At 37.3% G+C, this 288,358-nt stretch overlaps 1 non-coding gene and 1 pseudogene across 1 annotated transcript; one reads left to right on the forward strand and one right to left on the reverse strand.

Annotated features, from left to right (window-relative positions):
* Positions 1-64,478: 64,478 nt before the first annotated feature.
* Positions 64,479-67,050, forward strand: LOC120860800 (annotated as a pseudogene).
* A 121,737-nt stretch (positions 67,051-188,787) lies between these two features.
* Positions 188,788-188,859, reverse strand: TRNAW-CCA. Its single transcript has one exon. It is a non-coding gene; the product is annotated as a tRNA-Trp (tRNA).
* Between the last annotated feature and the right edge of the window lie 99,499 nt (positions 188,860-288,358).

Consider the following 288,358-nt stretch of genomic DNA (forward strand, 5'->3'; position numbering starts at 1 on the left):
TATGACAAGTCTTGGTCTCAGCCATCCTGGTCTCACTGACAAATCTCCCAGGAAGAAGAGGAGGTCTATTAGGCTTGTAGGTCCTTGGGCAGAATGACCAGTGTCATTTTACAATACCAAAATTGACTCCAATGCCAAAATTGATCACATTTATGAAATTAAGAAGAGAGTTTTAAAAAATTATCAGACTGTTTTAAGTAAAAAGATATAGCTACCATAATTCTATAGGTAGGATGATTAAAATTAAGTAAAAATCATTTTAAAATTATATTTCCATTTGAAAGGGAAAACAACATGATTGTAAAAATAAGATCCTACACCCAACCAAAATCACCAAATCTAGTGTTTCAGTACCAAAAATGCATTTGCACTTGGTACATAAACACTCTTACCCATGGATGTTGGTTTAGGATGGTGGTAGCTGGAACAGCTAAGTTTTATTTACATTGTATAAATTTAAATTCATCAGGAAATGTAATCTCTCTCTTCCTGTAAAAGTTGAGCCACTTTTGGATACAATGTTGTCTTTTTACATTCTGCTCTCCTCTCCATCCTCTCCAATTCTCTCCTCCAAGGTTTTCACTATGTGCTTAGAGAAGGCTTGTGATCTTAAATTAACAGAAAAAAGCTTGAAATATTTGTATGAACAAGATTTCTTTTGCAGACTCGCTCATCCTACTTGCAGACCTACTCTGGGGTGTCTGGTCTAGGTTCCTCCTGAATTGATATCTTCTAGTGTAAGATATCTTAAAATCTAGCTTTTGGGGCTTCCCTGGTGGCTCATATGGTAAAGAATCTGCCTGTAATACAGGATTGCTGAGTTTGATCACTTGGTTGGGAATATCCCATGAAGAAAGAAATGGACAACCCTTTCAGTATTCTTGCTTAGGAAATCCCATGGATGGAGGATCCTGGCAGGCTATGATCCATGGGGTCTCAAAAGAGTTGGTTGTAACTTAGTGACTAAACAACAATAAAATTAATTTCTACCCCTGCCCATATGTTCAGCCTTCTGGGCAACTTTTGAGGCACAACTCATATGTGTCTGATGCCTTAGATCTATATAATCTTTCTTCTCCTCCCTCAATATAGCAGAACTAAAAGGATTAAGCTTTGCCTGAATCCTTTCAGTCTGGCAAGGATTCTCTTCCCCACTTTTGTAATATTTTATAGTTACATTAGCCAGGGCTAACTCTCTCTTTTATGCTTAAAGGTAGAACAAAGGATTTCAGAAAATCTTTTTTCTCTGTACTACTCTCTGCCTTCAGAAATACTGTTTTGCTTAAAGAGGTCATGCAAGTCATCTTTAAGATTCAAAGCTGATCAATGGCCTCTTTCTTCTAGGAAATAAGTAAAGATCTCAGAAATCACAGATTTTTCTGTGCAAATTAAATGATAAGAAGCAGGCCAAGTCCTTAGCACAGTGCCCACCATATAGTGACCATTCAGTGCATGTTGATTGCTATGGTTGTTGTGGTCATTCCTTCAACATCCAGGTGGAAATTTCTAGTTGTTTCTTAAAGATCAACTTTTCTGTTCCAAAGAGCATGCCTTTGGATGTTATTCTGTATGTGGTCTTCCTAGGCAATGTTTTCTCTCAGACTTTCCCTTTTCCCTGTTTATAAAGTCTCTGGATTCCAGTGAACTCCTGTGCATGTTTCCTCTGCCCACTCACCCTTCCTACTCTCCCAGCATCTTCTGCCTCCCCACAATCTCAGTCCCCAGATATGCCCTCTGCACAACCTCACCAGATAGTCCTTCTGTGTATCTTTCCTCCTTTCTAACACTTTCTTAGCCTGAATGATCAGAAACAGTTAAATTTCTCTATGCTCTTTTGGATAAATCTTTTTTCCTCCTTCAGTCAATTCCAACCTCCTCTGTAAGAGTTAAACTTTTCTCCTAATAAGTGCTTCTAATTCTTTAGCTACTTATGTGTTCCTAGTACGCTTTCTGCCACCATCAAAGTTTTTTTTTTTTTTTTCCCCACTTAAAATATCTGCTTTTTGCATGGAATTCGGTAGCAATTTGATTCTCAGACACAAAGGATTCTGAGTGACAGATTTCTTCTAATATCATTTACCTTTGTATTTGTAAGTTTTCTTCTTAGATATGCAAAGCTGGGAAGTTGGGAGATATGTCTCTAAGTCAAACCCCTCAGGTCACCATTAGGTCTCTCCTTTGACACTTCAGACAATCCCACTCTGTTAACTTTCATAGATCATTGTTTATTAAAGACATAAATCATTGGAAATTATAGCAAGAGTTTCCTTAAAGAGATGCAGATAATCCAAATGATTTTTTCCTAACAAATGAAATTACCCACTACTCTTAAGTTACCTTTAAAACAAAAGTGGAATATCATCATCAGGAGAGAGTTGCCTGTTATGAGATGAGACTGTCCTTATTCAAGGAGTAAACACTCACCTTAAAAAATGGTTTTGCTGTTGGATATGGACCATTAATTTTCTTTTTCTTTTTTTTTTTTTTAAATTTATTTATTTATTTATTTTTAATTTTTACTTTACAATTCTGTATTAGTTTTGGCATAGATTGACATGAATCCACCACAGGTGTACATGCATTCCCAAACATGAACCCCCCTCCCACCCCCCTCCCCACAACATCTCTCTGGGACATCCCCGCGCGTCAATTTTCTTCTAACTTGAAAGTAGTAGTACCTTTTAGGTGTATGTGACAGTGTGTATATGAAGTGGGTGAAATCACAGGAAAATAAAGTCATATTGTCCTGAAGCATCAATTTGTTCTATGGTGTTCACTTAAGATGCCTTAAAAAAAAATTTTTTTTTTATTTATTTAGTTTTACTTGAAGGATAGTTTCTTTACAATGTTGAATTGGTTTCTGCCATAAATCAACAGGAATGAGACACAGGTATACACATATCCCCTCACTCTTGAACCTTCTTCCTACCTCCCACCCCATCCACCCCTCTCTATTGTTACAGAGCTCCAGTTTGAGTTCCCTGGTTCATACATCAAATTCCCATTGACTATCTATTTTAGATATGGTAGTGTATATGTCTCCATGTTACTCTTGCCATTCATCCCACCCTCTCCTTCCCGCCTCCCATGTCCATAAATCTATTCTCTATGTCTACATTTTCATTGCTGCCCTGCAAAGGGGTTCATCAGTGCTATTTCCTAGCTATTGTAACTAGTACTGCAATGATGTGTTTTAAAGAACTGAAAGGAAAAAAAAAGTCTACAACTAAAATTACTCTACTCTGCAAGTATCACATTCAAAATTGATGGAGAATTCAGAAGCTTTACAGACAAGCAAAAGTTAACAGAATTTAAAATGCCTTTTTAAAACAAGTGAACAAACCACATTTTCATGGATTTGATCAGAAGATTTGAAAGTAAGACACAAAAAGCTAGAGATTTTTCTTTTTCCTTTATAAGACATTAGCCTTACTTTAACATCACTCAGAAGTTTGTGTTCCCTTGCCTGCCCTGTTATTTTAAAGTGTTAAGTATGCTTAGTCAATGGAAAAGGAAATGGCAACCCTCTCCAGTGTTCTTGCCTGGAGAATCCCAGGGACGGGGGAGCCTGGTAGGCTGCCGTCTCTAGGGTTGCACAAGAGTCGGACACGACTGAAGCAACTTAGCAGCAGCAGCAGCAGTCAGTAGATTTGGAGTGAACTCCATAAGCTAGAGGAAGTTTAAACTTTTCTCTACTGGTTACTTGACATTATTTCTGTAAGTAAAATGTTTATTCAAAGTCCATATGTTTGTACTTATATTTGTAAAGTGAACTTTATGTAATTCTCTAGTACTAACTGAGAGTCTGAAGATATTGCCATTCTATTCCAGGAAATTGTTCGCCTTTGGTCAGCCATGGCCATCAGATGCACAAGATTATGAATTACAGCATAAAATTGTATTTTTCCTATTTATTATGTACAACCTAGTCATTTTAGGATTTTTGAAATCATACATGACTTATTGGAATTTCAGAGGATAATAGTGTGTTCCTAGAAGTTAACATCAAAGACCTTTCTCAGTGTCCTTTTTTAAGTAGTTATGGTTACCTCGTGGCAGGCTCTAAATGTGTTAGAATGGGCCATGTTTCCCATCTGTCTTCTCTAAGAGAAATAAATCAGATAATGCTTGACTTCCATGTCTTGACTGTTGTGGAATCAATAGAATTTTAAATGTTGAGACTCAGTTGCATGATATCCTTTTATCATATCCAGGCCCCAAGGCTCATGAATAACACACTTGGGAGTGGGAAATGAATCAAGTTGCTATTTATATTTTGTTGCAATTTGCCAAAACTGGAAAAAATGGAAGAAAATTGATAAAAAATTAAACCTGAAGATATTAATAACATTAAAGTTGGCTGTGGCTATGGCTTAAAATGTATATTTGGCATCTGGTCCCAGTGAGTTTGAAAGTTATTTTATTGGAATGTAAATGATTTCAGCTAAAGAAGTTGTGGATAGTGGACAAAGTTCAAGAAATTCGGGTTGAATTTATAAGATGTCAGGAAACTTCTAATGCAGTATTCTCTAAAGCTGTCTCATGTATGTTCTCAATGCAAATATGAGGTGACTATCTTGGCCTTGGAGAGGTAGGCAAACAGATGATGAATGTTGAGAAGGTGTAGTATGGAAAAAAAATACACTTGAGTTTTGTCTCATAAAGGCTCAGAACTTCAAAAACTCTAAGTATCTCCTGAGTGAGAAGAGTTTGATTGTGAAACTGCAATGAGGTGACTCATGCTGAGTCCATTAGTAGTTTCTGGATGGGAGCTTGTCACCAGAATAATCAAGAAAGTGATTAGAGGACTGAGGCTTTTGACTGCCCAACCTCTGGGGAAGGGAGAGGGCTGGAGACTGAGTTTAATCCTGTGGCCAAGGATTCAATAAATCACACCTGCTAATAAAACTCCAATAAAAACTATGGACACTAAAACTTAATAAAGCTTCCTGATTTTTGAACACATTCACCTAGTTGGTAAATATTGATGTCTGGGAAGGGAAAATGCCTTGACTCTGTACGGTGATGGCACAGAAGGTCTGTGTGGAACCCTCTCAGACCTTGCCATATGTGTACCCTTTAGCTCAGTTGGTAAAGAATCCACCTGCAATGCAGGAGACCCTGGTTGGATTCCTGGGTTGGGAAGATCCACTGGAGAAGGGATAGGCTATCCAATCCAGTATTCTTGTGCTTCCCTGGTGGCTCAGCTGGTAAAGAATCCACTTGCAATGCAGGAGACCTGGGTTCAATTCCTGGGTTGGGAAGATCCCCTGAAGAAGACTACCTGCTCCAGTATTCTGGCCTGGAGAATTCCAGGACTGTACAGTCCATGATTCTCAAAGAGTTGGATATGGCTGAGTAACTTTCACTTTCATGTGTATCCTTTACGATACACTCTGATCTTTAGTATAGCACTTTCAGTGAGTTCTGTGAGTTGTTCTAGTGAAATATCAGATTTGTAGGGATTGTGGAATATTGAAATTTGTAGCTAGTCATTTAGACACCAGCTCAGCCTGGTGATTAGCAGCAAAACTGTATTTTAGTACCTCCATTTGATGTTACAGCAGTTGAAATGGAAACAGAATGGAAGAGAAGGGGGTTAGCACCCTGATGATTATATTTTGCATTGGAAGCTACACAGATAATATCTTTGAATATAAATAGATATTTCTCATATTTATTTTCTGGCAAAGTCACACTTTCCATAAGTGTTAAGATATTAACTTCCCATAATTAGTTAAGAGGTACTCATTTGGAAGTCTTTTTCTTTCTTTTTTTATTTGGGTGTAGTTTATTTTCGGGCTCCTTGGATGGCTCAAGTGGGTAAAAGTCCACCTGTCATTGCAGGACATACAAGAGATGAGGATTTGAGCTCAGTGTCTAGTAGATCCCCTGGAGGAAGAAATGGCAACACACTCCAGTATCCTTGCCTGGAGAATCCCATGGACAGAGGAGCCTGGTGGGTTATAGGTCTACAGTCCACAGTATTGCAGAGCTGGAGATGACTCAGCACTCTTCGCATAGTTACTTTACAATATCGTGCAGTGAAAGTGAACTCTTCATGACTCCATAGTATGTAGCGGCCAGGCTTCTCTGTCCATGGGATTCTCCAGGCAAGAATACTGGAGTGGGTAGCCATTCCCTTCTCCAGGAGATTTTCTGAAACTAGGGATAAAACCCAGGTTTCCTGCATTGCAGGTAGATTCTTTGCCATCTGAGCCACCAGGGAAGCACAAAGTAAATTAGCTGTTATGTATACAAATATCCCCTCCCTCTTGGGTCTCCCTTCCACCCCAGATCCCACCCATCTAGGTCACCACAGAACAATGAGCTAAGCTCTCTGTGCTATACAGCAATCTGTTTTACACATGGCAGTGCATGTACATCAACCCCAATATCCCAAATTAGTCCACCCTCATTTCTTCCCTCTCTCCACGTCCACCCATCCATCCTCTATGCCTGCATTTCTATCCTGCCCTGCAGATAGCTTCATCTTTACAATTTTCCCGATCCCACATAAATGTGTTAAATACAGTATTTGTTTTTCTTTTTCTGACTTACTTCGCTATGTATGACAGTCTCTAGGTCCATCTATGTCTCTACAAGTGACCCAGTTTTGTTCCTTTCTGTTGCTGAGTAATAGTCCATTGCATACCTGTGCTCCATCCTTTATATCCATTCATCCACTTATGGACATCTAGATTGCTTCCATGTTCTGGCTATTTTCAATGGTGTTTCAGTGAGCATTGGAATACACGTGACTTTTTGAATTATGGTTTTCTCAGGGTATATGCCCAGTAGTAAGATTGCTGGGTTATATAGGAGTTCTATTTTTAGTTTTTAAGGAATCTCCATACTCTTCTCCAAGTGGTTATATTAATTTACATTCCCATTAACAGTGCAAGAGGGTTCCCTTTTCTCCATACCCTCTCTAGTTGTAGATTATAGACTTTTTGATGATGACCGTTCTGAGGTGAGGACAACTTGGTAACATGTTTTTCTGAAAGCTTACAAAGTCTGCAGTGAAGGACGTTGTGTTCTTGGGATGGAATTTGAAAGTCTTCACTTGTGAGTGTAAATAAAGCCTGAAGCATTGAATAGGACCTTTGCTCTGATATCAGTTGGACACCACTGAGTGACTTTGAAGGGAAATAACATTTGTAAAGGATTATTCCTCCTGCTGAGTTGAGAAAGATTAAGAAGAGGGATGGCAAGAGTGAATGTAGGTGACCAGTACAGAGGTTGATGAAATAATCTGGGGCAGGAGATGATTAGACCAGGGAGGAACAAGTTGCTAAAGTGGCTAAGCTAAAAAAGAAAGGTTCAAATGTAAAGTTTTAAATGAAGTTGTTCGATAACTGTTCATATAAGAAAATGCAATCCTATAGTAAAAGATAAACAATAAGGACAATATTTGGAAAGATGTGAGTTAATAGAATTAGACAAAAGCTACTTCTTATAAATTAATAAATATAGAACAAGTGTAATTATTAAAAGAAATAGAGTTATAAGTTCTAACAAGAACCTTACACTGAGTTTACCAGAAAATGGTATAACTAAAATGAAAATGACACAGAAATGTCACTGAGACTTTTAAAGCCTGCAGAAGTGCTTGGGACTACCCTGGTGGTCCAGTGGTTAAGACTCCACACTTCCACTGCAGGCAGTGAAGGTTTGGTTCCTGGTCTGGAACCTAAGATCCTGCATACCACGAGGCAAAAAAAAAAAAATGCTTACCAGATAGCTGCTTAAAAAAGTTAAAGGAATCTGTAATATTACTTCCAAGCATTTTGTAATGAAGTTAAAAACATTCACTAAGAAAAAGATGAACTTTGAATTATAGCAAATAAATATACAATGAGGTTATAACCATGATATATTTTTACATATCAAATAACACACAAGAAGAAAGTAAGAGAGAGAGATGATGAGGGGAGAAGGAAGAACAAACAAAGAAAGGAAGAGATGAAGAGAGGAGGGGAGAGTCAGTTCATTTCAGTCGCTCAGTCGTGTCCGACTCTTTGTGACCCCATGAATCACAGCACACCAAGCCTCCCTGTCCATTACCAACTCCCAGAGTTCACTCAGACTAACACCCATCGAGTCAGTGATGCCATCCAGCCATCTCATCCTGTGTCATCCCCTTCTCCTCCTGCCCCCAATCCCTCCAGGCATCAGAAACTTTTCCAATGAGTCAACTCTTCACATGAGGTGGCCAAAGTACTGGAGCTTCAGCTTTAGCATCATTCCTTCCAAAGAAATCCCTGGGCTGATCTCCTTCAGAATGGACTGGTTGAATCTCCTTGCAGTCCAAGGGACTCTCAAGAGTCTTCTCCAACACCACAATTCAAAAGCATCAATTCTTCGGCGCTCAGCCTTCTTCACAGTACAACTCTCACATCCATACATGACCACTGGAAAAACCATAGCCTTGGGAGAGTAGGATACATAAAAGTGTAAAATAAAACACAGATATCCCAGAAAAACAGGGTGAGCAAAGAGAGCTGATGTAAGATACAACAGAAATAGAGAAATTAAATTCATGTCTTTAAGATCTTCCTAATCAAATACCCTAAACATAATGAAATAGGCAATATGTTCAGGTAGTCTGTGAGTGTAAACAAAGGAACACATAAAAGTTTGCTTTTATTAATAAGAAATAACATTTTTAGCATACATGCACACCTATGTTCTCAAAATCCTCTTCTCCACAAACAATTAATTGCTCAATTCATTATTTAAATTAGTAATTATATAGACCATTTTCTCTGAATAACACTAGATATTGAGCAAGAGAGATTAAGAGAGGAAAGAAAAACTTCAGAATATTAAATATTTATCTCATAAATAACTGTGGGGAAAAAATAGAAGATGAAAAATATCCAGAAAATAGTGGCAGTGAAAACACAACATACCAAATTAATGATCTATGCATAAAATGATGTTGAGAAAAATTAATAGACAAATGTTCACATACATTAACACATAATGACCAACCTCCAAAATATATTTACTGTCTCACATTTTATATTCAATTTCAGTGACTAGAAAAAATGTTTAGAGCAGAATTTTTGACACTTCTGAAGTTGCTCATTGACTATGTCCTTTAATTATTATGTTATATCTGTAGGGCTTCAGTTTGAGATGGTCCAAGGGGGACTTCTCTACTAGCTCAGTTAGTAAAGAATCCACCTGCAATTCAGGAGAACCCAGTTCAATTTCTGGGTCGAGAAGATCCACTGGAGAAGGGAGAGGCTACTCACTCCAGTATTGTTGGGCTTCCTTCATGGTTCAGCTGGTGAAGAATCACTTGCAGTGTAGGATACCTGGGTTTGATCCCTGGGTTGGGAAGATTCCCTGGAGAAAGAAACATCCCCCGGAGAAGGGAAGGGCTACCAACTCCAGTATTCTAGCTTGGAAAATTCCATTGACTGTAAAGCCCATGGGGTTGCAAAGAGTCAGACATGACTGAGTGACTTTCAATTTCAAGTTTTTATTTTCCACTGTTGTTCTCAGTGGGAAGCTGTCCTTTCTTCTCTTTTCCTCCTCTTATTTCAGATGTGAGAAGTTCATTTTATGGGTAGTTTTTAGGACACTTGTAATACATACCATGAAACAAAGAATTCTTAAATCCCAGTGTAGGGCAAAAGTTGGCTGAAAGATTGGTTTTCTTATAAATTTTACACAATAATAAAAGATGAAAAATGTGAGTTTTTATAACAAAAGAAAATGAGAGCCAATTTAGTGAATCATTAGTTAGGATATAAAGATCTAAATTACAGTGTCCTAGTATAAGTCATAAGGATCTTTAATATGTAAAAGAACATAGTAAACTCGACCGCTAAAGAAATTCCCACTCCCTTCTCATCTGGACTCTGCTAGTTATAGTAACTGCATTGATTAAATAGTGGGCATCTTGTCCTTTTTTTTTTTTTTTTAAGTTACTGTGAGAATATCCCTGTAAAATCTTGAAATATGTTCATATAAGAAAGCCTCTGTGTGGGGGGGGAAGGTGAAGAAAGTATGCTTTTCCTATCTAGCATGTAAAATGCAGATAATTAAGAATTTTTGATATACACTAATGAGCATTTAGATATATATGTCCATGGTCTACTGGGGTTATAAAGAAACATGACAAGGTCACAGAAAAGATAGAATAATAAGCCTCTCACTGTGCCCATTTCTTATGAAGATGACTTGAAACATGTTTTTAATATTGGAGCTGTAACAACTTTGAGCAAATGACTTTCAGTATCAAGCTACTAAATGGGTCATTGACTGACTCAAAATGTATGAACAATGCCAAGGGATCAATATAATCTCCCACATGCCTGAGGCCAACTGAGGTTTCTGTTGTTTAATTGATACCTTAGACCCTTATCCTCTGTACACACTTTGAATAGAATAAGTGGCCTTTTTGATCCCATTAACAAGTGTTTTTTGATGGATATTTATTTTAGTTGTATTTTATGTTACTTTGTAAGTAGAGATTAATACATGAAAATGATATCTTGATACATAATTCTGATTATGCTTTTGTACCACTGACAAAAAGCAGGTGAACAAGAGCTACAGTAAAAAAAAAAAAACAAAACAAAACAAAAATAAGTGCTTGCCTCCAAACACGCTAATGCATACTCTTCCCACTAAAACCGCCACAAATATTGTGGCATAGCTATATTTCTGAATAATCCTTTTTTTTATTATTTATTTTGTGACCTCAGGTCTTGGATGTGGCATGTGGGATGTTCCTTGTGTCATGTGCCAGCTTTCCTTGTAGTACATGGACTTTCTAGATTTTTTGTGCATAAGTTCCAGAGTGCACAGTCACAGTAGTTATGATGTGTGGGCTTCATTGCTCCACAGCATATAGAAACTTAGTTTCAGAACCAAGGATTGAAACCATGTCCCCTGTATTGATCCCACGGTTCTATGAAGACCTACAAGACATGCTAGAACTAACATCCAGAAAGATTACATTTTCACCATAAGGGACTGAAATGCAAAATTAGGAAGTCAAGAGATATCTGAAGTAATAGGAAAGTTTAACCTTGGAGTACAAAATGAAGCAGGACAAAGTCTAACAAAGTTTTGCCAACAGAACTCACTGGTCATGGCAAACATTTTCTACCAACAAACAAGAGATGACTGTACATGTGGACATAACCAGATGGTTATACCAAAATCATGTTGATTATATTTTTTATTCCCAAAGATGGAAAAGTTCTATACAATAAGCAAAAGCAAGATTGAGAGCTGACTGTAGCTCAGATCATGAACTACTTATTGCAAAATTCAGACTTAAGTTGAAGAACATAGGGAAAACCACTTGGCCACTCAGGTATGACCTAAATAAAATCCCTTATGATTATACAGTGGAGGTGACAAATAGATTCAAGGGATTAGATCTGATGGAGTGCCTGAGAAGTATGGACAGAGGTTCGTAACAATGTAGAGGAGGCAGTGATCAAAACCACCCCAAGAAAAATAAATGCAAAAAGTTAAATGGTTGTTTCAGGGGGCTTTACAAATAGCTGAGGAAGGAAGAGAAGCAAAAGGAAAAGGGATAAGGAAGATATATCCATTTGAATGCAGATTTCCAAAGAGTAGCAAGGAGAGATAAGAAAGGCTTCCTAAGGGAACAATGTTAAGAAATAGAGGGAAACAATAGAATGGGAAAGACTAGAGATCTCTTCAAGAAAATTAGAGATACCAAGGGAACATTTCATGCAAAGATGGGCACAATAAAGGACAAAAACAGTATGGACCTAACAGATGCAGAAGTTATTAAGAAGAGGTGAAGGAACACACAGAAGAACTATACAATAAAGATCTTAATGACTCAGATAACCAGGATGGTGTGATCACTCACCTAGCCAGATATCCTGGACTATTAATTCAAGTGGGCCTTAGGAAGCATCATTATGAACAAAGCTAGTGGAGGAGATGAAATTCCAGCTGAGCTATTTCAAATTCTAAATGATGATGCTGTTAAAGTGCTGCACTCAATATGCCAGCAAATTTGGAAAACTTAGCAGTGGCCACAGAACTGGAGAAGGTCAGTTTTCATTCCAATCCCAAAGAAGGCCAATGCCAAAGAATGTTCAAACTATTGCATGATTGCATTCACTTCACATGCTAGCAGATAATGCTCAAAATCATTCAATCTAGACTTCAATAGACTTCCAGATGTACAAACTGGATTTAGAAAAGGCAGAGGAACCAGAGATTCAATTGCCAACATCCACTGGATCATAGAAAAAGCTAGAGAATTTCAGAAAAAGATCTACTTCTGCTTCATTGACTACACTAAAGCTTTTGTGTAGATCACAACTAACTGTGGAAAATTCTTAAAGAGATGGAAACACCAGACCACCTTACTCACCTCCTGAGAAACCTGTATGTGTATCAAGAAGCAACATTTAGAACTGGACATGGAATAACAGACTGGTCCCAAACTGGGAAAGGAATACTTCAAGGCTGTATATTGTCACCCTGCTTATTTAAGTGCAGAGTACATCATTTTAAATGCCAGGCTGGATGAAGCACAAGCTGGAATTAAGATTGCATGGAGAAATATCAATAACCTCAGATATGTGTATGACAGCACCCTTATGGCAGAAAGCAAAGAGGAATTAAAGAGCCTCTTGTTGAAGGAAAATCATTCAGTGAAAACTCTGGCTTAAAGCTCAACATTCAAAAAACGAAGATTATAGCATCCAGTCCCATCACTTTGTGGCATAGATGGGGAAACAATGGAAATAGTGACAGACCTTATTTTCCTGGGCTCCAAAATCACTGTGGATGGTGACTGCACCCATGGAATTAAAAGACACTTGCTCCTTGGAAGAAGAGATATGACAAAGTTAGACAGGTAATTAAAAAGCAGAGACATCACTTTGCCAACAAAGGTCTGTATAGTCAAAGTTGTGATTTTTCCAGTACTCATGTACAAATGTGAGAGCTAGGCAATTAAAAAAAAAAAAAAACCTGAGCATCAAATAATTGATTCCTTTCAACTGTGGTGCTTGAGAAAACTCTTGAGAGTCCCTTGGACAGTAAGGACATCAAACAAGTCAATCCTAAAGAAAATCAGTTTTGAATTTTCATTGGAAGGACTGACACTGAAGTTGAAGATCCAATACTTTGGCCACCTGATGCGAAGGGTTGATTCATTGAAAAAGACACTGATGCTAGGAAAGATTGAAGGAGGGAGAAGGGGATGACAGAGGATGAGATGGGTGGATGGCATCACTGAGTCAATGGACATGAGTTGGACACACTCCTGAAAATAATGAAGGATAGGGAAGCCCACCGTGCTACAGTCCATGGGATCACAAAGAATCAGACATGACTGAGGGACTGAACAACAACCCCAGTATTGAAAGGTGGAGTCTTAACCACTGGACCACCAGTGAAGTCTCTGACTATTCTTTAACAATATATACTATTGCAGACCATAAGACCACAAAAGGCAAATATTTAACAGATTTGTATAATATGCAGGTAATTAGTTATTTTACACATTGCTTGAGAGATATTTTCTGTAAGTAAATACATGAATGTTTACCTGTTATTTCTATTTGAAAAATTAATTGAGATTAGCCAGATCTAACTGCATTGGAAAAAAAGCTATGATCAACCTAGACAACAAATTAAAAAGCAGAGGCCTTACTTTGCCAACAATGGTCCACCTCGTCAAGGCTATGGTTTTTCCACTGGTCATGTATGGATGTGAGAATTGGACTATAAAGAAAGCTGAGCGCCAAAGGATTGATGCTTTTGAACTGTGGTGTTGGAGAAGACTCTTGAGAGTCCCCTGGACTGCAAGGGGATCCAACCAGTCCATCTTAAAAGAAATCAGTCCTGAATATTCATTGGAAGAACTGATGCTGGAGCTGAAATTCCAATACTTTGGCCACCAGATGTGAAGAACTGACTCATTTGCAAAGACCCTGATGCTGGGAAAATTAAAGACAAGAAAAGAAGGGGATGACAGAAGATGAGATGGTTGGATGGCATCACTGACTCAATGGACATGAGTTTGAGTAAAATCCAGGAGTTGGTGATGGACAGGGAGGCCTAGCATGCTACCATCCATGGGGTCACAATGGGCTGGACACAACTGAGCAACTGAACTGAACTGAAATAGCAAATTAGTTGAAACATGGTCAAAAATGTTTTTCCAGATATTATCTCAATGTATGTATCTCAGTTTCTCATACAATACTGAATAATTGCAAGATTATCCATCAACAGACCATGGTTAAACGAATATCTAAAAAAGAAATGTAATGGAACTAATAAATAGACAACATGGATCGTTTGCTCTCTTGCTGTCTAACTTAAGTTAATGATGCAGAAAGTGGAAAACAAACTAAAACTTCAGAGCCTGGAGTAAAGTTTACTGCAAGGGTCAAGCAAGTAGTACTGGAGGCTTGTGCTCAAAAGACTTGAACTCCGGGTGGTTTTCCGGAAAGAATTTCTAAGGGCAAATTTTTGTGTGAGGTCTGCAGGATGCAGAATTGAATTGTCTTCTGATTGGCTGGTGGTGAGATAACAGTAGTGATTAAGGAATTTTAATTATCAGCCTTCTGGTTCCAACCAGTCTGTGATCTATGAACTTGTGCTCAACCTGACGTTACCATCCTCCTCTTGGGTAGAGGTCTTCATTTCAGTTCAGTTCAGTCGCTCAGTCGTGTCCGACTCTTTGCGACCCCATGAATCGCAGCATGCCAGGCCTCCCTTCCATCACCATCTCCCGGAGTCCACTCAGATTCACGTCCATCGAGTCCGTGATGCCATCCAGCCATCTCATCCTCTGTCGTCCCCTTCTCCTCCTGCCCCCAATCCCTCCCAGCATCAAAGTCTTTTTCAATGGGTCAGCTCTTCGCATGAGGTGGCCAAAGTACTGGAGCTTCAGCTTTAGCATCATTCCTTCCAAAGAAATCCCAGGGCTGATCTCCTTCAGAATGGATTGGTTGGATCTCCTTGCAGTCCACGGGACTCTCAAGAGTCTTCTCCAACACCACAGTTCCTGGTAAAGAACTCAGAGACATGTATCAGCTTTATCACTACACTATTGTTTTTCTACTGCCTTTCCTTCCTTTCCGCATTCCCTCACTTCCTTAATTAGCAGCTATTTCAATCTGCCCTTTAGCACTCAAGGAGAAAGAAATGGCAACCCACTCCAGTATTCTCACCTGGAGAATCCCATGGATGGAGAAGTATGGTAGGCTACAGTCCGTGGGGTTGCAAAGAGGTGGACATGACTGAGCGACTTCACTTCACTTTAGAACTCAGAGAAGGCCTACAAATGAGAAACAAGGGACACAGAGTGACCTTGTACCCAGAAGAGCCCCACAGTTTAATTTTATTCTCACTCTTTTGCTCCTTCATGCTCATCAAAATAAGTTATGTTCCAAAGGTTGGATTTAAGAATATTCATTTTCATTAATTTTTATCTATTTAATAATATATCTATTACAAGTTTTTTTTTAATTGATAAAGAAACCATCTTTAAAATTGAGTATGTTCAGCTCTTTGCAAAAAATCTCCCAGTTTCTATGTTTATGCTTATTCAAACCTTATGTCAGGTACATAAACATATACTATTTATTGCAATTGTTTTATTTTATGTTTGTAAACACAAAATAAAATTTTAGATGAAATTCATATTTTATGGCAAGATAAGAAAAAAATAAAAATGTCTTCTGCCCTTTGGCCTTCTCTATTGTTAAATAGAATTTAACAATAAAATTCATATTTTATGACAAGACAAAAAATTAAGCATAAAGAAGTTTTCTCTGCCCTTTGGCCTCCTTTCTCTCTGCTAGTGTGCAATGTGTATCTGCAATATGTATCAACCAAACTTCCCCAATTGGCAGAAATATCTGAGCATCCATGAAGAGCAATATTCTTCTAGCATCACAAGACAACTTCTTAAAAGATAACATTCCTTCTTGATCTTGTGAGGAGTTACAATGATGCTTTGTTCTGCATTGTGTAAACTGTCAATAATATGTTGTAAATGTGTAGCCTTATGTATCAAAAACCTTATATAACTGTGTCTTGATTTCTAATAGTTTGAACAGTTCTGAGTTTTTTAATATGTTCTTTCCAGGTTATAATCTCTGACTTTGGCTTGAATAAAATTTTCCATGTCTTTCTTAGATTGATTGATTATTTTTTCATCAACACTACTTACTTTACTCTTACTTATATAACTTAAGGTTACAAGCGAAAATTAACTTCATATGGACCATAGAATATCAAAATATGTTTAAAAACCAATTTGTTAAAATCAATAAGTCCTTTATAAGAAGCATGTAAAGACATTTTCATAAGATGCATATTAAAGCAACCTAAAATGTTAAATTGTTCACAAAAATCAGTCCTTTGAACTAATCAAAGCATTGCTTTTATTTATACCATAAAACTAAGAAAATTTAATGACAGTGTTTAAGAGTTATTTTTTGTTTTTATTGTTGCAGTTAACAGGTAAAAATTCAAATGTCAATTTTTATAGTAGTACCAGGGATTGAAGATCCTGCCTTATGTATTTTTCTATAGGTCAAGGAGTTTCAATTTATTCATACTTATAGCCAATGTTATGACTTTCTCTATGAGAGTAAAAATGACCTTTTTTCCAGAGGCTAGGAAATTTTTCAGTGATGGCTTTCTGGGGATAAGAATCTTGAAGCTCATTTCTGCTAGGGAGCATCTCAGCCACACAGAGACTGCCACAAACTGCATTGTATCATATTCTATTGTAAGAAACCATTCATACTTGAACATTTGCTGCTGTTTAGAAGCTTTCATTTTCCCAAGAGCATGCACCTTTTATAGTTCCATTTTAGCTATTAATTTTCCAAATGTTTTCTTTTCCAATCTTAAGTAGGAATACTTAACAAAATATTTTGGGGTAAAAACTCAGTTTTTATTTTTAATTTATTTTGTATCTTTTTTGAAGATGTGAACCTTTGGTTTCATTACCTATAATTTGTCTATTAAGAGAAAATGGACACATACAAAGATATAATGATCAATTGCTATGGAGATAAGCATATTACCATAGCAACTTGTATCATGTATACGTGTGTGAAACATTCTGAGCAATAGGAAAGGAAGATATTGTGTACATGTGTGTATGTATTTTAATATTTTCAAAGATTGAAGAAATTAATGATCTTTTAATGCTAATTAACGATTATCTTTTCAGTTTAATGAAGAAATAGATTCAGTGTCACTTTGCCAATTCTGGTCTTTTGCTTTGTGTCTATCACATACTCATTCTATATGTGTGGTGAATTAGCTGTTCCCTTTCTGATTCACTTATGGGTTTATAAATAACATTTCAATTATTTGAACATAGTGTCAGCTTAATTAATAACAATAAACCTGCATGAATTTCAGAATACTGTAGGACATAAAGAGATGATAGTAGAGAGCAGGCATTTAAGTTTCTAAGATAAAATAGAGTCAGGGATAGTGATATAGGTAAATATAAACTAAAAAAAAAGAAAGATCAAGCTTTCCATTATATTTAATTTCTCTATTTTATTAGCAAAAGAATTAGAGTTATATCAAGGAATCCAAAAGTGACAGCTTTTATAATTATAAATGCCCTCCTTTCCTGTAAGAAGATTAATTATGCATTCCTACCGTCATGTGATTTCATTACAGGGAAACACACATCCAACCACTTTTTGACTTTGGGCTAGACCCTATTAGCCTTTTTGACCAGTGGAAAGTGAAAAAAGTTCACACAACTGTGTGCCAGCAAGAGCCTTCAGAGATATTGTGAATCTTTGTGGTTCTTTTGCTCTCTTCTCCCTTACGGGAAACAACATGTTGGAGACAGAGGCTGGCTTCTCCTCAGTCTGAGTCCTAGAAGGAAAGGATACGTGGATCATAGCAGCTACAGCTGACTCTCAGGTATCATAATGTAATGTAAGTCAATGACTTCTTTCTAATCTTTAAAAATCTGCAAGTATACCAATTAAAATGAAGATTTTTGTTTGATTTTGGTTATATATTCATCTGTCATCCCTCTCCATTCTCTCTAAAATCATTTTAATTTTTAAATTTCAGTAAGAACAAAATACAAGATCTATCCACAACAAATTTTTAAATGCACACAATACTTAAGAGCCCTATAGTATTGCTAACTATAAGCACAACGCTATACAGCAAATCTCTGGAATTTATTGAGCTTGCATAACTAAAACTGTACAGTCACTGAACTGGAAGTGGAGCTGAGTCCAGGGATAATTTCCAGTGGCACACGGCGAGATCTCCATTCAAGCCTTACAAATTCTAGGCCCTGGTGTGTCCTTCCCAACAGTGGACACCTGCACACTTTGCTCAAGTACACAGCCAGCTCTGGAAGATATTTTTGGAGTTGTAGTTCATAGGGATGGCAACTGATAACCTCTGTGAGTGCTTTTGGTACTTTTGACTCCCTTTTCCAGTCCCAGGAGTATTCAGGACTTGACCAGCATCACATCTTCCTAGGATAGCCAGCCGAGGCCCTGCAGCTTCCAGGGATTCAACGGGTTAAGGCCCACTCGCTCTCAGGGGGCTTCCGCTGCAAGGAGCAGGAGGTGGTGGGGAAAGCCCACTGTGTACACAGGCGCACCCTACACCCCATCAGACGCCTCTCTGCTGTCCCGTCCAAACAAGCCTTTTGTGCCCTCAAAGTACCACACTGTCTACTGTGCATTCTGGAGGGAGATCCTGGAAGCCTCGCTTCTGGTAGAGTTCCACCAGATCAAGGGCCATATGGCTGACCAGCGCCTCACTCAGGGCCATCTCCTGAGCGTCAAGAGGGATACTTCACCAAGCTGGTATCACCCAGCTCACTTCCAGGCAACCTACAGTCCTGCACAGAGCCTGTCAAGGAGGCTTTTGCTACAATCAAGTCCGGAAGAAATGGGTGGAGGCTGCGAGCTCTAGGCTCTTCTGTCCCAAACGCCTCTGCCCCTGGGGCTCCCTGGAAACAGATGGGTTGTTGCCTAGGGCCTCTCCCTAGAGTACCTGACCATGATCAATGGTAGCATCAACATTATCTGGGAGCTGGTGGGCCTGGGATAAACTGCAGGTGGGGTAAGACAGCCCTGTTGCCCTGCCTGAACACCAAAACTGATTCAGGTATAGTGAAGTCGCTCAGTCATGTTGGACTCTTTGCGACCCCATGGACTGTAGCCTACCAGGCTCCTCCCACTATGGGATTCTCCAGGCAAGAGTACTGGAGTGGGCTGCCATTTTCCTTCTCCAGGGGATCCCCTGGCTTCAGGTATGTATAAATATAATTTGTGAGATCGTGCCAGGGAGGAGACTTGGTGAGGCTGGGGAAAAGGGAAATAGGAGAGGTATCCAGTGGATTGCTTTATAATTTGTTAAAAAATTCAGTTGCCTAAATTTGGAAGAATATTTTGTAAACTAATTCTATTCCATCAATCTATAGACGATCAATCCTCTCATCAATATCACTGTCTTGATTAATGTAGCTCTAAAGTAAATATTTAAATTGAAATGTGTAAATCTTCCAAATTTGTTCTGAAGCTTTAAACTCATTTTTGTCAATTCAATTTTCTTTATCTTTCCATGTAAACTTTACAGACAGAATTTAGATTGTCTGAAAAAAATCCAGCTGGAATTTTAAGTACGATTAAACAGGATCTGCAGATCTAACTGGGGATAATATATTTGCAAAAAATGTTAAGCCATCCAGTCTAAGAACATGGTTGTTGTTCAGTCACTAAGTTGTGTCTGACTCCTTGTAACTCCATGGACTGCAGCATGCCAGGCTCCACTATCCTCTACTAATCTCAAATAATTTGCTCAAATTCATGTCCTTTAAGTTGGTGAGGCTATCTAATCTTCTCATCCTCTGCTGTTTCTTTTACCTTTTGCATTCAGTCTTTCACAGCATGAAGGTCTTTTCTAATGAATCAGCTCTTCACATCAGGTGGCCAAAGTATTTGAGCTTCATCTTCAGCAGTAGTCCTTCCAATGAATATTCAGAGTTGATTTCCTTTAGGATTGACCGGTTTGATCTCCCTGTAGTCCAGAAGAATCTTGAGTCTTCAGCGCTACAATTGAAAAGCATCAGTTCTTCAGCACTCAGTCTTCTTTCAGGTCCAACTCTCACATCTGTTCATAACTATTGGAAAAACCATAACTTTGATTATACAGACCTTTTTGGCAAAATGGTATCTTTGCTTTTTAAAACACTGTCTAGGTTTGTCATATCTTTCCTTCAAAGGAGAAAGCATCTTTTAATTTCATACCTGCAGTCACCTTCCCCAGTGATTTTGGAGCCCCAGAAAATAAAATCTGTCTCTGCTTCCACTTTTCCCCCTGCTATTTGCCGTGAATTGACAGTACAGGTGCCATGATCTAGATTTTTTGAAATGTTGACCTTCAATCCAGGTTTTTCACTCTCTTTCACCCTCATCAAGAGGCCCTTTAGTTCCTCTTCACTTTCTGCCATTAGAGTGATATCATCTGCATATCTGAGGTTGCTGATATTTCTCCCTGTAGACTTGATTCCAGCTTGTGATTCATCCAGCCCAGCTTTTCCCATAATGAAGTTAAATAAGTAGAGTGAATAAATAAAACCTTGTCATATTCCTTTTCCATTTTGGAAACAATCAGGTGTTCCATGTCTGGTGTAACTGTTGCTTCTTGACTCACATACAGGTATCTCAGGAGAGACATAAAGTGGCCTGGAACTCTAAGCTTTTTAAGAATTTTCCACAGTTTCTTGTGAGCCACACAGTCAAAAGCTTTAGTGTAGTTAATGAAGCAGAAGCAGATGTTTTCCTGGAACTCTCTTGCTTTCTCTATGATCCAACAAAAGTTGGCAATTTCATCTTTTGTTCCTCTGCCTCTTTGAAAACTAGCTTGTACTTATGGAAATTATAGGTTCACATACTACTGAAAACTTACTTGGAGGATTTTGAGCATAACCTTGCTAGCATGTGAAGTGAATGAATGTGGAGGATTGTCATAGCAATTTTGGGCATTGCCCTTCTTTGAGACTGGAATGAAAATTGATGTTTTCCAGTCCTGTGGCAACTACTGAGTTTTCCAAATTTGCTGACATTTTGAGTGCAACACTTTAATAGCATCATCTTTTAGGATTTTAAATAGTTCAACTGAAATTCTGACACCTCCACTAGCTTTGTTTGTAGTAATGCTTCCTAAGGCCCTCTTGACTTCATACATAGATACCTGGTTCTACGTGAGTGATCACACCATCATGGCTATCCAGGACATTAAGTTCATTTTTATGGAATTCTTCTGTGTATTCTTTCTACCTCTTCTTAATCTCTTTTGCTTTGTTAGGTTCTTACTGTTTCTGTCCTTTATTGTGCCCATCCTTACATGAAATATTCCCTTGAAATCTCTAATTTTCTTGAAGAGATCTCTAGTCTTTCCCATTCTATTGTTTTCCTCTATTTTTTTTTCATTATTCATTTAAGAAGGAGTTCTTATCTCTCCTTGATAGTCTCTGGAACTCTGTTAGGTATACCTTTCCCTTTGCCTTTTGCTTCTCTTCTTTTCTCAGCTATTTGTAAAGCCTCCTCAGACAACCACTTTCCCTTCTTGCATTCATTTTTCACTGGGATGGTTTTGGTCACTGGCTCCTGTACCATGATAGGAATCTCTGTCTATAGTTCTTCAGGCACTTTGTCTACCAGATCTGATCCCTTGAATCTATACATCACATCCTCCATATAATCATGCTGCTGCTGCTGCTGCTAAGTCACTCTAGTCATGTCCGACTCTGTGCAACCCCATAGATGGCAGCCCACTAGGCTCCTCTGTCCCTGGGATTCTCCAGGCAAGAATATTGGAGTGGGTTGCCATTTCCTTCTCCAATGCATGAAAGTGAAAAGTGAAAGTAAAGTGCTCAGTTGTGCCTGACTCTTAGTGACCCCATGGACTGCAGCCTACCAGGCTCCTCCATCCATGGGATTTTCCAGGCAAGAGTACTGGAGTGGGTTGCCATTGCCTTCTCTGCCATATAACATAAATGGTTTGATTTAGGTCATATCTGAATGGCCTAGTAGTGTTCCTTACTTTCTTCAATTTAAGCCTGAATTTTGCAATAAAGAGTTCATGATCTGAGTCACAGTCAGCTCCTGGTCTTGTTTTTGCTGAGTGTATAAAGCTTCTCCATCTTTGGCTTCAAAGAACATAATTAATCTGATTTTGGTATTGACCATCTGGTGATGTCCATGTGTAGAGTTATCTCTTTGATTGTTGTAAAAGGTTGTTATGACCAGTGTGTGCTCTTCACATAAATTTTTAGCTTTTTCCCTGCTTCATTTTGTACTCCAAGGCTTAACTTGCTTGTTTTTCTGGCTCTCTTGACTTCCTACTTTTGTATTACAACCTCCTGAGATGAAAAGGACATCTTTTATCTTGGTGTTAGTTCTAGAAGTTGTTGTAGGTCTTCATAGACCTATTCAACTTCAACTTCTTTGTCATCAGTGGTTGTAGCATAGACTTGGATTACTGTAATGTTGAATGGTTTGCCTTAGAAACAAACCAAGACCAATCTGTCATTTATGAGACTGCACCCAAGTACTGCATTTCACACTCTTTTGTTAGCTCTGAGGGTTACTCAATTTCTTCTAAGGGATTCTTGCTCAAAGTAGTAGATATAATGGTCATCTGAATTAAATTCACCTAATCCTGTCTATTTTAGTTCAGTGATTACTAAGATGGTGATGTTTCCTCTTGCCATCTCTTGCTTGATAATGTCCAATTTACCTTGATTCATGGACTTAACTTTCTAGGTTCATATGCAATATTGTATTTCACAGTATTTGACTTTATTTTCACAACCAGGCACATCCAGAACTGAACATCTTTTTTGCTTTGGCCCAGTCACTGCATACTTTCTGGAGCTATTATCAATTGTTCTCTGTTTCTCCTCAGTAGCATATTGGACACCTTTTGACATGGGGAGGGGGGCGTGCTATCTTATGGTGTCATATCTTTTTGCCACTTCATTATGTTCATGGGGTTCTCCAGGCAAGAATACTAGGGTGGGTTGCCATTTCTGACTCCAGTGGACCACAGTTTGTCAGAAATCTTCACTATCACCTGTCTGCCTTGGATGGCCCTGCAGGGCATGGCTCTTAGCTTCATTGAATTATATAAACCATTTTGCTATGATGACCCTGTGATCCATGAAGGGGATTCATATATACATGTTTGTGTGTGTATGTAGGTGTGTGTGGGGGGCGGGGGGGGGAGCTTCCCTGCTGGCTCAGTGGTAAAGAATCCACCTGCCAATGCAGGAGACACAGGTTTAATCCTTGTGTCGAGAGATCCATTTGAGAAAGAAATGGCAATCCACTGTAGTACTCTTGCCTGGGAAATCCCATTGACAGAGAAGCCTGACTGGCTATAGTCCATCAGTTCAGTTCAGTTTAGTTTCTCAGTCATGTCCGACTCTCCGCGACCCCATGAATTGCAGCACTCTAGGCCTCCCTGTCCATCACCAACTCCTGGAGTTCACTCAAACTCATGTCCATTGAGTTGGTGATGCCATCCAGCCATCTCATCCTCTGTCATCCCCTTTTCCTCCTGCCCCCAATCCCTCCCAGCATCAGGGTCTTTTCCAATGAGTCAACTCTTCGCATGAGGTGGCCAAAGTACTGGAGCTTCAGCTTTAGCATTAATCCCTCCACAGAACACCCAAGACTGATCTCCTTTAGGATGGACTGGTCGGATCTCCTTGCAGTCCATGGGACTCTCAGGAGTCTTTCTCCAACACCGCAGTTCAAAATCATCAATTCTTTGGCACTCAGCTTTCTTCACAGTCAAACTCTCACATCCATACATGACCACTTGAAAAACCATAGCCTTGACTAGACAGACCTTTGTTGGCAAAATAATGTCTCTGCTTTTCAATATGGCTATAGTCCATGGGATCACAAAAAAGAATCAGACATGACTTAGAGACTAAACAATATAATATATATTATTGTATATTTATCTATAGTCTGTTTTATATGCTATTATAAAATAATTTTATCATATCAGTGAACTCTAAAGATTGTTTTTGTTTCTACATCATCTGCAGGATGAAATTCAAACTTACTTTCTATTCCAAGGCTCTCTATACTTGAATTCCAAGCTACCATTTCAGGTAAACTTTGTAAATGAAAGTGAAAGTGAAAGTAGTTCAGTCATATCTGACTCTTTGCGACCCCATGGACTATACAGGTCATGGAATTCTCCAGGCCAGAATACTGGATTGGGTTGCCATTTCCTTCTCCAGGGGATCTTCCCAACCCAGGGATCAAGTTCAGGTCTCCCACATTGAAGGTGGATTCTTTACCAACTGAGCTATCAGGAAAGCCCAAACTTTGGGAATACTTCTCCCTTATTTGAAGCCTTCATAATCACATCAGTTTTTTTTTTTTAGTTGCAGCCAGTGTAATCTCATTTGGTCATATATATTTAGACTGTCTCTTTGCAAGAACACATTTTTATCTTAATTTAATCCTTCCTTTTTATCTTCCAAAAAGCATCTCACCAACAAATTTTTCTGGAAATACAATCTACTCAAAAGAGATCATCTGTGTCTCAGAGAAAATTTCTTTAAGAATTCTTTACAGAATCACTCCTTTGATACCTCTCCAGAGCATTCTCCCACTGTTAGTCATGCCATTTTCACATCTACATGTCAGTTTTTAAAGTTTTGTTGACTAATCTCCCAAGATGTCACTGATATAAAAAATACTTCCATTCTTGATTTTTACTCAAATATTTACATAGTTTCTCTTACATTATACCTAGGAAAAAAGAGATTGTGCACCACCAACACCAAATCTCCATGATTTATAGACTTGCATACATTATAAGTAGGGCAACAATATTATCTAATTTCTGAAATTAGGATTTAAAACAATAAAAATAGTCTTGATTTGTATTAAAAGACAATATATCATTTTGGCAATATATATTTGAAAGGAGTCATGTTGGAAATTTTGTAACTAACAAATGAATTGCCATTTCCTTCTCTAATGCATGACAGTGAAAGATGAAAGTGAAGTGCTCTGTCATGTCATACTCTTCGCGACCCCATGGACTGCAGCCTACCAGGCTCCTCTGTCCATGGGATTTTCCAGCAAGAGTACTGGAGTGGGCTGCCATCACCTTCTCCGAATGAATGAATAGGGACATGCAAACTGTGTAAAAAAAAACTAGGAAAAGATATTAAAAATATTTATAGACCCTCCCCACTTTTCCCTTTTTCCTGATATCGGTTCAGCTCAGTTGTGTTTGACTCTTTGCGACACCATGAATCGCAGCACGCCAGGCCTCCCTGCCCGTCACCAACTCCCGGAATTCACTCAAACTCAAGTCCATCGAGTCAGTGATGCCATCCAGCCATCTCATCCTCTGTCGTCCCCTTATCCTCCTGCCCCCAATCCCTCCCAGCATCAGAGTCGTTTCCAATGAGTCAACTCTTCGCATGAGGTGACCAAAGTACTGGAGCTTCAGCTTTATCATCATTCCCTCCAAAGAACACCCAGGACTGATATCCTTTAGAATGGACTGGTTGGATCTCCTTGCAGTCCAAGGGACTCTCAAGGGTCTTCTCTAACACCACAGTTCAAAAGCATCAGTTCTTTGGTGCTCAGCTTTCTTCACAGTCCAACTCTCACATCCATACATGACCACTGGAAAAACCATAGCTTTGACTAGATGGACTTTTGTTGGCAAAGTAATGTCTCTGCTTATCAATATGCTATCTAGGTTGGTCATAACTTTCCTTAATCATATATTAATATTTAGGCTGATGTTTAGAAACTCAGTTTCATTTAGAATTCATTTCTGCTGAATGAAGTCTTTTCTACTCATTTTATGTATGTTTCTACAAATATTAAATGACATTTTAAAATATCAATAAGATGCAGGCTTCAGGCAAATTTAATTTTAAATCTGTACTTCAATTCAGAAGAACATTGTTAAAGTATAGGAAACCATGACTGTTTATTTTTATTTTTTAACAACGAATATATAAGGTAAACATATCTACAAAGTGTATAAACAGAAAAAACTTAGTATTTGTTATCTAAATGTAATGTATCAAATATATATATTAATATGAGATAATCATATCTTAATACTAATAATAAAATCCACAAAGACATATTCCATTCTTAAAAAGATACATATTTAAAATATAACTTTTTCAAACATCTAGTTAATGATAACACATACACAAGCTCATTGTCTCTCTCTCTCAAACCCACACACACACAAAATTATCTATATGAGAATTGCAAAACAGGAGTGCTTATCACTAAGAGGCCAGAAAGTTTGAAGATTAACATGAGGGTACATTAAGCAGGACTAAATTGATTTAATATTAGCCAAGTTAGTGTTAAAAACATGCAGATAAAATATTATTTTTAGGCAAATACTTTAAAGCTCTTCACCTTGAAGAGAAATTGATTGGAGCTCATCTATGTCAGAACATTGAACAACAGGCTGCAGTGTACTCATTGTTCATGCCCACCTCAGGCCAATTTCATATGTGTAAGAAAGAATTTCTGCTATATCATTGATTATAAAAAGGAGTACGTCTAATTATGAGAAGGGCAGGCTAGCTAACCTGTAGCTGTCCATTTTGTACAGGGAGGTTCATCTCTGGGCTGAAACTAATACTCTCAAGCTCAGGAAGACATGAAATGGAAGAGAGAACAAGGTGTGCAGTAATCAGTGCTACTGAAGGTGAGAGTTAAACTGAAACCCATAAGTGAATTCACATTGTTGACCAATAAAGTGACTATCCTGGGCATTCACTGGAGCATCTCATATAGCCAGGGCTGCAGGCTAGCTTAAGCGGAATATATTGAAATTGGTGATCGATGCTTGGTGTTCCCTCAGCTAACTTAAGGCTTAAACACATAAGATGAAACAGAAAGCTTGTATCTGATAGAGAGTCCTTTCTATCCTTCAAAATTAATACAATATATATGTTAATGATAAATAAAAATGGAATATATGTATGTACACATTTGTTGCCAAAATGCCTGAAAATTAACCACAAAATTTTAATCTCTATCAGTTCCCAGTGAGGGGAAAACAGTGATGTTCATCTAAAATTATAGAAAGAAATGAAAAATGTTAATAGAAATAAAAAGAGATGGAGTTCTTAAAAGTAGAGAACACTTATAGGATAATTTAAAATAAATACTTTTTACATAACAAATTCAATCTAAAATTTATGAGGCATTGGATAATCTGAATTTGAGCAAACTCTGGGAGATAGTGGAAGAAAGAGGAGCCCAATGGGCTGCAGTCCATGGAGTCACAAAGACTTAGTGACTGAACAGCAGCAGTTGTTGTTAACAACTGCATAATATGATATTATTATTGTAGGAGATGATTATTGATATTTTCCTATTGTCAGAAATGTGGTGGCTTAAAATAGTACCCATTTAATATCTCACAGTCCTATATGTCAGAAATCCAGCAGGCTTAACTTAGTTCTCTGCTCATAGTCTCAAAAGACTGAAGTCAGGGTCTTGAATGGGATGGACTATTATTTGAAGGTTCTAGGGATTCATAGCTTCTAAGATTATTTGAGTGTCTTAAGAATTCAAGTGTTTAACTCTGAGTCTTAGTTTCAGTTTTCCTTGGTGGCTGTTACACCAAGGGGCCACTCTCTGCTTTTTAGTGCTTGCTTGCTAAGTCACTTCAGTCGTGTCAGATTCTGTGCGACCCCATAGACGGCAGCCCACCAGGCTCCCTTGTCCCTGGGATTCTCCAGGCAAGAACACTGGAGTGGGTTGCCATTTCCTTCTCCAACATATGAAAGTGAAAAGTGAAAGTGAAGTTGCTCAGTCGTGTCCTATCCTCAGCGACCTCTGTCCATGGGATTTTCCAGGCAAGAGTACTGGAGTCGGGTGCCACTGCCTTCTCTGAGTGCTTGCTTACATTCCTTCTAATGTGGTTTCCTCTGTGTTTAAACATTTCAATAGCCTACTCATTCCTTCTCATGCTTTGAATATCTCTCACTTTTCCTTTGTCACCAGTCAGAGGAAACTCTCTGCTTTTAAAGGACTCTTGCGATTAGCTTGTGCCCATTTGATAATCTTCCTCTACTCAAAACATGTAACATTGTCCCTTAAAACTTCACTTACAAGTGAAGTTAAAGTAGTAAGGTAAAATTATTAAGAGTATAAAGGTGAAAACAGAACATCAGCCCAAACATAAGACTTTTCTGTACATGGTGTCCTGTGCAACTGCACAGGCTACACTCCTATGAAGGTGGAATTAAGTAGTAGATATAGAGTTATGTGAGAATATTGAATATTTTAGGGTGACAAGCAAAATTATAGGACATTGAGCTATATATTTCAAACAGTTCCAATAAATGGGGACTGAAAGGGTAAATAAAAGTATATCAAAATAATGAGGCAGTATTTGACTTAAATGATTTACTTCACATCTATGGTAATGGTTATCTTTAAAGAGGTTCAAGGGCAGAGTTGATGACACAATCATAAGAAGGTAAATCTAAAGTTTGTTATTTTTTCGCTTTGATTTAAGACTATCTGAACAAAAAATGATGACATAAAAATACTTGTTAATGTAGGTGGGTGAATACCTGCATATTAACAGTAGTCTGTATAACTGTATATAACTGTGAGTGTTAAATAAAGCAACTCTAAATGCACTTCTATGCAGAGCACATCATGAGAAATGCTGGACTGGAAGAAACACAAGCTGGAATCAAGATTGCCGGGAGAAATATCAAGAACCTCAGACATGCAGATGGCACCACCCTTATGGCAGAGAGTGAAGAGGAACTAAAAAGCCTTTTGATGAAAGTGAAAGAGGAGAGTGAAAAAGTTGGCTTAAAGCTCAACATTCAGAAAATGAACATCATGGCATCTGGGCCCATCACTTCATGGGAAATAGATGGGGAAACAGTGGAAACAGTGTCAGACTTTATTTTTTTGGGCTCCAAAATCACTGGAGATGGTGACTGCAGCCATGAAATTAAAAGACGCTTACTCCTTGGAAGAAAAGTTATGACCAATCTAGATAGCATATTCAAAAGCAGAGACATTTCATTGCCGACTAAGGTCCATCTAGTCAAGGCTACGGTTTTTCCTGTGGACATGTTATGGATGTGAGAGTTGGACTGTGAAGAAGGCTGAGCACCAAAGAATTGATGCTTTTGAACTGTGGTGTTGGAGAAGACTCTTGAGAGTCCCTTGGACTGCAAGGAGATCCAACCAGTCCATTCTGAAGGAGATCAACCCTGGGATTTCTTTGGAAGGAATGATGCTAAAGCTGAAACTCTAGTACTTTGGCCACCTCATGCGAAGAGTTGACTCACCGGAAAAGACTCTGATGCTGGGAGGGATTGGGGGCATGAGGAGAAGAGGACGACAGAGGATGAGATGGCTGGATGGCATCACTGACTTGATGGACGTGAATCTGAGTGAACTCTGGGAGCTGGTGATGGACAGGGAGGCCTGGCATGCTGCAATTCATGGGGTCACAAAGAGTTGGACATGACTGAGCGACTGAACTGAACTGAAATACATTGATGTTTACTAAAAAAAGAAATAAGAAAGAACTCAAATATGGAACCAAAACTAAATATTAATATCAATTAATTTTACAACATAAGTACATGTTATCAAGTTCTTGAAACATTACAAATGTGACAGGTAAATCTGGAAGTTCATATGCACAATGCAACAAACAATGTGTGTTAGTCACTCAGTCATGTCCAACCCTTTGTGACCCCATGGACTGCAGCATGCCAGGCTCCCCCGTCCATGGGATTTCTCAAGCAATGTAATATGAGGTAGTTAAACTCTGTATTTTTCAACATTTCTAAACTATAACATTCCTGACATAATAAGTGATTATAAGATAGTTGTGATAAAATTTAAGAATTATATAGAATACTGACAGAATAAAAAGAGGAAAACTTTTTTTCCAATTATTGAGATATAATTAACATGTAATACAATGTAAGTTAATACAGCTATATATTGCTAAACAAGTACCACAGTGGGATTAGTTAATACCTGCATTACCTCATATAACTACCAAGGTTCTTTAAAGTGAGAACACTTAAGATCTGTACTCTTAGCAACTTGCAATTACATAACACAGCCTTGTTAACAATAATCATAATGTTGTATTCTAGATCCACATAATTTATTCATCCTGTAACTGCAAGTTTTTACACTAAGCAATATCTCCTCATTTCAGTAATCCCCCAGAGCCTGGCAATCACCATTATACCCTGTTTCTATGAGATCAAATTTTTTAGATTATATATTTTAGTGAGAGTATAGTATTTATCTTTCCATGTCTCACTTAATTTCACTTAGCCTAGTGCCCTCAGGCCATTCATGTTGGGGACAGTGGCAGATTTTATTATTTTCGTGGCTTAATAATATTCAATTACATAGCTGCGTGTCCTTTAGAGTCATCTTGAGATGGACAATCAGATTGTTTCCATATCTTGACTAATGTAAATAATACTGCAATGAACATAAACACGTGATACCTCCTTTGCATACTTGATTGTATTTCCTTGCATATTTATCTAGAAGTGGGGTTCGTGGATCATACAGTAGTTCTATTTTTAATTTTTTGAGGAACATTCATACCATTTTCCATAGTGGCTGTACCAATTTACATTCCTACAAATAGTGCACAAGGGTTCTTTTTTTTTTCCTCCACATCCTTGCCAGTACTTATTATTTCTTGTCTTTTGGTAACAACCATATAACATGGGTGAGGTAATATCTCACTGTGGTTTTGAATTGCATTTTGCTGAAGATTACTGATATGGGGCATCTTTTCAGATATCTGATGCTCATTTTATATATGTTTTTGGAAAAGTCCATTCCTTTTCCAATTTTTAAAATTGCAACTTTTTTCTATATTGAGTTGTGTGAGGCTTTACATATTTAAAATATTAACACTCTGTCAGATATATGTTTTGAAAATAATATATACCACTCTGCCTGTAGGTTGCCTTTTTGTTTTGTTAATTGTTACTTTTGCTGTTCAGGAGCTTTTGAGTTTGATATAGTCTCAGTCATTAACATTTATTTTTTTCTTGCTTGTACTTTTGGTGTTATAACCATGAAATCATTGTCAAAACAAATGCCAATGGATTTTTTTCATGTTTTCTTCTAGGAGTTTTATAGATTTAATTCTTATGTTAAGTTTTTTGATCTAGTACAAGTTAATTTTTATTGGTTTTTAAAGACAAGGGTCCACTATTTTTTATGCTGTTATTCATTTTCTTCAATGATGTTTATGATTATTATATTATTGTTTATTTTTCCCCTCAGATATGTTAGTATTTGGTTAATATATTTACTGTTCTGATGTGTGAGTATATATATGTATACGTATACATATATATATTTATGATTACTATATCTTCTTAATAGGATTTCCCTGGTGGCTCAGAGGGTAAAGCATCTGTCTGCAATGCAGGAGACCTGGGTTCGATCCCTGGGTTGGGAAGATCCCCTGGAGAAGGAAATGGCAGCCCACTCCAGTATTCTTGCCTGGAAAATCCCGTGGACGGTGGAGCCTTGTAGGCTACCGTTCATGGGGTCGCAGAGTCGGACACGACTTCACTTTCACTTTCACTTATCTTCTTAATAAATTGACCCCTTTATCATCATATAATAACCTTATTGATCTGTTCCTACTTTTTTGACTTAAGGTCAGTTTTATCTGAGGTAAGTATGATTACCAATACCCTCTTTTGGTTTCCAATTGCATGGAATATTTTTTGCCATTCTGACACTTTGGGTCTATTTATGCCCCTACATACATAACTTAATTGAGTCTCTTATAGGCAGCACATCATTGGGTCTATTATTTTAATCTATCCATCTCTACTTGACTGGAGAATTTAGTCCACTTACAATGAAAACTTATTAATAGGTTAAAACTTCCTAATACAGTCTCAATTATTTCCTGGATGTTTTGTAGGTCTTTTATTTTCTCCCTTGTTGCTGCCGTTCTTTGTGAATTGATTATTTTCCACAGTGGTATGCTTTGAATCTGTTTTCTTTATCTTTTGTAGATCTACTGTAGGTTTTACATTGTGATTATTATGAAGCATACATAAATCATCCTATAGATATAATGGTCTCTTTTACACTAACATCTGAACTTCAGTTGCATACCAGTGAGCCCTCCCTCCATAAAGTTATCATTGGCTTTCTCAGCCATAATCTTATAGTCCAGGAGAGAGTGGGATGGTTTATTCAAAGTACTGAAAAGAAAAAAAAAAAAAAACACAAAACAAAAATTTCATACATAAACTCTACCTTTTTATTCCATTTTCTATTTTGATGTTATAATTTTCCTCTTTTTTATTGTGCATTGATTAACAAATGATTGGTGATGGTGGTTTAGTTGCTAAGTCATGTTTGATTTTTGTGACCCCATGGAATGTAACCTACCAGGCTCCTCTGGAATTTCCCAGGCAAGACTACTGGAGGGGTTTGCCATTTCCTTCTCCAAGGTATCTTCCTAACCCAGAGATCAAACCCGAGTCTCTTGTATTGCAGGTGGATTTTTTTACCAACTGATCTACCATGGATATAGTTATTTTTGGTGTTCACTGCCTTTAAAATTTGGGTTAAGTTGTTAGCACATCACTGTATTACAATATTAGAGTATTCTGAATTTGACTGTATACTCACCTTTACAAAAAAAGGGATCCCCTGGTGGCTCAGCTGGTAAAGAATCTGCCGGCAATGTGGGAGATCTGGGTTTGATCCCTAGGTTGAGGAGATCCCCTGTATTCTGGCCAGGAGAATTCCATGGACTGTACAGGTCATGGGGTCACAAAGAATTGGACACCATAGAGCAACTTTCACTTTCACTTTCACTTTAACAGTGCATTTTCTATTTTTATATGTTTTAATGTTACCAATTAGAGTCTTTTCATTTCAGCTTGAAGATTTCTTGTAAACCAGGTCTCGTGTTGATGAAAGCCTTGAGCTTTTATTTGTCTGGAAAAATCTTCATTTTATTAAGCATAATCAGCCTGATAGATTATTTTTGACTGTTGGGGCTTCTTGTTTTCTTTTCTTTTTTCCTTCTAGCACTTTGAATATTTTATCTTACTTTCTCTTGGCCTGCAAGTTATGGTCGAGAAGTCCAACGATAGATTTATGGGGGAAGGGCTACTTGTAAGTTAATAAGCTAGTTTTTTCTTGCTATTTTTTAAGATTCTCTTTTTATTTTTGACAATTTTATTATTGTGTCTTGGAGACAATTTTTGAGTGTTTTTTTTTTTTTAATATATAAAGCATGAGCTTAATGAACTTGGAAATTCAAATCTCTTTCTCAGCTGTTATTTCTTTAAATAAGTTTTCTACCATCTTCCCTTTCTCTTCTTATTCTGAATTCCAATAATCTACAGTTTGATCCTTTTTATGGTATCCCAGAGATCACATAGGCTTGTCACTCTTTTTTATTCTTTTTCCTTTGTTCTCTTCTGACTGGATAATTTCTAACATTTGTTTTCTGATTCACAGATTCTTTCTCATGATCATTCAAGTCTGTAGTTGGTGCTCTCTACTGCAGTTTTCATTTAACTCATTGTATTACTCAACTCTAGAATTTCTGTTTTCCTATCATATGATATCTCTGTTAAATTTTTCACTTTGTGTATTGTTTTCCTGACTGTATAAATCAGGAAATCCTGATTATCTTTGAGTGTTTTCTTTATAGCTCTTTTGCTGTTTTTGATCAGGCACTGTGTCATGTCCAACTATTTGTAACCCCATAGACTGAAGCATGCCAGGCTCCATTGTTCTCCACTATCTCCTGAAGTTCGTTCAGATTTATGTCCATTGAGTCAGTCATGCTATCAAACCATCTCATCCTCTGTCATCCCCTTCTCCTTTTGCCTTCAGTCTTTCCTAGCACCAGAGTCTTTTCCAGTGAGTCAGTTCTTCACATCAGGTGGCCAAAGTATTGGAGTTTCATCATCAGCATCAGTCTTTCCAGTGAATATTTAGGGCTGATTTCCTTAGGGTCGACTTGTTTGGCCTCCTTGCAGTTCAAGGGACTCTCAAAGAGTTATCTCCAGCACCACAATTCAAAAGCATCAGTTCGTCAGCACACAGACTTCTTTATGGTTTCTGTATAGCTCTTTAAGTTTTCTTAAAGCAGCTATTTGAATTTTTTACAGATAAGAGTTCTGTGTATTTGTGATCAGTTACTAAAAAATTACTGTGATTTTTGGTAGTTTCTTGTTTCCTTGATTTTTCATGTTTCTCGAGGTCTTCCACTGCGGCCTTTGCATTTGAAGTAGCACTCACTTCTCCAGTTTTACTAATTGCTTTTGAAAGAGAAACGCCTTCTGTTAGTCCTGCTAGGTATTGTAAAGGCTTGTTCAGACCTTCTGTAGACATATCAGTTTTATATTTCTTGTTCTCTCTTGTGTTGGAATTGTTAGCTTCCATATCATACTGCAATCCCACTCCTAGGCATATATCTGGAGAAAAGCATGATCTGAAAGAATAAATGCACCCTGATACTCATTGCAGCACTATTTGTAACAGGCAAAGCATGGAAGCAACCTAAATGCCCATTGACAGAGAATTGATAAAAAAGATATACAATGGAATAAAAAGAATGAAATCATGGAAAAATAAATGAAAAGAATGAAATAATGTCATTTACAGCAACATGGATGGATTTAGAGAGTATCTTACTAAGTGAAGTAAGACAGAGGAAGAGAAAGATCATATAATATCACTTATATGAGGAAAGCAAAAAAAAAAAGAAATGATATAGATGAATTTATTCATAAAACAGAAACATAGATTTAAAGAATGAACTTATGATTATGGAGAAGGAAGGGGGCAAGGGATTGTAAGGAGTTTGGAATTGAATGAACACACTGCTATATTTAAAATGGATAACCAACAAAGATCTACTATATAGCACAGAGAACTTTGCTCAATATTGTATAATAACCTAAATTGGAAAAGAATTTGTAAAAGAATAGATGTATGTATGTGTATATATATATATATATATATATGTATGTATGTATGTATAACTGAATGTCTTTGCTGTACACCTGAAATTATTACAACATTGTAAATAAAATATATTATAATACAAAATTACAAAATTAAAAACAAAAACAACATAGTAAAAAAATAGTATGCCTACTCTCAGTCTTGCAGCACACCAGGCCAGGAGTCGATGGCCTTCCTTTTCTTTCTAAAGGCAAAGCTAATGGTGAGGTTTGTTATCTCTCACTGATCTGCAGATCTGGGCCATCCTTCTGAGTATGCTCACCAGCTATCTGCCAAAGCTTGATATCACCATTCTCAGGAACATGCAGAGGGTAGGGCCACTGAGTGTGTGTATGTTGTTGGGGAGGGAGGAGGTGTGAAATGTGCAGAGCACCAGAGACATCTGTGTACCATTTAGGGATTGACAAGTGAGCCATCCTTTGTGGCTCCTGGGTAGGCTTTTTGATGGAGTCTGCAACACAGTTAATAGGATCCATATGCCTTTAATGCTTCTAAAAATCTTATCTGATTCTTCCAGACTCTTACCTCATGCATCTCATGACTAGGTCCCCTGGATGAGGAGAGAGAGAAGTGGTACCCTCTGACAAGGTCCCACACAGCTGGGAAAACCCCAGTCTCACTTTCATGTTCTCTTTGCCTTTGTGGGGGAAATTATGGGCTAAGGTTTCTGCTGGCACTGAGCTGTGCTGTCTTGAAGAAGAAATGATTTGGGTAAAATCAAATTGTTCCTCCTATTTTCTCCAGTACATCCAATCTACATTTCAGCCTAAGATTTGTTTGTTTGTTTTACTCTAATATTGTGCAGGAACTTCTCTGCTGAAAACCTGGACTTCCACAAAGGCTTTTGTGTATGTGATGATTGTCAGTGCTCAGTAGGGGCCCCAGGACTATAGCCAAGAGTACCTGGAGTTGGTTCATAGTCTACTGCAGGGTCCCCAACTGGGACCAAGTTCCGAATGCCATTATCCAATGAGTTTACAGGACTTCTCCTGGATCCCTTGGTGTGTGTTGCTGGATCCCACAGCTACCACATAGCTACTTTTGTCTACAGAAGGATGCCAGATTGTTGTTGGTGAAGGGACATAGTGAGGGATATCTTATTAAGCCATGTGCTGGCATTATTTTGAGGGGAACTTTAACTTGTTAATTGTCATATTCTTAGCAAATGGTATACATGAAGGTAATTTTTACAATTAGAATAAGTCTCTTATCTCACCTTAACTTAATATATGGTCAGTTCTGTCTAGTGCTTATGAAAGAAAAACAAACGTCAGAATTGAAAAAATTCTGCCATTAGCTTTATTTATTAATAATATATTTATCTCCTAGATGAAAAAGAGAATCAACAAATCATTAGCACTTATAAAAGGTTTTGTTTGCAGATAAAAGATATATTTTCAAAAATAAATTACAACAAACCACAATTGAAAATAAAAATATTTGTAATAGCAACAAAAACTATAAAACCTTTAAAATAGTACAGAAAACCTCTTTGAATAATAAACACAAAAGCAGTTCTGAAACAAAATTAATAGCTTTATACTTTTATGAGATAGATTAATACTGTAAAATACATTTTATTTCCAATTTTAAAAAGGAGAACTGAATAAAGAGATGGGGAATTTGCGTACCTTTGGCCACCTCATGTGAAGAGTTCACTCATTGGAAAAGATTCTGTTGCTGGGAGGGCCTGGAGGCAGGAGGAGAAGGGGACGACAGAGGATGAGATGGCTGGGTGGCATAACTGACTCGATGCACATGAGTTTGGGTGAACTCCGGGAGTTGATGATGGACAGGGAGGTCTGGCGTGCTGCGATTCATGGGGTCGCAGAGAGTTGGACACGACTGAGAGACTGAACTGATCTGAAGTGCAGATTACAAAACCCGTAATAGATCTATGTATGTATTACACTTTGGTTGATAATGAAGCTGAGAAAGAGGAAAAGAGAGAAAAAAATATCTGTGGGGAAACATGAATACTTTAGTAGAGGGTTATATTTATCTTCCAAAGATGGCCTCAATAATATTTCCCATCCTACAAGTTCTTTCACAGTGTGACCTGTGAATGAACAGGTAATTAAAAGATAGAAACCCCAAAGGAACTTCAGGCACATGAAAAGTTGTTCAAACTCATTGGTAATTAGAATCAAGTAAATTAAAATAATAATGAATTATCACATTGTACTTATGAGATTGGCCTTGAGGGAAAAGTTACTCATCATCAGTTGTGGGGCTGTATGCATAAAGGAGCACTCATGAGAGATGGGAGGCTGGTGTATCCAGAGTGTATGTTAGTCCAGAGTCAAATTAATTGCACTGATACTCTGCAATCCAATAATCTCACCCTTGCACATAAATCTCAGAAGAAACATTTGCAAAGATGTTTACTGCAGTTTTGTTTGTGGAAATAAGAATTTGGAGGCAGTTGTTGGAGCATCATTATGGCTATATTAAGTAAAATAGAGAGGAAGTACTCTATAGAGTATTATATAGCATTAGATCCATGGTGATGTGAAGATCTAAAAATAATTCTGATTTTTAAGAAACAAGGTGAGATATTAGGCTAATAATATTCATGTAAAGTAAAAAATCCATGCATATAAAGATCTAAGGTATATTTTACAAAGCTCAGTCTAAAATTAATTATGTTGAATAGATTATGGAGTAGGCAGTGAAGATATTGACAATTCATAAAATTGGTGATATAATTGTCACATGAAGTGAGAAAATAGGTTAAAATAGATTTAAAAGAAATTTATGTATTTTCTTAGGGATAAACAGAAATATTAATTGAGAGAGGATACATACCCAAGTACCTCTTTGTTGCTTCACCTTACTGCTGCAATCAATAACTCGGGGGAAAAGTATATTTGTGTTTGAGATCGACTTAAAATGACCGACACTGGTCAAGACAAACCTTCACAAGTTTCTTTCTCTGTTACCCAGATCATGCCCTGTTTCTTTGGTGCTTTTTTCCCTCTAGAGCTAGAAATTGCATTTGACCCAGCACCTAGGGTAGAAGGCAACCCATTATTCCTGTTCATTTTTTATTTCAGTTTTCATTATATTTTTAAGGATGAGACTATCACTAGCATGCTAGAAAAATTGATTCTAGTTTCCTTCATAGAATGCTAAAGTTGGAAGAACCATCACTGAACATCAAAAACAGAAGCAAAGCTTTTCAAACTGTGGCTCAGTAGGCAGAACAGGGAATTCAGGAACCCTCCTATCCCAGCTGTGTGGAAGTCCAGACATGTAGATTTTTCACATCAGGGTCTTGATACTACTCAGTTCTTGTCATTAATGAATATATCAATATTCTCATAGGTTTTCTAACAAAGTGACTAGAATTTTTAAAAGACAAGGAGAGAAAGAGGGAGGAAAGGAAGAAAGGAAGGAAAGAGGGAAGGAGAGAAAAGAAAGGCAACGTTTTAAAATGCCCATCTCATTTCAGTTACCATCTAAGATCTATTCTGTTATCTCTTTTTAAAGAAATGAGGAAATCTTTGAACTCTAAGGGGTTTAGCAACTTTCTCAGAGTTAAAAAGCATGTGAGTAGAACAATGAGATTAAAAGCTACTCAAAACATAGCTCATGGAAATTAGCATTATCATCTGGGAGGTTGGTAGAATTGAGAAATTTCAGGCCTCACCTTTGAGTCTGAATCTGTGGGTTTGGGACCCTAAAGTCTGTGTTTTAACAAGCTTTCTATATGCTTCCCATGCACATTAAATTTTGAGATCCTCTCCTACACCTATGTGCTTTCTCCATTATGCTAAGAAAATATTCTAGAAACTGTCTTTGTGCTTCTTTCTAGTTTATTTAAAACTTTCTGTTCTCTGAACCAATATGAGGAAACAGCAGACTAAGGAAGGCTAGAAATATTTCATATGGCATTTTTTTTTTGTCTTCCTAAAGAGAGAAAAAAAGCACTGCTAGAATAACTTACTTTTTTATGCAGGCAAACTTCAATGCATACTTGTATTAGAAAGCATAGAATATTATATCTTCTAAATGATTGTCATTTAAGGAGAAATATCTTGAATCTGCTTAAGCCAAAGTTAAGAATGAAAATGAAGTATAATTCTCATATGAACTGATGTGGTTACCCCCTCTCATTAGTCCATTAGTTCAGAGATTAATACTGCTTTAATTTAATGGCTATAGTCAATGTTTAATGTTTGGCTGCTTGTGAAATGTGTGAACTATAAGTTCGTTTGCAGCATTTGGCAGTATAATATCAATCTTCTTGTTCATGAATTTCCCTTCAGCTAGGATCATATTTTCAGTGTGGCACACTGAATTTTTAATCTGTCATATAGGATTCAGAAATCCTTAATAGCAGATTATTAAGAATTTGCTAAAAGTGATTGCAAGTTACACATTGGCTTCAAATTAGTGAGGGTGAGTTTCCAGCAAATTTGGGAGACTGATTAAGGTTTGTTAAGAGCTCTCTCAGGGTATCATTAGATAAACAGAAAAGAAGATATTGCAATTTGAAACCATTGAAGATGGCAACTTAGTATAAAATGAATACTCTCTTTTTAAATCAGCTGTTGAATTAAGTCTGTGGTTTGCTGTAAAGTCTTAGCTGAATTTTTCTATTGTACCATTCCCATTTGTTAATGAATTTGAAATATAGTAGTCTTTAGAAAATGTTTATTCTCCAGGATCGGAGTCTTTAGAATTCTCTCCTCCAGTGAATATATCCTAGGTCATCTTTCCAAAGTGCCTCAGTGCATGATCATCCAATACATCCAGCATACTGACTTTTTTCCACTCTGAGCCAGCCCACAAATCATTGTTATAAAGTTTTAATTGGTGCAATCCATGGGGTTGCAAAGAATTTTAAATGCTGAAAGGTTACAGTCATTAAAATCCTAGTAAGTGATTCAGTTCAGTTCAGTCTCTCAGTCGTGTCTGACTCTTTGCGACTCCATGAATCGCAGCACGCCAGGCCTCCATGTCAATCACCAACTCCAGGAGTTCACTCAGACTCACGTCCATCGAGTCAGTGATGCCATCTAGACATCTCATCCTCTGTCGTCCCCTTCTTCTCTTGCCCTCAATCCCTCCCAGCATCAGAGTCTATACCAATGAGTCAACTCTTCACACGAGGTGGCCAAAGTACTGGAGTTTCAGCTTTAGCATCATTCCTTCCAAAGAAATCCCAGGGCTGATCTCCTTCAGAATAGACTGGTTGGATCTCCTGGCAGTCCAAGGGACTCTCAAGAGTCTTCTTCAACACCACAGTTTCAACGCATCAATTCCTTGGCGCACAACCTTCTTCACAGTCCGACTCTCACATCCATACATGACCACAGGAAAAACCATAGCCTTGACTAGACGGACCTTAGTCGGCAAAGTAATGTCTCTGCTTTTGAATAAACCATCTAGGTTGGTCATAACTTTTCTTCCAAGAAGTAAGTGTCTTATTTTCATGGCTGCATTCACCATCTGCAGTGATTTTGGAGCCCCCCAAAAATAAAGTCTGACACTGTTTCCACTGTTTCTCCATCTATTTCCCATGAAGTGATGGGACCGGATACCCATCACTTCCCATCACTTCACATGGATACAAAGATACCATGATCTTCGTTTTCTGAATGTTGAGCTTTAAGCCAACTTTTTCACTCTCCACTTTCACTTTCATCAAGAGGCTTTTTTAGCTCCTCTTCACTTTCTGCCATAAGGGTGGTGTCATCTGCATATCTGAGGTTATTGATATTTCTCCCGGCAATCTTGATTCCAGCTTGTGTTTCTTCCAGTCCAGTGTTTCTCATGATGTACTCTGCATAGAAGTTAAATAAGCAGGGTGACAATATACAGCCTTGACGTACTCCTTTTCCTATTTGGAACCAGTCTGTTGTTCCATTTCCAGCTCTAACTGTTGCTTCCTGACCTGCATACAGATTTCTCAAGAGGCAGGTGAGATGGTATGGTATTCCCATCTCTTTCAGAATTTTCCACAGTTTATTGTGATCCACCCAGTCAAAGAATTTGGCATAATCAATAAAGCAGATAGATGTTTTTCTGGAACTCTCTTGGTTTTTGGATGATCCAGCAGATGTTGGCAATTTGATCTCTAGTTCCTCTGCCTTTTCTAAAACCAGCTTGAACATCTGGAAGTTCACGGTTCACATATTGCTGAAGCCTGGCTTGGAGAATTTTGAGCATTACCTTACTAGCATGTGTCTCAGAGGGTAAAGTGTCTGCCTGCAATGTGGGAGATCTGAGTTCGATCCCTGGGTCAGGAAGATCCCCTGGAGAAGGAAATGGCAACCCACTCCAGTGTTCTTGCCTGGAAAATCTCATGGACAGAGAAGCCTGGTAGGCTACACTCTATGGAGTCACAAAGAGTTGGACAGGACTAAGCAACTTCACTTTCACTTACTAACATGTAAGATGAGTGCAATTGTGTGGTAGTTTGAGCATTCTTTGGCCTTGCCTTTCTTTGGGATTGGAATGAAAACTGACCTTTTCCAGTCCTGTGGCCACTGCTGAGTTTTCCAAATTTGCTGGCATAGTGACTGCAGCACTTTCACAGCATCATCTTTCAGGATTTGAAATAGCTCAACTGGAATGCCATCACCTCCACTAGCTTTGTTCATAGTGATGCTTTCTAAGGCCCACTTGACTTCACATTCCAGAATGTCTGGCTCTAGATTCGTGATCACACCATCATGATTATCTGGGTCGTGAAGGTCTTTTTTGTACAGTTCTTCTGTGTATTCTTGCCACGTCTTCTTAATATTTCTGCTACTGTTAGGTCCAGACCATTTCTGTCCTTTATCTAGCCCATCTTTGCATGAAATTTTCCCTTGGTATCTCTAATTTTCATGAAGAGATCTCTAGTCTTTCCCATTCTGTTCTTCTCGTATATTTCTTTGCATGGATCACTGAGGAAGGCTTTCATATCTCTTCTTGCTATTCTCTGGAACTCTGCATTCAGATGCTTATATCTTTCCTTTTCTCCTTTGCTTTTCACCTCTCTTCTTTTCACAGCTATTTGTAAGCCCCCCCCCAGACAGCCATTTTGCTTTTTGCATTTCTTTTCTGTGGGGATGGTCTTGATCCCTGGCTCCTGTACAATGTCACGAACCTCATTCCATAATTCATCAGGCACTCTTTCAGATCTAGGCCCTTAAATCTATTTCTCACTTCCACTGTATAAGCATAAGGGATTTGATTTAGGTCATACCTGAATGGTCTAGAGGTTTTCCTTACTTTCTTCAACTTGAGTCTGAATTTGGTAATAAGGGGTTCATGATCTGAGCCACAGTCAGCTCCTGGTCTTCTTTTTGCTGACTGTATAGAGCTTCTCCATCTTTGGCTGCAAAGAATGTAATCAATATGATTTCGGTGTTGACCATCTGGTGATGTCCTTGTGTAGAGTCTTCTCTTGTGTTGTTGGAAGAGGGTGTTTGCTATGACCAGTGCATTTTCTTGGCAAAACTCTATTAGTCTTTGCTCTGCTTCATTCTGCATTCAAAGGCCAAATTTGCCTGTTACTCCAGGTGTTCTTGTCTTCCTACTTTTGCATTCCAGTCCCCTATAATGAAAAGGACATCTTTTTGGGGTGTTAGTTCTACAAGGTCTTGTAGGTCTTCATAGAACCATTCAACTTCAGCTTCTTCAGCATTACTGGTTGGGGCATAGATTTGGATTACTGTGATATTGAATTGTTTGCCTTGGAAACAAACAGATCATTCTGTTGTTTTTGAGATTGCATCCAAGTACTGCATTTCGGACTCTTTTGTTGACCATGATGGCTACTCCATTTCTTCTGAGGGATTCCTGCCCACAGTAGTAGATATAATGGTCATCTGAGTTAAATTCACCCATTCCAGTCCATTTTAGTTCACTGATTCCTAGAATGTTGACATTCACTCTTGCCATCTCTTGTTTGACCACTTCCAATTTGTCTTGATTCATGGACCTGACATTCCAGATTCCTATGCAATATTGCTCTTTACAGTATGAGACCTTGATTATATCACCAGTCACATCCACACCTGGGTGTTGGTTTTGCTTTGGCTCCATTCCATCATTCTTTTTGGAGTTATTTCTCCACTGATCTCCAGTAGCATATTGGGCACCTACTGACCTGGGGAGTTCCTCTTTCAGTATCCTTTAATTTTGTCTTTCCATACTGTTCATGGGGTTCTCAAAGCAAGAATACTGAAGTGTTTTGCCATTCCCTTCTCCAGTGGACCGCATTCTGTCAGACCTCTCCACCATGACCCGCCCATCTTGGGTCGCCCCACGGACATGGATTAGTTTCACTGAGTTAGACAAGGCTGTGGTCTTAATGTGATTAGATTGACTAGTTTTCTGTGAGTATGGTTTCACTGTGTCTGCCCTCTGATGCCCTCTTGCAACACCTAACATCTTACCTGGTTTTCTCTTACTTTGGGCTTGGGGTGTCTCTTCACAGCTGCTCCAGCAAAGCGCAGCTGCTGCTCTTTACCTTGGATGAGGGATATCTCCTCACCACTGCCCTTTCTGACCTTCAATGTGGGATAGCTCCTCTAGTCCTTCCTGCGCCCATGCAGCCACCTCTCCTTGGACGTCAGGTTGTTCCTCCCAGCCACTGCCCCTGACCTCGGACGCAGGGTAGCTCCTCTTGGCCACCACCCTTCGGGCATGGGGTCCTCCCAGCTTCTGCCCTGACCTCGGACATAAGTAGCTCTTCTCGACCACTCTTAGTGGGCCAGTTGCAGCCGCCCACGCTTAGTAAGTGATTCAGTTCAGTCAATTCAGTCGCTCAGTCATGTCCAACTCTTTGCGACTCCATGAATCGCAGCACACCAGGCCTCCTTGTTCATCACCAACTCCCGGAGTTCACTCAGACTCACGTCCATCGAGTCCGTGATGCCATCCAGCCATCTCACCCTCTGTCATCCCCTTCTCCTCCTGCCCCCAATCCCTCCCAGCATCAGAGTCTTTTCCAATGAGTCAACTCTTGGCATGAGGTGCCCAAAGTACTGGAGATTCAGCTTTAGCATCATTCCTTCCAAATAAATCCCAGGGTTGATCTCCTTCTGAATGGACTGGTTGGATCTCCTTGCAGTCCAAGGGACTCTCAAGAGTCTTCTCCAATACCACACAGTTCAAAAGCATCAATTCTCACACATTTGACATTTTCATAAATCTATTAATTTTTATATATAGAGAGATATATAAATGTATAACATACATATATATAATTTCTTTGTATACTTTTAGATATCAAAGTCAAGTTCCATGGGGGAAAAAAAGTCAAGTTCCAGAGTCTATTTCATGGCCTCTGAATGTTGCTGTAGTAACACATATATATAATTCCATTAAAAAAAGAAGAAAAAAAGTTCTACTTTGACTTGGAAAAATTATATATAGAAGTAAATATATATAAATATGCATATATATATTCCCATAGAAAAAAAGCAGAGGTTATGCTTTGATTTTGTTTTTCTTATTACTTAACTGTAGAGGTTTTAATTAAAAACATAGAACTGGTAGTTCTATCCATTTTTTTTTTTTTAAATTAGATGCTTCTATTGTATTTATCCCCTTGAAAAAATTCAGGATAACATTTAAGTGTTTAGAATTTTACATTGTGCAAAATTTCATTAAAAATACATCATGAATTGTAAGATATTTGAAAAGGTCAACATTACTTACTTAGAATATGTTATGACTTATAGTAGTCTCACTATGATACTTTCAGTGAGTAAATTGTAACTAGACCCTCTCCTTTCCCCTTTGTATAGTAAATAAAAGATAATTCTTCTCATGTTATCACTAGGAAGAGACAGACTAATTAGAATCTGTGTATATGAGCTGAATGGATAATTTGGATATAAAGTACTTGAAAGTATCTGCGTTCTGATAAGCAAATACAGCACATTTGACATTATCATAAATCTATTAATTTGTGTTATCCTGAACCTCATAATCTTTTTCTTTAGCTCCCCATTGAGTCCAGTGTATAAAACTGACAGATCTATGCTGGGGTTCAGAGGGAGTCACTGACACAGTATTTGACATTAGCCTTATCAATCAAAGAGGAAAATGAACAGACTTGGGCAAATACTGTAGCTGGGACCAAGTTAAAATCAGCTAAACCACCTTCAGCTCGTTGTCAACACCACTGGGGAAGTCATCATGCCATTTCTTTGTGACAACTTTTGGGCACTGACAACCAGCTGGGAGACTTCCTTGGAAAAGATATCATCTAAAATCTAATGTGCTAAGAGTGCTCTGCAGCACTGGAGCAGAGTCTGCACAGTGCTGGAGCAACTATGAAGATATATCCCACGTGCAAGGGCAGAGAAGCCCCAGCAAGACGGTAGGTGTTAGAGCAGCAGGCAGGCACTGGTGCGACTTTGAGGAGATAACCCATGTCCAAAGGCAAAGGAGACGCTCAAGCAAGATGTTAAGAGGTGTGAAATAGCACTAAGAATCAAACCCCATACCTGCCAGAGTTGCTCAGAGGGCTCAAACAAAGCTTGTGCACACCAGGACCCAGGAGAAAGAAACAGTGACCCCACAAGAGACTGACCCAGATTTGCCAGTGAGAATCTAGGAGTCTCCAGCAGAGGCATGAGTCTGCGGTGGCCTACTGCAGGGGGAAGTTAGTGCCACAGTGCAGGCATGGGACGTTTTGAAGGAGGACTCCATTATCTTCATTACCTCCATCATAGTTTGGTCCCAGATAAATAACAGGGAAGGAAGATAGCCCCACCCATGAACAGAAAATTGTATTACAGATTTATGGAGCATATCCCTGCCATCAGAGCAAGACCCAGTTTCCCCCTCAGTCAGTCTCTCCCATCAGGAAGTTTCCATAGGCCTCTTATCCTTCTTCACCAAAGGGCAGACAGACTGAAAACCACAATCACAGAAAACTAAACAATCTGATCACATGGACCACAGCCTTGTATTAACTCAAAGAAACTGAGCCATACTGTGTAGGGCCACCCAAGATGGATGAGTCATGGTGGAGAGTTCTGACCAAACATGGTCCACTGATGAAGGGAATGGCAAACCACTTCAGTATTCCTGCATTAAGAACCACATGAACAGTATGAAAGGCAACAAGTTAGGACACTGAAAGATGAAATCCCCAGGTCAACAGGTGACCAATATGCTACTGGAGATCAGTGGAGAAATAATTCCAGAAAGAATGAAGGGATGGAGCCAAAGCAAAACCAACACCCAGCTGTGGATGTGACTGGTGATGGAAGTAAAGTCCAATGCTGTAAAAAGCAATATTGCATAGGAACCTGGAATGTTAGGTCCATGAATCAAGGGAAATTGGAAGTGGTCAAACAGGAGATAGCAAGAGTGAATGTCGATATCCTAGAAATCAGTGAACTAAAATAAACTGGAATGGGTGAATTTAACTCATATGACAAGAATCGTGAATCATGAACTTCCAGATGTTTAAGCTGGTTTTAGAAAAGGCAGAAGAACCAGAGATCAAATTGCCAACATTCACTGGATCATCGAAAAACAAGACAGTTCCAGAAAAACATCTATCTTTGCTTTATTGACTATGCCAAAGCCTTTGACTGTGTGGATCACAATAAACTGTGGAGAATCTTCAAGAGATGGGAATACCAGACCACCTGACCTGCCTCTTGAGAAACCTATATGCAGGTAAGGAAGCAACAGTTAGAACTGGACATGGAACAACAGACTGGTTCCAAATAGGAAAAGGATTACGTCAAGGCTATATATTGTCACCCTGCTTATTTAACTTCTATGCAGAGCACATCATGAGAAATGCTGGGCTGGAGGAAGCACAAGCTAGAATCAAGATTGCCAGGAGAAATATCAATAACCTCAGATATGTGGATGACACCACCCTTATGGCAGAAAGTGAAGAAGAACTAAAGAGCCTCTTGATGAAAATGAAAGAGTAGAGTGAAAAAGTTGGCTTAAAGCTCGACATTCAGAAAACTAAGATCATGGCATCCTGTCCCATCACTTCATGGCAAATAAATGGGGAAACAGTGGAAACAGTGACTGACTTTATTTTTCTGGGCTCCAAAATCGTTGCAGATGATGATTGCAGCCATGAAATTAAAAGACGCTTATTTCTTGGAGGAGTTATGACCAACCTAGACAGCATATTAAAAAGCAGAGACATTACTTTGTCAACAAAGGTCTGGACATGTCAAGGCTATAGTTTTTCCAGTGATCATGTATGGATGTGAGAGTTGGACTATAAAGAAATCTGAGCACCTAAGAATTGATACTTTTGAACTGTGGTGTTGGAGAAGACTCTTGAGAGTCCCTTGGACTCCCAGGATATCCAACCAGTCCATCCTAAAGGAAATCAGTCCTGGGTGTTCATTGGAAGGACTGATGCTGAAGCTGAAACTCCAATACTTTGGCCACCTGATGCGACGAGCTGACTCATTTGAAAAGACCCTGATATTGGGAAAGATTAAAGGCAGGAGGAGAAGGGGACAACAGAGGATAAGATGGTTAAATGGAATCACCGACTCAATGGACATGTTTAGGTTAACTCCAGTAGTTGGTAATGGACAGGGAGGCCTAGCGTGCGTGGTTCATAGGGTCGCAAAGAGTTGGACACGACTGAGCAACTGAGCTGAACTGAACTAACCTTAAAGAGTTTAGTACCAATAAATTCTTAAGAAGAACAATGTTTAATCCAAATTAACTTAATTAATTATAATATTGTCATATGTATTCATATTTTATTTTGATTATGAAAAATAAAATCTGTGACATAAATAATTGGCAATACTAATTATAAGTATTACAAAGATATATCTGGTTATAAATAAAATACAATATTTCTTTTCCATTATCATCTATTATAAACTATTGAATATAGTTCAATATCCTCAATAAGATATATTTAGGACCTTGTTTATTTATTTTTATGCATAGTAGTTTTAAGGAAAAAGTTCTGGAGGAGAATTTGGGATACAAATAGAAAGATTCTTGTTTAGAAAATATAATGTCATTTATCCAACAGTATGCATGTAGTATTATTCCATTTTTGATGTTACATATGTATGTCAATATGTATATGAATATATATACAATTAAGAGGGAAGACAAAAACATATACTGTATATAGAGTTATAGGTGGAAAATGTGTCTATTTGAAATAGTACAAAAATATTATGTTTTCCTAAGTAATATTCAGAAAGTTTTTAAGCAATTTAAAAGTTGTTGAAGAGCTTCATATTATAGACATTGGGAGATTGTATTCATATATCCCGTACCTACTACTCTCTGTAATCAGTATCTTCATCAGTGTAGTACATTTGTTATAAATAAGAGTACAAATCAAACCAATGTTGACTTATTACTGTTAACACAAGTCAATCTTTGATTCATATTTTCCAAGATTCTGCCTAAATCTCTTTTTCATTGTTTTTACAGGATCCAATCCCTGTGTACCATGTCATATTTAATCCCCTCAGGCTATTACTAGACTTTTCTTATTCTGATGACTTTGACAGGTTTAATACTGGTCATATATTTTTCTAGAATGACTACTAATTTGAGTCTCTCTGATTTTGTTTTCCATGATTAGACTGAGGTTAGGAAAGATTTTTGAAAGTAAGACCACAGAGGTAAAGTACAATTCTCATTACATCATATCCTGGGTACATGCTATCAGTATGACTCATCACTTTTAATGACTTTGATTACCTGGCTGAGGTAGGGTTTGTCAGATTTCTGTGTAATATTGTAAAATTATCTAGCACCCCCCCCCCCCTACACACACACACATGGAGTGTGCTGTGCTCTCTCTGGAGGAAAGTCATTGCATGAAGATCAAACTGCTTAAGTGCAAGTTTTCTCTATCTCTTCTAGGAGAGATTATCTTCATAAATCATTTAGAGTTCTTTTGAATGAGAATCTTGTCCAGTCTCTTTCATTTATTTATTCATGTATTGTTCTTATCAATTTAGATTCCTGGGTGTTTATTTTATCATTTAGATTATAATCAAATGCTACTTCATTATTATTTTTTGCTCATTTTTTTTTAGCTTTCATTTGAATCTTTGTTGTTTCTTTGACACACCCTCTTTGAAACTGAGCAGAATCTTTCAGGTCCCTCCCAAGTACAAAGGCCCCTCTGTATTCCCTGCCTTCTATTTATAGAAGAAAAAAAAAATACAAGCTCAAACAATTAATGATCAGGACAGCCAAGTCACAGAATCTTGTTTCTCCCTAAAGGACAAAGATAACAATGTCTGATGCATGTCCCTGAGTGGTTTTACAGATACTGTAACAGCCACCAGAGGAGAAAAGAAGCTAACTTCATGATGAACAGACTGCAACCATGAAATAAGCTGGAGTATTAATGTATAATACCCTGAATCTATGGCAAGTATGATTCCCAGAACTGACTTAAAGAGTATGAGATTAATATTAATGCTCATACTATTCTGCACCTGTATGGTTATAAAAATAACAGTGACTTGATCTGCCTATATATGTAAATAAACAACTAAAATTATCAGCAAAGAGATGCTACAGACATATTTCAACATCTGTCACTCTAAGACCTCAACACCCCTTCTCAGCATAAAGCTGGGGACTGACCTTCACCCCTAATGCCATAGAAATGTCTGACAGTGGAGATTTGTATGTAGCTCTTTTCAGGAAGTAGTTCTTTGCTGAAAGCAACTTTTTTTCAGCAAGCAACTTTTTCAGGAGACCCTTTGTTTTGTCACTTTAGCAGCTATGTTTTAACTTAACGTTTATACCAGGTTTCTCCATGCTTTGCTAACTTCTAGCCCAAGCACATCATTCAGATGCTTTGATCACACAATGCTTTACCTAACCTGTTGACTTTTTTGTTAGATTAAATAAGTAAAAATGAAGGCGAAATAGTTAATGGATGACTAAATTGTTTCTACAGCTTGAGAAAACTATGAATAAGATAGCAACGAAAGGAAGATCACAAGGAGTCAGTGAACCACACATAGTGAAAGACCATGAAGACTCTGATCCATTCCCCAGATGGTTAACTGAGACTGGCTTCCACTTTTTCCTTTCAAGTGTTTTCACGGCTGAGAAGAATCCTTGGAGATGTTTCTGAGACATGAATCTGCCTTATCCCCAGGTTCCTGGCACCTTAATAAAGCAATCTTTTCTTTTCCAGGCAACACTTGTCTCTCAAGAATTGCCTGGAGCAGTGAGCAACTGAATCTGAGTTCAATAGCACCTTTATTGTTGTTGATGGTGGTGGTGGTGGTGACATGGGTGAACCTTTTGTTAGTTTCTATGCTTTGTATTATGCTTCTGTTTTGTTGGCAAAGTAAGACATTACAGGTTCATTTTGTGTATTTCCTGTACAAATCTTTAAATCAGTTATTTCTCCAAGGTATCTTAGTTCCCTTTTTTAGAAAATGGTATTAGAAACTAAGAGTTGAGCAAAGAACATGCTCATTTCTTGGGAAAATCATTTTGCAATTTATTTACCCAACATAACACATACTTTTCTTAAAATTTTTCACTCTTGAACCCATTCTCCCAATTGCTCCAAAATTCAATTTATAGTTAGACTTAATTTTCTTCTACCTTACAATGTCTAGGCTGAAAATACAGGGTATATTCACAGTTGGGCTTTTTGGTGGCTTGATGGTAGAGAATCACCTGCCAGTGCAGGAGATGCAAATTTCATCCGTGGGTAGAGAAGATTCCCTGGAGAAGGAAACGACAACCCCCTCCAATATTCTTGTCTGGGAAATCTCATCAACAGAGGAGTCTGTTGGGCTATAGTCCATGGGGTCGCAAAAAGAGTTAGACGTGACTAAACAATATTCATACTGATCATATTGAAATGATTGTCCACTTATGTACATGGATTTGACTTTTTCCCTCCCCAGTCCAAAGTTGTTTTGAGTATATATATACTTAGTGCGGTTGGATTCTTTACCAGTTGAGCCACATGGGAAGCCACAAGTTTGCAATACCAAGACGGCAGAGTAGAAGGATGTGTTTCATCTTCTCCTCTGAGAACTCCAAAATTATAACTTGCTATTGAACAACCATCAACAGGAGAATGTTGAATCCCATCAAAAAAAGATACCCTACATGCAAGGGCAAAGGAGAAGCCCCAGCAAGATGATATGAAGGGCAAAATCACATTTAGAATCAAACCTCATACTCACCAGAGATGATTGGAGAGTTCAAACAAAACTTACGTGCACCAGGAAACCCCACATAGACTGAGTCAGACCTGCCTATGAGTGTTTGAGTGTTTCCAGTTGAAGTATAGGTCAGCAGTGGCCTGACGCAGGGACAGGGGCTTTGGGTACAGCAGACGTGGTTATGGCATAAGCCCTCTTGGAAGAGGTCATCATTACCCACTCCACAGAGCCACCAGAACAGACTCTTGGAGGGCACAAACAAAACCTGTGTTCACCAGGATCCAGGAGAAAGGGACACCATAAGGGACAGACCCAGACTTGCCCATGAGTGTCCAGGAATCTCTGGTGGAGTCGTGGGACTGTGGCACTGTGGTGGCCTGCTGCAGCGTTGAGGGCACTGAGAACTGCAATGAGAGCACAGGACCTTTTGAAGAAGGTAGCCATTATCTTCATTACCTCCACCAAAGTTTGGCCCCTAAAATGAAAAGGACATCTTTTTTGGGTGTTAGCTCTAAAAGATCTTGTAAGTCTTTATAGAACCATTCAACTTCAGCTTCTTCAGCATTACTGGTTGGGGCATAGACTTGGATTACTGTGATATTGAATGGTTTGCCTTGGAAAGAACAGAGATCATTCTGTCATTTTGAGACATCCAAGTACTGCATTTCAGACTCTTTTGTTGACCATGATGGCTACTGTATTTCTTCTAAGGGATTCCTACCCACAGTAGGAGATATAATGGTCATCTGAGTTAAATTCACATATTCCAATCCACTTTAGTTCACTGATTCCTAGAATGTTGACGTTCACTCTTGTCATCTCCTGTTTGACCACTTCCAATTTGCCTTGATTCATGGACCTGACATTCCAGGTTCCTATGCAATATTGCTCTTTACAGCATCGGACCTTGCTTTTATCACCAGTCACATCCACAACTGGGTATTGTTTTTGCTTTGGTTCCATCCCTTCATTCTTTCTGGAGTTATTTCTCCACTGATCTCCAGTAGCATATCAGGCACCTACCGACCTGGGGAGTTCCTCTTTCAGTATCCTATCATTTTGCCTTTTAAATACTGTTGATGGAGTTCTCAAAGCAAGAATACTGAAGTGGTTTGCCATTCCCTTCTCCAGTGGACTACATTCTGTCAGACCTCTCCACCATGACCCACCCATCTTGGATGGCCCCACATGGCATGGCTTAGTTTCACTGAGTTAGACAAGCCTGTGTTCCGTGTAATCAGACTGATTAGTTTTCTGTGATTATGGTTTCAGTGTGTCTGCCCTCTGATGCCCTCTTGCAACACCTACCATCTTACTTGGGTTTCTCTTACCTTGGACGAGAGCTATCTCTTCATGGCTGCCCCAGTAAAGCGCAGCCGCTGCTCCTTACCTTGGACCAGGGGTATCTCCTCACGGCTGCCCCTCCTGACCTTGAACGTGGAGTAGCTCCTCTCAGCCCTCCTGCTCCTGTGCAGCCGCCTCTCCTTGGACACGGGATAGCTCCTCTCGGCAGTTGCCTCTAAACTTGGAAGTAGGGGACTGGAATGCAAAAGTAGGAAGTCAAGAAACACCTGGAGTAACAGGCAAATTTGGCCTTGGAATAAGGGATAAAGAGGGCAAAGGCTAAAAGAGTTTTGCCAAGAGAACGTACTGGTCATAGCAAACACCCTCTTCCAACAACACAAGAGAAGACTCTACACATGGACATCACCAGATGGTCAACACTGAAATCAGATTAATTACATTCTTTGCAGCCAAAGATGGAGAAACTCTATACAGTCAACAAAGACAAGAGCTGACTGTGGCTCAGATCATGGACTCTTTATTGCCAAATTCAGACTTAAATTGAAGAAAGTGGGGAAAACCACTAGACCATTCAGGTATGACCTAAATCAAATCCCTTATGATTATACAGTGGAAGTGAGAAATAGATTTCAGGGACTAGATCTGAAACAGAGTGCCTGATGAACTATGGATAGAGGTTCATGACATTGTACAGGAGCCAGGGATCAAGATCATCCCCATGGAAAAGAAATGCAAAAAAGCAAAATGGCTGTCTGGGGGGGCATTACAAATAGCTGTGAAAAGAAGAGAAGTGAAAAGCAAAGGAGAAAATGAAAGGTATAAGCATCTGAATGCAGAATTCCAAAGAAGAGCAAGGAGAGATAAGAAAGCTTTCCTCAGTGATCAATGCAAAGAAATAGAGGAAAACAACATAATGGGAAAGACTAGAGATCTCTTCAAGAAAATTAGAGATACCAAGGGAACATTTCATGCAAAGATGGGCTCGATAAAGGACAGAAATGGTATGGACATAACAGAAGCAGAAGATATTAAGAAGAGGCAGTAAGAGTACACAGAAGAACTGTACAAAAAAGATCTTCACTACCAAGATAATCACGGTGGTGTGATCACTCATCTAGTGCCAGACATCTGGAATGTGAAGTCAAGTGGGCCTTAGAAAGCATCACTATGAACAAAGCTAGTGGAGGTGATGGAATTCCAGTAGAGTTCTTTCAAATCCTGAAAGATGATGCTGTGAAAGTGCTGCAGTCACTATGCCAGCAAATTTGGAAAACTCAGCAGTGGCCGCAGGACTGGAAAAGGTCAGTTTTCATTCCAATCCTAAAGAAAGGCAATGCCAAAGAATACTAAAACTACTGCACAATTGCTCTCGTCTCACCCACTAGTAAAGTAACACTCAAAATTCTCCAAGCCAGGCTTTAGCAATACATGAAGCATGAACTTTCAAATGTTCAAGCTGGTTTTAGAAAAAGCAGAGGAACCAGAGATCAAATTGCCAACATCTGCTGCATCATTGAAAAAGCAAGCGAGTTCCAGAAAAACATCTATTTCTGCTTTATTGACTATGCCAAAGCCTTTGACTGTGTGGATCACAATAAACTGTGGCGAATCTTCAAGAGATGGGAATACCAGACCACCTGACCTGCCTCTTGAGAAATATGTATGCAGGTCAGGAAGCAACAGTTAGAACTGGACATGGAACCACAGACTGGTTCCAAATAGGAAAAGGAGTGTGTCAAGGCTGTATATTGTCACCCTGCTTATTTAACTTCTATGCAGAGTCCATCATGAGAAATGCTGGGCTGGAAGAAGCACAAGTTGGAATCAAGATTGCCAGGAGAAATATCAATAGCCTCAGATATGCAGATGACACCACCCTTAAAGCAGAAAGTGAAGAGGAACTAAAAAGCTTCTTGATGAAAGTGAAAGTGGAGAGTGGAAAAGTTGGCTTAAAGCTCAACATTCAGAAAATGAAGACCATGGCATCTGGCCCCATCTCTTCATGGTAAATAGATGGGGAAACAGTGGAAACAATGAGAGACTTCATTATTTTGTGCTTCAAAAGCAATGCAGATGGTGACTTTAGCTATGAAATTAAAAGACGCTTTCTCCTTGGAAGATAAGTTATAACTAACCTGGACAGCAAATTAAAAAGGAGAGACATTCCTTTGCCAATAAAAGTCCATCTAGTCAAAGCTATGGTTTTTCCAGTAGTCATGTATGAATGTGAGAATTGAAATATAAAGAAAGCTGAGCACTAAAAAATTGATGTATTTGAACTGTGTTGTTGGAAAAGACTCTTGAGGGTCCCTTGGACTGCAAGGAATTCCAACCAGTCTATCTTAAGGGAAATCAGTCCTGAATATTCATGGGAAGGACTTATGCTAAAGCTAAAACTCCAGTACTTTGGCCATCTGATGCAAAGAACTGACTCACTAGAAAAGAGTAGGATACTGGGAAAGATTGAAGGTGGGAGGAGAAGGGGATGACAGAGGATGAGATGGGTGGATGGCATCACGGACTCTATGGACATGAGTTTGAGCAAGCTCCAGGAGTTAGTGATGAACAGGGAGTCCTAGCATGCTGCAGTCCATGGGGTCGAAAAGAGTCAGACATGACCAAGTGACTGAACCAAAGTGGTACTAAGTGCCCTTTTAGAATCCAAAGTCTTGGGGGAAAGTAACTCTTCACTTGAATATTTCGACAATGCAGTGTAAATTTGTGCTCAAAACCAGCATGAATGAAGGAGGTAGGTTTTCCATTCCTCACAGCGTATATGGCCACTATCTTTTATTACTTGTATCTCTGATTTTAATTCCTAGACCCACTGAATTTGTTTGTCTCCTTTAACTGTCCCTCTTATCATTTCATCTCTACATTTGCCCCTTTTTAATTTAAGAATAATACACTCTTTTTACTATTCCCTCCACACCAGCAAAACATACAATTTGTTATAAGAAGAGTCTGGAGTTATTTTAGTTTGCTCTATTAGAACCATAAGTCTCCAATCTAATAATTTACAGAGTTTTATTGTGAGTAATTCTGTAAATTGATATTTCTGCTGGTGACAGAGAAAAAGAAAAAATCTATCTGATGTAATAAAATACAGAAAAGTAAGGTAATTGTGAATTTCTTTTGGCTAAAAAATTCTAGAGATAGAAGAATATGAAACTTTTTTTTTTTCTGCTCCATATAAACTCTTTAAGATATTCAATTATGTTTATATACTTGATCTGGATGTCTTTTGATTATATTCAGATATAGAAAAATGTAGTAAAATATACATCTGACAGACTACAATATCATTTATAATTATAGGTGAGATCACCAAATTAATTTTCAAACTGGATATTTTTAAAATTAAAAGGGAACAATATTGTTCAGTCACTAAGACGTGTCCAACTCTTTGTGGCCTCATGAAGTGCAGCACTCCAGACTTCCCTGTCCTTCACTATCTCCCAGGCCTTGTTCAAGTTCATGTCCATTGACTCAGTGATGCCATCCTGCCATCTCATCCTCTGTCATCCTTTCCTCCTCCTGCCCTCAATCTATCCCAGCATCAGGGTTTTTTCCAATGAGTCAGCTTTTCACATCAATTGGTCAAAGTTTTGGAGCTTCAGCTTCAGCATTAGTACCTCCAATGAATATTCAAGAGTTGATTTCTTTTAGGATTCACTGGTTGGATCTCCTTGCAGTCCAAGGGACTCTCAAGAGTCTTTCCAGGATCACAATTCAAAAGCATGTATTCTTCAATGCTTAGCCTTATGATTGAACTCTTACATCCGTACACGACAACTGGAAAAACAATAGCTTTGATTAGATGGACCTTTATCAACAAAGTGAAGTCTCTGATTTTTAATGTGCTGTCTAGATTTGTCATTGCTTTTCTTCTAAGGAGAAAGCTTCTTTTAATTTCATGGCTGCAGTTTCAGTCTGCAGTGATTTGGGAGTCCAATAAAATAAAATTTGTCGTGTTTCCAATTACAACTTGATTTCTGGTTTCTGGGTCTTTCTTGAATCTAGCTTGTACATTTGGAACTTCTCAGTTCAGCTACTGTTGAAGCCTAGCCTGAAAGCTTTTGAGCATTACTTTGCTACCATGTGAAATGAGTCCAATTGTGTGGTAGTTTGAACATTCTTTGACTTTTTCCTTCTTTGGATTGGAATGAAAACTGACTTTTTCTGGTTCTGTGGCAACTACTAAGTTTTCCAAATTTGCTGGAATATTGAGTGCAGCACTTTAAAAACACCATCTTTTAGGATTTGAAATAGCTCAGCTGGAATTACATAACCTCCACTAGTTTTGCTCATAATAATGCTTCTTAAGGCTCACTAGACTTCACACTCCAAGATATCTGGCTCTAAGTGAGTGACCAAAACACCATGGTTATCCAGGCCATTAAGACCTTTTTTGTATAGTTCTTCTGGGTATATTTGCCACCTCTTATTAATCTCTTCTTCTTCTGTTAGGTCCTTGCTGTTTCTGCCCTTTATTGTGCCAATCTTTGCATGAAATAGTCCCTTGGTATCTCTAATTTTCTTGGAAAGATCTCTAGTCTTTCTCATTCTATTGTTTTCTTTTATTTCTTTGCATTGATTACTGAGGAAGGGTTTCTTATCTCTCCTTACTATTCTCCAAAACTCTGCCTTCAGATGGGTATAACTTTCCTTTTTCCTTTTCCTTTCACTTCTCTTCTTTTCTCAGTTATTTGTAAGGCCTCCTCAGACAACCATTTTGCTGTTTTTCATTTCTTTTTCTTTGGGATAATTTTGATCACCACCTCCTGTATAATATTATGAACCTCTGTACATATTTTCTTCCAGGCTTCTGTCTATTAGATCTAAACCCTTGAATCTATTTGTCACCTCTATAATCATAAGGGATTTTATTTAGGTCTTACTTGAATGGCATTTCTGCTTTATTTACTATGCCAAAGCCTTTGACTGTGTGGATCACAATAAACTGTGGAAAATTCTGAAAGAGATGGGAATACCAGACCACCTGACCTGCCTCTTGAGAAATCTGTGTGCAGGTCAGGAAGCAACAGTTAGAACTGGACATGGAACAACAGACTGGTTCCAAATAGGAAAAGGAGTACGTCAAGGTTGTGTATTGTCACCCTGCTTATTTAACTTATGTGCAGAATACATCATGAGAAACGCTGGACTGGAAGAAACACAAGCTGGAATCAAGATTGCTGGGATAAATGTCAATAACCTCAGATATGCAGGTGACACCACCTTTATGGCAGAAAGTGAAGAGGAACTAAAAAGCTTCTTGATGAAAGGGAAAGAGGAGAGTGAAAAAGTTGGCTTAAAGCTCAACATTCAGAAAATGAAGATCATGGCATCTGGTCCCATCACTTCATGGGAAATAGATGGGGAAACAGTGAAAATAGTGTCAGACTTTATTTTGGGGGGCTCCAAAATCACTGCAGATGGTGAGAGCAGCCATGAAATTAAAAGACGCTTACTCCTTGGAAGAAAAGTTATGACCAACCTAGATAGTATATTCAAAAGCAGAGACATTACTTTGCCGACTAAGGTCTGTCTAGTCAAGGCTATGGTTTTTCCAGTGGTCATGTATGGATGTGAGAGTTGGACTGTGAAGAAGGCTGTGTGCCGAAGAATTGATGCTTTTGAACTGTGGTGTTGGAGAAGACTCTTGAGAATTCGTTGGACTGCAAGCAGATCCAACCAGTCCATTCTGAAGGAGATCAGCCCTGGGATTTCTTTGGAAGAAATGATGCTAAAGCTGAAACTCCAGTATTCCACCTCATGAGAAGAGTTGACTCATTGGAAAGACCCTATGCTGGGAGGGATTGGGGGCAGGAGGAGAAGGGGACAACAGAGGATGAGATGGCTGGATGGCATCACTGACTCGATGGACATGAGTCTGAGTGAACTCCGGGAGTTGGTGATGGACAGGGAGGCCTGGTGTGCTGCGATTCATGGGGTCGCAAAGAGTCGGACACGACTGAGTGACTGAACTAAACTGAACTGAATGGTCTATCTGTTTTCCCTACTTCACTCAATTTAAGTCTGAATTTTGCAATAGGCAGCTCATGATCTGAGCCACAGTCAGCTCAAGGTCTTGTTTTTACTGACTGTGTAGAGCTTCTCCAACTTTGGATGCAAAGAATATAATCAATCTGATTTCTGGTTGACCATCTGGTGATGTCCATGTGCTGAGTGGTCTCTTATTTTGAGAGGAAAAGGTTGCTTGTTATGACACAGTGTGTTCAGTATTGAGGGAACATATGTATACCTGTGTGGCAGATTATGTTGTTACTGTTGTTCAGTGACTCAGTCCTATCTGACTCTGCGACCCCATGGACTGCAGCATGCCAGGCTTCCCTGTCCATCACCACCCCCCAAAACTTGCTCAAACTCATGTCCATGGAGTCCATGGAGTGATGCCATCCAACCATCTCATCCTCTGTCGACCCCTTCTCCCCCTGCCTTCAATCTTCCCCAGCATTAGGGTCTTTTCTAATGAGTCAGCTCTTCACATCAGGTGGCCAAAGTATTCAAGATTCAGCTTTACCATCAGTCCTTCCAATGCATATTCAGGATTGATTTCCTTTAGGATTGATCTCCTTGAAGTTGATGTATTGCAAAACCATTGCAATATTGTAAAGTAATTATTCTCCAATTCAAATAAGTAAATTGATTAAAAAATAAAAGAAGATCATTGGGAGTCAGACTGGCCTGAATAAAGTGAATTATATTGAGTTACAATGTTGTGACAGACTTTTTAAATTAAAATAATTTTACTCAAGGTAATTCAATATTTTTAAAGAAATTCTATATTTATGATATGTTACTTGGGAAATTCTAAGTATAAAAGGAAGAAATTTCAATTGTTCTAAAGGCAATTAAAATAAGTTGCTTATAACATAACTTATTTTAAATGTATTTCAAATTATTTGCACAGAGAATTTGCCCTCTTTCAGATGATTTCATAATATCAGAGCCAAACATGACACATTCAGTTGAAAGGTTGATTTTTTAATTAACTATAGGTAGTTATACTAGTAAGCATTTTTCTCAATATATCATTGGTGCCTTGGGAACTTTTTGTATCTTTATATGACTTATAATTGAGGCTTTGTATTCCATGGGGGCAATTATGTTTCTTCATAACAAGGTTCCTTTTTAAATTTTTAACAAAATTACTATCAAAGACACTAATGGGATATTATCTTCTCTTTCTAAACTAGTTATGGGATTTCAATAGCTTATACTCCTTTGACATGATCTTTTTTTTTTTCCACCGACAAGGAAAATAGTCAACCAATTATTTGCAGAGACATTTCTCTCTCTCCTTTTAAAAGTTTCCTATTTAGAATGTCCTCTAAATTTAGTTAAAGGACAATCTTCTTTAAGTTTGAATTGGTTCTCAAAATTGATTTATTTCCCTGCTCCCCTGCATTTATTATTGCTCCCATTCCCTGAGCTCAAAAATTCTTTATAAATATTTTCATTTTAATTGCCTTAAAAAATCAAGTGTACAGGGTGGTGCTTCTGGGACAAGACACTTGACTTCCTTGGATATCTAAATTTCATTTTGAAATAAATCGATATAAAATGGAGTTTATATCATCCCTGGATATTAGAAAAAGTCCTTCCACCTGTCTGAAATTTAAAGAAATATTGTCAAAAGAAAATATGAAGGATGAATTAAGTACAATGGAGCACCAAAGGAAAGTCGAGTGGATTAATAAGGAAAGGCACCCTATCTTCTCTCATATCTCCATTACTCACCTGCATTCTATCAGAGCAAAAAACAGAGATAAGGACAGATTAAAAGTTATGACCAACCTAGATAGCATATTCAAAAGCAGATACATTACTTTGCTGAATAAGGTCCGTCTAGTCAAAGCTATGGTTTTTCCTGTGGTCATGTATGGATGTGAGAGTTGGACTGAGAAGAAAGCTGAGCACCGAACAATTGATGCTTTTGAACTGTGGTGTTGGAGAAGACTCTTGAGAGTCCCTTGGACTGCAAGGAGATCCAATCCGTCCATTTTAAAGGAGATCAGCCCTGGGATTTCTTTGGAAGGAATGATGCTCAAACTGAAATTCCAGTACTTTGGCCACCTCATGGGAAGAGTTGACTCATTGGAAAAGACCCTGATGCTGGGAGGTATTGGGGGCAGGAGGAAAAGAGGATGACAGAGGATGAGATGGCTGGATGGCATTACCAAATCGATGGATGTGAGTTTGAGTGAACTCTGGGAGTTGGTGATGGACAGGGAGGTCTGGCCTGGTGCGATTCATGGGATCGCAAAGAGTCAGACACGACTGAGCGACTGAACGGAACTGAACTGAACTGAATGGTAATGACGTATCCTGAAAATTGATTCATACTATTATATTAAAATGCTTAAAACACAGCAGGCTTTATATTTTATCTATTTTCTCCCATCCAGCTTTAATTTACTGTCTCTCCACTGGCCTCCCTGTGGCTCAGAGGTTAAAGCACCTGCCTCCAATGTAGGAGACCTGGGTTTGATCCCTGGGTCGGGAAGACCCCCCCGGAGAAGGAAATGGCAACCCACTCCAGTATTCATGCCTGGAGAATCACTCGGACAGAGGAGCCTGGCAGGCTCCAGTCCATGGGGTCGCAAAGAGTCGGACACGACTGAGCGACTTCACTTAAACTTAAAGCACTGAATATATGATTAGAAAAATTAAGACCCTGATATTCCTATGCCACTTTAACTTTTCTACTGAGGAAATCAAACTCTGAAGTAGGCAAGACAATTTTTCATCCCAAGATAAATTTCTTCTGCACTGATGAAGCCATTCAATTTAATTAAGGTCATGCTAACTGGAACCTCCATACATATCTTTGCCCTCCACTGAGCTCCACTGATTACAAACAGGGAAAGGAGTACATCAAAGCTATATACTGTCACCTTGTTTATGTAACTTATATGCAGAGTATGTCATGTAAAATGGGGGCTGGATGAAACACAAGCTGGAATCAAGATTGCTGGGAGAAATATCAATAACCTCAGATATGCAGATGACACCAGCCTTATGGCAGAAAGTGAAGATTAATTAAAGAGCCTTTTGATGATAGTGAAAAAGGAGACTGAAAACGTTGACTTAAAACTCAATATTTAGAAAACTAAGATCATGGCATCTGGTCTCATCTCTTCATGGCAAATAAATGGGGAAACAATGGAACCAGTGAAAAACTTTATTTTGGGGGGCTCCCAAAATCATTGCAGATGGTGACTGCAGTCATGAAATCAAAAGGCACTTGCTCCATGGAAGAAAAGCTATTACGACCTAGATGGCGTATTAAAAAGCAGAGATATTAGTTTACCAACAAAGGTCCATCTAGTCAAAGCTATGGTTTTTCCAGTAGTCATATATGGATGTGAGAGTTGGACTATAAAGAAAGCTGAGCACCAAAGAACTGATGCTTTTGAACTGTGGTGTGGGAGAAGACTCTTGAGAGTCCCTTGGATGGCAAGGGGATCAAACCAGTCCATCCTAAAGGAAATCAACCCTAAATTTTCATTGGAAGGACTAATGCTGAAACTGAAACTCCAATACTTTGGCCACCTGGCTTGAAGAACTGACTCGTTTGCAAAGATCCTGATGCTGGGAAAAATTGAAGGCAGGAGAAGGGGACAAAAAAGAGTGAGATGGTTGGATGGCAACACCAACTCGATGGACATGAGTTTGAGCAAGCTCCAGGAGTTGGTGATGGATAGGTAAGCCTGAAGTGCTGCAGTTCATGGGGTTGCAGAATCTGACACTACTTAGCAACTGAACTAAACTGAGCTCCACTTCTGTGCCGTTGCTTATCTACAAAAGGGAGATATTTTTCAGTGTAGATGCTGTGTAAAGCAATTGGCTCTCCACTCTTTGCTATGTCATTCACTGAATCTGCACCAGACCTTTCTTATAGCCTTGGCATTAACTAGACTTTTCTAATTCTCTGATTGACTTTCCCTGAAGGCTGAGAGTTGGGGAAATGGGGGTTGCCTTTCTGCTTCAAAGATAGATTGCAGTGAATAAAAGTACCATGAGGTGAAAGTCAATGTTCTAAACTAGGTGTTATAAACAACTGATTAATTTCCAGCCTAACAAATTGAAATCCATATAGTTCAGAGCAAAAATAAAAGGAAAGAAAACTAATGAAAATAGAAAGCAGAAACCAAAATAAAAAACAGACCCTAAAGTGTGTCTTGAATTTTAATGACCATTAGAGAAACAGGAGACAGGGTCTGCAAGGTAAGTTTAGGTTTCAAATTTGTATTACCCATATGCTCTAAAAACCCCCAGAGAGTGACATTTAGTTTAGAACATCTTTGAGTAGTAATTCTCCATGTTGCATACACATATAATAAAACTAAATAATGAATGTTTAGGAGTGAAAAAAATAAAAATAATTTCAGGAGTATCTACTTTTGGGTTTAAGAAAGAGGAATGCAATTAATAACATATTGGTAATATTTTATTGTTTACATAGAATAAGCATACTGAGGTTTTTAGATTTAAAATATTTTTTGAATTGTCTGTTAATATATATATTAATAATTTAAATTTTAAGCAAAAGTTTCTCCAGTTAAACAATTTGTGTGGTGTCATTCTAGATGCATCAAAAACATTAACAAAAAGTTAATACTTTCCATAAAATTTTAAAATAATAGCTTTATTTTAATTAAAAGATATATGAAGATTATAATAATCTGTGTCCCATAAGAAAAGAGAATTCTCCAGGCAAGAATACTGGAGTGGGTAGACTTTCCCTTCTCCAGGTGATCTTCCCAACCCAGGAATTGAACCTAAGTTTCCCACATTGCAGGCAGGGTCTTTACCAGCTGTGCCACAGGGAAGCCCAAGACTACTGGAGTGGGTAGCCTATCCCTTCTCCAAGGGATCTTCCTGACCCAGGGATCAAACATGGGGTCTCCACATTGCAGGTGGATTCTTTATCAGCTGAGCTATGAGGGAAGCCAGGAAACAGCTAATACTCATTATTTTATTTAAAATTTTATTTATATTTAAATTTTATTTTTTGAACTTTTAATAGACTTATGTGGTACAAAGATAAAAAATTACAAAGAATAGTTATCTTAAAAGACTATGAAAATACCGGCGCCCACTGTGCAGCCGCTGAGCTAGAGCCGGCCTGAGCAGTGCCCTCAGCGTGGCCCTCTTTCCAAGACCCTAGGCACTCGCGTGGATCTTCACACGTCCCCCACTATCCTAGGTCCCCCTATCCCACGCGGCCAGCTTTCTGCACACCAGCCCCGCCGGGGTCCGTGTCTTGTCTTGCCGGCCGGACTTGGGCTGGAGCCTGAGCTGTAGCTGGCGCCATGTCGGTGATGGGCATCAGTTCAGTTCAGTTCAGTCACTCAGTCGTGTCCGACTCTTTGCGACCCCATGAATCGCAGCACACCAGGCCTCCCTGTCCATCACCATCTCCCAGAGTTCACTCAGACTCGCGTCCATCGAGTCCACGATGCCATCCAGCCATCTCATCCTCGGTCATCCCCTTCTCCTCCTGCCCCCAATCCCTCCCAGCATCACAGTCTTTTCCAATGAGTCAACTCTTCGCATGAGGTGGCCAAAGTACTGGAGCTTCAGCTTTAGTATTATTTCTCTACTGATCTCCAGTAACATATTGGGCACCTAATGACCTGAGGAGTTCCTCTTTCGGTATCCTATCATTTTGCCTTTTCATACTATTCATGGGGTTCTCAAGGCAAGAATACTAAAGTGGCTTGCCATTCCCTTCTCCGGTGGACCACATTCTGTCAGATCTCTCCACCATGACCCACCCGTCTTGAGTTGCCCCACAGGCATGGCTTGGTTTCATTGAGTTAGACAAGGCTGTGGTCCTAGTGTGATTAGGTTGACTTGTTTTCTGTGAGAATGGTTTCAATGTGTCTGCCCTCTGATGCCCTTTTGCAACACCTACCATCTGGGCATAGACCTGGGGTTCCAGAGCTGCTACGTAGCTGTAGCCCGCCCCAGCAGCATCGAAAGGATCGCTAATGAGTACAGCGACCGCTGCACGCTGGCTTGCATTTCTTTTGGACCTAAGAATTGCTCAATTGGAGCAGCAGCTAAAAGCCAGGTAATTTCCAATGCAAAGAACACAGTCCAAGGATTTAAAAGATTCCAGAGCCGAGCATTCTCTGATCCATTTGTGGAGGCAGAAAAATCCAAACTTGCATATGATATTGTGCAGTTGCCCACTGGGTTAACAAGTATAAAGATAAAATACATGGAGGAGGAACGTAGTTTTACCACAGAGCAGGTGACTACCATGCTTTTATCCAAACTGAAGGAGACAGCAGAAAGTGTTCTTAAGAAGCCTGTTGTGGACTGTGTTGTTTCGGTTCCTTGTTTCTATACTGATGCAGAAAGACAATCAGTGATGGATGCAACACAGACTGCTGGTCTCAACTGTCTGTGATTAATGAATGAAATACTGCAGTTGCTCTTGCATATGGAATCTATAAACAAGATCTTCCTGCCTTAGAAGAGAAACCAAGAAATGTAGTTTTTGTAGACATAGGGCATTCTTCTTATCAAGTTTCTGTATGTGCATTTAATAGATGAAAACATAAAGTTCTGGCCACTGCATCTGACACAATACTGGGAGGCAGAAAATTTGATGAGGTGCTAGTAAATCATTTTTGTGAAGAATTTGGAAAGAAATACAAGCTAGACATAAAGTCCAAAATCCGTGCATTATTACGACTGTCTCAGGAATGTGAGAAACTCAGGAAACTGATGAGTGCAAATGCTTCAGACCTTCCTTTGAGCATCGAATGTTTTATGAATGATGTTCATGTTTCTGGAACTATGAATAGAGGCAAATTTCTGGAGATGTGTGATGATCTCTTAGCTAGAGTGGAGCCACCACTTCGTAGTGTTTTGAAACAGGCCAACTTAAAGAAAGAAGATATTTATGCAGTGGAGATAGTTGGTGGTGCAACACGAATCCCTGCAGTGAAAGAGAAGATCAGCAAATTTTTTGGTAAAGAAATTAGTACAACACTAAATGCCGATGAAGCTGTTACTCGAGGCTGTGCATAGCAGTGTGCAATCTTATTGCCTGCTTTCAAAGTCAGAGAATTTTCTATCACTGATGTAGTGCCATATCCAATATCTCTGAGATGGAATTCTCCAGCTGAAGAAGGGTCAAGTGACTGTGAAGTCTTTTCGAAAAATCATGCTGTTCCTTTCTCTAAAGTACTCATATTTTATAGAAAGGAACCTTTCACTCTTGAGGCTTATTATAGCTCTCCTCAAGATTTGCCTTATCCAGATCCTGCTATAGCTCAATTGTCAGTTCAGAAAGTCACTCCTCAGTCTGATGGCTCCTGTTCAAAAGTGAAAGTCAAGGTTCGAATAAATGTCCATGGCATTTTCAGTGTGTCCAGTGCATCTCTAGTGGAAGTGCACAAGTTTGAGGAAAATAAGGAACCTATGGAAACAGATCAGAATGCAAAGGAGGAAGAGAAGATGCAAGTGGACCAGGAGGAGCCACATGTTGAAGAGCAACAGCAGCAGACACCAGCAGAAAAGAGGGTGGAGTCTGAAGAAATGGAGATCTCTCAAGCTGGATCAAAAGACAAAAAGATGGACCAACCACCTCAAGCCAAGAAGGCAAAAGTGAAGACCAATACTGTGGACCTGCCAATTGAGAATCAACACTTACAGCAGATAAACAGAGAAATGCTCAACTTATACATTGAAAACGAGGGTAAGATGATCATGCAGGATAAAGTAGAGAAAGAGAGGAATGATGCTAAAAATGTAGTAGAAGAATATGTGTACAAAATGAGACACAAGCTGAGTGGTTAATATGAGAAGTTTGTGAGTGAAGATGACCGTAAGAATTTTACCTTGAAACTAGAAGATACTGAAAATTGGTTGTATGAGGATGGAAAAGACCAGCCAAAGAAAGTTTATGTTGATAAATTGGCTGAGTTAAAAAATCTAGGTCAGCCTATTAAGATGCAATTCCAGGAATCTGAAGAAAGACCAAAATTATTTGACGATCTAGGGAAGCAAATCCAACAGTATATGAAAGTAATCAGCTCTTTCAAAAACAAGGAGGACCAGTATGATCATTTGGATGCTGCTGACATGCTAAAGGTGGAAAAAAGCACGAATGAGGCCATGGAGTGGATGAATAACAAGCTGAATCTGCAGAACAAGCAGAGTCTGACCATGGATCCAGTTGTCAAGGCAAAAGAGATTGAAGCTAAAATTAAAGAGTTGACGAGTATCTGCAGTCCTATAATTTCAAAGCCCAAACCCAAAGTGGAACCTCCAAAAGAGGAGCAAAAAATGCAGAGCAGAATGGACCAGTGGATGGACAAGGAGACAACCCAGGCCCTCAGGCTGCTAAGCAGGGTACAGACACAGCTGTGCCTTTAGATTCAGACAAGAAGCTTCCTGAAATGGACATTGATTGATTCCAACAATTGTTTATATTAAAACAGACTATTATATTTAAAAAAAGACTATGAAAAGCATCACGGATTTATGAAACTGCCAGTACTGAATGGAGAGAAGAAATGAATGAACAATTTGCAAAAGAATCTGTAATGTCTGATAAATTCATAAAAATGACATGCAGACTAGGTTTTAAATAGGTAAACCTTTTGCTTCTCTAGTGAATTTTGAAATTTGTCATCATAATGAATTACAGAAATTATTACAAATGTTTAACATTCAAATTTGTATTCAGTTTTCAGCATTGTGAATTCAGGACATGCTGAAGTTCTATTTCAGTTCGGATCAGTCGCTCGGTTGTGTCTGGCTCTTTACGAACCCATAAATCACAGCATGCCAGGGCTCCCTGTCCATCACCAACTCCCGGAGTTCACTCAAACTCATGTCCATCGAGTTGGTGATGCCATCCAGCCATCTCATCCTCTGTCGTCCCCTTCTCCTCTTGCCTCCAATACCTCCCAGCATCAGAATCTTTTCCAATGAGTCAACTCTTTGCACAAGGTGGCTAAAGTATTGGAGTTTCAGCTTCAGCATCACTCCTTCCAATGAACACCCAGGACTGAACTCCTTTAGGATGGACTGGTTGGATCTCCTTGCAGTCCAAGGAACTCTCAAGAGTCTTCTCCAACACCACACTTCAAAAGCATCAATTCTTCAGTGCTCAGCTTTCTTCACAGTTCAACTCTCACATCCATACATGACCACAGGAAAAACCATAGCCTTGAGTAGATGGACCTTTTTTGGCAAAGTAATATCTCTGCTTCTCAATATACTATCTAGGATGGTCATATCTTTCCTTCTAAGGAGTAAGTGTCTTTTAATTTCATGGCTGCAATCACCATCTGCAGTGATTTTGAAGCCCAGAAAAATAAAGTCTGCCACTGTTTCCACTGTTTCTCCATCTATTTCCCATAAAATGATGGGACCAGATGCCATGATCTTCGTTTTCTGAATATTTAGCTTTAAGCCAACTTTTTCATTCTCTTGTTTCACTTTCATCAAGAGGCTTTTTAGTTCTTCTTCACTTTTTGCCATAAAGGTGGTGTCATCCGCATACCTGAGATTACTGATATTTCTCCCAGCAATCTTGATTCCAGCTTGTGCTTCTTCCAGTCCAGCCTTTCTCATGATGTACTGTGCATAGAAGTTAAATAAGCAGGGTGACACTAGACAGCCTTGACGTACTCCTTTTCCTATTTGGAACCAGTCTGTTGTTCCATGTTTCAGTTTTTAACTCTTGCTTCCTGACATGCATACAAGTTTCTCGAGAGGCAGGTCAGGTGGTCTGGTATTCCCATCTCTTTCAGAATTTTCCACAGTTTATTGTGATACACACAGTCAAAGGCTTTGGCACAGTCAATAAAGCAGAAATAGATGTTTTTCTGTAACTCTTGCTTTTTGGATGATCCAGCGGATGTTGGCAATTTGATCTCTGGTTCCTCTGCTTTTTCCAGACAGAGAGCCTGATGAACTATGGACAGAGGTTCATGACATTGTACAGGAGACAGCAATTAAAACCATTCCCATGGAAAAGAAATGCAAAAAGCAAAATGGCTGTCTGAGAAGGCCTTACAAATAGCTGTGAAAAGAAGAGAAGTGAAAAGCAAAGGAGAAAAGGAAAGATATAAGCATCTGAATGCAGAGTTCCAAAGAATAGCAAGAAGAGATAAGAAAGTCTTCCTCAGTGATCAATGCAAAGAAATAGAGGAAAAGAACAGAACTGGAAAGACTAGAGATCTCTTCAAGAAAATTAGAGATACCAAGGGAACATTTCATGCAAACATGGGCTCGATAAAGGACAGAAACAGTATGGACTTCACAGAAGCAGAAGATATTAAGAAGAGGTGGCAGGAATAAACAGAATAACTGTACAAAAAGGATCTTCATGACCAAGATAATCACGGTGGTGTGGTCACTCACCTAGAGCCAGACATCTTGGAATGTGAAGTCAAGTGTGCCTTAGAAAACATCACTATGAACAAACCTAGTGGAGGTGATGGAATTCCAGTTGAGCTATTTCAAATCCTGAAAGATGATGCTGTGAAAGTGCTGCACTCAATATGCCAACAAATTTGGAAAACTCAGCAGTGGCCACAGGACTGGAGAAGGTCAGTTTTCATTCCAATCCCAAAGAAAGGCAATGCCAAAGGATGCTTAAACTACTGCACAATTGCACTCATCTCACACACTAGTAAAGTAATGTTCAAAATTCTGCAAGCCAGGCTTCAGCAGTATGTGAACTGTTAACTTCCAGATGTTCAAGCTGGTTTTAGAAGTTCTATTAGGCAGGAGCAAAAAGAGTCATAGTTGTGACCTACCTAGTCCTCTTTGACCTCTGTCATATATTCTGCCCCAAAAGAGTATCCACATCTCACGTCACTCTTGGTCTCTCGTTATTTGTTTGCAGGTTTTTCTGAGTCCTTTCCATTTCTACTTCAGTAGAGTTTGAACAAATATATGAATATTCTTCTGGTACTGCAGAGGCTACTCTGGCTATTCTTGTGGGTTATCTCTAGATTCTTGAAAATTAACACACCTTATCTTTCACTTTGAAGTAGACTTCCTCATTCTTCCTTTATTATGTTCTCCTTTGCTATTTCCCTTTGTCACTCTCTACAAGACTCCTTCCTGGCTGCATGAGCAGGGAGCAGCAGGGGAAGAGCTAGTGGGTGGAAGTGTGAATGCTGGGGCCATTTTGCTACAAATGAGCTCCATCTGTGCCTCCATGTCCTTATACATAAAAAGCATATAAATTAACACTCACCTCATGGTGTGGTTTTCAGATTAAATTTGTTTGCCCACAGAAGAGTTAGCTAGTAACAGTAGTAAAAAGTGTACTAACAGTATTTTGTATGGGTGTAATACACTCTTCAGATCCCACTTCTACCTCTTCTCCTGATTACTTAGGGTATACTAGTTACATGTTGCAATGAATGCCCTCTCAAGAGACAATTCTCTGTGTCACAATGGCCCTTTCACTGATTTCAAATGATTCCTGTTCATATTTCACTCAAAGAAAATATTGTTTTGTTAGGGGAAGCACACTGATTGAAACCACCCACCCTGGCCAGGCACCATAGTAACCATTTGCATGAGTTGCTTTATGACAGGAGATCCTGATAAGGAATATGGAACTAATAAGCCACCAACAACCGAAGAGTCCAGGAAAGGTCTAAAGGAGACACTGCGTGTCCATTCACTTCCCAGAATCCCTCTCATTAGCATCCACCTTGGCTGAGCGTTGCATGTGCCACCAGGAAAGACTCTGAATTAGAATGATTGGCCAAAGACCAGCCGGAAACTAATCTCATCACCATAAAACCCGACATTGTGAGCCACGCAGCAGAGCAGTTCTCCTGGGTTCCCTTACCCCCTACTGCTCTCCACCCGGGTACCTTTTCCCAATAAAATCTCTTGCTTTGTCAGCACGTGTCTCCTCAGACAATTCATTTCCAAGTGTTAGACAAGAGCCCAGTTTCAGGCCCTGGAAGGGGTCTGCCTTCCTGCAACAGTTTCATCATTTTAAATATAAAAACAAATGGCCTTTGCTGAAAACAAAACTTTGGGATTGTAAAAATATATTTATATTTTATTGTGGCTAATTAAAAACAAATGGTTTGTTTTTAACTCAAGTGATTTTTTAAAAGATTAGCATGTTGAAGATTTTGCTTAATGAGGATGCTTTATTTATTAAGATTTTGCTTAAAAAGGATGCTTTATAGAGTTTGGGAGAATCAACTACTAACATTTTTCATAACTAGTAATTTGTGGAACGTTTGTCAGATGTTTCTCCAGCTCACATAATCCTAAAGCTATTTCTTAATTCTGTAAGAATTCAGAAAATATTTATACAAATAATATTGAAGAAATGGAAATGTGTACAACCAGTTCATTTAAGGTCAAATGAAACAGCCAGATTTAGAATATAGGAAGTTAGATACATACACATGTGCTTTCATTAGTTCTCTATTGTGAATAGCACATATATACTTATATTTTATATTAATACATAAGAACATAATCAATTTAATTATATTATAGGTAGCATTATATTTCCAAAATGTAACATGTGCGACAACATGTTTTGAAACACAAAAAAATAATATACTATGCCTTTTTCCTTAAGGCCTCTTAGATGATCAAGATGTTTTATTTCCATTTTCACCTAGTTTCTGATTCTTTGTGCTCAAATTACTTTCTCACTAAAAGCAAATTAATTCATAATTTCTCTGAGGCAAAACCACATATTCACATAAACAAGCGTGATATGCATTACAATTAGAATTCCTCCTACAGTTGTTCAATGAAAATGAGAGTTAAAGAATTTGCGTACTTGAGTAATATTTGAAATCACAATTCAAAATATAAATCAATATAGCAGAATATTAAAAATTCATTTTAAATATCAACTCAAACTGTCAGGTAATTAAACTACAATTTTATTACATGGTATAATGATAGAGATCTGTGCATTCTGTTTTCCTGATAGTAATAAAATGCCTTGAAAATGTGTTTATTAAAAGTAATTACCAGAGAAGAAGAGTTAAAATTTTTTCCTATTAAAATTTTATTAAATTCTATTAACTTCATAATTTAACAACAATTATAAATTCCTATTTGTGTGATGCTGTACAGTTTTAAAAATATTTTATATGTATTAATTGATTTGATCAGTCTGGGGATCATAGTAACAATATGACCATCATTATTTCTAGGAAGATGAATAAACAGATAGTTAATCAGATATTATTAGATAAAAAATTAAATAATTAAATACTCTGTTCAGTTCTGTTCAGTGGCTCAGTCATGTCCGACTCTTTGCTACCCCATGAATCCCAGCACGCCAGGCCTCCTTGTTCATCACCAACTCCCGGAGTTCACTCAAACTCATGTACATTGAGTTGGTGATGCCATCCAGCCGTCTCACCCTGTCATCCCCTTCTCCTCCTACCCCCAGTCCCTCCCAGCATCAGAGTCTTTTCCAATGAGTCAGCTCTTTGCATGAGGTGGCCAAAGTATTGGAATTTCAGCTTTAGCATCGGTCCTTCCAAAGAACACCCAGGACTAATCTCCTTTAGAATGGACTGGTTGGATCTCCTTGCAGTCCAAGGGACTCTCAAGAGTTTAACAATTGGCAAAAAAAAAAGAAGTGAACATGGAGCTCAATAATTCTGATATCAAATCATTTATCATGAGTCTTTTTTAATGTATAGTAAAAGATTCATTTGAAAGGCTAAAGTGAAAGTGAAAGAAAGTGAAGCCGCTCAGTCGTGTCCGACTCTTTGAGACCCAGTGGACTGTAGTCTACCAGGCTCCTCTGTCCATGGGATTCTCCAGGCAAGAATACTGGAGTGGGTTGACATTTCCTTCTCTAGGGGGTCTTCCCGACCCAAGAATCAAACCCGGGTCTCCCACATTGGAGGCAGACACACCTCTGAGCCACCGGGAAAGCCTGACCCATTGAAAGGCTAAGGGTGCTGGTAAATAGAAAAAAAGTAGGCAATCTTGCAGAGCTTCCAGGTGGAGCTAGTGGTAAAGAATCTGCCTGGCAATTCAGGAGACACTAGAGATGCAAGTTTGATCCCTGGGCTCGGAAAATCCCCTGGAGGAGGGCATGGCAATCCACTCCAGTATTCTTGCCTGGAGAATCCTATGCATAGAGAAGCCTGGCGAGCTACAGTCCAGAGGGTTGCAAGCAGCTGGACACGAATGAAGTGACTTAGCAGTGGACAATCTTGCATTGAGCCTAACTTTGTTTTTTACTGGGTTAATATGTAGAAGATACTTAAATCATTCTGAACCCATTATCAGTGCATGTTTTAGATTTTAATTAATAAAAAAAAACCAACACAAATTAGTTTTAAAATACATTTTAAAGGTCAAGGGAGATTTATTGGATTTTGGTATTTGGAAGGCCAAGTGAATGCTAATTTGAGAAACAACCTGATTTGGAAATCAATGACTCACCTACCCTGGGTCTTTCTCTTTGTCTCTTGATTTGTCCTCCCATTGAAATCAACTTCATTTCCAGAAAAACTCTTCTACACAATGAATGTAATCATCACTTGCACTTGTGTCTCTTACAATAAAAATTAAAGTACATTTTATACTATAGGATACTCAAATTCTTCCAATGATCCTTGAAAATCACAAGAAGATTCTGCTTGCCACTGCTATGCCTTGATCATCTTTGGATTAATTATTAGGCCATGAACTCAAATATTCTTATTGGTCAGCTTGAGTCAAATTTTTTCTCCATGTGGTTGCAGTAGCAGGGATTTCTGTATGGTTGACAGTGTGACTGAATCAAAATTTGGTTCATTCATTTGATGGGCAGCAAAGTCAATATACTGACACTGGGTTGTGGTGAAGGAAAGTACATTTTAAAGGACCAAGAAAGGAGTACTGACAGCGCACGTTCAAAAGATCCTAACTACCCAGTGGCTTTCAGGGAAGGGTTTATTAAAAAAGTATGAGGGAGGCGGTCACAGCGTGTGCTATCAACTTCTGTGTAATTATCTCTTTAGTTGATGTTAAGGTAACAGGTGATGTTTCAGGAATTTCAGTGAATTTTGGTGTTGGAGAAGACTCTTGAGAGTCCCTTGGACTTCAAGGAGATCAAAGCAGTCAATCCAAAAGGAAATCAGTCCTGAATATTCATTGGAATGACTAATGCTGAAGCTGAAACTCCAATACTTTAGCCACCTGATGTGACTGACTCTTTGGAAAAGACCCTGATGCTGGGAAAGATTGAAGGCAGGAGAAGGGGGTGACAGAGGAAGAGATGGTTGGATGGCATCACTGACTTGATGGACATGAGTTTGAGCAAGCTGTTGGAGTTGGCAATGGACAGGGAATCCTTGTGTGCTGCAGTCCATGGGGTCACAAAGAATCTGACGTGATTGAGTGACTGAACTGAACTGAAAGATAAAAGCAGTTAAAAGGACGTGGACATGTATTTTAACTTAAAAACTTGGGTATGCAAGAAAAAAATTACATTCCTGTGTTTTCTATAAATCAACTTAATTTTTCCTTCAAGATCCCTAAATTGTAAGATAATCTCAGCTGTAGGCAGGATTTCCCCCATCTCCTACTAGGTGTGGCAAACACAGAGCGCTAAGATATTGGAGATGAGCAAAGGGAAGTGCACATTATAGAAGAGATACCTCCACTGGTGATTATGGAGAAATGCTGTATTCTTTCTCTCCACCCCCCAACCCAGAAGTTACACATTTATCTTCTAACTACTCATTTTATCCTCCAAATGGTGATATGGATAACATTTTTATATGCATCAAAAATGTAATTATTTTTATGATAATTCCCCTAAGATACTCAAATTGCAGGTAGCTGTATCTGTACACAGTCTACTTTGTGAAATGAAAGGTGGGAAATTTATCATTATTGGAGAACTTTCTCTACTGTTTCTTGTGACATATTTCTGAAAGCTTCATTTCCTTATTACACTTTGAAAAGGCTATCTTAAGATAGGCTAATTTTCAATGTACCTGAAGAATGCACAAACTACACTGTTTCTTATAAGTACTTTAAAAGAAACTTAATAATTATTCAAGTTAAGACATATATGCAATTTGGGGCTTGTACCTTCATTTCCACATTTCTTTGATTATTGCCCCCAAATTCGGAACCCTAATTTTAGAATTTTACAACATTGAACCTATAAAGTCTACCTTCAGTAAAAGTCAGTCCCTAATGTGTGGTGAGATGAGGGGTTAAGTCAGCAAATAAAAATGTTAGTTTAATATCAATGTGTTGCAAATTGTAATTCTTTGAGTACTCTCCAATTCAGACTTTGTTTAAAGAAGGTCAAATGAATTGCAAAAAGAACTTGTTTTTAAGAACTAATTAGAATTTACATCCTCTACTGTTATACTTGTTACCTAATCTGTGAATAATTGCATGCTTAATAAAGTTTGTGCAGAGGGTATGTTGCACCCAACATTAGCAGTTGAATTATTATTTCTGTCAAAGCCACACCTTCTCATACCCTTATCCACTACTTTTGTTTGATATTGAAGTCCCTGATGAACACCTGCTGCTTGGAGAAATAAAGTGACATTATTCTCCATCCCATTCATAGCATATACCACTTCATTGTGACCATTGAAATAATTTTTCAACTCTCAGGGGAATTTTTTGTAGATATTAAAAAAAATGTTAGCTTTTTGTCAGAGTTAAGGAATGGGAAATACTTGAGAGAGATTTGCCACATGAGACTTATAGTTTCTAAATGTTTTGTTGATGATAATGGGAATTACGCATAGTTCTTCTGAACAGGTTCTTTCCTGTTGTAATTCTCAAAGTTTTTAGTATACTAAGGTGCCACTTGAATTTCCTAGAGGAACAGATGAAATTCTATGAGTCTTGGACTATTTGATAACAAACCATTTTTGATGATATACTTCATTGCACACTTTTGGGAATTTAAAATAGATTTGGATTATATTAGAGTTGTAGGTATCCTCACAAAGTACCTTGCTGAATACATATACTTTATGGATGAGGAAATTGAGATGCCAAAAGAATCATTTCTAAATATTCCTAATTGTTCTTAATGTTAAAATAAGAAATTTGTGTCTGTATTTCAAGTTAGAGAATTTTTCCAATTCACTCATTTTAGAAGTTCATTTCATAGTGATAGTGCTTAGAATATTCAAGTATTAGCTTACAGTAAATTTAATATAAATTAAACTTTGGTATGAAAGTTAGAGTAACAAATGAAACAAAACATTGAAGACCCTATTGTCAAAAATTAAAGCTTGCATGTATATTAGGAAATGATTCCAAAGTTTGGAATATTTTCAGCAAAACATGTAACAGATGAAATAAGACTAGAAGATACTTCTTATACTATATGTGGCCTTTGGGTAAAATAATAGAATGGAACTGTAGCAGAACTCTAACAACAAGCCGACGAGAAAAATTCCTAAAAGGCATACAAAAAGCAGTTTAAAAGGGATGTGATTCCTCTCAATTCTGAATGATATGTTACCAAGGAAAACATTCATTGTTGTGAAAGGGTAGAAGTAAGTACTATTCTGGCTAATTCTTAATGGGGGCCACCTTAGCAGTAATAGTGTTAGTATTAGGTAAAATAACTCTTTGGGATTTATGTCTTTTTCTAGAAAGAATTTGCAGGAAATCTGGAATGCAGAATCCAAAATTTCATCCCCCTGTAACTGAGATAGAGTAATGATGAGAAATTAGATGTTTTAGCTTTTTGTTTGTTTTTGTTTAATGAGGGTGAGCATGAAGAAGAGGAAGTGTGTGTTGACTGTCTTTTCTTTTATTGCTGCTGCTGCTAAGTCGCTTCAGTCATGTCCAATTCTGTGCGACCCCAGAGACAGCAGCCCACCAAGGTCCCCCGTCCCTGGGATTCTCCAGGCAAGAACACTGGAGTGGGTTGCCATGTCCTTCTCCAATGCATGAAAGTGAAAAGTGAAAGTGAAGTTGCTCAGTCATGTCTGACTCCTAGTGACCCCATGGTCTGCAGCCCACCAGGCTCCTACATCCCTGGGATTTTCCAGGCAAGAATGCTGGAGTGGGGTGCCATTGTCTCCTCTGTATCTTTATTGACACAGTATGTTTGTTACTCAGGACTAGAGATATTTCTGTAGTCTCCTGTGTTTTTTTTTTTTTTTTTTCCCCTATGGAACATCTTCCTAAATATGTGCCTGAAAGTAAAACTGTTAGTCACTCAGTCATGTGCAGCTCTTTGAGACCTCAAGAACTGTAACCTTCCAGGCTCTTCTGTCCATGGAATTCTCCAGGCAAGAATACCGGAGTGGATAGCCATCTCATTCTCCTGACTCAGGGATTGAACATGGGTCTTCTGCATTAAAGGCAGATTGCTTACTATCTGAGCTACCAGGAAAGCCCATATATATGCCTGTGCTGTGTTTAGTCACTCAATCGTGCTGGGCTCTTTGCGACTCCATTGACTGTAGCCTTCCAGGATCCTCTGTCCATGGGGATTCTCCAGGCAAGAATACTGGAGTGGATTTCCATGCCCTCCTCCAGGGGATCTTCCCAACCCAGGGGTCAAACCCAGGTCTCCCATATTGTAGGTGGATTCTTTACCAGCTGAACAGGGAAGCCAAGTGTAAATTAAATGGGAAATTCAAGTCTCTCAAGATCATGTCGAAGTCTCATTTTTCCCTCAGAAAAATGTATTACTTCTGAAATGTATTACTTGAATTTTCTTCAATCCAAAGCCACACTTTACACTAAGTCAATAAAGCACTCACCTTATCCTTTTTTTAGCTGTCAACCAGGCTTACAATGCACATTAACATAATGTACTGTATGTGATTTAACCACAATATCAGTGCAAAAATTCCATAAATTTGCTGTCATCCTTTACCAAGGAAGTCCCTTGCTCCCACAGATAATAGCCCTTTCCTCAAGTAAATCTGTGATTCATTTTCTCAAGGATAAACTGGTATTTTGTGTTTTTTTTTTTTTTTTTTTAATCTCATTCTCTTCTTCTTTTTCTCATTGTCTATCTCTCCTTATTATTTCCAGTCAGAGGTCCTTATTTGGATCTCTCATCAGTGGGAACTAATGGAACTTCTCTGGCATATTTCTTTCTCAAAACCAAAACATCTTTCCTTTCATGACTTTCAAAGTTCTAGAATATCAAGGTGATGACTACCAAAGTCGCAAGGCTGATTCCACAGATGCTTTTTTTTAGAAAACACAAGAAAACCCTTAACAGTTATCTTGTTGATCCTACTCACAGTGCCAATTGTCTCACCATGTCTCACTGGGCACACTGTTCACCGAATCCGTGGTAGGCAAGGTGCAAGCTAAGAGGCTGGGGAGAAAATGTGAGGAGCCATAGGAACTGCAGACACATTTATTCTCTCCTGGCTGGCACAGCAGTCGTAGCAGCAGACATAAGATAAGATAGCCACACACAAACCTTCAGGGCTTTTTCAGGTGAAGCTTACATATACTTATAGAACAAAAGTAGCCCATGGCCAAGCGAGTACCTTGTGACGCACATGCAGCGTGCTAGAAGTGATCTCAGCTATTACACAGTCATTATTTACAAAATGTGGGGCAAGAATGAGAGGCCTTGGGGTAAAGGAGACTAAGCATGCCATCTTGGCTAATTTGCTCTTTCCCTACCCTCCACCCCTTCAGGGTCTCTCACCTCACAATCTATGTGCAGTCCATCTCCCGTGATATTTCCTTGGTGAGTAATGCTAACACTTTACATCTTGCATCATCAGCAGTAGCTACGACAGCAATTACATCCCCAATGCATAGCAATACTCAGTACCAGGTATCTCCTGGAACTCATGTTGCAGTCCTTACCCTCATGGGGCTAGAAGAGCCACCCTCTGCATGTGTGGTGCCTTTATTGTGGGAACCATGTTTTAATGCTTTCTCAGAAATGTCTCCTGGAATTTAATCTTACTCATTCACTCTTCCTTGCTTGCTCTCCCCTACCCTTAAGTTAGATGTTCTATCTGACATGTCAGCATTAGCTAGATGCTGTTCTGCATGCAGAACAAACCCCCTTATCTTCAAAGGCCTTTCTTTACCACTCATATGCAATTACCTCCAGACTTCCAGGAGGAAGCTTCTTTAATCGATGAGTTCTGGTCTCTGTCTTGCTTTACTGCTCTTAAAGATTACAAGATAACTTACCAATAAAATATGCACTCAGCATTTTCTCAGGGAGCTGCTTCTCCTCGAGCTCTCCCTGTACTGTCTCTCATAATCTTGTGTGTTTATGAGAATTATTCAGCGTGAAATCACCACACTTTATCTTCCACAGCTAAGTCCAGTCCACTGTTTGTCCTTGTGAAATTGCAGGAAAGCCTCCAGAGGGGCAACTCTACTCCTGCAGGGCTTTTTATTAAGGCCCCACAAAAGCCCCCATAGGCACCAGATTCACCCTTCAAAGAGGGGACCTTCGCAGCCCACCCACGTGATCCCAAATGCTTTCACTCTGTTCTAAATTTACAAGAAAAACAAAGGTTAATAGCTCATCATAGGACATAACCTTTACAGTAACTGTTCTACTAAATCTACATCACAGGACACAGCCTTTACAGTACACTGTTCTACATCTAGGACACAGCTTCTAGCTTGCTGTAAACAAGGTTACATTCATCACCAGTGTCAACTAGGGCCATTCCTTTATACATTAGCTGGTGACAAGAGAATTGCAAGTTCTGTATGGAGTCTCCCATCCCTGCTTGGGCTCTTCAGGAGGGCACCTTGGGCTGAGCCCTATTCAAAGTGGAAAAGAGCATCATTGAAAGAAACATCCATGGGTGCCATTTCATCTTTCAACTGAACCACCCATTTCTCTTGCTGTGGGTGCTTCCCAAACTTGATAAACTGCTCTGGTCTCAGTTGCCTCCGCAGCTCTAGGAGCAGACCACTGGGCTGTCAGTTTTAAATCTGTCAAGTCCTGCTGCCAGCAAACCACCCCATATTTTCCTTCTTGTCACCCAGATGGGGCCTTTACCAGCTTAGTTTCTCTTCAGCATCTTCACATTTCTAGTCCACTTTGCCTGCCACTGACTCTCAGTTCTACCAAGCTAGCCATCATTGAGTTTGCCTCATAGGTGGGGCACCCGACATAGGGTGCAAGAATAACAGTCAGGGATCCAAAACAGGTAGATGGGGCATTGTTCAAAATGGTGTCTAAAATGCTGCCAGTAAAACACTCATCATCTGGGCCTTGAGGATTAGGGTTAACGATTGACTGCTTCATGCCCAGTTCTCTCACCACTTGGGTCAACTCAACATAGGTATGCCATTTACTCACAGTATCTGAGAGCTCTCCTGCGTTTGATCACATGGTATGGATGGCAGAGTTAATCCATTCCATGAGGGTGTGTGTTTGGTTAGGCACACCCTGCATGAGCTGCCTAACATCCTGCAACCTTTGTCTCAGTGAGGGGTGAGTGGTTGTAGATGCCAGCCATCCTACCTCATTCCTAAAATACATGATGCTGTACACCTGTGTTTCCCAAAGTCGCAAGAGCCATACTGCCAAGGGCTTCCCTAGATTTTGCTGAAATGGTGTACCCAAGTCAACAAATTCCACCTGAGAATATAAGTCGTGAACCCAGTCACACTGGGAGCCCATTGAGGATGCCCTCCTGGGGCCATAAGCTGCTCATATGTCACTTTCTGCTGCACAGTGGGCCTCACTGCCAAGCAGGGACCCACAGTCCCATAACACTCATCTTCACCATCACTTACAGGCTCACTGTGAGAGATGTTGGGTTCTTCAGGGCCATGAGGTTCTTGCTCTAACACTAATATATGTTGCTGTAGTCCTTCCAAGTATCTCTGCACATTGCTCACCAGTGTGGCATCACAGAGAGAAGTATCCATACTTGCCTTCAGGGCATCAGAAAAATCCACACCACAGTGCCAGCAGCAGTCCATGCGACCTTGTTCAGCAAATGGGAACTCCCAGTCTGTAATGCCTTTTCAATGCTATCTGGTGAACTGTCCACTGCCTCCCAGTCTTCCACTGGAGCCTACCATGAGAGAATCACAGCCACATGGTACCACATGCTGTAGGGTGGCCACTGACTTCCTCCATCCACTGGAGCCTCAGGCTCTTCTACCTGCTTCCGAACACCACATCAATTGTCTTGCTGATTCTGCTCACTGTACCAATTGTCTTGCTGTATCCCACTGTCTGCACTGTTCCCTGAACTCATGGTAGGCAAGGCACAAGCAAAGAGGCTGGAAGAAAATGTGAGGAGCTGTAGGAACTGCAGACATAGCACAATATAACCTCACACGACCCTTCTGGGCCTTTTCAAGTGAAGCTTATATCTACTCATAGAACAAAAGTAGCTTGTGGCCAAGCGAGCACCTTGTGATGCTCTGTACATGCACTGTACTATAACTAATCTCAGCTGTTACATAATCATTATTTACAAAATGTGGGGCAAGAGTGAGAGGCCATGGGGTAAGAGACTGACCACGCCATGTTGGCTAAATTGAGGTTCTGTGTAATCATACACAATAACATTATTTTCAAAGCAAAGTGATGCTTTGAGAATCTTTAGTATAGTAAAAACTCACAATGCTCCTAGTCTAGACATAGTGTAATCTGGGCAGAAAAAGGGAAGAGAAAGATAAAGGTTATATTTTCAGGCAATGTTTACAAATTACCTGAAGTCCCAGTAGTGAGGACATTCTTCAGGGTGTTAATTTTGACACTAATATTTCCTTATTCTAGGCAAATTTTGTAATAATTATACACTTTCTCTTTCTGTAACCACATCTCATATAATTTAAAAATTTAAAAATGTCAGCAATAGTTCACTGATCTTTCAAGAGACTCCCCTTTTTCATTTATATTTAGATCTCTAAATATTCCTTTCATGTCCACTTTGAGAAGCCCTCTTCCATTAACAAACTAAGAGAAGGGTCCCTTTCATTCAGAGAGATGAAATTAAAAATTCATTTCATCTTGTTAATTAAAATTCTGATGTTGATTCAAATCTTTTAATCTCATTTTTCTCTTTAAATGGTTCTATGAATGATCTATTTAACCTTGCTATTTTGTCCCTTACAAAGTTGTTCATGTTTATTTTTTTGCATGTTTGTGCATCTCTCATCTCTAGCATATTTGATTATGTTGTTTCTTTAATAATTTCCTCTTCTTTGTTTTCTCTGTGCTCTGTTTCTAAACTCCTAATAGTTCAATATTAGATGTTTCTCTACATCATTTATCTTTTATTCAGAAATTTATCTCTCAATCTTCTGTTCTTTTTTAAATTTTAACAATTTATTTAAGTAATGGAAATTATATTTTTAATTTACAATAATACCTCTTATTAACTCTTTTTAAATATCATGTGGTCATGTTCAACTAATGTAATAACTTTAGCTGCCCTTTAGTTAACAACATGCATGCTTTGTCTTAGTTTTTTCACCTTTAGCCATTTTTTTATCTTAATTAGGTATTTCTTTGCCATGGTTTAGGCTTTTCAGAAAAACCTGACAATTCATGATTTTTCATTTTTTTTTTTTAATGTGAGAGAAGAATACTGAAATTTTCATGTCCAGGGGCAAAAATCCTAATGTCTATAGGCAGAAAAATTATTTTCTGCCTGAAATTCTACATTTTCATGTGCTATATATATTGCATTTTAAAACTTTTCATCTAACATGGATTTTTAGGGTTCTTGTTTTTTGTTCTGTTTCTGTAGCTCTCTCTCTGTTTCTCTTGCACAAACACACTTGATTCTAGTGTTTTCTTCCGACTATGGCTAATGTGGTTATATCACAAACGTATATTTATTTTATCCTGGTATAAAGTGATTTTTATCTTTTTGCCTCCTTTTGAGCTTCACTATAATGACTGGGTGTTGTAGAATCTATTTGTTGTTTGCCTGAATCAGTAAGGCTTGTGAGTGGGAAAGTAGAGCTGTAAATGGTGGCCCTGAACCAGGAATGCTTCTGTGGATTTTTACTGAAATTCACTTGCTGCTGCTAAGTCGCTTCAGTTGCATCTGACTGTGCGACCCCATAGACGGCAGCCCACCAGGCTCCCCCGTCCCTGGGATTCTCCAGGCAAGAACACTGGAGTGGGTTGCCATTTCCTTCTCCAATACATGAAAGGGAAAAATGAAAGTGAAGTCGCTCAGTCGTGTCCGACCCTCAGCGACCCCATGGACTGCAGCCTTCCAGGCTCCTCTGTCCATGGCATTTTCCAGGCAAGAGTACTGGAGTGGGGTGCCATTGCCTTCTCCGAAATTCACTTAGTAGGGTTCATTCCACGTTGGTGGGATGCATTCTATGGAATACAATCTTATTTGGAACTATTCACAGGAAACGGTTTATTTTTCATATCTTACTTGGTTTTACTTGAAATCTGTTCTCATTTGTGCCTTTATTGGAAAAAAGAATCACTTTTCTGGGGTGGAGTGGGGAGTTGACTCTGACATTATTAATGAAAAGGTATAAATGGCATTATAAACAAGTAAGGGAAGAATTTCTTTGGGGGTTCTGTCTTTGCCTTTTTCACATATATACCAATATTTCATTAAATTTTACTTAATTTATATGCATTTTGCCATTAGCTGTTAATTCATTTATTATTAAAATTATTCTCTCTGAGTTAATACACTCATTCTGCTTTTCATCTATATTTTTTCTCTTATCTCTTTAATTTTCATTTATTTCTTTTTTTGGTGAACTATTGAGGGAGAAAAATGTGATTTTACTCCATGGGAAAAAGTTATCCATATTTTTTTTCTAGATTTAGACAGTTGCATTTATTTCCCATTACCTATCTCTTGCAGAACTCCTTATTGCCAAATTCAGACTTATATTGAAGAAAGTAGGGAAAACCACTAGGCCACTCAGGTGTGACTTAAATCAAATCCCTTATCCAGTAGAAGTGACAAATAGACCAAACGGATTAGATCTGCCTGAACTATGGATGGAGGTTTGCAACACTGTACAGGAGGTGGTAACTAAAACCATCTCAAGAAAAAGAAATGCAAAAAGGCAAAATGGTTATCTGAGGAGACCTTACAAATAGCTGAGGATTAAAAAAAAAAATGTCAGAGACAAAGGAGAAAAGGAAATATATACACATCTGAATGCAGAGTTCCAAAGAATAACAAGGAGAGAGAAGAAAGCCTTCTTAAGTAAACAGTGAAAAGAAATAAAGGAAAACAACAGAATGGAAAAGACTGGAGATCTCTTCAAGAAAACTAGAGATACAAAGGGAACATTTCATTCAAAGATGGGCACAATAAAGGATAGAAACCATAAAAGCCTAAAAGAAGCAGAAGATATTAAGAAGAGGTGGCAAGAATACACAGAAGAACTATACACAAAAAGATCTTATTGACACAGATAACCACAATGGTGTGATCGCTCACCTAGAGCTAGACATCCTGGAATGTGAAGTCAAGTGGTCCTTAGGAAGCATCACTATGGATAAAGCTAGTGGAGGTGATGGAATTCCAGTTGAGCAATTTCAAATCCTAAAAGATGATGCTATGAAAGTGCTGCACTCAATATGCCAGCAGATTTGGATAACTCAGCAGTGGCTACGGGGCTGGAAAAGGTCAGTTTTCATTTCAATCACAAAAAAGGGCAATGCTAAAGAATGTTCAAACTACTGCACAACTGCACTTATTTCACATGCTAGTAAGCTAATGTTCAGAATGCTACAAGCTAGACTTTAGCAGTACATGAACTGAGAACTTCTAAATGTACAAGCTGGGTTCAGAAAAGGCTGAGGAACTAGATATCAAAATGTCAAATTTTGTTGGATCATGGAGAAAGCAAGGAAATTCCAGCAAAGCATCTACTTTTGCATCAGTGACTATGCTAAAGCCTTTGACTGTGTGGATAACAGCAAACTGTGGAAAATTCTTAAAGAAATGGGAATACCAGACCACCTTGCCTGTTTCCTGTGAAACCTTGTGTGGGTCAAGAAGCAAAGTTAGAACTGAATTTGGAACAATGGAGTGGTTCAAATTTGGGAAAGGAGTACATCAAGGCTGCATATCATCACACTGCTTATTTAACTTCTATACACAGTACAACATGGGAAATGTTGGGCTCATGAATCACAAGCTGGAATCAAGATTGTTGGGAGAAATATCAACAGCCTCAGATATGCAGAGGATACCACTCTAATGGAGGAAAGTGAAGAGGAACTAAAGAGCTTCCTGAGGAGGGTGAAAGAGGATAGTGAAAAAGCTGACTTGAAACTCAACATTAGAAAAATGAAGACTCAGATGACCATTATATCTACCACTGTGGGCAGGAATCCCTCAGAAGAAATGGAGTAGCCATCATGGTCAACAAAAGAGTCTGAAATGCAGTACTTGGATGCAATCTCATAAATGACAGAATGATCTCTGTTCATTGCTATGGCAAACCATTCAATATCACAGTAATCCAAGTCTATGCCCCAACCAGTAATGCTGAAGAAGCTGAAGTTGAACGGTTCTATGAAGACCTACAAGACCTTTTAGAACTAACACCCCAAAAAGATGTCTTTTCCATTATAGGGGACAGGAATGCAAAAGTAGGAAGACAAGAAACACCTGGAGTAACAGGCAAACTTGGCCTTGGAATGTGGAATGAAGCAGGGCAAAGACTAATAGAGTTTTGCCAAGAAAATGCACTGGTCATAGCAAACACCCTCTTCCAACAACACAAGAGAAGACTCTACACATGGACCTCACCAGATGGTCAACACTGAAGTCAGATTAATTATATTCTCTGCAGCCAAAGATGGAGAAGCTGTATACAGTCAACAAAAACAAGACCAGGAGCTGACTGTGACTCAGATCATGAACTCCTTATTACCAAATTCAGACTGAAATTGAAGAAAGCAGGGAAAACTGCTAGACCATTCAGGTATGACCTAGATCAAATCCCTTATGATTATACAGTGGAAGTGAGAAATAGATTTAAGGGCCGAGATCTAATAGATAGAGTGCCTGATGAACTATGGAATGTGGTTCGTGACATTGTACAGGAGACAGGGATCAAGACCATCCCCATGGAAAAGAAATGCAAAAAAGCAAAATGGCTGTCTGGGGAGGCCTTACAAATAGCTGTGAAAAGAAGAGAAGTGAAAAGCAGAGGAGAAAAGGAAAGATATAAGCATCTGAATGCAGAATTTCAAAGAATAGCAAGAAGAGATAAGAAAGCCTTCTTCAGCAATCAATGCAAAGAAATAGAGGACAAGAACAGAATGGGAAAGACTAGTGATCTCTTCATGAAAATTAGAGATACCAAGGGAACATTTCATGCAAAGATGGTGTCTATAAAGGACAGAAATGGTATGGACCTAACAGAAGCAGAAGATATTAAGAAGAGGTGGCAAGAATACACAGAAGAACTGTACAAAAAAGATCTTCACAACCAAGATAATCACGGTGGTGTGATCACTCATCTAGAGCCAGACATCCTGGAATGTGAAGTCAAGTGGGCCTTAGAAAGTATCACTATGAACAAAGCTAGTGAAGGGGATGGAATTCCAGTTGAGCTATTTCAAATCCTGAAAGATGATGCTGTGAAAGTGCTGCACTCAATATGCCAACAAATTTGGAAAACTCAACAGTGGCCACAGGACTGGAAAAGGTCAGTTTTCATTCCCATCCCAAAGAAAGCCAATGCCAAAGAACACTCAAACTACAGCATAATTGCACTCATCTCACACGCTAGTAAAGTAATGCTCAAAATTCTCCAAGCCAGGCTTCAGCAATACGTGATCCGTGAACTCCCTGATGTTCAAGCTGGTTTTAGAAAAGGCAGAGGAACCAGAGATCAAATTGCCAACATCCGCTGGATCATGGAAAAAGCAAGAGAGTTCCAGAAAAAACATCTATTTCTGCTTTATTGACTATGCCAAAGCCTTTGACTGTGTGGATCACAAACTGTGGAAAATTCTGAAAGAGATGGGAATACCAGACCACCTGAACTGCCTCTTGAGAAATCTGTATGCAGGTCAGGAAGCAACAGTTAGAACTGGACATGGAACAACAGACTGGTTCCAAATAGGAAAAGGAGTGCATCAAGGCTGTATCTTGTCACCCTGCTTATTTAACTTCTATGCAGAGTACATCATGAGAAATGCTGGACTGGAGGAAACACAAACTGGAATCAAGATTTCCAGGAGAAATATCAATAACTTCAGATATGCAGATGACACCACACTTATGGCAGAGAGTGAAGAGGAACTCAAAAGCCTCTTGATGAAAGTGAAAGAGGAGAGTGAAAAAGTTGGCTTAAAGCTCAACATTCAGAAAACAAAGATCATGGCATCCGGTCCCATCACTTCATGGGAAATAGATGGGGAAACAGTGGAAACAGTGTCAGACTTTACTTTTGGTGGCTCCAAAATCACTGCAGATGGTGATTGCAGCCATGAAATTAAAAGACGCTTACTCCCTGGAGGAAAAGTTATGAGCAATCTAGATAGTATATTCAAAAGCAGAGACATTACTTTCCTGACTAAGGTCCATCTAGTCAAGGCTATGGTTTTTCCAGTGGTCATGTATGGATGTGAGAGTTGGACTGTGAAGAAGGCTGAGTGCCGAAGAATTGATGCTTTTGAACTGTGGTGTTGGAGAAGACTCTTGAGAGTTCCTTGGACTGCAAGCAGATCCAACCAGTCCATTCTGAAGGAGATCAACCCTGGGATTTGTTTTGAAGGAATGATGCTAAAGCTGAAACTCTAGTACTTTGGCCACCTCATGCAAAGAGTCGACTCATTGAAAAAGACTTTGAGGCTGGGAGGGATTGGGGGCAGGAGGAGAAGGGCACGACAGAGGATGGGATGGCTGGGTAGCATCACTCACTCGATGGACGTGAGTCTGAATGAACTCCGAGAGTTGGTGATGGACCGGGAGGCCTGGCGTGCTGCGATTCATGGGGTTGCAAAGAGTCGGACACGAATGAGTGACTGAACTGAACTGAGTCCCATTTTGTGTGTACTAAGTCAGTTCAGTCATGTCCGACTTTGTGACCCTATGGACTGTAGCCTTCCAGGCTCCTCTGTCCATGGGATTCTTCAGGCAATAATACTGGAGTGGGTTGCCATGACCTCCTCCAGGGGATCTTCCTGACCCAGGAATTGAACCCCCATCTCTTACATCTGGAAAACCCCATCAGATCCAATTGGTAGTAGTGTTAGTCTCTCAATCACATCTGAATTTTTTGTGACCCATTGTAGCTTGCTAGGCTCCTCTGTCCAGGAATTCTCCAGGCAAAAATACTGGAGTGGGTTGCCATTCCCCCTTCCAGGGGATTTTCCTGACACAGGGATCAAACCAGGGTCTCCCACATTGTAGGCAGATTCTTTACCACTGTGCCACTTTGGCATCCCCTCTGATCCCATTAATTTATTACAAATAGAAGGGGAAAAACTAGACGCAGTAATAGGTTATTTTCTTGTGTTCCAAAATCAGTGCAGACAATGATTGCAGTCTTTAAATTAAAAGAGGCTTTCTCCTTCAATGGAAAGCTATGACAAACCTAGTAGCATGTTAAAAGCAGAGACATCACTTTGCCAATAAAGGGCCATATAGTCAAAGCTATGGTTTCTCCAGTAGTCATCTACATATGTGAGAGTTGGAATATAAAGAATTGCTGAGCACCGAAAAACTGATGATTTCAATTGTGGTGCTAGAAAAGACTCTTGAGGTCCTTGGATTACACGGAGATAAAACCAGGAAATCCTAAAGAAAATAAACTTTTAATATTCACTGGAAAGATTGATGCTGAAGCTGAAGCTCCAGTACTTTGGCCAAGTGATATGAAAAGCTGATTGATTGGAAAAGACCCTGATAATGGGGAAGCCTGAAAGCAAAATTAGAAAGGGGCAGCAGAGGATGAAATGCTTAGATAGCATCACTAATTCAATGGACATGAATCTGAACAAATTCTGGGAGATAATGGAAGACAAAGGAGCCTGGAGTGCTGCAATCCATGGGGTCACAAAGAGTGGGCCACTAGTAACTGAACAATAACAACATCTGAGTCAAGTTTTAAATTAAAGAGAATTTCCTTGAATAGGTAATATCATATATTTTAAGATGTAGATAATGAGGACATGCATTAAGGGCATAACTCTTTTAAAAATAAAGAAAATTAAAAACTGAAATTATTTCAAATGAAATGCTAGATTTCACTCCATAACTAAAATTCCACCACCCACACATTTCATAATTTTGTTCAGACCATTCTAGAAATAATTTAAAAGAAGCATCTTAAATTATTTTCCCACTCTACCTCATTTTTAGTAAGGTTTTATAAATGTATTCATTTCCATTTATGTATGAAATTATTTTATTGACTTTTCTTATATTCTATAAAAAGTCAATAGGACATATTATTACTAAATAAATCTTTAAGTGGAAAAAAGAATAAGAAAAAGTTTTAATCTTTACTTGTTCTGACAGGGACATACAGGAAGATCCCAGAGAATATGTTCAATTTTATTTTAAAGATTCCTGATCTTCCTTCTGAATATCACTCTATAACTAAACTGAACATCTACTAGAATAGTTCTCTGCTATGCTGCATGGCATAAAGGTTAGCATACGTTATTATTTACTCTCTCCTCACCTTTTCAGGAAGATTTTTTATTATCCCGGTGTAACAAAAGAAAAAGCAGTAGTTTGAGTACTTAATTAAATTACCCAAGAAATTATAGTGCAAAAGTGTTAACCGGAGAATGTCACCTGAAACCACATTCTAAGATCCCAAGATTGGTGCTGGTTTTATTACACCTGATACTTCTAATTTTGTAATTCATGCTCAAGAGAGATAATTGGCTTGCCAAAACTGATTTTTAGAAAGGGCAAGTGAGATTAAAAGAGGTGCTTTCTCATTCCCACACCAAGTTTATTTCACTTTATATCAAATAACTGAATAACTCAGATACCAACTGAGGTAGGAGACTGGTAAAGCAGGCTGGCAGTGAAAATCAAACTACAGAAAATCAGATCATGTCTCTTTTCACTTTGGAGTTAAGTAAGGTTTAAATGCTTGGTCACAAAGCCAAATATTTTCAGTTCTATACATATCAAGCCAGTCTGCTTGTGGTATTTTACTGCAACTATAATAGGAACTGTAACAGATGGGAAGGAAAGTTGATAACCAAGCATGGCAGATCCAGTTATCCCTAAGGAAATGTGATTTAAAATGCATCTTGATAAATACAGGGAGACTCGCTGAACTAAAACAGCTGCAACTACAAAGCAAAGTAACAACTCAAATGTGTCCTCTATTTAATGTGCATTCTCTTGACAATGTAACTGTCCACAGAAGGGACAGAACAGAGTTTGTGTGTGTGTGTGTGTGTGTGTGTATCATTCTATGGATGTTAGGCAGTGTTTGCACCAAAAAAATCAGCAGCAGCTACTGTTCCTAAGAAAATGAATAGTAAAGGTTTTTCATTGTTCTTAATTCTTCTAGTCTCCCAGCCATTCATGTAACAAATTGGCTAACTTTATTGTGAACATATGGTTAAAGAGTGACTCTTCATGAGGAAAAATTAATTTATTCCTGCACCTGGAAAGAACAGCTAGAAAATCTTCTGGCAAATAAAGCTGGCTAGGCTAATAGAAATGGAGATGGAAAATAATGTTCAATATTGTTTTATACAGCAAGACTGATTTCAATCAGAATCTTAGAACAGAAGCAAAATTTTAACTACTTAAATATTGTGCGTAAGGAAAAAATTTTTTTCTTCATTGCCAATTTTTGGCTGAATAAAATTGCCAAATGTTGGCAAAGAAATTTGCCAGATTTCAAGGTCTGACTTCATCAAAGACACATCAGTGTCACTTTATTTGATATCCCCCATAAACAGATAGTAGAGAATCACCTTTTTTTTCTGTATATTTTTTTATAAGCCAATGTATCTGACATTAGATCAAGCACACTATATGAGAGTTCTGAGAAACAAGGACAAACTTGCAAAGTAATCCTGTCAGTAAACTAGTCACAGATCTTTGGAGGTATATTATCATTGAGCTTCTGGATCCCTTTATATATTAATTTGCACTTAAAGTCTGTGTTGTGATTAGAAAGCCCAATAAAAGACACAGTAGCATTGTAATGGCTAATCGTGTGGATGAAAATAGTTTCATTTTGAGGAATCTTAGCCTAGTCAACAACTGTCAAAAAATTTCTATCCAAAGATATAATGTAAAGTTGAAGGGTACGGATAAAATGAATAGAAAATTTAAGAAATGCTGTGCCCACACATTCCCCAGGAGACAAGAAGTCTTGAGAAAGTTTTTTATCTGTCTGAAATGTAGAAAATGCTAAGGATATTTTGCTCAGCACTCTTATAGCCTCCGTAGTGTCACTACCCAAGTCAACATTTCAGATCTCTCTATGGAATTATACTGTGGAGTTTTATATTTGGTGTTATCTTTGCTAAATTATTTAAATGTTTGGAAAAGTTACTCTATATCATTAAAGAACATTGTAAGTAAAGGAACATTCTATACTTTTCTGCTTTTGATGCAGAAGATGAATTCAAGGCTAGAAATGGAAAGTGATATTCAAATATGTCCCTAATAAGTATATGGTGACATTTTCATAATTCATTTACTTTTATAACTATTTCTTCAACCTATGGAAACAAAATAATAACTCTAGGTTTGTTACTAAACTATCTGTTTCTTCATGCAAATCTATGCTTTTTTAAAATTTTTACTTTAAACAACAAAGTCCTAAAGTATAGCACAGGAAATTATATTCACTATCCTGTGATAAACCATATCTGAAAACAATATAAAAAAAATAATGTATATATATGTATAACTGAGTCCCTTAGCTGAATAGTATAAAATTGTAAATCAATTATACTTCAATTGAAAAAATATTTTAAAATATTTTTGATTTTCATGAAAGATATATTTGCACATTATTCTCTAGCTTAATAACTTGAAGCACTGAAGCTTTCTTGGAATATTGGTTTTAGTTGATATATTTAAGTAATTGGAAGAAAGAAATACACACATATGTTCATGATGTGTCCTAGGTATTTTACACATTAAATATGATATCAACCTGAAAATATGCTATCATACTTTGTGTTTGATATATGAAATAAAATTGATGTCATATATTTGTTGATAAAGTAATACCATAGAACATATTACACAAATCATTGGAGTTGCAATACTTGGAGAAACAAGTAATAGTAGTAATAATGATTTGTCTTCATCCCTCCCTCACACTCTAGTGTTTTAAAAATTCAAAAATATACATGATTTTTGTACAAAACACTTAAAAGATTTTAAAAAACTATTATTTTCTTGTTGTTATTAGTCATAGTATAAGTTAAAGTTACTTGATTTTTTGTGTCTGACTCTTTGCGAGCCCATGAACTGTAACCTGGCAGGTTCCTCTGTCTATGGAATTCTCCAGGCAAGAGTACTGGAGTGGGTTGCCAATTCCTTCTCTGGGAGATCTTTCTGACCCAGGGATAGAAACTGGGTCTTCTGCATCACAGGCAGATTCTTTACATGTGTGTCACCAGTAGTATGCTTCTCAGTAAAACAAAATTGAACTTATTTTCTTTTAAATGCCAAAGGGAATACATTGAAAAATCAAGATAGCATACATGGCTGAAACCAGGTAAACATGACTGATATTAAAAAGCATTGAGGCTTTTCTACACTGTATTCAGCAGACATAATGACTTAAAATTTAGAATCAACACCTCTTAGGATTTGACATGTAAACGGAAGTATAACATATGAGGTAAGTGGAATGACCTCCCCTTAAGACTCAATGAAAGTATAAGTTGTAAGCTCAGACAATTGATGGATCAGGAAGCAACAGGGAGATATGAGATGTACACAAATGAATATATTCAAACAAAGGGGGTCACAAAATGGTGGTGCCTGACTTTTCAGTTGCATGCTTATGAATCCAAGGTGACATTGGGAAAGAGATTTTCACTTACAACTGTTAGGCTTTTATTTTTTGAAGATGGAAAGTTGGGAGGAGGCCCAATAAAAAGCCTCTAGTGCTGTACAAATAATTGCATAATTATTATAGGGAGGAAAAAAGTTTACAAAACATGAAGTTACTGGTTATAACCATTGAATTTCAGGAAAGAAGTCAATAGCCAGGGCTTTAGGTCCAGGACATCACAGTTCATTATCCTAATAAAATGGCAGGTTTTAATTTATAGCAGAATATACTCAAAATCTTTTTTATAATTTTTTCCTCATGGTTGGCAGGGATAGAGAGGCCTGCTGAATTCCAGATGAGCAGTACAAGATACTGTACTGCTCATCAGGAAAGAAAGATACCAACACTAAAAGTTGTTATCAAAATGAGGAACTTGTTTTTGATGTTTTATTCCCTTTAACAAGCTTCATGACACCTTTACAGATCTTCAATGCCATACCCTATTTGTTCTTAAGAACATATGCTGTAAATTCCTTTGTTTTCACATACAAATCTGACCTTTTCTAAAACATAGAGCTGACCCTTCCAAAATACATTATCAGTATACCTTTAAAGTAGAGTTTTTAAAGTTCTATAACTCATGGCTTTAAGGCCTATTTCCCACTCACCCTGGAAAAGTACACATTATGTACAAGTGAATAGCACAATCTGTAACTTCTTAAACTAAAATAATTGCAGATATAAAATCACCATTCTTCTTTCATCTAAGCTGAAAGATTTGAATAGGATGCTTAAAGTATCTGACCAAATCCATAACAACTCATAATGCTGGTGATTATGTTCATTCCCCTTAGATAGAATAAGTAAAGAGAAAAATAGCACTAGAAATATGAATATGAATATACTAAGCAGTTAAATATAAGTAGAATAAATTGAAAAGTTAGAACAAATATATCTCCATAAAACATTTTGCAAAGTATGAGCTAAATCTTTTGAAAATGCTTAACTTCTGTTTCCAATTGGGAACTTGAGAATACTTACTTTACATATGATGCAAAATTAAAACAATTATGATGTAGCAAAAGTGATTGTCAGGATAGAAACTATAGAAAGTATTAAAAAAAAACCTCAAAAATTTAAGACAAGTTGGAAATATTTTTTAAAGAAATACTGTGACAATAATGCAAAAAAAAATGCATTGAAAATTTAATCTGAGAACAAGCAAATGTAAAACTGGGGCTAGAGGAGGAAAGAGAACTACAGGTTCAGATGCTCATATTTGGATATAAAAATTTTATAGATGATTAAGATAAAAACTGTAAGAGGAAAAAACTGACCTTGAACTAATACATGAAGTATGGGTAAAGGAAAAAAGAAAGGATTTTTATGTTCATACACTTACACAAAAAAATATATTGCACAGTTAGACACATACTGATAAAATCTTAAATGTTCTTGCATGGGATAAGGGGTAAGATTAACAGTAAGGCAGATTATATGAAAATAAATGAAGCAGATTATCTAACCCCTTTCTTCTTATACTTCAACATCCCCAAAATAAAAGTCTGTGGGCAGCAGAATTTCTGCATTTCTAAACATTTTATAATTGATTTAGTCCATTTAGGTTACCACAGACAGGTTCTGATCCAAGACAGTGACATAGGATACACATAGGATACTCCTTTCATGGATACATCAAATCCACACCTACACAGAGAGCAATTCTCTTTGAAAGAAATCCAGAAAATAGCTGAGTAACTCCTACACATCAGGTAAACAAGTAAATATCCACATCACCCATTTGAAATAGTGGAAAAGGCTGAGACACACTCTTGACATTAACCCCACTCCCAGCATTGTCTCAAAGAATCTGGAAGGAATTTAAAAATCTCAACCTCTCCCTGAGTAATGAAGTGTTTGAATTCAACAACTAATGACCCAATGTTAAAGACTTCTGTCTAAACAATGGGATATTAAAACATCTGGATTTAAAAGTCAACAAGAACCATAAGACTATAGAAAACATGGAAGCATTTTAAGGGCTTCTGAGGGCTATCCTTACAGGGTTTGATAAGGAAGGAGCAAGAAGAAAATGCCTACCTCTCAGATTTACCCTGATAGAGGCTGGTTTTTATTCTTTAAAAGCTGCCACCTGAGGGCTAGGCTGATTTAGCAGCCATAAAGGGACTGACTGTGATTGACTGGAGAGTGAGGAAGCCAGCTGATAACCATGTTTATCTCCTCACAGGAGCCCTATAAAAATTGCCTAAAAGGAATTATTTATACGTATGGTGATCAATGCAGAGAAATAGAGGAAAAAACAGAATGGGAAAGACTAGAGATCTCTTCAAGAAAATTAGAGATACCAAGGGAACATTTCATGCAAAGATAGGCTTGATAAAGGACAGAAATGATATGGACCTAAGAGAAGCAGAAGATATTAAGTAGAGGCGGTAAGAGTACACAGAAGAACTGTACAAAAAAGAACTTCATGACCAAGATAATCACGATGGTGTGATCACTCATCTAAAGCCAGACATCCTGGAATGTGAAGTCAAGTGGGCCTTAGGAAGCATCACTATGAACAAAGCTAGTGGAGGTGATGGAATTCCAGTTGAGCTATTTCAAATCCTGAAGGATGATGCTGTGAAAGTGCTGCACTCAATATGCTAGCGAATTTGGAAACCTCAGCAGTGGCCACAGGACTGGAGAAGGTCAGTTTTCATTCAAATCACAAAGAAAGGCAATGCCAAAAAATGCTCAAGCTACCGCACAGTTGCACTTATCTCACACACTAGTAAAGTAATGCTCACAATTCTCCAAGCAAGGCTTCAGCAATACATCAACTGTGAACTTTCAGATGTTCAAGCTGATTTTAGAAAAGGCAGAGGAACCAGACATCAAATTGCCAACATCTGCTGGATCATCAGAAAAGCAAGAGAGTTCCAGAAAAACATCTATTTCTGCTTTATTGACTATGCCAAAGCCTCTGACTGGGTGGACCACAATAAACTATGGAGAATTCTGAAAGAGATGGGAATACCAGACCGCCTGACCTGCCTCTTGAGAAACCTGTATGCAGGTCAGAAAGCAACAGTTAGATCTGACCGTGGACAACAGACTGGTTCCAAATAGGAAAAGGAGTATGTCAAGGCTGTATATTGCCACCCTGCTTATTTAACTTCTATGCAGAGTACATCATGAGAAACGCTGGACTGGAAGAAACACAAGCTGAAATCAAGATTGCCGGGAGAAATACCAATAACCTCAGATATACAGATGACATCACCCTTATGGCAGAGTACATCATGAGAAACGCTGGGCTGGAAGAAGCACAAGCTGGAATCAAGATTGCCGGCAGAAATATCAATAACCTCAGATGTGCAGATGACACCACCCTTATGGCAGAAAGTGAAGAATAACTAAAGAGCCTCTTGATGAAAGTGAAAGAAGAGAGTGAAAAAGTTGACTTAAAGCTCAGCATTCAGAAAATGAAGATCATGGCATCTGGCCCCATCACTTCATGGGAAATACATGTGGAAACTGTGGAAACAGTGTCAGACTTAATTTTTTGGGGCTCCAAAATCACTGCAGATGACGATTGCAGCCATGAAATTAAAAGACACTTACTCCTTGGAAGGAAAGTTATGACCAACCTAGATAGCATATTGAAAAGCAGAGACATTCCTTTGCCAACAAAGGTCCGTCTAATAAAGGCTATGGTTTTTTCCAGTAGTCATGTATGGCTGTGAGAGTTGGACTGTGAAGAAAGCTGAGCGCCGAAGAATTGATGCTTTTGAACTGTGGTGTTGGAGAAGCCTCCTGAGAGTCCCTTGGACTGCAAGGAGATCCAACCAGTCCATCCTAACGGAAATCAGTCCTGGGTATTCTTTGAATGGAATGATGCTAAAGTTGAAACTTCAGAACTTTGGCCACTTCATGCGAAGAGTTGACTCACTGGAAAAGACTCTGATGCTGGGAGGGATTGGGAGCAGGAGGAGGAGGGGACGACAGAGGATGAGATGGCTGGGTGGCATCCCTGACTCCATGGACATGAGTTTGAGTGAACTCTGGGTGTTGGTGATGAAAAGAGAGGCCTGACATGCTGCAATTCATGGGGTTGCAAGGAGTTGAACACGACTGAGTGACTGAATGGAACTGAACTGATACATGTGGCACTACAGCATTTATGACTGCCAATCAAGGAGTGAGCCCCTGAATTGTTTGGCTGTGATAGCTGAAGGGCCTTGTATTTATGATTCCCACAGGACTGTAACAGAAAAATAAACAGTTATTACTGAGTGCAGGAGGACTGCTACACATCCATCTGAAGCTATAGACATAGGCCCAGTACTTACTAAACTTATTAAAAATGAGAAGAACAAATTTCTTCTCTCAGTTTTCCTTGGATGAGCCCAAACCACATATTTTGACACCCAAGCAGCTGAAGCTGATCCTCCCTTTGGAGATATAGATAGATCTTTGTACATCTTTGACTACTAGAAGCCATGAGAACATAGAGGACAGGTTGGACAAACCCAAAGATTTGAAAGACAACCAAGAGTTTCAATAATGCTGGAAAATAAGTCTTCTTGCCAACATGAAGCAATTTTATCAAGACTAGGAAACTTGGCTCTTTTATCTAATGCATAGAAAAAGGAAGAGGCATGGAAAATGAAGAAATAGAAGGGTATGTTCCAAACAAAAGAACAAGATAACACTCCAAAAACAAATTTTAGTGAAATGTAAGTAAGTGACTTACCTGTTTAACAACTCAAAATAATGGTGATAAAAATGCTCACTGAAGTGAAGAGAACAGTGCATGAACCATGTAAAATCTTCAACAAAGAGAAAATATAAGAAAGTACCAAACAAATCATAGAGCTGAAGAATATAATAAGTGAAAGAAAAAATTTAATAGAGAGCATTAACAGACTAAATCATGTGGAAGAAAGGATCAGCAAACTGAAGGTCAAGAAAGTGGAATTCATTCACTTAGAGGAGCAAAAATAAAGAAAAAAAAAGAAAACAATGTAAGCAAGTGAAATTGTGGGATACACCAAGTCAACCAACATATATGTAATTTGTCTGTAGGAAGAGGAGAGAGAGAGAGAAAGGGATAGAAAGCTTATTCAAAGAGATAGTGGTTGAAAACTTCCCTGACCTGGAGAAAGATACAGATATTCAGACACTGGAAACCCAGAATGTTCCAAAAAAGATGAATCCAAAGGGACCTACAACATGATACATTATGAATAAATTGTCAAAATTAAGACAAGAGACAATCTTAAGAAAATCTTAAGTTGTAACGAAAAAAAAAAATTCTCATGTACAAGGGCCCCCTCTCCATAATATTATTAGTGGATTTTTCAGAAGAAATTCTGCAGACCAGAAGGGAGTGACAATATACTCAAAATACTGAAGGAAAACAAAGTAGTAACTAAAATATTCCCTGGGGTAAAGCTGTCTTTCAGAATTGAATAAAAAATAGTTTTCCAGACAAGTAAAAAAAGCTAGTGGAGGTGATGGAATTCCAGTTGAGCTGTTTCAAATCCTGAAATATGACACTGTGAAAGTGCTGCACTCAATATGCCAGCAAGTTTGGAAAACTCAGCAGTGGCCACAGGACTGGAAAAGGTCAGTTTTCATTCCAATCCCAAAGAAAGCCAATGCCAAAGAATGCTCAAACTACCACACAACTGCACTCATCTCACACACTAGTAAAGTAATGCTCAAAATTCTCCAAGCCAGACTTCAGCAATACGTAAACCGTGAACTTCCTGATGTTCAAGCTGGTTTTAGAAAAGGCAGAGGAACCAGAGATCAAATTGCCAACATCCGCTGGATCATGGAAAAAGCAAGAGAGTTCCAGAAAAATATCTATTTCTGCTTTATTGACTATGCCAAAGCCTTTGACTGTGTGGATCACAATAAACTGTGGAAAATTCTGAAAGAGATGGGAATACCAGACCACCTGAACTGCCTCTTGAGAAATCTATGCAGGTCAGGAAGCAACAGTTAGAACTGGACATGGAACAACAGACTGGTTCCAAATAGGAAAAGGAGTGCATCAAGGCTGTATCTTGTCACCCTGCTTATTTAACTTCTATGCAGAGTACATCATGAGAAATGCTGGACTGGAAGAAACACAAGCTGGAATCAAGATTTCCAGGAGAAATATCAATAACCTCAGATATGCAGATGACACCACCCTTATGGCAGAAAGAGAAGAGGAGCTAAAAAGCCTCTTGATGAAAGTGAAAGAGGAGAGTGAAAAAGTTGGCTTAAAGCTCAACATTCAGAAAACAAAGATCATGGCATCTGGTCCCATCACTTCATGGGAAATAGATGGGGAAACAGTAGAAACAGTGTCAGACTTAATTTTAGGGGGCTCCAAAATCACTGCAGATGGTGACTGCAGCCATGAAATTAAAAGACGCTTACTCCTTGGAAGGAAAGTTATGACCAACCTAGATAGTATATTCAAAAGCAGAGACATTACTTTGCTGACTAAGGTCCGCCTAGTCAAGGGTATGGTTTTTCCAGTGGTCATGTATGGATGTGAGAATTGGATTGTGAAGAAGGCTGAGTGCCGAAGAATTGATGTGTTTGAACTGTGGTGTTGGAGAAGACTCTTGAAGGTCCCTTGGACTTCAAGGAGATCCAACCAGTCCATTCTGAAGGAGATCAACCCTGGGATTTCTTTGGAAGGAATGATGCTAAGGCTGAAGCTCCAGTACTTTGGACACCACATGAGAAGAATTGACTCATTGGAAAAGACTCTGATGCTGGGAGAGATTGGGGGCAGAGGAGAAGGGGACTACCCAGGATGAGATGGCTGTATGGCATCATGGACTCGATGGACGTGAGTCTGAGTGAACTCCGGGAGCTGGTGATGGACAGGGAGGCCTGGCGTGCTGTGATTCATGGGGTCGCAAAGAGTCAGACACAACTGAGCGACTGAACTGAACTGAACTGAAAAGTAATGGAGTTCACCACCACTAGACAATTATTACATGTTAAAAGAAATTCTTCAAACTGAAATAAAAGGGCTCTAGTTAGTAACTGAAAAATATACAAAAGTAAAGATATATGCACAAAATTCAGAATGAAGCTGTAATGATGGAGAGTAGTTCAATTATAAATCCAGTGTGAAGATTGAAAGATGAAAGTATTAAATATAATAATGATAATTTGCTAATTGATGCACAAGGTAAAAACAAATCAAATGTAAATTGTGAAATCAAAGACATTAAATGTGCAGAGAGAATACAAAAGTATTGTTTAGTATGTATTAAAAGTATTTGTTTAAAATAGACTTATAAAAAGATTTTTTGTAAACCACAATAAAATAAAGCAAAAATTTATTTAATATACACAAAGAATAAAGAAAAAGAAATCTAAGAATACCACAACAACAACAAAAAATCATCTCATAAGAGAAAGAAAAAAAGAAAAGCATGAAAGAATTAAAAAACATCCATAAACAGTTAACCAAATAGCAATAAAAGTCCATATGCATTCAGTTCAGTTCAGTTCAGTCGCTCAGTTGTGTCTGACTCTTTGCGACCCCATGAATCGCACCACGCCAGGCTTGCCTGTCCATCACCATCTCCCGGAGTTCAGTCAGACTCACGTCCATTGAGTCTGTGATGCCATCCAGCCATCTCATCCTCTGTCGTCCCCTTCTCCTCCTGCCCCTAATCTCTCCCAGCATCAGGGTCTTTTCCAATGAGTCAACTCTTCGCATGAGGTGGTCAAAGTACTGGAGTTTCAGCTTTAGCATCATTCCTTCCAAAGAAATCCCAGGGTTGATCTTCAGAATGGACTGGTTGGATCTCCTTGCAGTCCAAGGGACTCTCAAGAATCTTCTCCAACACCACAGTTCAAACGCATCAATTCTTCGGTGCTCAGCCTTCTTCACAGTCCAACTCTCACATCCATACATGACTACTAGAAAAACCATAGCCTTGACTAGACGGACCTTAGTTGGCAAAGTAATGTCTCTGCTTTTGAATATGCTATCTAGGTTGGTCATAACTTTTCTTCCAAGGAGTAATGTAAATGGACTATGTTCTCCAATCAAAAGACTTAGAATGGTTGAATGGATTAAAAAAAAAAAAAATCAGGCCCAATTCTGTGCTGCCAAAGAAACTCACTTCAGCTTTAAGGACATACACAGATGGAAAGTGAATGTATGTAAAAAGATAGTGAAAATGGAAACCAAAAGAATGAAAGAGTAGCTATACTTATATCTGCAAAAATAGAATTAAAACCAGTCACTAGGATAAGAGTTGAAGGTCTTTACAAAATGATAAATGGGTCAGTCCAACAACAGGACATACCATTTGTAAGCATAAATAAACTTAAGCTGCTGCTGCTGCTGCTGCTAAGTCACTTCAGTCGTGTCCGACTCTGTGTACCCCATAGAAGGCAGCCCACCAGGCTCCCCTGTCTCTGGGATTCTCCAGGCAAGAACACTGGAGTAGGTTGCCATTTCCTTCCCCAAAACTTAAGCTAGGAGCACCAAAGTATACAAAGCACATATTGAACTATTTGAAGGGATAAAGAGACAGCAGTATAAAAACAGTTGGTGACTTTAATACCTCACTTTCAATAATGCATAGATTATTGAAAGACAAACTGAGTAAAGCAGCATTGAGCTTAAACTTTATATCAAATCAATTGCATATAACAGACATTTATAGAAAAATTCACCCAATAGCAGGAGAATATGCATTCTTCTGAAGTACACATGGATCATTCTCTGAGATAGATCAAATACCAGGCCACAAAACAAGTATTAATAGATGTAAGAAGATTTGAATCTTGTCAAGCATATCCCCTGACCACAACCACATGGAACTAGAAATCCATTATAAGAAGAAAACTGGAAAATTTATAATTATGCAAATTAAACAACATGCTCCTGAGCAAGCAGATGGTCATCAAAGAAATCAAAATGGAAATAAAAATGTATTTGAAATAAGAAAAATAGAAACACAACATACCAGTTGTATGGAAGGCAGCAAATGCAATTGTAAAACCGAAGATTATACTGATAATTGCATTAAGAAAAAGACCTCAAATAACCTAACTTTACACCTCCATAGCAGAAAAGGCAATGGCACCCCACTCCAGTACTCTTGCCTGGAAAATCCCATGGTTGGACAACCCTGGTAGTCTGCAGTCCATGGGGTCGCTGAAGGTCAGACACGACTGAGCAACTTCACTTTCACTTTTCACTTTCACTTATTGGAGAAGGAAATGGCAATGCACTCCAGTGTTCTTTCCTGGAGAATCCCAGGGATGGGGGAGCCTGGTGGGCTGCCATCTATGGGGTCTCATACAGTCAGACACGACTAAAGTGACTTAGCAGCAGCAGCAAACCTCCATAACTAGAAAAAAACAAAAACAAAAAAAAACTAAACCTAAATTTAGAAGAAGGAAGAAAATAACCAAGGCCAGAGTAGAACTAGGTGAAATAGAGACTAAAGAGACAATAGGGAAAAAAAAAAAAAAAAAGAATGACTCTAAGAACTGGTATTTTGAAAAAAAGTTAATTTGACAAACCTAACCAAGAGAAAAAGAGGATTCCAATAAACAAAATTAAAAGTGAAAGGAGAGATATTACATCTGATAATACACAAATACAAAGGATCATAGGTGACTGCTACAAAGAATTATGTGCCAAAAAATTTAAAAACCTAGAAAAATATATAAATTGCTAAAACTAAAACCTACCAAGACTGAATCTTGAAGAAATAGAAAATCTGAACAAATAAACTACAATTAAGGACATTGAATCATTAATTAAAACCTCCCAACAAAAATGTCCAGGACCCGATGGCTTTGTTGGTAAATTGTATTAAACATTTAAGGAATTAATAGCAACTCTTTCAACTCTCCAAATAAAAGGAGAAGTAAACACCTCCAAAATCAATTTACAAGGTTAGCATGACTCTAATATAAAAAATGGACGGGGACACTACAAGAAAAGAAAATACATGCTAATATATTTGTAACTATAGATGTAAATACATCAAAAATTGTAAAATACTTAGGAATGAATATGTTCAAGGAAGCTGAATATTTTACACTGAAAAGCTATAAGACACAGAAGAAAGAAATTGAAAAAATACATAAATACATGAAAAAATATTTCATATTCATCAATAGAATAATTAATATTGTTTAAATAAAATTCCAACCAAAAGCAACATATAGATTCAATGCAATCCCTATCAAAATGCCAATGACATGTTTTGCAGATATAGAAGGTAATCCTAAAATTTGTATGAAACCACAAAATACCCAGAATAGCTCAAACAATATTGAGGGAGAAAAACAAAGCAGGAGGAATCACACTTCCTAATTTTCAATTGTATTGCAATTCTATAGTAATCAGAATACCATGGTATTGACATAAAACAAACATATATGTTACTAGAACATAACAGAAAGTCTAGAAATAAAATCAATGCATATATGTTCAATTAATTCATGACAAGCCAAGAATATACAACAGGAAAAGGACAGTCTCTTTGACAAATGGTATTAAGAAAATTGGACAGCCACAAGCAAAATAAAAAAATGGGATTCCCCATCTTACACCACCCACAAAAGTTAACTGGAAAGAGATAACAGGCATCAGGTTAAGACTCGAAACAATAAAACTCCTAAAAGAAATCATAGGAAGCAAATTCCTAGACAATTATATTTTGGACTTGACACCAAAAGCAAAAGCAAAAAAATAAACAAGTTGGACAACATCAAACTTAAAAGCTCCTGCACAAGAAAGGAAACTAACAAAATGAAAAGACAACATACAGAGTGGAAGAAAGTATTTTCAAATTATATATCTGATAATGGACTGGTATCCAAAATATGAAAACATTCACAATTTAAGATAAGAAACAATCTGATATACAGGCAGAATAAATGAATATATATATTTTTTCAAAGACATACAAATGGCTCACAGGCACATGAAAAGATGCTCAACATCACTAATCATTAGGGAAATGCCAATCAATACCACAATCACTTCATGCCTATTACAATGATCATCATCAAAAAAAAACAAGATATTGCAAGTATTGACATAGGTATGAACAAAAAGGAATTCTTGTGTATTGTTGTTACAAAGGTATATTTGTAGTGCTGCTATTGAAAACAATATGGAGTTATCTCAAAAATATTAAAAGTAGAACTACCATATCATCCAGTGATTCCACTCCGGGTATACATATCTGAGGGAAATGAAAACAATATATCAAAGAGATATTTCTTCCATGTTCACTGCATTATTATTCACAAAAGCAAAGTTATTGAAATGACTTAAGTGTCCACCAACCAATGAATGGATAAAGAAGGTATATTATATCTATACAGTGGACTATTATCCAATCCTGCCATATTCAGCAACATTGATGTTCTTTGACAGCATTATGTTAAGTGAAATAATATAGAAAGGGAAATACAAATATTGATGGTATCATTTATAAGTGGAATCTAAAAAGAAAAGGTCACTCTCATAGAAACAGAGAGTAAAATAGTGGTTTCTGGGGGCTGAGGTTTGGGAAAATAGAGGGATTTTGGAGGCAGAATACAAACTTTCAGCTGTAAGATAAATAAATTCTGAGTATCTCATGTATAATATGTTGACTGTATTTGACAACACCATTTGTATAACTGAAACTGGCTGAAAGTCAAACCTAACATTTTCATATACACAGAAAAAGAGATAAATAGATGAGGTGATGGAGGTGCTAATAGACCAGTTGGGAGAAAACTTTTTACAATTAAATAATCATATAAAAGTGAAAGTGAAAGTCACTCAGTTGTTTCCAACTCTTTGAGATCCCACAGACTATAGAGCCCATGGAATTCTCTAGGACAGAATACTGGAGTGGGTAGCCTTTCCCTTCTCCAGGGGATCTTCCCAGCCCAGGAACTGAACCCAAACATAGCCTATGCTTAAAAACATACAACTGTATTTTCAATTATACCTCAATAAAGTTGGAAAAAATAAATACCATAAGCTTAATGGTTTATTAAAAACAGTTATAAAGTCTGGAAGTCCAGTTCAGGATACCAGTGGGTTTTGGCTCTGGTGAAAACCTTCTTCGAGGTTGCAGATTGCCAATTCCTTTCTGTGTTCTCAAATGGCAGAAATATTAGGGAGCTCTGTGGGGTCACTTTTACTGGTGTGTGAATTCTATTCATTATTACTCTATCCCTATGACCTAACCGATTCTCTGAGTTCCATTGTCTAATACAGTTACCTAGAGCATTAGGATGTCAACCTACAAATTTTGGGCAGAGACAATCAGACAGCAATAATGGCATGCATTCTGAATTTCCTAATTAGCGCAACATTGTAAATTTACTATGCTTGATTAAACAATTTTTTAAATTAAAGATTTGCTGTTACAGAATAGAATATGACTTTAACATATTAATGTTTATGTAAAATAAACCTGTTAAATAAATGATAAATATGCCATTGATATATATATATTTAAATAATTTTGCATTATAAACATATAATAAAATTCAACAAAGCTTCATCATTTATCATAAAATTATTTATCCTCTATGAATATAGGAAATCTATATTGTCCACCTTCTTAAGCTTTCTTTCCACATCAACCTGATCACTGTCCTCTCTATTTTCATCGGAGAACAACACTATTATAATTTTAAAAAAAATTAAGTAATTACTTATTTTCTTTTAGAGTTTTACTACTGATGGTCATACTTCTTATTTGCATTTCAAAACGTAGTTTCCATTTTTTTTTTTTTCTGCTTTTTAACCCTAAGTAAAGGAATCATGGAGTAAATACCATTGTATTTACAAACATATATTAATATATGTTGTTTTGTTTGAGTATAATTTGTGTATTGTGTCCCAGTATTTCATATGAAAAAATTTACTTGTTTGCCTGTCTATGAATATTTGAGTTACTTCCTTTTTGTAACTATTGTAAGTAATATAATTCCACAACCTCTCCTAGTGAGCTCAAGTAGATACTTCTATAAGGAAAATAACAAGTGGATGTCATGGGATACAATCGTCTAAATTTCATTAGATGATTTTAAATTATTTTGGAGAGTTGAGTGTCTTTTTATATTTTTCAAGGTCACTTAGATTTTTGCATTTTAAGAGCCTTTTCAAATCTTTTCTGCATATTTCCATTGCATTGTATGCATTTTACTTAAGGAGTTATAGTTGTTGTTAAGTCCATTCAAATTAAGAACATTAGTCTATTTCTTGTGTTATAAATACTTTCTCCCACACTATAGTTTGCTGGTTTTCTCCATTAATAGAGTTTATGATCATTGTTGTTCAATTGCAAAGTCGTGTCCAAGTATTTGCAACTCCATGGATTATAGCACGCCAGACTTTCCTATCCTTCACTACCTCCTGGAGTTTGCTCAAAGTCATTTTCATCAAGTCAGTGACGTCATCCAATCATCTCATCCTCTGTTGCCCTGTTCTCCACCTGCCCTTAATCTTTTCCAGCATCATGGTCTTTTCCAATGAGCTGGCTCTTCACATCCTGTGGCCAAAGTATTGGAGCTTTAGCATCAGTCCTTTCAATGAATAGTCAGGGTTGATTTCCTTAAGAATTGACTGGCTTTATCTCCTTGCTGTCCAAGGGGCTCTCAAGAGTCTTCTCCAGAATCATAGTTCAAAAGCATCAGTTCTTCAGTGCTCAGCCTTCTTTACAGTCCAACTCTCACATCCATACATGACCACTGGAAAAACCATAGCTTTGACTATGATCATTAGAAGTTGTTAATTTTAATATTATTAAATTTACCTGAAAGGTTGCTGCTACGAGCCATGAACAACGCCAGAATTCTTGGCCTCCAGAGGAGAGGGATTCTATCCAGGGTGAGTAATGAGGCTTGATCACTCAGAGTTTTTTTTTTTTGTGTGTGTGTAATAAAGTTTCATTAAGATATAAAAGAGATAAAGAAAGTATCTGACATAGACATCAGAAGGGGACAAAAAGAGTGCCCCCTTGCTAGTTTTTAGTTAGGAGTTATATGCCTATTAGAAGGGAAGAAAAAAAGTTAAGTTGCTCAGTCGTGTACAACTCTTTGTGACCTCATGGGCTGTAGCCTACCAGGTTCTTCTGTCCATGGAATTTTCCAGGCAAGACTACTAGAATGGTTTACCATTTCCTTCTCTGATAATTACAGAAAGGAAGTGCCTCCAAACAGAGAGTTGCACTAGGCCCTTCACCCACAACATGAATTTTGAGATAGCATTGGCACAAGGTAAGTCATTCTGGTCCATAAAAACAATTCACATGAGTCTTGAAGAAAGGCAGATTTCCAAGCAAATATATAGTTCATTAACACAGCTTAAGGAAGTCATTTCCATGAGAAAAATGCATTGGTTAGCTCAAGGTTTGAGATAAAGTCTGGTTCAGCTGGAACCAGGTGTCACCATGAAAACACAGGATTAGAAAAGGGAAAAAAAAAAAAAGTCTGCCACTTGCAGTTTTACTTCCTCCTGCCACTTGGGGCAGAGAAGGCAATGGGACCCTACTCCAATACTCTTGCCTGGAAAATCCCATGGACAGAGGAGCCTGGTAGGCAGGGTCGCTAAGAGTTGGACATGACTGAGCGACTTCACTTTCACTTTTCACTTTCATGCATTGAAGAAGGAAATGGCAACTCACTCCAGTGTTCTTGCCTGGAAAATCCCAGGGACAGGAAAGCCTGATGGGCTGCCATCTATGGGGTCACACAGAGTCAGACATGATTGAAGCGACTTAGCAGCAGCAGCAGCAGCAGCCACTTGGGGACTTCTGGCCTCCCTACTGAAGCAATTAACACCCTCATACCAATATTTACCAATATTTTCCTATAAGAATCTGTATTTCTTATTTTTCAATATTTTCCTGTATCCCAATTTCAAGAAGATATTTTTGTATTAATGTCTGTAATTCAACTGAAATAGATTTAATATAGTATACTCCCAATTTTATTCCTTTCCATGGGTACACCAATTGTGCAAATGCGATCTGTTGAAAACTGGTTCTTTAGCTGCTGATTCAGTGCCATCTTTTAAGTTAATGAATATTTCTATATATGTTGATCTGTTTCTAGTCTATACTGTTCATCTAATTTTAATCTAAGTTTTCAAACTTATCACAATATTTCAGTAAATTTATCTTAAGAAATCATCTCTAAAAATCTATTTTTTAATTTTCAAGAATATATTGGATATTCCCTTCATGTTCCTGAGTAGGAAGAATCAATATTGTGAAAATGACTATACTACCAAATACAGTCCACAGATTCAATGTGATCCCTATTAAATTACCAGTGGCATTTTTCACTGAACTAGAACAAAAAATTTCACAATTCATATGGAAACACAAAAGACCCAGAATAGCCAAAGGAGTCTTGAGAAAGAAGAATGAAACTGGAAGAATCAATCTTCCTGACTTCAGATTATACTACAAAGCTACAGTCATCAATACAATATGGTAGTGGCACAAAAAAAGAAATATAGACAAATGGAACAAGAAGGAAAGGCCAGGAATAAACTCATGCACCTATGAGTACCTTATTTTTAACAAAGGAAGCAAGAATATACAATGGGGTAAAGACAGCCTCTTCAATAAATGGTGCTGGGAAAACGGAACAGCTACATACATGTAAAATAATGAAATTAGAACACTTCCTAACACCATACACAAAGATAAACTAAAAATGGATTAAAGACCTAAATGTAAGACCAGAAACTATAAAACTCTTAGAGGAAAACATAGGCAGAACACTCAATGACGTAAATCAAACCGAGATCCTCTATGACCCACCTCCTAGAGTAATGGAAATAAAAGTAAACAAGTGGGGCCTGATTAAATTTAAAAACTTTTGCACAGCAAAGGAAACTATAAGCAAGGTGAAAAGACAACCTTCAGAATGGGAGAAAACAATAGCAAATGAAACAACTAACAAAGGATTACTTTCCAAAATATACAAGCATCTCATACACTTAATACCAGAAAAGCAAACAACCCAATTAAAAAGTGGGAAAAAGACCTAAACAGACATTTCTCCAAAAAAGACATAGAGATGGCTAACAAGTACATGAAAAGATGCTCAACATTACTCATAATTAGAGAAATGCAAATTATAACTACAATGAGATATCACTTCACATCATCAAAAAGTCTACAAACAATAAATGCTGGGGACGGTGCTGGAGACCAACAGTGCTGTTGGTGGGAATGTAAACTGATACAGCCACTATGGAAGATGGTATGGGGATTCCTTAAAAAACTAGGAATAAAACAACTGTATGACACAGCAATCCCCCTCCTAGGTATATACCCTGAGGAAACCAAAATTGAAAAAGACACATGTATCCCATTGTTCATTGCAGCACTATTTACAAAAGCAATATGGAAGCAACCTAGATGTCCATTGACAGATGAATGGATAAAGAAGTTGTGGTAAATATACATAATAGATTGTTACTCAACCATAAAAAGAACACATTTGAGTCAGTTCTAATGAGGTGGATGAAGCTCGAACCTATCATACAGAGTGACGTAAGTCAGAAAGAGAAAGAGAAATATCGTATTCTAACGTATATATATAGAATCTAGAAAAAATCATACTGAAGAATTTATTTACAAGGCAGCAAATTTGGGAAACTAAGCAGTGGCCACAGGATTGGAAAAGATCAGTTTCCATTCCAATCCCAAAGAAAGGAAATGCCAAAGAATGCTCAAACGACCACACAATTGCACTCATCTCACACGATAGTAAAGTAATGTTCAATATTCTTCAAGCCAGGCTTCAGCAATACATAAACCATGAACTTTCTGATGTTCAAGCTGGTTTTAGAAAAGGCAGAGGAATCACAGATCAAATTGCCAACATCCACTGAATCATCAAAAAAGTAAGAGAGTTCTAGAAAAACATCTATTTCTGCTTTATTGACTATGCCAAAGCCTTTGACTGTGTGGATCACAATAAAATGTGGAAATTTCTGAAAGAGATGGGAATACCAGACCACCTGACCTGCCTCTTGGGAAACCTATATGCAGGTCAGGAAGCAACAGTTAGAGCTGGACATGGAAAAACAGACTGGTTCCAAACAGGAAAAGGAGTGCATCAAGGCTGTATATTGTCACCCTGCTTATTTAGCTTATATGCGGAGTAAATAATGAGAAACGCTGGACTGGAAGAATCACAAGCTTGAATCAAGATTGCTGGGAGAAATATCAATAACCTCAGATATACAGATGGCACCAGCTTTATGGCAGAAAGTGAAGCGGAACTTAAAAGCCTCTTGATGAAAGTGAAAGAGGAGAGTGAAAAAGTTGGCTTAAAGCTCAACATTCAGAAAATGTAGATCATGGCATCTGGTCCCATCACTTCATGGGAAATAGATAGGGAAACAGTGGAAACAGTGTCAGACTTTATTTTGGGGGGCTTTAAGATCACTGCAGATGGTGACTGCAGCCATGAAATTAAAAGACGCTTACTCCTTGGAAGGAAAGTTATGACCAACCTAGATAGCATATTCAAAAGCAGAGACATTACTTTGCCAACAAGGTCTGTCCAGTAGAGGTTACAGTTTTTCCTGTGGTCATGTATGGCTGTGAGAGTTGGACTATGAAGAAAGCTGAGCACCAATGAATTGATATTTTTGAACTGTGGTGTTGGAGAAGACTCTGGAGAGTCCCTTGGACTGCAAGGAGATCCAACCAGTCCATCCTAAAGGAGATCAGTCCTGGGTGTCCTTTGGAAGGATTGATGCTAAAGCTGAAACTTCAGTACTTTGGCCACCTCATGTGAAAAGTTGACTCATTGTAAAGGACTCTGATGCTGGGAGGGATTGGGGGCAGGAAGAGAAGGGGACGACAGAGGATGAGATGGCTGGATGGCATCACTTACTCGATGGACACGAGTTTGGGTGAACTCCGGTGTTGGTGATGGACAAGGAGGCCTGGCATGCTGCGATTAATGGGGTCACAAAGAGTTGGACACAACTGAGTGACTGACCTGAACTGAACTGAATGGCGAAACAGACATAAAGATTAGACTTATGGACATGGGGAGAGAGGAGGAGAGGATGAGATATATGGAAAGATTAACATGGAAATTTACATTACCATATATAAAATAGATAGCCAATGGGAATTTGATGTATGGCTCAGGAAACTCAAACAGGGTCTGTGTATCAACCTAGAGGGGTGGGATGGAGAGGGAGATGGAAGATAGTTTCAACAGGGAGGGGGGATATATGTATCAGTTCAGTTCAGTCACTCATTTGGGTCCGACTCTTTGTGAGCCCATGAATCACAGCACACTAGGCCTCCCTGTCCATCACCAACTCCCGGATTTCACTCAGACTCACGTCCATCGAGTCAGTGATACCATCCAGCCATCTCATCCCCTGTCGTCCCCTTCTTCTCCTGCCCCCAATTCCTTCCAGCATCAAAGTCTTTTCCAATGAGTCAACTTTTCACATGAGGTGGCCAAAGTACTGGAGTTTCAGCTTCAGCATCATTCCCTCCAAAGAAATCCCAGGGCTGATCTCATTTAGAATGGACTGGTTGGATCTTCTTGCAGTCCAAGGGACTCTCAAGAGTCTTCTCCAACACCACAGTTCAAAAGTATCAATTCTTCGGTGCTCAGCTTTCTTCACAGTCCAACTCTCACATGCATACATGACCACTGGAAAAAACATAGCCTTGACTTGACAGACCTTTGTTGGCAAAGTAATGTCTCTGCTTTTGAATATACTATCTAGGTTGGTCATAACTTTTCTTCCAAGTAGTAAGCATCTTTTAATTTCATGGCTGCAGTCACTATCTGCAGTGATTTTGTAGCCCCCCCAAAATAAAGTCTGACACTGTTTCCTCATCTATTTCCCATGAAGTAATGGGACCAGATGCCATAATCTTCATTTTCTGATTGTTGAGTTTTAAGCCAACTTTTTCACTCTCCCCTTTCACTTTCATCTAGAGGCTTTTTACTTCTTCTTCTCTTTCTGCCATAAGGGTTAGTTCATGTTGAGGTTGACAGAAAACAAAATTCTTTAAAGCAATTATCCTTCAATTAATAAAACAAATAATTAAAAAAGAATATATTGGATATTCTTAACTCTGTATATGGTTCAGATTCAACTGGTCACCTTTAAAGGAAGATTAAATTCAGCATTTTGCTGAGTTTAAAATATGAAATACTATATGTTGGTGCTAAATAGCAGCAAGCATCAGCGTTAAGAGTTCAGGTTTCTTTTGTCTTTTCCTTTTTTTGGGGGGGGGGGGCTGGGTCACTTTCTATAGGAACTCAGTTTGGTATAAGTATTTGAGTAATTTATTTTATTTTGTTATTTTTAAATGCAAGTGAGTTCAGTTCAGTCGCTCAGTCGTGTCTGACTCTTTGCAACCCCATGAATTGCAGCAGGCCAGGCCTCCCTGTCCATCACCAGCTCCCGGAGTTCACTCAGACTCACGTCCATCGAGTTGGTGATGCTATCCATCCATCTCATCCTCTGTTGTCCCCTTTTCCTCCTGCCCCCAAGCCCTCCCAGCACCAGAGTCTTTTCCAATGATTCAACTCTTTGCATGAGATGGCCAAAGTACTGGAGTTTCAGCTTTAGCATCATTCCTTCCAAAGGACAACCAGGACTGATCTCCTTTAGAATTTTATTTTGTTATTTTTAAATGCAAGTGAGGAGTTAAAACTAAATATTTATAATATAGATTTTATAAGCCAAATCTTTTAACCTGCCTGTTTATCTTATCTTTTCATCCACCATCCATACATGTACACTTATATGCATACATTTATAAGACTTGTGTAAGTATGTAACATATTTAACTATAATTATATCACATGTGTTTACACCCAGTTATAGCTTAGAGCTGCTAATGGGTTTTTTAAGAAAGGATATGCCCTATAAATTCATTAACAACTCCAAATTGTAGTTGTATTCACAAGTCAATTTATCCTGAACACTGAACACCCTTTTTGTATCATTCTTTCTATCCTTTCTTTCTCTTTCCTCTGTATTTGTTCTCTGCATTTTGTAGGATAATAAGAGTAAAATTTCTTCTTTATCATGTGCTTAGCATATTTCTTCCTCTATTCTGAAGCCAGGCATTAAGTGAAAGAGTTGTGTGAATTTTAAATGCAGGCACACTTTTTAATCCCCAAAATTTCTGTAGCAGTTTTTCCAACAAAAACAGTTCTAAGTTATCTGACGAATATAGTTGTTTCCACATAGTTATCATAGGAAAAAATATTCTAATTCAAATATTGGCAAATGCCATCAGCTATATAGGGAAAGAATTTGTAACATCATAGGGATGTTAAAGAAATGTTAAGACATTCAAACTATAAGTACATGTAATACTGTAATTTTTAAAATAGTATAACATTTTAAATACTCCAAGTTAAAAATTTTAAATACTAAAAGATAAAGGAAAAAACATGATTTTAACTGAACTGAAACAAATTTCATTAAATTTAAATATATTTAGTACATAAGACAGACAGGGGTTCACATCTTATTAATTTGATTTTTAAAACCCTATCCAAATCAGTAGCCATTTATTATGACAGTTTAGCAATATAAAATTATAGATATTTGAATGGAGGTGTGAACTTATTATTCTGAAATAATTTATCTGTTAAATTCAAGAAAAACAGATAAACAACTAGCTTATTATCCAGTTCTAAAGAAATAGCAGTGACTTTTTTGCATATTAAATCATATTTTCAGAATTCAAGGCTAATGTTGTTTATTTTTTCATAATTTGCACGTCTTTATCCCTTTTAGAGCAATGTAATACTTAACATTATTTAATATTTAGTATGTTAGGGATTATGCTAAATATTTCACAAATTATTTCATAAGTAGATACTGTTATCCACATTTTATGTATTAATTATTTTTCAGAAAGTTTAAGAAAATTATATGTCACACACATAGTTTTCTATCCATATTACAAGGATTCCAAATTCAAAATATTTTTTTCTTGATTAATTCTCTTTTTCTCATCATGTCCAAATTCATAAGTAAAATTATTTCTACTATGAGTTAAATTTAGAGTCCTCAATTGATTAAATGACAGTAAAACTAAAGATAAATATGGAATTATTCTTAGCTTTATTAAAATATGACTGGCTTAACAATTCTTCACATTTATCTCAGTTCTATTTCTTAGCATGGGCTTAACCAGGAAACTAAAGCTTTCAAGTTTTAGTTTTGATAATAGTCCAAACCATTTATTCAAGAAATAATAGATTTGGCCTTAATTGTTTTAATCAAATGGATGGTAGTACCCTTGAGGCTAACTCCAACCTTTTGCATAGATCAGTGTGATGTTATAATAAGATGATAATCTGATACTAATCCTCAAAGCTTCTGGCCACTTGTTGCATCCAGGATAGGTCCAAAGCCTTTAATTGCAGAATACAAAGACAATTACAGCTTGGAAGAAAAGAGGAATGAGCTTTATATGCAAGTTGAATTTTGATGGTGTTTACTGAATCTGTTATGCAAGGGCATTATTTTTTAACTCCAAAGTTATTCTCCACTTCAGAGCACTCTTTTAGTTGAGTGTGAATTTTCCCTTCTTCTTTCTATTTACTTTTTTCTTTGTAAGTGGCAACACGTGTGTGTGTGTGCATGTGTGTGTGTGTGTGTTTGTGTGTGTGTGCATGTGTGTGTGTGTGTGTTTGTGTGTGTGTGTGTGTGTGTGTGTGTGTGTGTGTGTGTGTGTGTGTGAGTCACTCAGTTGTGTCCTACTCTTTGCAACCCTATGGACTGTTGCCTGACAGGCTCCTCTGTCCATGGAATTCTTCAGGCAAGAATACTGGAGTGGGTTGCCATTTCTGTCTCCAGGGGATCTTCCCAAACCAAGGATTGAACCCAAGTCTCCTGCATTGCACGCAAATGCTTTACCATCTGAGTTACAGGGAAACCCTAAATTAAAGTTGCTCAGTCATGTCCGACTCTTTGCAACCTCATGGACTATATACAGTCCGTGAAATTCTCCAGGTGAAAATACTGGAGTGGGTAGCCTATCCCTTCTCCAGGGTATCTTCCCAACCTAGGGATCAAATCCAGGTCTCTCACATTTCAGGAAGATTCACCAGCTGAGCTACAAGGGAAACCCAAATTTGTTGAAGTTCTGTGAGTGAAAGTTGCTCAGTGGTATCTGACTCTTAGCAACCACATGGACTATACAGTCAATGGAATTCTCTAGGCCAAAATACTGGAGTGGATAGCCTTTCCCTTCTCCAGGGGATCTTCCCAACCCAGGAACTGAACCGGGTCTCCTGCATTGCAGGTGGATTCTTTACCAACTGAACTATCAGGAAAGCCTTATATTTTGTTAATTCAGAAATTCCTACATTGATAATAGTAGTTCTATTGTAGACCAATAGTGCTAATGTAGATCAATAGTTCTATTGTAGACCAAAGGTCTCTGATGGGTTTTTCTGTATAGTGCAGAGTAATTCACATACAGTCTTCAAAGTACAGTTGTACCTTGAAAAATATGAATATAGACTTTCCCTATAGGGAGAAATCTGCATACAACTTATAGTTAGCTCTCCCTGCACACAGTTTCTCCACAGTTCAGCATCTGCAGATAAAACCAAAGGAGAATTGAGTTGTGCTATAATACTTACTATTGAAAAAAATCTATGTATAAGTGGACAAATGAGGATGATTCAAGGGTCAGTTCTATTGTGTACTTTGAATTCAGTTCAAGTCACTCTGTGACATGCTGAATAAGGCCTACTATTGGGGAAAATAATGTCATAATACTAATGACATTAGTATTACATATACTACACAATACATACATGATACATAATATAGTACAGTATAGTGTCAATGGAAATAGTCAATAAACTAATGTAAAATAGAAATATAACAGAGTTTTTCTATGATCCAAGCTGAGGGTTTTACCCTGGGAGACACAGATTCAAGAATCAGTTGAATTGTGTCCCAGTGAACTATGAAATGGGGGAGGCTTATGAAGCCAAATTCTGTAATTTGTCTGTCAAGAATTATAATTGGAGTTGGCAAGAAGCAAGGGTGCTTGTTAAGGATTGGTTGGATTCTGAAATGGTTGCATAGTTACAAGGGGAGAAATTGAGACTGTAAGTTTGTTGCTGACAGCTATTAACATATAGTTTTGAGAAAGGCTGGTGGTGTCCTTGCATCTTAAATATAGTTCACTAAATTCAGTTCTCTGAAATTCAGAAACATGTCTGAAACCATATCCACACTGGCCACCTAACTCTATCCTGGAAGCCTGAATCAGTTACTCCATTTTAACTTTTAAATCCATTCTTTTCTTTAAAGCTTAATGTGGATGCATACTACATATTTGACAGTACACAAAATGGACTATTCTAGTCAGCATAAATTAAAATCATGTGTAAGCCAGAATGATGACCCCATATTTCAATATTTGAAAGTTTCTTCCATCAAGGTGGTGTTATGTTAGCAACTCGCTATTTACAGAAATCAACACAAGTAATTGTTCTAAACATTTTAAGATCTCTGACTTCCACATGTCATAATAGTAATTTTTTAATGTTTTTGATACTTTTTTCAAGTGGCAATATTTACTTTAGCTGGAGCCCTTCTACTTTTTCTCAAATTGTTTGATGTTTCCAATTCAAATACTTTTCATTTTTTTTCCTCCTCTTTTTGAGTTTGTTTTAGTAATTGAAAGCACCCAGTGAACAAATACTATGTTTATTTTATCACCAGGTACCATTTCTCTGCATTGCTAACAAATTTTTTTTGGAATATGTACTCATGTATGTTATGGTAATTTCAATAATGCTTAATGAAAATCTCCATCTATAATCCATAAATGATGAAATGCCTGGCACAGTATCAACCTTATCTACTTCATGCATAGAGACTCAATGTTGTGTTTTTTATGTTATAATTGGCATCTTGGAATAAATTGGCAAACACAGGTGAAATATCTTCACTTGTATATTAAATCTGAGTTAAGTCAGTACAAAGAAAAGACAATGAAAATACCTCAAGACATATAGAGTTTGAGCCAACAGGGTTTTAGCTGACCTAGTTACAAACAGTAAATTATTATTTTCGAGATTTATGTCAAAATGGGAAGAATTTTCAACTTCACTTTATCATGTCTCCTATTTGTTGATTTATCTGTTGTTATATTAATGTTTCTAAAACATTACCATGTGGCCTAATTCCAACATTTTTTGAAGATGTTAACATAAATTTATTTTTATTTTTTTATATTTTAGCCATAAGGTATGCAAGATCTTAGTTTGCCAACCAGGGATTGAACACCTGGTCAGCAGATTAAGATTGTGCCCACTGCAATGGAAGCAGGTATTCTTAACCACTGGATCACCAGGAAAGCTCTCTAGTTGCAACAATTTTAAGCAATTTTTAAAACTTGAACTCTTTGTCCTATTTCTAACAATTTATTAGTAACTGCTAATTTGGGAAGATCCCCTGGACAAGGGAAAGGCAACCTACTCCAGTATACTTGCCTGGAGAATCCCATGGACAGAAGAGCCTGGCTGGCTAAAGTCCACAGGGTCTCAAAGAGATGGACACAACTGAGCAACTAACACACACACATACTCACAATTATATCTTGCTATCTTGGGTTAGCTGGGCCATTGTTATATACTGTTTAGTAACAATTATACATAGTAAATAAAATTTCACTGATCGCCAAATTACTGATTATCAATATACTTGTCTGTGTGTGCATGTTGTCGCTTCATTCCTGTCTGACTCTTTGTGTCCCTATAGACGGGAGCCCACCAGGCTCCTATGTCCATGGGGATTCTCCAAGCAAGAACACTGGAGTGGGTTGCCATGTGCTCCTCCAGGGGAATCTTCCCGACCCAGGAATTGAACCCACATTTCTTACATCTCCTGCATTGGCAGGTGGGTTATTTACTACTAGCATCACCTGATCATCAAATTGCTGATTAACAACATACTTGCCTAATTAGTTTCAAATCACCCAATGTTTTTAAAGGAGTCTTTGACAGTAAGGGATCTGCCTGCAATTTGGAGACCTGGGTTCTATCCTTGGGTTGGGAAGATCTCCTGGAGGAGGACATGGCAACACACCAGTATTCTTGCCTGGAGAATCCTCATGAACAGAGGAGCCTGGTGGGCTACAGTCCATGAGGTCCCAAGAGTCGGACATAACTGAGAAAATAAGAACATTACTCTACTATTCCCAATTAGTGTAAAATCACCCAAAGTTTTCAAAGGAGTCTTTGCAAAATTTGAGTTTCAAAGATCTCATAGCTTCTGACAATCTGTGAGGACATGAGGGAATGAAAGTGATATTGGTCACCTGCAGGTATAAAAATCTGCAGACTAGATATTTTGATAAGCCAGGATTAAGACTTTAGGTCCACACTGAGACAAGGAGGACAGGCCATCTTAACTTAATACTGAGCCTTTGTTGGCTTGGACGTAATCCTACTCATACCTCACTTCCATTTTCCTGAGTATTCACCCCAGCTTTCCTACTCTCCCTGTTTTCAAACTGCCTCTGCAAAATATCTTGTAATGTTTTGAAGTTTAAAGATCCATCTAAATATCAATTTTCCCCTACATTTGTTCTGCTTATGCTTCAATAAAACTCTTTCAATCTCTAAAAATTTGTGTTCTTTCTCTCTGAGAAATTCTCATATTATTTATTTAATGACTTTTTTTATTGATTTTCCCCCTTCTTTTTTTCTGGATCATTGTTTTAATTCATTTGAGCTTTTATAACAAAATGCCATAGAATGAGTAGCTTATAAGCAACAAAAATTTATTTATCATAGTTCTAGAGCATAGGAATTCCAAGATAAAGATGCTGACATGGGTGGTTTCTGGTGAGAGACCATCCTGCTTCACAGCCAGCATCTTCTTGCTGTGTCTTCACATGGCAGATGGGGAAGCTCACTCTCTTTGCTCTTCTCTAAGGTCACTAATCTTATTCATAAGGGCTCCACCTTCAGGAGCTAAGTACCTCACAACAGCCACACCTCATAATGTTACCACTTTAAGGGCTACATTCAACATATGAATCTGGAGGACACAGATATTTAAACCATAGAAATTGCCTATAATTCCATGGAATAATCTTTATGTCTTATTTTTCCTCATATAAATTTTGGCTCTAAATTCTTCAAAGTATTCTCAAAAGAATCATCTGGCTCTTGTTATTGATATTTTTAAAATTTTAAAAGTATGTCTTTTCTCTCATGCCATTTTTCATTGTTTCATACAAGCCATAATGTCAAGTATCTTAGAAAGCATTAGTTGTTAAAATCAGTGTTTTTGGCCATTTTTACATGTCAGTTCATTTAACTTCAATTCAGTTCAGAGGCTCAGTATTGTCTCACTATTTGCGACCCCATGAATCGCAGCATGCCAGACCTCCCTGTCCATCACCAACTCCTGGAATTCACTCAAACTCATGTCCATAGGGTCAGTGATGCCATCCAGCCATCTCATCCTCTGTCGTCCCCTTCTCTTCCTGCCCCCAATTCCTCCGATCATCATGGTCTTTTCCAATGAGTCAACTCTTTGCATAAGGTGGCCAAAGTGTTGGAGTTTCAGCTTCAGCATCAGTCCTTCCAATCAACACCCAGGACTGATCTCCTTTAGAATGGACTGGTTGGATCTCTTTGAAGTCCAAGGGACTCTCAAGAGTCTTCTCCAACACGCAGGTCAAAAGCATCAAATTATCGGCGCTCAGCTTTCTTAACAGTCCAACTCTCATATCCATACATGACCACTGGAAAAACCATACCCTTGACTAGACAGAGCTTTGTTGGCAAAGTAATATCTCTGCTTTTGAATATGCTATCTAGGTTGGTCACAACTTTCCTTCCAAGGAGTAAGCGTCTTTTAATTTCATAGCTGCAATCACCATCTGCAGTGATTTTGGAGCCCAAAAAAATAAAGTCTGACATTGTTTCTACTGTTTCCCCATCTATTTCCCATGAAGTGATGGGACCAGATGCCATGATCTTCATTTTCTGAATGTTGAGCTTTAAGCCAACTTTTTCACTCTCCTCTTTTACTTTCATCAAGAGGCTTTTTAGGTCCTCTTCACTTTCTGCCATAATGGTGGTGTCATCTGCATATCTGAGGTAATTGATATTTCTCCCGGCAATCTTGATTCCAGCTTGTGTTTCTACCAGCTCAGCGATTCTCATGATGTACTCTGCATAGAAGTTAAATAAGCAGGGTGACAATATACAGCCTTGACATACTCCTTTTCCTATTTGGAACCAGTCTGTTGTCCATGGTCAGTTCTAACTCTTGCTTTCTGACCTGCATATAGGTTTCCCAAGAGGTAGGTCAGGTGGTCTGGTATTCCCATCTCTTTCAGAATCTTCCACAGTTTATTGTGATCCACACAGTCAAAGGCTTTGGCATAGTCAATAAAGCAGAAATAAAAGTCTTTCTGGAACTCTCTTGCTGTTTTGTTGATCCAGAGAATGTTGGCAATTTGATCTTTGGTTCCTCTGCCTTTTCTAAAACCAGCTTGAACATCTGGAAGTTCACGGTTTATGTACTGTTGAAGCACGGCTTGGAGAATTTTGAGCATCACTTTACTAGTGTGTGAGATGAGAGCAATTGTGTGGTCGTTTGAACATTCATTGGCATTGCCTTTCTTTGGGATTTGAATGAAAACTGACCTTCTCCATTCTTGTGGCCACTGCTGAGTTTTCCAAATTTATTGGCAAATTGAGTGCAGCACTTTCACAGCATCATCTTTCAGGATTTGAAATAGCTCAACTGGAATTCCATCACCTCCACTAGCTTGTTCATAGTGATTCTTTCTAAGGCCCACTTGACTTCACATTCCAGGATGTCTGGCTCCAGGTGAGTGATCACACCATCGTGATTATCTTGGTTGTGAAGCTCTTTTTTGTACAGTTTTCCTGTGTATTCTTGCCACCGTTTCTTAATATCTTCTGCTTCTGTTAGGTCTGTACCATTTCTGTCCTTTATCGAGCCCATCTTTGCATGAAATATTCTTTTGGTAACTCGAATTTTCTTGAAGAGATCTCTAGTCTTTCCCATTATGTTGTTTTCCTCTATTTCTTTGCATTGATCACTTAGGAAGTCTTTCTTATCTCTTCTTGCTATTCCTTGGAACTCTGTATTCAGATGCTTATATCTTTCCTTTACTTCCTTTGCATTTCACTTCTCTTCTTTTTACAGCTATTTGTTTTCACGTCCAAGGAAGAGAAACCCAAGTAAGATGGTAGGTGTTAGGAGAGGGTGTCAGAAGGCAGATACACTGAAACCATACTCACAGAAAACTAGCCAATCTGACCACATGGACCACAGCCTTGTCTAACTAAATGAAACTAAGCCATGCTGTATGGGGCCACTTAGGACGGGCGGGTCATGGTGGAGAGGTCTGACAGAATGTGGTCCACTGAAGAAAGGAATGGCAGAGCACTTTAGTATTCTTGCCTTGAGAACCCCATGAACAGTATGAAAAGGCAAAATGATAGGATACTGAAAGAGAAACTCCCTGTGTTGGTAGGTACACAATATGCTACTGGAGATCAGTGGAGAAAATACTCCAGAAAGAATGAAGGGATGGAGCCAAAGGAAAAACAATACCCAGTTATGGATGTGACTGGTGATAGAAGCAAGGTCCAATGCTGTAAAGCGTAATATTGCATAGGAACCTGGAATGTCAGGTCCATGAATAAGGCAAATTGGAAGTGGTTGAACAGGAGTTGGCAAGAGTAAACGTCAACATTCTAGGAATCAGCAAACTAAAATGGACTGGAATGGGTGAATTTAACTCAGATGACCATTATATCTACTACTGTGGGCCGGAATCCCTAAGAAGAAATGAAGTAGCCATCATGGTCAACAAAAGAGTCTGAAATGCAGTACTTGGATGCAATCTCAAAAACGACAGAATGATCTCTTTTTGTTTCCAAGGCAAACCATTCAGTATCACAGTAATCCAAGTCTATGCCCCAACTAGTAACGCTGAAGAAGCTGAAGTTGAACGGTTCTATGAAGACCTACAAGACCTTTTAGAACTAACACCTAAAAAAGATGTCCTTTCATTATAAGGGACTGCAATGCAAAAGTAGGAAGTCAATAAAAACCTGGAGTAACAGGCTAATTTGGCCTTGGAGTACAGAATGAAGTAGGGCAAAGACTAATAGAATTTTGCCAAGAGAACTCACTGGTCATAGCAAAAACCTTCTTCCAACAACACAAGAGAAGACTCTACATATGGACATCACCAGATGGTCCACACCGAAATCAGATTGATTCTATTCTTTGCAGCCAAAGATGGAGAAGCTCTATTCAGTCAGCAAAAACAAGACCAGGAGCTGACTGTGGCTCAGATCATGAACTCCTTATTGCTAAATTCAGACTTGAATTGAAGAAAGTAGGGAAAACCACTAGCCCATTCAGGTATGACCTAAATAAATCCCTTATAATTATACAGTGGAAGTGAGAAATAGACTTAAGGGACTAGATCTGATAGACAGAGTGCCTGATGAACTATTGACGGAGGTTCATGACATAATACAGGAGACAGGGATCAAGACCATCCTCATGGAAAAGAAATGCAAAAAAGCAAAATGGCTGTCTGAAGAGGCCTTACATGTCTGTACTTGAGTTCAATTTTTTTAATTCTACAAAAGTTTTAGATTTACAGAATTATTACAATGATAGAGATTTCTGTTATACCCACAGCCTGTTTCCCTATTTTTGATATTTATATTAATATGCATTTATCACACTAAATCTATATTGATACATTATTATTTATGCAAGTATTTACATTATTTTTACATCCTCAATACTTTCATAATGTTCTTTTTCCTTTCCAAAATCCCACTCAGGATACCAAATTACACTTGGTTCTTCTCTGTTTCCTAGGATCGCTAAAACAGATTAACACAAACTCGCTGGCTTAAAAACAACCAAGACATTCTATCACCGTTCTAGAGGATAGAAGTCAGAAATCAAGGTTTTGGGAGTACCAAGATCTCTCTAAAATCTCTGAAGAAGAATCTGTTTCTTGTCTTCCTCTTTGCCTTGGGTGTTGCCAACAATTCTTGATATTTCTTGGCTGGTGAACACTCCAGTTTCTGCCTCCATTGTAATTTTCTTCCTTGTGTGTCTGTATCTGTCTCTTCTCTTAAAAGGATACTGTGCATGTGTCCTAAGTTGCTTCAGTTGTTTCCAAATCTTTGCAACCCTGTGGAGTGTAGCACATCAGTCTCCTTTGTCCATGGCTTTCTCCAGGCAAGAATTCTGGAGTGGGTACCATTTCCTTCTCCAGGGGATTTTTCCAACGCAAGGATCTAACCCATATCTCTTACATTTCCTGCATTGTCAAGAGGGTTCTTTACCACTAGTGTCACCTGAGAAGCCCATATAAAAACACAGATCTTATTGAATTTTTCTCTAGTATAGTAAGTTGGAAGCTTAGACTCTTTCATAACTTTGTTCTTTTTAAAATATGACTTTAATGCTATAAGAATAATTGTAAGTACTGTGTTCTCTGCACCTCACTAATTCTGGTAAGTTGTATTTTATTTTATTCATTTCAGACAATTTCAAATTTCTCTTGGGACTTTTCCTTGACCCATGTGCTGTTTATGTTGAATCTACAAATATTTGGGTATTTTATAGTTATCTATTATTGATAACTAGTTTAACTCTATTGTGATCTGAGAACATACCTTGTATGATATCTATCCTTTTAAATTTGTTCAGATGTGTATTATGACCCGAGGCTTCCCAGATGGCACTACTGGGAAAGAACCTACTTGCCAATGCAGGAAACTTAAGAGATGTGAGTTTGATCCCTGAGTTGGGAAGATCTCCTGGAGGAGGGCATGGCAGCCTACTGCAGTAGTCATGCCTGAGGAATCCCATGGGCCAGAGGAGCCTGGCAGGCTATAGACAAACAGTTGGACACAACTGAGGTGATTTGGCATGCATGAATGTATTATGACTGGAAACTGATCTTCATTTTGGAATGTGAATAATAAGCTTTATATGGTTGCATGCAGTAGTCTATAGGTGTCAATTATATACAACAAATTAATAATTTTTTTCATGTTAAATATATGCTGCAGATTTTACTTGATTTTGTTTTTCAATTACTGAAAGAGTGTTGAAGTTTCAACTATAACCATAGATTTTACTATTTATTCATTCAATTTTATATCATCTATATGAGTCTCTTTTTAGATTTCTGAAGTGAAGTGAAAGTTGTGCCTGACTCAGTCAGATACAGTAGTGTCTGACTTTTTGTGGTCCTTTGGACTATATGTTCAATGGAATTCTCTATGACAGAATACTGGAGGGGGTAGCCTTTCTCGTCTCCAGGGTATATTCCCAACCCAGGGATTTTCAGATGTGTACACATTGCTGCTGGGCTTCCCTGGTGGCTCAGGAGTAAAGAATCCACCTGCCAATGCAGGAGATGAGGGTTTGATTCCTGGTTCAAGAAGATCCCTTGGAGAAGGAAATGAAACCCACTCTAGTATTCTTTCCTGGGAAATCCCATGGACAGGGGAACCTGTTGGACTACAGTCCATGGGGTCACAAAAAGTTGGAAATGACTTAGGAACTAAAATAACAACACTTCAGTTCAGTACAGCCACTCAGTCATGTCCAACTCTTTGCAACCCCACGGACTGCAGCACACCAAGCCTCCCTGTCCTTCAGTATCTCCCTGAGTATGCTCAAACTCATGTCCATTGAGTCACTGATGCCATTCAACCATCTCATTCTCTGTTGTCCCCTTCTCCTCTTGCCTTCAGTCTTTCCCAGCATCAGGGTCTTTTCAAATGAGTCAGCTCCTTGAATCAGGTAGCCAAAGTATTGGAGTTTCAGCTTCAACATCAGTCCTTTCAATGAGCACTCAGGACTGATCTCCTTTAGGATGGACCGGTTGGATCTCCTTGCAGCCCAAGAGACTCTCAAGAGTCTTCTCCAACACCACAGTTCAAAAGCATCAATTCTTCAGCACTCAGCTTTTTTTATAGTCCAACTCTCATATCCATACATGACTACTGGAAAAACCATAGCCTTGACTAGACAGACATTTGTTGGCAAAGTAATGTCTCAACTTTTTAATATGCTATCTAGGTTGGTCATAACTTTTCTTCCAAGGAGTAAGTGTCTTTTAATTTCATGGCTGCAGTCACCATCTGCAGTGATTTTGGAGCCCCCCAAAATAAAGTCCGCCACTGTTTCTCCATCTATTTGCCATGAAGTGATGGAAACCAATGCCATGATCTTTGTTTTCTTAATGTTGAGTTTTAAGCCAACTGTTTCACTTTCCTCTTTCACTTTCATCAAGAGGCACTTCTTCACTTTCTGCCATAAGGGTGATGTGATCTGTTTATCTGAGGTTATTGATATATCTCCCAGCAATCTTGATTCCAGCTTGTGCTTCTTCCAGCCCAGCGTTTCTCATGATGTACTCTGCATATAAGTTAAATAAGCAGAGTGACAATATACAGCTTGACGTACTCATTTTCCTATTTGGAACCAGTCTGCTGTTCCATGTTCAGTTCTAACTGTTGCTCCCTGATCTGCAAATAGGTTTCTCAAGAGGCATGTGAGGTGGTCTGGTATCCCCATCTCTTTCAGAATTTTCACAGTTTACTGTGATCCACACAGTCAAAGCCTTTGGCATAGTCAAGAAAGCAGAAATAGATGTTTTTCTGGAACTGTTTTGTTTTTTTGATGGTCCAGTGGATGTTGAAACAAGATGAAACAACAACAGCATTATAATTATTCCATCTTATTGGAACCTTGATCCTTTATTATTATAATACCAGTTTTTGTTGATAAGAATCTACCTTGTCAAAATTTATCACAGATAACAGAACTTTTTTGATTAGTGGTCATATCATACATTTTTCTCCATCCTTTACATTTTCACTTTTATTATGTGTTAACATTTAAAGTGGGTTTGGTAGAAAACATAGTTTAAAAAATTTTTTTAAGTTCTTGTTTTTTAATGTTTTTCTACTCTATCAATCTCATCTTTTAACTAATACATTTAGATTATTTACATTTAAAATAATTATTTAAATAGATTCATATATGCATGTTTTAATTTCCTATTAGTTGATTGTGCTATTTTTCTCCATTGTCAAGTATTTCATGCTTTTAATTGAGCATTTTGTATGATTCTATTCTCTGTCTCATATCAGTTATGATTTTAAGATAATTGTTAGTGATTATTCTTTGCAAGGTCTTCCCAGGCAGCTCAGCGGTAAAGAATCTGCCTGAATGCAGGAGACTCAAGAGATACAGGTTTGATCTCTGGGTCAGGAAGATCTCCTGGGGAAAGAAATGACAACCCACTCCAGTATTCTTGTCTGGAAAATTCCATGGACAGAGGAGACTGACATGACTGTGCAGTGCAGGAGTCTGTGTGTAGGCATGTGCATGTGCACGCGAGAGTATGCACATTTACACGCTCTTTGCAATAAATACCACCCCCCCCCCCGTTCTATTGGAATATTATGAACATAATCACTATGTAAGTTTAAGGTGCACAGACAGCATAATGGTTTGAATTACGTATATCGTGAAACGATTATTGCTGTTAAGTTTAGTTACTAAGTTCATCTTCAAATAACTCGATAGCATTTAGCAAAGTATAGTTACCTTATATAGATAATTTCCAATTTTTGCCACTTGCCTCATAATTCACTATTAATCATTTCACGTATCCATTTTTTACTTATCCTAATATATCAATGCTATTATTACCTTAATAAATAATACTCTGTTTCTGTCACAACTTCCTAACTTAATAAACTGTTATCTTTATTAAATGTTAATAAAATGTTATTAAATGTTAATTAAAACAATTTTACTTTACTCCATTTTATTATTTTTTATTTTGTTCCAGTTATTTAATATTATTCCTTCCCCTATATTCTGCCTTCCTTTATTTAAATCTAAGTTTCTTATCTATGTCAGTTTCCTTCTATTAAAAAAAAAATTGTCCTTTAACATTTCTCACAAGACAGACAAGATCAGAGTACACTTTTGTTTGTTGCAAGCTTTTTCCACATTGAGGCTGAAATAGAAATGAGTACATTAATTTTTAAGCAGATTATTTCAGGCATTTCTTTTGTTTCCTTCAGAGGCTATTTTTCTAGCTTGCTTCAGGGCTTCTCTGTCTTGGCATATGTGTTTCCTATGTGATCCTTTAATATTTATATATCTGCTTTTATTTAAGAAGCTATAACTCTACTGGTTACCTTATCTATTAATGTGCATTTTATCTACCATTGTATATGTAGTTTGTTTCCTGAGAAAGTTTTTCCTTAAATTAAAATGCTTCACTGTGACTCCATGGAAGGGGTCAGTGTCACGGTGCCTCACACGTTTTCATTTAATGAGAAGTCTGGCCCTTACAGGGATTGCTTTCAAGAGCTAGAATAAAAAGATAAATATTCTAGAGGTTCCAATACCATATCAACAGTATTATTTTTGAAGGTGGTTATCTTTATTTAAAGAAATGCTTTTTGATATTTCTCTAGTGATGAATGACATGTGGTAAAAATCTTTTGACAGACTTTCAATTAGTGGAACAATTTTCACAACCTCTTTTCACTCTATACTTTTATATATCCAGTCAAAGTTTCCCTGAGGTTTCCCCTTCTCTAATATTATATCTTGGCTTTGAATAAAACACACACACACTATTTTCTTACTTACTTAAAATAGCTTATCTTAGCTAAAACATTTTCTATGAATGAAAGAGTATAAATATATGTTTATATGATTATAGTTCTCCTCTTGGGCTTCCCAGGTAGTGATAGTGGTAAAGAATTTGACTAGCAATGCAGGAGGTGCTAGAGACATGGGTTAGCTCCCTAGGTTGGGAAGATCCCCTGGAGGAGGAAATGGCAACTCACTCCAATACTCTTATGAACAAAATCCCATAGATAGAGGAATCTTGTGGGTTACAGTCCATAGAATTGTAAAGTTGTACATGACTGAGCACAGACACAATTATTCAATTTCCTCTTGACAGTTATCAGAGACAATATTAATTAAAATGTCTCATATTCTTTCAGGTGAACAGTGAAGGGATTCAGCCATACATATACATGTATCATTCTCCCCCAAACTCACCTCCCATCTAGGCTTGCACATAACATTGAGCAGAATTCCATGTGTTATACAGTAGGATTTTGTTGGTTATCCATTTTAAATATAATAGTGTGTACATGAGCTTTTCAAAGTCAACTATCACAGCACTGTTAATTGGCTATACCCCAATGTAAAATGTTTTTGGTATTAAAAAATAAAATAAAAATAAAATTTTAAAAATAAATAAATAAAAATGCACACAACATAACATGTAAAAGTGAAAAGGTCTCATATTCTTATAGTCATTAACAAAAGTTAATAAATCAGAAATGATTTTTAAATACTTTTGTGTACACACACCAGCGTCTAAGAAAAGCCTGATTACACACACACCAACACATACCTTTCAAAACAAGCCAAGGACAGAAAATTGAGTCATGGTGCTCAGGAGCTAATAAAAGATAAAAATGATAAGCACTGTTGCATGTATAAGGAAGATTTTTATGTTTTTTCTTCTTTCCCCTTTCAGGTATAGTGATTTCAATCTCTTGGAAATATTTGTATGACTGGAATGATTGTAAAAACATTGACGTATCATTTGGATGAAGTCAATGCCACCGTGGACCTGTAGTTTTGATGAAAGGAGCCTTCCAGAGCCTGTATTTCCCAGTCCAGTTCTCCAGAGGGAGGCCATCAAAGGGTTAAAGCCAAATAAGGAAGTCTGTAATGATCTCTCAGCAACATTATACTCTCAGGAATATGTAGCAAAGAGATTTTTTTCTATTACTGTGTAACAAATTACTACAAATGAATTAGTGTAAGATATTATCCATTTATTATTTCACACAGTTTCTATGAGTGATGTGTTTGGGTACAACTTATCTGGGTCCTCAGCTCAGATGTCTGTCATAGGACTGCAGTCAATGTTTTGATTGGGCAGTTTTCTCATCTGGAGACTTGATTAGGGAAGAATCCTATCCCAAGCTTATGTAGGTTGTTGGCAGAATGCTCTTAACAGCCACATAACTGTGGTATCCAGTGTTTTTATGACTTGCTGAAGAGTGCATGGAAGTCCTAGGAGCCACCCCTGGTTCCTAGAGGCTTCCTTCAGTTCCTTGTCATGAGGGCTTCCTTAACATAACATACTTTGTCAAGCCAACAGGGAGATTCTTCTCTTTAGTCAGCTTTAGAGTCTTATAAACATAATACAATCAAATGACCTCTAAGGACCTTTGCTATATAAGCTAATCATGAAGATGACATTCCATCACCTGTGCAATATTCAGCAGATTAGAAGCAAAATACAGGTCCCACCTGCACTCAGAGGGAAGGATTATACACAGTGGAACAGTGACTTGCCAAAACATCTGTCCATCACAGCGTGGTTGGGTTGTAGTCATTAATCTTTCATTCTGATCATCTCCATCTTTCCATCAGAGGTATAGCTAACTTTGGTTGTATGCTATCAATTTATGAAAAGTATACACACAAATCATTATAATTTATGGGACTGAGATCTCCAAGAGCAAGAAAAATTACTTTGGCAAAGTCAAACTTGAAATTTTCAAACTGATTTGCTTTTAAAAATATTCAAAATTTTCAGATTTTAAAACTAGGGCAAAACCAGTGATTGGGATCAGTCACTGGAAGGGAATCCACACTGAACACTAGTAAGAATCCTGTTTGGGAGAGAATTGAACTGATTTAACTACCAGAGCATGAAGACTTTATATGCACAAGCAAATAAATGATGGGTGATATATCATTTATCAGTCAGACTATATTTGATTTCCTATTCTTTTACATAGTGACAGCAAGGAAGCTGGAATGACACCAAATCTTCACTATGTTCATGAAAATTAGAATTCAAAATATGACTTCAAACATAATGTATTTTAGAAGAATATATTTAATAAATAAACAAGTAAAATAAGTGTGAAAAAATAATGTGCATTCCCCTGATATTGAGAAGATAAAAACTGGAATTATCACAAAGAAAAGCACCAAGGAAGAAGTTTGAAAATCTGTTTTTGGAACACTTTTCCTCAAAGAATTAGATTTGTCAGAGGCAAAAGGAAAACCACAGTTAGCAAGTTAAAAAAAGTCAGAGTTTGGTACGTGAACAAAAAGTAAAACTCAGACTTTGAAATAAGAACATCAGAAACTCAGGAAGATATAGGATCAACTTAAAAACAAATTTTGATCTTGTGGTCAAGAAAAAAATTCTGGGCTAGACAGAGAAAAGAGGATCCAACAAATTCTTTTAACCTACATGTGGTAAAAGAAGAAAGAGACCAAGTTAAGCAAGAGGTAAAATTTTTAAAACAGATAAACTTTCATAAAGAAGGTAGATACACACCATGCAGAAATAAAATGTAAGAGAAAGCTTTTGCTTTTATTTGAAAAGAGAGTGTGCCTAGGAGAGTTTATGCAGTTTTCATTGTGAAAAATTTTTAACAAGGTCTTGGATATTCATGTTCAGAAATGTGTATCGAAGTACAGGGTAAGCATGCTATTCCTTACAGCTTTAGGTTGCATATCCTCGATTCAACAATTTATTTTTGTGAATTCCAGACAGGAAGAGTTGGAGATTAAAAGTTGGGGATCTGTCTCTCATAGATCAAATTTAAAGCCTGAAGGAACTTAGAACCAAAGAAGGAAGGCTTGCAAAAGTGTTAGTGGATGAAATAAATGCATATTTAAAGAAAACTTATTTAAAAAGTTGGTAAAATAAGTTGCAGATGACTACTATGGGAAAATTCAAGACAGTGACAGACAAAGACAATCTCTGGGCAGAAATTATATCCAAAATTCAGTTTTGAAAGTTGAAAATGTAAAGAAGAAAATAGGCAAAGAAAGAGAAACAAGAAGTTTTTATATTTAGGATAATACTGAATAAAATGTTAGGAAATAACCTCAACATCAAATGCAGTTACATTCTGTCAAAGAAACAATCTATATTGATGGTAAATTTCATCTTTGCATATGGAAAACATAGTGTCACATTTTTAAGTATTTGATGATAAATTGCTCCAAATGAAAACTGGATAAATAAAGAAGCTAAACCTCTGACCTCTTTCTTGGTCTGCCCTTTCTCTATATATTTCTCCTCGCTTACCTTCTTTTTTTCTTTTGTTTTTCTTCTCTTCATTGCATATCACATTTATCCGAGAGAACATTTATGGTATGTGATTGACAGATACAAGTTTAACAGCAACATGTGCTAAATTATAATAAACATATTTTCCCTGGAAATGATATTTTACATATACTATCAGGTCAGTTCAGTTCAGTCACTCAGTCATGTCCAACTCTTTGCAACCCCATGAACCGCAGCACCAGGCCTCCCTGTCCATCACCAACTCCCAGAGTTCACTCAGACTCATGTCCATCAAGTTGGTGATGCCATCCAGCTAACTCATCCTCTGTCATCCTCATCCTCCTGCCCTCAATCTTTCCCAGCATCAGGGTCTTTTCAAATGAGTCAGCTCTTCCCATCAGATGGCCAAAGTGTTGGAGTTTCAGCTTCAACATCAGTCCTTCCAATGAACACCCAGGACTGATCTCCTTTAGGATGGACTGGTTGGATCTCCTTGCAGTCCAAGGGACTCTCAAGAGTCCTCTCCAACACCAAAATTCAAAAGCATCAATTCTTTGGTTCTCAGCTTTCTTCATAAGCATATGAAATTGTTTGATTGGTTCTTGGATATTTCCAATATAATATTTTTGATTTGTTAGTCACTCAGTCATGTCATACTCTTTAGGACTGCATGGACTATAGCTCACCAGGTCCCTCTGGCATGGAATTCTCAAGGCAAGAAAACTGGAATAGGTAGCTATTCCCTTCTCAGGGGATATTTCTAATCCAGGGATTAACATGGGTCTCCTTTATTACAGATGAACTCTTTACTGTTGGAGCCATCAGGGAAGCCCACATTTTAAAACAGATTAATTAATTAATTTCAAAAGTTATTTCTTGCCATCTACATGGGACTTTCATATAGACACTGATATAATTAAATTCCATAAAACATTGATTTTTGTCACTCCTTCACTAGGAAGAAATCTGGTTAAATTATTAATCCAAATCTGTGGTGATATTTCTAATAGTATGGTAGAGGACTATGAATGGTAGTATATTATATTATTTGGGTTCCCTTATAAATTTCAATATATATGTTTTAAAGCGCAGATTTACATTTTAGTCCCTGTTGCAAGAAAACTGTCAAAAGTAGAAAACCAAAAAACAAAATAAAATAAAATAAATAAAAGACAATGAAGTATTAGCAAAACAAGATGTCATTTTCATTATAGGGGACTGGAATATCAAGGGAACATTTCATGCAAAGATAGGCAAAATAAAGGACTTAAATAGTATGGACCTAACAGAAGCAGAAGATATTAAGAAAAGGAGACAAGAATACATAGAACTATACAAGAAAGATCTTCATGACCCAGATAATCTCGATGGTGTGATCACTCAAGAGCCAGCTATTCTGGAATGCAAAGTCATGTTGCCTTAAGAAGCATCACTACTAACAAAGCTAGTGGAGGTGATGGAATTCCAATTGAGCTATTTCAAATCCTAAAAGATGATGCTGTGAAAGTGCTGCGCTCAATATGCCAGCAAATTTGGAAAACTCAGCAGTGGCCACAGGACTGGAAAAGGTCAGTTTTCATTCCAATCCCAAAGAAAGCCAATGCCAAAGACTGCTCAGACTATCGCACAATTGCACTCATCTCAGACACTAGGAAATTAATGTTCAAAATTCTCCAAGCCAGGCTTCAACAGTACATGAACAGTGAACTTCTAGATGTCAAGCTGGATTTAGAAAAAGCAAGGAACCAGAGATCCAATTGCCAACATCTGTTGAATCATTAAAAAACCAAGAGTTCCAGATAAACATCTACTTCTGTTTTATTCACTATGCCAAAGTCTTTGACTGTGTGGATCACAAAAACTTGTGGAAAATTCTTAAAAAGATGGGACTACCAGACCACCTGACCTGTCTCCTGAGAAATCTGTATGCAAGTTAGGAAGCAACAGTTAGAACTGGACATGGAACAACAGATTGGTTTCAAATCAGGAAAGGAGTACATCAAGACTGTCACCCTCCTTATTTAAGTTATATGCAGTGTACATCATGAGAAATTCTGGGCTGGATGAAGCACAAGCCAGCCAGCATTAAGGTTGCCAGGAGAAATATCAATAACTTCAGATATGTGGATGACAGCACCCTTATGGCAGAAAGTGAAGAACTAAAGAGCCTCTTGATGAAAGTGAAAGAGGAGAGTGAAAAGTTGGCTTAAAGCTCAACATTCAGAAAATGTAGATCATGGCATTTGGTCCCATCACTTCATGGCAAATAGATGGGGAAACAATGGAAACAGTGACAGACTTGATTTTCTTTTGCTGCAAAGTCACTGCAGATGGTGACTGCAGCCATGAAATTAAAAGATGCTTACTGCTTGGAAGAAAAGCTATGACCAACATAGCATATTAAAAAACAGAGACATTACTTTTCCAACAAAGGTCCATCTTGTCAAAGCTATGAGTTTTACAGTAGTCATGTATGGATTTCAGACTTAGACTGTAAAGAAGGTTGAGTGCCGAAGAATTGATGCTTTTGAACTGTGGTGTTGGAGAAGACTCTTGAGAGTCCCTTGGACTGAAGGCGGTCCAACCAGTCTATCCTAGAGCAATTCAGTCCTGAATATTCATTGGAAGGACTGATTCTGAAGCTGAAACTGCAATACTTTGGCCACCTGATGCGAAGAGCTGACTCAGTAGAAAGGACCCTGATGCCGGCAAAGATTGAAGGCATGGGAGAAGGCAACAACAGAGGGTGAGATGGTTGGATGGCATCACCAACTCAATGAACTTGAGTTTGAGGAAGCTCCAGGAATTAGTGAAGGATAGGGAAGCCTTAGTCTGATACGACTAAGCAACTGAACTGAACTGAATCAACCAACCTTTCCTTTAGTCCCTAGTAGATCTTATCATCATGTATTTGAGTGAATTTCTCAGTTAATTTTTACATAAAACATTGACCATATTTTATTTTACTAGCACTACTTCACATGCATAATCATCTATGGAAAATACTTGTGTCCCTTGTTCTATGCCAAGAACAATAAGTAAAAGCATCATACTGGAATTTTATTTCCTGTTAATATTTGGAGAAAAAATAAGTTATAGCTAATTATAATTAAGTACAAGTATAATTAAGCCCATTGTATAGTGTGTGTATTTATTTTTTAAGAGGATGTGTCAACCTCTACCCTATTGACATTTTGGATTAAATAAGTATAATTAAGCCCATTGTATAGTGTGTGTATTTATTTTTTAAGAGGATGTGTCAACCTCTACCGTATTGACATTTTGGATTAAATAATTCTTTCTGTGGAGGACTGCTTTGTGCATTGAGAAAGATCATCTCCATACTGGACTCTGTTATTGATGCAAATAACACTTCAATTTATGACAACAACAACAACAAATAATGTCTCTAGAGGTTTAAATGTTCCCTTGGGGACAGGATAACCCTTTTGCATTGATAACTACTGCTTTAAATTGACTGTGCAAATATCAGTTTTAAGTTTATAACATATTTGAAATAATAATGTGAGAGTTTCATTAAAAATAGTTATTTGACTTAGAATAAACATGTCTGAAGTCTATAAATCTAAATTACTCTTCTAAAATTCTAATGAAAGAAGAAATCAAAAAATAAGAAAATTCATGTCAGCTCTTAAAAAACAGGGAATATCATTATCTATTAGAATCTTTGGTTGTTGTTTTGTTTGCTAGTTTTTGCTTTTATTTAGTAGAGGTTATGGGGCTCTCCCAATACTCTTGTCTGGAAAATCCCATGGACGGAGGAGCCTAGTAGGCTGCAGTCCATGGGGTCATGAAAAGTCGGACACGACTGAGCGACTTCACTTTCACTTTTCACTTTAATGCCCTGGAGAAGGAAATGGCAACCCACTCCATCGTTCTTGCCTGGAGAATCCCAGGGACGGCGGAGCCTGGTGGGCTGCCGTCTATGGGGTTGCACAGAGTCAGACACGACTGAAGCTACTTTGCAGCAGCAGTAGCATGAGGCTCTCAGTGGTGCTAGTGGTAAAGAATCCACCTGCCAATGCAGGAGATTCAGGAGACACGGGTTCCATTTCTGAGTTGAGAATATCCCCTGGAGTAGAAAGTGGCAATCCACTGTAACATTATGGCCTGGAAAATTCCAAGGACAGAGGAGCCTTGCGGGCTACAGTCCATGGAGCCACAAATAGTCAGGCATGACTGAGTGACTGAAGACACACACATACATACACACACACTGGGCTCTTGTCTATTCTGAAAGTAGATTAAAGAAATCTTTTATGTGATACCTATTTGAGGTAAAAGTGAAAGTGATACCTAGCAGAATTTCACCAATACTATTTAGAATAGAGGACCAGGAAATAAGAGCTGTCATAAACTAGCTGGTGGTCATAAAAAAGACAGCTATTGATATATGAGGGATTTCAAATTACATGACAAGTTTCACCCTGCAGGAGTTTATTCTTAGTTTGTGTTCCACAAAAAGAGCAAGAGAAATAAGGAGATAACTTTATTATATGGCATATATCAAATTGAGCAAGGTGTCAAATAGGGAGATAACATGTATCATCACACACACACATGCACACACACATACACACACAAGTCAAACTTAGACAAAGATGAACTTACCTGAGTAATGGACTTTTGTCCTACTCTTCCATTAGCCACTTGACCTCTTTTCTTGGAATGAATTATGCTAATTCCATACTTCTCTTAATCCTTATATGAGATTGGTGTGTTTAAATAGAGAATGAAAAAATATCACACAAGCTGTACATTAGTTCTTGACATTGTACAAGCTTAGATCCTCATTGTAGGAAATTCAAAAAGAGAAAAAGGACCATAAAAGAAAAGATGAAGTTATTTAAATTGATATGAGGAATTGGAGAAAACATTCCTTGCAAAACAGACATACTATAAGAAAGAGTTCCAAAATCTGGATAATAATTTTAAAACTTCCAATCTTCATCTGCTAATGAGATTTGAATGACATATTATTTATGAAATGAGAAAAATCTGGAATCAGAAAACACGGTATTTTTGCTAAAACTCATGACTTCAGTATCAGAAGGCATATTAGAGAAAACAGCATACTATGTTTCAGAAATTCACATCCTATAAATCCAGTGGAATTGTAGCATATTAAAGTATAGTCTAGTCTAATGTTTCTCATTTGTCTCCATTCTCATATGCCTACCTTCCAGGGTGAGATCACCTTGTAGGTGAGCAGGTGTATATTGATAGACTACAATCCAACTTTATCTCATTGGTTATTTACTTAAGTTGTTTAAAAGGGACTGGTACTAAGAGCTCATTTTCAGGAAAAAAGTTTTCACAAACTGCTTGATTTTACTGCTTTTATATTGAGAAACTACTATATTTCATATATGTTGCTAGGAAGTGAGGATAGAAGAGGAAACAGCATATAAAATCTCTGTTCTTTTGCATTAATGTATCATTGGGGAAAACAGAAAATAAAATTAATATAGACTACAGTATGTCCCCTACATATGGACAAGTTCCATTCCAAGAGTGCATTTGTTAAGTCCACTTGGTTCAAACATCCAACAGAGTTAGCCTAGGTATCTGACTAACACATTTGGCTATGTAGTACAGTACTCTATTGTAATGGGTATAATATTTTTCAGATTTAATAATACATAAAAACAGAGAAATAAAGATAACATTTTTAATCTTAGAGTACAACAGCTGGCATTAAGTGAACAGGAAAGAGTTTTTGACTGGAGGGAGGAGAGGAGGTGGGAGATGGTAGAGCTGAAGGATTATCAGCAATAGATGGAAGGCGAGTGCAATTTCACTCACACCTGACGTTGATGGCACAGGTTCTTTTCCTTGCTGGCTTCAATTCTATCTTTCCTCCTGCTAAAACAATCCAAAGATGGCTGGGTAGTGGCTCTCTTGTGCTCATTGTAGATAACACAGGCATTGGATTGCACTTGAAATGTCTGTTGTAGCCTACGCGTGCCATTCTAAGCTTGGGGTCTTATGCCTCAAAAACGAACAGTGCCTCCTCAAATAAAGAACATTCCCTTGCCATTTCATGCATTGTGAATCTCCTTGGTTCTTCAATTACTTCTTCTTCCCTTTTCCTCCCTTGGTCTTTTCCCTGGGCATGTTCACGTATTTGAAAGTTTGAAACTTAAAAGGTTTTTATGTAGGGGACTTACTGTATATTTATACCAATGTGGAAGGCTGAATAACATTTCCCCTCCTATCAAAAAAGATGTCCTCATGGTAATCCCTGGAACATGTGAGTATGCTATCTTAAATCATAAAAGGAAATTTTCACGTATGATTAAATAAAGGATTTGAGATGGTGATATTATCCTAGATTATACAGATGGTCCCAGTTAAACCACTGAGATCTTTAGAGAAGGAAGCAGGAAGGTCAGATATACAGAAACAGAAGCAAGCAGTTTGAGATAAAGAAGATACTATATAAGTGGCTTTGGAGATGGAAGGAAAAAAGGCCATGAGACAAGAACTGTAGTCAACCTCTATTAGCTGGGGTGAAAGGTGTGGAATGGCTTCTCCCCTAGAGTCGCAGAAGGAATACAGACCTGGCCATGACTAGCTTTCAACCCAGGAATACTAGTTTAGGTATCTGACTTCTGGAACTGTAAGATAATACATTTATGTTGTTTTAATCCACTAAGTTTTTGGTGATTCATTATAGCAATAACAGGAAAGAGCAAAATTGCTTTAAATGTTGTTAACAAAAAGTAAACATAAAAAGGGAATAGTGATAACTATTTAAATAAAATGAGTAAGCAAAAAAGAACTTCCTGATGAGGTATTATTTGTAAACAGGCAAGAATGTAGTGAAATAAATAAATAAATAGCTAAGACAGTACAAGGCCAAGAAAGTGTAAAGTCTGTGACCAGAGTATGTATTGGTTGAATTCAAAGAAGAGTAACAGTACTGTGAACATCAAAGAATCTAGAAGAGATACAATGGAAAAGGTGAGTGCTCTGGATTGTTCAGGAAATCTGTGGACCAGAGCAAACTTATGGCTTTTATTTTATGGATGATAAGAAAAGTTGGGAAATTTTGAGAAGAGCAGTAACATATTTCAAAAAGGCTACAGCAACTTCTCTGTAAAAAAGAAACCATTATGTCCAAGAAGCCTATTACTCTTGTCTAGACCGAGATTATAGAACATGGTTGTAACATATGTAAAAGCACCTTTACTATGCTTTTAACCATATCCTGATTTAACATCAAACTGAAATCTTGCATTAATAAAGGAAATATTTAATTTAGTAAGTAGAGTACAAAGTAAAATTCTGCTGTGCATATTTTTGTTGAGTTGTGTTTGAAAATGTATCTCCCACATAGAGCAGAAATTTCATCAGTACATTAGTTTTAATGAAAGAGTTGATACATAAACAGAAACAAAAGAGAATAAACAGATCTCACACAAAACACCCACTTCATGTACAGTAATTATATTAGTGTGTAGTGAAGTATTTCTACTTTTAAAAGACAGAAATAAAAAGAAACATTAAAAGATACTAAAATACTTACTTTTCTAAAATGCTGAAATATTATAATCCTCTGAAAAATTATTTTACTCTGCATGCTTAATTTTTGAAATAATGTTCAAAGATCTCTCATTCAAGATGAATATGCAAAAAAATATTTTTCCAAATTCCATGTATAATTCCTTTACATTCTTTTTAAAATATATGGATATGGAAATAACTATACAAGTAGAGAAAAAGATTTCTCCTCAAAAGAGGATAACAGAGTAGAAATGAAAATAGTTTATACTGCAGATAGATAAGCATAAACTTTTACCTATTGCTGTGGAGAATGGGCTGCCCAGGTGGTGCTAGTGGTTAAGAACCCGCCTACTGATGCAGGACCATAAGAGAAACAGATTTGATACTCGGGTCGGGAAGATCCCCTGGAGGAGGGCATGGCAACCCACTCTAATATTCTTGCCTGGAAAATCCCCATGGACTACAGTCCATAGGTCACAAAGAGTTGGACAGGGCTGAAGCAATTTAGTAAGCATGCAACAGATAATGGGACGTCTAATGAGACTGATACAGTATAAAGGATTATATTTGGCATTAAAAAAAATGAAAAAAAGGTAGGGCTCACCTAGCTTGCACTGATTAGGATAACTATGCTAGTTAAAGAATAATATTTTGTTCCAATTGTGTTCTAGTTTCTAATATTAACCCAGAAATCAGAAAATATGCATAAGGGAGGTAAAACTCTGCAAAAGCTATTTAGCCATTTCTCTAATATATATGTCCTCCAAGACCTCCAGATTTATATAACACAACTGTTTTTGGATATCTCATAGGCTTCTAAAAACTTGGTATCATCAAAAGAGGTATCTTGAATTCCCTCACAGCCGAAATATGCTCCAGCACTCCACCCCTGGGAGTTGGTACCGGTATTCCTTTTAAGTGCTAGTTGCTCAGTCGTGTCTGACTCTTTGAGACCCTGTGGACTGTAGCCTGACAGGCTCATCAGTCCATGGAATTCTCCAGGCAAGAATACTTGAGTGGTTAGCCATCTCCTTCTCCAGGGAATCTTCCTGACCCAGGGATCAAACCCAGGTCTCTTGCATTGCAGGCAGAATTTTTTTACCATCTGAGTATCCCTTTTAAATACCCCCATTATTGTGTATGTGTGTGTGTGTGTGTGTGTGTGTGTGAGTGAGTGTGTGTGTATGTGTGTGTGTGTGTGTGAGAGAGAGATTATTGTCCCCTTTTCCCAACAGAGCAGTGAGGCAATCTTTCAACTTGGAACCCTAATGGGGTCCATAGAGGTAAGACTCAGAAAAATGTGGGAGACGCTTATGACTATGACTCCCGAGAGTTTCTCACTGCTATGTAAGTTGTCATTCAGTCTGCAGCCATTCCTCAAAATTACCATTTATTTTTTTCTTACTCTGCTCTCAGCTGTGTCTCTCTGGATATGCCTGCTTCTACAAATTTCTGCAAACTTACTTCTCTGCGATGGTTCCAAGAAAAATATATTAATTTCTATTTATGTTTAGTTTTTTCTTGTTGAAAAGACAGGAGTGACAATTTCACATTTCCTTCATATTTCCAGCTTTAAAATAGAAGTTTCTCATGTATTTTTTTTAAACATCATTTCTCTGATGTTAAAGATATAGAGCATATTCTGTATGGTTAGACAGTTGGCAATGATTGTGTACATGTTTGTGTGTGAAGAAAAAAAGGCCAAAGGAAGATAAATAATATTTACTATATATATTAATAATTTGTATATAGAAAAAAGAAACTTTATAACTCCATGAGAATAAGAAATCCAATAAAGAATATGCTCTGATGTCCTTCCTCTATCAATATTATTGACCATATATACAAAAGATCCCCTAAATCTATCCACTTATCTTATTCTATACCCTTACCATCATAATCCAAAATACCATCATCCTTTACTTGAACATGGTAATTACATTTGTATTTAGTGTTTCTTCCAAAATCTGATATCCAGTGGTCATCCTCCAAAGTTAATCAAAGTGATTTTAAAGCATAAATATTTCACTTTCCAGCTTAGAACTTCCCAGTAGCTTCTAATTGCACACAGGATAATATCCATGTCCCTACCATAGTCTCCGAAGTCCAGAATGTTGTCACTCATCACTTCAACTTCTTATCTCATATCCTCATGTATTATGCTCAATCAGTTGTGACCTTCACTTTCTTTCTTATTGAGAGTGTGTCTGCCTTACATCACTTCCTCTGCCTGAAATTATCTCTGCATTGTGAGCACCTGCTTGTCTTTCAGGTTTCAGTCTAAATGTCATCTACTAAAAGAAGTCTCTTTTTAACCATCAAATTTAATATAAGCTTCTATATCAATTTAAATGTTTATAGCTATAAGAGAAAGGCTTATCAATGGCTTAAAACATAAAAAGATGTGTAACTTCACTTGATAGCAAATTCTGAGTTAGGGTTAGCCCTGGATGTGATTTCTGAAATGACTCTGTGCCGTTTTTCATAGTAAAATAAGAATGACTATAATAATATGTATATCAGGGAGATATTGTATTTATTGAATTAGTTATATTTAAAACACTCAGAAGAGTACAGGGAATATATTAAGTACTGTATCAGAATTTACAACATTTTTAATTTAATTGAATGTTTCTTTTGCCTCATCCTCCGCACCCATACATAAACATATCAGAAAATAAATCCCAATAGAACAAGGATTTTATGTGACTTTGTGCGGAAAAAGCATAGCAGGCCTGGGACTACTACACCCAGAAAGTCTGTTTGCAATTAAGGTCTTCTCTAGTATTAGTAAACTTGGATATAAGGAGGGTTCCAATGATTTCCTAACTGATAAGAATCACTCAGGCATCCTAAACTGTGTGAACAATATGGCTTATGCTGGACACCAGCTTTCTTACATGGAATCTGAAATTTTTGTACAAGTTAGATATTGCTTTAGTGAGCAACACTCATTCATTAACATCTTTGTTATTGAATCTTTAATGAGCTTCCCTGTTGGACAAATTTTCACACATATTGTAAAAACTAATTACATGGAAGCAGTGTGTACTGTGTGACTCTGTTCTGAGACTGTGACTCTCAGACTCACTCTGTGCCTTACGCGTAGACTTTGCTCTATGCAACTCTTCCCTTTGCTGACTTTGCTTTGCTTCTGTCTGCTGTAATAAATCACAATAATTAATACAACTATATAGTGAGTATCGTGAGTCTCCTAGTGAATCACCGAACTGAAAGGTGGTCTTGGCGAGCCTGACACAGGCGTGTGTGCATGCTAAGTTGCTTTACGAGTGTCCAGCTCTTTCTGACCCTATGGGCTGTAGCCTGCCAGACTCCTCTGTCTGAGATTTTCCAGGCAAGAATATTGGAGTGGGTTGCTATGCCCTCCTCCAGGGGATCTTCTCCATCCAGGGATCAAACCCATATCTCTTATGTCTCCTGCATTGGCAGGCATAATCTTTACCTCTAGTGCCACAAAATCTAGACTGGTGTCATACTCAGAATGGATTCTCAAAGAAAGTTGAAGAAATGTATTCAGTAATAAATGAATAATTATAATTTTCTATACATTAAAGAAAAGAGAAACTTCAGCACAGAGAAGAGGCTCCTTTCCAACTGAAGAGACTATGTTCTTTGATGTCTTTGTGCCTAACACAATTTGTCATAAATAACTCAAATGTCAGAATGATGGGTCATAAGAAAACTGTGGGAAGGCATGACCAGTAAACCTACAAAATGTGCCATTTTGCCCACCAGCTGTGTGGTTTAGTACCCCAGGCATCAGCCTAAAGTTGGTGCAGATATAAAGGCTGGAATGTTATAAGAGAAGGCTACTAATAAAGACATGAGACATTATGGTTAAATTTGAACCTTATTTCAACTCCAGGAGAGTGGGGTGAGATATGTAAGATAAATGGGAAAGTTTAGATAGTTTTGAATGTACAGAGTGAAGGAACAGAAAAAAAAAACCTGTATATTTTTCACAGGCAAACAGCAGGGATTCTAGGAAGACCCATTGGAGCAGTGTCAATGCTCCATGCCTGAGTCCTGCACACTCTCTCATTTCCTTTCCACTTTGGAACAATCAGACTGTGCTAAATTTATATTTTATGTATTTTTTTTTGGGGGGGGGTCTGGACTTGTAAACTTTTGAGAGCTACCCATGAAATAATGTTTTTTAATAATTTGTTTTTCATTTCCATTCTTATTCCCTAACAAAATGCTTGACATCTAATAAGTGTTCACTAGAAGAGCATTCAGAATTGTGTTGGCCATCTTGGAGGTTAGGTCTCTTTACAGAAAATTTCCAGGGCAAAGAACACAAACAGAAGAAATAGAAGTATTTCTGGAGACTTACCATCATCCCAAGCATCTACTGTAGTGTCTTGAATGCTGGGGTCCAGCCCCGGTGGATCCAGGGTGATTTGAAGGTGGGGGGATGGTGTTGGCGTCTTTGGAAAAATACATATTTAATTACAGATATAGGGAGAGATTAGAAACGGATAGTGTAGTAGGAGATAGTGTAGTGGAGAAAAGGAGGCTGAATCCAGATGGGAATTCAGCCAGAGAAATGGGAGCAAGAAAGAAGCGACATGGTGGAATCAGTCTTTCGGAAATTGATCCAATTTCTTTATTTTGGGGTTTGCTTATATACCTTTTGTTACACATAGGGATGAATACAGAGTCACGTGGGGGTCAGCAGTCCTGATCTTTATCAAAATCAGGTGCTTCACATAAATGTATAAAAAAAAGGTCTTAGGGATATTACATCATCTTCTGGCCATGAGTGAGACCTGCTGACATTTTATGATCCTTTCTTTCTGATAACCAAAAACTTATTTTTTCCAAGGGTGTTTTTTCTTAAACCAGGTACCACCCTCCAAATAAAGTTACATTCCTATAGGGTGAGGGTGTAGTGAGTTACAATCAAGGAAGGAATTTATTTAACCCAAGGTTAACATGATTAATCTTAAAGGTTAATACTTATTTCTCCTATATGCTTAAAGGTTAATACTTATTCTCCTATATGTTAGTTATATTCATTATAAGGGCAGGGAACATGGAGATTTAGCAGCAAACATCAGCCCAACAAATGAAAATCCTTTCACCAATGCTCCCCTTAAGATCTATTTAGTCTTCAGATAGTGATAAAGTTACATTTTTACATAACAAGGACACAGTGATTTATAACAAAGCACAGTGATCTATTACAAAAGAGAAAATCCATTAACTCAAAAAGTCTAGTATTGCTAACATCAAAAACTACTATATTTCCTTTTCTATATTCCAAATACATTGATTAATATATTCCCAGGTGCCTAAGGATATGGAGGCCTGGCGGCAATCACTGACTCAACAATGAGAAAAGCCCTATGCTAATTAAGACTCTCAAAATACTCCAAAACTCTCTGTGCTGTTTATGGTTGAGAGGTAGTAAACAATCATGTGCGTAGTGGCAGGAGTATGGGTAATCCTGTCACACAAGCTAGTCTGTCAGCAGAGAGGTTTGACCTGAGACATCCTTGTCCCACCCAGGGGAGGGAATTAGCAGCAATTATTGACACAACAAATGAAAAACCCTTCACCAATATAATTCCTAACCAACCCACTATACTAATAATTTCTAATTCCCCAAAAGAATTTGCCTTTAGTAAGTCTAAAACATCTCATGCCTCTCAGGTTGGGAGGCTGTAAACAATCACATGTGGTTGGACAAACCTATACAGGTGGGCTAGATAGCCTTCAGAGGAGTCCATAAGCTGAAACACTCTTGTCACGCCCAGGAATTTTTATTGTCTTGGAGCTGCAAGTTAACTCCTTCTCCGAAAGAAACGGTTATGGGGGAGAGCCCCCCGTAAAGTCAGAGGTGTAGGTGAGAGCATAAAACAGACTCTGGTTTTGGGGTAGATGCTCAGGAACAGGGGGTTTCCTGAGGCTTGATCACGCCTTTGCGTATGCCAAGCCTCCTTCCTCATGACCTTTGCCATGGGCGGAGTTCCTCACGCTGGCCCCCGACACTTGAACAAGTCAGGAAAGAAGAAGTATACCCTGTAAAAATTTTAGATTGCCTAGTTTGGAAAACATAGAGACAGTAATGCATTGCGTGCTAAAAAAACATTATTAGGCTGGGGTCAGAAGATGTCGATTCAGGTCCTGACACATTTGTGTGGTATTAATGAATAATTTATTTTCTCTTTATCTGTAAATTAGAACAAATAGAGTATTCAAAAGGATTAAATGAAATAGTCTAACTTAGGTCCCTTGGACTGCAAGGAGATCCAACCAGTCCATTCTGAAGGGTATCAACCCTGGGATTTCTTTGGAAGGAATGATGCTAAAGCTGAAGCTCCAGTACTTTGGACACCTCATGTGAAGAGTTGACTCATTGGAAAAGACTCTGATGCTGGGAGAGATTGGGGGCAGGAGGAGAAGGAGACGACCTAGGATGAGATGGCTTGATGGCATCACGGACTCGATGGGCGTGAGTCTGAGTGAACTCCAGGAGATGGTGATGGACAGGGAGGCCAGGCGTGCTGTGATTCATAGGGTTGCAAAGAGTCGGACATGACTGAGTGACTGAACTGAACTGAACTGAACTGAGGAAAGCAATTTTACAAGAATTTTAGAAATGCTAGGCATTATTATTATAATCTAAAAAAGTGATAAAAGTTGAAAAGTAATACTTTGTCAGATTTTGCAAGGCCTCAAATCTTTATATGGCAGTAATGAAATTTTTAGCAGAAGAGTGGGATAATTATTTTTTGTGATTGAAATGTAAAAGATTCTAGTTTCTGTGACTAAATATTATCTAAGCCACTATAGTCTAGAAAAAAACTACAAGTTTATGGCAGAAATTTAAATTAAAGGAAATAAACTGTTGATGATTATGAGTGGAAACAGAAAATTATGAGCAGAGAGCTTTAATTGGTCTATGTTTCTTCATAATTCTTACTAAGTTAGCCTTTCATTTTCAACTAAATGGGGCTTCACAGATTTATCAATGGTAAATAACCTACCTGCAATGCAGGAGACACAGGTTCAATCCCTGAGTCAGAAAGATCCTCTGTAGTAGGAAATGGCAACCTGTTCCAGTATTCTTGCCTCAAAATTCCATGGTCTGGTGAGTTATAGTCCATGGGGCTGCAAAGAGTGGGACGTGACTGAGCAAATATATTTCAACTAAATATTCTGATAATTAATTTGTAGCCTACATTGCCTAACATAATTGAATGATTTTTAAAATATTTTAAATTTGCAATTTAGGCAATTTCATCTACCAGATTTCAAGAATCTCTGGTAATGATAGCTATCAGGTTGTATACCATTTGCTTCTTTAAATAATCTACAGTTTTCCGGACTTTTCAGAGAATTACATTCAACAAAGTATTGTTAAAAGCAGTTAGAAAATGAATAAATAAAAAACTGAATCACTGATGTTCTAACATTACCTAAGGGAGACAATCGATAACAATCACATTTTACCACTCCAGTAGATTTTTGTCTAAGGGATTTTTAACTCTTCCCCACCCCCAGGGAAAAGCTATATTAAAAAGCCTTGAGAAAAAATATGTGAATGATTTTTATAAAGGACTTGTATTTAAAATGTTATTTGAACTTTGATTATGTGTCACTATTGTTGATTTTTCTGCACGTTCAACTGCTTGAAAAAACATTTCGTTCACTTAATTCAAATGGCCTCTGAAAAGTAATGAGATTTATTTGTGAATTACTTTATAATTGTCTTTTAACTACATTGTAATATTTGATAATGTCAGAATGATTTTGCTTTAGGGAAAGTGAGGTTTTAGCACCTGAAGAAAATGTATTACCTTTTCCTAAACAGCATTTTATATATTTTATATGAACTAAGAAAATATTTTTAAGGTTAAATAATTTGTATTCTGACAACTGCAGAGAAATTTTGAAGAAGAAAATTGCTTATGTATTCAGGACAGTTTACTTATGCTAATATAGACACACAAGGAAAATATCAGATTCTTTAAATTGTATTTGAAGAAAAAGACTTATGATTATTTTTGAATCTAAAATATCAGAGTGGAGTGATATCAGCTCTTTTTGTGACCCAATATTTAATTTGCTTTCTTCAAAACCTTGTGCCAGGAATTGTTAGTCAATTTATCAGATGCTTAATTTACTCTCAAAAATAATAAATCTATTTCTTCCCATGTTTTTATTTTCTAATGATCTTTTTCACATTAAACTCTCCAAGTTCTTGTAGATATATGCATTAATAGATTCATAGTCAGTAGGAAAAAATTAAGAGGAGTGATACAAACCTGTTCATGGTGGTTTAGTTACTTTTTGGGGAAAGCAATGAAATGCAGGATGAGTAAGGTGAATATATATAAGTTTCTATTCTTTTTACATTATTTTTAAACTTAAATTATTTATCTCTCATTTCTCAGTAGTTCATGTTATTCTAAGTAATTTGAGGATTTGAAAAATCATTTTGTATTTATGATTTATTTACAGTCTTTGAACAATGAAAATAAGAAAACTCTTTTTTTCCCAGGTCCTCCAAAAAAAGCTACCTATGGCAAACAAAAGTCATAACATAAGTACATAAATAATTGTGGAATAATTAAATATATAATTCTAGATTTACAGTGCATTCATGACATTCATGAAACACTATGATTACTTATATAATTTAAGGTTTTCTATCTATGTTTTCAACAAATAATTGTTGAGTGTATTTATGTGCCTGTACCATGCTAGGTACCCAAGATGCCACAGTGAAGAGAACAGAACAGACACTTCAGGTTGGAGTTTCTTTTGTTAGTGGAGGAGGACATTAGAGGAAAAAATGTATGAATAAATCATTGAACAAGATAATTGCAGACAATGATGAATTTCATGCAGGAAATAAAACAGTGATGAGAGGGATAGTGACAGACAGATTTAGATCATAGGATAAGGAGAGTCCTTTGAAGAAATAACTCATGTGAATCTTGAATGACAAGATGAAAATGCTAAAGAGTTAGAGGCCAATCATTTCGGCCTGAGGAAATAACCAAGTGCATTTGTTGTGAGACATAGTTCTAGGACATAGATATAAATAAACTATAAATCAACTTGACTGTTCTGGAAATGGACTGAAGACCTCTGAATATGAAGAAGAAGAGGAGAAGCTGTAAGAGGAGAGATTGAAGTGAGAAAAGCTCATGCAAAAATCTGGAATCCATAATAAAACTTTGGACTTTATTCTGCTCACTACCAACCTAGATAGCATATTCAAAAGGAGAGACTTTGCCGTCTAAGGTCCGTCTAGTCAAGGCTATGGTTTTTTCAGTAGTCATGTATGGATGTGAGAGTTGGACTGTGAAGAAGGCTGAGCGCGGAAGAATTGATGCTTTTGAACTGTGGTGTTGGAGAAGACTCTTAAGAGTACCTTGGACTGCAGCCAGTCCATTCTGAAGGAGATCAACCCTGGGATGTCTTTGGAAGGAATGATGCTAAAGCTGAAACTCCAATACTTTGGCCACCTCATGCGAAGAGTTGACTCATTGGAAAAGACTCTGATGCTGGGAGGGGTTGGGGGCAGGAGGAGAAGGGCACGACAGAGGATGAGATGGCTGGATGGCATCACTGACTCAATGGACGTGAGTCTGAGTGAACTCCAGGAGCTGGGACAGGGAGGACTGGCGTGCTGCGGTTCATGGGGTCGCAAAGAGTCGGACATGACTGAACGACTGAACTGAACTGAACTGATTGGGATGGGATGTGGAGACACTAGTGGTTTTTAATTTAAGACAGTGACATAAGAAGTTTACATTAAACAATTAATTTGAGATTCTCCAAAGAAGAGAGTAGAGCTGGGAAATCGTGGACACAGGGATGCCAGTTACAAGGTCATTGTAATCATCCAGATAAAAGATAATGATGGTAGCTGAGAACAAAAAATCAGATGGATTTGAAGTATTAGGTTTACTCAAATGAAATTGTCACTTTTCAACTTCAAAAAACATTGACCATCAGTTGCTTTACTGTAGTTCAGACTGATATATTTAATGATCTGCTGCTGCTGCTGCTGCTGCTGCTGCTGCTAAGTCACATCAGTTGTGTCCAACTCTGTGCGACCCCATAGACTGAAGCCCACCAGACTCCTCCATCCCTGGGATTCTCCAGGCAAGAACACTGGAGTGGGTTGCCATTTCCTTCTCCAGTGCATGAAAGTGAAAAGTGAAAGTGAAGTCGTTCAGTCGAGTCTGACTCTTCAGCCACCCCATGGACTGCACAGCCTACCAGGCTCCTCTGTCCATGGGATTTTCCAGGCAAGAGTATTGGAGTGGGTTGCTATTGCTTTCTCCGATTTAATGATCTAGCAAAGGTAATTATGGACAGACATGGTAGGTAAGACATATTAAAAGAGAGCGATGGTGCTAAACTAAAAAGAATTTGGGTTCAATGGATTGGAGTGTGAAAGACCAGGGGCTCTATTTGGACACAATAATTGGAAATTATTCATTCAACTGAGATGTCAGGTAGGCCATTAGAAAATGTTATGTAGTACAGTAAAGAATGGAAACTGCAGAATGATGTCATCTCAGGGCTTTTCACCTTGTGTGATAATGGAAAATTCTTACTTAATTTCACAATTTTTACCAGATTATTCCCCCTTGCTTCAGTAGTGGAAGTTGATCATAATTTATTTACATTTTATTTTCTTTTTCATTCCTTAAAAAATAAAGCCAAAATTTTATATTCTTAAGTTATTTCCTTTAAAAACATGAAATATCAAAACCAGATTCACTATCAGGTTAATTCATGTTTTACATTTGTGCTTCTTAACAGATGCCCATATTTATTTCTCACTGTTACTCTTCTAGGTAACAGAATTGTCTATAGTGTTATTCAGCCAACTACAACAACATTCTACAGTATTACAAATTAAATATCAAATATTTCAGATATTCATAATTTTAAGTCACAAAATTATGTTTAAAATTCTAATCATGAAGCCTTCCACTGTAAAAAAGCAGGAAAAATATTGAAGTTGGATAGTTTAAAAGACACAGTTTTGTTTATGTGCTTATCCTCTTTAAATGTAAGACAATCAGAATAAAATTCTAGTTGAATTGCTAGAATTTTTCAATTATTGTTCATTGAAAATTTTAAAGTTCTTTTAGAAGCATTAAATATTTGAGATAGCCAGGAGATTTATTTGTTTTTTTAATGAGAGAATACTAGCTCTTTTAGCATGTTACATTTACAGTTTTTAGAATGCTTCAGTTATTAAATCAGAATGGTATTGTGATAGAAATAAAAACATTAATCAAAAAAGAAGTATGTAGATGAATTTTATGATAAAGCTGAGATTTCAAATCATTAAAGGAAAAAGATGAATTATTCATTAAATTGTTTTGGGTAATAAATAAATCTATCTCAACGTCATGCTTTATTTTAAATTAAATTACAAGTAGAAGAAAGCTTTAATATTCAAGAAAGTAGTTATAGAATCTGTTATCAGATTTCTCACAGATTAAGCCTGATAGTTTCCCAAATACTCAGTCTGCATTTATTCCAAACATATAGCTATCCTGGTTGGGATCTCTCTCCCCACTGGTGTGAGGGGGTGGGGGTGGAATACAGCAACAACAACAACAACAAAAAATCCCTGTAGCATTGACAATTAGTTATGCATTTTAAAGTAAGGTTTCACTTTTAAATATGTAGCCCTAACATTGGTGTGTATTCCTTTTTTGTTCTATTTACTAAAATCTGTGCTGCCTTCTGCCAGTCTTTCATGCACCCTCATGCTTCAGTTTACTGATTCATCCAGGCAGAGTTTATGTGTGGTAAGTTGCTTCAGTGTGTCTGACTCTTTGGAACTCTATGGACCATAACCCTCAAGGCCTTCTGTCCATAGGATTCTCCAGTCAAGAATACTGGAGTGGGTTGCCATTCCCTTCTCCAGGGGATCTTCCTGACCCAGGGATAAAACCACGTCTCATGTCTCCTGCATGGCAGTCGAGTTCTTTACCACTTGTGCCACCTGGAAAGTGGAGAGAAAACAGACTATTTTGAGACAGAATAAAATAACAAGCTATGTTTTTTCCAGTATTCATGTATGAGTGTGAGAGTTAGACTATAAAGAAGACTGAGCACAGAAGAATTGATGCTTTTGAACTGTGGTGTTGGAGAATATTCTTGAATAATATTAGTCCAAGGGACTAAACAGAGATTAAACTAGTCAATTCTAAAGGAAATCAGTCCTGAATATTCATTGGAAGAAGAAGTGAAAAGCAAAGGAGAACAGTAAAGATATAAGCATCTGAATACAGAGTTCCAAAGAATAGCAAGGAGATATAAGAAAGCCTTCCTCAGTGATCAATGCAAAGAAATAGAGGAAATCAACAGAATGGGGAAGACTAGAGATCTCTTCAAGAAAATTAGAACATCAAGGGAACATTTCATGCAAAGATGGGCATGATAAAGGACAGAAATGGTATGGACCTAACAGGAGCAGAAGATATTAAGAAGAGATGGCAAGAATACACAGAAAAAGATCTTCATGATCCAGATAATCATGATGGTGTGATGACTCACATAGGGCCAGACATCCTGGAATGTGAAGTCAAGTGGGCCTTAGAAAGCATCACTATGAACAAAGCTAATGGATGTGATGGAATTCCAGTGGAGCTATTTCAAATCCTAAAAAATGATGCTGTGAAAGCACTGCACTCAATATGCCAGCGTATTTGGAAAACTCAGCAGTGGCCACAGGACTGGAAAAGGTCAGTTTTCATTCCAATCCCAAAGAAAGGCAGTGCCAAAGAATGCTCAAACTACTGCACAATTGCACTCATCTCACATGCTAGCAAAGTAATGCTCAAAATTCTCCAAGCCAAGCTTCAGCAATATGTGAACCGTGAACTTCCAGATGTTCAAGCTGGTTTTAGAAAAGGCAGAGGAACCAGAGATCAAATTGCCAACATCCACTGGATCATCCAAAAAGCAAGAGAGTTCCAAAAAAACATCTATTTCTGCTGTATTGACTATGCCAAAGACTTTGGCTGTGTGGATCACAATAAACTGAAGATTCTGAAAGAGATGGGAATACCAGACCACCTGACCTGCCTCTTGAGAAACCTGTATGCAGGTCAGGAAGCAACAGTTAGAACTGGACATGGAACAACAGACTGGTTCCAAATAGGAAAAGGAGTGCGTCAAGGCTGTATATTGTCACCCTGCTTATTTAACTTATATTTAGAATACATCATGAGAAATGCTGGGCTGGAAGAAGCACAATCTGGAATCAAGATTGCCAGGAGAAATACCAATAACATCAGATATGCAGATGACACCACCCTTATGGCAGAAAGTGAAGAGGAACTGAAAAGCCTCTTGATGAAAGTGAAAGAGGTGAGTGAAAAAGTTGGCTTAAAGCTCAACGTTCAGAAAACGAAGATCATGGCATCTAGTCCCATCACTTCACGGGAAATAAATGGGGAAGCAGTGGAAACAGTGTCACACTTTATTTGGGGGGGCTTCAAAATCACTGCAGATGATGAGTGCAGCCATGAAATTAAAAAATGCTTACTCCTTGGAAGGAAAGTTATGACTAACCTAGACAGCATATTAAAAAGCAGAGATTTACCTTGCCAACAAAGGTCTGTTTAGTCAAGTCTATGGTTTTTCCAGTGGTCATGTATGGATGTGAGAGTTAAGACTGTGAAGAAAGCTGAATGCTGAAGAATTGATGCTTTTGAACTGTGGTCCTGGAAAAAATGCCTGAGAGTTCCTTGGACTGCAAGGAGATCCAACCAGTTCATCCTAAAGGAGATCAGTCCTGAGTGTTCATTGGAAGGACTGATGTTGAAGCTGAAAATACTTTGGCCACCTCATGCAAAGAGTTGACTCATTGGAAAAATCCCTGATTCTGGGAGGGATTGGGGGCAGGAGGAGAAGGGGACGACAGAGGATTAGATGGCTGGATGGCATCACCAACTCAATGGATATGAGTTTGAGTGAACTCCAGGAGTTGGTGATGGACAGGGAGGCCTGGTGTTCTGCAATCATGGGGTCACAAAGAGTCGGACACAACTGAGTGACTGAACTGGTCTGAACTGAAAGGAAATCAGTCCTGAATATTCATTGGAAGAACTGATGTTGAAGCTAAAACTCCAATACTTTGGCCACCTGATATGAAGAACTGACTCATCTGAAAAGACTCTGATGTTGGGAAAAATTGAAGGCAGAAGAAGGAGACAACAGAGGATGAGATTGTTGGATGGCATCAGCAATTCAATGGACATGAGTTTGAGCAAGCTCCGGGAGTTGGTGATAGACAGGGAAGCCAGGCGTGCTGCAGTCCATGGGGTCACAAAGAATTGGACATGACTGAGCGACTGAACTGAACTGAAAATAACAAGATTCTTTCACCATTTGGAAAAAATTGAGTGTAATGAATTTCTCAAAGCTTCCTACCTATATCATCCTTAGAAAGCAGAAATTACTGTTTACAAGTATATATCTTTTTATTACTTTTTAATTGAAGTTGCTAATTATGATGTGTTAGTTACTGGTATACAGCAAGGTGATTCAGATCTATTTATCTATCTATATGCTAATACTTTTTAATGTATTTGCTAATACTTTTACTGTTTTTGTAATTATTGACCCCAAGCTCTTAATTTATCCTACCTCCTGTGAATAACTTTTAATGAATGTTCCATTGTGTTGTACTCAAATAACATAATCATGTACTTGGAAAAAAAAGAAAAAGACACATCTCATTCAAGATAACTTATAAATACCTTCCACAGCACAGGTGAAAAATAAATCACAGGAAAATAGCACAAAATTTCAGTAAGTTAAAAACACTATGCCAACGCATAGAAATAAAAGAGAAATCTAAAACTACTTTGTAATAATTATTTTTCAAATTCCTCAAAGAGATAAATGACAGAATTGCAGTTAAAAAACAAGACCAATAGATTATCATAAAAAACAAAAGCAAATGTGAAGATAAAATAGTACAAACTATAAAGTACCAATACAACAGTACAAGCTTCATTCTCCATGCCCTGGTCCTGCTCTGGGAGAGTGTACTCCAGCCACCACTTGGCCAGTTCCCACCTGAATAGGCTCATGTGCTTAAGCTGCAGTGTAGGTGGGCTCTCACGCCAAATGCTCCCTCAGAAGGCCCTTGGAGCAGACGTCAGTGGAATGCCCATGTGCACAGGTAGGGCTGAAACCACAACTGAGTCCCAGGGACTGCATGACTTAGAAAGCAGGGCTGAAATCTTTCTCTGCTGCTGCATGAGCCTTGGATTTACACCTCCAACACAGACTTTATAAATTCACTGCCTGTGGGACATCTGAATAGACAACATCCTATTCAGGACAGACCTGCTGTAGCAGCTGTGGGCTTTGTAGGTGTGTGCATGTAGGGACTAAGCTGGGCCAGGGTCTGAGCTGCGAAAAATTCTGCAGGTGTGATTACTGCAGTCCTGGGACCTGACTTCAGTGGATCTGTGCTAATGATCTTGTGAAAATAACACTTGAAGAGATGCCAGGGCCAATTGCTGCCATTCCCAAGATTGAACAAGAGGGTTGAGTCAGTGCCAACAACAGTTTACTTCGTGAGCCCACACAGTGGATGAAAGGTGACATAGCAGAGCACTTTTATTGGTGTATAGCTCTGAAAGAGGAATACTCAGTGGCTCCTCTCCCAATGGGAGCACTCCAGTCCTGTCTACCTCTCACACCACAGCTCAGAAACACAGCTCAGAAACAGATCTGGGGGCTTTTACTCCAAAAACTAGGGAGGAGACCCTGCCCCAGATAGGACAGTGACAACCACAGAGCATAGAGGAGGCACTGCACAACATCCAGCGATGACTCTGATAACCACAACATCAGTCACACCTCCTAATAAGGAAATAATGTTCAGCAAACATTGAGGAAAAAGGTGACCGACATCCATACTAAAAACTTCCCTTTTACCAAAAGAATTAAACCCACGCAGGCTACATAGGGATGCTACATAGGGATGAACCCACATAAAAATAGCTCTCCAAAACCAAAGTGGTAATTGCTTCTTCTACTCATGGGGCAAGAGAAATATAAGTTAAATAAAGAAGAGGAACCACTCTTAATTAAATGATCAAGAGAGTTCCCACAAATGAACAATGAAACAGACCTCTTCAGTCCTATAGACAAAAAGTTCAAAAAAGGAGATAATGAAAAAAATTAAAAGATTAAGCAGACTATTGACAGAAGTGTGGATTACTGTGAAAAGGAACCAGAAAGTATATGGAGGAACCAAGAAAATTTTAAAAATTCATTTGCAGAAATAAAGTGGAACTAAAGGCAATGAATAGCAAAAATGAAGTATTTGGGAAAATAAATGACCTAGAAGCTAGAATAATGTAAATTATCCAAACAGAATTCCAGACAGAAGTTTAGTTCAGTTCAGTCGCTCAGTTGCGTCTGACTCTTTGTGACCCCATGAACCGCAGCACAACAGGCCTCCCTGTCCATCACCAACTCCTGGAGTCCACTCAAACCCATGTCCATTGAGTCGGTGATGTTATCCAACCATTTATTCTCTGTTGTCCCCTTCTCCTCCTGCCCTCAATCTTTCCCAGCATCAGGGTATTTTCCAATGAGTCAGCTCTTTGCATCAGGTGGCCAATCTATTGGAGTTTCAGCTTCAACACCAGACAGAAAACCAAATGAAAAAAAAAAAGAAAAAGAAAAGAAAAAAAGAAAGTGAAAACAATATAAAAGACCTATTGGGTTATATAAACTATGACAATATGCACATAATGGGGATCCTGAAAGGAGAAGAAAGAGAAAAGCGGACTGAAAAGGTATTTGAAGAAATTATGGCTGAAAACTTGCCAAACCTAAAGAAGAAAACAGAGATCTAGGTAGAGGGGGCGCTGAGGGTACCAAAGAATATAGACCCAAACAGAATTACACTAAGATATAAAAAATGGCAGAAGTTAAAGACAAAGAGAGAATTCTAAAGGTAGCAAGAGAAAAACAAAAAAAGTTATACAAGGGAACACTCATCAGTTCAGCTCAGTCCAGTCACTCAGTCATGTCCGACTCTTTGTGACCCCATGGACTGCAGCACACCTGGCTTCCCTGTCCATCACCAACTCCCGGCCTACTCAAACTCAAGTCAGTTGAGTCGATGATGCCATCCATCCATCTCATCCTCTGTCATCCCCTTCTCCTCCCACCTTCAATCTTTCCCAGCATCAGGATCTTTACCAGTGAGTCAGTTCTTCACATCAGGTGGCCAAAGTATTGAAGCATCAGCTTCAGCATCAGTCCTTCAGTGAATATTCAGGACTAATGTCTTTTAGTATTGACAGGTTTGATCTCTTTGCAGTCCAAGGGACTCTCAAGAGTCTTCTCCAGCAACACAATTCAAAAGCATCAATTCTTGGGCACTCAGTTTTCTTCATGGTACAACTCTCAAACCCATACATGACTACTGGATAAACCATAGCTTTGACTAGACAGATCTTTGTCGGCAAAGTAACGTCTCTTCTTTTTAATATACTGTCAATGTTGGTCATAGCTTTCCTTCCAAGGAGCAAGCCTCTTTTAATTTCATGGCTGCAGTCAGCATCTGCAGCGATTTTGGAGCACAAGAAAATAAAGTCTGTCACTGCTTCCATTGTTCCCCCATCTATTTGCCATGAAGTGATGGGACTAGATGCCATGATCTTCATTTTTTGAATATTGAGTTTTACCATTTTTTCCCTCTCCTCTTTCACTTTCATCAAGAGTCTCTTCAGTTCTTCTTCATTTTCTGCCATTAGGGTGGTGTCATCTGTATATCTGAGATTATTGATATTTCTCCCAGCAATCTTGATTCCAGCTTGTGCTTCATCCATCCAGCATTTCGCATGATATACTCTGCATATAAGTTAAATAAGCAGGCTGACAATATACATTTTTGATGTACTCCTTTCTCAACTTGGAATGAGTCCATTGTTCCATTTGTGGTTCTAATTATTGTTTCTTGACCTGCATACAGATTTCTCAGGAAGCAGATCAAGTGGTCTGGTTTCCATCTCTTTAAGAATTTTCCAGTTTGTTGTGATCCACATGGTCAAAGCCTTCAGTGCAGTCAATGAAGCAGAAGTGTATACTTTTCTGGAATTCCCTTGCTTTTACTATGATCCAATGGATGTTGTCATTTTGATATCTGGTTCCTCTGCCTTTTCTAAATCCAGCTTGTACCTCTGGACGTCCTCATTTTATGTACTGTTGAAGCCTAGCCTAAAGGATTTTGAATGTTACTTTGCTAGCATGTGAAATGAGGGTAATAGTGTGGTACCTTGAACATTCTTTGTCATTGCCTTTCTTTGATATAGGAAAGAAAACTGACCTTTTCCTGTCTTATAGCCACTGCTGAGTTTTCTAAATCTGTTGGTATATCAAGGGTAGCACTTTAACAGTATCATCTTTTAGGGTTTGAAATAGTTCAGCCAGAATTTAATCACCTCCTCTAGCTTTGGGTTTAGTAATTAATGCTTCCTAAGAACCATTTGACTTCACACTCCAGGATGTCTGACTCTAGGTGAGTGACCACAACATCATGGTTATCTGGGTCACTGAGACTTTTTTTGTACAGTTCTTTCATGTATTCTTGTCACCTCTTATTCTCTTTTGCTTCTGTTGCATCCTTGCTATTTCTGTCCGTTATTGTGACCATCTTTGCATGAAATGTTCCCTTGATATCCATCATTTCTTGAAGAAATCTCTAGTCTTTCCCATTCTGTTGTTTGCCTCTATTTCTTTGCATTGATCACTTAAGAAGGCTATCTTATCTCTCTTTGCTCTTCTCTGGAATTCTGCATTCAGATGGGCATATCTTTCCCTTTCTCCTTTGACATTCACTTCTTTTCTCAGCTATTTGTAAGGCCTCCTCAGGTATTCATTTTGCCTTCTTGCATTTCTCTTTCTTGGGAATTGTTTTGGTCACCACTTCCCATAGAGTGTTATGAATCTCCAGACATAGTTCTTCAGGCATTCTATCTGCCAGATCTCATCCCTTGAATCTATCCATCACTTACACTGTATCATCATAAGGGATTTTATTTAGGTCATGTCTGAATGACCTAATGGTTCCCCTTACCTTCTTCAATTTGAACCTGGATTTTGCAATAAGGGGGTTTCCCTTTTGGCTGGTAAAGAATCTGCCTGCAATGCAGGAGACCTCCAAGATACCCTGAAGAAGGGAAAGGCTACCCACTCCAGTATTCTGGCCTGGAGAATTCCATGGACTGTATAGTCCAAGCAGTCACAAAGAGTCAGACAAAACTGAATGACTTGCACTCACTTTGCAGCAAGGAGCTGATGATCTGAGCCACAGTCAGCTCCAGATCTTGCTTTTTCTGATTGATTAGAGCATCTCCATCTTTGGCTTCAAAGATTATAGTCAATCTGATTTTGGTATTGACCATCTGGTGATATCCATCTGTAGAGTTGTCTCTTGTGTTATTGGAAGAGGGTGTTTGCTATGACCAGTGCATTCTCTTGTCAAAACTATAGCCTTTGCCCTACTTCATTTTATACTCCAAGGCCAAACTTGCTAGTTACTCCAGGTACCTCTTGACTTTCTACTTTTGTATTTCAATCCCCTATGATGAAAAATACATCTTTTTCTGGCGTTAGTTCCAGAAGTTCTTTTAGGTCTCCCTAGAACCATTCAACTTCAGCTTCTTCAGCATTAATGGTTGTGGCATAGATATTGATTACTGCGATGTTAAATGGCTTGCCTTGGAAATGAACCAAGATACTCTGTCATTTTTGAAATTGCACCCAATTACTGCATTTCACACTCTTTTCTGGACTATGAGGGCTGTTCCATTCCTTCTAAAGGATTCTTGCCACACGGGTAGATATAACGGTCAACTGAATTAAATTCACCCATTCCCATGCATTTTATTTCACTGATTCCTAAAATGTCGATGTCACTCTTGCCATATCCTATTTGACCACTTCCAATTTAAGCCTTGATTCATGAACTTAACATTCCAGATTCCTATGCAATATTATTCTTTACAGCGTCACACTTTGCTTTCAGCACCAGACGTATCCACAACTGGGCATCATTCCCACTTTTGTGCAGCCTCTTTATTATTTATGGAGTTATTTCTCCACTCTTCCACAGTAGCATATTGAACAGTTACTAAGCTAGAGGCCATATTTTCCAGTTTCATATTTTTCAATGTTTTCATACTGTTCATGGGGTTCTCAAGGCAAGAATATTGAAGTGGTTTGCAATTCCCTTCTCTAGTGGACCACATTTTGTCTCACCCAGACTAGCAGAGATGTGCCCTTCAGCTGCTCCATGTAGCCAGAGGACATGGCCGGTGCCCTGGTTGTGCCACTGCTGGTTCTCTTGAGTGTGTAAACCTTCACTGGCTGCTGGGTGTTGGTCAACATGCCACCTGGGGGCCTGGACAAAGGCCCTGCTGGAATTGTTGGCTGTAGCTGATAGATGTTGGAGAATGCCCAGGAGCAGAAGGTTCTCTGGTCTCTCTGCTGCCACTGGCTGTCCTGGGGTCTTATGCATCACCCTAGGGCCTCGAGAAGCAGAGAGTTCTCCAGCCTCACTGTTGCCTCTAGCCACTCTGGGGCCATACTTCAATGAAATTTAAATATAAATTAGTGCACAACCAGAAACTTGGTAGCATTGCTGTAAAATATAAAGGTATGAGAGAAAACCTACTAAGTATTCAGAGGAAAAATATTATGAATGAAAGAAATGAAGATGACTGCAGGCTTCTTGCAGTAACTACTGATGTCAGGTGTTAATAAAAATTTCTATACTTGACACCAAAAGAATCCATTGAATTTCTACAAAGTATACTAGCATTTATGGGAGGAGTGAATTTATTATTAAAAATTGCTACATCTGCTTCAATGACACCATCAGAAATGAAGATAAAAAAAAAATAACAGGACAAAATGGTGGGAAGAAAGGACAATAATGAGTATCTAATTATAAAATTAGGTTGGTAAATCCAACTTTATAAGGCAACTAAGAAATTTTTTCTGTCTGAAAATGAAATCAATATTCTAACTTACAATAACATGAAAGATAGGGTAGACAAGAAAGGGGAGAGACTCTTAAAGATGTTAGCATGTTAATTCGGGTGATCTGGCAAGAGGAAAGATGTGCTGAATAAAATTAGAATGCATTTGCAAAACCATAAGTAAGCATTTTCAAAATTTATGGTTAAATTCTCAGGAAATATATGCTTTCTTTAATTTCTAAAACATCAGCTGTGAAAAAAAAAAAACAGAAAAAATAACTCTTTTGAATTGGGTACATTAAATATGTGTGTTTATAATACATCAATAAAACATTTTTAAAGGTAATTAGACAGAAGAAGCTAATGGAGGACAAAATAATTGTGGGTGTGTGCACATGTGTGTGTAACATTTATAACATCAGAAAGGATTAAAAGATATGTAACCAAATGTAAGAACAGCAATTAATAATAAAATGTGAATAATTTTCAAAATGATAAAATATGCATCAACAAGATTAAGGGATATTAAACAGTAACAAAGAAAATACTATACTAAACTCTCATTAGATTGGCAAAAATTTAAATATTGATAATAGGAAGTGCTAGCAAGGAACCCAGGAAAGGAAAGCATCTTAAATATTGATGGGTGGAATATAACTTTGTGAAGTATTTTCAAAAAATCCTGTGTCATTATCTAATGAAGCTAACAGGCAATCAATAATTACTGAATCTGTTATAAAACATGGTTGTTAAATACTGGAGTTGAGTGAAATCAAGGGAAGAGTGAAGGAGGGGAGGTGCAGTCTCCTTGCTTTGTTTCACTGGTGGGGTTAAAATGAGGACAGAAGTGACTTTAAGTGTGGCTAAATTTCCAAGTTTCTCATATTTTCTAGCAACCAGGCTAATCAGGAGCCTAAATCAAAAGGTCAAAGATGCACCTCGAATCATGGACTGAGAAGGAGCCCCACTTTTGCAGATATACTAGAAAAGAATGACCTGTGAAAAGATAGCATTTAGACAATTAATTTACATGTGTAATCCTTGAAAGTTTATTCCATAAAACACTGTATTTCTACTGCTATCCTCCTCCCACTTTCTCTTTTGAATATTTGGCAGTTTTATTTATTTATTTTTCTTGAGTATGAGTGCTTTTATTTCCAAGTATAATAATGTTTGATAGTCTAAATATTGCATTGTTAGCTCCCCCAGTCTTGCTTAATTTGAGAGTTATAATTAGCCTCAATTTTCTTGAACAGAGTGAATGCAAGTGCATTGGATTTTAATTTAAAATGTTATTTCATAGTTGATTTAAGGACTAAAATGTAATACACAAATTGCACTTTTAGTCAAATGACTCTGAAGTATTTTTTGAAGTGTATAATTAAAATATTCAAATGTGTACTGATAAGCCACTTTCAGAAGCTCTGAAGTACTCTTGAAGGTGACTTGGAAGAAACCCAAAACCAAACTTCATCTGTTCCTGCTTTCCACAACACCTGATAGACACTTTGAATAATTTGTTTTTGAAGTGCTTTTGAATAAGATACTTTTCACTTGTTGTTAACATAACTCAGTAGAGTTAGTTTAGTTTGCATTATATAGGCATTAGAAATAGGACACATTTTTAAATGACTGCACCTCATTACCTATAATAAGAGCAGCCTCATGCTACTGCTATGGAAGCTATTCACAACTTCATTGGCATATGTGAATTAAGAAATGTGTTTATCTTATGCATATGACCATTGCCATCTCATCATAATGAAACCTTTTAAGCCCTTGACTTCTTTTCAGTACAGCCTATTCTTAAATATATATATATATATATATATATATGTAAAATTCTTAAATATATATATATAAATAACTTGGATAATTTGGAGTTTTCTGTGTTTACTTTCTGCAAGTTCTTAAAGAACTCAGATTGCCTGCAAGATACTGTTTTTTCATCTAAACTACATACCCAGAGCTGAAAAAGGGAAACAGACATTTCACTTTGTCACATGAAAAATAGTGGTGACATTTCCTTTCCTCTCTCAGGAAAGTAGTTTGCTATGTTATATGCTATATGTTATATGTTATATGCTGTGTTGGATCAGTGACTTCTTGTACAATATATACTAACTGCAATATTTCACTCTGTGGATTGAAGTTTCTCATACATCCGTAGAAGCTCATAAATCATATCTTGTTTCCCTGATGCCAACACAATTTGAACATCCAAATTCTATTTATTAATGTGAGAGCATTAATCTCTTTACTGTCAAATGCAATGTAAACATTTTCCTCTTTTAGAACAGATAAGAGCACACTTGGCATACTGTGAGACTTTATTCCACAGGCACACTATGCATACTAGTCTTAACTCCGACTCTCACTGTTGCTTCCTAACATACTACCAAGATCCAGAACAAGATTGAAATTTATAAGACAATGCTCCCTTCCCTACCAAAGGAAAATCCTTGTTTATAAATGAAGTTTAGATCTAGCATAATAATATTTAGAGGAAAAAAATTAACTGTACAATTGACAAAATGAGTTTAAAATTGTAAGTTATGGACATTCTGTATGGTTTCATCAAAATATAAAATGGGCAGAGTTAGATGTCAATGCAGCATCACCTATGAGTCCTTACAGCTTTGCGCAAACTTCAGAAATAGGCAGCTAATACTCAAAAGTGATGATTTTTCAAATTGTGATCACTGGTCACTTTGAATCAGGATCTCCTGGGAAATTCAATAAAAATGCCACTGTGAGTTTGATGTATGATGCAGGGAACCCAAAGCCAGTGCTCTATGACAACCTACAGGTATAAGATGGGGAGGAAAGCAGGAAGGGGGTTTGAGAGAGGGGACATATGTACATGTATGAATGTGAGAGTTGGACCTTAAAAAAGGCTGAGCACCAAAGATTTGATGCTTTCAAATTGTGGTGTTGAAGAAAACTCTTGAGAGTCCCTTGAGCATCAAGAAGGTCAAACCAGTTAATCCTAAAGGAAATCAACCCTGAATATTCTTTGAAAGGACTGATGTTGAAACTGAAGCTCCAAAACTTTGGCCACCTGATGCAAAGAGACAAGTCATTAGAAAAGACCCTGATACTGGGAAGGATTGAAGGCAGGAGAAGGGAGTGACAGAGGATGAGATGGTTGGATGGTATCACCAACTCAATGGACATGAGTTTGAGCAAGCTCTGGGAGATGGTGAAAGACAGGGAATTCTGAAGTGTTGCAGTCCATGGTGTCACAAAGAGTCGGACACAACTGAGCAACTGAGAAACAAGAGCAAAACACCGATTCATGTTGATGTGTGGCAGAAACCATCATAATATTTTAATTACCCTCCAACTAAGAAAAATAAATGCAAACTAGTTGGGTACTCTCCAGGGCTATAAAATCAAATATCTGTAAGGAAAACTCTTTTAGCTAACTAGCTTGGTGACATTGATGTGCAGTGATGTCTGAAGATGACTCTGTTCTGTTGACTCTGCTTTGTGAATGGTTTTCTTTCTTTCATTGCTGTCTCCCTTACTCTGCATTCTGAAAAACATCTGGTGGGATGTGGGTGATTGACGATGAATGAGAAGCTTGAATCCTGAAAGAATAAGGCCATAGACAGGGCAGAGGGAGAAAGACACAGCAACCAGGGCATTCTAGTGAGTGATTTTTCATGGACTCCATCTGCCAGAAGTGTCAGAGAGCCAGATTGCGGGGCTTAGATAAGAATTTCTCTTGGACAAGCCGTCTTCACTGTGTGAAAGCTGCAGCATCTGAATAAGAGCTTTGTACATTAATCTGCCATCCAGCAGCAGGTTTGTGAAGATTTGCACATCATTTAAGTGAATAGAAAGTAAGATAGGAAAAAAAAAACTATCAAAAAACACAAGGTGAAGGCCTTTCCTATTTCTAACACATTTGAAGATATGTTAGAAACATCACTGCAAGTAAGTAAGTAAATAATTTTATAGGACAGGCTTGAAAACTAAAATACTGCAGAGCAAAGAAAGGAGCACCATGCTGAAAACTGCCAGGACAGTCAGGCTTTGGAAAATCATTTCTATAGAAATTGAACCATCTGACATTCTCTCTGAGATAGGAATCCACCACTGCCAGGTAGGGAGAAGAAAGGCTTGGAGGACACACATCTAACACTCCTTGCCTTCGGTGAGTCTCTTGGACATGCTCCCCTAATTATGGTGCTGGGGTTTAAGAAGGAAGGCAACCAGACATAAACGCTGACTCGAATGCTTCGGTAACTATTGGCATTCTTGGGGGCAGATTGGACTTGATGAAACCCCACAGCATGAAGCATCTCGTGCAGGCAAGCATTTCTTTATTGGGTTCCTCAACACTAAAGCAGGCACAACAGATAAAACAGGTTTTGAGAAGTTTCTAAATTAAGTAACTATGAAACACACTGTATCTCAATAAATAGAACCACTCTGAAACATCATTAGAAATAAATATCTATTTCTGTTACATAAAGAGATGCGTTGTGCTGTGCTTAGTCACATTAGACTCTTTGCAACCTGATGAACTTTAGCCCACCAGGTTCCTCTGTCCTTGGGATTTTCCAGAGAAGAATACTGCAGCAAATTGCCATGCCCTTCTCCAGGGGATCTTCCTGACTCAGGGATCAAACCAAGGTCTCCTGCATCAGCTTTATCAGCTGTGCTACCAGGGAAGCCCACATAGAAAAGGAGAGCCTTTCAGAAGTGTACAATTTCTGTTTTACAAGATTTATAAGCCCCTTTATTTATTGAGCTACAACAATTTCCAGGAAGAAAAGACTCAAATTGAAAAACATGTGATTTGAAGATATAGCTACAGATCTCAAATTTTGTATCATGATAGAATGACTTTCAAGTGTGATATAGAATTTGATAAGCAAAAAAAAAAAAAACACAGAGAGTATAAGATAAGCAGATAAGTGAATAGATTTTTATTAATAAGAAGAATGATGTGTATTTGTGTACTTATTGGTCATTTTATTTTCAGTTAAAATTTTCATTTCCTCAGTCTATATATGTTTACATTCACCTTTTAAATGTGTTCATTTTATTTGTAAAATAAATAAATCTTTTATTTATAAAGGATCCAGTGAAAATGTTTCTCTCCTGTGTTTCCCAGTGATCCAGTTCCATTTCTCAGAGCAAACACTGTTGCCAAATTCTTAAGTAACTTGACAGGAAAGTAATATGTTTATATAATAAATTCTATGAGTTAATGTGTATATATGTGTTATGTGTATCCATATTTATGTCTATGTCTACTTTTGATTTTCCCAGCACAGATTGCACCATTCAGCAGCAACTGCTTTATAAAATTTGTTTCTATTTATTGGATTTGTTCCATATCAACAAGTCAATATATTTTAAGATCAACATAATATTTCCCTAAATAAATACATCAGAACTCATTTAACTAACTTCCTACTAGAAGACATTGAAGCCGTTACCCATATCATGATATTACAAACAATACTGTAATAATATCTGTGTACATAAGACATTTTGCATATTTATGAGTGCATCAATAGTATATATTTGTGAATTCATTTATGATGTCAATTCCTAGAAGTGAAGGTTTTGTTATTTTATAACCCCAATAGCAAAAATATTTATGCCCTCATCCTTTGATGTACAATATATTTATTTATTTATTTTGATGTACAATATATTTAAAAACGTGTTGAATTCTGCTAATATGACAGAGAAATGATTTCTTAGTGTATGTTAGACTTTTGTTCTTATTTTAAGTTTGCCCAAGCATATTTTCACACATGTAAGAGCTATTTTTTTTCTTTTTTTGTGCAAATTGTTAAAATTAAACAAAAGTTCACAAGTATTTTTATAGTTTATAATTTATAGTTTCTTTTGGTTATTATTTATTCTATTTATTCTGCATAATCTTTCCTTTGTACTTCTAATCTTAAATCAAACAAGTGGTTGGTTGCTGCTCTAGCCAAAGTGTACTCTACAAAACAAATTTGGTTTCCCCCCAGTCCCTACTCCTTACATGGTAATGTTGTCTTAGCCATTTCATAGCTCTATAATCAGTAATCTATCTGATACACAGGATGTATAAAGTAAGAGGTTCATAAAAGTGTGTTAGTCTAATCATTAAGATTTTTTCTCAGTAATTGAATGATGTGATAATTTTCAAGCTCACGGTGAAGTTGAAGGAATATTATACCAAATATTTAAATACTCATACTCCATATTGTGGAGAAGGCAATGGCACCCTACTCCAGTACTCTTGCCTGGAAAATCCCATGGATGGAGGAGCCTGTTGGGCTGCAGTCCATGGGGTCGCTAAGAGTTGGACACGACTGAGCAACTTCACTTTCACTTTTCACTTTCATGTATTGGAGAAGGAAATGGCAACCCACTCCAGTGTTCTTGCCTGGAGAATCCCAGGGAAGGGGGAGCCTGGTGGGCTGCCGTCTATGGGGTCGCACAGAGTCAGACAACACTGAAGCGACTTAGCAGCAGCAGCAGCCGCAGCAGCAGCACTCCATACGGACAGGGAGGCCTGGCGTGCTGCGATTCATGGGGTCACAAAGAGTCGGACACGACTGAGCGACTGAACTGACTGACTGACTCCATATTCATTAACTTTAACATTTTGCCACATTCTTTCCATTTCTATGAAAGTGAAAAAAACAGAAAGTGTTAGCTACTCAGCTGTGTCTGACTCTTTGTGACGCCATGCACTGTAGGCTGCCAGGCTCCTCCATATGCCGTTATCTATATGTACTTTGATGTTTATCTCTATAGTCACACACAGACACTTCCCTTTTATTAATTTATCTCAAGGTAATGTGAACATACGATAACAACTTAGCTCCGTTTTCCAAAATAATGACATTCTTCCTTGAAACCAATATCATCATTCAGTGTTTAAGATAATTAATATTATTTCAATGCCATGATCTTATATTCTGGTTTTGCCAAATAATTTCAACATAATCCCCAGTTGTTGTTTTTTTTTTTTCAATCTAGAATCCATTTAATATTCACACATTTCTTTTAGTGTAATGCCCTATCTCTCAAGATCAAGAACACTCTCAGTTCTATTTTTGAGAAGTTCAGACCAGATTTCTTCATAACATGTACTTCTGGATTCAATGGACTGCTTCTACTTAATTGTTGTTGTTCTTGTTCAGTCTCTCTGTCCTGTCTAACTCTCTGTGACCCCAAGGAATGCAGCATGCCAGGCTTCCCTGTCCTTCACCATTTCCCTGAGCTTGCTTAAACTCATGTCCATTGAGTCAGTGATGCCATCCAACGATTTCATCCCCTGTTGTTCCCTTTTCCTCCTTCCTTCGATGTTTCCCAGCATCAAGGTCTTTTCTAATGAGTCAGTTCTTCACATAAGTTGGCCAAATTATTGGAGCCTCAGCTTCAACATCAGTCTTTCCATTGAATATTCAGAGTTGATTTCCTTTAGGATTGACTGGTTGATCACCTTGACATCCAGGGGATTCTCAAGAGTCTTCTCCAACACCAGAGTTCAAAATCAATTTTTCTGCACTCAACCTTATTTATGATCCAAATCTCACATCTATACATCTACTGGAAAAACCATATCTTTGACTAGAAGGGACTTTGTCAGCAAAGTAATGTCTCTGCTTTTTAATATGCTGTCTAGGTTGATCATAGTTTTTCCTCCAAGGAACAAGTATCTTTTCATTTCATGGCTGTAGTCACCATCTACAATGATTTTGGAGCTCATGAAAATAAAGTCTCTCACTTTTCCCATTGTTTCCCCATCTACTTGTCATGAAGTGATAGGAGTGGATATCATGATCTTAGTTTTTTGAATGCTGAGTTTTAAGTCAACTTTTTCACTCTTTTCTTTCTCCTTCATCAAGAGTTTCTTTAGTTCCTCTTTTCTTCCTGCCATAAGGTGGTGTCATCTGCATATCTGAGGTTGTTTCTATTTCTCCCAGCAATCTTGATTCTAGCTCAGGGTTCATTCAGTACTCTGCATGTATGTTAAGTAAGTAGAGCAACAGTATACACCCTTGACCTACTCCTTTCCCAATTTTGAACCAGTTTGTTGTCCTAAGTCCAATATTATTGCTTCTTGACCTGCACACAGGTTTCTACTTGATTAGATCAACCTAAATAATTTCCAGCAAAAGCACTACATGCGATGCATGCTTCCTATTGCATTATACTACAAAAGCAATGCTAAATGTCACTACTTAATTAAGACCATGACATGAAATCTCCACATTGTAAATACACATTTCTTCTGTATAATTGAGATGCAGTCAGTGCAGTGATGCTTTAAGATGGTGAGAATAGTGTTTTCCAACTTTTGCCCATTAGTGTTAGCATCCATTGGTGAAATTGCCTGATATAATTATTACATGGGTTATTACAAAAAGGAGATTTAGGTTTAATGAGCTAAAAATGTCTTTATGTGGGCTTTAATACATTTAATAAAAGATGCAAAGTTTGGATGATATCTGTATCATTAACAATGACAAATCATAATAAAACTTTAAGCCTTTCTATTAAAACTCATGTAAGCCTCAAACCACCAAAATCTACATCCAGTAAATGTATTCATTTAAAGTCCTTAAGTTTGTTTTAATATAAACTACTGGTGTTTGTTCTAATTATATAGATTTTCTTTTTTACTTTGAAAACTAAACTACAGAATTAAGTGCAATATCTTCTTAGATTCAGACTTAACTAAGACAATTCACAGCATTGATAATGCCATGTGAATGATCTATTACTTTCAGTCATAATCAGAAAACAGTAACATCATGGCAGTAGAAGGAGAGTCATGAGAATTTTCCCAGGGATAGTCATCATTGATAAATGTTTCAGAAATGGAGAACAGCTTTAGGAAAACAGAACATTAAGGTATCAGATTTAGAGATGAAGAAAGAGGGGTGGATCAATGTGGATACAAGATGTTAATTAGTCATGTTTCTATGGGATGTAAATAGTCTTTGCAGTTCTGTAACTGAATAAGCAGAGACAGGATGATTTGACATCATTCACTTCTTAGACATTGATTTATTCCATTTTGCTAAAATTGAATGGCCAGAACATAATTCTTAGCTTGATCTTCTCTTGTTTAACAAATTGAAATACTTAAGTTAGTAAGTAGCCATGTGAAAAGCTCATAAATATTAATGCAATGTTCCAAAAGGTTATGTTTATTGTCCATGAATAGTAGTGAAACATAGTGAAAGAACTTGATTGAAAATAAGCCTTAAACCTCTATAATAAAGACACACTTCATTGGAAATATTCCTGTAATGTCATGGTTTTATCTTTTGTTATTCTTTTTCATCAGTAATATAGAGAACTGCAGGGAGGGTGACTGAAAAATAAAGGTCTGAGCCTACCAAGCATAGCAAAATTCATTGCTTACATGAGGTTTAATGATCCCTACATTTGTTAAGTGTTTGAGTGTATATACAATTCTTTATCATATTAAGAAAAACATAATATTCTTTTAGATTCACAAAGGGTTTTTAAACTTGGGGAAAAATTGCAATTGCTGATATAAACTTATTTATCTAATATCTGGAATTTTTCATATTAACTAAATTTCTACAAGTTAATGATCTATAAACATGGTATAGCAAGAATTAAGGTTTTAAAGAAAATCAGGTAGAAGAAGGCAAGTGTGGACATATTAAATAGTCATACTTATTTTGATATAGTTTTCCCCTATATGTCACAGTTCTATGCCTTTTGTGAAAATGAGGGTCCAAATAAGATATGATTGGGACTTTCCTGGTGGTCCACTGGTTAAGAATCCACGTTGGTATGCAGAGGGAATGGGTTCAATCTTTGGTTGGGGAACTAAGATCCCACATGCTGTGAAACAACTAAGCCTGTGCACTGCAACTACTGAGCACAAGCATTCTGGAGTCTGTGTGCCCCAACTAATGAAGCCCTTGTGCTCTGGAGCCCATACAACACAACTAGAGTGCAACACCAATGAAAGATCCTACATGCCACAACTAAGAACCTATGCAGCAAAAATTAAATATATATATGTGTGTGTGTATATATATATATATATATACATATGATTTTAAAAATAAAGATATGACTAAGGTAGAAACTACAATTTTGATCAGTGTTACCATTATCAGAGTAACACTTTTTAAATGTCTAACACATGAGCTTGATCTTACATGGTGTCATTTTCACAGCAATCTATCACAAAAAATGCCCTTGCCATCAAAAGTAGGAGTGTGTGAGCAATGATTATACCCATGAATATTATCAGGAACACTGGAATTTCATCCTTCCTCAAACTGTTAGTCATAGATGTAATAACTGTGGACTGTACCATAAAACTCAAAGTACAAATCTCATAGTACAATAATTAAAATTCTTGAGTTAATAAAAAATTGTTCTCAATCCAGTGTAAAATAATTAAGAATGCCGTTATCCCCATAGGAGACATTTCACTTTTCTCTTCCTGAAAAATGCAAGGACCTTATGCTATCCAAAAGGGGTCTCAATCTCATTCCCAAAAACAAAGCGGGAAAGCTCTCAGGTCTAAAACAAAAGATTCTGCTACATATTGCAATACATACTATCAGTGCTAGGTCCAGATAAACACTGAGATGAGATTTTTCTAAAGCAGTATTTTATTCTAGTGAAATGAAGGAAAATTGCTGTGACCTTGAATTTGATAGAGATTTCTCAGAAGAGCTAGCAAAATAAAATTCACTATATAAATACATACATATATATATGAAGTAAAAAGAATATCCAGTTGTGGATGTGACTGGTGATGGAAGCAAGGTCTGATGCTGTAAAGAGCAATATTGCATAGGAACCTGAATGTTAGGTCCATGAATCAAGGCAAATTGGAAGCGGTCAAACAGGAGATGGCAAGAGTGAACATTGACATTTTAGGAATCAGTGAACTAAAATGGATTGGATTGGGTGAATTTAACTCAGATGACCATTATATCTACTACTACGGGCAAGAATCCCTTAGAAGAAATGGAGTAGCCATCATATTCAACAAAAGAGTCCAAAATGCAGTACTTGGATGCAATCTCAAAAACGACAGAATGATCTCTGTTTGTTTCCAAGGCAAACAATTCAATATCACAGTAATCCAAATCTATGCCCTGACCAGTAATGCTGAGAAACCTGAAGTTGAATGGTTCTATGAAGACCTACAGACCTTCTAGAATTAATACCCCAAAAGATGTCCTTTTCACTATAAGGGACTGGAATGCAAAAGTAGGAAGTCAAGAAACACCTGGAGTAACAAGCAAATTTGGCCTTGGTGTATAGAATGATGCAGGGCAAAGGCTAATAGAGTTTTGCCAAGAGAACGCACTGGTTATAGCAAACACCCTCTTCCAACAACACAAGAGAAGACTCTACACATGGACATCACCAGATGGTCAACACTGAAAGCAGATTGATTATATTCTTCGCAGCCAAGGATTGAGAAGCTCTATACAGTCAGCAAAAACAAGACTGGGAGCTGACTCTGGCTCTGATCATGAACTCCTTATTGCTAAATTCAGACTTAAAATGAAGAAAGTGGGGAAAACCACTAGACCATTCAGTTCAGTTCAGTTCAGTTCAGTTGCTCAGTCGTATCTGACTCTTTGTGACCCCATGAAGTGATGATGATTATATTATGATTATATTCTTTGCAGCCAAGGATGGAGAAGCTCTATACAGTCAGGAAAAACAAGACTGGAAGCTGATGGTGGCTCAGATCATGAGCTCCTTGTGGCCAAATTTAGACTTAAATTGAAGAAAGTATGGAAAACCACTAGATCATTCAGGTATGACATAAATCAAATCCCTTACAATTATACAGTGGAAGTAAGAAATAGATTTATAGGACTTGATCTGATAGACAGAGTGCCTGATGAATTATGGACAGAGGTTCATGACATTGTATGGGAGACAGGGATCAAGACCATCCCCAAGAAAAAGAAATGCAATAAAGCAAAATGGCTGTCTGAGGAGGCTTTACAAATAGCTGTGAAAATAAGAGAAGCAAAAACAAAGGGTAAAAGAAAGATATATCCATTTGAATGCAGAGTTCCAGAGAATAGCAAGGAGAGATAAGAAAGCCTTTGTCAATGGTCAGTTGAAAGAAATAGAGGATAACAATAGAATGGGAAAGACTAGAGATCTCTTCAAGAAAATTAGACATACCAAGGGAACATTTCATGTAAAGATGGGCTCAATAAAGGACAGAAATGGTATGGACCTAACAGAGGCAGAAGAAATTAAGAAAAGGTGGCAAGAATACACAGAAGAACTGTACAAAAAAGATCTTCATGACCCAAATAACCATGATGGTGTGATCACTCACCTAGAGCCAGACATCTTGGAATGTAAAGTCAAGTGGTCCTTAAAAAGCATCACTACAAACAAAGCTAGTGCAGGTGATGGAATTCCAGTTGAGCTATTTCAAATCCTAAAGATGATGCTGCAAATGTGCTGCACTCAATATGCCAGCAAATTTGGAAACCTCAGCAGTAGCCACAAGACTGGAAAAGGTCAGTTTTCATTCCAATCCCAAAGAAAGGCAATGCCAAAGAATGCTCAAACTACCACACAATTCTATTCATCTCACATGCTAGTAAATAATGCTCAAAATTCTCCAAGATAGGCTTCACAATACATAAACCATGAACTTCCAGATGTTCAAGCTGGTTTGAGTAAAGGCAGAAGAACTAGAAATCAAATTGCCAACATCTGTTGGATCATTGAGAAAGTAAGAGAGTTCAAGAAAAACATTTATTTCTGCTTTATTTACTATGCCAAAGCCTTTGACTGTGTGGAGCACCACAAACTGTGGAAAATTCTTCAAGAGAAGGGAATACCAGACCACCTGACCTTCTGCTTGAGAAATTTCTATGCAGGTCAGAAAGCAACAGTTAAAACTGGACATGGAACAATAGACTGGTTCCAAATCAGAAAAGGAGTATGTCAAGGCTTTATATTGCCACCCTGCTTATATAACTTATATGCAGAGTACATCATGAGAAACACTGTCCTGGATGAAGCATAAGCTGGAATCAAGAATCCCGGGAGATATATCAATAACCTCAGATATGCAGATGACACCACCCTTATAGCAGAAAGTGAAGAAGAAGTAAAGAGCTTCTTGATGAAAGTGAAAGTGAAGTTGCTCAGTCGTGTCTGACTCTTTGAGACCCCATGGACAGTAAACTACCAGACTCCTTCATTCATAGGATTTTCCAGGCAAGAATACTGGAGTGGGTTGCCATTTCCTTCTCCAGGAGATCTTCCTGACCTAGGGATTGAACCTGGGTCTCCCGCATTGTAGCCAGACACTTTACCGTCTGAGCCACCAGGGAAGTCAGGAGAGTGAAAAAGTTTGCTTAAAGCTCAACATTCAGAAAACTAAGATCATGGCATCTGGTCCCATCACTTCATGGGAGATAGATGGGGAAACAGTGGAAACAGTGGAAGACTTTATTTTGGAGTGTTCCAAAATCACTGCAAATGGTGACTGCAGCTATGAAATTAAAACACTCTTATCCCTTGGAAAGAATGTTATGACCAACCTAGACAGCATATTAAAAACAAGAGACATTACACTGCCAACAAAGGTCCATCTAGTCAAGGCTATGGTTTTTCCAATAGTCTTGTATGCATATGAGAATTGGACTATAAAGAAAGCTGAGCACTGAAAAATTGATGCTTTTGAACTGTGGTGTTGGAGACGGCAGTTGAGAGTCCCTTGGACTGCAAGGAGATCCAATCAGTCCATCCTAAAGGAGATCAGTCCTGGGTGGTCATTGGAAAGACTGATGATGAAGCTGAAACTACAATACTTTGGCCACCTGATGTGAATAACTGACTCATTTGAAAAGACTCTGATGCTGGGAAAGACTGAAGGCATGAGGATAAGGGGATGACAATGGATAAGGTGGTTGAATGGCATTACTGACTCCACGGACATGAGTTTAAGTAAACTCTGGTATTGGTGATGGACAGGGAGGCCCAGCATGCTGCAGTCCATGGGTTGCAAAGGGTTGGACATAACTAAGCAACTTAACTGAGCTGATATATATATATGTAAGGAAATGGAGCCTACTACAGTATTCTTGCCTGGAGAATTCAATGGACATGGGCACCTGGTGTGCTGCAGTCCCTGGAGTCAGAAAGAATCAGTCATGACTGAGTAACTAACACACACTCACACACACAGACACAAGCATATATATATAATATATATACATTATATCATCAATATCAAAATCTCTGCTGCTTGAAGGACACAGTAAAAATTGAAAAATAAGCTAAAACCTGTGTAAAATATTTGCAAACTATATATCTGATGAAATGACCTCTAGCCAAAATACATGAAAAGAAATCACAACCCCTTAGCAAAGCAAGTAGTACAATGAAAAACCAAAATACTGAAGTATCCTAAGGATTTAAACAAAAGATATATTGGAAAATAGACAGCCAACACAAACACAAAAAGCTGGAAACCTTTCTGCTAAATTCTGGAACAAGACAAAAATGCCCACTCTCACCACTTCTATTTAATATAGTATTGGAAATGCTGGCCACATCACAGCAATAAGAAAATAAAAAGAAATAAAATGTATCCAAATCATAAGGAAAGTGGTAGAATTGTCACTCTATGCAGACAACATGGTACTCTATATACAAGTCCCCAGAATTCTACATAAATATATTTGAACTGATAGATGAAGTCTTCAAAATAGCATAATACAAGATTAATATACCAAAGTCTTTTGCATTTCTTTACATAAGCAATGAAATATCGGAAACAGAAAGTTTAAAAAATCCTGTTTAAAAATCTCATCAAAAATGCATTCAATACTTCGGAATAAAGCTAACCAAGGAGGTGAATTCTTAAACACTGAAAATAATAAAATATTGATAAAAGAAACAGAACATTATTCAAGGGAAAAGAAAGATTTGTCATGCTATTTGGGTATGAAGACTTAATATCATTAAAGTATACTACTACTACTATACTACTATAAATACTATATACTACTACTAAAAAGTAGTGTATAGTACTACTGCTATACTACTAAAAACAATCTACAGATTTAATATGATTCCTATCAAATTTCTTATGACAGTTTTCATAGTGCTAGAGTAAATAACCCTAAAATTTACATGGAACCTCAGCAATCCAGAATTGCCAAAGCAATCCTGAGGAAAAAGAACAAAGCAGGAGATATAAACCTCCCAGACTTCAGACAATACCACAAAGCTACAGTAACTAAAACAGCATGATATTTGCACACACACAAAAATGAATAAATAAAATAAAAGGCCTTATGAATCAATGGGACAGAATAGAGAGCTCAGAAATAAACCTGCACATCTACAGTCAATTAATCTTTGATAAAATCAAGAATATACAATGGAAAAAAATACAGTCTTTTTAGCAAGTTGTTTTGGAAAACTGAACAGCTGCATGTAAATCAATGAAGTTTGAATACTCCACATCATAAATAAAAATAAAATCAAAATGACTTAAATACTTAAATATAGGACATAATACCATACAACCCCTGGAAGAGATCATAGGTAAAACATTCTCTAATGTAAATCATAGCACCATTTTCTTAGGTCAGTCTTTCAAGACAAATAATAGCAAAAATAAACAAGTGAAACCTAATCAAGCATATAAGCTTTTGCATAACAACAGAAACCATGAATAAAACAAAACAAAAAATAGCCTATGGACTAGTATAAAATATTTTCAAATGTTGTGATTGACGAGGCTTCAATTTCCAAAGTGTGCAAACAACTCAATTGTCAAAAAAAAAAAATCCAACCAAAAAAATGAGCAGAAGACTTAAATGGACATTTCTCCAAAGAAATGAGCAAAAAGCATATGGAAAAATGTTTAACATCACTAATTGTTAGAGAACTGCATCAAAACTATAATGAAGTATCACCTCCCACTGGTTAGATTGGCCGAGATACAAAAGTCTACAAATAATAAACGCTGGAGAGGATTTAGAAGAAAGGGAACACTTCTGCACTGTTGGTGGAAATGTACATTGGTGCAGCCACTAGCAGAACAGTATGCAGGTTCTTTAAAGACTAAAAGTAAAGCTACCATATGATCTAACAATTCCACTGTTGTTCATATATCTGGAATATATGAAAACTGTAATTCAAAAAGATGCATACACTCCAATATTCATCTCAGCATTATTAATTAATACAATAGTCAGGACATGGAAGCAACCTAAGTGTTCATTGGCAGATGAATGGATAAATAAGATATGATATATATACATATATACATATATAATGTCATATTACTCAGCAATAAGAAAGAATAAAATTGCCATCTGTAGCAACATAGACCTAGAAAGCATCATACTAAACTGTCAGACAAAGAATGTCAAATATTTTATATGTGGATTCTAAAAAGCACATAAATCACTTATATGTGGAATCTAAAAATAGCACAAATGTACTTATTTACAAAATAGAAATATGCTCACAGATGTAGAAAACTAACTTATGGTTACCAAAGGGGTAAAAGAGGGAAGGTTAAATTATGAGTATGTGATTAATAGATAAGCACTATTAAACAATATGTATAAAATAGATATACAATAAGATTTACTGTATAGCACAGAGAGCTGTATTCAACATCTTAAATTATAGTGGCTAATAATCCAAAAAAAGAGTATACATAGATATATACTTAAATAGATATTACTTATTTATATATCTCAATTCACTTTACTGAACACCTGAAACTGACATAACATTATAAATCAACTGTACTTCAACATTTAAAATATACATATATATATACATATAACAATGTAACATATTTAAAATGTTCAACATCATTATTCATGATGAGAATGTAAATTTAAATCAAAATGAGATGATATTAATACTATGCACAATAGAATGAATTAAAACAAACACATAACCAAAAATTTGGCAATATCAAGTGCTGGTGAGGTTGAAGAACAATTAGAATTCTTGTATATTGTTGCTGGGAATTGAAAATGGGAAAGTCACTTTGGAAAATAATGTGTCAACTTTTTATAAAGTAAAGCATGCTTAAGAAACAAGAAGGAGGTCCATGCAGTTTCTAAATATTTTAAATAAAAGACTAGTAGGAATATGAAGACAATGTCCTCCAGTAATTCTAAGCAAGGTAGATGTATACATTGAAGGAAATGGAAAAAATTCTAGATGTGCTTTGCAAGAACAAGATATAAGATTGTTTAATTTACTGCCCTATGGACAATGATCAGATAAGATATGTTGGCAAGTGAGTAAAGAGAAAGTTGCTCAGTCAGGTCCGACTCTTTGCGACCCCATGGGTTGTATATGGAATTCTCTAGGCCAGAATACTAGAGTGGGTAACCTTTCCCTTCTCCAGGGGGATCTTCCCAACCCAGGGATCAAACCCAGGTTTCCCGCATTACAGGTGGATTCTTTACCAGCTGAGCTACAAGAGAAGCCTGAGAATACTGGAGTGGGTAACCTATTCCTTCCCTTCTCCAACGGATCTTCCCTACCCAGGAATCGAACCAGGTCTCCTGAATTGCAGGCCAATTATTTACCAATTGAGCTATCAGGGAAGGAGGATATATTTAAAGTTTATCTAACTATAATGAAGTATTAACTGCAAAAATTGCCACTGAAACACAAAATGCTCAGAGAACTGGAACTGTTAAACTTTAGAGGCATAAACTTTACTGTTGGCCACTTCTGGGTCTGTCTCATATTTCAAAAGAATATTGGGTGTTGCAAACATAACTGAAAGGGTAAAACTCTCAAACTCTCAAATTCAAACTGTGATTGGTTAAAAAACAACAACAAAAAAAGATGAAAAGAGTTCAGTAGGATATACTTCATTAGATACTGAGTTTATTTGATATTGTAAAGTAATTTTACCAACTAAATTTAAAACTGAAAAATCACATGTAACAGTCCTGTAATTTTTGATATCAGTGTGTTATAAGGCTTCTGTTCACGTAAAAGACGATAGTCTATACTAGATTATTTTTCTATAACAACTTGGAATTTGGTTTTGTTTATATTTTAGTTTCCCCCTAACCGGGAAGTAGCCTTCCATTAATGAGGCTAAAAATATAAAATACTAGATAGCCCCTTTGCTAGTTCCTTTAAAAACACCTTTTTTATTTTGTGTGTAATTAATCACTCTTTTAAATACAGACTAAGGTTTGTGAACACACTTATTCTGAGAGTCTGGGATATAGAAATATAGTTGCATGATTTCTAGTGCCATTTTGGGTCTGTTGGGAGGAAAGGGGGATGGTCTGCATTAGTTAGTTGGTGTAAATATAGGCCACTATCCACATATTTATTTTAGGAAAATTGGGAAGCCACGAGGTACAAGGGTTTTACATCTTTTTTTTTTAGTGTATCTTGTCTTGATATCTTCCTATAATTCTGCACACAGGATGTATAATCTCATTTAAACTGTATGTAAAGGAATGAGAAATCCATGGACAGCTGGTTTTCGAAATTATCTGTGCTGAAATTGATCACCTCTCATTTGACAAAATAATTTAATATATTGATAACTGCTGCTAAGTGATTTGAACATTCTCAGACAAGTGCAATGCATACAGTAAGGCATACAATCCTAACTCTCCATGTTTTCAGTTAATAAATAGAAGGAAAACATTACACTTCATGTGTCCCTGAAACTCACTGGATTACAGAAATTTCTAAATTATAAGAGAATTAAGCCCTCATTCCCTTTACATTCCCCCCTCCCCCTGCAAAGTAGTTTATTTTTCTTTACTTTGGAGGAAAGGTTGTGATGCCCATTAAAACAGCATTTGAATAAGCATGGTACTAGCAGAGTGCTCAAGAACAAACCATGGTGGACTAGCCCCTTACCTTCTGCCAGTGACACATGAAATGTTATTGCCTATAGAATCAGAAAACAGATGACATTTCACATTTTCTAAGACACTATGGTGTATAATTTTCAAGGAAATGAATAACTTATATGATGATCTTTTACTGCCAACCTAGACAGCATATTGAAAAGCAGAGACATTACTCTGTCAACAAAGGTCTGTCTAGTCAAGGCTACAGTTTTTCCAGTGGTCATGTATGGATGTTACAGTTGGACTATAAAGAAAGCTGAGCACCAAAGAATCGATGCTTTTGAACTGTGGTGTTGGAGAAGACTCTTGAGAGTCCCTTGGACTGCAAGGAGATCCAACAAGTCCATCCTAAAGGAGATCAGTCCTGGGTGTTCATTGGTAAGACTGATGTTGAAACTGAAAATCCAATACTTTGGCCACCTGATGTGAAGAGCTGACTCATTTGAAAAGACCCTGATGCTGGGAAAGATTGAGGGCAAGAGGAGAAGGTGATGACAGAGGATGAGATGGCTGGATGGCATCACTGACTCAATGGACTTGGGTTTGGGTGGACTCTGGGATTTGGTGATGGACAGGGAGGCCTGGGGTGCTGTGGTTCATGGGGTCACAGAGTTGGACACGACTGAGTGACTGAACTGACCTGAAAAGGAAAATGATAAAGCTCAGTTGTTACTTTCCTGGCACTCATGATGGACAAGAAACATTGGCTTATTGCAAGTGACTGTAGAGCTAAGAAGAAAATATTTGAATCAGCCTCTTAAAAAGTGAATCAAAAATTTCCAGTAATACCAATTATGAAGCCATAGCAACTCTGCTTAATATCCCTTTGCATGTGGCTTTTTTTTTTAACTCAAAGTATTAGACTCTCTTTATCTCCCAGTGTTCTAAAGTTTCACAGTAATAACTTCAGTGTAGACCTTATATTTTCATTAGATCAAGTGTTTGGGAGGATTTTCTAATCTGAACATATCAGATTAGAAAATTTCTAAACTGATATAAAATTATCCATCCTTATAATTTTTTTGGTATGATTTATATTTTTTCTTCGGAGAAGGCAATGGCACCCCACTCCAGTACTCTTGCCTGGAAAATCCCATGGACGGAGGAGCCTGGTAGGCTGCAGTCATTGGGGTCGCTAAGGGTCAGACGTGACTGAGCGACAACACTTTAACTTTTCACTTTCATGCATTGGAGAAGGAAATGGCAACCCACTCCAGTGTTCTTGCCTGGAGAATCCCAGGGATGGGGGAGCCCGGTGGACCCCTGTCTATGGGGTCGCACAGAGTTAGACATGACTGAAGTGACTTAGCAGCATATTTTTTCTTGCCTAACTTCTGCCTAGAAAACTTCTGTTTTCTCTGCTGTCTCTTTCAGGGACCCTTTTTAGTTAGACTTCTAGACTGAATCTCTAATTTTCATATATTTCATATATTTTTTCTTTCTTTCTATATGTTCTTTAATTTTAATTTCTGAAAGATTTCTCTTTCAAAACTCTATTGATTTAATTAATGTAAGCTATCATATTTTCAAATAGCTTTTTTGATGATTTTCTGATTTTACCTTTATTATTATGTTAGACAAGTCTCTCTTCTGTATTATATGTCTACCTTTGTTTTCTCTCAAATAAATCTAACAATATCAGAAAATGTACATGGACCATAACTTATAGGAAGCAGCATTATTGTATCTTTACTTTTAGTTGATAGTTTACAGCTATTGTTCAGCTTCCAAATCCCTCTGCTTACAACCTTCTACTGTGTCACATCTATAAAAACCAGAATAATTTCACTGATTAGCCTATGCAGATTGAGTCATCTTCACCAATAACTTCTATTGCATGTCTTCTGCTTAGGATTTGGCATTATTCATTCTCATCCTTTTATTCTACTGTTCTTTAAACTAGTGACTATTAAAGAATACCTATTACCTACTCAAAGTATTTTCTCACTGCTGCTTCTAAAAGCAGATATTGGGATAGGAGCAGTATTAAGAACCACTATGAGTGGTTTACTTTTTTTTTCTGTCTTCACCATATCATTTTGCAAACATTATGCATTTTTACAATGGTATTTCTGCTAATATTTTTTCTGCTTTCTACTATTTCTAATGCAACTTATTTAACTTGTATTAGTACAGGTATTCTTAGATTATCATTTCTCCATCTTTGGTTAAATAGAAGTTTGTGTTTAACCAGAAAACCCTAAACTAGAAATTTTATGCACACTCTAAACCTAACCAAGGATGATGACATAAACCCACTTCCAATTAGAAACTGTTAACAAATTTCCTTAGACTTTGTCAGATTTAAATAATCACACTATGTGTCAATAGAAATTATCAGCAAAACAACTCATAAAAATTCAAAATTTATCTGTAACCTTGAAAAAATAAGAATACAGGGCATTATTATTGCTAAAAATCATACTACATAACAATTAAAATTATTATAGAAGCTTATTACATTTTTTTCCATTCTTAAACATTTGCCAAAGCTTACAGTAATCACACCTACAAAGGGAGAAGTACAACATTAAAATCTTAAAAAATATAATTAAACACATCACATTCAGACTGATAAGGCACACGTACTAACAATGCATTCTGAAGAGAAAAATAAGTCTTACTATATATACAGATTAAAACAAAAATTAAATTATCTACTTTGAAGATGTTATCATAAGCAATTATGTTTGAACTTCTGAACTCTTTTATCTTTGTTATTGTCATTTCAGAGTCAAATTTATGTCTAATTAATTCACACAATAACAGAAAATTTTGATATTACAAACATCCAGTTAGAATTGAACTTCCTATCAGAGAAAGAGAAAAATAGGATACGTGCCAATAAAGAGTGATTCTCCATCACTGATATTGAAAATTTGTAAGTCTTCATAGATAGCTATCTGTTGTTACATATGTCTTATTGTCTAATAACTGCAGGCCAGTTAGGGAGATGTATACAAAGTTGTAAGAAGACAAAGAAAACTCCCCTTTTTTTCTTGACTGATCCGTGTGTGTTAGTTGCTCAGTCATGTCTGACTCTTTATGACCCCATGGACTATAGCCTGCAAGGCTCCTTTGTCCACGGAATTCTCCAGGTAAGAATACTGGAGTGAGTAGCCATTCCCTTCTCCAGGGTATCTTCCTGACTCAGGGATCAAACTTAGGTCTCCCGCATAACAAGCAGATTCTTTACCCTCTGAGCCACTAGGATAGCCCCAGATTGACTTATGTTGTAGCAATTTTTCAAGTAGTAGCGTTCTGCCTCCTTGTACTTTTTTCAAGTTTACTAGCTTATATGCTGATTAGGACACATAGAAATACAATTCTATCTCTTTATTCATAAATTTTAGTGAGATAAAATGCACAAACTAGAAAAATTATTCTGCATGATGAAAGGAATGTGATTGATAATTATATATTGCTTGAATTGTTGATCAGTTTTGATATCCAAATGTTTTCTTTTCTTATTCCTTTCAAATAATAAATTACATAACCTTAGCTCCACTTTTGGAGAAGGCAATGGCACCCCACTCCAGTACTCTTGCCTGGAACATCCCATGGATAGAGGAGCCTGGTGAGCTGCAGTCCATGGAGTCGCTAGGAGTCATACACGACCAAGTGACTTCACTTTCACTTTTCACTTTCATGCATTGGAGAAGGAAATGGCAACCCACTCCAGTATTCTTGCCTGGAGAATCCCAGGGATGAGGGAGCCTGGCAGGCTGCCGTCTATGGAGTCGCACAGAGTCGGACATGACTGAAGCGACTTAGCAGCAGCTCCACTTTATGAGTCATTATAACAACCGTATGTTTGATAATTCTTGATTTTCTAATTGAACACAAAACCAGGAAGTAACATGTATTCTCTAGTGAAAAGAAATGTCTTCTCTTTTAACAGATGAGTCCTTTGCTATATGATATTTAATAACTTGAGTGGTAGTGGAGATGCAGGCAGCAAGGAGGTTGATTTTTCCATTTGGGAGATAGCATGATGGTTTGTCACTTCATCATTTTATATAGGATGGGAGACCATTTCATTTTTTATGGTATTTGAATGTTTCTTAAAATATGCCAAATATATATTTTGTATCTTTCACAGCCAGAAAAGAAAATCCTGTGTCAAGAATAATATAAATTCAACTAGTAAATCACTTTCAGCATCAGTCAGTCAGTCACTCAGTTGTGTCTGACTCTTTGCGACCCCATGAATTGCATCACACCAGGCCTCCCTGTCCATCACCAACTCCCGGAGATCACTCAGACTCACATCCATCAAATCAATGATGCCATCTAGCCATCTCATCCTCTGTCATCCCCTTCTCCTCCTCCCCCCAATCCCTCCCAGCATCACAGTCTTTTCCAATGAGTCAATTCTTCACATGAGGTGGCCAAAGTACTGGAGTTTCAGCTTTAGCACCATTCCTTTCAAAGAAATCCCAGGGCTGATCTCCTTCAGAATGGACTGGTTGGATCTCCTTGCACTCCAAGGAACTCTCAAGAGTCTTCTCCAACACCACAATTCAAAAGCATCAGTTCTTTGGCACTCAGCTTTCTTCACAGTCCAACTCTCACATCCATACATGACTACTGGAAAAACCATAGCCCTGACTAGATGGACCTTCGTTGGCAAAGTAATGTTTCTGCTTTTCAATATGCTATCTAGGTTGGTCATAACTTTCCTTCCAAGGAGTAAGCATCTTTTAGTTTCATGGCTGCACTCACCATCTGCAGTGATTTTGGAGCCCAAAAAATAAAGTCTGACACTGTTTCCACTGTTTCCCCATCTATTTCCCATGAAATGATGGGACCAGATGCCATGATCTTCCTTTTCTGAATGTTGAGCTTTAAGCCAACTTTTTCACTCTCTTCTTTCACTTTCATCAAGAGGCTTTTTAGTTCCTCTTCACTTTCTGTCATAAGGGTGGTGTCATCTGCATATCTGAGGTTATTGATATTTCTCCCGGCAATCTTGATTCCAGCTTGTGTTTCTTCCAGTCCAGCATTTCTCATGATGTACTCTGCACATACTAGATAAGCAGAGTAACTTTCAGCATAGTTTGCTTTAATAAGAAACTTCAATATTAACATCATGGTTTCTGGGCTAAAGTAATGTCAGTTCATTCAAGAAATTCAGTACATTTTTGAGATATGCCCTTTGAATAAACTACTTGAAATAATAGAAATGATCTGTGGAAGAGCAATCAGAAACCCATTTGTGGTCTCATTTTTTTTTTTCTATATTTTTCCCCATTTTAAAGTGTGAACCTCTTTTCTCTGAAAATCAACTGTTCATCCATGTGAATTTAAAACCATCATCTCTTTCCTCTTTCACTGCACAAATCAAGAGAGACAATTTCTTCATATACAAATTATCTGACATTTCAGTCAATACTGAAACAAAATATGGAAAAATGAAAATTGTTTTCTGTTTTGAATAAATATTGTTTAGTAGCCATTTTACTGCATTTTTATTTTCATGGCAACATTTTTTCTGCTTTCTACATTGTTAATTCTCTAGTAGTAGTAACTTCAATTGTCTATTAAAATCAAGATAAATGGAAATTTCCCTCAATTTAGTGGAGCTCCACAGATACAAAGACATTCTTAAACACATTTACCTTGTGTATTTATCACTTTTATCCAAGGAACTGTTTTGTACTTTGCATACCAGAGGTTTAATCTGACTATAAAGCAAAATATTTACTACAAATTCATCAGTAACTGTTCTTACAGATTGTGTGTCAGTGAAATTATAGAATGTAAAATAATGTCATTTGATAAGCAGATGTTTTTCCCAATAAAATATTATGTTTCTTTTCCAAACAAAAAGTATGATACTTTTTATCAATTTTGTGTTCAGTGTTCAAGCATCTCAAAAAGAGCTTAAAAGTTATGAATTTCTATGTCTTTTATTTTCTCTTGGAAAATATTCAAGTTTTACATGGAAAATAATTCATGATTGTTCTAGAAACAAGTTGTATCACCAGAGAGATCTTTTACATAAAGAAAAAAAATTTAGTCTTTCTCCTTTTTCTGGAAAGAAGGATTGTTTAATTAAAACAATAACATGGATTCAATTCTGCAGGCCAAACAAAGTCATAGAATCATTTAATATGTATATTTATCAAGTTATTCTAAATTGAATGCTTATAGCAATATTTACATCTTTAGTTTCCTGTCTATAGATGTTTTTTTTTAGAAAATTGGAAAAGTATGTTAACCAAAGTGCATATAGACAATTTTAAAGAGAAACACTTTATAGCAGCCAGATATAAAAATATGTTATATATAAATGAATAAGGTTTATAACTGACAACAACAGAATATATGTAAGCTAGAGATGATGGAAAAGCACTTTTAGAACACAAAGAAAAATAAGAAAATCCATCAACTTGGAATTCCAAACACAAAATGTCTTTCAAAAATGAAAGATATTTTTCTGCAAACATAAGGTGAGAAGTAAAACAAAGCTTTTTCCTGACAACAAAAGCTACATACCTTGACTACTAAAGGAAATTCTTTAAGCAAAGGAAAAAAAAATACCAGATGAATATTTGAATTTATATAAAGGAAAAGAGAGTGCCAGAAATGTCAAATATTTAAGTAACTATAATAAATACTTTATTTTGTGTAAAAATCATTTTAGAAGTTAGTGGGAGGTATTCTGACCATCTAAAGGAAAGGCAGAAATGTAAATCTGATGTTTTCAATTTTTGTCCCCAAAAAACAATGAAAACAATTTTAACATTGCCATAAAACAGAGTTAAGAAGCAAGATCACATATATACAGTAATTTTTTTTTTAACAAAGGTACCTAGATAGCTAACTTGAGCAGCCATTTAACAAAGAATGCTAGATAAACATCAGAATGCTAGATAAACATCAGAATGATAGATAAAAATGTCTCTTATCAGATAGAGAAATTAAGTTTTAATACCCTACCTAATGTAGAAAAATAAAAATTGAATAGGCCTAAATGAAAGCCAAAACTATAAAACTTTTGAAAGAGAACAAAAGAAAATCTTTGTAACATCATGAGAGACATAAATGTACCAGTTAACACAAACAGGACAATCAATGAACTCTTAACGAAATATATTTTGTAAAGCAAGTTCTCACAGAAAATCAAAGTACTCTTCAGACAATTCATTTAGCAAAAATAAAAATTAATTCACAAATGTTAAAAGCATATTTATCATGTATATATATGATAAAAGATTTATAACCAAATTATATCAGAAAATTTTGCAATTCAATAATAATACAAAAAAAAAAAAAAAACTGACCCAAAAGTGATTAATATATTTGAGTAGAGTTCTGATTATAGTAAAGTGATTATATGCCTTCTATAATCACTGTGAATACTAAGAAATCTTATAGGATCACAAGTACTTCAAATGAGTCTTCTGGAACTGTTTCTTCTTTCACACTCTGATTCCATAGCTGTAAGATAAATGTGTATAAAATAATATGTGTGTGCATGTGTGTGTGTTAGTCACTCAGTCATGTCTAACTCTTTGCAACCCCATGGACTGTAGTATGCCAGGCTTCTCTGTCCACAGAATTCTCCAGGCAAGTTACTGAACTGGATAGCCATTCCCTTCTTCAGAGGATCTTCCTAATCCAGGGATCGCAATGGGGTCTTCTACGTTGCAAGCAGATTCTTTACTGTCTGAGCCACCAGGGAAGCCCACAATAATGCATATCTCACATTATATATACAACATGCTTGGATTACATAAACAGTTGAACCTTGAACAACATGGCTTTGAGCTATGCAGTTTCATTTATATATGTCAATTTTTTTTTCAATAAATATGTACTACATGCTTGCATGCTCAGTCATGTCTGACTCTTTGTGACCCTTTGGACTGTAGCTTGCCAGGCTCCTACATCCATGGGATTCCCCAGGCAAGAATACTTGAGTGAGTTGCCATTTCCTCCTTCAGGGGATCTTGTTGAACCAGGAACTGAACCTGCATCCCTTGTTTCTCATGCATTGGCAGGCAGAGTCTTTACCACTGAGCTACTTGGGAATGGTGCCATATGTGTGCCTCTGTCCATGGGATTCTCCATGTAAGAATACTGAAATGAATAGCTATCCCATTCTCCATGGGATCTTCCGAACCCAGGGATTGAACTCAGGGCTGCTGAGCTGCAAGAATATTCTTTACCATCTGAGCCACCAGATAAGCCCTATTATAGTACTACACAATTCAAGATTGGTTGAATCTAAAAATGCAAGACCTTGGATAGAGGATTCCAAATGTAGTTATAATTGACTCTTGACTGTGCAGGGGTCAACATACCAAACCCTTGTGTTGTTCAAGATTCAAATATATATATGTATATATATATCACAATGTTATATTTATATATTGGGAAATTATTAAGGAAATTGTATACTGTATGCCATACTAGCTACACAAATTTACATTCATATCAGCTTGTACAAGGATTCCCTTTATTCCACATCCTCACTGACACTTGCTTCTTCTCTTTTTGATAATAGCCATCCTAACAGATTAGACTGTGGAAAATTCTGAGAGAGAAGGGAATACCAGACCACCTGACCTGCCTCTTGAGAAATCTGTATGCAGGTCAGGAAGAAATAGTTAGAACTGGACATGGAACAACAGACTGGTTCCAAAGAGGAAAAGGAGTATGTCGAGGCTGTATATTGCCACCCTGCTTATTTAACTTCTATGCAGAGTACATCATGAGAAACTCTGGACTGGAAGAAACACAAGCTGGAATCAAGATTACTGGGAGAAATATCAATAACCTCAGATATGCAGATGACACCACCCTTATGGCAGAAAGTGAAGAGGAGCTAAAAAGCCTCTTGATGAAAGTGAAAGTGGAGAGTGAAAAAGTTGGCTTAAAGCTCAACATTCAGAAAACGAAGATCATGGCATCTGGTCCCATCACTTCATGGGAAATAGATGGGGAAACAGTGGAAACAGTGTCAGACTTTATTTTTTGGGCTCCAAAATCACTGCAGATGGTGAGTGCAGCCATGAAACCAAAAGACACTTACTCCTTGGAAGGAAAGTTATGACCAACCTAGATAGCATATTGAAAAGCAGAGACATTATTTTGCCAACGAAGGTCCATCTAGTCAAGGCTATGTTTTTTCCAGTAGTCATGTATGGATGTGAGAGTTGGACTGTGAAGAAAGCTGAGTGCGGAAGAATTGATACTTTTCAACTGTGGTGTTGGAGAAGACTCTTGAGAGTTCCTTGGAGTGCAAGGAGATCCAACCAGTCCGTTCTGAAGGAGATCAACCCTGGGATTTCTTTGGAAGGAATGATGCTAAAACTGAAACTCCAGTACTTTGGCCACCTCATGTGAAGAGTTGACTCATTGGAAAAGACTGTGATGCTGGGAGGGATTGGGGGAAGGAGGAGAAGGGGATGACAGAGGATGAGATTGCTGGATGGCATCATTGATTTGATGGACGTGAGTCTGAGTGATCTCCGGGAGTTGGTGATGGACAGGGAGGCCTGGCGTGGTGAGATTCATGGGGTCGCAAAGAGTCGGACATGACTGAGCGACTGAACTGAACTGAACTGAACAGATTTGAAGTGCTTGTCATTTTTAAGTCTTCTTTGAAAAGAAAAAGGGTTGGGATATGTGAGATTTTTATTTTTTAGTTCTCAACTTGCACAGAATTTTCATCTGTAGCACATTTAGATAAAATTTATAACATAAAAATATTAAGGAAAAAGAACTGGCAGCAAGAGAACATAGATCAGTAGAGTCTCAAGGAAACAATAAGTTCAATGACATTTGAATTCCTTATTGTGGCTGGCAAACATTATAGATGTAAAAATCACATTTCTATATAACAACTGACATATAATATGTGAGCACTTAAAAACCTTTGTAAGATTGTGTGTAAATTAAAATGTAGCACACGGATAGAGTTTTACCCAAGGCCACAGATAGCCTTTTGAAGCCAAAATATTCAGTTCAAAATGCATTTTTAAACATAATGCCTCCATTCACCTAACTAGTAAATGAACAGTATTTCTCTAAAATCTTTTCCTCTCTTACAAATTGCCCACATCTGACTTACTCCCCTGAAATATATGTATGTATGTGTATATATATATATATGGTATTAAATTTTTCCAAGTTTAAAACAACCAGTCCTTAAAAATCTCTCCATCTCATGATCATTTATATAATTCTTATTTTTTTCTTTTTGAATTTCATCACCTGTTTCTCTCACTCCCAACCCTATCTCTGATAATCATCAATCTGTTCTCAGTACATATAAGACATCCTACAATATATGAATTTATGTATGTGGCTCAAATGCTAAAGAATCTGCCTGCACATCAGAAGACTCAGGTTCGATTCCTGGGTCAGGAAGATCCCCTGGAAAGGGGGATATATATATGTGTACATATATATATATATATATCTCCATGAGGTGAAGTCGCTCAATTGTGTCCAACTCTTTGCGACCCCGTGGACTGTAACCTACTAGGCTTCTCCATCCATGGGATTCTCCAGGCAAGAATACTGGAGTGGATTGCCATTTCCTTCTCCAGGGGATCTTCCCGACCCAGGGATCGAACCTGGGTCTCCTGCATTGGAGGCAGACGCTTTAACCTCTGAGCCACCAGGGAAGCCCACATATATGTCCATATATATATATATGTATAATTTCATTGTCCATCCATCAGTGAACACTTAGGTTGTTTCCATATTGTGGCTATTGTAAATGCAATGACTTTGGAAGAACATATATCTGTTTGAGTTACTATTTTTGTTTTCTTCAGATAGAAATGTAGAAGTGGAATTAATGCACTGTGTGATAGTTCTAGATCTTCCCTGGTGGCTCAGTGTGGGTAAAGAATCTGCCTGCAATACAGGAGATATAGGTTTGATTCCTGGGTTAGGAAGATCCCCTGGAGTAGGGCATGGCAATTATGCTCCTGTTACTGATTTCAATTTTTATAAAATTTGGTCAGATTGTGGTCAGAAAATATACTTAATATGATTTTTGATATCTTAAAATTTTTAAGTTTTACTTTACAGCCTAAAATATGATACATCTTAAGAAATATTTTTTGTGCTCGAGTATGTATTCTGGTGCTATTGGATTGGAGGTTCTCTATAATCTTTAATGTCCTTTCTGCCTATAATTTCACTGTTTCCTCATTAATTTTTTTGTTTAGGTAATCTATCCAGTTAGAAAGTGAGTTATTGATGTCTTCTACTATTATCGTATTTCTGTTTCTTTTTTCCTTCAATTTTGCTAATCACTCCTTTAAAGAAGGAGGTGATACAATATTGGTCAGATATATATTTACAATTGCTATATTCTCTTGATGAATTCACTCCTATATCACTATATAGTGACCTTTATCCCTTGTGAACAATTTTGACTATAAACCTATTTAATCTAAGTGTAGCTGCTTATGTTCTTTTGATTACTATTGCATCAGTTCAGTCACTCAGTCGTGTCAGACTCTTTGCGACCCCATAAACTGCAGCATTCCAGGCTTCCCTTTCCATCACAAACTCCTGGAGCTTACTCAAACTCATGTCCATCGAGTAGGTGATGCCATCCAAACATCTCATCTTCTATCGTCCCCTTCTCCTCCTGCCTTCAATCTTTCCCAGCATTTTTCCCAGCATATCTTTTTCCATTCCTTCACTTTCAATCTATATGTGTCTTCAAAACTAAAGTGAGTCTCTTGTAGTGTTAGATCATGGTTTTTTTTTTTTTTTCCATTTAGCCACTCTGCATATTTTGATTGGACAATTTAATCAATTTACATTTAACATAATTATTATTGATATTGTCATTTTTAAATTGCATTTAAAAATTTTTTTCTGACTTTTTAAGTTCCTTTGTTCATTTTTTCCACTTTTGACATTTTCTTTTGTTATATATTTATTTTAGTTGCCTGATTTAGTTACTTTCTCTATAACTTTTATGTATTTACCAGACATTTTTCTTTCTAGTTATCATGTGGCTTACACAAAGCACATTATAGATATGACAGCTTTTTCAAAACTGATAATAACTTATATTCAACTCATAAAAAATCTCTAGATTTAACTTTTCATACCCACACATCTTATGCTATTGATGTCATAATTTTCATCTATCATGAAATTATTGTAGCTATACCTACATTTAAAACTATTGTCTTTTAACTTTTATGCCAGAGATAAAAGAGATTTATGCACCATCATTACAGTATTAGTGTAGTCTGAATTCAACCATATTTTACCTGTACCAGTGAGTTTTATACTTCTATGTTTTCATATTGTTACATAGCATCCTTTTATTTCAACTTGAAGAGCTACTTTTAGAATTTCTTGTAAGTCAATTCCAGTTGTGATGAACTTCCTTAGCTTTTATCTGGGAATGTCTTGAATGTCTTAGTATCTCCTTTATTTCTGAAGGATAATTTTCCTGGTATGATATTCTTTGTTGTCTTTTTCTTAGCACTTTGTATATATCATCCCACTCTCTCTTGGCCTGAAATGTTTCTCCAGAGAAACTTGCTGATAGATTTTTATGGGGGTAGGAAGGTTGCTTTGTATGTAATAAATCATTTTTCTCTTATTGCTTCCAAATTTTCTCTTTTATCTTTGACTTTTAATATCTTGATTACAATGTTTCTTGGGTTAATCTTTTTTGAGATAACTTTTTTGGGGGTCTTTTGAGCTTTCTACTAAAATTTAATATCTAAGTTTTCAGCTGTTATTTCTTTAAGTAAAAAAATGTTCCCCTTTCTCTCTCTTCTCCTGGGATTTCCATGATGTGAGTGTTCATTTACTTGATAGTCCTATTACTCATGGAAACTTTCTTCAACTATTTTTCATATTTTCTCTTTTTGTTCCTCTTCTGTTAGTTTCAAATAATCTGTCCATGAGTTTGAAGATTTTTTTTTTTCTTCTGTGTGATAGAGTCAGTTGTTGAAGATCTCTATTGAATTTTTTCATTCTGTCATTGTATCTTCTGCTCCAGGATTTCTGTTTTGTTCTTTGTATGGTTTATATTTACTTATTACTTTTCTCACCTTGTTCATGCATTGTTTTCCCTGCTTTCTTTAGTTGTTTACCTGCATTCTCTTGCATTTCATTGGCTTACTTTAAGATGATTGTTTTCTATCTTTGTTAGGTAAAATTCATATATTCAATTCTTTCTTGGTTGGCTATCAGAGTTTTATTAGTTTCCTTTGGTGCATCATATTTCCCTGATTTTGTGTGTGTATGTGATTCATTTAGCCTTGCAATAATAAAGATCTCTTTAGTCTTTACAGATTGATTTTGATAAGTAAACATCTTCTGTCAGTTCCCTGGGCTATTGAGATTACTTTCAAAATTACAGTTATGCTGGATTGAAACCAGGCTCTGAAATTGTTACTGAATTTTCAGTAGGAGGTACAGTTTGTAGGTCTGTTATCAGAGAATTGAATCTGTCTGGTCCCTGTGTGAATAGGACTTTCTTTAAGACCTTGTTCAGTAGAGTAATGCTTTGTCTCAAGGCCCACTGTTGAATCTGCAGCCAGAGTCTGTTGTCAAGTGCACAGATATGTATGAATCCCCACTAGTTCCCTGGGAGGGCTCCTAATGGTTGGTTCCTTACCCATGCAAGACTGGAACCAAGACTGGACCAGAACCAAACCCCAGGGGTGCTTCAAGGACTTTATTGGGTCTGAGGTATGCAGCTCTGTTTCTGGGAAATGGGTGGATATGTCTCTAACCAGGTCTTGAGTGGCCAGAATTGATCTCTGACCAAGGATAGGAGGGATTAAAGCTGTTATGTTGTTGTTTTAGGATAAACAGTCAGACTGTGGTCGGCAGGCTTACCTCCAGGTACATGAACACATGTGTTTTCTGGTCTCTGGGTAAGCAGGACTATGTGTGGACCAGAGCTGGAAAGTGTTGGAGCTGAGCACTTACTCATGTCCATACCTGCTCTTGGATCAATGTGGACTGGTCTGTCTCCAAGTGCTCTGATAGGTCTGTCTCCCTGCAGAACTTTGGACTATCAAGACTGCTTATGGACTGCAGTTGGGAGGAGATGGAACCAAGCATAGGTCTATTTTAGGATGTTTGGGATATAGGCATGAGTGTTTATGGTCAGATCCCTAGGCCAGCAGGACAATTCACATACTGCATATAGAAGAAGTTATAATACAGTTACAAGGCATTTAAGAATCTACTGTCAGAACAACTTCCACAGTTGCCTCCAGGGGTTGCTAGACTGTACCAAGAGGGGCTAGAGCTTGGTCACAGGCCTACGTCAATGTCAATAGCTGGGATCAAAGTCTGCAAGCCTGTCACCTGAAGCATGACTCTTCCAAGGTCCTTTGACATATTGTTCTGATGGCAGGACAAAGGCCAAGTAACTGAGTTCACAAAAGTATGAAGCTCTTTCTGAGTCTGTAGCTGAGAATATGGTTTGTGAGTCAGCCAACTGAACACAGTCTGCATTTTCAAAGTGATGCTCTCTGGTTGGACTCCACCACAGTTTTATCATCTTATATCTGAATCCCAAAGCTCCCACAAATGCACTTTTATCTGAGGATAATTGCCAAATTACAGTTACTTAGGGGGAATAAAGTCAGAGACCTTCTATTCTGCCATCTTGCTGACATCACCTTAATTTCAGTTTTCAACTTTTAATAGTGTTTTTTTTCCACCAATGTAATTGCTTGATGCTGGTTTGTATGATGTTTGAATACATAATTTTTCCGTAAGTTTGAATATATTTCCTCAGCAATTTCACATTTTAATCACTGACATGAATTATAAATGTATAGTACAATAAAGTAGAATAAGATGAATCTTGACAACTAAAAAAATTATCACTGTAACATTACATTCAAAGAGACCATAAAGTTTCTTAGAGAAATGAACAGGCTGGTATACTCATTAAAAGCTCTTAATTAACTAGCTTCCTTCAGGTGACATTCTTGCACACTAATTTAAGACAGTGTACAAATGACAAAGATGCCACTGGAACATTGGGAAGGTTATTTGATGAATGCCCAACCAAATAAAGTACTGTATGAATCATTTAATTGGATATGTTGCATAAACAACTAAGTTTTTTTTCTTTTCACCACTTTTTGTTGTCATGTGCAGAGGTGACTTTCATTGCTTTTCTGTTATTATTTTAATAGTGTATGGAAGGATCGATTTAAAATTGAACAGTCACCTCTAAAATGCTAATTCCCCTTAGTCCTCAAAGTAATTTTGAATGTGAGAAAGTACATTATTTTTCTCTATTTGTCATTTATTTTATTCATTGCTTTTCACCTCATTTTTTAAAAATAATGTATCTAATCATTAAATCTTGCTTCTGAAATATAATTGTTTACAAATCTGATTAATTTCAAAAATATTATAGAAAAAAGGATGAAAAATATGATGATAATTGGCAGAAATTTCTTTTTAAGTGGCAATAGCTGATTTGAGATGATAGTATAGTGTGCAGGGACAAGATTTATTTGTTCTGAATATGATTTCCATCAAGTTAATAAGATAACTAAGTTGGTAACATCTACTTTATCAGTCCCAGCAAGGATAAAAGTTGTGTCTAAAAGATTTTTTTTTTTCCTACAGAACAATCTTTTCTATCAAATTACATTAAAAACCAGTCCTTTCACTCCAAGTAACTGTCTCTGATAGACTGAATTAAATATTATGATATTAAAAATCAGCATCATATTATGTTAGATTTGGAAATATTAAATAAAATACATAGTTTCCCTTTATTTAAAAGAAAACATGCTATAGTAAGTATCCCTGATGATTTTGAGACAGGAGATTTGGGGCCCTAGGTTAAGCAGCTGGAGTTTGTTCCCAAAGGACAGAAACTTCAAAATATCAATATCAGGATAACTGGGAGAAGAGTCTGAGCCTGCCAGATAAGAGATAAGGGACAACATATTTCTCATTCTTGAAATCAAGGAAACCTTCCTCACTTGAAAGCTCAGACCAAAAGGGGAGTCAGGTTTACCTATAGGCCTCTTTGGTACAATCCTTCTTGACTGAGAAATACACAAGCATATTGAAGGATCCTGAGATATACCAAATAAAGATTCAGAACTAAGCAAATAAAAACAATTGGTCAAAAGAAATCCAGAAGAAAATGCCCTATATAAGTGATTTAAACTACCACAAGGGCACAACTCCCTCTCTGAGTCCATATGTGTGTCTAGCCACTAGTACTGTTCTCTTTTTAACTCTACTCTTTATATTATGCAGAAACCCTATAAGTTACAATTAGCCCTTCACTCTCCCCTGTTCCAGATCCTAGATGTAGCCCAAAGGGTGATTAACAGTCAAGAACAAACTGAGGAGGAAGAGAGAAACCAATGTGAGAAAAGACAGGCCGGGGTCTTATGAAACTGATAGTTGCTGTCAGTCCTGCTTTGCAACCTCAGAATAACAAAATGGGGCCAAGAAAGTTCAACAATCCATCTAGAAGTAAGATTAATAATGGGGGAATGCTAAACATGCAAGTAAATTGACTACTGGGCCTGAATTGCCAGCAAGAGCCCCTGGGACTAAGCCCAGTCTGCAAGCAAACAGGTCATCAGAAGAGGGACTGTCCTCAGTCCTCACAGGGAAAGGGGGAAAGGAAGCTCCCACCTCTGAAATGGCCCTACTGGATGACTGAGATAGCCCAGGGATTCTGGGAGCTCCCTCTCCACTCACCCCCACTCCAACAAGATATCTATCTCCATTGAGGAGCCCTAGATGGTCATGCACTTGGCAGATAAGAAGACTGATTTTTTAATTGATATGAGAGCCATTTAATTTGTCTTTAATTTCTCACACTGGACATCTTTCCTCCAAAAGCTGTACTGTGATTGGTGTCACTAAAAAGCCTTGTACCATTATTTTACTGGACCTCTCACTTGCCAATTTGAGCAACAGTTGATTTCACTTGCTTTTTTAGTTGTACTTGACTGTCCCATCCCACTTCTGGGGAGAGACCTTCTGAGCTCCCCTGGGGCCATACTCTGACTAGGAGACCCCAAGCAACACTGACTTTGACTCTAACACAAACCAGCCAGAAGAGCAGAGTCCTAGTTCCAGCCATATTCTAAAAGCAGTGGATCCTTTAGTATGGGACAAAGGAATTCCTCGAAAGGCCACAAATTCCCAATCTCTAAGAATTAGCCTTAGGCCAGAACCTCCCAACACTTATAAGAGACAATATCCCATAAAGTTGGAAGCTAAGAATGGTTTACAATACTTCTTAGATAAATTCTTAAGACATGGCCTGTTGATGCTTTGCCAGTCTTCATGCAATATTCCTATTCTGCCAGTTGTTAAGCCAAATGGGGAATATAGGATGGCACAAGGCCTTAGAGCAGTACCCTTGTGTCCAATCCTTAAAGAATATTAGCCCAGATCCCTGAGGATGCTAAATGGTTTATTGTGCTTGATCTCAAGGATGTCTGTTTTGTTTTGTTTTGTTTTGTTTTGCATCTGAGGTCATCCTTAATCACAATATCTGTTTATCTTTGAGTGGACTGATCCCAACTCAGGCCATATGTGACAATGCACCCTACTTCAGGGATTTCAAGATAGCCCACACTTGTTTGCACAGGTCCTAGGAAAGGAACTAAAGGAAAAACACCTAAAAGACGGTGTTATCCTATAGTATGTAGATGACATATTAATATGTATTCCCCCATGGTGGCCTCAGAGCAAAATACCATTGAAGTTTTTAATTTCCTTGGGGCCCAACGTTACAGAGTCTCTCAGACAAAGGTACAAATCTCAAAGCAACAAGTTAAATATCTGGGAGATATTGCAAACCCTACTTCGAGCTAAGGACACAAGATATTAGTTTATTCTAGTTCTATAGCAAATTATTTTAAATATGTTTATATGTGTTATAATAGCATTAATTTGGGGAATAGAGGAATTTTTTGATCACTTTTATTATTCTTTAGTTGCTTTTTTCTTCTGTTCTGCTTTACTCCCACAAATGTGAAATTCAACTCTTCTTCATTCAATAGTGCAATGCCGTTATATTTTCTTTCATTTTGCCTCCCTGTGCTTCAGGGTGTATGTTTCCTTCTGCCCTATCTATAGTTCATTGATTACTCTTTTCATTCTAAAACCAAATAACTGCAGCATTTTTGATAGGCAAATATAATCATCCTACATATATTACAACCACTTAACATATACTTTTGTCATTTCTTGCATTTCCTATACATGGGGTTTTCTTATTTCTTCCATTCTCAACAATATGATCCTTCCATATTTTGGTAGATAATTTTCCAAGAACTCTAGGTTGCTGCTTTCTATTTCTATCATACTCATGAGACAAAATTATTTGGTACAGAAATTAACATCTGTAGTAGAGTGGTTCTTCTACACTGCTTCCTGAGCTGGGGACATATGCTCAGCCTACTTTGTTAAAGAGAGTTCTACAATTGCACTTTTATTTTTTGTTGTTGTTGGTAGTTAATATTTATCTTAGTATGTTTCCCAGAAATCTTTTCTCTTTTAATCCATGATTTGAATATTTTTTTAATAAGAAAAACAAATACTCTGACATTTGTAATTGCCTTCTCTGGTGTGTGCTATGTGTTGTTTATTTATTTCCGATATATCTTATTTTTGGATAGGTTCTTTCTCTTCTCCATTGTATCTATCAATTTTATTTTTTATGCTGTTTATTTTTCCAAAAAATCATTAGTGTCCTTTATTTTTTTTCTCTTGCCCAGGTTTGTGAGTTTATTATACTTGTTCACATCTTTCTACCATTTCAATCGACCTTGGAGTAAATGGGAGATAGAGGAATTTTTTCTCTTATTCATTCTAATAAATAATGACTGTGATCTATTCCATGTCAGACATTATTCTAAGTGCTGGAGATATAATAATGAATAAAACTAATTCCCTGATATGATTGCCCTTAACAATGGATGCATGTGTGTGAGAGATACATATAACTATGTAGATAAATATTTAATATTTCAAATACTGTGCGATTATTTTACAAAAAATAAAACAATATATCAAAAATTTGCAGAGATGTAAAGCAGGAAGATATTAGTTCAGATAAGGCGATCTGAATCAGGGAAAATTTTTCTGATAGGCATGATTTTCTCAAGTACTAGAAGTAGGTGTATGTGTTTAATGTTTTGTTTTTGAGCCTTCCAAGGGACAATAAATACAGCTGACTAAGGCTCATCCATTAATTCCAGAAACTGAGGAAATTCAAATAAGATATATTAACAAAGCACATATAGATCATGTAACTTATTTTGTCTTTAATACAGAATATTTTCACCTTAAGTATTTCCATAATGTCTCTGACACATAGTTCTATCTATATTCCTATGAAGAAAATTGATCTTTGAAAGGAATAATCCAAGAGATGCTTTTCCCTGAAGTCACGGGAGGAGGCCAAGAGGAGCTACCCCATGTCCAAGGAGCGGTGACTGCATGGGTGCAGGAGGGCCAAGAGGAGCTACTCCACGTTCAAGGTCAGGAGGGGTGGCCATGAGGAGATACCCCTCGTCAAAGATAAGAAGCATCAGCTGTGCTTTGCTGGAGCAGCTGTGAAGAGATACCCTACATTCAAGGTAGGAGAAAGCCAAGTAATACGGTAGATGTTGTGAGAGGGCATCAGAGGGCAGACACACTGAAACCATAATCACAGAAAACTAGCCAATCTGATCACAAGAACCACAGCCTGGTGTAACTCAATGAAACTAAGCCATGCCATGTGGGGCCACCCAAGCAGGAGGGTCATGGTGGAGAGGTCTGACAGAATGCGGTCCACTGGAGAAAGGAATGGCAAACCACTTCAGTATTCTTGCCTTGAGAACCCCATGAACAGTATGAAAAGGCAAAATGATAGGATGCTGAAAGGGGAACTCCCCAGGTCGGTAGATGCCCAGTATGCTACAGGAGATCAGTGGAGAAATAACTCTAGAAAGAATGAAGGGATGGAGCCAAAGCAAAAAAAATACCCAGTTGTGGATGTGACTGGTGATAGAAGCAAGGTCCGATGCTATAAAGAGCAATATTGCATAGGAACCTAGAATGTCAGGTCCATGAATCAAGGCAAATTGGAAGTGGTCAAACAGGAGTTGGCAAGAGTGAACGTTGACATTCTAGGAATCAGCGAACTAAAATGGACTGGATGGGTGAATTTAACCTAGATGACTATTATATCTACAACTGTGGACAGGAATCCCTTAGCATGGTCAACAAAGAGTCCAAAATGCCATACCTGGAAGCAATCTCAAAAATGACAGAATGATCTTTGTTCATTTCCAAGAAAACCATTCAGTATCATGGTAATCCAAGCCTATGCCCCAACCAGTAATGCTGAAGAAGCTGAATTTGAATGGTTCTATGAAGACCTACAAGACCTTTTAGAACTAAAACCCAAAAAAAGATGTCCTTTTCATTATAGGGGACTGGAATGCAAAAGTAGGAAGTTAAGAAACACCTGGAATAACAGGCAAATTTGGCCTTGGAGTACAGAATGAAGCAGGGCAAAGGCTAATAGAGTTTTGCCAAGAGAACGCAATGGTCATAGCAAACACCCTTTTCTAACAACACAAGAGAAGACTATATATGGACATCACCAGATGGGTGACACCGAAATCAGATTGATTATATTATTTGCAGCCAAAGATGGAGAAGCTCTATAAAGTCAGCAGGAACAAGACTGGGAGCTGACTGTGGCTCAGATCATGGACATCTTATTGCCAAATTCAGACTAAAATTGAAAAAAGTGGGGGAAACTACTAGACCATTCAGATATGACCTAAATCAAATCCCTTATGATTATACACTGGAATTGAGAAATAGATTTAAGGAACTAGATCTGATAGAGTGCCTGATGAACTATAGGCAGAGATTCCTGACATTGTACAAGAGACAGGGATCAAGATCATCCCCATGGAAAAGAAATGCAAAAAAGGAAAATGGCTGTCTAGGAGGCCTAATAAATAGCTGTGAAAAAAAAGAGAAGTGAAAAACAAAGGAGAAAAGGAAAGATATAAGCATCTGAATGGAGAGTTCCAAAGAATAGCAAGGAGAGATAAGAAAGCCTTCCTCAGAGATCAATGCAAAGAAATAGAGGAAAACAACAGAATGGGAAAGACTAGATATCTCTTCAAGATAGTCAGGGATACCAAGGGAACATTTCATGCAAAGATGGGCTCGATAAAGGACAGAAATGATATGGGTCTAGCAGAAATAGAAGATATTAAGAAGAGGTGGCAAGAATACACAGAAGAACTATACAAAAAAGATCTTTATGACCCAGATAATCACGATGGTGTGATCACTCACCTAGAGCCAGACATCCTGGAAATTGAAGTCAATGGGGCCTTAGAAAGCATCACTACGAACAAAGCTAGTGGAGGTGATGGAATTCCAGTTGAGCTATTTCAAATCCTAAAGATGATACTGTGAAAATGCTGCACTCAACATGCCAGGAAATTTAGAAAACTCATCAGTGACCACAAGACTAAAAAATGTCAGTTTCCATTCCAATCCCAAAGGAAGGCAATGTCAAATAATGCTCAAACTACCACACAATTGCACTCATCTCACACACTAGTAAAGTAATGCTCAACATTCTCCAAGCCAGGCTACAGCAATACATGAACCATTAACTTCCAGATGTTCAAGTTGGCTTTAGAAAAGGCAGAAGAACCAGAGGTCAAATTGCCAACATCTGCTGGATCATCAAAAAAAGCAAGAGAGTTCCAGAAAAACATCTATTTCTGCTTTATTGACTATGCCAAAGCCTTTGACTGTGGGGATCACAATAAACTGTGGAAAATTCTGAGAGAGATGGGAATACCAGACCACCTCACCTCCCTTTGACAAACCTATATGCAGGTCAGGAAGCAACAGTTAGAACTGGACATGGAACAACAGACTGGTTCCAAATAGGAAAAGGAGTATGTCAGGCTGTATATTGCCACCCTGCTTATTTAACTTATATGCAGAGTACATCATGAGAAACACTGGGCTGGAAGAAGCACAAGCTGGAATCAAGATTGCTGGGAGAAATGTCAATAACCTCAGATATGCAAATGACACCACCTTTATGGCAAAAATTGAAGAGGAACTAAAAGGCTGTTGATGAAAGTGAAAGAAAGTGAAAAAGTTGGCTTAAAAATCAACATTCAGAAAACGAAGATCATGGCATCTGGTCCCATCACTTCATGGGAAATAGATGAGAAAATGAGGGAAACAGTTTCAGACTTTGTTGTTTTGGGCTTCCAAATCACTGCAGATGGTGATTGCAGCCATGAAATTAAAAGACGCTTACTCCTTGGAAGGAAAGTTATGACCAATCTAGATAGCATATTCAAAAGCAGACACATTACTTTGCCAACAAAGGTCCATCTAGTCAAGGCTGTGGTTTTTCCAGTGGTCATGTATGGATGTGAGAGTTGGACTGTGAAGAAAGCTGAACCCCAAAGAATTGATGGTTTTGAACTGTGGTGTTGGAGAAGACTCTTGAGAGTCCCTTGGACTGTATGGAGATCCAACAAGTCAATCTTAAAGGAGATCAGTCCTGGGTGTTCATTGAAAGGATTGAGGCTAAAGCTGAAACTCCAATACTTTGGCCACCTCATGCAAAGAGCTGAGTCACTGGAAATGACCCCGATGCTGCAAGGAACTGGGGCAGGAGGAGAAGGGGACGACAAAGGATGAGATGGCATCACTGACTCGATGGATGTGAGTTTGAGTGAACTCTGGGAGTTGGTGATTAGCAGGGAGACCTGGGGTGCTGTAATTCATGGGGTCACAAAGAATCAGACACGACTGAGTGACTGAACTGACTGACTGACTACTACATATTCACAAAGCATTTATCTTTTGAAACTATATAGACTGTTGAGAATTAGCACTATTATCACATCATTGTGACAGAATGTTTTAGGACATTGAGGAACAAATAATCACTGTATAGCTTACCAGCACTGGTCAGTACATACATTTAGAGTATCTTGATTATTTCAAGAAATAAAGAGCAACCACTAAAGAGAGACATATAAGCAGCAAAATATATCTGTAAAAGTTCACATTTCATTATCATCTTACATCATAACAGAACAATTATAACTGCATTAGATACATATATATATAAACACACATATATATGTGGAAACAAACATGGAAAATATCCTTATTAAGAAGGGAGTTCTTTAATGAACTTTGAATGAAAGTTAAACATCAAAAATAACTGAGCTGAGATATGAATCAAGGATTTCAACAATATTTAAAATTTCCAAGTTAACTTCTGGTATATTTTATACAATTAAATAATTTACCCCATTTTATTTTACCCCAAATGATAATATTTATCCATTTGGCAAAAAAGGCATTCTTTAATTAAGAAGTGATGGTGTTTTAGTTACCATCTTTATGTCTCAAAATTTGAATATAAACTTCTATATCAATAAACATTACATTGTTTATTTTTTCTGAAAATAAATGTTTTATTGAAACATCAAGATGTTTTTATTACTTTTACTCTTCACTGGAGGTAACTTGTGATACTTCTCTAGTATCACAGCCATAAAGTTTAATTTGCTTCCTAACATAGTTACCTTTCTGTAATTAATTATTTTTGAATATTTATTTTAATGACTCTTCCCTCTTAAAAGTTCTAACAATATTTCTCAAAATTTCTAGATTAAGTAAAAATTTGCATACTGAATGGTGAGGCCAAACAAAGGCTGACTTCACTTTTTGGGGTTCCATAATTCAGATGGCAAGACTAAGGATTACAAGCGTCTTGGTAGGAATCAGTTCAGTTCAGTCACTCAGTCATATCCAATGCTGTCTAGATTTGTCATAACTTTCCATCCAAGAAGTAAGCATCTTTAAATTTCATGGCTGCAGTTACCATCTGCAGTTATTTTGGAGTCCCCCAAAGTAATAGGTAGAAATAATGAATATCATGATTGTTATTTAGTGGTTTCCCATTTATACACTCTGTGTGTGTGTGTGTGTGTGTGTGTGTGTGACCCTGCTCAGTCATGTCTGAGTCTTTGCAACCCCATAGACTGTAGCCTGCCAGGGCTCCTCTCCATGGGCTCTCCAGGCAAGAATACTGGAGTGAGTTGCCATTTCTTCCTCCAGGGGATTTTCCTGACCCAGGGATCCAGCCTGGATCCTTTGTGTCTCCTGCATTGGCAGGTGAATTCTTTATCACATGTACCACTTGGGAAACCCCTTATACAACATGCTTCTGACTAATTAACACATGATGAAGGAACATCAACCAACCCCACCCATAAAAAAGAGCATTCAATTTTATTTTTTAGTGATTTATTATGAAAAATAAATAGAAAGGAATACATACATTTGTGCGAGATATTGAACATGGTACTATGGCGGCTGTGGCAGCAGCACAGAAGCGGGACAGCTGTGACAGTGGTGCAGAAGCAAAGCCGAGAGGAGCTACCCCACTGCACTTTACTGGAGCAGCAGTGAAGAGAGACCCCACGTACAAGGTAAGAGAAACCCAATAAGACGGTAGGCACTGAGAGAGGGCATTAGAGGGCAGACAGACTGAAATCACAATCGCAGACAACTAGCCTGATCACATGGACCACAGCCTTGTCTAACTCAATGAAACTAAGCCATGCCATGTGGGGCCACCCAAGATGGAAGGGTCATGGTGGAGAGGTCTGACAAAATGTGGTCTACTGGAGAAGGGAATGGCAAACCACTTCAGTATTCTTGCCTTGAGAACCTCATGAACAGTATGAAAAGGCAAAAAGATAGGACACTGAAAGAGGAACTCCCCAGGTCGGTAGATGCCCAATATGCTACTGGAGATCAGTGGAGAAATAACTCCAGAAAGAATAAAGGAATGGATCCAAAGCAAAAACAACACCCAGCTGTGGATGTGACTGGTGATAGAAGCAAGGTCTGATGCTGTAAAGAGCAATATTGCATAGGAACCTGGAATGTTCGGTCCATGAATCAAGGGATTTTGGAAGTGGTCAAACAGATGACAAGAGTAAACATTGACATTCTAGGAATCAGCAAACTAAAATGGACTGGAATGGGTGAATTTAACTCAGATGACAATTATACCTACTGCTGTGGGAAGGAATCCCTTAGAAGAAATGGAGTAGCCATCATAGTCAAAAAAAGAGTCTGAAATGCAGTACTTGGATGCAATCTCAAAAACGACAGAATGATCTCTGTTCGTTTCCAAGGCAAACCATTCAATATCACGGTAGTCCAAGTGTATGCCCGAACCAGTAAGATTGAAGAAACTATAGTTGAACAGTTCTATAAAGACCTACAATACCTTCTGGAACTAACACACACACACACAAAAAGGATGTCCTTTTCATTATAGGGGACTGGAATGCAAAAGTAGGAAGTCAAGAAACACCTAGAGTAACAGGCAAATTTGTCCTTGGAGTACAGAATGAAGCAGGGCAAAGGCTATAAGAGTTCTGCCAAGATAACGCAATGGTCATAGCAAACACCCTCTTCCAACAACACAAGAGAAGACTCTACACATGGACATCACCAGATGGTCAACACCAAAATCAGATTGATTGTATTCTTTGCAGCAAAAGATGAAGAAGCACTATGCAATCAGCAAAAACAAGACCGGGAGCTGACTGTGGCTCAGATCATGAACTCCTTATTGCCAAATTCACACTGAAATTGAAGAAAGTGGGGAAAACCACTAGATCATTCAGGTATGACCAAATCAAATCACTTATGACTATACAGTGGAAGTGAGAAATAGATTTAATGGACTAGATTTGATAGACAGTGCCTGATGAACTATGGATGGAGGTTCATGACATTGTACAGGAGACGGGAATCAAGACCATCCCCAAGAAAAAGAAATGTAATAGTGCAAAATGGCTGTGAAAAGAAGGAAAGTGAAAAGCAAAGGAGAAAAGAAAAGATATACCCATTTGAATGGAGAGTTCCAAAGAATAGCAAGGAGAGATAATAAATCATTCTTCAGTGATCAATGCAAAGAAGTAGAGGAAAACAATAGAATGGGAAAGACTAGAGATCTCTTCAAGAAAATTAAAGATACCGAGGGAGTATCTCATGCAAAGATGGGCTCAATAAGGACAGAAATTGTAGGGACCTAATAGAAGTAGAAGATATTAAGAGGAGGTGGCAAGAATACACAGAACTATACAAAAAAGATCTTCATGAACCAGATAATCACGATGGTGTGATCACTCACCTAGGGCCAGACATCCTGTGATGTCAAATGGGCCTGAGGAAGCATCACTAGGAACAAAGCTAGTGGAGGTGATGGAATTCCAGTTGAGTTAATTCAAATCCTAAAAGATAATGTTTTAAAAGTGCTGCACTCAATATGCCAGCAAATTTGGAAAACTCAGCAGTAGCCACAGGACTGGAAAAGGTCAGTTTCCATTCCAATCCCAAAGAAAGACAATGCCAAAGAATGCTCAAACTACCGCACAACTGCACTCATCTCACACCCTAGTAAAGTAATTCTCAAAATTCTCCAAGCCAGGCTTCAGCAATACATGAACTGTGAACATCCAGATGTTAAAGCTGATTTTAGAAAAGGCAGAAGAACCAGAGATCAAATTGCCAACATCTGCTGGATCATCAAAAAAGCAAGAGAGTTCCAGAAAAACATCTATTTCTGCTTTGTTGACTATGCCAAAGCTTTTGACTGCGTGGATCACAATAAACTGTGGATAATTCTGAATGAATTAGGAATACCAGACCACCTCATGTGCCTCTTGTGAAACCTGTATACAGGTCAGGAAGCAACAGTTAGAACAGGACATGGAACAACAGACTGGTTCCAAATAGGACAAGGAGTACGTCAAGGTTGTATATTGTCACCCTGCTTATTTAACTTCTATGCAGAGTACATCATGAGAAACCCTGGACTGGAGGAAGCACAAGCTGGAATTGAGATTGCCGGGAGAAATATCAGTAACCTCAGATAGGCAGATGACACCACCCTTATGGCAGAAAGTGAAGAAGAACTAAAGAGCCTCTTGATAAAAGTGAAAGAGGAGAGTGAAAATGTTGGCGTAAAGGTCAACAATCAGAAAATGAAGATCATGGCATCTGGTTCCATCACTTCATTGGAAATAGATGGAAAAATTGTGGCTGACTTTATTTTTGGGGGCTCAAAAATCACTGCAGATGGTGATTGCAGACATGATATTAAAAGATGCTTACTCCCTGGAAGGAAAGTTATGACCAACCTAGACTGCATATTGAAAAGCAGAGACATTACTTTGTCAACAAAGGTCCTTCTAATCAAGGCTAAGGTTTTTCCAGTGGTCATGTATGGATGTGAGAGTTGGACTGTGAAGAAAGCTGAGCTCTGAATAATTGATGCTTTTGAACTGTGGTGCTGGAGAAGACTCTTGAGGGTCACTTGGACTGAAAGGAGATCCAACCAGTCCATTTAAAAGGAAATCATTCCTGAATATTCATTGGAGGGTCTGATGCTGAAGCTGAAACTCCAATACTTTGGTAACCTGATGAGAAGAGCTGACTCATTGGGGGAAAAAAAAAAAAAAAAAAAACCTGATGCAGGAAATGATTGGAGGCAGGAGGAGAAGGGGCTGTCAGAAGATGAGATGGTTGGATGGCATCACTGACTCAATGCTTTGGGTAGACTCTGGGAGTTGGTGATGGACATGGAGGCCTGGTGTGCTACAGTTTATGGGGTTGCAAAGAGTTGGACACCACTGAGCTATTGAATTGAACTGAACTGAACATGGAAAATAATTTCTTAAATTACAAGAAGGTAAAACACACACACACACACACAAATAATGTAAATGGAGTAACAGAAAACCTAAAGCCTAATTACTCTTCCCCAAATAATTAGGACATTTCTCCAAAAAAATGGAAGTATTATAATTTGGAAAACCTAAAGAACAAGAATGAGCTTTTCAAAATAAACATTTGAGTATATATCCCCAAGTTCAGCAAGTTTGCTAGAAGTTTAAGTAATCTCAACCTTCCAGAAAGTAGAAAAATCCTAATAATGACAAATATGTACAAATATGAGCCAAACTTTCAAAATCCAGTTGGAGATATCTAACATCAAAGTAATAAATACTCTTGTAAATATTAAAAAAGAAGAAGAAGAAAATTAAAAAGAATAAACTATTCAAAACGTGTCACAAGAAAAAATGATATAACTGGAGGATACAGATCTTATCTTTGGAAAGAATAACTAATGAAACAATTACCAAATCTGTCAAAAGATTTCAGAAAACCACAGACAGGAAAAGAGACAAGAGAGAGGAAAGGCAAAGGGCAGAGTAGAGGTAAGGAGGATAAATAATTTACATAAAAACATGGGAATGAGAATATCATCAGACCTTTGAAAAATAATATTCCTTTTTAGCAGAAAATAGAGCACAACATTCTCAAAATTCTGCTGAAAGTTATTTCTCAGTTGGAATTTTGTAGTTAGTTAAATATTCATAAAAATATAAAGCAAAATTTGACCTTTTCAAGTACTCAAAATAATCACCCCCCCTTTGCCATGTATCACTTTTTAGGAAGTTGCTTAATTTTTTTATTCCATTTAAACAAGTGTTTAGGCAATAAAGGAATGAATACAAGAGAGAAATGAAGGAAATTTGTAGAATGCCATGAAAGATGACAAAAAAGGAATCCTCAGGATCATGTCCACCCAGAAAGCCCAAAAGCTAAACAAAAAAGTAGAGAGCCAGGTAATATTTTGACCAGGATGGCAGAGACTCCTACAAGATGGCCAGACTATTAGGATTTTTCTAACACCCAGTAGAATTAAAGAAAAGACTAAAGAATATTAAGCAAAGATATATTGCAAAAAATATGAAGTAATTATTGTTGTAGATAGGACATTTGAGTGTACAAACTTGGGTGTGCATCAGAATCACCTGAGTTTATCACCACACAGATAACTAGATCATTGCCTTCCACGTCGCACACACACTAAAAAAAAAGCCTGCCCAAGATTTTTACCTACCTCTAAGCGGGCATATGAGGCTTCTTCTGGGAGTACCAATGATATGCTGAGATAAGAAGCAGTTTCACAGCATGAGGAATAGTTGTTTCTGGAATGCTGTTGACAGGAACAGAATACAAACAGAAAGGCTTAAGTCCTTCCTCCTTATAGTTTTACTGTCCTCCTGTGGTACATAAGGTGAAGAGTTAGATACTCAAGTAAATTCATAGAATATTAAATTATCTAAATGTGAAACTATGATGGATTCAAAAAATTCATGTAAGAATGATCCTTCCAAACTCAAAGTTTTTTTAATGGGGTTTCTCTAATGAGATATGTGTCATTTTTGATTCAGAGATTAAAATTTAGAGGTAGAATGAAGAAAAGAATTGTTTTAATTTAGCTGTTTTTAACATTGTGTCCAAAATAACACTATCATTGTATACCTTTCCCCCTACCAAAAAAAAAAAAAAAAAAAAAGTTTATTTCTCTCTCACTAAAAAAAGCCACCTGGAGAACAGGGTAATTTAACAGTTCTATGGAAATCAGCCTCCTTCTACTTTTCTTTTTCACCATCATATTGTTTACCATCTTGGAGATTCTTTCCCTTCCACAGATAACCAAGGAAGCTCTATCTGTTATACCTGCATGTGTGATTTAAAGGATAGGAAGAAGAAAGTAGGAAAAGCACAATAGTTCCATGTGGCTTTCCAAAAACCCTCACACACTTCTGCTTAGGTCTAATGAGTCAGAATGTTGTCAAAAGTTATACTCTGCAAGCAAGGTTGAGGAATGCCATCTTTTAGGGAGCCTATTCAATTCCTAAATAAATTCTGGATTCTATAATTAAGGAATGATGAGTGTAATGTTATTTGGTGATAAGTGGCAGGTTAATCCCAGGAAGCTAATGCATTAAGTTTCAGGTATTTTGTGTTTTACAAAAGCTATAATTGAAGAACAACATTATTAATTTTAAAATATTAAATATTAATTATGAAATATTGTATAGTATTAAAAATGGCTCATTATATGAAATTTCATTCAATTTGAGTATTGAAGGATGAATAGTAATCACCCAGGAAATAAACTGTGAAAAATTCTTAAAAAGATGGGAATACCAGACCACCTTAATGTGCCTTCTGAGAAGCCTGTATTCAGGACAAGAAGCAATAGTTACAATTGCACATGGAAAAACAGACTGCTTCTAAATTGGGAAAGGAGTACTTCAAGGCTGTATATTGTCATCCTGCTTATTTAACGTATATGTAGATTGCATAATGTGAAATGCCAGGCTGGATGAAGCACAACCTGGAATGAAGATTGCAGGGAGAAATTTCAATAACCTCAGATATGCAGGCAAAACCACCCTTATGGCAGAAAGCAAAGAGGAACTAAGAGCCTCTTGATGAAGATGAAAGCAGAGACTGAAAAAAGCTGGCTTAAAACTCAACATTCAAAAAGCTAAGATCATGGCATCTGGTTCCATCCCTTCATGGCAAATAGATGGGGAAACAATGGAAAGGCTTAAAATTCAACATTCAAAAAGCTAAGATCATGGCATCTGGTTCCATCACTTCATGGCAAATAGATGGGGAAACAATGGAAACAGTTACAGACTGTATTTTCTTGGGGCCCAAAATCACTGCAGATGGTGACTTCAGTCATGAAAGTAAAAGATGCTTGTTCCTTGAAAGAAAAGCAATGACAAGCCTAGACAGCATAGTTAAAAACAGAGAAATTACTTTGCTCACAAAGGTCTGTATAGTCAAAGCTATGGTTTTTATAGTAGTCATGTATGGATGTGAGAGTTGGACCATAAAAAAGGCTGAGCTCTAAAGAATTGATTTTTTTGAACTGTGGTGTTGGAGAAGACTCTTGAGAGTCCCTTGGACTGCAGTGAAATCAAACCAGTCAATCCTAAAAGTAATCAGTCCTGAATATTCATTGGAAAGACTGATGCTGAAGCTGAAGCTCCAATACTTTGGCCACCTGATGTGAACATCTGACTTATTAGTAAAAACCCCAATGTTGGGAAAGATTGAAGGCAGGAGGAGAAGAGGATGACAGAGGATGAGGTGGTTGTATGGCATCCCTGACTCAATGGACATAAGTTTGTGCAATCTCCTGGAGATGGTAATGGACAGGGAAGCCTAGTGTGCTGCAGTCCATGGGGTTTTAAAGAGTAGAATGTGACTGAGCAACTGAACAACAACAAAGAAGCAGTTTAGGAGGGAAAGAGGAGTTTCAGGAGAGAGAAACACACCTGGAAAGTACTGAAGATGCTGGAAACACAAATAATGAATTATTTTTATGGGAAAATAATAATAATTGCTTTGCCTAGGAATTTAGAAGTATACACACAACCTCCTCCTCTATGGTATTTAAAAATGGTAGATATAAGACTAGCAAGACAAAGTAACACTTTATTATTAGCTGTGGATTTTACCTCCAAAGCATAAGATAAAATTCCTTAAGCTAGGTTGAATCCTCTTTAGCGCACCTACATCTCAGTCTCCTTGAGAACAATATGACCTTGAGAACAATATGACAAAGCTCTAAGTATCTTGCCTGTGTGCCGTGCTCAGTCACTTCAGTCAAGTCCGATTCTTTGTGACCCCGTGGACTACAATCCCCTGGGCTCCTTTGTCCATGGGATTCTACAGGCAAGATACTGGAGTGAGCTGCCATACCCTCCTCTAGAGGATCTCCTGAACCCAGAGATGGAACTGACTCAGGGACCGAACTCACGACTCCTCTGTCTCCTTCATTGAATGCAGATTCTTTACACACTGACACCTGGGAAACCTCTCTAAGTATCTTCCTTACATAAACTCCCAAACCTAAGGCTCAAGTCAAGCAACTCTAATGCAAGAAAATATACAAGTGGATCAGCACACTTACCTTCAAACATCAAAAGGAGAAGAGTACAACTAGAAGAGAATACTGTTCTTGGCCCACTGCCCAAGTAGGGCCAGGATAGTGCAGCTCTTGTGTACAAACTGTCTTCATGTTGAATGCCCAGCCAAGGATGCTTGGCAGGCTCTAAACCTTATACTTGATATGGAATACTTTAAATGATAAATAATAATAATAAATAATTATTATTTATAATAATTCTTTTAAGGTAAGTAGATTTACAGGCTTCCCAGGTGGTGCTAGGGTAAAAAACCTGCTTAACAATGCAGGAGAGGGAAGAAACGTGAGTTTAATCCTGGATTGGGAAGCTCCCCTTGAAAAGGGCATGGCAACCCACTCCTTCAGAGGGGCCTGGCAGACTGTGATCCATGGGGGTCACAAAGAGTCAGACACGACTGAAGTGACTTAGCACATGCACACACACAGAGGTAGATTTACATACAAGATGTTCAACTTTACAGGTCACCCTGATCACATTGGTTGAGCCAGCTTGTAAAATCAGGGAGCTTGAGTCCAGAGCACTCATTCCTTCCTCTTATGCTACTCTGTCTCCTTGATAGAACATTCTTATTACTGTTCTATTACTTGACCTTCACAGCAATACTGTGAGAAATGCAAAGAAGGTATGATTATTATTTTATTATTTTGATGAGAAAAGTGAGATTGGGGTTCACTCAATGTAGACAACTGTTAAGTGCCAGAAGGGTGTGACTTAATGTCTTATGATTCCAAATCCAATTTTCTTTCTGCTTTACAGCAGATTAATATTTGTATAGTCACTGCCACATTCTGTTCTTAACTCATATGTGAAAAGTGAAAATGAAGTTGCTTAGTCATGTCTGACTCTTTGCGACCCCATGGACTATAGCCTACCAGGCTCCACCCTCCATGGGATTCTCCAGGCAAGAGTACTGGAGTGGGTTGCCATTTCCCTTCTCCATATGTAGGCAGCTTTAATTCAGGCTTATTATTCTCCTATTATTCTTAGGAGAATAATACAATGCATTGTCTTGATATCTCAGTTAACCTATTGGAGTTGGATAGTAATTCTTTCTAAAACATTTATTTTGCAAATTACATTTTGTTGACAAATACAGGTACCCTGAAAACAGTAGGATCATCTGAGTCTTTACCAAATCACATGAATTACTTCCCACATCTCTGTGAACATGTGCAGAGTCAGATTTAACTCACTTTTAATATCAGGGTGAAAGGTTGTTGCTTAACCATGAAAGACACCAGGATTCTTGGCCTCCAGAGGAGAAGAATTCAATTCGGGGCCAGAGACGAGGCATGATTGCTCAGAGTTTTTGTGTCAGTTCAGTTCAGTTCAGTCTCTCAGTCGTGTCCGACACTTCGCGATCCCATGAATTGCAGCATGCCAGGCCTCCCTGTCGATCATCAACTCCGAGAGTTCACTCAGACTCATGTCCATTGAGTCGGTGATGCCATCCAGCCATCTTATCCTCTGTCGTCCCCTTCTCCTCCTGCTCCCAGTCCCTCCCAGCATCAGAGCCTTTTCCAATGAGTCAACCCTTTGCATGAGGTGGCCAAAGTACTGGAGTTTCAGCTTTAGCATCAGTCCTTCCAAAGAAATCCCAGGGCTGATCTCATTCAGAATGGACTGGTTGGATCTCCTTGCAGTCCAAGGGACTCTCAAGAGTCTTCTCCAACACCACAGTTCAAAACCATCAATTCTTCTGCCCTCAGCTTTCTTCACAGTCCAAATCTCACATCCATACTTGATCACTGGGAAAACCATAGCCTTGACTAGACAGACCTTTGTCAACAAAGTAATGTCTCTGCTTTTTAATAAGCTATCTAGGTTGGTCATAACTTTCCTTCCAAGGAGTAGGCATCTTTTAATTTCATGGCTTCAGTCACCATCTGCAGTGATTTTGGAGCCCAAAAAATAAAGTCAGCCATTGTTTCCACTGTTTCCCCATCTTTTGCCATGAAGTGATGGGACCAGATGCCATGATTTTTGTTTTCTGAATGTTGAGCTTTAACCCAACTATTTTACTCTCTTTTTTAAGTTTCATCAAGAAGATTTTTAATTCCTCTTCACTTTCTGCCATAAAGGTGATGTCATCTGCATATCTGAGGTTATTGATATATCTCCCGGCAATCTTGATTCCAGCTTGTGCTTCTTCCAGCCCAGCATTTCTCATGATGTACTCTAAATATAAGTTAAATAAGCAGGGTGACAATATATAGCCTTGACGTACTCTTTTTCCTATTTGGAACCAGTCTGTGGTTCCATGGTCAGTTCTAACTGTTGCTTCCTGACCTACATACAGGTTTCTTAAGAGGCAGGTAGGGTAGTCCGGTATTCCCATCTCTTTCAGAATTTTCCACAGTTTATTGTGATCCACATAAAGGCTTTGGCATAGTCAATAAAGCAGAAATAGATGTTTTTCTAGAACTCTCTTGCTTTTTCCATGATCCAGTGGATGTTGGCAATTTGATCTCTGGTTCCTCTGCCTTTTCTAAAACTAGTTAGAACATCTGGAAGTTCTTGGTTCATGTATTGCTAAAACCTGGCTTGGAAAATTTTGAGCATTACTTTACTAGCGTATGAGATGAGTGCAATTGTGTGGTAGTTTGAGCATTCTTTGGCACTGCCTTTCTTTGGGATTGGAATGAAAACTGACCTTTTCCAGCCATGACCACTGCTGAGTTTTCCAAATTTGCTGGTATATTGAGTGCAGCATTTTCACAGTATCATCTTTCAGGATTTGAAATAGCTCCACTGGAATTCTATCACCTCCACTAGCTTTGTTCATAGTGATACTGTCTAAGGCCCACTTGACTTCACATTCCAGGATGTCTGGCTCTAGGTGAGTGATCACACCATTGTGATTATCTGGGTCATGAAGATCTTTTTTGTACAGCTTTTCTGTGTATCCTTGCCACCTCTTCTTAATATCTTCTGCTTCTATTAGGTCCATACCATTTCTGTCCTTTATCAAGCCCATCTTTACATGAAATTGTTCCCTTGGTATCTCTAATTTTCATGAAGAGATATCTAGTCTTTCCCATTCTGTTGTTTTCCTCTATTTCTTTGCATTGATTGCTGAGGAAGGCTTTATTATCTCTCCTTGCTATCCTTTGGAACTCTCCATTCAGATGTTTACAACTTTCCTTTTCTCCTTTGCTTTTCACTTCTCTTCTTTTCACAGCTATTTGTAAGGGCTCCTCAGACAGCCATTTTCCTTTTTTGCATTTCTTTTCCATGGGGATGGTCTTCATCCCTGTCTCCTGTACAATGTCATGAACCTCTGTCCATAGTTCATCAGACACTCTGTCTATCAAATCTAGTTCCTTAAATCTATTTCTCACTTCCACTGTATAATCATAAGGGATTTGATTTAGGTCATACCTGAATGGTCTAATGGTTTTCCCCACTTTCTTCAATTTCAGTCTGAATTTGGCAATAAGGAGTCCATGGTCTGTGCCACAGTCAGCTCCCAGTCTTGTTTTTGCTGACTTTATAGAGCCTCTGCATCTTTGGCTGCAAAGAATACAATCAATCTGATTTCAGTGTTGACTATCTGGTGATGTCCATGTGTAGAGTCTTCACTTGTGTTATTTCAAGAGGGTGTCTGCTATGGCCATTGCATTCTCTTGGCAAAATTCTATTAGCCTTTGCCCTGCTTCATTCTGTACTCCAAGGCCAAATTTGCCTGTTATTCTAGGTGTTTCTTGACTTCCTACTTTTGCATTACAGTCTCCTATAATGAAAAAGGCACCTTTTTTTGGTGTTAGTTCTAAAAGGTCTTGTAGTTCTTCATAGAACCATTCATCTTCAGCTTCTTCAAAGTTGCTGGTTGGGGCATAGGCTTGGATTATCATGATATTGATTGGTTTGCCTCAGAAATGAACAGAGATTATTCTGTCGTTTTTGAGATTGCATCCAAGTACTGCATTTCAGACTCTTTTGTTGACCATGATGGCTACTCTATTTCTTCTGAGGGATTCCTGCCAGCAGTAGTAGATACAATGGTCATCTGAGTTAAATTCACCCATTCCAGTCCATTTTAGTTCACTAATTCCTAGAATGTCAACATTCACTCTTGCCATCTCCTTTTGACCACTTCCAATTTGCCTTGATTCATGCACCTGAAATTCCAGGTTCCTATGCAACATTGCTCTGTACAGCATCGGACATTGCATCTATCCCGTCACATCCACAACTGGGTATTTTTTTTTGTATTGGCTCCATCTCTTCATTCTTTTCTTGAGTTATTTCTCCACTGACCTCCAGTAGCATATTGGGAAGTTACTGACCCAGGGAGTTTCTCTTTCTGTATCCTCTCATTTTGCCTCTTCATAGTGTTCATGAGGTTCTCAAGGCAAGAATACTGAAGCAGTTTGCCATCCCTTCTCCAGTGGACCACATTCTGTCAGACCTCTCCACCATGACCTGCTTATCTTGGGTGGCCCCACATGGCATGGCTTAGTTTTATTGAGTTAGATGAGGCTGTGGTCCGTGTGATCAGATTGGCTAGTCTTCTGTGATTATGCCCTCTTGCAACACCTACCATCTTACATGGGGCATCTCTTCTCGCTGCCCCAGCAACGTGCAGCCACTGCTCCTTACCTTGGATGAGGGGTATCTCCTCACGGTCGGACCATGCAGAAGGGCACCAGCTGTGATGGACAGCATACAAGCGTGGCTGAGAGGAGCTACCCCACATCCGAGGTCAGGGGCAGGGGCTAAGAAGAGTAACCCCACATCCAAGGAGCAGCTGCTGTGAGGGCGCAGGAGGGCTGAGAGTAGCTACTCCACGTTCAAGGTCAGGAGGCACTGCCGTGAGAAGACTAAGGAATGTTGAGGAGAGAAAAAAAAAAAAAAAAAGTTTGTCCTTTTCTCCTCGTTGAGTATTCCAAACCCCTCTCTCCTTGGGTACCCTGGACTTCTTATCCACTTGCCTAAGAATTGACTATTCTTTAGTTATGTGTGAATTGTTCATTCAGCCTGTGAAGCCTGAAACAACAATATGGGAGAAAATGATTTCAGACATGTGGGACATTATTTATGTGAAGCTGTATTTTGTAGGCTGAGATAAAAAACTTAAAAATTAAACAAAAGAGTTATGGCAGATAGAGTCAAGAGATCTCAGTAAACTATAATAAATGCTAGAAGAAGTTGTTGATGTACAATAGAAACAACTGTAGCTTATGCTTAGTCAATTTTCAACCTCAGCTTCAAAGAGCTGCAAGTTTTAAGTGCCATCCAATTAAGTTGCCTTATTATTAAAAAATGGTTGCCTTATCCAAACCCTTTACAAAGATTCCACTAAGAAAACACACTCAATAAAGACATTTGAAAGCCAGAGGAGAAAGCAAAAAAGGGTATGAATGTCTATTAAATATTTAAAAGTAAAATGGCCACTATGTTCATTTAAGAAATACTGCTACTTTATCATAACAAATATCTACTTAAGCAGAAAGGTTAACAATAACAGCAAAAGTGTTAATAAAGCTTGTATTTTCATTTGCTGGACCAATAGAAGCAGAATAGAACTCTGAAATGGTTGTCATTTCAAAAGTTATCACACCTAAGATTTGAAAACAAGAAACAGGCAAACAAACCAAAAACCCTCTCATAATCTTAACAATAAGATTGAAGGCAGCATGTAGAGAGGGAATAACATTTAAAGAACTATTGAATCTATCTTGGAACTACATAAATAGACCTGTACAATTTCATAGAAACTGTTTGGTGACTGTCATAGTATCAGAGTATTCAGAGTAAATACATAGAAGAAAACTTTTTCTATCCCAAGGACTCCCAAAACGTTTTAATTAAACAATCATCATAGGCCAAGTCCTCTGCCAAGCATTAGGAGAAAAAAAAAGAAGATGGAGAAGAGAAAGAGAAGAAGGAGGAGGAGGGGAAGGGAAAGTAGAAGAAAAAGAAATGAAGCAGTGCTGCCCTCAAGGAGTTGAAAGGTCAGGAGTAAAAACAAACTAAATTTAAGAGAACTATATGGACATGTACATCTGGCAGGATTTGTTCATTAACTGTTAAAGGATGAGTAAGATGAATTTTTACTAGTGCATAACCAGACCTTCAACAAAATTAATGATGGTTTAATATTTTTAAGGAAATAATATTTATGACTCATACAATAATTGTATTAGGGTGATTCTAGGTATGAGAAGAGGCAACAAGGGAATATATTTCCTGGATCATAATAGACTAATAAGACTAAAGGTCCAGAGAATCTTTTATCAACAGGGTATAATCTAGAAATTGCACAATAATCTAGAAATTCAACAAGAATGTTTCCCTGACCTGAGAAGAGCCTCTCAGCACTGTGGGGAGCAAAAAAAGAAAAAGAAAGAAAAGAAAAACAAATTGGTCATGAAATGTCTCACAGACATCAGTCAAGCTTCCAATCAAGAGGGGGAGTTGATAAATAGAATATTGCCTACCATATAGGTAAGCAAAGGATGTCACAATCATCAGTAATTGCAGTCCTCCAGTATGAGCTTCCTGAGCCTTTCAGAGACAGAAAGGAAAGACCCATCATAAAACAGCCATCAAACTGCAGCCATTCCTTAGGATGAGCCCTGGGGGAACTCATGATGTGAAGTCACAGGATACTGCTACCACTCCCCCTCCCCAGGATAGCTGAATTGCATATCAAAGGAATGATTTCAGTGAGCCTAGACTCTTAACTCTTCCCATACATAAAGAAGTGCTAAATTCCTTAACTTGGGATATTTGGTTTTCTTTAATTAACAATAATCTTTTGACATTCAGACTACCTGCCCTTTGCTGCAAAACCTACATAACCTAGCTCCCTGCCTTGCAACCTATAAGCAGTTCTCTTAGGTTTACTTGAGATGCTAAAAGTTACTTGAGTCCTAAAAATTCCCACTGAATAAAACATACACACACACACAAAATGTGTTAAAAGGATTTTTAGAGATGGTTCTGAATTTTCTGGTTTGTGCATCCTGAAGGATGGTGACATCAGTGACATCATGTACTGAGATGATATACCAAGGAAAATAAATAGGCTTGGAGATTCCTTGTGGAAAGTTTTAATAGTCAGATGAACAATTTCAGAACTCAGTAAAGATCTGAAAGACATATGAATTTGGGAGCCATATGTATAAAAACCAGAGTTGAGTGCATGAGATCTTCCTGAAGAAAAAATAAGAAGAAAAAACAGGTACAAAACCAGAAACTTGAAGAATATCACAATGTAACTGATGAACAAAGAAAATCCATCTCTAAATCCATCTCTCTCTAGAGGAGGCTTACACTAGATCCTTGATGAGGAAAGATGAAAAGAAGAGTTCAGTGGTATGGAAGTCAAAATAATTCATACCTAAGAACTCGGCAGCAGTGTCAAATCAGAAACAGAGATCAGGACCAACAATTTCAAAGTTTTGTGGTCATATTACTAATCAAACTATTTTAGAATGAAAAACACTTAAATTTCTATTGCATGATAATGTAAACAAATACAGAATATTTATTTTCATGGCTCCTCATGATTTTAGAGGTTGTCCAGATAGATTGGTTCATGAACCCATTTCTCCACCTTCAAAATCAGTAATAGCCATTTAGACCTTTCTCATATTGCCTTACTTTGGAACTTCTCTTCCTCCCACTTCTCTCTTTAAGGATTTTTGTGATTATATCTTAGATCCAACTGGATGATATAGTTTTTATCTTTTTATTTTGGGGTCTTGATTAACAACCTGATTTCACCTGCAATATTTATTCTCTTTTGCCAGGGAAACTAAAACAGTCACATGCCCTAGGGATTTGGACATGAACAGCTTAGAGAGCCTTTTTTTTTTTTTTTGAATCATAGTAGTTTCCTAGTTAATTAATTTTATTACTTTATTTTCAACTGTTATGTGACATATTCATTAAGCATGTTCAAGGTAAGCCAGAGTGAGCTGAGGCTTTCTTTTTCAACTTGTCTTACTAATCTCTATATTTAATAGGTAATTAATCCAGTGCATTTTGATTACTACCAAATTCACTTGACTTTTTCTCATTTTTATTTTATTTTAATTGTGCATTTAATTTGCTCTCTTTTCTTTCTTTTCCTGACTTCACAGTCTTTACATGTATATCTTTATTTTTACTCTGATTTTTCCTTCTCTTTTTTACACAGTTGTATTCATGCACTTTAATATGGCCATACCTCCATATCTCAAGGGGTTGGTTCCAGGACCCTATGAGGTTACCAAAATCAGTGGATGCTTAAGTCCTGTATAAAATGACACAGTATTTGCATATCACTTACACACATCACCTGTCATGTACTTTAAATAATCTCTAGATGACTTATATTATTAAATACAAAGTAAGTGCAATGTAAATAGTTGTAAATACAATGTAAATGCTATGTAACTAGTTGCCAGGGAAAGGAAAATTCAGATTTCCCTTTCTGGAACTTTCTGAGTTTAAAAAAAAAAAAACTTTTCTAATTCACCTTTCAAAAAATGTGCAGAATTGGAACCCGTGGATATAGAGGGCCAACTGCACTACTTGTTTGTTGAGTAAACATCCCATCCTGTAGCCTTGCAATTTTTGAAAAAAGGTATGATTTCAACTTTTAAACACTAACTATATTTGTGCAGTCATTAAACAGATATACCGTGTTATAATGAATTCATTGTCATGCATTATTCCTTGCTTCTCACTTGTTTCCCACTTTCATTGTTCTTCTCTATAAATATATTTTACACTAAATACTTCATCAAGGTATTATAGGTTATACAATTTGCTAGATTTTTTTTTAATATCTGAAAATTATGCCTTGATTAATATGGTTGGTTAAATATAGAATTCACAGTGACACAATTTCCTTCAACACTTTGAAGACATTACTTCATTGTCTTCTTACATCTGGGATTGCTTATTTTGCTATTATTCTCTGTATACTCTGCAATTAGTCTTATTTCATTCCTTTAAATATCACTTTTGTTTCCTTCAGATAGTTTTAATATTTTCTTTTTATCATTAATACTCTGAAGTTTTACTTTTCTTTTCTGAGTGTGCATTTATATTTATATATCTTTATTGGCACTTATGAGTTTTCCATCTATGTGTGCATGTATGCTCAGTCATGTCTGAACCTTTGTGACCTGATAGACAGCAGCCTGCCAGGCTCCTCTGTCCATGTAATTTTCCAGGCAAGAATACTAGGGTAGTTTGTCACTTCCTTCCCTAGGGGTCTTCTCTACCCAGGGATCAAACCCATATCTCCCACATTGCAAGCAGATTCTTTACCACTGGGCTACTGGGAAGCTCGATCTATACACTTGTTATTATTATTCAGTTCAGTAAAGTTCAGTAGCAGTCGTGTCCAACTCTTTGTGACCCCATGAATCGTAGCACGCTAGTCCTCCCTGTCCATCACCAACTCCCGGAGTTCACTCAGACTCATGTCCATCGAGTCAGTGATGCCATCCAGCCATCTCATCCTCTATTGTCCCCTTCTCCTCCTGCCCCCAATCCCTCCCAGCATCAGAGTTTTTTCCAATGAGTCAACTCTTCGCATGAGGTAGCCAAAGTACTGGAGTTTCAGCTTTAGCATCATTACTTCCAAAGAACACCCAGGGCTGATTTCCTTTAGAATGGACTGGTTGGATCTCCTTGCAGTCCAAGGGACTCTCAAGAGTCTTCTCCAACACTACAGTTCAAAAGCATCAATTCTTCAGTGCTCGGCTTTCTTCACAGTCCAACTGTCATATCCATACATGACCACTGGAAAAACTATAGCCTTGACTAGTCGGACCTTTGTTGGCAAAGTAACGTCTCTGCTTTTGAATATGCTATCTAGGTTGGTCATAACTTTTCTTTCAATGAGTAAGCATCTTTTAATTTCATAGCTGCAGTCATCATCTGCAGTGATTTTGGAGCCCCCCAAAATAAAGTCTGACACTGTTTCCACTGTTTCCCCATCTATTTCCCATGAAGTGATGGGACCAGATACCATGATCTTTGTTTTCTGAATGTTGAGCTTTAAGCCAACTTTTTCACTCTCCTCTTTCACTTTCATCAAGAGGCTTTTTAGTTCCTCTTCATTTTCTGCCGTAAGGGTGGTGTCATCTGCATATCTGAGGTTATTGATATTTCTCCCAGCAATCTTGATTCCAGCTTATGCTTCTTCCAGCATAGCGTTTCTCATGATGTAGTTGTTATTATTAGTAGTATGATTTTATCAATTCTGATAAATTCTTAGTTATTTTGTCTTTGAATAATTACTGTGCCATTACCCTTATTCTCACTCCCTATACACATATCAGGTATGTATTGAAGTTTTGTTAATATTTCTTACTTTTTTTAAGATTGTCATATTTTTTATTGCTTTATTTTATGCATTGCTATCTGGGTCAATTCCTTGTTAAAAGCATCAGAATAATGTATTTTCTCTACAGCGAAATTGAGTCTAGATTTTCAATATGTTCCCAATTTTTTAATTGTTTCTTTGCATATTGGCATGCAACACTTTTAAAACATGTCTGCATATTCTTTGACATTTTTCTCCCAAAAGGTGAAGTCTGGTTTGTGTCCCTGTAAAAATCAGATAAGCTTGGTTACTCACTTATAAACACACGACATAGAAGGAAAGAGTTTTGAAGCTATCTCATAAAAGGAAATACAGCTTCTGCTTCTCTTTGTCCTTTCTCAGTTTGTCTCTCTGTCTCTGTCTCACTCTTTCTTTCTCTCTGAAATTTCAGAATTATGAACTACCAGGTAAGATATCTGGCTATTCCAAGTCCATCCTCTGAGGAAAGCCATCGGTAGCAACCACATACAAAAAAAAAAAAAATAATGCTCAAGAGTACTCCAGCTGCTGCAGGCTTCAGATGTCCAGATATTTACAGTTGAAAAAATGAAGATACAGCTTCCTGTAATATTGCTTCTCATCCTGGAAAATAAGCAGTGTCTAAAAAAAGGAGCTTCCAACTTACCTTCTTTTCCAAAACTTTGAAAACCTGAGCCACCATGTCAGAAGTCTGGCTGCTGGAAGCCACCATGGTAAAAAGAACATATGGAGAACAGGCAGAGATAAATACACTTGAGGAAACACAGCAATTCTAGATCCAGATATTCTAATTTTCTTCTCAGTCTAACGATAAGACATGTGACTGAACAAGGCATCTAAATGTCTCTAGACCCTAGTCTTTGAACTGAGACAGCTTGCATCCATCAGAATAGAAGCAAAGGTTTATTTAAATTCCTGACCCATATAATTCATGAAATTATAGTTGTTTATTTTATGCCACTGAGGTTTTTGTTTTTGTTTTTGTTTTTTTCACAATCAGAGTAACGAACAATATGTGGCCTTTTCTCATACCTGTTTGTTTTGGTTTTAAAATTGCTTATTTCTCTATGCAAATTTTAGTTCTGTTTTTAAGATTCTTAAAACTCAATTTTAAAATTATTTCATAGTTATTCCAGGATTTCCCTATTATTAATGTTAGAGTAGTTTCATCTTTTTCGATAAGTTGTTAGTAGTTGGCTTCTCTTTTTATGGACGGAGGAGCCTGGTGCAGGTTACTGTCCATGGGGTAGCAAAGAGTTGGACATGACTGAGCGATTTCACTTCTCTTCACTTCTCTTTTTATAGGGCTTCCCTGGTAGCTCAAGTTTTCCACACATTTTACAGAGCTTACTTCGAGTTTGCTTTTATTTTCTTTTTTTTTTTTTTTTTGATCTCAGCCATTTTGTCTAACTTTATTGTCATTTTATCCAGTTGCCTCATTCCACAACCTAAATCTATTTCAGAACAAGGTTTTATTTTTAACTGAGGATTTTTGCATTATGGTGACATTGTACATGTTGCCAAAATTATTAATTAGTTGTCATCATGCTCTGTTCAGGTCTCATCTGCCTGATAGTTTCCATTCCCTCTGCTTATGCAGGTAATCAACATGACACAATCTCAGGAAATAACGTAATATTTTCTCAGCCTACTTTCTTTCAGAGAGAGACACAGGAGGGTCATTTATCTAGGCAGTTTTAAATTTCTCTTTGGATAGGAGGAGAATAAAATGACCCAGATATTATAGAAATATTGCCACATTGCTTTGACTGCATAGCTCTAATAGAAAGCCACAAATTTTCATGACCTGATCTGCATGTTTTGCTTGACAGACAGATGGTCTGGCAATACTTGCTCCAGAGCAATCGGGTAATGGATAAAAGTGTGAGAAAGATGTATTCAAAAATAGAATCTTTGCATTTAATACTTCTGATAGACATAGTTTAAGGTGATTCAGTGACCCAAAATGCCATATGAGCTAGTAGAATGTGGATAGTGTTCACCAGAATTGAATAATCCAAAATAAAACATTGGCATGGGAATTCTAATACACCAAATTCTCCAGAATGATGGCAGCACTAGGATAGTTAGCTAGCTGATAAAGAAAGTCAGTCAATGATAAGAATGTAGGACATTCCTTGTTCGACCATATTAATGATGTGAGAAAATATTATTTTGTAATAAGTAAATACCTTAAATAATATATGTTTTAATATATATTTTATAAACATGCAAGTAAATAAAATCTAAATATTAATCAAATGCTAAAAAAATTGTCAGAATTGTAAAGGACAAAATATTGAGTGTATTTTATGGTTTTGTACATTTTTCCATGATTACTCTTTGTGATAAGAGAGGAAAAAGTAGATATAGAGACTGTTTATATATATTTTAAAAATCCAAAGACATACATACACACACATATTTTTAATTGCTTTTGTCTTATTTAACTATAGATCAAATATGCTATGGGGCTTACACACACATAATTTGCCAATAAGGGACATTTTGATATTATGTATGTGCGTGCATGGGTGCTAAGCTGCTTCAGTTGTATTCAACTCTTTGCAACCCTATGGACTGTAGCCTGCTAGGCTCCTCTGTCCACGGGATTCTCCAGATGAGAATACTGAAGTGGGTTGCCCTGTCCTTCTAAATGGGATCTTCCTGACCCAGGGATCGAACCCACATCTCTTACATCTATGTATACTGGCAAGCAAGTACTTTACCACTAGTGCCACCAGGGAAACCCCATAATATTATGTAATAAATACTAAATATGTAGTCAAGATTATTAGTTGACTTGTCAAATATTTTTATTAATAGACTTCTTTCCATCATCTGTGAAAGAGTGGGCTGCACAAGATGGTTTTGAGCTGGTTTCCTAAATACTAACATTCCTGCTTTAAGTGTTTTTAAATCATTTACAATGAACTGTTGTAAATTGTCCTTAAAATGCAAAAATATGATAGAATCTTTGATTTTTAAAAAATTAAAATTAAGTTGGTAATATAAACATGGTTTTCTCTGCTCTATGTATATGTATGAATATTATTTACAATGATGAGATTCCAGTGTTGCTGAACCCAAGTTCCTGTGCCTAGCACACAGTAAAGCCAAACAAACTAAAATGTCAGAGTTTAGAGCAGAGAAAGGTGTACTACAAGGGCCATGAAAAGAAAATAGGGAGGCTCATGCTCAAAAGATTCAACCTCCCTAACAGGTTTATTAAGTTTTTATAGGGAAAATTTCAGGGAAGGGCTGCAAAGTATATAACTCTCCTCTGATTGGTTGGTGGTATTCTAGAAATCTCAATCATCAGTCGCTAGTTCCAACCATTCTAGGGTCCACAAGCTTGTGCTCAGTCTGAAGTTAATATTCTCCTTTTGGTTGGGGACCTTTGTTTCTGTAGAAGAACTCAGAGATATATATAAGATTGTTATGCACCTTCCCAGGCCCCGGCCCCATTCCTGCACTATTTATTTCTGCATTCTCTCACTTCCCTAATAAGGAACTATTTAAATCTGCCCCTTGAAACTAAGAGAACATCTAGGAAGTTGAAAATATTTTTTTCAACAGTTGAGAAATGGGAGACTCAGAAGGGCTTTCATGCCCAAGAAGACCTCACAGGGTCTTACTTGGTTTCACTAACACCATCAATTTTGTCATAGTTTTGCTGGGAAATAATTTTAACAGAATGTTCAATTATTTCCTCACATTTATTAATTATCTACAGTAATAAATATATCATGTCTAAAACAGTGACATCTGGTGCCTTCAAGTGCATGTTGGGATTACTATATTTAAATTTTATACAAGTAAGACATAGTGGTAAGGTAGTGATCCACAATTTCAAATATGCTCAAAGCCTTTTCTTTTAGAAATATTATATGATTTCTAGTATATGCTATATTATCCTTTTAAGATATTGTTTTTATTTCAGAAAAATATTAACATTTGTATGTATATATGGTTTGACTTTTCATAATTACAGTATAAATCTTACTATGATAAAACAAAAACTTTGATTCAGTATTACTTTTTCTCTTGCTTAAGAAATGGGGTAAATATGCAATAATTTTTATAAGGTTATGTTTTCACATTATCTTTTCCTAATGAGACAATTTCAATTTGAAAGGAAAAATGCTCTTATCTTAAAATGTCCTGTTATATTTCCTGATTTTATGTGAAATAAGGTGTAAATAATAAGAGGTTATGTTTTTATCAAGACATTTACTTTTGGAGCTGTTTTCCTTTTCTTGCATCTAAAAAAACCAAATAACTGAAACAGAATTATGATCTTGTCTGAATGACTATAACTTCTCTCATCTCTACCATTTCAAGCCTCCAATAGATTGAATATTATAACCAGACAACACGTTAAGGGCATAAAGCATCTTCGATCTCTCTGAAGTCCTTCTTGTAACATGTGCAGTGCTAAGAACAAAGTTATGTGTTCAATAAATTCTTGCTGAAACCAGATTTCTCCTGATTCTTCCTTATTTACCATTGTGATCATTTCTCTCTCTATTCCAAAGTATATTCTAGTTAATATAACTTTCTTGTCTCTAAGGCTAAACTTTCTGCCTATTCTCTTGACCCCTAACTTGTTACCTCCTCAGAGAAGGCAATGGCACCCCACTCCAGTACTCTTGCCTGGAAAACCCCATGGACGGAGGAGCATGGTAGGCTGCAGTCCATGGGGTCGCTAAGAGTCAGACACAACTGAGTGACTTCACTTTCACTTTTCACTTTCATGCATTGGAGAAGGAAATGGCACCTCACTCCAGTGTTCTTGCCTGGAGAATCCCAGGGACAGCAGAGCCTGGTGGGCTGCCATCTATGGGGTCATACAGAGTTGGACACAACTGAAGCGACTTAGCAGCAGCAGCAGCAGGGAAATTGCTCCATCAATTACACATTCTTTTTACAGACTTTTCAATCATTTGCCTCTCACCTGACTTCTTCCTTTTTACTTTCAAAATGTGGTTTTTCTAAAGTTGAAAACAATTCAAATCAGTCAACTAAACAAGCAATAAATAAGCAACAAGAAGAAGTAACTCTTTATTTCATCCTGTGGTTCTCTTTATTTTCTTCCATAGCCAAATTGTAAAATGTGCGAATTTTGACCTTTGTCGTCTGTATAATTTTGTTCATGGCTAATTTAATAGTCAGCATTCAGAATCCGCCTGCAATGCAGGAGACCCCAGTTCTATTCCTGGGTCGGTAAGATCCCCTGGAGAAGGGATAGGCTACCCACTCCAATATTCTTGGTGGCTCATCTGGTAAAGAATCTGCCTACAGTGCACGAGACCTGAGTTTGATCCCTGGGTTGGGAAGATACCCTGGAGAAGGGAACAGCTACTCACTGAGCAACTTTCAATTTCTAGAACTTTGTAAGAAAAGAAAAAAAAAACTTTTTTTTTTTTCCCCCTCTCTGACCACTTCTATGGTCCTGGAGGACTTATGCTGAAAACACATTTTTATCCTCAAGCCAGTTTCATTGGTTACCTAAAGTGGAACGATGTACATTAAGCAATTTTGTGTCCTTCTGCTTTGAGTATTCTGGGGGTAATGATTTATTTTACCTAAAACTGTCTCATCCTTTTGACAATATATGATAAACTTTAGAGAATCTCTGCCTGCCTGGGTTCCTCATTGTAAGTGGGGATAAATAATAGAGCATAATAATGCTCTGAGGATTATGTGAGCTAATACAAACAAAAGGACTTAGAACAGAACCCTGAACTTAGCAAATGGCCAATAAATTTTAAATTATGATTATAAGAGTAATTAACATTTGTTGCCTCAGTGACTCCCTGAATGCCAATACCCTCCCTGCTTGTTTTAAATTTTTAGCTAGCTATTGTCCATTTCTGGGAACCCATCCCCAAGATGTGTGTTTAAACAATAAGCTTCATGATGACTTCATTTTACTCTTTCCTCCTTTCCATGTTGGTCCAGTTACATTAAAATTATCCATCAAAAATCATTCCCATGTGTCATGAACTACAATGCCCATGACACACTCAATAAAGGCATTTGCCCAAAGGTCTTTGTCCTGCTCTCTTTCTGCCTGCTCTGACCAAACCTCAGGCTTTTGGGTGACTTTGTGTGCCCTCTGGGCATGCCATGCACCTCTCTCTAGTATCTGTGAGTATATTTAATCTTTCCGTACGTCTCTCCTAGTGTAATTTTCACAGCTGTGTTTGAGGGGATCCTTAAAAACCCAGAGAAGGGTACTTACTCTCCTCCCCTACCCTTAGAACACAATAATAATAATGGTTATTATGATTATTCCTTATATTAAAAACAATCAATCCCCTCCACGATTTTCACAAGGTTTAATGAAAGAAAATTTTACAGTGAATTCCTGCTCTGAGATCAGGAATTTAAGATCCTATTCAATTCTGTCTCATCTTTACTCCTGAAGCTGCTATCTTGTCTTCCAAATTCATTCACTGTGCTTGAGTACAGCTCTCCATTTACTCTGTCAACAAGCGCATTATGTAGGTTCTTGCATATGCATCATGCATAGGAAACTGACTTTAATGGGATTTTCAGGCATATTAGAAGAGGAATACAGCACTGTGCAAAAGATGATATGGCTTCAAACTGATCCCATGACACCAACGTTCTTAAAGTTCTTTGGCTCTCTGAATCACAATACATTCCTCTTTTGCCCTCCTTCATTTTGGGCTCCTACCTGCCAGTATTTTGTGCAGACCCACTTCTGTCCTGTTACTTATCATTCTTATTTTCCTCAAATTCAGGGATACTCTTCCAATTAACAACTAAAGTCAGTTCACAGAAGCTAATAAGAAAATTTGTGTGACATTATTAAAGTGAGTTTCAAAGTTAATTGAAACTAGAGATCAACTTGCAAATTCCTTTTACACAACAAAATATTTTAAATCCTTTGTGTAATAGTGCAAACTGCTGAAATGAATCCTTCTGCCCTACCACATCTTTATATTGCAAAAGTGAATGCATTAATATTTGTTTAAATAACACTGTCTTCTTTTCTGTGCTATAGAGATCATGTCAGATATAGCCTTACATCTTCCCTAAGTATCATTCTTTTTCCAGTTCACTTCCAACAAGATGTCTTTTTATTACTTCAGGCTTAACATGGGTAAAGACAGATTTCTGTTTTATTTCAAATTGTCTGCTATGCCTGACTTTTTCTCAGTGTTATAGATCTCTAAACAAAAACTACTTTTCATCTCTTTCTAACATAAATTTCCTCCATGCAAACAGTTCTTCACAGATACTGTTTTTGTATACATAATTAGATTGACTTGATTTTTTTCACTTAAAGATTCATTTGTGGATTTGACGAGCTATGAAAGACTGGTACTCATCACACTTAATATGGAATGATGGTGTGGTCATTTTTATTAGGTAGAAGGGTATGTGCAGTAAATCTTTGTAGTGAACAGTCTCCATTTTTCTTATTTTACATATTTTATGTTCACAGACATGTGTATAGTGTTTTATACATTTGCCTATGTTTAATATATCCCATTATATAAATTTTCTTCACTTGTACACTAGAATCTTGATGTAATTATATCCTGAATCAAGCTTTTTTAAAGTACTTTTCTCTTTAACTGTTAGTGCTGTCTTTGATCAGTGCTTTATAAATACATCCAAATAATTTTATATAAAATTATTAAAATGCATAATAATATGCATTTTATAACACTTACAAAGCATGTGTGTAAAATTTATGTACAGATCAAATTGTCACAATGCCAGCACAAGGTATCTTGTAATCAATTCTGGTTGGGTCTTCTAATTACTAAGATATAAATTATCTATTGACTTTGGAAAATTCACATTGATCTATGTTAGATGCCTAGCCTTCTGCATCTGATCTGATAAGTTAATTGCTGTCTGTCATTCTTTTTTCCCCCAATGTAAATTAACAGCAAAAATCTATTGATCAAATGAACATTTCCTATAGACAGCATTGTAACTGACATTCTTACAAATGGGAGTAGCATTTGCAGGTTTGAACATGTTAAATTGGAGCAAGAATAGGTAGCCTGTCTTCTAGAGATGGTTCTCCTAGACATTCCACATTAAGACCAAGCATAGTCCTACAGGCTCTGCATCTTTTTTTTTTCCTTTTGAATTTTTATTGGGGTATAATTGATTTACATTGTTTTATTAGCTTCGAGTGTACAGCAAAGTACATATATTACACATATACGTATATCACTCTTTTTTAAGATTATTTTCCCATATAGACCATTACAAAGTATTGAGTAGAGGTCTATATGATATTTAGTAAGTTTTAATTAGTTATCTATTTTATATATAGTAATATTTATCTGTCAATCCTAATCTTCCAATTTCTCCCTCATCCTTCTACACTTGATAACCATGTTTATTTTCTACATCTGCACTTTCATTTCTGTTTTATAGATAAGTTCATTTGCAGTCTTTTTTTTTTTTTTTTGCATTCCACATATAAGCGCTATCATATGAGATTTGCCTCTCTCCGTATGACTTACTTCACTCTGTATAGCAATCTCTCAATCCATCTATGTTATTGCAAATGGAATTATTTTGTTATTTTATAGCTGAATAACATTCTGTTATGTATATACCACATCTTCTTTATCCATTGCCCCCTCAACATTTATGTTTCTTCCATTTCTGGCTATTTGTAAATAGTAATATGTTAGATTAGAGATTGTAAATTTCTCAGAATAGTAGAGTAGACTTGAGTCAGACTCTTATGTTCAGATCCATTGTTGGTAAATTAAACCAAAGGGTCATAGGCAGAGCCGTACTGAACATGGGAGATTGAAACCCACTTTTTTCCTAAATCTGAGTCACTCTGCCAAGTTTACGGTTAACCTCTATTCCCTTTCTTATCCTGCTATAACAGACCCAGAAAAGCCTTGTTTTCCTTCTTGCTTCTTTAACTTGTTCACTAGCTCTTAAGCTTTTCTGTCTGCTTAAAATTAAACCCATCATAATCTTTTACATGATTGCTATCTTAAATCAGTACCCTGATTCATAACCCTAAACTATTGAGATAGTATTCTAAGGCTTCAATCAGCTTCCCTTGAACAGACTTAATCAATGACATCTGGAGTGTCAGTTGAAAACTTTAAACTTCTAAACCATCATATAGTCCCTAAATAAATGATAAAATGCCTCCACTATTGCTTCTGCCCTCTTCTAGAGGGAAGTTAAAGGATCTCCAGACCTTAATGAGCCTGTTTAGTAGGAACTTAGAGCATAATCACGACCATTAGGGACAAACTAAGTCACAAGGTGGTGCCAAAATGTCTGCTACTGAGATCCTATGGGGAAGCTGGCCTCACAGAGACCACTCCTCCCTACTCTTGCTCTTTGGCCTTTAAAAATATTACACCCTAACCAGCCAACAAGATGGATTTGAGACAAGCCTAGGTCTCCCAGAGAAGATATTTCATCCATGAAACATGAATAGGCATCATAAAGAAGGAGAATTCACAAACCCACAAAAACCTCTAGAAATATATATATATATACATACATACACACATATATATATGTATATATATATATATATATATATGTAATAGAAGGAATGAGTAACTATCCAGAGGTTTTGGTGGAAATAATTTTGGAAAAAATATCCCACAAAATAAAAATTTAACAATAAAAAGATAGAGATAAGTTTAAAAAAAAAAGTGTTAAGAAACTGGAGCATTTGTCTTAGGAATCCAATATCTATCAACATTTATTCAACAGCAGAATTCAATATCTATTCAACAATAAGAATTCCAACCAAAAAGAGGGGAGGAAATTACAAAATAAACTATTTAGGAAAATTTCCCATAGTTGAGGGATATTCATTTACACTTAAGCTAAGTGCCAAGAAAAATCAGTTCAGTTCAGTCCCTCAGTTGTCCAACTGTTTGTGACCCCATGGACTGCAGTACTCCAGGTCTCCCTGTTCATAACCAACTCCAAGAGTTTATTCAAACTCATGTCCATTGAGTTGATGATGTCATCCAAGAAAAACAGAGAGGAAAAAAAGAAATGAAAAGAAGCTCCCACTCTAAAACATCTTTGGAGAAAAAAAAGAGTACCTAGAAGCTCACAGAGAGAGGCAGGTATCAGTAGTTATTATCTTATTTTGAAACAGATAAAGATAACTATTCACATAATTTGAAAAGAATTTTCTGGAATAGTTAGGCACAGGCACTGTTTCCTAGAAAAATCAGAAGATGTAAAGCCATTTTTATCTCTGGAGTAGAAAGTGAGGGCTATCACAGGATTGGGGAAGGGAAATTTTGAGACTTTCCTCTGGAGGAAACACCATGGAAGTTAGCAGGGATAGATAATTAAATTTGAAGAATCTTACCCAAAAGCTGTAGGTAAAGTCACCCTAATGAGGCAGGGTGAGTGAGGTATGGATTGTTCCATGAAAAATTATGCTAGAAATCAACCTAAGAGAGAAGAATCTCTTCAAATGATCCCCAAAACAGTGCTACTCTACAGAGGACACAATCTACTCCATGAAAACTCATTCTAAGGACACACACTCTTAATATAAGGTTCAAGAAGCCATGGCTATCTTATCCATTGCTTTGATTTTAGGTGCCATTTTGAGCTCCCATTGCTGCATTTTTCTTTGGGTAAATATTTAATGAACTCATGCAAGTGCCAGGATGTTTTCTGGTGTTGATGATGTTGTTGTTGTTGTTTACTCACTAAGTTATGTCTGACTTTTTGTGACCCCATGAACTGTAGCCCACCAGACTCCTCTGTCCATGGGATTTCCCAGGCAAGAATATTGCAATGGATTACCATTTCCTTCTGCAGGGGATCTTCCCAACCCAGGGATGGAATCTGCGTCTTCTGCACTGGCAAGCAGATTCTTTACTGCTAAGTCACCAAGCAATACATCTGTTTAAATAGATACAAATCCTTGTTTCAGAGAGGTTGCAACCTAGTATCCATAGTTAGGTGACCATGAAAGTAAGTAATAAGGCTTTAGTCACACCAGCTTCCAACAATCACCTTCATTCCAACAACACTCGGAATACCTTTCCTGCCCGATCTTTGTAAAGGATATCAGAATTGGCTGTGGTTGGAGGTATAAATTTATTAGTGTTTAAATTATTGTGCATAAGTAAACATTGTTCACTGTTGTGCCCATTTATGGAAAATAGCTATGTTCACCACTATGCTACCAGAGCAGGCTGTGGCCTCTTAGGAACTTTTGTATTTAAATGTATCTCTGTCTTGTTCCATAAGTATAAAATAGTCTAGTGTAGGCCTCAACTCCTTCCCTGTATCTTCAGACAGTTTCTCTTAAACTTTGCGTATCACTTTTATTTTCTTTAGTGAAGAAAGAAATGTCTTGCAAATGTTTACTTACAGTTCTCATTTTTTTTCATTAAAAACAAAATTGTATAGTGGAACAATATGAAATGCTATATATATATATATATACTTTCACTAGCTTAATATGTTACCATTAAATGTTTTCAGGCCAATCATTATTTAATTTATATTTATTTTTAATTTAAATTTTCTAGTTATTGTTTTCTTTGTATTTTGATGTATGATATGTTTCTCTTGAAAGCAAAAGTCTTTCCAATTTCTTCTTTAAGACTGATATTTTCATTTAAAATGTGTGTATAAAGATTCCTCTCACCCACAACTTTGGAATTTCTTAGGAAAAAAATGCTTAAAACAAAATCCGCTAGTATTTTCTATAGGAAACATTATTATTTATTAGCTGTTGGAGAGTGTCAAGTACTATGACTTAAAAGTTCAAATAACTATGAGTTGAAGCAATGTTAAGAGACGAACTTGCCTCCTTTCATTGCTGTCTTCTCTGTACCTGCTCCATATTGGGAGAGGATTCTAGATTTCTCTGCCTTGTTAACTAAACAGAAAAAAATAAAAATAAAAATAAACAAACAGAAAAGGGAGCCAATGCAGACTCCAAAGTTCTTTCTCATTGCCAAATGTGACTGTACCACATGTGTAGCTTTCTTGCTCCAGCTGTAGATACATCTGCTAGTGCTTTTTTTGGCATTGAATAGCTATCCACTAGGATTTCTCCAAAATAGCAATCTGTCAGTGCAATTCTTTACAAGCACCATTTTCTGGAAGATACCTTACTCCACCCCCTGTATATATATAACATTCATACAGATAAACATTTTTTATAAAAATAATAACTCTTTATCGTGAAATATTTCAAATGATGTAGTAAAGATTAAATAACAACTACTCCTTTACATTCTTGGCCCTACTGACACGTTGTTATGCAATATTTATTGCAGGTCTTCTAAGAATTAAAATGTGATAGAGATAATTGAGATCCTCGTAATTTTCTGCCTAATCTCATTTCCTTCTTTCTTACTTGAATGGTAACTTCTACCAGGAATTCAAAGTTTATGATTTTGGTGTGTATTTTGCTAAATACTTAGTTAATAATAAATGGTCTATTATCATTTTGCAGGTAGGCTATTATTTATATATCTGGAATCTAATTTCATGCCTACCGGCATAATTCTGCAAATTGAAACTTTCTCTGTGCACATAAGTGTGATTTTCTAAGAAGTAATAAAGAGAATTCCTGAATTACAGAGTTTGACCATCTTAGATTGTATTATATTTCATCAAATATCTCTCAAAAAATCATGAGTGCTACTTGTTCTTGACATCGTTTCCAAAAATTATATTGTCAGACTTTTCAACATTTGCCAATTATTGAATTGGCATGTAAAGTGATGTCAATTATAAAAATAATTTATTGTTCTTAAACAATTAGTAAAATTGAACACTTTCACTTAACTGGGTTTTTGGATTTTCTGTTACTTCTTTATTAAATTTATCTCTTTTGACTTGAATATTCTCTGTAGATCATGGAAAGCCTGTAGAAAAAACAAAGAAATTAAAGATGCTAATGATGTTCCCTTCTAAAATTACTTTGCTGAATATTTCCTTAAAGAATCAATTTTGAATATTTTCAGGTGTCTTTTCTTCATATACTGTGGTGTATAATTATTGCTTTCTTTGAATCTTATAGTTTTAAGATTTTTCTGACATTAAATTCATTAATATCTACTAATAGTTTCTATATATAATATTTATATCAGCCCTGGGTGTTCTTTGGAAGGAATGATGCTAAAGCTGAAACTCCAGTACTCTGGCAAACTCATGGGAAAGACTCTGATGCTAGGAAGGATTGGGGGCAAGAGGAAAAGGGGACAGCAGAGGATGAGATGGCTGGATGGCATCACCGACTCGATGGACGTGAGTTTGAGTGAACTCTGGGAGTTGGTGATGGACAGGGAGGCCTGGCTGCTGCGGTTCATGGGGTTGCAAAGAGTCAGACATGATTGAGCAACTGAACTGAACTGAACTGAATAGTTTATATGTATTTTTACATACTTTATGTGACATTAAGATATAATTTTAATTTTCTTGTATTCTTCTTGACTAAAGAAGATTTTTATCAAAGTTTCAGTGTTCTCTTAAAGGAGAAAGTAGCTATTCTTCTTTTTCTATTTTTTAAAGCTGTAAATATATACTTAAATTGATCAGGGAAATTTGAAAGCCCTATGGTAACAATGGCCTGTTTTGGTGCTAGCTCAGTCTGATTTCCCGTAATTCCCATATAAAACACAAAGCAAGTAGATAGCAACATCAAAACTCACAAATACTATTTACATCAAATTAGATAACAAGATATCCTCCTGAACCAGTAACTGTAAGTGGGTGGGTACACAATTAACATCTGCACAAGAGAAAATGGGACATAACAGAAGAGAGAAAAACCTAAAAACAAGAGAAGCCATAAAAGTCCTCCTTTCCAGTATTCAAAATTTACAGTGCAAAATGCACAGGGCATTTATTTGAGAATGGCACCTGGGCCTGTTAGGAGTCTTGCTGAATCAAATTTTGGTTTAATGCAAGGGACCAGCAGTAAGTTCCTAGCTTGAACCATATAGAATCATGTGTGTTTGAAAAAGATGTGTAAAAACAGCAAATGAGGTGGCTCTGAGAAATTTGAAAAATATTTTACAGTGTGTCCTTCTATATAGACAAAAATATCCACCACATAGATCAGAATATTACTAAAGGAAAAGACCAAACCAGAGGAATAAAATCAGTTCAGTTCAGTCACTCAGTCATTCCAGCTCTTTGCTACCCCATGGATTGCAGCACAGCATGCTTTCCTATCCATCACCAAGTCTTGGAGTTTACTCAAATTCATGTCCATCAAGTTGGTGATGCCATCCAACCATCTCATCCTCTGTCATCCCCTTCTCCTACCTTCAATCTTTCCCAGCATCAGGATCTTCTCAAATAAGTTAGTTCTTCACATCAGGTGGCCAAAGTATTGGAGTTTCGGCTTCAACATCAGTCCTTCCAATGAATAATCAGGACTGAATTCCTTTAGAATGGACTGGTTGGATATCCTTGCAGTCCAAGGGACTCTCAAGAGTCTTTTCCAACACCACCATTCAAAAGCACCTATTCTCTGGATCTCAGCTTTCTTTATAGTTCAACTCTCATATCCATACATGACTACTAAAAAAACAATAGCTTTGACTAGACAGATATTTGTTGGCAAAGTAATGTCTCTGCTTTTGAATATGCTATCTAGATTGGTCGTAACTTTCCTTCCAAGGAGTAAGCGTCTTTTAATTTCATGGCTGCAATCACCATCTGCAGTGATTTTGGAGCCCCCCAAAATAAAATCATTATTTAGTTTTTGTTTACTTTTCATTTAAATTTCCTAATTATTGTTTTCTTTCTTGTTTTGATGTATGGTATATTTCTCTTGAAAGCAAAAGTCTTCCAATTTCTTCTTTAAGACTGATATTTTCATTTTAAATGTGTGTATAAAGATTCCTCTCACCCACAACTTTGGAATTTCTTAGGAAAAGAATGCTTAAAACAGAATCCGCTAGTATTTTCTATAGGAAACATTATTATTCATTAGCTGTTGGAAAGAGTGTCAAGTACTATGATTTAAAAGTCTTAAATTACTGTGAGTTGAAGCAGTATTAAGATACAAATTTGCCTCCTCACTCTCATTGCTGTCTTCTCTGTGCATGCTTAATATTGGGAGAGGACTCTAGGTTTCTCTGCCTTGTTAACTAAACAGAAAAAAATAAAATAAGCAAACAGAATAGGGAGCCAATGCAGACTCCAGAGTTCTTTCTCATTGCCCAAGTGTGACTGTACCACATGTGTGGCTTTCTTGCTCCAGCTGTAGATACAACTGCTATTAGTTTTTTTGGCATTGAAGTAGACTTTCTCCAAAATAGCAATCTGTCAGTGTAAATGTTTACAAACACCATTTTCTGAAAGACACCTTACTCCACTCCCTGCATATATTTAATTAACCTGTTATAATCAGAAAAGATGCTTGAAATTACTTCTATTCTCTTACATTTGTTGAGGACTTGTTTTGTATGTGGTCCTAGACAGTCCGTGTACACTGGAAAACAATGTGTATTCTTGTTTTGGGAGATATAGTTCTTGTAGATATCAGCGAAGTCCATGTATCCTTTTGCATCATTTAGTATCTCTGTAATCTAACTGAAATTTGCTGTAGGAAGATTGAACTATATTTCTCATCAATTTTTCCTTTATGCTATTTTCTTATTTTTGGTATTATTGTTCATTCTGCAAAATTTACTTTACAATTAACTTTACAACTATTTTTTTCTATCTTTTAATGCCTGTAGCTCATTTTTTCTTTTTTCTTTCTTTAAGATAATCTGAATACCTCTGTCTCTGAAAAATACAAATAGCACCAATAGTTTATATTTAATTTTGAAATTTGTATACATATACTTCCATTTAATTTCCCTATGTACAATTCTCACACATTTTAAATATCTCATATAAATATAAAGAATACCATTTGACTGATTCTTTTTAACTCATAGCCCTTATCATAAAATGTATCTGTTATTTTCTGCTGATATTCTGAGATTCCTTTAAAGCATAGTAGAATTTTAGTTTTCCAGCAGGCATCAGTGAAGACCTTCCTCCTCCTACTGTTCTGTTGCTAATTTTTTGTCTCCATAATATTTTATTGTATTTGTTTATGTACTGTTTAATATTTTTTCTATTCAGTTCATTCATTCAGTCTTGTCCGACTTTTGTGACCCCATGAATTGCAGCACGCCATGCCTTCCTGTCCATCACCAACCCCTGGAGTTCACTCAAACTCATGTGCATAGAGTCAGTGATGCCATCCAGCTGTCTCATTCTCTGTCCTCCCCTTCTCATCCTGCCCCCAATCCCTCCCAGCATCAGAGTTTTTTTCCAATGAGTCAACTCTCTGCATGAGTTGGCCATTGGAGTTTCAGCTTTAAAATCAGTCCTTACAAAGAAAAGCCAGGGCTGATCACCTTCAGAATGGACTGGTTGGATCTTCTTGCAGTCCAAGGGACTCTCAAGAGTTTTCTCCAACACCACAGTTCAAAAGCATCAATTCTTCAGTGCTCAGCTTTCTTCACAGTCCAACTCTCACATCCATACATGACACTGGAAAAACCATAGCCTTGACTAGACAGACCTTTGTTGGCAAAGTAATACCTTTGCTTTTGAATATGCTGTTTAGGTTGGTCATAACTTTCCTTTCAAAGAGTAAGCGTATTTTAATTTCATGACTGCAATTACCATCTGCAGTGATTTTGGAGCCCCCCAAAATAAAGTCTCCAAGTAAGAAGGTAGGTGTTGAGAGAGGGCATCAGAAGGCAGACACAGTGAAACCATAATCACAGAAAACTATTCAGTCTAAAACACAGAACACAGCCTTGTCTAACTCAATGAAACTAAGCCATGCCTTGTGGGGGCACCCAAGATGGGTGGGTCATGGTGGAGATGTCTGACAGAATGTGGTCCATTGGAGAAAGGAATGGCAAACCACTTCAGTATTCTTGCCTTGAGAACCCCATGAACAGTATGAAAAGGCAAAATGATAGGATACTGAAAGACTAACACCCCAGGTCAGTAGGTGCCCAATATACTACTGGAGGTCAGTGAAGAAATAACTCCAGAAAGAATGAAGGGATAGAGCCAAAGCAAAAACAGTACCCAGTTGTGGATGTGACTGGTAATAGAAACAAGATCCGATGCTGTAAAGAGCAATATTGCATAGGAACCTGGAATGTTAGGTCCATGAATCAAGGCAAGTTGGAAGAGGTCAAACAGGAGATGGCAAAATGAACCTCGACATTCTAGGACTCAGCGAACTAAAATGGACTGGAATGGGTGAATTTAACTCAGATGACCTTTATATCTACTACAATGGGCAGGAATCCCTCAGAAAAAATGGAGTAGCCATAATGGTCAACAAAAAATTTTGAAATTCAGTACTTGGATGCTATCTCAAAAATGACAGAATGATTTCTGTCTTGTTTCCAAGGTAAACTATTCAATATCACAGTAATCCAAGTCTATGTCCTAACCAGTAATGCTGAAGAAGCTGAAGTTGAACGGTTCTATGACAACCTGCAAGACCTTTTAGAACTAACACCAAAAAAAGATGTCCTTTTCATTATAGGAGACTGGAATGCAAAAGTAGGAAATCAAGAAATACCTGGGGTAATAGGCAAATTTGGCCTTGAAATATGGAATGAAGCAGGGCAAAGGCTAATAGAGTTTAGCCAAGATAACGCACTGGTCATAGCAAACACCCTCTTCCAACAACAAAAAAGAAGACTCTACACATGTACATCACCAGACTGTCAACACCAAAATCAGATTGATTATATTCTTTCCAACCATAGACGGAGAAGCTCTATACAGTCAGCAAAAACAAGACCGGGAGCTGACTGGCTCAGATTCTGAACCCCTTATTGCCAAATTCAGACTTAAATTGAAGAAAGTAGGGAAAAACACTAGACAACTCTTTTCAGTTCAGTTGAGTTCAATTCAGTCGCTCAGTCGTGTCTGATTCTTTGTGACCTCATGAATTGCAGCACGCCAGGCCTCCCTGTCTATCACCAACTTCCGGAGTTCACTCAGACTCATGTCCATCGAGTCGGTGATGCCATTGAGCCATCTCATCCTCTGCCGTCCCCTTCTCCTCCTGCCCCCAATCCCTCCCAGCATCACAGTCTTTTCCAATGAGTCAACTCTTCGCATGAGGTGGCCAAAGTACTGGAATTTCAGCTTTAGCATCATTACTTCCAAAGAACACCCAGGCCTGATCTCCTTCAGAATGGACTGGTTGGATCTCCTTGCAGTCCAAGGGACTCTCAAGAATCTTCTCCAATACCTCAGTTCAAAAGCATCAGTTCTTCTGTGCTCAGTTTTCTTCACAGTCCAACTCTCACATCCATACATGACTACTGGAAAAACCACAGCCTTGACTAAACAGTCCTTTGTTGGCAAAGTAATGCCTCTGTTTTTGAATATACTATGACCTAAATCAAATCCTTTATGATTATACAGTGGAAGTGAGAAATAGATTTAAGGGACTAGATCTGATAGATAGAGTGCCTGATGAACTATGGACGGAGGTTCATGACATTGTAGAGGAGACAGGCAGGGGTCAAGGCCATCCCCATGGAAAAGAAATGCATTTTTTCTATTAGACTTAGTTTACTTGTTGAACAGCTTGATTCTTTTGAGTAGTATATTTAAGCTTTGCTATTATGAATTGAATAGCTTTAATCTAGGGTTAATTTAGCCCTACTTGAATGGTACAGCTTTTCTTCAAGTATTTACAAAAAAGATCCTGGTATTCAAAGTTTCTCCAATATCCTCTGCTGAATTATTTACCATATTGTAGGTAGAATTCTAAAATGACCTCACAGTACTCTAAGTTTCTGTCAAGCAAACGCTGTAGTCATTTGTTCAATCAAATAGTAATCTAGAAAATGCTGTGATGGGGTTTTGCAGATTTAAATTTCAAGTTTGTTTCATCTTAAGAGTTTGAAATTATCTACATAGGATGATATAAATAGATGAGTTTTGCTAGTCACCCAAGCAGAAGTTATAGAGACAGGCTCTCTCTGGTGTGAAATAAAATAGACATTCATGTCATTGATTGACTATGATAACATCAAGGAATATTTGAGTATTTTCTAAGAGCTGAGAATGATACAGGGCTGAGAGGTAGAATGCAGACTTTGTCATATAAACACAATAAAATCACTGAGCTTAAAAAGACCCTGATAAAAAATGAAGCCATGACTTTCACTTTGATTTCAGTCTTGTCAGACACTCAAAGGGGAATTCAGTCTTGTCAGCCTTAGATATATGATTAATAGAAATTGTGAGATTATAAAATATTTTACCTAAGTGTATAGTAATTTGTTGTGCAGTAATGATAATGTAAGATACTCCAGTAGTTGTGTGTGTGTATTTGTTTTTGCCTGCTCTTGGGCAGTGCCACTGAGCCTTTCAACCAAAGATTCAATAGACCTCAAAAAATTAGTTTTGCTCTGTGTCTGTGTAGATGCCTCCTTTCAGGTAGTATCCTCTGTTACATTCCAGCTCTTTTAGGCCCCACAAACTGTGATCTCTGACTTTTCAGCTCAACAGCAAAGTTCTTCCTAGTTACATTATTCCTCCCTATTTTGGAGTCAGACAAATGCTTCAAAGGAAAAACATTACAATTCTTTACCAGCTAAGCCACAAGGGAAGCCCAAGAATGCTGGAGTGGGTAGTCTATCCCTTCTCCAGTGGATCTTCCTGGCCCAGGGATCAAACCATGGTCTCTTGATTTGCAGGTGGATTCTTTACCAACTGAGCTATCAGGGAAGCCTATATGTATATATATATTTTTTTCTTTAAAAAAAAATTGCCTTTTGTTTAGTATTTGAAACATGCTGTTTCAAATATATTGTGAGTTTTTTAGTTGTTTACAGAGGAAGGACAAAATCAATATCATATATAATATGTTCTCCCCAGAGGCTAGAAGGTTCTTATGGTTTCATTGTGTTTTCTTCACAAAACATCCCCACAAATGTAGTACTGACATACTTTTTTGAGTATTACTTTTTGGTTGTTTACTCTGGTTTGGAAACTTCAAGGTATACTAGTGTTATTTTACTAACAGCTGTTTTATACTTAAGATATAAAATTTTTTTCTGAGAAAATCCATTCATTGAATCCTTTTATCCTTCCTTCTTTTAGTAACCTTATGACAAATCAATCCTCATATGAAGAAACTTCTCCCTTCTTGTTAGTATTTAAATATTCAATAATTTTAAATAAAAATTTTAAAATAGCTAATTACATTTAGAGCTACATTATATTAATTATGTACTTATTGTTTTCTTAAATCGTATTCTTTCTGTTAGCATTTTATTTTTCTTTAATAATATTTTTGTTAGATTCTGTGGGTGATCAAATTTCTTGTTATTCTGTGTGTCTATTGCTAAAATATATTTTTATTGTGCTCACTCTTAAAAAATATTATGCTTGGGTATAAAATTATATGTTAGAGTTATTTTCTTTCAGTAGGGTGAAGATATAATCTCACTTTCCCTTGGCATCCGTTGTCGTAAATGAAATATCCATTGTTGGTCACTCTTTTATTGTTAAAATGCCTTTTTGCTAGGCGTTTTTATGAATTATTTTATTCTTAATGTACAACATTTTTCAGTATAATATATTCAGGGTATGACATTTATTTTTCTCTTTATCATTAAAAATACACATTTTATTAAGAGTCACATGTTGTCCTCTCTCAATTTTGAAAACATTGAAATAGTTTATTCAAATGCAGTTTCTCCTCTATTTTCCTATCCTCTCCATTAAAAAAAAAAAAAACTTTTATATTAATGTTTGGAGTTTTTATTATATCCTTTATTGTATGCCTGAATTTTTCTGCACATATACTGGCCGAATTTTCTTTCTATCTTCAGTTTACCATTTTTCTCTTTTACTTCATTCAGTCAAGATACTTGCAAAACATTTTTCTGAAAAATATTTTGTTATCAGTGAAATATATTTCATGATTTCATGTTGTTATTTCCAAGTCCTTTTCATATAATGGACTATTGTTTCAGTTCATAAATTCATGCTACATTTGAATGTTAATTGATAAATCATTTCAAATTTTAAAATAATTTTTTACAATAAAAAAAGTTCTATTTTTTGGAGTTACTGTGTTGTGGTAATCTGGATAATGTAGCATATCTAGTCACTTAGCCAGCATGAAATGTTTCTTTCTACCATTCCTCAACTTAGCACTTGCAACTGCTGCACAAAGCATTTGGCAGTTTTTTAAGTTTCCATTCTTTAGCATAGGGGGCCTAAATCTAGTCACCAGTTGTAATCTGTGAGTCTGATCCAAGTACTTCATCTTGACTGGAGGATATTCAGATGCTTTTTTTCTACAAAAGCAAAATTCCTGACTTATTCTACCCACTTTTGTGTCTATCAGACCTCAGTGAGCTAACCCATGAGACAAACACATTTGCCATCTTATATTTCTGATCTGTCTCTTCTAAAGATATTTGTCTTATATTTGATCTTTGAGTTATATATTTTCATACTGTGTATATTATAATGATTCTGCCTTGCAAATGGTAATTGAAACATGAACTCACTTTGCCATCACAAATCTTAACTTTGAAAGTAAAAATAGTACTCATATGCAGGATGAATCAACATCTTATGTTTCTGCTCAGAATTTTAAAGCTATTTAAGAGTGATTTTTCTAAAAGCAGGTTTTCCTATAGTGTTTTAGAAAGAAATATGTCTCCACTTTGCATATACTTATTTTTTTTAATTTATTTTTTATTTTACTTTACAATTCTGTATTGGTTTTGCCATACTTAAAAAGAAGTTACTTTTCCAAGAAAACATAACTGTTTAATGTGTATAAGTTTCAACCAATTAGACTCAATTAGTTCTCAATCATTGAGGACATTATATAAATTAAATTTGAATTTGAGTCACATGAAATAAATTATAATGTAGTCATTTGAGTTAGATGTCTATAGACAAACAGTTTGTGTCTGTATCCTAGTTGTGCCATCCTCGTTATGTGATATTAATCAAAATTTCTAAATTTTTTTTAACTTATTGATATATAAACACACACATATATATATGTATGCATATATATAGATAATATGTGTGTGTAATAGTATCTGAATTCTCATAAATTTATTCTAAAATTAAATAAGTTACATGAAAAATACTTAGAACAAAGCTTCATAAAATCCCTTTGGTTATAAAATAACAAGAAAATGGATATCATAAACACTGGAAATTAGTGTTAAAAATGACTTCAACTGAATCTAATGTTTCCTGCTATTAACTATATTGACAATAAATGCAAAAAATAAAAATTACTGCAAGAACAGAAAATCTAAACGTATTTAATGATTTCTAAAGTATAATGTTGTAAGTCTTCCAAAAATAATTTGGACTGTAATAAGCTAAATAGCTTTCTTAAAAAAAAAAGTAATTGTTTATACTACAAAATTAAATGAGGCAAAGTAATTACTCAAAGTTTTATATTTAAAAATGATTTTCGATAGCTCTGCTGTTCATTTAAAATGAGATAATACATTCTAAGTATGTAAAGTGATTGGAGAAACTTAGCATTTGAGTATCTACAGATAAATTAGGTGACCAGAAAATAGCAGAGTATAGAGTATATTTTCTAAGATATCAAATTGCTGGTTAATTCTCTTCTGGAAGGGGTGAACAGTTAACACAAATAACAACTACAACAACAATAAAAAACAAACAAATGAACAAGTAGGCCAAACGATACTGCAGCCAAGATTCATGAGTTTATTCTCTGATTCTGATCTTTTTCTGACTGTGTGATCTAACTGGTTGAAACATATATATTAAAAAAAAGTGTTTCTTGGAAAGTTAGAAGAGCAGGCTCATTGGGAAAGACCCAGATGCTGGGGAAGATTGAGGGCAGGAGGAGAAGGGAGCAACAGAGGATGAAATAGTTGGATGGAAACATTGACTCAATGGAAATGAGTTTGAGCTAACTCTGGGAGATGGTGAAGGACAAGGAAGCCTGGGAGTGCTGCAGTCCATGGGGTCATAAAGAGTCAGACATGACCCAGTGACTGAACAACAACAAATGCACTTGCACAATATAGATATATTCTTCCAAAACACTAAGATGTTTCTCACAAATGCTAACGAATATCTCCATGTAAAGAATAAAGCTGTACCCTTTCTTTACAGCATATGTCAAAATTAATCAAAATGCATCAAAAATTTAAATGTAGGATCTAAAACTATATAACTGTGAAATGAAAAAGAAGGTAGAAAAGTTTTATGGCATTATTTGGCAATTATTTTGATATAATATCAAAAGTATAGACAAAGTCAAAATAATTGTAGTACATCAAAATTAAAACATCTGTTCATCAAAAGAAACTATCAGTAGTATTGAAAGGCAACTCATGGAAGAGGAAAAAACTCTATTTGCAAATCATATATCTGATAAGGGGTTAATATCCAGAATATATACATAACACTTACAATTCAACAATAACAAAATAAATAACACAAAAAATTCAATTACAAAAAAGGAGCAAGAGATTAAATAGACATTTCTCCAAAGAAAATATATAAATGACCAACATACATATGAAAAGGTGCTCAACAACACTAAATATTCAGTTCAGTGCAGTTCAGTCGCTCAGTCATGTCTGACTCTTTGCGACCCCATGAATTGCAGCATGCCAGGCCTCCCTGTCCATCACCAACTCCCAGAGTTCACTCAGACCCACATCTATTGAGTCAGTGATGCCATCCAGTCATCTCATCCTCTATCGTCCCCTTCTCCTCTTGCCCCCAATCCCTCCCAGCATCACAGTATTTTCCAATGAGTCAACTCTTCACATGAGGTGGCCAAAGTACTGGAGTTTCAACTTTAGCATCATTCCTCCCAAAGAAATCCCAGGGCTGATCTCCTTCAGAATGGACTGGTTGGATCTCCTTGCAGTCCAAGGGACTCTCAAGAGTCTTCTCCAACACCACAGTTCAAAAGTATCAATTCTTCAGCACTCAGCCTTCTTCACAGTCCAACTCTCACATCCATACATGACCACAAGAAAAACCATAGCCTTGACTAGATGGACCTTAGTCGGCAAAGTAATGTCTCTGCTTTTGAATATACTATCTAGGTTGCTTATAACTTTTCTTCCAAGGAGTAAGCGTCTTTTAATTTCATGGCTGCAATCACCATCTGCAGTGATTTTGAAGCCCCCCAAAATAAAGTCTGACACTGTTTCCACTGTTACCCCATCTATTTCCCATGAAGTGATGGGACCGGATGCCATGATCTTAGGCTTCTGAATGTTGAACTTTAAGCCAACTTTCTCACTCTCCACTTTCACTTTCATCAAGAGGCTTTTTAGTTCCTCTTCACTTTCTGCCATAAGGGTGGTGTCATCTGCATAGCTGAGGTTATTGATATTTCTCCTGGCAATCTTGATTCCAGCTTGTGTTTCTTCCAGTCCAGCGTTTCTCATGATGTACTTTGCATGTGTTAAATAAGCAGGGTGACAATATACAGCCTTGATGTATTCCTTTTCCTATTTGGAACCAGTCTGTTGTTCCATGTCCAGTTCTAACTGTTGTTTCCTGACCTGCATACAGATTTCTCAAGAGGCAGGTCAGGTGGTCTAGTATTCCCATCTCTTTCAGAATCTTCCACAATTTATTGTGATCCACACAGTCAAAGGTTTTGGCATAGTCAATAAAGCAGAAATAGATGTTTTTCTGGAATTCTCTTGCTTTTTCCATGATCCAGTGGATGTTGGAAATTTGATCTCTGGTTCCTCTGCCTTTTCTAAAACCAGCTTGAACATCAGGAAATTCACAGTTCAAGTATTGCTGAAGCCTGGCTTGGAGAATTTTGAGCATTACTTTACTAGCATGTGAGATGAGTGCAATTGTGCAGTAGTTTGAGCATTCTTTGGCATTGCCTTTCTTTGAGATTGGAATGAAAGCTGACCTTTTCCAGTCCTGTGGCCACTGCTGAGTTTTCCAAATTTGTTGGCATATTGAGTGCAGCACTTTCACAGCATCATCTTTCAGGATTTGAAACAGCTCTACTGGAATTCCATCACCTCCACTAGCTTTGTTCATAGTGATGCTTTCCAAGGCCCACTTGACTTCATAATCCATGATGTCTGGCTCTAGATGAGTGATCACACTAAATATTAGGGAAGTATAAAAGTCACAATAGATATCACTCCTTACATTTGAATGTCTAATACTTTAAAAAAGAATAATAACACATGTTTACAACAATGTGGAAAAATTGTAACCCTTATACACTCTTGCTGGGGATATATCATGATACAATTGCTATGAAAACAATATAGAAGTTTCTAAAATATTTTAAAATACTTTTTTCCCCTATGATTTAGCAATTCTATATCTAATACTCATACAGAAGAACTGAAATTAGAATCACAGAGATATTTCCATACCCATAGTAACATTATTATAGACAAAATTTGGAAGCAACTCAAGTGTCCACGCATATACGAATGGGTAAATAAAACATGGTATATTCATGCAATAGAATATTATTCAGACTTAAAATGAAAGAAATTTAGACTCATGTTACACCATGGATGGAACTTGAGGACACTGAAAAGTGAAATAAGCCAGTCATAAAAAGAAATACTGAGTGATTTTATGCCTTTGATGTACTTATATTAGACAGGTTCAGATAAACAGAAAGTAGAATGGTGATTGACAGGGACTTTGGGGAGGGGAAATTCAGAGCTGTTGTTTAATAGTATGAAATTGTAATTTTTAATAATATACATTTGGTGTTTGTCCCATTTCTAGCACACAGTTCCTAAAATCGTCATCATTTCCAAGTGATAAGAGCAATGGAGCATCTTTTTAGTTTTTTGTCTTCCATTCCGAAATGGTTGCATCACTTAAGAAAGATAAAAGGAACATCTTTTGTTAGTCATAGCAAGCCCCTTTCAACCACATCTGAGCTTATGTTAATGACGTGACTATTGGAAAGCCCCTCAGAATGAGCGGATGATTGCCAGGGGAACTAACCAGTGATTAGAGGATTGGAACTTTCAGTCTCACCCCCTGATCTTCAGAAACAAGTGAGGGCCTGGAGATTGGGTTCAATCACCAACAGCCAACAACTTAATCAATCACACCCTGCTAAGGAAGGATTCAAAAGAAAAATACCTAAAGTAAGGTGTTCCGAGCTTCAGAGAGCTTCAGTATTGGTGAACACGTGGGAGTGCCAGGAAAGTAGCATTCCAGCGGGCTGTGGATATAGTGCACCGCCTCATCTACACCTTTCCCTATGCATGTCTTTCATCTGGTTTTTCTAAACCGTATCCATCTATAGTAAACTGGTAATCTAGTAGTAAAAAGTCCTGAGTTTCGTGAACTGCTTTAGTGCATTAAGAGAAGGTTGTGAGAACCTCTGATTTACACACAGTTCGTCATAAGTGAAGGTGACCACTGGAACTTTTGACTGATGTATAAATAGGGAAAGGAGAATTCGTCTGCTGAGATAGGCCTTACTTAACCTGTGAGATCTGATACTAACTCCAGGTAGTGCCAGAACTGAACTGAATTGAATTGTAGAATGCTCTTTTGGTGTCCACTGGGAATGGGAGATTAGCTAATCATGAAAAAAATGTACTTATCTGATATCAGAAGTAGTGTGTAAAGTGTTGAGAAGAGAAGCAGAGGTTTTGTTTTGTTTTTGTTTTCCCTTTGCAAATAGATATAGTTTCAATTTTTCATGATGAAAAACTTCTAGAGATGGGTTGCATAAGATTGTGGATGTACTTAGCACTATGGAACTGTACACTTAAAAAGTCTAACATGGCATATTTTATGTTATACGATTTTCCCACAATTGAAAAAAACAATCTATGGTACTGACTAAAATGATAAAACAGTATCAAAGTAAATAATGACAAATCTTCTTTGAAAGCTTGAAATTATGCTTGGGGCTGGTGCACTGGGATGATCCAGAGGGCTGGTACGGGGAGGGAGGAGGGTGGGGGGTTCAGGATGGGGAACACATGTATACCTGTGGTGGATTCATGTTGATGTATGGCAAACCAATACAATATTGTAAAATAATTAACCTCCTATTAAAATAAATAAATTTATATTAAAAAAAGAAAGCTTGAAATCAAAAAGTTTAAAACTAAAATGGTACAAAGTGTCACACTGATAGCTGTACTATCAAAGTGGCTCTTTTTGTTAGTCTTTAAGAGATATAAAATTTTGGATTAAATATCCAATTTAAAACACACAACAAATAGGAGACAACTCATTACATGCTATTTTATTCGAAATGATATTAGTTTCTTGCTTAGATAATTAGAAATTAGTTATAATATATAATTATATATAATATATAATTTTCTATATAATTAGAAAATTAGTTTTCTTGTCTATCTTCTATAATACAATTTACCTGAATTGACAATCCTCCTGTATGAAAGAAAACATGATTTATTAAAATTACATTTTTCAAATTTTAAGTGAAACAAGTATCTTAGTCGTTTTATTTAAACTACTGGCTCTATTGCTTTTAATAGTAAACATTATTAAGTTCACTATTTTACCTGAAACAACAGAAGTAGTAATCCATTCATATTCCAACATATTTATCATAGCATATTCCCATAAAAGGGCTTCCCTGGTGGCTTAGATGGTAAAGAATCTATCTACCAGCAATGCAGGAGACCCGGGTTCAGTCCCTGGGTTGAGAAGATCCCTTGGGGGAGGTCACGGCAACCCACTTCAGGATTCTCGTCTGGAGAATTCCCATGGACAGAGGAGTCTGGCGGACTATATAGTCCAGCAGGTTGCAAAGAATCAAATGTGACTGAGCAACTAAGTATAGCACAGAAAATTCCCATAAAAAGAGCTGAAATTTAAAGCTGAAATGATTCAAAAAAAAGGTGCAGGGGATTATTAGTCATTCTGATTTCCATGTTTGGATATTTTGGAAATTATAATTGCATTGTGATCATAAAAAACTATTTTCATAAAATGGATACTTATATTTTATATACATAGTAAATGTAGCATCATAAACCATCACAAATTTTCAAAATTAAAAAGTTTTATTTTTACCTTGTTGAACTGTATAACTGTATCATAAAATAAAGAAAAATGAATTGTTAAATCTTTCTACTCTGCTTTAGTTCATTAAATTTTGTCTGTTATTTGTTTCAAACTCATTTCATAGTATATCCTGAGATTTGTTTTCAAAATTCCTTCCATTTATAGAGAAAGAAGATCAAACTACCTCAAAATGCAATAAAACCTACATCTTATTTATAGTCCTATTTAAACTATTAAAACAAAATTAATTTTTGCTATTCTAACTTACTCAGATACTGTCTTAATATCTAAGCTGTAATTATACAAGAAATATTATTACACAAAGTATTAGCAAAAAGCTTTCCTTTTTAACCTTTTAGTCATAGTTATATTGTATTTTGGGGCTTCCCAGGTGGTGCTAGTATTAAAGAATCTGCCTGCCAATGCAAGAGATGAAAGAAGCATGTTTACACTCCCTGGGTCAGGAAGGTCCCACGGAGAAGGAAATTACAACCTACTCCAGTGTTCTTGCCTGGAAAATTCCATGGACAGAGGAGCCTGGGGGATCAGAGTCTATGGGGTTGCAAACAGTTGAACCTGACTGAGTGATGAAGCATGTAACCATATAGTGTTTTAAAATTGTAATAATATAACATACACTTCTAAAAATTTCCCTTGGTAGATTATTGTTTCATGTTATAACAAAGTTTTCTACATCATGTGAAATGTTAGGTTGGATAAAGCACAAGATGGAATCAAAATTGCTGGGAGAAATATCAATAACCTCAGATATGCAGGTGACACCATCCTTATGGCAGAAACTGAAGAGGACTGAATAGCCTCTTGATGAAAGTGAAAGAGGAGAGTGAAAAGATTGGCTTAAAACTCAACAGTTACAAAACTAAGATCATGACATTTGGTCCCATCTCTTCATGACAAATAGATGGGGAAAAATTGAAACAGTGAGAGACTTTACTTTGGGGGGCTACAAAAATCACTGCAGATGGTGAGTGTAAGCATGAAATCAAAAGACACTTCTTCTTTGGAAAAGCTATGACAAGCCTAGACAGAGTATTAAAAAGGAGAGACATTGTTTTACCAACAAAAGTTCATCTAGTCAAAGATATAGTTTTTCCAGTAGTCACATATGGGTGTGAGAATTGGACCATAAGGAAGGCTGAGCACTGAAGAATTGATGCTTTGAATGTGCTGTTGGAGAAGGCTCTTGAGGGTCCCTTGGACTGCAAGGAGATGAAATCAGTCAATCCTAAAGGAAATAAAACTTGAATATTCATTTGAGGGACTGATGCTAAAGCTGATGCTCCAATACTGTGGCCACCAGATGCGAAGAGCCAGCTCATTAGAAAAGACCCTGACGCTGGGAAAGATTGAAGGCAAGAGGAGAAAGGAACGACAGAGGATTATATGGTTGGATGGCATCACTGACTCGATGGACATGAGTTTGAGCAAGCTCCTAGAGATGGGAGAGGACAGAGAAGCTTGGTGTGCTGCAGTCCATGGTGTCACAAAGAGTTGGACATGACTGAGCAACTGAACAACAAATTTTCAGGGACTTCCCTGGTGGTACAGTGGTTAAGACTCTGTACTCCAATGCAAGAGGCCTGGATTTACCTCTGGTTAGGGACTATATCCTATGTGCTGTAATAAAGTCATGGTGCAGCCAAACAAACAAACAAAAAAGTTATTTTCTCTTTTTCCATAACTGTGGTTTGTAATAACTGTGGTTTGTAATATTTAATAATGTAATTCAGTTCAGTTCAGTTCAGTCACTCAGTCGTGTCCGACTCTTTGCGACCCCATGAATTGCAGCATGCCAGGCCTCCCTGTCCATCACTAACTCCCGGAGGTCACTCAGACCCATGTCTATCGAGTCAGTGATGCCATCCAGCCATCTCATCCTTGGTCTTCACCTTCTCCTTCTGCCCCCTATCCCTCCCAGCATCACAGTCTTTTCCAATGAGTCAACTCTTCGCATGAGGTGGCCAAAGTACTGGAATTTCAGCTTTAGTATCATTCCTTCCAAAGAAATCCCAGGGCTGATCTCCTTCAGAATGGACTGGTTGGATCTCCTTGCAGTCCAAGGGACTCTCAAGAGTCTTCTCCAACACCACAGTTCAAAAGCATTAATTCTTCAGCACTCAGTCTTCTTCACAGTCCAACTCTCACATCCATACATGACCACTGGAAAAACCATAGCCTTGACTAGATGGACTTTAGCCAGCAAAGTAATGTCTCTGCTTTTGAATATGCTGTCTAGGTTGGTCATAACTTTTCTTCCAAGGAGTAAGCGTCTTTTAATTTCATGGCTGCAATCACCATCTGCAGTGATTTTGGAGCCCAAAGAAATAAAAGTCTGACACTGTTTCCACTGTTACCCCATCTATTTTCCATGAAGTGATGGGACCGGATGCCATGATCTTAGGCTTCTGAATGTTGAGCTTTAAGCCAACTTTCTCACTCTCCACTTTCACTTTCATCAAGAGGCTTTTTAGTTCCTCTTCAGTTTCTGCCATAAGGGTGGTGTCATCTGCATATCTGAGGTTCTTGACATTTCTCCTGGCAATCTTGATTCCAGCTTGTGTTTCTTCCAGTCCAGAGTTTCTCACGATGTAATTTGCATATAAGTTAAATAAGCAGGGTGACAATGTACAGCCTTGACGTACTCCTTTTCCTATTTGGAACCAGTCTGTTGTTCCATGTCCAGTTCTAACTGTTGCTTCCTGACCTGCATACAGATTTCTCAAGAAGCAGGTTAGGTGGTCTGGTATTCCCATCTCTTTCAGAATTTTCCACAATTTGTTGTGATCCACACAGTCAAAGGCTTTGGCATAGTTAAAAAGCAGAAATAGATGTTTTTCTGGAACTTTCTTGCTTTTTTGATGATCCAGCAGATGTTGGCAATTTGATCTCTGGTTCCTCTGCCTTTTCTAAAACCAGCTTGAACATTAGGAAGTTCACTGTTCACATATTGTTGAAGCCTGGCTTGGAGAATTTTGAGCATTACTTTACTAGCATGTGAGATGAGTGCAATTGTGGGGTAGTCTGAGCATTCTTTGGCATTGCCTTTCTTTGGGATTGGAATGAAAACTGACCTTTTCCAGTAATCTGGACACTGCTGAGTTTTCCAAATTTGTTGGCATATTGAGTGCAGCACTTTCCCAGCATCATCTTTCAGGATTTGAAATAGCTCCACTGGAATTCCATCACTGCTGCATAAGTATTTGAGCAGAAGTGAATTATTTAATCACAGTACTTTAATGATAGTAGATACACCTTCTGATTGTGGAAAATAATGTGTATTTAAGTGAGCACAGAAACGTTATGGACCTAACAGAAGCAGAAGATATTAAGAAGAGGTGGCAAGAAAACACAGAAGAACTGTACAGAAAAGATCTTCATGACCAAGGTAGTCACGACAGTATGATCACTCACCTAGACCCAGACATCCTGGAACGTGAAGTCAAGTGGGCCTTAGAAAGCATCACTACGAACAAAGCTGGTGGAGGTGATGAAATTCCAGTGGAGCTATTTCAAATTCTGAAAGATGATGTTGTGAAGGTGCTGCACTTAATATGCCAGCAACTTTGGAAAACTCAGCAGTGGCCATAGGATTGGAAAAGCTCAGTTTTCATTCCAATTCCAAAGAAAGGCAATGCCAAAGAATGCTCAAACTACTGCACAATTGCACTCATCTCACATGCTAGTAAAGTAATGCTCAAAATTCTCCAAGCCAGGCTTCAGCAATACGTGAACCATGAACTTCCAGATATTCAAGCTGGTTTTAGAAAAGGCAGAGGAACCAGAGATCAAATTGCCAACATACACTGGATCATGGAAAAAGCAAGAGAGTTCCAGAAAAACATCTATTTCTGCTTTATTGACTATGCCAAAACCTTTGACTGTGTGGATCACAATAAACTGTGGAAAATTCTGAAAGAAATGGGAATATCAGAACACTTGACCTGTTTCTTGAGAAACCTAAATGCATATCAGGAAGCAACAGTTAGAACTGGACATGGAACAACAGACTGGTTCCAAATAGGAAAAGGAATACATCAAGGCTGTATATTGTCACCCTGCTTATTTAACTTATATGCAAATTACATCATGAGAAACGCTGAGCTGGAGGAAGCACAAGCTGGAATCAAGTTGCCAGGAGAAATATCAATAACCTCAGATATGCAGATGACACCACCCTTATGGCAGAAAGTGAAGAGGAACTAAAAAGCCTCTTGATGAAAGTGAAAGAGGAGAGTGAAAAAGTTGGCTTAATGCTCAACATTCAGAAGACTAAGATCATGGCATCCGGTCCCATCACTTCATGGAAAATAGATGGGGTAACAGTGGAAACAGTGTCAGACTTTTATTTCTTTGGGCTCCAAAATCACTGCAGATGGTGACTGTAGCCATGAAATTAAAAGACGCTTACTCCTTGGAAGAAGAGTTATGACCAACCTAGATAGCATGTTGAAAAGCAAAGACATTACTTTGTTATAAAAGGTCTGTCTCATCAAGGCTATAGTTTTTCCATTGGTCATGTATAGATGTGAGAGTTGGACTGTAAAGAAAGCTGAATGCTGAAGAATTGTTGCTGTTGAACTGTGGTGTTGGAGAAGACTCTTGAGAGTCCCTTGGACTGCAAGGAGATCCAACCAGTCCATTTTAAAGATCAGTCCTGGATGTTCTTTGGAAGGAATGTTGCTAAAGCTGAAACTCCAGTATTTTGGCCACCTCATGCGAAGAGTTGACTCATTGGAAAAGACTGTGATGCTGGGAGGGATTGGGGGCAAGAGGAGAAGGGTACGACAGAGGATGAGATGGCTGGATGGTATCACTGACTCGATGGACGTGAGTCTGAGTGAACTCCGAGAGTTTGTGATGGACAGGGAGGCCTGGCATGCTGCGATTCATGGGGTTACAAAAAGTCAGACACGGCTGAGAGGCTGAACTGACTGACTGAAATAAGCATATTCTTTTGCATTTTACTTGACATTGGTGTAATGTCAATGCAGTCACTACATGAAGGGTTTTCTAACACACCAGGATGTGTCTTGTTGGGAGCCGTGTTAGGCTTTACTGAGAAAATAGAGACATGGCTCCAACTCCCTCTCCTCATCCCATAGGCACAGTTCAAGGATGAAGGAGTTAGGTCTTGTGAGTTTTACTTGGTTTTTTCCTTTTTTTGCTTGAGTTGGCTGGAAAAAATTTCAAGGTGTTTATTGTTGTTGAGAGAAGCGAGAGAAGCAAGAGAAGGCACAAAGCCTTCTGCAGTTTTGCCCAGAAAGTAATCTATAAAGTAACCATTGACATTTGTTCAAGGATCTTTACAAAAAATGTTCCAGTATGAGCATGTAGGCCACAGCTTGAGGCCATGAGAAAGATTGTTATCTGAGACCTGTTTGTGAGGGGAATGCTTATGGCAAAAGAAGTTTGCTGAGCTTAGGTTTTAGGAATAATTAAGAATAGCTAGAAGCCTTTTTAGGAGATAGTGAGCTTAGGATACCAGGGGCAAGCAAGATTTATAAAGATAAGAAATAAACTGAGGGATGTGGTATGCAGCTCAGACATAAGCATAAGTTGAAATGTAACTCTGGTTGAAGGGCAACAATGATTTATGGAGACAATAAATCTGGGTGAGGGGGAGCTGAAAATGTAAAACCTCTGACCTAATGCTTTTGTCAAAGTATAAAAGAAGACCTGATGCTTGAAAGAAAAATGCAGTCCTGCACCTTGAGTCAGAGGCTGCATCATTCTCCACCAACACCTCTCATCTCTTCAGGCTAATTCCTGGCTGCTGGAGCTGGACTCCAACAGTGTCTCATTTTTGCATACTTTGTTGAAACTAGGGCTTCTTTCCTCCTAATTTTCTTCATAATTTTCTGGAACTTTAATCATTTAAGCTATTCTCTTTCCCTTTTCCTGGGTTAAAACATCTTACACATGTCCTCTCTCTCACAGAGGTGGTTTTCCTGATGTTTCTGTTCTGCCTTTTTCTGATTCAAATTAACAAAAATTTTATTATTGCATGAAAGGTTTCATTATAGTGTTATTTAATTACTCTGATATTTGTTTTTTCTCTATTATATAGCATAGTTTCACAGGCATGTGTCTTCAATGAATCTTTTTTTTTTTTATTATGGCTTTAGTTTACAGAAAGTTGTGAAGATAGTACCTAGAGATCCCATGTACAAGCATCCAGTTTCCCCTATTTTCAAAATCTTACATTAATATGATTCATTGCTGCAATTAGTGAAGAAATATTAAAACATTATTATTAACTGAGTTCAGTTCAGTTCAGTTCACTCTCTCAGTCGTGTCCAAATCTTTGCAGCACCATGATTGGCAGCACGCCAGGCCTCCTTGTCCATCATCAGCTTCCGGAGTTCACTCAGCTTCACATCCATAGAGTCAGTGATGCCATCCAGCCATCTCATCCTCTGTTGTCATCCCCTTCTCTGACAGCCCCCAATCCCTCCCAGCATCAGAATCTTTTTTAATGAGTCAACTCTTTGATGAGGTGGCCAAAGTACTGGACTTTTAGCTTTAGCATCATTCCTTCCAAAGAAATCCCAGGGCTGATTTCCTTCAGAATGGATTGGTTGGATCTCCTTGCAGTCCAAGGGACTCTCAAGAGTCTTCTCCAACACCACAGTTCAAAACATCAATTCTTCAGCGCTCAGCCTTCTTCACAGTCCAACTCTCACATCCATACATGACCACTGGAAAAAACATAACCTTGACTAGAGAGACCTTAGTCAGCAAAGTAATGTCTCTGCTTTTGAATATGCTATCTAGGTTGGTCATAACTCTTCTTCCAAGGAGTAAGTGTCTTTTAATTTCATGCCTACAGTCACCATCTGTAGTGATTTTGGAGCCCCCCAAAAGTAAAGTCTGACACTGTTTCTACTGTTTCCCCATCTATTTCCCATGAAATGATGGGACCAGATGCCATGATCTTCGTTTTCTGAATGTTAAGCTTTAAGCTAAATTTTTCATTGTCCTCTTTCACTTTCACCAAGAGTCTTTTTAGTTCCTCTTCACTTTCTGCCATAAGTGTGGTGTCATCTGCATATCTGAGTTTATTCATATTTCTCCTGACAATCTTGATTCGAACTTGTGTTTCTTCTAGTCCAGCGTTTCTCATGATGTACTCTGCACATAAGTTAAATAAGCAGGGTGACAATATACAGCCTTGACGTATTCCTTTTCCTATTTGGAGCCAGTCTGTTGTTCCATGTCCAGTTCTAACTGTTGCTTCCTAACCTGCATACAGATTTCTCAAGAGGCAGGTCAGTTCAGTTCAGTTCAGTTCAGTCGCTCAGTCATGTCCGACTCTTTGCGAACCCATGTATCACAGCACTCCAGGCCTTCCTGTCCATCACCAACACCCAGAGTTCACCCAGACTCACATCCATCGAGTCAGTGATGCCATCCAGACATCTCATCTTCTGTTGTCCCCTTCCCCTCCTGCCCCCAGTCTCTCCCAACATCAGAGTCTTTTCCAATGAGTCAACTCTTCGCAAGAGGTGGCCAAAATACTGGAGCTTCAGCTTTCGCATCATTCCTTCCAAAGAAATCCCAGCGTTGATCTCCTTCAGAATGGACTGATTGGATCTCTTTGCCGTCCACGGGACTCTCAAGAGTCTTCTCCAACACCACAATTCAAACGCATCAAATCTTCGGCGCTCAGCCTTCTTCACAGTCCAACTCTCATTTCCATACATGACCACAGGAAAAACCATAGGCAGGTCAGGTGGTCTGGTATTCCCAACTCTTTTAGAATCTTCCACAGTTTATTGTGATCCACACAGTCAAAGGCTTTGGCATAGTCAATAAAAGAGAAATAGATGTTTTTCTGTAACTCTCTTGCTTTTTCCATGATCCAGTGGATGTTGGCAATTTGATCTCTGGTTCCTCTGCCTTTTCTAAAACCAGCTTGAACATCAGGAAGTTCATGGTTCACGTATTGCTGAAGCCTGGCTTGGAGAATTTTGAGCATTACTTTACTAGCATGTGAGATGAGTACAATTTTGTGGTACTTTGAGCATTCTTTGGCATTGCCTGTCTTTGGGATTGGAATGAAAACTGACCTTTTCCAGTCCTGAGGCCACTGCTGAGTATTCAAATTTGCTGGCATATTGAGTGCAGCACTTTCACAGCATCATTTTTCAGGATTTGAAACAGCTCAACTGGAATTCTATCACATCCACCAGCTTTGTTACTAGTGATTCTTTCTAAGGCCCACTTGACTTCACATTCCAGGATGTCTGGCCCTAGATAAGTGATCACACCATAGTGATTATCTGGGTCATGAAGATATTTTTGTATACCTTTTTTGTGTATCCTTGCCACCTCTTCTTAATATCTTCTGCTCCTGTTAGGTCCATACCATTTCTGTCTTTTATAGACCCCATCTTTGCATGAAATATTCCCTTGGTATGTCTAATTTTCTTGAAGACATCTCTAGTCTTTCCCATTCTGTCCTTTTCCTCTGTTTCTTTGCATTAATTGCTGAAGAAGGCTTTCTTATCTCTTCTTGCTATTCTCTGGAACTCTGCATTCAGATGCTTATATGTTTCCTTTTCTCCTGTGCTTTTTGCTTCTCTTCTTCTCACAGCTATTTGTAAGTCCTCCCCAGACAGCCATTTTGCTTTTTTGTATTTCTTTTCCATGGGGATGGTCTTGATCCCTGGTTCCTGTACAATGTCACAAACCTCATTCCATAGTTCATCAGGCACTCTATCTATTAGATCTAGGCCCTTAAATCTATTTCTCACTTCCACTGTATAATCATAAGGGATTTGATTTAGGTCATACCTGAGTGTTCTAGCAGTTTTCCCTACTTTCTTCAATTTGAGTCTGAATTTGGTAATAAGGAGTTCATGATCTGAACCACAGTCAGATCCTGGTCTTGTTTTTGTTGACTGTATAGAGCTTCTCCATCTTTGGCTGAAAAAAATATAATCAATCTGATTTTGGTGTTGACCATCTGGTGATGTCCATGTGTAGAGTCATCTCTTGTGCTGTTGGAAGAGGGTGTTTGCTATGACCAGTGCATTTTCTTCGCAAAACTCTATTAGTCTTTGCCCTGCTTCATTCCACATTCCAAGGCCAAATTTGCCTGTTACTCCAGGTGTTTCTTGGCTTCCTACTTTTGCATTCCAGTCCCCTATAATGAAAAGGACATCTTTTTCGGATGTTAGTTCTAAAAGGTCTTGTAGGTCTTCATAGAACTGTTCAACTTCAGCTTCTTCAGTGTTACTGGTTGGATAACTGTGATATTGAATGGTTTACCTTGGAGACGAACAGAGATCATTCTGTCATTTTTGAGATTGCATCCAAGGACTGCGTTTCGACTCTTTTCTTGACCATGATGGCTACTCCATTTCTTCTGAGGGATTCCTGCCAGCAGTAGTAGATATAATGGTCATCTGAGTTAAATTCACCCATTCCAGTCCGTTTTAGTTCACTGATTCGTAGAATGTCGACGTTCACTCTTGCCATCTCTTGTTTTTGACTACTTCCAATTTGCCTTGATTCATGGACCTGACATTCCAGGTTCCTATGCTATATTGTTCTTTACAGCATCGGACCTTGCTTCTATCACCAGTCACATCCCCAGCTGGGTATTGTTTTTGCTTTGGCTCCATACCTTTATTCTTTCTGGAATTATTTGTCCACTGACCTCCAGTAACATTTTGGGCAGCTACTGACCTGGTGAGTACCTCTTTCAGTATCCTATCATTTTGCCTTTTCACACTGTTCAAGAGGTTCTCAAGGCAAGAATACTGAAGTGGTTTGCCATTCCTCATGCTTTATTCAAATTTTCTAATTTTTACCTCTTGTCTTTGTGTGTGTGTGTTCTAGTAGTCTATCCAACATGATACATTATATTTAGTCATACTGTCTCCTTAGGCTCTTGCCTGTGACTATTTGTCAAGGTATGTTTTGAATGACCTTGAGAATTTTGAGGAGTACCAATCAAAGTTTTACAGAATGTCCCTCAAAATGTTTGTATGATGTCTTCCTAATGATTAGACTTGGGTTATGGGTTTTCGGAAGAAGCCCACACATAATTAGTGTAATTTTCATCACATTATATGCATGGTACATGCTCTTAGTATGAGTTATTATCATTGATATTTACCTTGATCATATGATTAATGTAGTGTTTTTCAGTTTTCCTCACCATAAATTTTCCCCATTCACTCCTTTTCATGCTACACTTTTTGGAGGAAAATTGGTATGCACAGTCCACATTTAAGGAAAGGGGAAGTTGTGTTCTATCTTCTTGAAGGTGGAATATCTAAATTTATTACATGGAATTACTCAGCACTGAGCAGCTATCTGTTCTCCCTCACATATTTTTCAATAATTTATTTATAAATATATGAATACTTATTTTATACCTTGAGTGTGTATGTGTTTGATATGAATGAAACTATATTTTTGTTGTAACTTCATTTTCACTAATAATATATGACATGTTTCCATGTCAGTTATCTAGATTTCCCTTTTATTTTATTTGCTGAATTTTATTTAAGACCAGATTTTACTGACTGTAAGATACATTTTTCATTTTTTATAGAATTTTTGAAGTAGAGATGTTTTAAGATTGATAGTATCTTATATTCACTATAAGCCTGTGAAATTTGCATATTTGTCATTGTCCATAACCACAAATGGGTTTCCCTGGTGATTCAGTGGTAAAGAATTGACCTACCAATGCCAGAGAGGCAGGTTTGATCCCTGAGTGGGGAAGATACCCTGGAAAAGGAGATGGCGACCCACTCCAGTATTCTTGCCTGGGAAATCCCATGGACAGAGGGGTTGCAAAGAGTCAGGTATGAATTAGCAACTGAACACACATATATAACCATAAATACTTGGTGAAAGAGTTCATATTTTTATTACTTCAGTCAAACTCTGTCATTATTTGTAAAACCTGTGCTGAGTTTACTTGACATTGCACAGACTTCAAACAGTTTATACTCTGATTTAGCATTAAATTAAATGTTATTTTCTATGTAGAAATTCATGGACACAGAGAGGAACACGTGAATTTAAAATAAAGTTACTGGGCTTCTCTTGTAGCTCATCTTAAAGAATGCACCTGCGATGAAGGAGACCTGAATTCGATCCCTGGGTTGGGAAGATCCCCTGGAGAAAGGAAAGGTTACCCACTCCAGTATTCTGGCCTGGAAAATTCAATGGACTGTATAGTAATGGAGTTGCAAAGAGTCAGACATGACTGAGCAACTTTTACTTTCAACTGTTTATCATTGTAAACAATATTTCACATTCTTTTTAAAATGTGATACAAATTATCTTTAGGACCTAAGAAAAGGTGACACCAACAGTAAAAATATCAAGTATATTAATAAGAAATGCATACAAGTTGGACTATCACATTTCACATATTGCAAATATATATATACACAAATAGATGATAGAAAATCCATTACAATTGTTGAAATAAATTTCAAAGTAAAAATAATGTAACTGGTATGACTTATTCAAGGATCACAAAGAACTGTTTAAAAGGCATTTTTTACATTTTAATTAGATTTTTTTTAATTTTTAAAAACAGTTTTAATTTTTTGATTACACATTAATAATGATTCATATTACTGTTTGTTTTCCCTTAGATTCAATGTAATGAGTAAACATGAATTTACCATAATACTGTTAAACATTTGTGTCTTTTAAATTTGGTTATTTGATTATTACAAATCATTCTTCAATGAACACCTTCCTACATGCTTCCTTGTTCATTTGTTCATGTATTTTTCCCGGGTAGATATCAAGAGATAGAATTGATGACAATAGTATACATACACTTAAAAAACTAGTGCTGTTATATTTTTCTTCAAAGTGTTCATAAAGATATTTTAGTTTTATCAGAAATGTATGAATCTATAATTTCTCTAATTTCTCTATTCCTTTTTATATTATAAAATGCCTAAACTTTCCAATTTTAAACACAGTAAGTGGTATATGTCAACATGGTTCTAACTTGCAATTACTTTGCATTTTCATTTACTATTCTTTTACTGTTTGCATTATAAGTTTTTACCTTCAAAACCATGAAGATGGGAAAGAAAGAAAGTGGCCAGTGTTTAGGCACCATTTGATGAGCATTGGGTTTCATTTCTCTTAGTTTTCAGAGTTGTGCTATAAGAAATAGAGCAAATGCCTTACACTCTGTACTTTCATGCTGGACTAGCACCATTCTCAACTGTCCAAGGCATTTGAGTTATTGGGAAACAAGATAGCAGGTAATCTTGGAAATGTAAATCAGCACTAAACTGTGAAGTACGCTTTCAATTCTACTGGAAAATTGGGTTTTGTTTTTTAAGGGGTGAAAGACTTTAAAAATAAAACATAACACTGGACATACTATGGACAAAGATGATAATAAATAAAAGTTAGGAATATATAAGTAGTCACATAGGAATGTATTTATGAAGAAATTATAGTTATGGTGAGATTTTTGTAGGTTTACAAATTGAAGGTTACTGCCAAAATAAATGTGTGAAGAGAAAAGAGAAAGAACAGAGTCAGATATGACTAAAAATGTCCTTGCATGGACCACTAACAGATAAGTTTATTTTATTAGAAATCAAATGTTGAAGACATACATAGGACACAGCATTACAGAAATCATACAAAGAGTGACTAACTGATAGCCAATACTAGTTTTAACTTACCTATTTGAATGGACCAAGAGAGTATTCTCCATTTAATCTCTTTTAAGGACCAGATTAGATTATACAGTCACAATTAAAGAATGGGTTCATTTTGTATAACTTATAAGAACTTTCTGGAGTACAGATAATAGTACCTTATCTCAGTTGAATCAATTGTAGACAGAGACAATCTCCAAGTTAGAAATGAATTAATGTAGTAGATGTGACAGTCATAATATAAAGACATTCTATTGGACTTGTCTAGTGGGGACATGGTCATTCCTCAATCATAATCAGGTTTAGCAGGGTTCCTCCTAGGTCCCTGAAAAGCTAAATCTATAGCTCCCAGTCCCCTAACCATTTGCAAGTAGGCTATTATATCTAACTTTGTCATGAATTGCATTTTCTTTACCAACTGGCCCTTGTCTATCTTTGGAATCCCTAAACATACTGCTCCCTATGCTTCCCTTCCAGTGGTTGAATAAACTGGGTTAGGAACTTTCTAATCATGCTGCCCTTAAATCTACACTTGGTAACTTTTAAGAAGCCATCCCAGAGACTCTGCCTTGTTCCAGACTAAGAATTCTGCAGTAAAGGAAAGAGTAATCCCGTCCTCTGAGTTGGATCAGTTTAGCAACTTTATTCTCCCCAACTTTCCCTCTCTCCCAACATCCAGCTTCTGCCCTCTTTGTCTAAGAGAGGACTGGCTATAGAACAAACAATGAAAAAAAAAAAAAAAAACACCCTCACTAATACCAACTTATTAATTCATAATGAGAAATACAACTGTCAAATGAACCAAAATGCTTGATGTGGAAGAACCGCTGGATGAAAACTTAATTATAACATGATGGCCAGCTTATTATTTTACTCTAGGGAGAAAACTTCCAAAGCCAACAGGCACATTATTCAGGCAGCACATTCTCTCCCTGTGGACATATTATTTGTTAAGCCAAATAATAATCAATTTGTGATGATAATTTCATAAGGAAGCAAGATATATGGTTTGAATTTTAAGTGGGTTCTCCTAAAGGTAAAGTTTGTATCACTGCAGACTGCAGCAAGTCTATCTAGGCATTATCCTTGAACCTCAGCACTCATTTCCCTGGGCAGTGCTAGATGGATATGATCACCCTTTGCTTCTTTTGATTTACCTTGTATTTAATGCAGTAAGATAATATGCATAGTCAGCATAGAGTTAGTAGACAAAAAGAAGAATAACATATCTCAGTTATACATTAGTAGTAAATGAAGGGAGCATAAGTGTAAAGAATAGAGCACTGAGGTAAGAGCATCATGAATTGAGAGATCATGGGTTTTGATTAACCAAAAGATTAAACTTTTGAAAGAAAATGAGTTATACATTTTATAGGAGTTCTTAGAGAGTAATGATTGCATATTTATGATTTCAAAGATGATAAAAGGGCTTCCCAGGTGGCACTAGTGGTAAAGAATCTGCTTGCCAATGCAAAAGATGCCAGACATGCAGCTTCGATCCACATGTTAGGAAGATCCCTTGGAGGAAGAAATGGCAACCCACTCCAATATTCTTGTCTGGAAATTTCCATGGGCAGAGTAGCCTGCCTGGCAGACTACAGTCCATGGGGTCACAAAGAGATGGACACAACTGAGCACACATGCACCACAAAGCAGTTGTAGAAGTTAAAAAGCTTTAGGTATGGTCATAGTGAAATGAGACAGTATGGTCAGGGCCTACTGCCCACTACATTCATTTCTCATACCAAAAAGTCCTGCAGAAAATCAACGAGTGGGGATTCAGAAACATTGAATCACTTTGTAGATTCAAATCAGTTTGAATTTAATCAAGTATCACAAGTAGCCTAAATCAATTTTCACACACTTGGGACTATTAGTCCAAATACCTTGTTATAAGGTCACAGAAAATCAGAGATGACAAATATGCACTTTCATAAAAAGGGTAATAGGATAGAGAATTTGGGAAATCGTTGTCAAGGTTTGGGAAATCATGAATATTATCTTAATTGTCTTATGAAAAGATGTATATATTGAGAAGGATACCCAATGTAATATCTTGAAAAAGCACATTGAAAAGAGCTTCTTTCAGAAGGACTTGCTAAAAAAAGTACATAAACCATCAAAATGAAAAAGACAATGGACCTTCACTTAGTCATTCTATGACTAAACTATTTAAGACTTTTTTGATGCCCTTTGTTATGCCAGTCTTAGTAAGGCATACACAATTAGCAAATTATTCTAAAGTAATTGAGCATATACACAATGGAGTATTATTCAGCCATTAAAAAGAATACATTTGAATCAGTTCTAATGAGGTGGATGAAACTGGAGCCTATTATACAGTGTGAAGTAAGCCAGAAAGAAAAACACCAATACAGTATACTAACACATATATATGGAATTTAGAAAGATAGTAATGATAACCCTCTATGTGAGACAGCAAAAGAGACACAGATGTATAGAATGGACTTTTAGGCTCTGTGGGAGAGGGAGAGGGTGGGATGATTTGGGAGAATGATATAGGATACAGGAAGCTTGGGGATGGTGCATGGGTGTGATCCAGAGAGATGATATGGGGTGGGAAGTGGGAGGAGGGTTCAGGATTGGGAACTCATGTACACCCGTGGCTGATTCACGTCAATGTATGGCAAAACCAATACAATATTGTAAAGCAAAATAAAGTAAAAATAAAAATTAAAAAATAAAATAATTGATCTAAAATCTTGCCTTTTCTTTGGTTACTTAAAGCTGTTAAGATAATTCATTTAGAAAGTAAATTCTATTTCCATACTCTCTTCACATACAGAAGAGAGATCTGAGCTGAAGAATTAGGCAAAATAAAAGTTCTTTACATATTTACTTCTTTAATGTGTGAGATATCTTTTTATTAAAGAAAGAGTCTCAGAGATGTTAAAATTACTTGTAATATATTTTGTCACATGCAAGGTGAATACTTGCTGTAGAAAGTTTGGGGACTTTATGTACATGATTGTTGAATCATTACATTTATAAAAGGGAAGAAACATTTTTTGAGTGCCTGGAAAAGATAGAGAAGTTGTCTCTGCTTTGTTGTGGTTGTCTGGTTACTGTAATCTGATATTTGTATCAGTTATTCATCACATAATTCCTATTAGGATACAAAGGTAGGGATTTGAGGAGCATTTAGGTTTCTATTTTGCAGCTTTGATTTGTTCTGAAGAGAACTCTTATGCCATGTGGGAGAAAGAAGACCTCACTCCATTCCTCTAGCTGAGTTGGTAATGTACATGAGCTTAATCTTTTAATCCATGCCTTAAATTTCACTAAGAAAAAAATACATATCTCTAAGCACACTGGTCCTGATGATTATTGCTACTTGGAAGGCAGCTACTCAGAATATAGTTCTTTTTTATGTTTCATAGTAACTGAAATGATTGAAGCCAACAAGGCTAATCTGATTTGTAAGAATAATTGAGGTCAATATGTTCAGGCTAGAGAGTGGAAGAGTTACTATTAAATACAAATGAAATCATAATCTTCTCTATCTGAATGATAGTACAGAGAAGGTCAGGAACAACTCAAGTAAAATTCAGCCTAAATAATTATAAGAAGTGAAAGATGAAATGCTTGGGTTATTATGTCTACCTGACATTTCATGGAAGACTGAGCAGATGAAAAACATCATTACAGCATAAAATAAGCTATCATATCTAAATTACTTATCACTGAACATAATTAAAATCTTCTTAGAATTTAATTGCACACCATAGTACATACAGGAAAAATGATCACATTCCTTAGCAAAATATCACCTGAATCTCTATAGTGGGTTCACATTCCAGAAAACACTGGGTTGATGACGTTTAAAGCAATAGCAATGCAATTCACCATTAAATATATGTATATCATTATAAAATAATCTCTAATGAAAATCAGTGAATTTTTTTCCTGATTATAAGCATATATAACATCAAATCTATAAGGGCATGAGACTTTACTCATCTATTTTTCCATTACACAATCATTTGTAGGACATTTTTAACATGCTCAGTCAGTACAATGCTCCTGGCACAATGTGAGCTCATAATAATTTTGGTTTGATAAATATGAATAACCATAAAAGATATAATGCTGTTTTGAATTCATGTACTTACAAACTTTTAAAATATTTTTTTCTTTTGGATCAGGATCATTTGGATAAGTAAAAAATATATACAATACAAATAACATTGGTAGATTCCAAGAGTATAAATATATTTATTGCTAAATATGACTCCAAAAGGTACTTTAGAAAATTAAAATTCAAACAACAAAATGAAAATAATGTCTCCCACATATTTTTAAATTGCCCAGTTAAGCATATTTAGATTAAAAGGAGCATTGCTAAATACTGTGTTGACAATAACTAAAGGTATCACAGGCTCATGTGTCTAGATGGCAATGGCATTATGGTTCCCCCTTGCAGGACATTTCCACTTTTCCTGTGTGCTCCTACTCTTCAAAAGAAAAGGTATGAGCTTCCTTTTGAAATGAGATTGCAACAGGGAAGTCACAGTCTCAATCAAAATAATAAAGCAGTTATATCCAACAATGCTTAGCTAAGCATATCCTTTACCTGAAAAAGTTTTCTTGTATACCAACAGCTTCACCACGGTCCATTTTTGCCCATCACTAGGATAACTACTGATCTTTTTTTCCAATTTTTCCATGTAAATTAATATGTATAATTTTTATATTCAAGTAATCACAAAGAAGTTACTGATTCTTCTCTGATTCCAGCACTCAGTATAATTTTTTTAAGTTAATACTGAGAAGTATTTCAATACATGGATATATCACAATTTATACATTTCTGGTCAACATTTGGGTTGTTTCAAGTTTGGGGATATGACAAACTGCTGCTAAAGAAAGCTGTGTACAAGTCTTTCTGTCATCATATTGTATAGCCATATTATCCTGTCCAAGTCTATAGTAATGTCTCCTCTCTCATTCTTGATATTGGAATATTTTTGTCTTCATTGTTTTCTTCTTGATTGATCTGACTAGAAATTTACCATGTTTTCCCTGAAGAACAAGTATTTGAATTCATTGATTTTTCTCCATAATTTTCTTTTTTATATTTTTCTTATGATTTTTCCCGTCTCTTTTGGGTTTGCTTAGTGATTCTTGTCTAATTTCTTATGAGAAAGATGAAGTCATTGGTGAGAGATCTTTCTTATTTTCTACTATAGGCATTTGGTATCATCAGTTCTGTTCAGTTGCTCAGTAGTGTCCAGTTCTTTGCAACCCCATGGACTGCAGTATGCCAGGCCTCGCTGTTCAATGCCAACTCCTGGAGTTTACTCAAAGTCATGTCCATTGAGTCAGTGATGCCATCAAACCATCCTCTATTGACCCCTTCTCTTACCACCTTCAATCTTTCCCAGCATCAGGGTCTTTTCAAATAAGTCAATTCTTCACATCAGTTGACCAAAGTATTGGAGTTTCAGCTTCAGCATCAGTCCTTCCAATGAATATTCAGGACTGATCTCCTTTAGGATGGATTGGTTGGATCTCCTTGCCATCTAAAGGGCTCTCAAGAGTCTTCTCCAACACCATGGTTCAAAAGCATCAATTCTTCAGTGCTCAGTTTTCTTTATAGTTCATCTCTCACATCCATATATGTCTACTGGAAAAACCATAGCTTTGATTAGACTGGACTTTGTTGACAAAGTAATGTCTCTGCTTTTTAATATTATGTCTAGGTTGATCATAACATTTCTTCCAAAGAGCAAGCATCTTTTAATTTCATGGCTGCAGTCACCATTTGCACTGATTTTGGAGCTGGGGAAAAAAAAAAAGTCTCTCACTATTTCCATTGTTTCCCCAACTATTTGCCATGAAGTGATGGCACCAGATGCCGTGATCTTAGTTTTCTGAATGTTGAGTTTTAGGCCAACTTTTTCACTCTCCTCTGGTATTATAAATACCATTTAATACCTTTTAAGGAGAGTTTTACCATTTGTATATGTTGTATTTTATTATTTTGTTCACTTCAACCTAAATATTTGTTTTTACTTTTTTGTAGCTTTTCAATCTATTTGTAATTGAGATCTGTTGCTTAGCTTTGAAATATTTGACAATTTTGAGAGATCATTCTCTTTTTGAGTATTAGTCTCATTCATTGTGAACAGAGTAGGATATACTTTGTATGGCTTCTTTTAAATTTATTGAAACATTTTTTATGACCTATCTTGTTAAATGTTTCATGTGCTCTTGAAAAGCCATTCTGTTGGATTTGAGGTGAGAGTCTATAAATGTCAATTAGATAAAATTGAGTAATGGCATTTTTATATATGCTTACTGATTTTCTGTCTACTTATCCTCTCAGTTATTGAGAGTAGTATTGAATTCTTCAAGTATAATTTTGAATTTGTCTAGTTTCCCTTGCAATTCTATCAGTTATTGCTTTGTCTGTTTTGAAGCTCTGTTATTAAGAGAATGACATTTAAGACTGCCATATTCACGTGATGCCTTAAATCCTTCAACACTATCAAATGGATTTCTTTACCCCTAGCAATATTTTTTGCTTTGAAAACTTTTTTCCAAAATTAATATAGCCACTAAAACTTTCCTTTTTCTCCTCTACTTTCTTTTTTTCCCTTATTTCTTTTTTCATAGTTGTGTAAACAAGAGATCTTGGACGGCTTGGATAGGTTCTCTGCTTAGGGTCAAAAAGGATGCTATTAAGATTTTGGTTGCATTGGGAAGTCATCAGAAGACTTACCAGAAGAATTATCTTCTAAGCCCATTCACGTGGCTGGAATAATCTAGTTCCTTGTGATTTTAGGATGAAGTTCCCTGTGTCCTCATTAGTTTTCCACTAAGGATTGTTTTAGTTCCCAGAAACCACTCTCAGGTTCTTGTGCTTTGCCTTCAATAACCAATCCAGCACCAGTACAACAAATTCAGCACAGTGAATTTAGTTATTCTCATTCACTGAATCTCTACAACTTTGTTTTCTGTAACCACACACACACACACAATGTGCTTTCAAGGGCTCGTGCACTTAGACCAACTCCAGCCCTAATCTTCATTTGATTAACTTAAAGTCAAATAATGGACACTTTAATTAAAACTTGGATGTTATTTGCCATGAAACATAACAGAATTAGGACATAGGAGCCCATCATATTCATACTTCCATGGATAAGGGAAGGAAATTAGGCATGGAGGTAGAGGAAACTTAGAAGTCTATTATATTCTTCCATATACAACTAAGTCTTTTTCTCTTGGTAAAGAATCTGCCTGAAATACAGGAGATGTGGGTTCAATCCCTGGGTTGGGAAGGTCCCCTAGAGAAGGGAATAGTAACCCACTCCAGTATCCTTACCTGGAGAATCCTATGGACAGAAGAGCCTGGTGGGCTACAGTTCACGGAGTCACAAAATTTTTGATCATACTGAGCAACTCACACACACATCTCCTATAAATGCTGCACTACTGTTCAAAATAGAGCACATTTCAAAGTTTCCTGGTTCTACTATTATCATCATTTGTCTAAACCATAAAAGTTCACTGCTTAGTCATGTTTAATTTTCCTTTCCTATGAGTTTTGCCTAATTAGCCATCAAATTTGATCCACAATGCTTCTGAAATGATGTTCAGTTCAATTCAGTTCAGTCACTCAGTTGAGTCCAACTCTTTGTGACCCTATGAACAGCAGCATGCCAGGCCTCCCTGCTGCTGCTGCTGCTGCTATTGCTGCTAAGTCACTTCAGTCGTGTCTGACTCAGTGCGACCCCAGAGAAGGCAGCCCACCCGGCTCCTCCATCACTGGGATTCTCCAGGCAAGAGTACTATCCATCACCAACTCCAAGAGTCCATCCAAATCCATGTCCATTGAGTTAGTGATGCCATCCAACCATCTCATCCTCTGTCCTCCCCTTCCCCTCCTGTCTTCAATCTTGCCCAGCATCAGGGTCTTTTCGAATGAGTCATCTCTTCACATCAGCTGGCCAATGTATTGGAGTTTCAGCTTCAACATCAGTCCTTCCAATGAACACCCAGGACTGACCTTTATTATGGACTGGTTGGATCTCCTTGCAGTCCAAGGGACTCTCAAGAGTCTTCTCCAACACCACAGTTCAAAAGCATCAATTCTTCTGGACTCAGCTTTCCTTAGAGTCCAGCTCTCACATCCATACATGACCACTGGCAAAACAGTAGCCTTGACTAGATGGAACTTTGTTGACAAAGTAATGTCTCTGCTTTTTAATATGCTGTCTAGGTTGGTCATAATGTTCCTTCCAAGGAGTAAGTGTCTTTTAACTTCATGGCTGCAGTCACCATCTGCAGTGATTTCGGAGCCCAGAAAAATAAAGTCTGACACTGTTTCCACTGTTTCCCCATCAATTTCCCATGAAGTGATGGGACCAGATGCCATGATCTTCGTTTTCTGAATGTTGAGCTTTAAGCCAACTTTTCACTTCTTTCAATTTCATCAAGAGGCTTTTTAGTTCTTCTTCACTTTCTGCCATCAGGGTGGTTTCATCTGCATATCTGAGGTTATTGATGTTTCTCCCGGTAATCTTGATTCCAGCTTGTGTTTCTTCCTGCCCAGCGTTTCTCATGATGTACCCTGCATATAAGTTAAATAAGCAGTGTGACAATATACAGCCTTGACATACTACTTTTCCTATTTGGAACCAGTCTGTTGTTCCATGTCCAGTTCTAACTGTTGCTTCCTGACCTGCATAAAGATTTCTCAAGAGGCAGGTCAGGTGGTCTGGTATTCCCATCCCTTTCAGAATTTTCCACAGTTTATTGTGATCTACACAGTCAAAGACTTTGGCATAGTCAATAAAGCAGAAATAGGTGTTTTTCTGGAACACTCTTGCTTTTTTGAAATGATGTTCATATCATCTCGAATGTTATTATCATTAATTATGATCTTCTTTATTTTTTTACTTGTGCTATACAATAGCCTCTAAGCCAGTAGAGAGACATTGCCAGTCTCTCCCGGCTAATATTGCATTTGTATGACATTTTATAACTTTTAAAATGTCTTCATACGTATTATTTAATTCTTGTGGCAATTCTATTCATTCAATATGCAGTTAGGGTCACTGTGCAAAAGGTAAACAGTTACCTTCTCACAGCTAGTAACTTATTTGTCATCAAATTGTACTTTACCCATCTTCTTTTTCAAGAGGACTCTAGCTTTTATCTTTTTACCTGAAATATAATTGATTTACAATATATTAGTTCAGATATATAACAGTGATTTTATATTTTATAGAACATGCTTCATTTAAAGTTACTACAAAACAATGGCCATATTTCCCAGTGCTGTTTAATATATCCCTGTTGCTTACATATTTTGCACATAAAACTTTGTATCATCTAATCTCATAACCCTATCTTGACCTCCCTCCTATGCTCTCCCCAGTGACAACAACTAGTTTGCTGTTTCCATCTGGGAGTCTGTTAGTGTTATTGACATTTGTTTGTTTTACTTTTTAGATTTTGCAAATAAATAGTAACAAAGAGTAATAGTCTTTCTCTGACTTATTTCACTAAAAAAAAAAAAAAAAAAAAGCTCTCTAGGACCATTCACATGGTTGCAAAAACAACAATTTTTTTTTTCATTTTTTAAATGACTGAGTAATATTCCTTTGTACATATATACCAGATCTTCTTTATACTTTCATCTTTTGATAGACACTTAGGTTGCTTACATATCTTAACTATTTGAAATAATTAGCTATAAACATTGGAAAGCATGTATTTTTTCAAATTTGTGTTTTTGTTTTCCTTGCATTCATACTCAGAAGTGGAACTGCTGGATCATATGCTAGTTCTATTTGTAATTTTTTGAAGAAACTCCACGTGTTTTCCATAGCAAATGTGCCAGTTTACGTTCTGAACAGCTGTACAAGGGTTTCCCTTGCTCCACCACCTTGCCAAAGTTTCTTATTTGTGTTCTTTTTGATGAAAGACATTCTAATAGCTGTGAAGTAGTGTCTCAATGTGTTTTGTTGCTGTTGTTTTAGAAAGATTTAGAGATTGACTGTTTTATTTTCTAAACAGAAAGCAGATGGGGCTCCAACTCAGCACCTTGTGGGCTCTTTGCCTCTTTCTGTGCCCTCAATGAGGTTTTGATTTGCATTTTTTATGATTAGCAATATTTAGCACCTTTTCATGTGCTTGTGAGTCATCTTCAGGTCTTCTTTTGGAAAAGTGCCTCTTGGGTCTTCTGTCTATTTTTTAATCAGGGTTTGTTTGTTTGTTTGTTTTTAATCAGGTTTCATGAGCTGCTTTTATATTTTGAATATTATTGTATATTTTGGATGGCAATTTCATTTGGAAATGCTTTTCCCATTCAGTAGATTGTCTTTTCATTTTTGTGATGGTCTTATTTCTTGTTCAAAAGCTTTTAAGTTCAATTTGTTAAACTAAACTCCAATTTGTTTATTTTATTTATTTTGCCTTAGGAGACAGATCTACAGAACCAGTGCAATGATTTATGTCAAAGAGTGTTCTGTTTATGATATCTTCCACGAATTTTATGGTCTTAGGTCTTACATTGAGATCTTTAATCCATTTTGAGGGCATTTTTGTACATGGTATAAGGAAAGGTTCTGGTTTCATTGTTTTACAAGGATCTATTCAGTTTTCCCAGTACAACTATTGACAAGGATATATTTTCTCCATTTTATACTCTTGTCTCCTTTGTCATATGTTAATTATCCGTAGTGTTTGGGTTTGTTGTTTGGTTCTCTATTCTATTTCACTGATCTATGTGACTGTGCTTTTTGTCAATACCATGCTATTGTGATTACTGCAGCTTTGTAATATAGTCTAAAGTCAGAGAGCATGATGCTTAAGGTTTTCTTTCCTATGTCCCTATGTCCCTGTTTCCTGTGTCCATGATATAAAAATTTAATAGAAATTTGAATATTATTTTTAAAGTATTTTTAAAATATTTTCTTTTCCTAAGAACACATTATAATTTAGGAGAGATATAAAAAGGATCTGAATTAGGAATATAACATCAGGGATCAAATGAATAAGGGAGCTGGAAAAGACAAGTAAGAAATACAATTTAAAAAATGTGACACATGAGTTTACATGAGAATCAAAGAGGGCAAATGAGAAAATGACTCTTCACAGTTTGAATCTAGGTAGGGGCTTTCCAACACACAAATGTTACTAACAGAAATAGACAATTAGATATGTTAGTGCATTTTAATCAAAAGAAACTGAATAGCTAAAAAAAAGTAATGTGAAAAAAATTATAAATGACATAAAACTTTTATAGGATAAATAATAGAAGGCAAGAATAGATTAAAAATGGAGTATTACTTTAGTACTATGACCATGTAATGTGGAAAGTGAAGTTGCTCAGTCGTGTCTGACTCTGTGATCCCATGGAATGTGGCCAGCCAGGCTCCTGCATCCATGGGATTTTCCAGGCAAGAATACTGGTGTGGGTTGCCATTTCCTTCTCCAGGGGGTCTTCCCAAACCAAGGATTGAACCCAGATCTCCACTTTTCAGGCAGACTCTTTACAATCTGAGCCACCAGAGAATCCCACTATGACCTTGTAAACCCATATAAGTTGTCTCTTAAAGGGGGTTTTTACACTGCTATTAAATTAGAAGGAATGAGGCATGTTAAATGAACAAAGAAGAGTTTTCCTCAAGGAAGGAGCAATATCCTCAGGTTGTGAAGGAACCTGTAATGTTCAAATAATAAAAAGAAACTTGGGAAGGCTGGAGGACACAGAACAGAGGGAAGAATTGGAAGTGGTCAGGGAGTTGGCGATCAGGTGAGAAGACTGAGTTTTATTTCTGTTGTAATGGGTAGCTATTTTGAGCTTAAGATTTGTACCTGGTAAATAATATGATCATAGTCTGTATTAATAAAAACCAATTTATTTCATTAAAAATATCTCTTCTGTGTAAAGGTGAGTTATAGTGGCACAAAAATTGAAGTATTAAAGACTGATTCAGAAGATTTTGTAAACATCCAGGAGAGAATTGATGAGGAGTCACACCACAGAGATGCTCAGCATCTCCAATCATCAGGAAGGTGCAACTAAAAACCACAGTGAGACAGCACCTCAGACCTGTTAAAATGACCGTTATCAAAAAGCTAAGAGACACTAAGTGGGGATGATGTGAAGAAGAAACTCTGAAAACTCTAGTGAGAAACCAAAGAAACTCTGGTGAACTGGTGATGGAAATGTAAATTGGGTCAGCCACTGTGGAAAACAATATTGTTGCTCTTTAGTTGCTAAGTCATGCCCAATTCTTTTGCCACCCTATAGACTGTAACCCCCCCCCCTCCCACACACACACACACTTTTCTGCCTGTGGGATTTTCCAGGTAAGAATATTGGAGTGGGTTGCCACTTCCTTTCTCCTGGCAATTTTTCTGACACAAGGAGCGACCTCATGGCTCCTGCTGTGTCTCCTGAATTGCAAGTGGATTCTTTACCACTAAGCCACCAGGGAAGCACTGGAAAACAGTATATAGATCCTCTCCCCCCCAAAAAATTACAACTATCAAATGACACAGGAATGCTGGTTCTGGACATACATCCAAAGGAAATGAAATCACCATTTATCACTATCACTATTGGTAGCTTAAGGTAGGTATTAGAGAAAAAAAAGCATTATATCCACAAATGTCATGGAATGACCTAATTCCACATGATAATGCAAATATTATTACCTAACAATGTAAAGGTAGCATTAGATACATTTAATAAGTTTAATAATAAAAATACAGAACTTAAGAATCAAAAGTCTCTGATTAATTGGTCCTCAGTTCTTCCTGAATAAATGTAAACACCTAGAAGAGCTTTTAGATAATTGTAAGACTTGGCTATTGGCCTCCCTTCTCTGCTCCAGAAATTGGGATTTAAATAGTTGAACATTTTTTAGAGTTCTCCACAGTACTTTATACTACGCACCCAAGTTTGAGAACAACTGCCTTCAGACATTGCTCCACAACTCTGAATTGTGTTATTTCTCCTCAATATTTTAACCTGTGTCAAATTCGACCTGAGCTTTTATTCCAGGTTGGAGATAATTTTCATAGAATTTTTCACACTTTTCTATAGCACTATGCTTCTTATATGAATCTGTCTCTAGGATTCTTGTAAGCATATGGTACATAAGATAGATGAACAGAAATACTCCCTGATTTCTATGGAAATTTAGAGATTCTGAAAATATATCATTTATGACATTATAATATATTAAGAATTCCCTCAACTTATAAATATTAGTGATTTGTGATCGTGTTGGACTTCATTTATTTTACAAATGTTTAGCTATTCCTTTCCATGATTCAGATGTGACTTCAAACCGTGCTTGAAGGGAAGAAAATGCATAGCTGCAGTGTTTTATTGCAGTACCAAAGCCATTCAACAGAGTGATTGCCTTTCTGTATTACTTATTATTATATACTACTATATATACATATATATATATATATATATATATGAATTTTCTGCTATTGAATAAGAAAACATCTCTCTTTTGTTGTGTGTTCCCACATATCATGTATCCTGATAATAATAAATCTGTTTTCTCTCAACATTCTTCTGTGAATTAATTTAGTTTTATGTAGCAGGATATTTAAGCAGACTTTTCAATTCATATAGCATGTATCATTAAAAGTGTAATTGAAATAACAAGTCCGTGAGACACCTTAAGATTTCAAGACCATATTTACAGAGCTATCAAATTAGGACTGAAAATTTTTCTTTTTCCTTGGGGTTGCTGTTTGCAAAAGTAAATTTTTATGTCAGTATTTAAACATACTGGTGTTAATAAAAATGAAAAACCTGATTACTTTCTATTAACTATTATGTCTATATTCATAAAGTTGTAAACAATTATTTATGTGACACACCCATGTGAATTGTCAAGTGCAATAACCTTTCCAAAACTGGGGTTTGAAACTGCCAGGAGTTCCTTGAAATGGCAAAGTGTTTTTAAGCAAACAGAGACATTAAAAGAGAAGACATATTTTAATAAACTATTCAGATATGATAGCTATCATATGCACATTATGGTCAGTCATGGATTAGACAAAGAAAGATGCACAAATAATGTTTTCAGAAAATTATTCTCTGAAAATAAAATTAAGGAAGTTTCTTCTAAGTAACTGAAAGTGAAAGTCGCTCAGTCATGTCCGACTCTTTGCAACCCCATGAACTGTAGCCCACCAGTTCCTCTATCCATGAAATTCTCCAGGCAAGAATACTGAAGTGGGTAGCCATTCCCTTCTCCCAGGGGATTTTCCCAACCCAGGGATCAAACCCAGGTCTCCCACATTGCAAGAATATTTTTTACCATCTGAGCCACCAAGAAAGCCCAAGAATACAGGAGTGGGGAGCCTATCTCTTCTCCAGGGAATCTTCTAGATCCACAAATTGAATCAGGGTCTGCTGCATTGCAGGCAGATTCTTTACCAGCTGAGGTACATAAATCTTTTTTTTTGGATAATATGGCTCGTCTGGATGGGATCTGAGTGAATTCATCTGGTCCATTTTAATATATTTCTATTTTAGCTGATTTCTGCAATTCATTTAATAAATGATAGGAGACAATTTCCCATAAGTAGCTCATATTTCTGCATGTCTTGCAAGCAAAGACATTGATAGTTTACAGCAGAGTAGCTATCTTTTTAATGACAGTTGCATAATATACAAAGAGCTTTGGGACATAAAGATCAAGTCTTCTAGAGGGCAGAAATGTTTGCTGTCCAAGAAAATATAGTAACACCTTCTGGGACAGTAGTAGGGCATATTTGCTTGAAACCTCTTGTAAAGGATTAAGGCTTTAAATTCAATATTCTTTAGCTTGGAGAAGTCTGAATGATTTTCTAGGCAGCTTCTACCTAGAACCACCTGCTTCTCTTTCCTAGAAGCCCCTCAACACAAAATCATCACATTGAATTGGCCAGGAGAGATGAATGTGTAATCTTATTATGGATCTCCTAGAATCTAGGCAGAGATGGCTACCTGGAAAAAATAAAATAAAAAATGTTAGGTACTATGAGAAACAAAAGTGGAGGATGAATTCAATGTAAGAAACCCAAACTGGTACTATCTCTGAAAAATGCCTTCATAATTTTAAAAGGATAGTTTGTGTTTAAGTCTGATATTGATATTACCATGTATTATCTGGTCACTCTAGGCTGAATTATTATTTTGAATACTTTCTTAATTTATCATCTAGACTTTTCCAACTATAGAATTTTGTCATCTACAAAGAGTAATAATAGTTCAAAAGAGGAGGAAAATATATATACCTACCTTCTTTCTCTCTTTAAACTAGTAAAACCAAAACAACATTAAACAATAGTGATTGAAATAGCCATTCTTGATTAATTCATCTTTAAATCGCGTTGTTTCCTGAGTCAATCAATTAAAAGTGCATTCAATTCAAATAACAAGAAAATTTTGGCAGCTTGATGAATTTAGTAAAATTTTACATTTTTATTACAAATATTAAGAAGAACAATGAAATAATAATGCATATTGAATAAGAGCTCCATACTAGGTATGAAAACACATTATAAAACCACTTAAAATAAGTCATTTTGATAGTGGCACAGGAATAGACTTGCTCTTTTAAGGATATTATAATGTGTGGTAATTTTTATAGAAGAAATAGAAAACAAATATAAGAATTACTCATTTAAGTAATATTATAAGGTCAACTGGCCAACCCTAATATTTCAAAATTAATTATCTTTGACTGAAATATCTAATTTTAATCAACTTTTCTTTCAACTATTCTCCCATGAACACAGAATAAAGTATTTAAAGATGTTCAATTTTAGCATTGTTTGCAATAGAAAAACTGGGACAGGAAAAAAGGCAGAGCACAAACCTAAAAAGAATGACTTAGCCATTGAAAACAGAACATTAATTGGTTAGAATCAGGTAGGTCCAACACAGCAGATGACTGACTTCCATTAGACCTTGGGCTGCAGTATATACTCATTGCAATACATTAGTGAGCTATCTGACATACTCAACAAGGCCAACCTTAAAAGGTCAAAACGTGGGTGGTGGCCCAGTTCCTGGAAATCCCTGACGATTCCCTAAAATAGTTGCAATAATCCTTCTACTCATTAGCCTATGAAATGACAGCCCATGAAAAATAATCATCACATATTTGGGGGATTCTAATGGAGATCAGCCCTGGGTGTTCTTTGAAAGGAATGATACTAAAGCTGAAACTCCAGTACTTTGGCCACCTCATGAGAAGAGTTAACTGATTGGAAAAGACTGATGCTGGGAGGGATTGGGGGCAGGAGGAAAAGGGGACGACAGAGGATGAGATGGCTGGATGGCATCACTGACTCGATGGACGTAAGTCTGAGTGAACTCCGGTAGTTGGTGATGGACAGGGAGACCTGGCGTGCTGCGATTCATGGGGTCACAAAGAGTCAGACACGACTGAGCAACTGAACTGAACTAAGCTGAACTGACTTCTTCAATGACCTACAATCTGAGGAGTGTGTATCTCCCTGAATAAAGCACCTTTCACTTTATTGTGTCTTGCTCTTGAATTATTCTCTGTGAGAAGTCAAGAATCCCCACTTGGCCACCATCCCAGGGACTTACCTGAGTTCTAGGATGTGACCATTCTCTTTCACCTCACTCTGTTTCATGCAACAAAATCTAAACAAATAACTAGAAATTACCTAAATAATCATGAATAATTTAACTTCTGTACTCAGTATCAGTTCAGTCGATCAGTCCTATCAGACTCAACACCCAGAGTCTACCCAAACCCATGTCCATTGAGTCAGTCATACTATCCAACCATCTCATCCTCTGTCATCCCCTTCTCCTCCTGCCCTCAATATTTCCCAGCATCAGGGTCTTTTCAAATGAGTCACCTCTTCTCATCAGCAGGCCAAAATATTGGAGTTTCAGCTTCAACATCAGGCCTTCCAATGAACACACAGGACTGATTTCCTTTAGAATGGACTGGTTGGATCTCCTTGCAGTCCAAGGGACTCTCAAGAGTCTTCTCCAACACCATAGTTCAAAAGCATCAATTCTTTGGTGTTCAGCTTTCTTTAGAGTCCAACTCTCACATCCATACATGACCACTGGAAAAACCATAGCCTTGATTAGACAGACATTTGTTGGCAAAGTAATGTCTCTGCTTTTTAATATGCTGTCTAGGTTGGTCATAATGTTCCTTCCAAGGAGTAAGCGTCTTTTAATTTCATGGCTGCAATCACCATCTGCAGTGATTTTGGAGCACCCCCTCCCAAAAAAAAAGTCTCATTGTTTCCACTGCTCCCCCATCTATTTGCCATGAAGTGATGGGAACAGATGCCATGATCTTAGTTTACTGACTGTCGAGCTTTAAGCCAACTTTTCCACTGTCCTCTTTCACTTTCATCAAGAAGCTCTTTAGTTCTTCACTTTCTGCCATAAGGGTGGTGTCATCTGCATTTCTGAGGCTATTGAGATTTCTCCCAGAAATCTTGATTCCATCTTGTGCTTCATCTAGCCCAGCATTTCTCATGATGTACTCTGCATATAAGTTAAATAAGCAGGGTGACAATATACAGCCTTGGCATACTCCTTTTCCTATTTGGAACCAGTCTGTTGTTCCATGTCCAGTTCTAACTGTTGCTTCCTGACCTGCATATAGGTTTCTCAAGAGGCAGGTCAGGTGGTCTGGTATTCCCATCTCTTTCAGAATTTTCCACAATTTATTGTGATCCACATAGTCAAAGGCTTTGGCATAGTCAATAAAGCAGAAATAGATGTTTTCTTGGAAAGCTCTTGCTTTTTCAGTGATCCAGCGAATGTTGATAACATGATCTCTGGTTCCTCTGCCTTTTCTAAAACCAGCTTGAAGATCTGAAAGTTCACAGTTAACATATTGCTGAAGCCTGGCTTGGAGAATTTTGAGCATTACTCTACTAGCTTGTGAGATGAGTGTAATTGTGCAGTAGTTTGAGCATTCTTTGGCATTGCCCTTCTTTGGGATTGGAATGAAAACTGACCTTTTCCAGTCCTGTGGCCACTCTTGAGTTTTTCCAGTTTGCTAGGACAGCCCTCTTCCCCCAAATCCTCTTTATTTCCTCTCTGAAGTACCTAGATAACAGTATCTGATGCATGTTTCCTGAGTTACTTCAAAAGTATTCCACCCTGCCAAATGGCAAATGTTAACTATCAGATGACCATGAGCACTAGACCTGAGAATTGATAATATTACCCACTGTGGCATTGCCCTATAACATTACCATCAAACTTTCAGAGAATTGGGCACCAGGTGATTACAACACCCTGTGACTCCCCTCCCTCACTTTGTTTTAAAAATGTCTCTGTGGGTTTACATGTGTTCCCCATCCTGAACCACCCCCCCCCATCTCCCTCCCCATCCCAAGTAAACCCGTGGCTGATTCATATCAATGTATGCCAAAAACCAATATAATATTGTAAAGTAATTAGCCTCCAACTAAACTAAATAAATTAAAAAAAAATAAGAATATCTCTGTGAATCCCATCAGTGAGCTTGGGTTTTTTGAGCATGAGTGGTTCCAGACTTCTCTTCTGGTGCCTTACAATAAATGCTGCATTTTTCTTAACCTCAATCTGGTGTGAGGATCTGACCTTTATGCACACAGGTGAGATGGCTTCCAAGTTTGGTTTGGTAACAGTTCCAAGATGATTTAACAAGTACCAGAAGAAAAAAGAAAAAAAAAAAAAGATTATAAAGGCAAATAAAATGCTGTACCAGTGACCATGGATCAGATTACAGGCTCTGCTAAGGACCTCCACATACATAGGTTTTTTTCCTGAGAAGCAACTTCAACCTTGGACAAGTGGAGGAGATATGTTTCAGAAACCCTCTCACATTTCCAGATTTGTAGGTAAGGACTGTAGTTAATCATCAGCCATAGTTTACAGGAGCAGCAGGCTGTTCAGACACTCCTTACAATGCCATCAGCTACATTTACAGAGCTACTTGTAGGTCACAAGCACAGCATGTGGAGATAGCAGGCAGGAAGAAAGGGCATGTGAAGACTGCCTCTAATAGGGCAAGCAACAGGAAGGACAGAGGAGCAAATCCAGCCAGTAGCTAGCAGAGTGATTAGTCTAAGGAAAAAACTGTATAGAAAGCAGTGGTTTCATAAAACACAAAGGGGGAAAAAATAGAGATAAATTTGTCTTGAGCTTCCAATGGCTCTGGCACCCTTCCCAATTAATCTAATTCATTGCCCAACTAGCGACATAAATTTACATCAACCCGACCTACAGTTTAAGCTCTAAAGTGACTTTCTAACACAATGCATGTGGACTGTTACTGGTCAAGGAGAGGTCACACATTGGGGGCTTTTGAGTGAGTGAAAGTGGCTCAGTTGTGTCCGACTTTTTTGCCACCCCATGGACTATAGCCAGGCAGGCTCCTCTGTCCATGAGGTTTTCCAGGGAAGAATACTGGAGTGGGTTGCCATTTCCTTCTCCAGGGGATCTTCCCAACTCAGGAATGGAACTCATGTCTCCTGCATTACAGGTGGATTCTTTCCCACTGAGCCACCAGGGAAGCCCCCTGGGGGTTTTTAGGAGAATGAAAAAATATCTATATGCCACATGTGCCAGTTTAAAAAAAAAAAAAAAAAAGACAGTGTGATCAAATCTTAAAGCTAATTTTGTGCTTAAAAGAAAAATTTAAGAGAAAAAATAAGCATGTTCTATAAATAAAAACAATAAAAAGCAAAATTCTTAAAGTATCAGCTTTGTAATAATTTTCAAACAATTGTTTTTAAAAAATTGAATGGTACCAGACAGTAGTGCTACCAAGCCAAACTTGGGTCCTCTCACCTACAGGCTGTAAAGTCAACCTACTAACATTGAATTATGGTGAAGGAAATCACAGCCTTTATTTCAGGGCACCAAGCAAGGAATCCAGGGAAATTAGTGCACAAAAGCACCTGAATTCCCTGATGGGTTTCAGGAGAGCATTTTTTTAAAGACCAAGTGTGGTGGGGGTTGTTCACAGGGTAGGGAATCAGCTTGTGCACAATTCTGATTATTGATGGTGAGGTAATAGGGCTGTGTCACAGAAGTTAACACTATCAATCCTCAGACACCAGTAGGTTTGATGCCCATGGTCATCTAGCAGTTAACTTCTTCCTTTGGTGTGGGCTTTAACATCTATAAAACAGTTCAGGATTTGTGTATCAGATCTAGGTATTTCAGAGAGGAGTTAAAGCAGAGAATGTAGGGAAAGGGGTCTGTCACAGGTAAAGCCCATAGGGTCCTGTTAGGTTACAGAATATATTTAAACTTATATGAAATGGAGAAAACACAAAGCCTAAAATAATTTTGGCTGGGAGAAAAATTGGCTGTGTCCTAATTCCTGGAAATCCCCACCAGGGGATTGGAGAAAACACAAAGACTAAAATAATTTTTCTTTTCACTCAAGAAAAAAATAAAGAAATTAAGCATTCAGTGTAAGATAAGAAAGATACATGAAATAAATGGATTAATAAAACAGGAAATAAAATATTTAGGAATCTAAAAACAAAAGTGAAACCTTGTAACTCATATAGGAACTTGAACCCACGTGCCTGCGATTCAAACCAGGATAAAACGCATGGTCTCCCTACAGAGATCACACCTGGTTTCAGGATTTAATGATGCCCAGGTACTTGACATCTCACTGCAGAAAAAATCAGTGAGAGACAAAGTGACAGGTAAGCAGTGGCTTTATTTAGAGAGAAACACACTCCATAAACCCAATGTCAGTCATCTCAGAAGGAGAGAGAGTGACCCCCAAATATGGAGTGGTTTATTTTTGTATGCTGAGTAATTTCATAGGCTAATGAATGGGAGAATCATTCCAACTATTTTAGGGAAGGGTGGGGATTTCCAGGAATTAGGACACAGCCAATTTTTGGCCTTTGATGATTGGCCTCAGATCTGTCATGGCACTGGTGAGTGTGTCAGTTAGCTCACTGATGTCTTACATACATGAAAGCATACTGAGGCTCAAGGTCTAGAGGAAGTTAACATGTCTGCTATCTTAAACCTACTTGGTTTTTTAAGTAAAATTTATTAAGTAAAACTTGATTTATTAAAACCTACTTGGTTTCAATCAGTTTCTGTCATGTCCTCAGGCTATGTCATTTTTTTAACGTTTCTACCCCGTTCTCTTCCTACCTATTTCAAAACTGCTTTGAAAAGGAATATATACATATATATATACTAGTTCTTTAAAAAAAACTTAGCAAAATTAAAAAAAAACACACACAAACACAAAATCTGTCCAACAAAATTATAAAGTAAGAGTTGACTGAAAGAATAAAAACATAATGTAAGAATCTCAAATTTCAATTTTGTCTCAGTACCTCTCTGAGGACTACAGTGTAGTGAAATTGCTTCTCAGATAAATCTGAAGAACATCTCTGAAGAAACAGGTGTAAAAATAAGTACCTATAGGGGACTACAGAGGATGAGACGGTTGGATGGCATCACTGACTCGATAGACATGGATTTAATAAAGCTTTGAGAGTTGGTGATGGACAGGGAAGCCTGGCATGCTGCAGTCCATGGAGTCGCAAAGAGTCGGACACAACTGAGCAACTGAACTGAAGTGAACTGATATCTGTATCTATATGATTTTCATTAGGGGATAGTGCATATATCTCAGTGAAAAGTCACTGCTAGTCATAAGACTCAGATATCTCAGTTAATGATTTCAGTGCTCTTCTTTTTTTTTGCAAAGGTGAATTTTCTTCTTTTTTTTTTTATTGTAGGACAATTGCTGTACAGTATTGTATTGTCCTCTGCCCCCCATCAATCAGTCACAGGTATACAAATGTCCCCTCCTTTCTGAAACCCATTCCCATCTCTCACCACAACCCACCCTTGGGGTTGCCACAGTTGAGCTCCTGGTGTCACAAAGCAAATTCTCATTTGCTATCTATTTTACATACAGTAATATACATGTTTCCATGCTGTTCTCTCAATTCATCCCACTCTCTTCTTCTCCCACTGCCTCCATACGTCTGTTCTCTATATCTGCGTCTCCATGGCTGTCCTGCAAACAGGTTCATCAGCACCATCTTGCAGATTCCATATGCATGCATTATTTGATACATCCACTGTGGAGACCTGCATGGAAATTCCTTTAAAAAATAGATCTAGAACTTATGCATGACTGAACAATTGCATTACTGGGCATATACTCAGAAAATAATAACTGAAAGAGACATATGCACCACAGTGTCTGTAGCAGCACTTTTTACAATAGCTAGGACTTGGAAGCAACCTAGATGTCCATTGACAGATAAATAGATACAGAAATTGTGGTACATATACACAATTGAATATTACTCAGCTATAAAATGGAATGCTACTCAGCTATAAAATGGAATGCATTCAAGTCAGTTCTAGTGAGGTAAATGAAGCTAGAGCCTATAATACAAAATGAAGTAAATCAGAAAGAGAAAGATTTTATGGCTTTTCTATAGATGAGAAAGATACAAATATCTTTGTTTATTTAAATGTTTCCTAAAATATATACATAACTCTATGAGGGCCTGTTTTTCCAAAACACAGATTGCCATACCCTGTTCTGTTTGTTGGTTTGTTTTCCCCTGAATTCCTTTCAGGGTGTACTATAGGTAGGTGACTGCAGTATCCAATGATTTAACCTTTTTAGAACCCAGGAGTGAGCAACTGTTTTTATTTTGCATAAGATATTGAATAAAAGTAGGAGAAATACATGTAAAATGTGATCTATAATATGCTTCAATATAGAAAGTGCAATGTGTAAGGGAGTGTTGGGATGGAATGATTTACTCTATAATCAGTTTTTTATTTGCTTTCTTTGCTTTCATTGAAATATATTATATTGAGATGTATTAACTGAGATATATGAATACTCATGATATGGTTGGTTATGATTTGATAAAAACAATATTAATGCAGAAGTAGCTATCATAAATTCTTCAGCTTCCTTTAATTCCAGTCATCATCACTGTAGGATTTTTTAATTAGCAAACTAGATATATGGAGTGGCTGGAAATATAATATGAATGCATTCTACTATTGAATAAACTGTGCATAAGATTCTAACAAACACTGTAGTCTATGTACTTTGAAAATAAATCCAAGGCTTGTTGTAAGGGCCAGTAATGATACTGAAGTATTTTAGAAGCCTTACATTCATTGTAAGATTAGCTGAATCCTGCCTTTAGACATTGCCTCAGCTGCTTCTCATGAAGCAAGCTGTGCCACCTACAGAATCAGAAGGATGGTAGCTGAAACTTTCCTAATTGTATAAAACAAGTTCATCATCTGTGTCTTTATGAAAGAATTTAGTCTTAAACATCCAGTTATCAACTATTTCTAACTGTTGGAAGTTACAGAAACCAGAAGAGAAACTGGTACATGAACAACATTAGTTTGGTATACTTAGAGTCCACATATCTGAAATTTAGAATAATAAATGATTCACTATCTTATATGTCAAAAATATAAACAAGGAATAAAAATAACTATGTAAATTTAAATCTAAGAAATGAGTTCAGTTCAGTTCAATCACTCAGTCATGTCTGACTGTTTGCGACTCCATGAATTGCAGCATGCCAGGCCTCCTTGTCCATCACCAACTCCTGGAGTTCACTCAGACTCACATCCATCAAGTCAGTGATGCAATCCAGCCATCTCATCCTCTGTCGTCCCCTTTTCCTCCTGCCCCCAATCCCTCCCAGCATCAAAGGCTTTTCCAATGAGTCAACTCTTTGCATGAGGTGGCCAGAGTACTGGAATTTCAGCTTTAGCATCATTCCTTCCAAAGAAATCCCAGGGCTGATCTCCTTCAGAATGGACTGGTTGGATCTCCTTGCAGTCCAAGGGACTCTCAAGAGTCTTCTCCAACACCACAGTTCAAATGCATCAATTCTTCGGCGCTCAGCCTTCTTCACAATACACCTCTCACATCCATGCACGACCACTGGAAAAACCATAGCCTTGACTAGATGGACGTTAGTCGGCAAAGTAATGTGTGTGCTTTTGAATATGCTATCTAGGTTGGTCATAACTTTTTTTCCAAGGAGTAAGCGTCTTTTAATTTCATGGCTGCAGTCACCATCTGCAGTGATTTTGGAGCCCCCCCCCCAAAAAAAATAAAGTCTGACACTGTTTCCACTGTTTTCCCATCTATTTCCCATGAAGTGATGGAACCGGATGCCATGATCTTCATTTTCTGAATGTTGAGCTTTAAGCCAACTTTTTCACTCTCCTCTTTCACTTTCATCAAGAGGCTTTTTAGTTCCTCTTCACTTTCTGCCATAAGGGTATGTCGTCTGCACATGTGAGGTTATTGATATTTCTCCTGGCAATCTTGATTCCAGCTTGTGTTTCTTCCAGCCCAGCATTTCTCGTGATGTACTCTGCATAGAAGCTAAATAAGCAGGGTGACAATATACAGCCTTGACACACTCCTTTTCCTATTTGGAACCAGTCTGTTGTTCCATGTCCAGTTCTAACTGTAGCTTCCTGACCTCCATACAGATTTCTCAAGAGGCAGGTGAGGTGGTCTGGTATTCCCATCTGTCTCAGAATTTTCCACAGTTTATTGTGATCCACACAGTCAAATTAACCTCTATAAACTAGACAATTTCCTAAGAAGTATTCAAAGAAAAATAAATGTACAGCAATTTTTAAATTATCTTAGATTTAGAAGTATCAAACCATTTCCAAGTGGCTTATCTGTTTCCTAGAACAAGGCTCAAAACAATACACAAATTACAAAAATATCCAGAACCCAATAAATGAAAATTTACATTGTGTAACATAGTGTAAGCCCTGAAATTTAACTTTTATTTTGGTTTTGAAGTGCTTAATTTGAGCTTTGATTGTTGAAGTAGCCATTTCAATTAAGCTTCCACTTCAAAGAAGACTATTTGTAATAAACACATTACCAGCCACAACCGTGCTCCTGCACTTTCCCAGGCTCATTTCTTTTAGAGATTCTGCTTCATTTATATATAATATACTGATTAGAATCCCTTGATTTTTTTTTTCTCTTCCTGTGTTTTAAATTCCTGCTCTTATACTTTCAAATTCACCAATAAAGAGTGGGACTTCCCGGTGGTCCAGGGGTTAAGACTCCATGCTTCCAGTGTAGGGGTACAGGTTCGATCTCTGGTCTGGGAACTAAGATCCCATGAGGCATGACCAAAAAAATAAATAGAAAGACAGCTGAATGCAGTTAATTGGGACTTTCCTTGTGGCTCAGGTAGTAAAGAATCTACTGCAATGCAGAAGACATTAGTTTCCCCCTCAGTCAGTCTCTCCCATCAGGAAGCTTCCATAAGCCTCTTATCCTTCTCCATCAGAGGGCAGACAGGCTGAAAACCACAATCTCAGAAAACTAACCAATCTGATCACATGGACCACAGCCTTGGGCCACTCAATCTGACCACATGGACCACTCAATGAAACTATGAGCCATGCCATGTAAGACCATCCAGGACAGAAGAATCATGGTGGAAGGTTCTTACAAAACATGGTTGACAGGAGAAGGGAATGGCAAACCACTTCATTATTCTTGCCTTGAGAACCCCATGAACAGTATGAAAAGGCAAAAAGATAAGACACTGAAAGATGAATTCCACAGGTCGATAGGTGCCCAATATGCTACTGGAGATAGTGGAGAAATAACTCTAAAAAGAATAAGGAGATGGAGCCAAAGCACAAACAACACCCAGTTGAGGATATGACTGGTGATGGAAGTAAAGTTTGATGCTATAAAGAGCAATATTGCATAGGAACCTGGAATATTAGGTCCATGAATCAAGGGAAATTGGAAGTGGTCAAACAGGAGATGGCAAGTGTGAAGAAAGACCTTTTAGGAAACTGTGAATTAAAATGGACTGAAATGAGTGAAATAACTCAGATGGCCATTATATCTATTACTGTTGGCAAGAATCCCTTAAAAGAAATGGTGTAGCCATCGTAGTCAACAAAGAGTCTGAAAGGCAGTACTTGGATGTAATCTCAAATAGGACTGAATGATCTCTGTTTGTTTTCAAGATTAACCTTTCAATATCACTGTAATCCAATTCTATGTCTCGACCAATAATGCTGAAGAAGCTGAAGTTGAACCATTCTATGAAGACCTACAAGACCTTCAATAACCCAAAAAAGATGTCCTTTTCATTATCAGGGACTGGAATACAAAAGTAGGAAGTCAAGAAACACCTGGAGTAACAGGCAAATTTGGTCTTATAGTACAGAATCATGCACAGCAGAGGTTAATAGAGTTTTGCCAAGAGAACACAATGGTCATAGCAAACACCTCTTCCAACAGCACACGAGAAGACTCTACACATGGACATCACCAGATGGCCAACACCGAAATCAGCTTGATTATATTTTTTGCAGCCAAAGATGGAGAAGCTCTATAAAGTCAGCAAAAACAAGACCAGGAGCTGACTGTGGCTCAGATCATGAATGAGACTTAATTTGAAGACAGTAGGGAAAACCACTAGACCATTCAGGTATGACCTAAATCAAATCCCTAATGATTATACAGTAGAAGTGATAAATAGATTCAATGGATTAGATCTGATAGACAAACTACCTGAAGAACTATGGACAGAGGTTCTTGACATTGTACAGAAGGCAGGGATCAAGACCATGCCCAAGAAAAAGAAATGAGAAAAAACAAAAGGGTTATCTGAGGAGGCCTTACAAATGGCTGAGAAAAGAAGAGAAGCAAGAGGCAAAGGAGAAAAGGAAAGATATACCATTTGAATGCAGAGTTCCAAAGAAGAGCAAGGAGAGATAAGAAAGCCTCCTCAGTGATCAGTGCAAAGAAAAAGAGGAAAACAATAGAATGGGGAAGTCATGCAAAGATGGGCTCAATAAAGAACAGAAATGGTATGGACCTAGCAGAAGCAGACGATATTAAGAAGAAATGGCAAGAATACACAGAACTATACAAAAAAGATCTTCACGACCCGGATAATCATGATGGTGTGATCACTCACCTAGAGCCAGACATTCTGGAATATGATGTCAAGTGGGCCTTAAGAAGCATCACTATGAACAAAGCTAGTGGAGGTGATGGAATTCCAGTTGAGCTATTTTAAATCCTGAAAGATGATGCTGTGA

This window comes from Oryx dammah, unplaced genomic scaffold (genome assembly GCF_014754425.2).
Source record: "Oryx dammah isolate SB20612 unplaced genomic scaffold, SCBI_Odam_1.1 HiC_scaffold_11203, whole genome shotgun sequence".
In the NCBI taxonomy this organism is placed as follows: domain Eukaryota; kingdom Metazoa; phylum Chordata; class Mammalia; order Artiodactyla; family Bovidae; genus Oryx; species Oryx dammah.